This window comes from Schistocerca nitens, chromosome 8, assembly GCF_023898315.1.
Source record: "Schistocerca nitens isolate TAMUIC-IGC-003100 chromosome 8, iqSchNite1.1, whole genome shotgun sequence".
NCBI classification, from domain to species: domain Eukaryota; kingdom Metazoa; phylum Arthropoda; class Insecta; order Orthoptera; family Acrididae; genus Schistocerca; species Schistocerca nitens.
Window position 1 is genome coordinate 42,474,062 of NC_064621.1, and position 288,358 is coordinate 42,762,419.

General features: G+C 43.3%; 1 protein-coding gene across 1 annotated transcript; it reads right to left on the reverse strand.

Moving 5' to 3' along the window:
* Positions 1–38,362: 38,362 nt before the first annotated feature.
* Positions 38,363–166,263, reverse strand: LOC126199140 (lachesin-like). The gene is made up of 4 exons (XM_049935897.1): positions 166,255–166,263; positions 165,929–166,136; positions 139,732–139,893; positions 38,363–38,499 (listed from the first exon to the last, which is right to left on the reverse strand). Exons 1-4 carry the CDS (start codon positions 166,261–166,263, stop codon positions 38,363–38,365), a joined length of 516 nt encoding a protein of 171 aa, XP_049791854.1.
* Positions 166,264–288,358: the final 122,095 nt, after the last annotated feature.

Below are 288,358 nucleotides of genomic sequence, written 5' to 3' on the forward strand. Positions count from 1 at the left end.
GTGATACTTGCAAATTATAAAACAGTTCACATCTTTTTTTTTGCGTGAATGACTGATTACTTACAGTGAATCGAGTTTTTGGCGTACATATACGTTTCCCGCACCACAACATAAGCACATTTTCATGTTCGCTCTTTTTTTCTTCTGTCACCAGCAGTAGACGTTTTACCGAAAACTCTGATTTGAAGTCGTAACCACAGTTTGTTCACCTCATGTCCCTTCCTGTCTGGTTTGTTTATGTACATGTTGCCAACCTGCAGAATTATTGCTGAAAACTAATGTTTGTTTATTTTTGTTCTCCTTATATCTGTATGTGTGTTTTGGTAGCCAGTGATAGTTATAGAAAGTTGAAAGTGAATCCAGTAGTTGTCAGACAGTGGTTGAAAGATTTGGTGTTCAGCTGATTTCAGTTTTGGTTTAAATGTTTTGTGGAGGAGTGCATGGAAGAGTAAATTCACTGCTTACATTAATAGATAAAATAGTAGAATAGTATTTCAACAGATTATTATCAGGATACTATCACCCAACCCCTTTGTCCTCACTCTTTGACACCCCATAATACGTCCTGCCAAGTAACCCCTATTGTTGTCAAAGTTGTGCCGTAATTTCCTCTTCCTCCTGTATTTAATTCCGTACCTCTTCTTTAGTCACACGATCCTCCTATCTAATCTTCAGCATTCTTATTGATCACCACATTTTGAAAGCGTCCATTGTCTTCTTGACAGAACTGTTCATCGTCCACGTTTCACTTACATACAAGGCTGCACTCCACACAAATACCTTTGTAAACTAGTATCCAACCATTAGAATTTATATTCGATGTGAACAAATTTTCTTTTTCAGAACGCTTTTCTTGCTATTGACTGTCTTCAGTCAGGTTTGCGTCTGCACCAGGAAATGCCTTACAATTTAAAATCTGGTTTCGAAAACTCTGTTCCAAATATACATATATTATTCTTTTGCGATTCTTAAGCAAGGTGCTGGCGATGATTACTATGCTCTGTGGTAAATTCTATCAGGTGGTTTCCACTTTCATCCCTTCCACGTAGCCTTTGTGTTCTTATTGTTTTCGTGTACCCGCTACCGTATCACATTTTAAATTTTTGTCTCGCTTAACTATCTGAATAATCTCTTTTATCGTGCATTGTTTCAATGTGTTAGGAGATAGTGAACAATCACGAACGGTAGTCATGAAATCTGTTTATGCTGAAATGAGAAAACACGAATAATGAAATATGTGGAAGAGTACATTGTACAGAAAATGAAAAATTGGAATGTCTTCACCCAACTTCGTCTCTCCTTCACGTAGGTGTAAGTTATAGTTATTCAAACACTCCGGTCGTTTCGGTGGGTCCCACCCCGTACCTCAGTGGCTGTCCGTCATTGGCTACCGCTAGCGTCTGCCGCTTCCAGGTGGGAACGCCAATTCCGCGAGCCGCCGCGTCAAAGCAGAAAACGCTTTCCGCTGCCGTTGCCGCACGCCGCGCTGCCGCGCTCTAGTGGGAACCGGCCTTAAGGAGGCGGCTCTTGCGAACCTTCCGACCACGCGCCGCCAGGGACCCGCTCTTGAAGGGGCTGGGGGGGGGGGGGGGGGGAGTGGGGGGAGCCGCGTATACAGGCCGCCGAGGACGCTGAATTCACATGATCTCACTGCCTGCGATTCTGGTTGGCCGGCGAATTCTTTTTCAAGCAACCGCACTCAGAGCTCCGTCTAAGACTCAGCGAATCTTTAGGCTCATCTCTATTTCAGTAAAGAAGGATGCAGGAAAATAGACAGAACTAGCATGGCGATAGTAAGCATCACTACCTCTCAGTGACTTATCGGACTGTATCAGCACTCAAGACTATTTGTTTCCGGCAAGGACGTTAGTCTAACTGTATATTAGTCAGCATAACTAAAAGACCTACAGGACATGAAAGTTATTTAGGCTATATCTCAATTATTATGTGTACATACTTTAATAATCTGATTAATGCGTAATCTTTTTATAGATGTGTGACTATCCTTGTTGGCCATCTCAACCATCGACACGTCATATTACGTTCAAGGTGATCTATGAGTTATGAAATACAGGCGTAATATGGTTATGAGAGGATACTGTGTACGTGACCGGTCACGCCTAAAGCATCACAGAGTATTCTGGAAGCTGCTGTGTGACAGCGAGCCTGTGGGCCACGTAAATAGGAGTATATCAAAATACAAAAGAAGGAACAACCTTATCAGTGTCTCGTATCACCAGACCTCGGACAGGATATTTTACTAGGCTAGGCGCACGCCGTCGCTATGGAGGTAGATTCTGAGCAACAGATGGGCTACGGATGCGAAGTTAGATTCAACTATAGTACCAGAGATTTCTTCCACGTCTTTTAACAATAATGAGGTTTAGAAGTTCTTCCCTACTTTCTTAATTATTAGCCGAGCAGTTCTAGGCGCTACAGTCTAGAAATGCGAGACCGCTACGGTCGCAGGTTCGATTCCTGCCTAGGGGCATGGATGTATGTGATGTCCTTAGGTTAGTTAGGTTTAAGTAGTTCTAAGTTCTAGGGGACTGATGACCTCAAATGATACGTCCCATAGTGCTCAGAGCCATTTGAGCCATTTGAACCTTAATTATTCTCACCAGGTTCCATCCATACTTTGCAACACTAATAGCTTGTATCCAGCCACTCTGGACAACCATCCGGCACTATCGAAAGGGAAGACTACCGTGTTCGGCGTATGGCTCTGGCGAAACGTACTGTGTCTGAAGCGGCAGTTTGAGCATCTGTTGGCAGCACAGAGACAGAACTGTTGTAGATCGGTTACTTCAAGTTCACCCCCGATCCACGATAGCGTGCATTCCACTGACCCCAGTGATGTCGAGCGGGAGCTCTTTGGATGGCAGGGTGGGCAAACAATGAGTGTGTGCTAGACGCATTGGGGTTATACCTAGAGTTACGGTTCTGGGGTGCGATTTCGTATAACAGCAAGAGCATTCTCGTGGCTGTGCCACGCAACCTAACTGAAGATCTGTACATCTATCTGGTGATTCGACATGTTGTTATGCCATTCACGAACGGTATATCACAGCGGCATATCACATGGTGTTTTCCAACAGGATACTGCTCGCAGACATACCGCCACTGTGTGTTGAGATGTTGCCTTGGTCTGCCCTATCATCACATCTGTCTCCAATCGATCACATATGGGACGTCATCGAATGACAACTCCAGCGACTTCCACAACCAGCAATATGCGTCCCTGTATTGATCGACCGAGCGCAGCATGTATGGAACTGCATCCTACAAATCGACATTCGGCATCTGAACAATACAATGCATCCACGTGTGCATCCTTGCATTCAACATTCTGGGTGTTGCACAAGCTATTAATGTACCAGCATTTAACATTTGCAATAGCTTATCTCTAGTGTATATTAACCAGTTATCTTGTAATATTAATCATTTAAATACGTTACCTAGGCAAATGTATTCCTGAAATTTCACTACTCTACATTAATTACTTCCTGTTGATTTTTTTCCGTTAAGGTAAGTATATATTGTATAGTAGGACAAATCACGACATCTGCCCACAATGAGCTACTTGTAAGAGATCACTCTGAAAGTATGGCCAAATAGCGCTCCTGGTTGATACCATACAGTTCCACTGCTGCGAGACAATGAAGCGAGTAATAAATATTGACAAAGTTTCCAGTAGTAATGCGCTAATTGGTAAACTGGGCCGAGCAATTTTCATGCAAGTATTGTTCGACGATCGAATGTAGTCAGTGGTACGCGTACATAGGAAACGAATAACCGTATCAGAAGCGATTGATTTGACATCCACAGAATAATGTGCAATCACATCAGATCGGAAAAAGTACAGGTCAGCTGCTCTTCCGAAACAGTCTCACAAAATAGCAAGAAAATACTATAGTTATGATACGAGCATAAGGTCCGCGACTGTAAACGTTGACACACTTGACTGACCAGCCACAGGCGGTAAGCCCTCGATAAGAGCGGACCAAAAAACCGAAATGATCGTATGGCATTTATTGGCAGAGATATCGTCTTCGGCATTCGGCCGCCGTATTGCAAGTCTTTTCAGTTGACGCCACTTCAGCGACTTGCGTGTCAATGATGATGAAAATGAGTTTGGAGGACACACTACACACAGTCCCCCCGCCGGGAATCGAACCCGGGTCCCCTTGCGTCTGAGGTTGTAACGATACCGCTGCGCTACGGAGGCGAACAGAGCGAACCGCCTTACCCATTACTGATGAATATGTCCGACAGTTCAGAGGGACAGAGGGAACGGGACATAGTCAGAATGCTGCCTCCCAGTCCGCTGATGTACCCAGTGCAATTTGACAGGACCCCCCCCCCCCTTTTCCTCTCCTCACGCACACGAGCAAAACAAGTAATTTGTTACTGCGCCGGGCATCACGAGCCAGACTGCAATGAGGGCCGGTGGCCCAACATATGCAAAAAAAAAAAAAAAAAAAAAAAAAAAATTCAAATGGCTCTGAGCACTATAGGACTTAACATCTGAGGTAATCAGTCCCCTAGAACTTGGAACTACTTAAACCTAACTAACCTAAGGACATCACACACATCCATGCCCGAGGCAGGATTCGAACCTGCGACCGTAACGATCGCGCAGTTACAGACTGAAGCGCCTAGAACCGCTCGGCCACGCCGACCGGCCCAACATACGCAGAAAGAACTGCGAGCGTAGTGCGGCAGTCACATTGTGCTGTGTCGAGGCTAGTACGTACAGCTCACTGCACAGGCAGGAATGAGCACGTACAGTTATGAAGTCTTCACCACAACCGACATAAACTTATTAACAGACAGCGGAGCCTGTGTGAGTCTCATTAAAGCCACTACCCTAAAAGAAAAAAAATGGGGACCCGAGAAAAGCAGCAACAATTGGATGCATAGCAAATGAAGAGACCAAACCCAGTGACAGGTGAAGATAAAGCTATATACTGAGAACCGGTGCGGAATCTGCTCAGGATTTTCAGATTATAGGCGCACACATAGATGTATCTTGACGGGTTGCTAGGATGGGACTTCCCAGAAAGACACAGAATTGTGCTTGACAATGACCGCAGGAGAAGAGATTACAAGAAGAATATGTAGACCTATGGGAAGCCAAAGAAGAAGCAAAGGTATCAAAACTGGCCATTGCTATGAAAACAACAGCCGATACCGGGAGAGCCACACACGGACACACGAGGGTGTGTTAGTAAATAGAGACATTGCGAGGCACAGAGGTCAAACAGCTCAGGGCAGTGTAACAGCACCGCAAGACGACGCAGGCCTCGAGTTTTGTGTACGAGTAAGAGGAGGAGGTGTACTTGGAAAAGGCCGGGAGATACGGGAAGATTTCAATTAGATTACGAGGTGTGGCTAGAAAAAAACCGGACTAGTACTGGTGAAACAATAAAACGAATGCAATAAGGCTGAAAGTCACGTGGCCTGTCACGTGACTCTCGCTCCGCCTACTGCTCGAGTTTCATCTGCCTCCTGCACTCAGTCTGTCCGTGGCGTCTGTTTTAAGTAGTTGACGTTTTGTCTGTGCGTCGGAAAATGTTGAGTGTACAGAAAGAACAGCGTGTTAACATCAAATTTTGTTTCAAACTAGGAAAATCTGCAAGTGAAACGTTTGTAATGTTACAACAAGTGTACGGCGATGATTGTTTATCGCGAAAACAAGTGTTTGAGGGGTTTAAACGATTTAAAGATGGCCGCGAAGACACCAGTGATGACACTCGCACTGACAGACCATTGTCAGCAAAAGCTGATGCAAACATTGAAAAAATCGGTAAACTTGTTCGACAAGATCGCCGTTTAACAATCAGAGCAGTGTCTGAGTTAACAGGAGTTGACAAGGAAAGTGTTAGGCAGATTCTTCATGAAAGTTTCAACATGAACAAAGTGTGTTCAAAAATGGTTCCAAAGTGTCTCACAATTGAACAGAAGGAACGCCGAAGAATGATTTGTTCTGACATCCTGGAAAACATTGAAAGTGATCCCACCTTCTTACAAAATGTTATTGCTTGCGATGAATCGTGGTTTTTTACTTACGATCCCGAAACTAAACGCCAATCGATGCATTGGAAAACTCCTGGTTCTCCACGACAAAAAAAAAGCACGAATGTCAAAATCGAAATTCAAGGCAATGATGATTGTTTTTTTTGACATCAAAGGGATTGTGCACATTGATTGGGTACCAGAGGGACAAACAGTGAATCAGCATTACTACATTAGCGTCCTGGCTACCCTACGTGAGCGAGTACGGAGAAAACGGAACGATTTGTGGAGAAAAAAGTCATGTATCCTTCACCAAGACAATGCCCCAGCTCACAGTGCGTTGTCAGTGAAGACGTTTTTGGCAAAACACAACATTCCCATCTTAGATCATCCACCCTACTCACCTGATTTGGCCCCCTGTGACTTTTGTCTTTTCCCTAAAGTCAAGTCAGCTTTGAAAGGAACTAGATTTGAGACTGTTGAAGCAGTAAAAGAAAAAGCGACGGAAGTAATGTATGGACTTACCGAAAATGATCTGCAGCATAGCTATGAACAGTGGAAAACTCGTATGGAGCGGTGTAGAGACCGAGGAGGAGAGTACATTGAAGGAGATAACATGAAATTGTAAATAATTGTAAATAAATGTTTTTTCCAGCATCAGTCCGGTTTTTTTCCAGCCGCACCTCGTACATCATGGTCAGACAGAGATTCCGAAATCAGTTACTGGATTGTAAGGCATACCCAGGAGCAGACATAGACTCAGATCACAATATAGTAGTGATGAAGAGTAGGCTGAAGTTCAAGACATTAGTCAGGAAGAATCAATACGCAAAGAAGTGGGATACGGAAGTACTAAGGAATGACGATATACGATTTAAGATCTCTAACGCTATAGATAAAGCAATAAGGAATAGCTCAGTAGGCAGTACAGTTGAAGAGGAATGGACATCTCTAGAAAGGGCCGTCACAGAAGTTGGGAAGGAAAATATAGGTACAAAGAAGGTAAGTGCGAAGAAACCATGGGTAACAGAAGAAATACTGCAGTTCATTGATGAAAGGAGGAAGTACAAACATGTTCCGGGAAAATCAGGAATACAGAAATACAAGTCGCTGAGGAATGAAATAAATAGGAAGTGCAGGGAAGCTAAGACGAAATGGCTGCAGGAAAAATGTGAAGACATCGAAAAGGATATGATTGTCGGAAGGACAGACTCAGCATACAGGAAAGTCAAAACAACCTTTGGTGACATTAAAAGCAACGGTGGTAACGTTAAGAGTGCAACGGAAATTCCACTGTTAAATGCAGAGGAGAGAGCAGATAGGTGGAAAGAATACTTTGAAAGCCTCTATGAGCGTGAAGATTTGTCTGATGTGATAGAAGAAGAAACAGGAGTCGATTTAGAAGAGATAGGGAATCCAGTATTAGAATCGGAATTTAAAAGAGCTTTGGAGGACTCACGGTCAAATAAGGCAGAAGGGATAGATAACATTCCATCAGAATTTCTAAAATCATTGGGGGAAGTGGCAACAAAACGACTATTCACGTTGGTGTGTAGAATATATGAGTCTGGCGATATACCATCTGACTTTCGGAAAAGCATCATCCGCACAATTCCGAAGACGGCAAGAGCTGACAATTGCGAGAATTATCGCACAATCAGCTTAACAGCTCATGCATCGAAGCTGCTTACAAGAATAATATACAGAAGAATGGAAAAGAAAATTGAGAATGTGCTAGGTGACGATCAGTTTGGCTTTAGGAAAAGTAAAGGGACGAGAGAGGCAATTCTGACGTTACGGCTAATAATGGAAGCAAGGCTAAAGAAAAATCAAGACACTTTCATAGGATTTGTCGACCTGGAAAAAGCGTTTGACACTATAAAATGGTGCAAGCTGTTCGAGATTCTGAAAAAAGTATGGGTAAGCTATAGGGAGAGACGGGTCATATACAATATGTACAACAACCAAGAGGGAATAATAAGAGTGGACGATCAAGAACGAAGTGCTCGTATTAAGAAGGGTGTAAGACAAGGCTGTAGCCTTTCGCCCCTACTCTTCAATCTGTACATCGAGGAAGCAATGATGGAAATAAAAGAAAGGTTCAGGTGTGGAATTAAAATACAAGGTGAAAGGATATCAATGATACGATTCGCTGATGACATTGCTATCCTGAGTGAAAGTGAAGAAGAATTAAATGATCTGCTGAACGGAATGAACAGTCTAATGAGTATACAGTATGGTTTGTGAGTAAATCGGAGAAAGACGAAGGTAATGAGAAGTAGTAGAAATGAGAACAGCGAGAAACTTAACGTCAGGATTGATGGTCACGAAGTCAATGAAGTTAAGGAATTCTGCTACCTAGGCAGTAAAATAACAATGACGGACGGAGCAAGGAGGACATCAAAAGCAGACTCGCTATGGCAAAAAAGGCATTTCTGGAAAAGAGAAGTCTACTAATATCAAATACCGGCCTTAATTTGAGGAAGAAATTTCTGAGGATGTACGTCGGGAGTACAGCATTGTATGGTAGTGAAACATGGACTGTGGGAAAACCGGAACAGAAGAGAATCGAAGCATTTGAGATGTGGTGCTATAGACGAATGTTGAAAATTAGGTGGACTGATAAGGTAAGGAATGAGGAGGTTCTACGCAGAATCGGAGAGGAAAGGAATATGTGGAAAACACTGATAAGGAGAAGGGACAGGATGATGGGACATATGCTAAGACATGAGGGAATGACTTCCATGGTATTAGAGGGAGCTGTAGAGGGCAAAAACTGTAGAGGAAGACAGAGACTGGAATACGTCAAGCAAATAATTGAGGACGTAGGTTGCAAGTGCTACTCTGAGATGAAGAGGTTAGCACAGGAAAGGAATTCGTGGCGGGCCGCATCAAACCAGTCAGTAGACTGATGACCAAACACAGCTCCGTCAGGAGACCAGCCCCCCTCACGTGATGCCACGGCCGCCTCCAACGAACAACAGTTGGCCCTTCGGCTCTCGTTGCAATCTGGCTCGCGATGACCGGCGTAGTGACAAATTACTGGTATTCGCTGACACATATCTTTCATGTTTGAATGTTCGTGCAGTCAGTTGGCAGTTGATGGCTGGAGTGCTGACATCACAATTACAGCCGGCCGAAGTGGCCGTGCGGTTCTAGGCGCTGCAGTTTGGAACCGCGAGACCGCTACGGTCATAGGTTCGAATCCTGCCTCGGGCATGGATGTGTGTGATGTCCTTAGGTTTAACTAGTTATAAGTTCTAGGGGACTAATGACCTCGGAAGTTGAGTCCCATAGTGCTCAGAGCCATTTCAACCAACCACAGTTACAGATTGTGTAAAGCAGTTACGTTGGCCACCGATGCACTGTACAGGTTGATTCACCTAACATTACCTCTAGAAACAACTCCCAAACCACAAGAAACAATGAATAAGCAGATTCCACAGACCGAAAGCGAGGAGTGGGGCTGGTGGAATTGGTTAATACAAATCAATTACAAATGTACGGAAGTATGATTTTCAACATATACTTACGTTGTTGTTTTTTTAATGGAAACCTGTTATTATTTTTAGTACAACTGAAAATAGGAACAAATACTTAATCAATGCCTTTTGTTACATTGTAAAATGTTTAGTACATGCGAAGTAATTTGTAACGTAAAGTTGACTCTTGAAACCTCAGACGTTCAGTCGCGTGTAGCAACAAACAAGATCTGTAGTGGTATGTTTACGAAGACTACGACGCTTACGAGTTTGGCTCTCTCGGTGTCTGCATGTAGCGCTTGCTGAATTAGTCCTTGTACTCAGAATAACTGCAGTACACTGTGTTACCGGACGTCTGTGATAGTGTACTGGACCCAAGTAAGAACAGAAGTACACACATTAGGAACGTGAGAAGGTCACAAGTACAACAGAGTCTACAGTGTCGTAAGAACTGTGAAAATGGCTTATTCTAACTCTGAAAAGGCAGAGATGATACTCATCTATGGCGAGTGTAGACAAAATGCAGTGGCAGCCTGTAAGTTGTATGCAGAAAGGCACCCGACCAGAGATCATCCAACGCGCCGCACGTTTGAAAACACCTACAAACAATTGTATGCAACAGGTATGGCCGTAACACGCAAATGGGTCCGTAACAAAACCATCACAGTTGGTGTTTAGCTGCCGTTGCCGTGAACCCACACGTGAGTTCACGTCACATCGCTAGAGGCAGTGCAGTGAGTCAAAGTAGTGTAATGCGCATACTTCATCGTCACAAATTTCACCCGTATGATATGAAGGGCTTATTTCAGTAGTGGTACAAGTCCATTTTTGTTCGTTCCGTGATACAGAGTCCTCAAGTTAAATGAGCGCTGAAAAACCTGCAGTTGAGATACCAAAAATATTCAAGCATGTGGCTTCTTGCTAGAGATGAACCTTTCTTTCTCTTTGTTTGGACCATTAATGTCAGACGCATTATAGACAGAAAAGTGAAGGTAATGGACTTGTACCACTATTGAAATAAGCCCTTCCTATGTCGGTGCGTCATAGTTACACGCAGATGACTTTAATAATCGAGTGAATTTCTGTCAATGGCCATTAACAGAGAATGCGTTGCAGTTCTACCTGTTTGCTGGCCGAAGTGGCCGTGCGGTTCTAGGCGCTGCAGTCTGGAACCGCGAGACCACTACGGTCGCAGTTTCGAATCCTGCCTCGGGCATGGATGTGTGTGATGTCCTTAGGTTAGTTAGGTTTAAGTAGTTATAAGTTCTAGGGGACTAATGACCTCAGAAGTTGAGTCCCATTGTGCTCAGAGCCATTTGAACCAGTTCTACCTGTTTACCGATGAAGAAGGTCTCACGAAAAAACGGCGCAGTGGATTTATGGAACATGCATTACTGGTTCGTGAACAATCCTCGCTGGCTTCGACAGGTAGAGCGACAGTGACCGTGGAATGTAAATGCACGGTACGGAGTAATTGACGACTGAACCGTGCGTGGTTCGTGTTCCCCTCCATCATGTATTTCACACCCTGTTTTTAACGTACTTCCACCTCACCACGTTAATTTAAGTTACTTCTGTCACTGAGTTGCTGCTTTGCCTGACCGTGAGCGGCGCTAGCAGCGCGTATCGATATGTCCCCTCTCGTAGTATCTTTGCTCGACTGCTATGACTCGTTGTCTGTCGTAAGCCAGTTGAGGTCGCGAGTTCGGGCTGCCAGTCAGTTGGAACGCGTCTGTAGTGCAGACCGCACCTGCCAGTCGGGGAGTTGCAATGCGGCACTCACTGGTGCAGTCGGACTGGAGCAGCAGTGAGGTCTGCGTCGGCATGGCTCACCCGATCATTGCCGTCAAGCATCACTTGAGCCATGCCACGGTCGTGGTGGTTCGTCGGTCGGTCGTCCAACCGGACGACGTATTTTGGCTCGCCGATCGTACATGAGTTGGCCGTGTGTGTGCATCGACTCCCGATTGTCTTCGTGCGTGCTTAGTTACTGTTGCGGATCGTTCAGGTCTTCGTGCAAGTGTTTGTCAGATTGTGTGTGTGTAGTCTGTGTGATTTTGATTGACAAGTTATTTTAAATTTTGTTGGCGTATTGGCTCTAAGAGGTCGCTCGTCTCATCGGGCAGCGTGTAACTGGTTCTCTGAGCGCTTCTAGGCCGCTTCAGTTACCATATTGTGGAACTGGGGTCTGTCCTTTCCTGGTGCAGGGATATCGTCTAGCCAGTGGGCGTGTTTTCTCTGCATGGTTGGGTCCGAGCCAGTGTTTCGTCTGCCGTATGTCTGGAAGTCAATGGGAGACGCACCAGCAGTCCAGTCGCGACGGAGCAGGAGTCGCGGACGGACCAGCAGCCAGTCGGTTGGTTGTTGCGGATCAGGGAAGATATCTCCACGCGGTGCAGTCGGCTGGGTCTGCTGGGGGTCCCTGCGCAGTGTGGGAGCGTGTGTGTAGAGCTATCCAATTGCTACGAGCTTCGTGGTTCACCGACCCAGGACGTCAAAGTTGAGTAGTGGTTTCAAGTACCCACGACACGTCCATTCATGTTGTGTGGTACGTTTCGGTGGTTCGCTGTTGGGCAGGTTTTCCTGTGAGCAACACAGAGTGTTTGTATTGCTGAAATTCAGCCGCCATGCCGTGGAATTAACTATGTTGGTTGATTGCAATTCAAGTGTACTAGCAGAATTTTCTGCCTTGTGGCCATTAGTGTTCCGGTTTCCTGCCCTGGCCACTAACGTCATTTCAGGCAGCGCCCTTTCCTCACCTGTTGTTGCTGTCCGACATGGCGTGTAGTTTTAATAGCTTAATACATATTTCATTGTGGAAAATCACGTTCGTAATTTTTTGTGTTTGAGTTCTCATGCACCGATTGGTGGCAAATAAGTCGTTTTGTCGTTCGGTCCGTGGCTGTCCCCTGGTTGGGTTCCGATGGATCAAGTGTAGCTGGGCTCACCACCTGTCTCACCTAAGTGAACGAGGGCAGACCGACAACCCTGGAGGCTTCTGAGTGCCGTTTTCGTTATTGTCCTTCTCACCAGTGTTTAATTGTCTGTTGACAATATATCACAGCCAATGATTTAAAAATTCTTGTTTTTACCGGACTTAATGTATTTTGAATTTTGAAAAATCAATTGTGGGCCTTAAGCTACTTAAAACCTTATTCTTGAAATTAACCTTTAAGCAAAAACATTGCGGCCTTCTGCCTTAAAAGATTATGGTAATATATTTTAAAATTTTCAGATTTAATTGTAGCCCTCAGCCGCTTGTATTGCACCTTGCATATGTTTGTTGTATCTATTTTTGCCTTGACGCTTTCCAGCCTAGCTGTGATACCATATATATTTTAATTATTTTATTTGCAGTTTTAACTGCATCTTTATTTTATTGACTAAGATATCTTTCTTGGAGGCCCTCAGCTGTGAAATAATTGCCTTTTTGAAACTCGTAGTTCTAAAGGTTCGGCTATGTGCCGTCTTGCTTTAAAGGTGTTATTACATTACAGTTTTGAGTTAACCTGACCGAGACCTTATTTGGCCCTTTCCACAATCTTAATCACCTGTTTTGCCCTGCGGGTTTAGCGGGCGTCTCAGCGACCATCTCATTGATCCTCACTTCATTGACCACTTCATTTAAGGCACCCAAGCAGCTTCAAAATACATCTATAAAATTATGTGGCAACAATGCTAGAAAATGTCTCTCTGGAAACGCGTTGACGTATGTGCTATCAACATGATGGTGCTCCTGCACGTTCTGCTATGAACATTAGGCTGACCCTTGACTGAATGTTCGACGGGCCTTTCATAGGACGTGGCGGACGCACATATTGGCCAGTCGATTCTTCTGATCTTAGGCCTTTAGGCTTCTTCCTGTGGGGTACGTTAAAGGAGAACGTGTACCGTGGTGTGCCTACAACCCCAGAGAATATGAAACATCGTAGTTTGGAGGCCTGTGGCAGCATTACGCCAGATGTACAGCGTCGTGTAAGACATTCATTATGCGGTACATTGAAAATGTATGCAGCAAATGATACGCACCACTTTGAACATTTATTGGCCTGAACTGTCACGGCTCAAACTTTTACATTCTTTAATTGAAAACAAAAAACAAATTTGTAAGTTTAACTACACTCTCATGCTACTGTACATCTTCTTCTAACAAATCAGTGCAGTACAATATTCTTTAGAGAAAAAGACTAATAAAAATGTTAGCATGTGGACGTAACGTGCTGTACATGTCTCTTCTGTACTACGTGACATCACTTTTCTTGTTGTATCCCTAATTAATTCGCTTCCCTCCGATACACGCGACTCAACCACTGAAGAGTTACTCAAGCGTCAACTTTACGTTACATTTTACTCTGGATGTAATTAACATTCTATAATGTAAGAAACGGCATTGATTAAGTATTTTTTTCTGTTTTCAGTTGTGCTAAAGATAATATCAGGTTTCCATTAAAAAAACGGATATCTGTGTTGAAAATCATACTTCCGTGCATTTATTAATGGTTTCTAATAGCTAATTACACCAGCCCCTCCCCTCTCCTCACTTTCGATCTGCGGATGGCCGCCAGATGGAGTCGCTGGTTCTGTTTCAGAGGAGACCTGGGCAGTCACAGAGAATGAGGTTATTGTTAGTTGGGAGCTCCAACATTAGGCACGTTACGGAGCCCCCGAGCAAAATGGCTGCCAAGGAGGAGAAGGAAGGCAGTGTCTGTACCAGATGCGAGTCACTCCAGACGTGGACTGCCGCGATGAGCACAGGGTGCAGACAACTGCAGGCGGTGGCTCACGTCAGTACCAATAATGTGTTTCGCTTTGGATTGAAAAGGTTCTCTCTGGTTGCGAGCGGCTATCTGAAATGGTAAGGGCTGACAGACTTGCTTGCGAAACGAAATCAGAGCTCACCATTTGCAACATAGTCGACAGGACAGATTGTGAATTTCTGGTACAGAGCCAGTGGAGGGTCTGAATCAGAGGCTCACACCGTTCTGCGACAGCTGATTACTCGAATTGTTCTGTAGGGTGATAGGGTTTTGGGTTCCGCTATGTAGGTCAGTCCATTACGCGCAGGAGACGCTAACTGGTAGTCGAGGCTATGTGGTGTTGATTGGGCGGTTTTGTAGGTTAGAGGCTCTCAAAGGAAAACACAAAAAAGGCTTCAGTCTCAGTGTGCAGGGCGAATACATAAAATATGTAGATCTAGGAACCACCGGTATGACTGTTGTAAATTTTCGTAGCTGTGTTGGGAAAGTGCCAGAGCTCCAAGGGCTAACACACTACTGCTACACCACGAAGATGACATGCTACAGACGCGAAATTCAACCGACAGGAAGAAGATGCCGTGATATGCAAATGATTAGCTTTTCAGAGCATTCACACAAGGTTGGCGCCGGTGGCGACACCTACAACGTGCTGATATGAGGAAAGTTTCCAACAGATTTCTCATACACAAACAGCAGTTGACCGGCGTTGCCCTGGTGAAACATTGTTGTGATGCCTCGTATAAGGAGGAGGAATGCGTACTATTACGTTTCCGACTTTGATAAAGGTCAGACTGTAGCCTATCGCGATTGCGGTTCATCGTATCGCTACATTGCTGCTCGCGTTGGTCGAGATCCAATGGCAGTGAGCAGAATATGGAATCGGTGGGTTCAGGAGGGTAATACGGAACGCCGTGCTGGATCCCAACGGCCTCGTGTCACTAGAAGTCGAGATGTCAGGCATCTTATCCGCATGGATGTAACGGATCGTGCAGCCACGTCTCGTTCCCTGAGTTAACAGATGGGGACGTTTGCAAGACGACAACCCTCAGCACGAACAGTTCGACGACGTTTGCAGCAGCATGGACTATCAGCTCGGAGACCATGGCTGCGATTACCCTTGACGGTGCATCACAGACAGCAGCGCCTGCTATGGTGTACTCAACTACGAACCTGGGTGCACGAATGACAAAACGTCATTTTTTCTGATGAATCCAGGTTCTGTTTACAGAATCATGATGGTCGCTTCCGTGTTTGGCGTCATCGCGGTGAACGCACATTGGAAGCGTGTATTCGTCATCATCATACTGGCGTATCACACGGCGTGATGGTATGGCGTCCCATTGGTTACACGTCTCGGTCACCTCTCGTTCGCATTGACGACACTTTGGACGTTACAGTTCAGATGTGTTACGGCCCGTGGCTCTACCCATTCGATCCCTGCGAAACACTACATTTTAGCAGGATAATGCACAACCGCATGTTGCAGATCCTATACGGGCCTTTCTGGATACAGAAAATGTTCGACTGCTGCCCTGGCCAGAACATTCTCCATATCTTTCACCAATTGAAAACGTCTGGTCAATAGCGGTCGAGCAACTGGCTCGTCACAATACGCCAGTCACTGCTCTTGATGAACTGTGATATCGTGTTGAAGCTGCATGGGTAGCTGTACCTGTACACGCCACCCAAGCTCTGTTTGACTGAATGCCCAGGCGTATCAAGGCCGTTATTACGGCCAGAGGTGGCTGTTCTGGGTACTGATTTCTCAGGATCTATGCACCCAAATTGCGTGAAAATGTAATCACAGCTCAGTTCTAGTACAGTATATTTGTCCAATGAATATCATATGCATTTCTTGTTGGTGTAGCAATTTTAAGGCCAGTAGTGTAGAAAGCGCTGGTACTCAAATCGCTATAGGCCTGTAAGCTGGCTAAAGCCGGAGATCAGTTCAGTCTGAATTTTTGCCAGGGACCTAACGGTCTTCAAAAAGGATGGACTAAATACAGTTGGCGGCGGCGTGTTTGTTGCTGTCAGAAGTAGTTTGTCACGTAGCGAGAGTTCTTGAATAATAATTGCATCCCTCTACCGACCTCCCTACTCAGATGAAATAATTGCTGAAAGGTTAAAAAAAACTTGAGTCTAATTTCAAATACACAAATACAGTGGTACCTTCAATTTACCCTCGATATTTCGGCGAAAATACGTTTCAGTCCGGAGGTATGCATAAAATATCATCCGAAATTGTACTAAACGCATTCTCTGAAAATTATTTCGAGCAGTTTGATCATGAGCCCGCTCTAATAGTAAACGTTTGTAGAAACGCATTTTACCTCTTTGCAATAAATGATTCTAAGCTAATAATGAGCATCAAAACGGGTAAAGGGATTATTGAACACAGGATTGTCGTAGCGAGACTGAATACCGTAATTCCAAAATCAACCAAACATAAACGAAAAATATGTCTACTTAAAATAACGGACAAAAATTCGGTTGACTCCTTCCTGAGAGATAATCTCCACTCCTTCCAAAATAACAGTATATATGTAGACCATATGTGGCCTGATTTCAAACAATTATTATCGACAACAATTAAGAGATTTATAGGAAATATATTGACGAATGACGAAGTTGATCCACCATGGGATACAAAACAAGACAGATCACTGTTAACGGAACAACTAAGAGAGCATGACAAACGAACACAGAAGCACCAAGATCGGCCATCTTCTACAGAAGCTCGAAATTTAGGGCCGACTTCGACACGAAGTTGTGGCTATAGAGAAAAACTATCATACTGGCTTGTTCAGAGAAGCTGTAGAAATACATAACCACGAGAACAGCTTCAACAAGAAAGAAGAATCCTCAAGGTAAATGGATGCTGGCTTCCCGTGCTGCAGCGAACGACCGTCGCAGGTAGCAAGTGAACGGCATCGGGAAGAACCGCGAAGCAGTGGAGGGTGAAACTTTGACAAAGCCAGCCACTCCTCATTGCGAAACGTCAGAAAAATCATCAGATGAACGTCGGCCGGAGAACCCGAGATAGAAGCCAACAGGCAGTTCGTCAACAAGTGGCCACGAAAGCCTTAACAATTTTGTAACATATATTGTATTCGAACGTTATGAATAACCTCGAAGAGGACGTTTTATTGACACATAGTCATTTCAGATTTAGAAAACATCGTTCTTGTGAAACACAACTAGCTCTTTACTCAAACAAAGTGTTGCTATCGACAAAGGATTTCAAACTGATTCCGTATTGCTGGCCGAAGTGGCCGAGCAGTTCTAGGCGCTACAGTCTGGAACCGCGCGACCGCTACAGTTGCAGGTTCGAATCCTGCCTCGGGCATGGATGTGTGTGATATCCTTAGGTTAGTTAGGTTTAAGAAGTTTTAAGTTCTAGGGGACTGATGACCTCAGAAGTTAAGTCCCACAGTGCTAAGAGCCATTATTTTTTTTACTCCGTATTTCTAGGTTTCCAGAAGTCTTTTGACACTGTACCTCACAAGCGGCGTGAAATAAAACTGCGTGCTTGTGGAATATCGCGTCAGTTATGCTACTGGATTCATGATTTCGTGTCAGAGTGGTCATAGTAGATAGTAATTGACGGGAAGTCACGGAGTAAAACAGAAGTGATGTCTGGCGATCCTCAAGGTAGTTTCATAGCCTTCTCCTATTCCTTATGTTTATAAACGGTATAGGAGACAATCTGAGCAGCCATCTTAGGTTGTTTGTGTATGATGCTGTCGTTTATCGTCTAGTAAAATGATCAGAAGGTCAAAGCCAATTGCAAAACGATTTAGGTAAGATCTGCATGGCGAGAAAATACCTAGGGATTACAATTACGAAGAACTTAAATTGGAAAGAACACTTACAAAATGTTGTGGGGAGGCGAAACAAAGACTGCGTGTTATTGGCAGAACACATAGAAGTGCAGCTCGTCTAATAGAGACTGCCTACACTACGCTTGTCAGTCTGCTTTTGGAGTACTGCTGGACGGCCTGGGGTCCTTACCAGATGGTATAAACGGAGAACATCAGGAAAGATCAAAGGAAAGCAGTACGTTTTGTATCACCGAGAAATCGTGGTGAAGGTGCCGTGGACATAATACAGGATTTTGGATTAAAATCACTAAAACAAGGATGTTTTTCTTTGCGGAGGGATCTTATCACGAAATTACAACCACCATATTTCTCCTAGGAAAGCGAAACTTTTTGCTGGCGCCGACCTACATGGATAGAAACTATCATCTTAATAAAACAGAGGAAGTAATAAAACAAGGGAAATCACAGCTCGCACGTAAAGATATAGTTTTAATTCCCGCGCGGTGATCGAGATTGAAATGATAGATAATTAGAAAGGTGGATCGATGGAACCCTCTGGCAGGCACATAAGTGTCATTTGCCATGCAGTAAATAGATGTAGATGAAGTCGAGTGAATGTTAGCCGATTGGACAATATTACACAGCACAAGTGCCAGGAGTTTCCCTCTAATCATGATACCCAAAAAATTAAATGTCAGTGGCCAACCGAGGTGGCCAGCAGCAGCCGACATTGACTCACATTGACGACGGGATGCACAAATTATTTCGGCATTGCATGCTACACGTCCTCTGCCGACGTCTCTCCAAGACACTAACGCCTCCCTCAGGAATTTCCAAGCCATTGGATAGGTGCTGGGCTACTAAGCTCCGAGGTCTTTGTTGGAGGCATTCAGCTAGTGTACATCTGTGATACTGGGGTGCAAATGGTCACCGAATGGAACTTCCCCTGGATGTCTAGTAAGTTCTAATTGATGCACCGTTCCCGGTTTGTTGTAACCGTCGCATACATTGACAATGAGATACAAATATTGCTTCGCCAATGCATGCTATAGGCCCTCCGCCCACGTCTCTGCAATACACTGACGCCGACCTTACGAATTTCTTCGCCATTGGGTAGGTGCTGGGATACTGCATAAGCATCGAGGTCATATCGGAATCTTGCTGCTGGTTTCCATTTGGTTTACTAGCGCGGCTACGATCGCCGCATGGAATCTGTCCAGTATGCAGTAGCTTATAATCAATGTACCGCTGTTCCTTTACTGTAATTATCGCACCACCACAATGACGATGGGGGTACAAAAATTCCTTCGCCATTGCGTACTACAGGTTCTTGACCAACGACTGTCCACAACGCTATTGCCGCCCACAGGAATAGCCTCGCCTTTGGGCGGATGCTGCGCTATTGCATTTTCTTCGAGGGCATTGTCACAGTTATTGTGATAGCTTACATCTATGATACAAGCGCGGCTATGGTCATTGTTGGAACCACTCCCGAGTGTCCAGTAACAAGTAACCTACGCACCGTTTCCATTTCATTTTAACCGTCGCACACTGACATTGACGATGGGGCACAGAAATTGCTTCGCCACTGCATAATACAGGCCTTCTGAGTACGTCTCTCCCAGACACTGAAGCCGCCGTCAGGAATTGACTCGCTATTAGATAGGTGCCGGGCTACTGTATAGGCCTTGAGGTCAAAGTCAGTGTACATCTATGATACTGGGGTGCCAATGGTCACCGAATGGAACTTCTCTTCGGAGTCCAGTTGCTTGTATCCGATGCACCACTGCCTGTTTACTCTAACCCACACAAAGAAATTGCATCGTGATTGAATACTACAGGCTCCATGGTGACTTCTTTCCAAGAGACTATAGCCGCCCTCAGGAGTTGTCTCGCCATTAGGTGGATGCTGGGGTATTTCATAAGCGTCGAAGACATTGTCGGACTAATTCTGCTAGTGTACATGTATGATACTGGCAAGCCACATGTAATCTTTCCTGGGAAACCTGTAGCTCGAATGCGACACATAACTGCAACTTTAATGTAACCCTCGCACCCTCACACTGACGAATCAAGGCAGAAATTGCATCGCGATTGAATACGGCAGGTTCCATGATGACTTTTCTCCAACAGGCTAATGCAGCCCTTATGTGCCATTATGTGCGTGCTGGATTAATGCATAAGCGTCAAGGAAAATGTCCCAGTCATCTTTCTAGTGCAATTTTAAGGTACTGGCGAGGCTACAGTCACTGCATGGAACCTCTTCTGGAAGTCCATTAGCTTGTATGCGACGCACCACTGCCTGTTTACTGGAACACTCGCAACCTAACATTGACGTTGCGACACAGAATTTGCATCGTGATTGAGTACCACATGCTGCATGCCAGACTAATGCCGCCCTCAGGAGTTGTCTTGCAAAAAGGTGGATGCTGGGCTATTGCCTAAGCTTCGAAACATTGTCGGAGTCATTCAGCTAGTGTACAGCTATGGTAATGGCGCCCCACAGTGACCACATGGAACCTCTCCTGGGAGACATGTAGCTTGAATCAGATGCATCATTGCAAGATTTCTTCTGCCCTCGCCCCCTCACATTGACGATGCGACACAGATATAGCACCGCGATTATATACTATAGGCTTCACGAGACTAATGGAGAACTTTGGAGTTGTCTCGCCATTAGGTGGGTGCTGGGCTATTGCAGAAGAGTCGTAGACAATGTCGGATTCATTATGCTAGTGTACAACTATGATACTGGCAAGCCTACAGTCATCACATGTGACCTGTCCTGGGAAACCAGTAGCTTGAATCCGAGGCATCACTGCAAGATATCTGTGTTACCCATGCACACTCACATTGACGATGCGGAACAGAATACTATGTTGAATAATATGAGCTCCATGTCGACTAGTCTTCAAGAGTCTGATGTCGCGGTCATTAATTATTTCGCCATTAGGCGGATGATGGGCGTTGCATAAGTCTTGATGACACTTTCGGAGTACATCGGGTAGTGTATATCTATGATGCTGGCGCGCCTACTGCCACCACGTCGAACCACTCCTTGGACACCTGTTGCCTGAATTCGATGCATGGCTGCAGCAAGTATACTGCAACCCCCGGACACTCACCTTGACGATGCGATACAGAAGTTGCATCCCAGTTGAATGCTATAGACTCCATTCCGATTTCACTCCAGGAGCCTAATGTGTTCCTCATTAATTGACTCGCCATCAGACGGATGATAGGCTATTGCTTAAGACTCGATGACATTTTCGGATTAATTCTAGTAGTGTACATCTATGATACTGGTGCGCCAACGGTCACCACATGGAAACCTCCTAGGAGACCTGCAGTTTGAATCCGCTGCAGGTTTACTGTATCATTCACACCCTCACACTGACGATGCGAAACACAAATTGCATTTGTGATTGAATACCTCAGCCACTATGCCGTCTGCTCTCCAACAGTCTAATGTCACCCTCAATAGTTGCTTACGCTCGGCTATTGCATAAGACTCGAGTAAATTTTGTAATTCTCGTAGTGTACGTCCACGATACGGGCTCGCCCATCGTCGCCAAGTGGAACCTCTCCAGGGACACTTGAAGCTTGAATCGGATGCATGACTGCAAGTATACTATACCCCCACACTCCGATAGATGATGCGTTTCAGAAATTACAACGCGATTTAATACAATAGGCTCCATGTCAACTTCTCACAAAGAGTCTAATGTCAATAATTATATCACCATTAGACGGATGCTGGTCTATTGCACAAGATTCGAGGACATTTTTGGAGTAATTATGGCAGTGTACATCTATCATACTGACGCGCCTACGGTCACCATGTGGAACCTCTCCTGCGACACCTCTAGCTTAAATCTGATGCATCACTACAAGTATACTGTAACCCCCGCACGCTCACATTGGCGATGCAACACAGAAATTGCATCGCAGCTGAATACTATATGCTCCATACCGACTACTCTTCAGGAGTCTAATGTCCCGGTCGTTAATGGTTTCGCCATTAGACAGATGATGGGCTATTGCTTAAGCCTCGATCACATTTTCGGAGTAATTTGGGTGTGTACGATACCTGGGACAGCGGTAGCTTGAATTCGATGCATCACTGAAAGTGTACTGTAACCGAGGCACACTCACATTGACGATGCGACACAGAGATTGCTTCGCGATTGTGTATTATAGGCTCCATGCTGAATTCTCTCCAAGAGTCTAATGTCGCCCTCATTAATTTTAACGCAATTAGCCGGACGCTGTGGCAGAGCGGAACTAGGCGCTTCAGTCTGGAACCTCGCTGCTGCTACGGTCGTATGTTCGAATTCGGTCCCGGGCATGGATGTGTGCGATATCCTTAGGTTAGTTTAAGTAGTTCTTTGTCTAGGGGACTGATGAGCTCAGATGTTAAGTCTCATAGTGGAAAGAGCCATTTGAGCCGTTTGTCCCGTCATTAGGCGGATGCTGGTCTATTGCACAAGATTCGAGGACATTTTTGGAGTAATTCTGGTAGTTTACATCTATGATGCTGGTGCGCCTACGTTCACCACATGATAATCTCCTAGGAGACCTTTAGCTTGAATCCGATGCCTCAGATAAAGTTTACTGTATCCCCCACACCCTCACATTGACGATGCGGAATAGAAACTGAATAACACAGGTTCCATGCCGTCTTCTCTCCAAGGGAGTAATGCTGCTCCCTGGAGTTGACTCGCCGTTAGGCGGTTGCTGGGCTATTGCATAAGCATCGAACATGTTGCCGGAGTGCCGGCCGGGGTGGCCATCCGGTTCTAGGCGCTACAGTCTGGAACCGCGCGACCGCTACGGTCGCAGGTTCGAATCCTGCCTCGGGCATGGATGTTTGTGATGTCCTTAGTTAGGTTTAAGTAGTTCTAAGTCTAGGGGACTGATGACCTCAGATGTTAAGTCCCATAGTGCTCAGAGCCATTTGAACCATTTTTTTTTTTTTTGCTGTCGGAGTAATTTTGTTAGTATACTTCTAACAAGGGAACCTCCTCATCGCACCCCCCCCCCTCAGATTTAGTTATAAGTTGGCACAGTGGACAGGCCTTGAAAAACTGAACACAGATCAATTGAGAAAACAGGAAGAAGTTGTATGGAACTGTGAAAAAATAAGCAAAATATACAAACTGAGTAGTTCAAAGGAAGGTAGGTAACATTAAGGACGATGGGAACACAGGAACGCCGTGGACTCGTGGTAACGTGAGCAGCTGCGCAACGAAAGGTCCTTTGTTCAAATCTTCCATCGAGTGAAAAGTTTAATTTTTTATTTTCAGTTTATGTGAAAAACTCTTATGTTTTCATCACATTTTTGGGAGTGATTATCACATCCACAAGAAAACCTAAATCGGGCAAGGTAGAAGAATCTTTTTACCCAATCGCCAAGTGTACAAGTTAGGTGGGTCGATAACATATTCCTGTCATGTGACGCACATGCCGTCACCAGTGTCGTATAGAATATATCAGATGTGTTTTCCTGTGGAGGAATCGGTTGACCTATGACCTTGCGATCAAATGCTTTCTGTTCCCATTGGAGAGGCACGTCCTTTCGTCTACTAATCGCACGGTTTTGCGGTGCGGTCGCAAAACACAGACACTAAACTTATTACAGTGAACAGAGATGTCCATGAACGAACGGATAGATAATAACTATGCAAAAATAAAGAAAGTAAAATTTTCAGTTGAGAGAAGATTTGAACCAAGGACCTCTCGTTCTGCAGCTGCTCACGCTACCACGGGACCACGGCGCTCCTACGCTCACGTACTCCATTATGTTGCTTATGTGACCCATAGACTACTCAGTTTGTATATTTTGCTTATTTTTTCACAGTTCCACACAACTTCTTCCTGTTTTCTCAATTGATCTGTGTTCAGTTTATCAAGGCCTATCCACTGTGCCAACTTATAACTAAATCTGAGGGGGGTGCGATGGGGAGGTTCCCTTGTGAGGTACTCACGCGTCTACGTTCGCCGCGTGGAACCTCTACTGCGAGACCTGTATCTTGAATCCTTGCATGTCTGGAAGTTTACTGTAACCCTCCCACGCTCACACTGATGATTCATCACAGATATTGCATTGTGACTGAGTACTGCTGGCTGCATGCGGACTTCTGCCAAGAGACTAATGCCGCCCTGAGGAGTTGGCCCGCCATTAGGTCGGCCATCGGCTATGGCATAAGCGTCGAAGACATTGTCAGAGTCATTTTGGTAGTGTACCTTTAAGGTACTGGCGCCCCTAGTGTCACCAGATAAAACCTCTCCTGGGATACTTGTAGCCTGATTCCGATGTGTCACTGCAGGTATGCTGGACCCTCGCACCCTCACATTGACGACGAGGCACAGAAATTGCTTCGCGATTGAGTGCTACAGCCTCCATGCCACCGAGCGAGGTTGGGCAGTGGTTAGCACACTGGACTCGCATTCGGGAGGACGACGGTTCAACCCCGCGTCCGGCCGTCCTGATTTAGGTTTTCCGTGATTTCCCTAAATCGCTCCAGCCAAATGCCAGGATGGTTCCTTTGAAAGGACACGGCCGACTGCCTTCCCCGTCCTTCCCTAATCCGATGAGACCGATGACCTCGCTGTTTGATCTCTTCTCCCAAAGAACCCCCTCCACGTCATCTTTGCTCCAAAAGACTAATGCAGCCGTCAGGAGTTGTATCGGCATTAGGCGGGAGCTCGGCTATTGCATAAGCATCTAACAAGGGAACCTCCCCATCGCACCCCCCTCAGATTTAGTTATAAGTTGGCACAGTGGATAGGCCTTGAAAAACTGAACACAGATCAATCGAGAAAACAGGAAGAAGTTGTGTGGAACTATGAAAAAAAGAAGCAAAATATACAAACTCAGTAGTCCATGCACAGTATATGCAACATCTAGGAAAGCGTAAGCAAAGGAGCGCCGTGGTCCCATGGTTAGCGTGAGCAGCTGCGGGACGAAAGGTCTTGGGTTCAAGCCTTTCCTCGAGTGAAAATTTTAATTTTTTATTTTCAGTTTACGTGACAAACTCTGATGTTTTTATCACTTTTTTGGGAGTGATTATCACATCCACACCTAAATCGGGCTAGGTAGAAGAATCCTTTTACCCATTCGCCAAGTGTACAAATTAGGTGGGTTGACAACATATTCCTGTCATGTGACGCACATGCCGTCACCAGTGTCGTATAGAATATATCAGACGTGTTTTCCTGTGAGGAATCGGTTGACCTATGACCTTGCGATCAAATGTTTTCGGTTCCCATTGGAGATGCACGTCCTTTCGTCTACTAATCGCACGGTTTTGCGGTGCGGTCGCAAAACACAGACACTAAACTTATTACAGTGAACAGAGACGTCAATGAACGAACGGACAGATCATAACTTTGCGAAAATAAAGAAAGTAAAATTTTCACTCGAGGGAAGACTTGAACCAAGGACCCCTCGATCCGCAGCTACTCACGCTAACCTCGGGACCACGGCGCTCCTTCGCTCACTGCATCCTATATGTTGCTAATCTTACACATGGACTACTCAGTTTGTATATTTTGCTTTCTATTCATAGTTTCACACAACTTCTTCCTGTTTTCTCGATTGATCTGTGTTCAGTTTTTCAAGGCCTATCCACTGTGCCAACTTATAACTAAATCTGAGGGGGGTGCGATGGGGAGGTTCCCTTGTAAGATGATGTCGGAGTAATTCTGCTTGTATATCTAATGTACTGTCGTAGCTACGGTCACCACATGGATCTTCTTCTAGGAGTCAAGTAACTTGTATCCGATGCACCACTGCCCGTTTATTGTAACCGTCGAACCGTCACATTTCGATGGAATACAGAAATTGCTACGCCGTTACAGACTGGAGGTTCTCTGGCGACGTCTCCCAACGACAGTAATGCCACCCACAGGAAATGCCTTACCACTGGGCGGCCGCTGCTGTTGCGTATGCGTCGCTGGCATTGTCGGAGTCATTCTCCTAGTGTACATCTGTGATACTGGTGGGGCAACAGTCACCGCATGGAATCCCTCCTGCGTGGTCCATAGCTTGTAACCGATGCACTGCTGCCCGTTATCTGCCACCCTCGGATGCTCACTCTGATGATGGGACACTGATATCGCTTCGCCTTGGATACTACAGGCGCACCGTCTCTCAAGGCACTACTGCTGCCTTCGGGAGATGAATCTCCATCACTCAGGTGCTGCGCTATTGCATATTGCTCGAGAACAATGTTGGAGGAATTCTGCTAATGTATATTTATGATACTTGCGAGCCTGCGGGCACCGCATGGAATCTCTCCTGGGTGTCCAGTAACTTGTGAACGATGCACCGTTGCTGGGTTATTGAAACCCTCGCTTCCTCACATTCACGATGAGACAAAGAAATTGCTTGATCCATTGCATACTACAGGTTCTCTGCCTACCTGCCGGCCCGAGTGGCCGAGCGGTTCTAGGCGCTTCAGTCTGGAACCGAGCGACCGCTACGGTCGCAGGTTCGAATCCTGCTTCGGGCATGGGTGTGTGTGATGTCCTTAGGTTAGTTAGGTTGAAAGGTGGCTACACTGAGCCACAGCGCCAGAGATCGCGCTAGAGAGTATTGTTCCGCCGCCTCCACTGGCAGTGATTATTGAGAACTCGTAGTGGGCAGTGCTTTGGGAGAACTCGTGGTAGTCAGTGCTGAGATGTCGTAGTGGGCAGTGCTTGTTAAGAACTCGTAGCAGAGAGTGTTTGTTGAGATGAGCTAGTAGGCAGTGCTTGCTGAGATGTGATACTGAAAAGTTCTTGTTGAGATGTGATAGTAGCGAGTCGGTGTGGAGAGACTGTAATGTCTAGAGTGCTTTTCATCAATATAAATTAAGGTAACAAACTACTTTTCTTTTCTTTCTCATTATTTCAATGTCCTGAATAATGCGTCATTACAGGTTCAGTCAACAAAGTATATGGCTTGTGTTCTTGTATTAGAGTGTAATTCTGGTTTTCTTGAGTAATTATGGTATTTCTATTTTCTTTAATTAATTCAGTATAAATGATATTTAAAATATCTTGTGTTGTTGAAGAAGAACCGTGCCAGATGCGTACGTTGAGTCATACTTCCACACACAGAACAGTTACACTTGTGCTTTGGTTTCGTAGGTTTTATAGTTGCTGGGGACTTAATTAATTAATTGTGTTAATGAAAATTTCCATTTCATTCTTTGTTATTGTTCTATGCAGTCAGATAGCATAATAATACTAGTCAGGGCCAACCGTTACGAGACTTCGTAACCGAACAGACAGCTACTAAAGCAAAAAAATTAAAATTATTTGCATTATATTTTAATTAAGCCCCCATGCAAGGTTTAATTAGTTCTGTTCTAGGCGACTGATGACCTCAGAAGTTAAGTCGCATAGTGCTCAGAGCCATTTGAACCGTTTGAACTGCCTACCTCTCTCAACGACACTAATTGCCTGGCTATTTGGCGAGCACTGGGCTATTCCATAAGCCTCGAGGAAACTCTCGGAATAATTCTGCTAGTGTGCAACTACGATACTGGAACGTCAACGGTGACTGCATGGAATCTCTTCTCGGTGCCCAGTAACCAGTAAGCGATGCACCGTTGTCGGTTTGTTGTAACCCTCGCATTGAAGATGGGACACAGTTATTGCTCCGCCATTGCATACTACATGCTCTCTTCGACTTCTCTCCAAGACATTTATGCTGCCTTCAGGTTCAGAATCTTATGCAGACGGCAGCCACGCTGCTGCATGTGCCACGCGGACACAGTCGGAGTCATTCTGCTAGAGTATATCTGTGATGCTGGCACGCCTAAGGTCACTGCTGGGAACTTTTTTAGGGAATTCAGTAGCTTGTAACCGATGCACTGCTAGCCGTTTATTGTAACCCTCGCACCATCACATTTCGGTGGAACGCAGAAGTTGCTACACCATTGCATACTACTGGTTCTCTGTCGAAGTCTCCCAACGACGCTAATGCCATCCACCGGAATTTTCTTGCCATTGGGTGGGTGCTGCTCTGTTGCATATGCCTCGCGGACTTTGGTTCAAATGGCTCTGAGCACTATGGGACTTAACTTCTGAGGTCATTAGTCCCCTACAACTTAGAAGTACCTAAACCTAACTAACCTAAGGACATCACACACATCCATGCCCGAGGCAGGATTCGAACCTGCGACCGTAGCGGTCGCGCGGTTCCAGACTGTAGCGCCTAGAACCGCTCGGCCACTCCGGCCGGCCTCGCGGACTTTATCGGAGTCAGTCTGCTATTGTACATCAATGACACTGATGGGGGTTACAGTAACCACATGGAATCCATCCTTAGTGTCCCATAGCTTGTAACCGACGCACCGCTGCCCGTTTGCTGTAACGCACGCACCCTTACGCTGACCGCTGACGATGGGACGCAGTTATTGCTTCGCCATTGGATACTACAAGCTCTCAGTCGACGTCTCTCCAAGACACTAATACTGCCTTCAGGCGCCGAATCTCCATCAGGCGGGTGGTGCCCTATTGCATATGACCCGAGGACATTGTCAGAGTCATTCTGCTACTGCATATCTATGATACTGGCGCGGCTACGGTCACTGCGTGGGACCTCTCCTGAGAATCCATTAGCTTATATGGAATATTGTAACCCTCGGATCCTCACATTGACGACGCGACGAAGAAATTGCTTTGCCATGCATCCTACAGTTTCTCTGGCGACGTCTGTGCACGACACTGATGCGGCCCTCTGTACTGATGCCACAAGGAACAAAAGTAATGCCCAAAGACCGAGTTTAAGTTTGGAGTATGTATTTTTTGAATATGGGGCTAAACGGATCGCTGCAATTGTGCATGATCATTATCCCTCATGTTTTCCCTTTGCCAAGATTCCCATTTCTTCATCCGAACGCGAAGATGGGTGAGTTGAAGACTTGCCTCCACGAGCCTTGAAAGCATCTTAAAACCAGCATTAGGCTGTTAACTGTAGCAGAGAAGTAATCTGTAGTACAGTGTGCGTGTTTTAAGCGTGCCTGATTCACCTCTGTATCTTATGTTAGCCCTCTATGCGTTACCATACATAATACGGTTAAACGAAGCGATTTAATGTTTCAATTTCGAAGAATACTGAATATTTTAAAATAATTGATGGATTTTGAGAAAGAAATCAAGTGCCCAGCCATGTAACACTGAAATCAAGTAACTGCCGTGCACACTTGGACTGGAACATTCTACCGGAAGAAAAAGCTGTGTTTAACGCCTTGCGGATGACGTCCTCTTTAGAGACCAAGTACAATTTCCGATAGGGCAACGATCGGAAAAGAGCCCGGTCGTGTCATTTTCAAAGGACCAGTAACAATTTACTTTTATCAAATTAGAGCGAGCATGGAAAACTTAAACTGGGATGGCCAGACAGGGATACGAACCACTGTCTTTCTGAACGCGCGACCACCGTGCTCCGGAGAACTCCGCTACGTCAGAGCCCTGAAGCGTCTGCACTCTTCCATGGAATAGTCCTGCCTGACGGTGTTGTTATTGTTGTTGTTGTTGTCTTCAGTCCTGAGACTGGTTTGATGCAGCTCTCCATGCTACTCTATCCTGTGCAAGCTTCTTCATCTCCCAGTACTTACTGCAACCTACATCCTTCTGAATCTGCTTAGTGTATTCATCTCTTGGTCTTCCTCTACGATTTTTACCCTCCACGCTCCCCTCCAATGCTAAATTTGTGATCCCTTGATGCCTCAGAACATGTCCGACCAACCGATCCCTTATTATTGTCAAGTCGTACCACAAACTCCTCTTCTCCCCAATTCTATTCAATACCTCCTCATTAGTTATGTGATCTACCCATCTAATCTTCAGCATTCTTCTGCAGCACCACATTTCGAAAGCTTCTATTCTCTTTTTGTCCAAACTATTTATCGTCCGTGTTTCACTTCCATACATGGCTACACTCCATACAAATACTTTCAGAAACGACTTCCTGACACTTAAATCTATACTCGATGTTAACAAACTTCTCTTCTTCAGAAACGCTTTCCTTGCCGTTGCCAGTCTACATTTTATATCCTCTCTACTTCGACCATCATCAGTTATTATGCTCCCCAAATAGCAAAACTCCTTTACTACTTTAAGTGTCTCATTTCCTGATCTAGTTCCCTCTGCATCACCCAACTAAATTCGACTACATTCCATTATCCTCATTTTGCTTTTCTTGATGTTCATCTTATATCCTCCTTTCAAAACACTGTCCATTCCGTTCAACTGCTCTTCCAAGTCCCTTGCTGTCTCTGACAGAATTACAATGTCATCGGCGAACCTCAAAGTTTTTATTTCTTCTCCAAGGACTTTAATACTTACTCCGAATTTTTCTTTTGTTTCCTTTACTGCTTGCTCAATATACAGATTGAATAACATCGGGGATAGGCTACAACCCTGTCTCACTCCCTTCCCAACCACCGCTTCCCTTTCATACCCCTCGACTCTAATAACTGCCTCCTGGTTTCTGTACAATTTGTAAATAGCCTTTCGCTCCCTGTATTTTACCCCTGCCACCTTTCGAATTTGAAAGAGAGTATTCCAGTCAACATTGTCAAAAGCTATCTCTAAGTCTACAAATGCTAGAAACGTACATTTGCCTTTCCTTAATCTAGCTTCTAAGATACGTCGTAGGGTCAGTATTGCCTCACGTGTTCCAATATTTCTACGGAACCCAAACTGATCTTCGCCGAGGTCGGTTTCTACCAGTTTTTCCATTCGTCTGTAAAGAATTCGCGTCAGTATTTTGCAGCTGTGACTTATTAAACTGATAGTTCGGTAATTTTCACATCTGTCAACACCTGCTTTCTTTGGGATTGGAATTATTATATTCTTCTTGAAGTCTGAGGGTATTTCGCCTGTCTCATACATCTTGCTCACCAGATGGTAGAGTTTTGTCAGGACTGGCTTTCCCAAGGCCGTCAGTAGTTCCAATGGAATGTTGTCTACTCCCGGGGCCTTGTTTCGACTCAGGTCTTTCAGTGTTCTGTCAAACTCTTCACGCAGTATTGTATCTCCTATTTCATCTTCATCTACATCCTGTTCCATTTCCATAATATTGTCCTCAAGTACATCGCCCTTGTATAGACCCTCTATATACTCCTTCCACCTTTCTGCTTTCCCTTCTTTGCTTAGAACTGCGTTTCCATCTGAGCTCTTGATATTCATACAAGTGGCTCTCTTTTCTCCAAAGGTCTCTTTAATTTTCCTGTAGGCAGTATTTATCTTACCCCTAGTGAGATAAGCCTCTACATCCTTACATTTGTCCTCTAGCCATTCCTGCTTAGCCATTTTTCACTGCCTGTCGATCTCATTTTTGAGTCGTTTGTATTCCCTTTTGCCTGCTTCATTTACTGCGTTTTTTGTTTTCTCCTTTCATCAATTAAATTCAATATTTCTTCTGTTACCCAAGGATTTCCACTAGCCCTCGTCTTTGTACCTACTTGATCCTCTGCTGCCTTCACTAATTCATTCCTCAGAGCTACCCATTCTTCTTCTACTGTATTTCTTTCTCCCATTCCTGTCAATTGTTCCCATATGCTCTGCCTGAAACTCTGTACAACCTCTGGTTTAGTCAGTTTATCCAGGTCCCATCTCCTTAAATTCCCACCTTTTTGCAGTTTCTTCAGTTTCAGTCTACAGTTCATAACCAATAGATTGTGGTCAGAGTCCACATCTGCCCCTGGAAATGTCTTACAATTTTAAACGTGGTTCCTAAATCTCTGTCTTACCATTATATAATCTGATACCTTCTAGTATCTCCAGGATTCTTCCATGTATACAGCCTTCTTTTATGATTCTTGAACCAAGTGTTAGCTATGATTAAGTTATGCTCTGTGCAAAATTCTACCAGACGTCTTCCTCTTTCATTTCTCTCCCTCAATCCATATTCGCCCACTATGTTTCCTTCTCTCCCTTTTCCTACTCTCGAATTCCAGTCACCCATGACTATTAAATTTTCGTCTCCCTTCACTACCTGAATAATTTCTTTCATTTAATCATACATTTCTTCAATTTCTTCATCATCTGCAGATCTAGTTGGCACACAAAATTGTACTACTGTAGTAGGCATGGGCTTCGTGTCTATCCTGGCCACAATAATGCGTTCACTATGCCGTTTGTAGTAGCTTACCCGCACTCCTATTTTTTTATTCACTATTAATCCTACTCCTGCATTTTCCCTATTTGATTTTATATTTATAACCCTGTATTCACCTGACCAAAAGTCTTGTTCCTCCTGCCACCGTTCACTAATTCCCACTATATCTAACTTCAACCTATCCATTTTTTAAATTTTCTAACCTACCTGCCCGATTAAGGGCTCTGACATTCCACGCTCCGATCCGTAGAACGCCAGTTTTCTTTCTCCTGATAACGTCCTCTTGAGTAGTCCCCGCCCGGAGATCCGAATGGGGGACTATTTTACCTCCGGAATATTTTACCCATGAGGACGCCATCATCATTTAACCATGCATGCCTTTGGGAAAACCTGCGGCTGTAGTTTCCCCTTGCTTTCAGCCGTTCACAGTACCAGCACAGCAAGGCCGTTTTGGTTAATGTTGCAAAGTCAGGTCAGTCAATCATCCAGACTGTTGCCCCTGCGACTACTGAAAAGGCTGCTGCCCCTCTTCAGGAACCACACGTTTGTCTGGCCTCTCAACAGATACCCCTCCGTTGTGGTTGCACCTACGGTACGGCCATCTGTATCGCTGAGGCACGCAAGCCTCCCCACCAACGGCAAGGTCCATGGTTCATGGGGGTAGTGAGCTTCTATGACAGAATGTGAACGTCTCTTGACATCGGCTCCTAGGAGCAGCTGCCACGTTACTTACATTTTCTTTTCTTCTTTTCCGTTTTCTTTATTTTACTTCTCTACGAGGGATAGGTTAAAAGTTCAGGACCTAGTACCTTGTCCTTGAAAAATTTTTAATAATGGTAAATGTTGCATAATAACGTAAATTATTTAATAATCGTAATGGCTTTCTTTCAACCAATTTGCCGGCCCCGGTGGCCGTGCGGTTCTAGGCGCTTCAGTCCGGAACCGCATGACTGCTACGGTCGCAGGTTCGAATCCTGCCTCGGGCATGGATGTGTGTGATGTGCTTAGGTTAGTTAGGTTTAAGTAGTTCTAAGTTCTAGGGGACTGATGACCTAAGATGGTAAGTCCCATAGTGCTCAGAGCCATTTGAACCATTTTTCAACCAATTTTATAAAATGGTGGTGTTATGAGTGTTTACTTGAAAACGCTGAAGCTAAGTACCATATCGTCATGAAATTCTTCATTTTCGACATTTTATCTGCAACGGGAAACCTCTAGAATGAATGGGTGACGTTTATAAAGGTATTTTTATTCTCATCCGTGATAATACAGAATTTGCCTTATTTTTCGTTAAGATGATCTACGTGAAGAACATCCCAGAATTGAAACAATGGACATAAAATCGAGAAAGGGTACAATGTGATACACATAAAGGGTGTCACATATTCCCACAGGACGGACTATCAGTTAAAACTAGAAGAAACGTTCCTACAACTATGTGTCCCGGAACCAACACCTATTGAGATCTCTGTCGTTTTACTTGTAACGACTAATGTGTAGTGTTTGGTGGTGCAGGCCATCACAAGAGATGGCACAGCAAACCACCACAATGCCGAAGTATGGGCAGATACAAATCGTGGCGCTGAGTCATCGGGATTGTTTCTGAATTAGTGTGTGGTTTATGCACGACAAGCCATACTATTTTCTACCAACGCGTGACATTACGTCGCCGCAACGTTTAATTGACGATGGATCGCTTGAGGAGGTCCTGTAGCATGGCCTCGCTGTTGACAGGTTGGGAATCCGTTGGGCTTAATGGTGTGGGGATGTAAATGTAAATGTCGTGTGACTAGAGGCCCCCCTCGGGTAGACCGTTCGCCGTGTGCAAGTCTTTCGATTTGTCGCCACGTCGGTGACTTGCGCGTCGATGGGGATGAAATGATGATGATTAGGACAACACAACACCCAGTCCCTGAGTTGAGAAAATCTCTGACCCAGCCGGGAATCGAACCCGGGCGCTTAGGATTGACATTCTGTCGCGCGGACCACTTTTTGTTTTGTTTACCTAATTTTGTTCTATCTTGTTCGTTGTATTTGTTCGTGGTGGACGTCCAATGACACCTGTTCAGGTTGTTCGTTGATTGTTCACTCAGTTTTTTTATTACAGAGGCTAGCGAGACCCTCTGACCGAACACGCTGAGCTACCGTGCCGGCACCACTCAGCTACTAGGGGCGGACGGTGTGGAGGTATTTAAACGCTTTGGTGCATGCTCAACGCATCGACTATTTGCATAGTTTACAGGAGCTTGGGACCAAAGCATGTCACTTGGAGACAGGAGTGTTTGAATGCTTTATTCACTGCGAAGAGGGCTGAATGATGTGTCAGTGACATGCGTCATTGCCTACAGTCTCTGCTTCTACGTAACAGACGGATGGGAATGAGGGGACAGATCTCCAATATCTCAGTAGGTGAAACTTCCTGGCAGATTAAAACTGTGTGCCCGACCGAGACTCGAACTCGGGACCTTTGCCTTTCGCGGGCAAGTGCTCTACCATCTGAGCTGCCGAAGCACGACTCACGCCCGGTACTCACAGCTTTACTTCCGCCAGTACCTCGTCTCCTACCTTCCAAACTTTACAGAAGCTCTCCTGCGAACCTTGCAGAACTAGCACTCCTGAAAGAAAGGATATAGCGGAGACATGGCTTAGCCACAGCCTGGGGGATGTTTCCAGAATGAGATTTTCACTCTGCAGCGGAGTGTGCGCTGATATGAAACTTCCTGGCAGATTAAAACTGTGTGCCCAACGGAGACTCGAACTCGGGACCTTTGCCTTTCGCGTGCAAGTGCTCTACCATCTGAGCTACCGAAGCACGACTCACGCCCGGTACTCACAGCTTTACTTCTGCCAGTATCTCGTCTAATACCTTCCAAACTTTACAGAAGCTCTCCTGCGAACCTTGCAGAACTAGCACTCCTGAAAGAAAGGATATAGCGGAGACATGGCTTAGCCACAGCCTGGGGATCTTTCCAGAATGTGATTTTCACTCTGCAGCGGAGTGTGCGCTGATATGAAACTTCCTGGCAGATTAAAACTGTGTGCCCGACCGAGACTCGAACTCGGGACCTTTGCCTTTCGCAGGCAAGTGCTCTACCATCTGAGCTACCGAAGCATGACTCACGCCCGGTACTCACAGCTTTACTTCTGCCAATATCTCGTCTCCTACCTTCGAAACTTTACAGAAGCTCTCCTGCGAACCTTGCAGAACTAGCACTCCTGAAAGAAAGGATATAGCGGAGACATGGCTTAGCCACAGCCTGGGGGATGTTTCCAGAATGAGATTTTCACTCTGCAGCGGAGTGTGCGCTGATATGAAACTTCCTGGCAGATTAAAACTGTGTGCCCGACCGAGACTCGAACTCGGGACCTTTGCCTTACATACCAACTGGTCAAAAAGTGATCAGTTGGTATCGTTGAAAGCCCATGGTTTAAAAAAGCACTTCATACCAAGAAGCGGCAGACACCAACCTTCAGACCGCTTCAAATGGTTCAAATGGCTCTGAGCACTATGGGACTTAACTTCTGAGGTCGTCAGTCCCCTAGAACTTAGAACTACTTACACCTAACTAACCTAAGGACATCACATACATCCATGCCCGAAGCAGGATTCGAACCTGCGACCGTAGCGGTGGCGCTGTTCCAGACTGTAGCGCCTAGAACCGCTTGTCCACCCCTGCCGGCTTAGACCGCTTCGCTGACTGCTAGTCAACACGCTCATGTGTGTGGCATTACCACACACTTAGTGGGGAAAGTCACAAACATTATCGCGAGCATGCAAATAGCATGGGAATGATTGAGGCCTCTGTTACACAATACATCCATACAAGCTATAACATAGTTCAGCATAAAACACCATTAAAGCTGACAAGCGAAGTTCTCCATCTGACCCACCCTCAGATTTATTGGTGAAATGGCTCAGTTAATAGTCAGTAAAAAACTGGACGCAGATCAAACATGAAAAAGGGAAGAAGGGGTACTGAACTCAGAAAAAAGATGCAAAATAGTGAACCGCCCAAGCTCAAGATGTGCGTTCAAATCTCCCTCGTGCTCCTTTTCTTTTCACAAAATTATGAACTTTCCGTCCAGTCTTTGATATGTCTGTTCTCCTTCTGTAGTGTTGGTAGTTGTCATACTCTACGTTGGTTATAGAATATGAGTCACAGGTAAATGTCGTGAATAGCCACAGCAGGCTAGATGCCGCATAGACCTCTCACAGAAAAGAAAACAATGAATAAACTGGTGTGACGTATATTACAACAAACGAATTCAAGAGAAAAATCTTCCAAAACAGAATGCAAGAGTCATAACATGTGGTACATGTGTAGAACAAATGGGAGGTGCGTATGTCTGGAGATCCATTAGTTACACGTCGCTGTTGACTTTACACCATCACATATACACAAATTTGAATACAGCGAACAGACACATTAATGTCCGGACGAAGATTTCATAATTTTGTGAAAAGAAAAAATTTGGCATAACGGAGATTTGAACACGGACCTTACCCTCCGCACTCCAACACCCTAACCACGTGACCATGACGATGTTGCGCACTTTACCTTTTTTTATTTCCTGCTTACTATGCAGATGCGTTAACTACTGCGCCACCTTTTTTTGTGATAATCATTTTTTAAAGACCTCGCCTTTCGCGGGCAAGTGCCCTACTAACAGAGCTATTTTCCTTTTTTCTTGTTAACCACTACGCCATTTTTTCTACACTTTGTTTATGGCAAATTACATTCTTGAAAGTGAAAAAGAAAGATTGACCCCAGCCAGGATTCGATCATGAATTCTTTCAGTTCCTTACCAAACGCACAATCCCGAGACTTTTTGTGTGATTTTTTTTATGATCTTTGAGAAGATTTTCAGCCACCGGCAGGCGGAGGCAAAGGGGGCAGGGTCGAATTCCGAGGCCTGGCCACAATGCCTGTCGCATACCTGTCACTGAGTAGCTCCATTATTCTCACGTATTCTCCTGTTTATTCCTAAATAGGCCTTATATTGTAGAACATAACTGAAGTAGTAATTAAGGCAAAATAAATAACTGATTGGTAGCTTGCACCGTTCACTCTTTCTGTTAAGCTTCTTTTTTCATATTTCAGTACACTTCCTCCTGTTTTCATGCTTGATCTATGTTTAGTTTTTGTCGGGATATGCACTGGTCCCTCTTACCTTTAAGTCTGAGGGGTAGTTTCTCTGGTAACTAGAGCAGACGCAGCAGAATATAATAACCAGCACAGTATTGATAACCGAGCAGTCGAAAAACTGTGATACTATGTCCTTTAAAGACGATCCACATTTGATAGTACATTGTAATGTCTTAAATATACCTGATTGTTGCAAGTGTGTTAGGAGTACATCTTCAGACTCCACATAATTTCGATATCTTCCATATTTTTTTAAGGTCTGCCCCTGTACTTCTCTGTGTAAGACTACTAAATTATTAGCTGCATTTGTTATGGAGTGGCGGGAATCACATATGTGGTTGCTTGAAGTAGACTTGGAATTCCTCAGGCTTTGGTGTTCTTAATGGAAAGAAAAGTTCTGATACAGCTGAAAGCGATTTATTTCTGAAACACGGATTACTACAGCTGCGGCTGCCCTACTACTCGACAGATACCACTCCTTCAGGTCTCTTTCATTTGTCTTCTGGCGGCCGAGTGCTCACCATTCCAGCCACACCATTAAAAACCTTTTGCGCCATCGAGTGCCGACGCAGATGCTCCCTGTGGTTAGTCAGACCAGTTGAGCGCGAAGTTTTAAGAGCAGGGCCAAGAGCTATTACCAAAAATGCGATTATAGCGATGGGCGAATGTAGTAAATTGGATGGAGGAAGTTTGAGACACATCTACACAAACTGATAAATTCAGCAGTAAGAAGTGAACAATGACATATAATTTTGGAGTGTGTATGCGCCACCTACATATAAATACTAGGCACACTGCAACAAACTACATATACCGTGTGTTCAACATCGCCTAGCGCTGTTGCAGGGTGATCGAAATAGAACTGTCCCAGAAAATATTTCATGCACCTTAAGGTAGACCACCTCACTTACATCATCCGCCTCCGGTGCGGACGACGTAAGTTGGGTTGCCTACCTTGAGGTGCACAACGTATTTGGCGGGGCGGTAGGTCGGTGGGTTTATGGAGCTCGCCTTGCAGTTACTCACACTCGACGTCGACCGTGATCCTCTTGCTGACAGAGGGCGGCACGCCGTTGGTGGCGATGCAGAGGTAGGCCCCCATCTCGGTCCTCGAGATGCGCGACAGGCTCAGCTGCTCGCCGTCCAGCACGTTCACTGCAAGACACGCCGTACTGCCGGTAGTTCTATTCTGCCTCGTCTCCACGCCTTATGAGTATAGTTGCAAACCAAATACAATTATGAAGGATTATTACAGGCAAAATTATGTGTAACGCCACAATTCGAGAGCAGTATATGCCCTCTACGGGTAGTGCTTTCTAACTGAACTATACTAACTCGTTTCAAGGACGGTCTTCAAGCCACAGCACATCATTCTTCAGGGACCCCCTGACAGCCAAGCAGGAATATATATAGAGGGTGGTCTAGTGATAGTGACCAGGCCAAATATCTCACGAAATATGCGTCAAGTCAAAAAACTACAACGAAACTCATTTAGCTTGAGGGGGGAAACCAGATGGCGCTATGGTTGGCCCGCTAGATGGCGCTGCCATAGGTCAAACGGATATCAACTGCGTTTTTTAAATAAGAACCCCCATTTTTTATTACATATTGGTGTAGCACGTAAAGAAATATGAATGTTTTAGTTGGACCACTTTTATCGCTTTGTGACAGATGGCGCTGTAATAGTCACAAACGTACAAGTACGTGGTATCACGTAACATTCCGTCACTGCGGACGGTATTTGCTTGGTGATACATTACCCGTGTTAACATGGACGTTTACCAATTGCGGAAAGGGTCGATATCGTGTTGATGTATGGCTATTGTGATCAAAATGCCCAACGGGCGTGTGGTATGTATGCTGCTCGGTATCCTGGACGACATCATCCAAGTCTCCGGACCATTCGCCGGATAGTTACGTTATTTAAGGAAACAGTAAGTGTTCAGCCACTTGTAAACGTCAACCACGACCTGCAACAAATGATTATGCCCAAGAAGGTGTTTTAGCTGCTGTCGCGGCTAATCCGCACATCAGTAGCAGACAAATTGCGCGAGAATCGGGAATCTCAAAAACGTCGGTGTTGAGAATGGTACATCCACATCGACTGCACCTGTAGCATATTTCTCTGCACCAGGAATTGCATGGCGACGACTTTGAACGTCGTGTACATTTCTGCCACTGGGCACAAGAGAAATTACGGGACGATGATAGATTTTTTTGCACACGCTCTATTTAGCGGCGAAGAGTCATTCACCAACAGCGGTAACGTAAACCGGCATAATATGCGCTACTGGGCAACGGAAAATCCACAATGGCTGCGACAAGTGCAACATCAGCGACCTTAGCGGGTTAATGTATGGTGCGGCATTATGAGAGGAAGGATAATTGGCCCCCATTTTATCGATGGCAATCTAAATGGTGCAATGTATGCTGATTTCCTACGTAATGTTCTACCGATGTTGCTACAAGATGTTTTACTGCATGACAGAATGGCGATGTGCTTCCATCATGATGGATGTCCGCCACATAGTTCGCGTGGGTTGAAGCGGTATTGAATAGCGTATTTCATGACAGGTGGAATGCTTGTCGAAGCACCATACCATGTCCCGCACGTTCACCGGATCTGACGTCCCCGGATTTCTTTCCGTGGGGAAAATTGAAGGATATTTGCTATCGTGATCCACCGACAACGCCTGACGACATGCGTCAGCGCATTGTCAATGCATGTGCGAACATTACGGAAGGCGAACTACTCGCTGTTGAGAGGAATGTCGTTACACGTATTGCCAAATGCATTGAGGTTGACGGACATGATTTTGAGCATTTATTGCATTAATGTGGTATTTACAGGTAATCACGCTGTAACAGCATACGTTCTCAGAAATGATAAGTTGACAAAGGTACATGTATCACATTGGAACAACCGAAATAAAATGTTCAAACGTACCAGCGTTCTGTATTTTAATTTAAAAAACCTACCTGTTACGAACTGTTCGTCTAAAATTGTGAGCCATATGTTTGTGACTATTACAGCGCCATCTATCACAAAGCGAAAAAAGTGATCCAACTAAAACATTCATATTTCTTTACATACTACAGGAATATGTAATAAAAATGGGGGTTCCTATTTTAAAAAACGCAGTTGATATCCGTTTGGCCTATGGTAGCGCCATCTAGCGGGCCAACCATAGCGCCATCTGGTTTCCCCCTTCAAGCTAGACAAGTTTCGTTCTTTGCAGTTTTTTCGTTTGGCGCTTATTCCGTGAGATAGTTGGCCCAGTCACGATCAATGGACCACCCTGTATATAGGGTGTCTCACCTAACTCTACCACATCAAATATCTCTGGAACAACAACAGATATTCAAAAATCGGTTTTCACCAGCGAAATTTTAAAACGTAAACAAATACTATTTTCGACATAATCTTGTGTATTTTTAAATGGACACCGCGCATTATCTCGTATGCAATCAATAGAATGAAAAATCACAAAAATAATGGCGTTGGTTGCATCGCAATACGTCAATTACATCCCGAGAAACTGCGAAGCGAAGTTGACGCTTGAAGAAATGAAGCACACAGCTAGCGCACGTCCTGAGACTCAAGCATGCACCTATTGGTGCCAGTAATCGTGATGTCATTGACGTACTACGTCAGTGGAGTGTTATGTATGGTGTGGTATTGTATGACAACACATCATTGGCCCATAGTTCATTGATGGCACTCCTCAAGGGGGACAGTTTAGCCCCTTCTTGAGCTGTACATTACTTGAACCGGTCCACCTCTTACAATGTGTCAAATAATGCGGTATCAGAATGGTGGATGTCTTGTGTATAATGTTTATTGTTGCGAAATGACAACTAGAGATACAATTAGTGGTAACACACTAGGTTTCACGTTTCTAAACCTCATAAGTTCTGAAATATGAGGATTATTCGGAAAGTAAGGAACGATTGGTCACGAAACGGAAAATACAGTGAAAATCTGATGAAGCTTTGCACAGATGCGTTGGGCACTGTGTCTAGGACGCCCGTCGATCGCATCATGTCGCTCTTTCCAGTTTTGAGCTCACAGTGAGAACATAAAGATGGCTAGAAATTAGCATCTCCCGCCAAGGATGAGCACCTGGCGAAAGATTTCGCCTGAAGCTATGCAATCCACATAACATAACTGCCATACGGTTCGTTCTACACGACAATTCTCGGCCGCACACTTCAGGGGCAATGAAGATGCTCCTGCAGCGTTTCGATGGGAAGTGTTTGGTTACCCACAATACAGCCCGTAATTGGCTACCCCTGAGGTTCATCTCTGCTCCAATGAACCGCTGGCTATGATGATAATATTATGACAAAGACAATGTGGGAACTGAAAAGGTGGTACAAAGCTACGACAGATGTCTAAGTCTGAGCGGCGACTGTGTAGAGAAGTAGCTGGAAGGTGTATGTAACCGTTGCAAATAAAAAAGTTTTGATTTTTACTGTGGTTTCCATTTCGCGAGCTATCGTTCGTTACTTTCCGAATAGCCCTTGTATGTGGCTTGTAATGGATAGCAACGGCGTCAAAGTTTCCTGCCGTTAACATACCAATAACACCACAGCACGTTCTACCTTCAGTGTACAAGTCTCTCCTAATCTGGTCTGCTGAACTGCTCTCATACTGTAACGTAATTCACATACGTTGCCACATTAAAACCTGTTTCCTTGTGGCTTGTCACATTTACCGTCATCTAGTCGATATGCCAGCCTTCAGTATTGAAAAAAAACTAGATATTATTTCAATTTATGGCGAATGTCACAGAAATGTAACCGCAGCTGTGACACTGTATGCTGAACGACACCCCATAGTCAGCATCTGCAAGACACTCACGGAAACAGGAATCTGGGCTTCCATAAAACGTCAACGTACAACGCCAGCGACTGGAAATGGAAACGAAATTGCTGTTCTGGCTGCTGTAGCGCACAAACCTCAGGTGAGTGTAAGAGAAATTGCACGAGGTTTAGGAATTGGCCACAATAGTGTGTGCAGAATCTTGCAACGGCATCAGTTTCATCTGTTCCAAATCTCACTCCACCTAGAACTGTAAGGGAATGACTTCGAATCCCGCATTGCATTCTGTCGTTTTGCACTTCAGCAGTTGCAAGGTAATCCAGTATTCCTAAGCAATACGTTGTTTACGGACGACGCTTCATTTACAAATCATAGTAATGTGAATCTGCGGAACATGCATTACCGGTCCGTGCAAAATCCCCACTGGATTCGCCCAGTTGCTCACGAACGACAGTGGGGTGTCAGTGTTTGGTGAGGTATCATTGCTAACTGTATTATTGGTCCCTATTTTTACCGTGGAAGATTGGATGGACAGCGATAAGCATCACTTCTTCGACACACACAAGCGCTCCTCATGGAGGATCTAGGATTGGAAACTCGTCTATCAATGTGGTTCCAACATGATGAATGTCCCGCACACAATGCAAAAGTTGCCAGAGACGTTCTAGATGCGACATTTCCAAATAGGTGGATGGGGCGGGGAGGTACTGTGCGATGGCCGGCACGGTCCCCCGACTTGAGTCCATTAGACTCCTTTCTCTGGGGCGCAGCGAGAGACAGTGTGTATCAAGAACCAGCAACGAAAGTAGGGGATATGCAACATCGTATTACATCACCGTGTGCGGCAATATCTGTAGAAACTCTACAATCTGTGGAACACTCTTTCATTACCTGTCTGCAAATGTGTACTGTTGAAAACGGAGGGCACTTCGAACATATGTTGACGTGACACAGTTTCATTGGTCAAGATGTGGGTGTATTTTCTATGCTGGATGTAATGCAGAACAATACAGTTTCTGTGGGCGACAGGACACTAGTAAATGTGCTTAGCAAAGTGAATTCAAGTGTGTTATATCTAATTGTAGCTCTAGTTGTCATTTCACTACAATAAACATCCATTTACAATTTGTGAAACGTAACTTTGCGTTGAACGTCTTACTTGTTTATTTTTGTGGATTGTGCATACCTTCCCACTGTGTGAGCCTCTGGCCCAGGCAGCGTGAGGTGCACGCTTGAGTTTCAGGACATGCGCTAGCTGTGTGCTTCATTTATTTAAAGCGTCAACTTCGCTTCGCAATTTCTCGGGATGTATTTGACGCATTGCGATGCAACCAACGCCATTATTTTTGTGATTTTTCATGATGTTGATGGCATAGGAGATAATAGGGGATGTCTATTTAAAAATACACAAGTTTGTGTTGAAAATAGTATTTGCTTACTTTTTAAAATTTCGCATAGTATTTCGTTTCCTAGGCCCCTGCCATACGTTCATGCTGGTGAAAACTGTTTTTGAATATTGTTGTTACAGAGATATATGAGGTGGCAGTAGTTCTGTAAATTGATTTTACTGTAGATGTATAACTCAACTGTCTCATCCTTTCGTATGTTACTATGTATAAATCACGCAATGTGTTTAATGAGTGGAGTAGTATAATGAACTCTCTACCTTATGAAAATTATCTGCTGGACAGAATTATCAGCTGAGCTACCCCAGAACGTCAAACGACTCGGAAGACACCTTATGTCGGTCACTGTCTTTTACGTACTTTCACGTTTAGATGTTGCTATCGTATTTATTGTCTCTCATGTACACTAGATAACAGGGAATGGCCTTCAGCTATTATGGAAGTATTATGCAATTTTAATTGTATCGCACCCCTTCAGGTTACAACTCCATTTTTAAAAGATTAAATCTGCTTCTTAGTAGTTCACTTGCTTCCGTTTCCATTTTCACTTAAATAACGCACACTACGTTTAGTGAAAAATGCACACGGGAAACGATACACGCGGCTGAAAGGCAGCGTTTCATCACAAAATGGGCACAGTCGAATACACAAATGATTTGCATTATAGAGCTGTTGGTGACTACTGACTTCGAGAATGCAATATGTAACGAAGATCTGACTTCAGTGTCCCTTCAGAGCATCTAAAAGCAGCCTCGTGTTTTTCTTAGACAATCTCTCCTTGTGTTGCACATGCAGTGTCGAATACATCCAGATGATGGTGGACATATGGTAATGATTTACACAGAACAGTTTATTAACGTTTGTATCACACATGCTTCTACAAGTTAGCTATTACAGGTGCAAACAAAGCGCGAAAAACTAGCAAACCATCCTTAAAAACATAGGCCTGAATACAAATGATTTAGGTATGAGGATAGTAACTGTTCTGGAAAGAACAGCTACCATTGGTGACCGCGCAGCTTCTCTAGACGGGTGTTGTTGATATACCTCGATGGGAACAGCTTAAAATGTGTGCCCCGACTAGGACTCGAACCCGGGATATTCTGCTTACATGGCAGAGTAGTTTTGTTATGGTGAGTGATGGTGAGTAAGTAAGCTGTTGTACGTTCAGTAATGTGAGCTGCCCTCACTCGTCAGCCTGTTCTGACATTCTTGGAGTTCCACTTCCCTGCTCAGCTGCCTTAACGCATGCAGCGGTGGTTTACTACCACTGATGTAAAACAGTCGTTTATGAATATTTTGCCCATAAGGGACGCCATTATGAGGGCTGCGACTGTTGATGAATACAGATAAACCTGTTTGTTTTGCCACTACACATTTCGACGGTTCGCACCATCAACTTCAGATGGAAAACTGTTTATTTACTTGGCTGGTATTGGTGAAGAGTACAGACGTCCTTTCGCAGTCGCAGCCCAAGGGCAGGATAGATTATTTGCTAATAATAAAATTGTTTATTTGGAAAAGGGACTTTAGATTTAAAAACAATGAATTTCGGACAGCGAACTGTATTAACAGGGACGGTAGTGTTGTAAAAGGTCTGCACACTGTTGCCTGATGTATGTCCTCTGCACTGCAGTGACAGTGTAAACGTAAAGTGCAGTGGAAAAGGCCGGCCGGGGTGGCCGAGCGGTTCTAGGCGCTACAGTGTGGAACCGCGCGACCGCTACGGTCGCAGGTTCGAATCCCGCCTCGGGCATGGTTGTGTGTGCTGTCCTTAGGTTAGTTAGGTTTAAGTAGTTCTAAGTTCTAGGGGACTGATGACCTCAGGTGTTAAGTCCCATAGTGCTCAGAGCCATTTTTTTGCAGTGGAAAGGACATCCATCAGGCAAACGTATGCAGATCTTTTACAACCCTACCTTCCGTGTAAGTGCACCATTAGGAATTAATGTTTTTTAAAGTCTAGTCTGCCTTTTTTAAATAAACAATTTCATCATGACCAAAAGACTCAATATAATCTACACTGTCCTCGGTGTGCGACTGTGAAGAGACGTCTGAACTCTTCACCAACAACAGCCACGTAAATAGACAGTTCTCCACGTGAAGATAGTGGTTTGAACCATCGAAACTCATAGTGGCAAAATAAACAAGTGTCTGACGCAGAAACTGTTTTATTTGTATTTTTTTTCTCTTTAGGAATGGACTTTTTATTTTTATTCATATTTATTACTTTCTAAAGTAGCGTGTGTTCTTGCTTGGTGCTCAAGCTATCTTCATACCGAAATTCTATCAAAATCGGTTAAGTGGTTTAGTCGTGAAAATTTAACATATCTACTTTCACATTTCGCAATATTAGTACAGAAATGTAGCTTAAGACCCATGAAAATATCACAGATAAAATAAAAGATCGGCAGCTCATCTGGTATCGGTATATGATCGAAAAAGAGATGACAAATGGTCAAAGAAGATCTTGATGTACCATCCTCAAGGAATAAGTCGAAACGGAAGACCGAAGGTTGCGTCGTTGAGTAACAGAGATCATGATACAAAGAGGAACAGAAGAAGATTAGGAAGGATGTAACGATGGATACCTGAAGACACACACACACACACACACACACACACACACACACACACACACACACAGAGAGAGAGAGAGAGAGAGAGAGAGAGAGAGAGAGAGAGAGAAAATATAGATTAAAGCGTTGAGGATTGAACAAGCATTGTATCCATTACCTTGAATCGTGTTACGTAGACCATATCAACCAATATAAGTATTTTCACAAATGTGAAAAAGTGCAAAAGTGAAAGAGTAAATAGCTTCTTCAGAGTGTGTATTATTCCTTAATTCATGTATTATTCTTCAGATGAATAAACATTTTGTACTAAAAGCTTTGTAAAGTAGCCTATGTTTTTCCTTAGTGTTCAAGCTTCCTCCATAACAAAATCAAATGGCTCTGAGCACTATGGGACTTAACAATTGAGGTCATCAGTCCCCTAGAACTTAGAACTACTTAAACCTAACTAACGTAATGACATCACACACATCCATAGCCGAGGCAGGATTCGAACCTGCGACCATAGCGGTCGCGCGGTTCCAGACTGAAGCGCCTAGAACTTCTCGGTCACACCGGCCGACCCTCCATAACAGATTTCTTCGAAATAGATTTAGCAATTTACTCTTGAAAACGTAACAGACAGAGATACGTTCGTGTTTATAACGTAGTATATTACTACAGATGAAAGCTATTTGAAATATGTTGTTAATTCTTCAGGCACAGAATTTTATCGTGACTACAGTGCTTAATATTATAGAAGTATTTATTTAACATGTGGACAGTTAAGCCACACTTATCGGTCGTGCACCATCTTGATAACAGATTGAAGTCTCATCGCTGAACGTGTGATACTTGCAAATAAACTGAGCTTTTTTTAAAGTCTTAACAATTTTCTTGGAAATGTAAATTTGTTTTGTTTTCCAGTAGGTCCTATTTCAATATTCATTTAGCTTGTAACTAATTTTTAACAACACTTCTCCTTAATTTCGTTTCATTTACTGTTTATTGGTGTGTCTAGAATAATGATGTACCAGACAGATTATTAGATACCGTATTGATAATATTTTCTTGATTGCAACGCTTTTCAATTTGAACCGAATATTTGTTCCAAGGTACATGACCATGTTGCACCTCAGAACATCTTATCATATTTGGAAAACCCGTAATTTTCTGGAGTAATTTTTGTAATTTCGGAAAAAGACTGCAGTACATAAACAGTTAATTCCACCATTTAAAAATCGAATAAGACTCTTTGTTTAATTTCTATTACAGGGCTGGCTAGAGGTGAAAGTCTGAAAGGTCTATCAACATACAACACTCTGCCCTACAGGTATTTTTAGTGTTACGGTCGCCAGCGCATTCGGAACACTCCCGGGATTTTTGAGGGTGTACAGGCGTCGACGAGCAGACGTTCTGGAGCCTGTCTTCGTATGAGCGGTGGACGTGTGGAACACATGTGGTAATGTTTTTAACCTGACGAGTGCGTCTGCAGTTCGGATCCTTGCAGGCTCTATTATAAGGTGTTCATGTACTCAGTCACAATAAGCAACTAAATTCTAGGCATCAGCAGCTGTTGAAAGGCAGGATGTTACGAATTTTTGCTGTCAGTCATAATACGTCGTATCAGTGAAACCATAGGTTTTAGGAGCTATGTTTATTGGGGTTATTAGTTCGTTTCATTATCCTCTGCTCGCCATTTCGTATGTACCTTTAGCAGTCAGACACCGTGTATTTGAGTGAAGTGTTCTCGAATGACCGACTACTGACAGTTTTACGCCACTTTATTTAAAGGTGCATTGGATAAGACATACCAGCGAAACTAATTTACAGCCTATCACCTACGGCAAAGAACTGTCTCAGCCGCCGAACATTTTAAATATTAAGTTTCCGCGTGGATAATCCTAAGACAGAGAGCGGGCCAGAGATTCTCCGTGCACGCGTCACATAGACGGAGGCCTATGGCACGAAGGAGTGTGATATTACCAGACGGTAACGTCGCAGGCTGAGTCGCTACTTGTTTCAGGACCAGGTCGCCCGGCAGTATGTGGAGCCTAAGTGTCATCTTAGACAGATCGACACCTACAGCAACACTCCCACACAATGTGGGCGCAATTCTCCATTTAGTCATGCAAATGCGGATAAGACACTGAAAGTCACACATAAGAGGGCTTTTCTGGGCTTACATGCTTGCCATCTGTCTGCAGTATAAATCACTTATTAATCGAACTGCGTTTTGTACTCGTACATGCCACGAGTTTGGCTACATTCAAGCTATTATTTTGGGTACGTCTGTTTTCACAGAAATTGGTGTAAATTTTATGTATGTTCGGATCATAAAACGAGTGTATGTGCAATGGTTTTGATGTTTTCGTAATTTATATATTTATACTATAGTCTGTAACACAGAAGATTCATGTTACTTTATTACGAATTTGGAGTGAATGTTATGACTCGTTTTTGTAAACAAGTTCGAAATTTAGTAAATTTAATGAATAGCATTTTACACTAAATGTACTTTCAAGGATGTATCGATCATCACGAGAATTGGGATATGCTCATTCCTTTACACCTTTCATGAAGGGTGTCCTGAAATGAATACATCTGACGATCATGCGTGACACTGAAAAGATTGAAATTCAAATGCTTCAGTCGGTTCCTAATGGCGTCCGGGCTTACTATTTACAGCAGGCTCATAAGGGTTACAAAAGATGTATTATGGCAGGTGAGAGCTATGTTGTCGGCAAATAAATGTATTTTGATATTCTTTCATTTACACGAACGTGGACAGCGTATCGAAGTAGTGCTGTGCACCGATACGGATTTGAATGTAACCAAATATGTGTTGAGTTATTTTACTTCTTATCGCGCACACAAACCTAAAGGAGTATCACGGCAAAAATCTTACAGAGTTCATCAATATGCTTATTTTTATCGACATCCATAAATGAAGAAGCAATGCAGTGGAAGACGTTCATGGTGGTTCAAATGGCTCTGAGCCCTATGGGACTTAAGATCTGAGGTCATCAGTCCCTTAGAACTTAGAACTATTTGAACCAAACTAAACTAAGGACATAACACACATCCGTGCCCGCGGCAGGATTCGAACCTGCGACCGTAGCGGTCGGGTGGTTCCAGATTAAAGCGCCTAGAATCGCTCGGCCACACCGGCCGGCACGTTCATGGTGGCTACGCACAGTATTAGGTAATTTTCATTATCGTTGTCTTCCCTGTTTCTGGTTATTTATCCTAGGCAATAATTTTCATCTCCTGTCTTGAATCTTACACACAAAAATTGCAGAAAAGCTACAAGGGCATGTTTTAGTTGTCTAACTTGGTTCGGAGTCAGTGTTGAACTATATGACCAGCTGGCCGAGTCAGTTAAGGTTAGAGGAAAGCAATGACATCCTATGTGTAAAAGGACCACGTCTATACCTGGATCAGAGTAACAAAGAGACTGACGGCGAAACACAGGTGAGCACGGAAAGGTGCGATGTTGGCGTTTCGCCGCTGCGATCGCACACGGTATGCCTGTAGCAGCAACAGCTGCGCACTCGCGCACAGACCGCCTACCCACGCTGCCTTCTCGGCTGGGACCACAAGAGCCGAGTGTGCGCGCAACGAAGACGTCCTGCGGCGAGACGCACAGTCCTGCAGCCATGCCGCTAGCTGCGAGACGGAATGCGGGGAGCCAAACACCGAGTCAACAGCTATGCCTCAGAAAAACTGTTTTGTGTAAACAAAGGAAAGCTACATCCGCGTGTGTAGTTCCTTCCCATTAAACATTTATGTTTTGCGTAAAAAGTTGAAAACCACTGTTTTGGGATTCGCGTGTGTTCTGCACTGGGCAATATTTTTCATTCGATTCTGAGGAAAAGTTGGTTCTTTCACATCATATAGTCACGTATTGCAGCATGATAACGATCTGGCTCTCCTTTCGTAGTTTCTCATAGTTTTCAGTCTACTCTACCAATAAGTAGATTATGGGGCGTCTTTCCAAAAGCTTATAGTGAAAAATGTAGTCGTTGGCCAGTTTCCACTTGTTGCATTTTAGGTCACACGTTCCTGTGTACGAATTGCAGCTAACATACTGGAATCGTTTTTTTTAACATTGGAAGAGGAGCCGTACCTCTTTCCAGTCCCGAGTAAACAAGTGATATGTATTGGCCAAGACGCGCAACACCTGAGGCTATGGTCTCTCGCTATGTTGAGATGCACCTCATCTTCGTCTTTTGCATCGTGTTTATAGTTACAGTACCACTTTACGTTAATATTGCATTAAGAGGTTTCTCTGTTTTAAAAGCAGAGATGAACGAGGGGCACAGGTACACTGGACTCCAAAATTAAAGCAATATACGGAAAGTTTGCAAGGCTGACTTAACTTTGCATCAAAACAGTATAAATTGGTGACAGCACAGTAGAAACGATGTAAAGAATACAGAACCTAAATGACTGCAACATGCTTAACGGTAGACAAAAATGTTCTTCGTCTTTTTTCCAACTTAACGGATTTGTACACACATTCCGACAACTGGTTTATGTGCTCAGCATGAGGTGTAACCACCTCTGGCAGCAGTAAAGGCCTGATAGTGACGAGGCGAGCTGTGAAAGACGTCACCAGTCTCATGTTGTAGCAATAACTCCCACTCTTCCTGCAGCGCTCCTGGCAATTCTTTGGAGAGTGGTTGGTGGGCGCTGACGTGATGCAACCCGACTCCCTGGTGCATCCCAGTCATGCTCTCTGGTACTCAAATTGGGCAAGGGAGCAGGACACGCCACGAGTGCAACATCTTCCATATCTCTGAAAACTTCAACCACCAGTGCTCTATGAGGTCGAGCATTATCGTCCATCAGTACGAAGTCTGGGCCCCGGCACCTCGCAACAACCGCATATGTGGTCTAAATAGCTCGTCACGATAGCTGACAGCAGTTAAATCTTAAACTTCATAAGTAACATCAGACAACTGTCTTACAACCTTATAAGGTCCAAAGTTGTGCCTGAGGAGCTTCTCAGAGAGACCAACCTTCCGAACAGGAGTGAAGACCCAGACGATGTCACCCGTACAATTTCATGAAAAGGTGTTCGAGTGGTCAACATGATCCCAACCCATACCATTAGAGATCCTTCTCGATATCGGTCTCTTTTCACAAAGTGTGGGTCAGAAATCGTGCTCCACGTTCTCTCCAGATGCGAATCCTTCGAGAATCCTTCCAGACCAAATCGAGATTCATCTGTTAAACGAACATTGGCCCACTGTCCGACCATCCATGTGGAATGTTGACGACTCCAGTCTAGATATTTCCTTCTGTGAAGAAGCGCTAGAGGTACACATACAGAAGTCTCCGACAATAAACGTCATTCTGCCAAAGCCATCTGTACACTGGTTGCCTCGATACAACACGTCCAGCGGATGCTGCGAGGTCAGACGCCAGTTGCCGTGCAGTACTAAGGCCTACCGTCTTGCCCTTTCAGCCAAATAACGGCCCTCTCTTTCTGACGTCATACGTGGTCGGCCCTGTCCTCGTCTTCTGGGTACAGTTCCGGTCTTTGTCGCCACATCTGAGAAACACCAGAATGATTCACATTAAGCCACCGGGCCACATAGTTTGCGACTGTCCTGCTTCCATTCTTCCTGTGGCACTCCACCGCTGAGAGTTTGGTAGGCATCATGTCTGTGCCATACTGTATCGTCTGGGACTGGGTACACATCGACGGCGAACACTGCCCTTTTTGGTAGGTGCCTTACGTCACGCCGGCCGTGGTGGACGAGCGGTTCTAGGCGCTACAGTCTGGAACCGCGCGACCGCTACGGTCGCAGATTCGAATCCTGCCTCGGGCATGGATGTGTGTGATGTCCTTAGGTTAGTTACGTTTAAGTAGTTCTAAGTTCTATGGGCTAATGACCTCAGAAGTTAAGTCCCATAGTGCTCAGAGCCATTTGAACCAACCTGACGTCACCGTTGGCGTGGTTTTCCGTTGACCGCGATTCTATCCTTCTCGCAGGACACGATCGGTCGGATGTCTGTTGCCAGTTTGTATGATTATGTCTTGAATTAGATACAGGCCAGGGAAATAACGCTTTGTTGCTTCAATTTTGGACACCTGTGTAGTTGTATACCGTACGTATCATTTTTCTTGTCTGCACGAACGGTTCTACTCACGAAATATTGAACAATTATTTGTGTTAAGAAAGTTTTTATAAAGTAACCCCAACCTGGAAATTTACTTTGCGACTAAATAGCAATAGAAATTCAGGACATGAAAGAAAAAATACATCGTTCATTCTAGTACAGCAAGAAATATTCTAGAATTATGCCTCGCTATTCAGTTGCGAGGAGTCCATGCCAGGAGACTGAATTTGCTTTTTTGAAGATGGTAGTCATGATGGATCTTCGACACTGTGCAGTAGGGACGTTCATAGGGCTGAAAGTTTTGAAAAAAAGAAAAAAAAAAGAAAAACCAAATGTATCGGGTGCGTGCAGTAGCGAGTAGGCTATTACTACAAGAAGCTCAGAAGATACGAGAAGATAAATCGAAAGTTTACAACTACTTCAAAATGTATTTCTAAAGCTCTGAGGTATTACTTCGCTCGCTCAGAAACGCATTACAGAAGAAAGGCACAAATATCAGACTAACTGTACTTCAGTGGAAATGCTGCATATAAATCTGAGATCTTACATGAGATACAATGTGAGCTTTCCAATGGATTTCCCTTTACAGGTACCATTTTGGTGATTTCATTATTCTATACTGATTGTAATTTTCGGTTTCTGTAGCATCAAACAAACTAATGTGATAGTATTGACTCTCACACACTACTCAGAAATGCATTTTAGAGCAGTACTTACTGCAGGTGGTTTGTTTAATGTTCTGTTCTTAGTCACATATCAATCTCTGCAGTAACGTCAATGTCAAAGGCGATCATGCGGCTTAATTTATGTGATATAAAATCGAAGCCATTATTGCCGAAAACGAGCGTGGAAAAGGCGTCCTTTGTCTCACCTTTTAAGAAATAATGCATGCTGCCACCGACGTTTACCTAATCGGTTATTTATTGCAGTTGTTGTTCATGTTTACAATATAATATATAAAAAATATGTTTTTATACCAATAATAAGTATATTAGACACGTATCCCGACACCCAATAATCAATCAGTCAGCCTGGAACAGCTTCAGAAATCACATCATTGCGAATTATCGTAAATATTTTATGTGCCTTCTCCATAGATGCACTTTTTTAAAAAAAAATATTTATTGCAATTCCATAATAATTGCAACTGAATTAGCTTTTTTGCTAAGTTTTGTCAGAAGAAGCAAGATAGAATTACGGGCAACGAACATGCTGATTGACTGGCGAAAATGGTGCACCATCTATTTCCCATCGACACATCCCTACCATACAGTGTTTTTTTGCAGTAGACTCCTAGCCAAGAAAAAAAGTAATGGACAAAATTAGTTGGCACAGATCATAGCATTAAAGGCAACTGGTATTGTGGGATTCAGCAACAGATTCCATGCCACCCTTCGTTTCTGAATTTGGCGCTCACAAGAAGAGAAACTGTTACTCATAATGGACTGAGAGCAGTTTATATCAATGTCAACAAAGCGAGACATTTGCTAACATTAATTCCTTCTCCCAGCTGTGACTCCTGCCTCATTGACGAGGACATTGTGCGTATATTAACAGAGTGTGATAAATACCGTCATACGTGAACAATTACACAGTACGATATTTTAAAACTAGAGGACTATTTTTCTCTTGGAGTAGTTCTTAGTTCCATGAATAGATCCGTTGCCAAATGCATTTTCCATTTGATTCGACTTTGTAAGATGCAGCTTTAAAATATGAGGATATCTTTAACGTTTAATTATTCACGCGTATAATTGGATTTTATGAAATTCCGTGGCTTTTATGCTAACGGTGCAGTCAGAGTAATTTACTTTGTTGACTCCTTATCTCTCTTAATATTTTATATCTTTTAATGAAATCAGACCGACCTCGTGTTTGTATGTGCAGTAATTATATCTGATGAAATGGGCTCTACCTGAAACGAAATAAAGAAAAGTTAAAAAAAAGTAATGTATAACATTTCATGTATATAGAGAAAAATTAGAGCTTCTCAGATCACTAGAGACCGGATTAAATGCATCATAAAAACCTTAAAATATGCCTGAAAAATTCTTAAAATGCATGAAAAGTATCCAAATATTCAAGATCAAATAATAAAAAATATGGTAGTTGCTGCGTGCATTATACCTCGAAGTCGAACCTGTGCATACCATTTACGAAGAGAAGCACCGGCCACGCGAAAAATCTGTACATTTAGAACGCTGATATCATTTTCTAAATACTTTCTGGTAGAGGTTAGGAAGGGGGCCTTTCTGGGATTATTTTCTAAAAATTTGCAAAATGGAGACGCATACCGTGTTTCAAGAATTATTCCTACTTTGCTATTGTTGTCGGTAGCAAGCGGATGGAATGGAAGTGAGTCGCAGAGAAACAATCGATATGTACAGTACCAACTTCGAGATACATCGCACGTGCAAGGGCACGCTCTAAAAATTCGTAATATTTTATTTATAAAACAACATAGAACCAGAAATTTTTTGAACAGTATTAACTTTAATTAATATTGTTGGAACAAGCATCATTTACCATTTATTTTACATTTTTCCACTATTGTAAACATAAACGACCAAGTAGTGTTCCAAATTTTCAGTAGTAAGATTGTGTCTTCGATTACTCAAAACATTTTTATAAGCAGAAAACGACCGTTCTGTATCAACTGAGGTAACTGGTTAGTATTCGAGTTTGGGTGCTATGTTAGCACTTCTTGTTTCTGGTAAAAGTTCACCCATCCCATTAATAAATCTGTCAAAGGCAGCATTATTGTTTAAAATGTTTTCAAGCTTTTCTGTAAGTTTCCTTGGGAATACCTGCAGCAGTGAGGAGTTAATAAAAATAATTTTATTCATGAACTGAACAGATTCATTCAACGCCAAACCTTCAGTTTCAAGCTTTTTAATACTTGCAGGTACATGGGAAAAATGAGTGCTTATCACAGCAATGTCTTTCTTAATACCGGAATCATTAAAAGCTTTCTTGCACTGACAAACGCCAAAGCTTCTGCACTATCGATGTCGTTTACTACCCCTCTAATGGTCTCGAAATGTTCATCGTAAAACAACAAAGCTTCGAACCGTGTACACCAACGAGTTATCACTGGTTTGGGAGGTAAAGGCACCACACTTGGTAGTTTTTCTTTTTAGGTTTTGATGCGAGCAGGAGCCTTTAGAAACAATTTCTTTGTGAACGAAATCAGTTTATTTAGATTCAAAAACGTGGAACATACTTCTTCAGCAAGGCGGTGCACTCCATGAGCAAAGCACCCCACATGAATGAATTTGGAATAAAACTTTCGGAGGGCTTTTCCTGCTTTGATCATATAGGGAGCGGCACCTGAAATAGACACAACCACCTTTTAATCTGCAGAAGATTCTGGAAATATTTTTCTAATACCCTCATCCACAAATGTGGTGATCGTAGAATGATTTACTTTTTCAAGTTCTTTGCAGGTCGCTAAATAGGAAGAAGAAGGCTCTTCTTTTAAAGCTCCAACAAATTTGCGCTGTAACGGCGACAGGTGTCTGCAGTTTCGTCAACTGAAATCCAGATAATGCTGTCCTTGAATTCGCTGCGTATTGCTTTCAGAACGTTTACGTAAACTGTCGGTATGTAATTTTTACGCAATGTTGATTTATCTGGTATATTGTGATTTAAGCAATATTTTCTCAGGAAGCGTTTGAGGATAGGTTCTGTGAGGCATATTGTTTGCAGTGAATGCTTCACATAGATCCGTGTTAAACAGACATTTTGGACAAATCCCTGCTTCTGCAACTTGCTGTTGTCAGAAGTTGTCGTCGTGGTCCTTTCTTCTGCATTCCTGCGATATGAAGACTTGTCTTTAAATACTGGTCCATTTGAAACTTCTCTTGCACGAAATGTTTTTCTCACTAACTCGACAATATAAAACAATCCAGTCTTATGTAAATGTTCCAGGAAGGTCAGCTATTCACGCAACGACTTTTCTTTTTTGGGCGGCATGCTGCACAACACGTTACAAATGGCCCAAATGGCTCTGAGCACTATGGGACTTAACTTCTGAGGTCATAATTCCCCTAGAACTTAGAACTACTTAAACCTAACTAACCTAAGGACATCACACACATCCATGCCCGAGGCAGGAATCGAACCTGCGACCGAAGCGGTTGCGCGGTTCCAGACTGTAGCGCCTAGAACCACTCGTCCACAGCGGCCGACAACGCGTTACACACTAGACGTCATAAACACGTTCAATTGTGTGCAAGTAAACAGAAAGCTGAGTTGAAACAATGGACGTGCGACTAACAGCTTGCGTAGTTTAATGTAATTGTTGCCGCCGCGTACGGTATGACAGCGGAGGGGATTAATCAGGGTTTCAGGCGCAGGAATATCGACTCCGTTCGCCTGTTCCTCTTCCTCTTCTGTAGGCAGAGGCCTCTCGGTTAACGATTGCACGCATATTTACGTCACGGTCAATCTCTGAGCCATCAAAACTAGATCGAGCTAGAGACCGCCCGTCTAAATTTTTAAAATAGAGCGAAAACATGCATCGTCACTAGTTTTTAGTTACAATATGCAATAACTGGTGAAAAGGAGCCAAATATACAAATGCATATGTAACATGTAAATGCGTATAATCCCGTCTTCTGTTTATCACTGTTGACGAATTTCTGAATAAAAATTCGACATGCGGCTAGGAAAACTAAATCGCTAATGCTGTTGTTATCTCAATTGATTCTGTAACCCAAAGTATAATACGAAGAAGTGAAAAGAGAAACATTCAAGCAGACTTTGTCTGTCTGTTTGAATGCCATGGGAAATCAAGAAATAATTCGAAACAGACGTCATGCCGTATCTTTCTTGCTCCTTTCCTGTAATTCGTCGGTCCTTACGTCCCAAAAGCAAGCCCTCTTTCCTACCCACATTATAACAGTCCCTCTATCGATTTCGTCTATATCCTGAGGACACGTTGTGGTAGTCTGCTTGTAGTCGCAGACACACAGCAGAGAACGCAAGCCCTCTCAGCTAGCCCCTTTTCGCACACCTGCCGCACCGCTCGTGTGAAACTGTGAACTGCCCAGTACTGTTCGCGCGGCCCACAGCACTTGCCTTGCGACTTCTGCGGCTGTCAGGCGGCGAAATTCCGCAGCTTCAGACGTTCCCCCACGTGTAGACCGTCATATCTGCTCCGTACGCCGTAGTAGTCTGTCCATTTACCGCGCAGCTGACGTTCCGCACATATTCAGCTCATGTGAAACCACCCTTAACGTGTGATACTGAGTTCCCGTTACAGGATCTTAATATCCTTGTAGCTAAAGGAATGCACTCTTGTGTACCAAATGATACCGTGTTTCTGGTACTTGTACTGTATATCTCAACAAAAGAAACAGGAAGCGCACTGACTTTTAAAATACTCATACTGATTCATGTTTACTTGACGTATTTGTTACAGTGGGCTGCTGAAGTGGCTCTATATCGTCAGTTCGTTCATATAAATACGATAATTGGCAACATTAAAATAATATCCACTTTCTTAAGTACCAACCAGTCACTGTAGTGTGCATGTAGTACCCCATAATGTGCAGAGGGGTATTCCTTAATAACAAGAGATCTGTTGCGCAAATGCAGTAACCACCACTCAGTCAAAAATATGAAAAACAAACACAAAAATAAAGACGAATTATGGCAATGGGTAAATACCACTTAATGCAGAATCACTTTTTCTCTCGGCGTTGTCATCTGAGCTGTGGTTCGTGGAAGAGTCACAGGAATTGCCCAAGCATATAATTTTCCTTAACAACCGTTCTTGTGTGGCGTACAACATTACTCTACTTCTCTGGCAGTATTTGTGACACTGCTTCCTCCAACAGTTTTTCAACTTCTGCAACAACTTTTGTAATTTGTTCCCTCGTAATGTTACACCTGCGACCAACTCACTTCGATACCGTTGAAGTGGCAGTAGTATAGTGGAAGCCTAAAAATCCTGTGGCCATATTATTTAGCTACCTTGTCTACAACATACTGTTGAAAATTTGGATTATTTTTTAATCACTGTTTCCATAAGCTCCACCTTAAATACATGGACCTGAACGTTCACGTAGTGGCGTTTCCAACATAGAACAATGTCGGCTTTTTTCTTTACTTTCGTCTGTGCTTTATCTACAATAAATTAATGTATGAGACATTTCCATTCAAAAAATGGTTCAAATGGCTCTGAGCACTATGGGACTCAACTGCTGAGGTCATTAGTCCCCTAGAACTTAGAACTACTTAAACCTAACTAACCTAAGGACATCACACACATCCATGCCCGAGGCAGGATTCGAACCTGCGACCGTAGCGGTCTCGCGGTTCCAGACTGCAGCGCCAGAACCGCGCGGCCACTTCGGCCGGCAGACATTTCCATTACAATGACAGGCGACCGATTTAATTTTTGCAATAGTTGCTCTATGAAGCGCTTCAGAACACTATCGGGGTTCATCTCCTTGTGATAGTAGCTTTTTATTGATCTTTACAGGGTGTAGGTACACAACCAGACGAGGTTCCAGCACCCAAGACATAAATTCTTGCGCAATTTCCCAAGGGACAGTAGAATCCGCATATGACGCAATCATCCGTCCAGTCTTTTCTGACGCAATGACCAGTGTTTATCCAGCTTTCTTCGAGCCACACAAGGTCTTCACACAGCTCTTTAAGAAAATTCCTTGTACCCAAAATCTAGAGCTCTGAAACAGTAAACAAGGAAGTGCAGCCGCCACTGAAGAACTGTGCCTCGTGAGGAGTAACGCACACTCATTGTATGGTTGGATGTTCTTTTCTCTCGTAATATTCATATACAGGGTGTCCATAACTGAAATTGCAATTTAAAAATGTCAAATTTTAAGAGCATATTACCGACTCAGGGCAACGTCATGGAACAAAAGAAAAAAACACAATCAGCGAAAATGTTACCATTCGAAGGAGCTGCAGGCGTCTTAACGTAAATGCGGTCGGCTACATATGACTGCTGAATAGCAATTCGACGGCTATGGTTTCAGTTGCACATTACACCATCCGTAATGTGCAGTGTGCATGACAGAGCAAGTTTGGCAGTCAACAGTTGTGGCACTGTTAGTTAGGTCAGGACATCAATCAGGGCAAGATCGTAACAACACTAGATGGGAAAACTCGATTTTTAATTGACCTGCTGCCAAAAAATGCATAAAAAACATAACGACAACAGTATCTAATTTCCTAGGGACAATAACCGCATAAATAACAAAATGTTTCTAACTGACGTCGGACTGGCGCAAGACATGTTCAGTAAGCATTGTATCGTATTCTGCCACAAGATGAAATCGAGAAATAGCTTGTTAGTCATCAGATCGCAGTGTCTCGGAGCTCACGTTCAGAATGTGTTGGGAAATGCATCATTACACTTCAGCTACGTTCGCAATTGGAGCACAGGTAAATCCCACAGCCAGAAGTAACACGAATTCAGATTCGTAATTTGGACGCCAGGTTGTAATAAAATGACCGCCGATGATTCTAGTATGCCCGAAGTGGCTCTGCAGCGGCCGATTGACTGGCTGTGCAATGTGAGGAAGACCGCCATCTTGCATAAATATGATCCTACCCACACATTGGTGCGCAAAAAGGCTCTCACAGCGTTTACCAGTGACGGTATAAGTAGCAGGACTCTTAGGAAAAAAGTACAACTTTACGATGAACGATGTCACAACCTGCACTGCATAGTCACCTCTAAAGAGTGAAGTGGTACATGTTCTGCCACTCTGTGCACTCCTATGTCCTTGTAAATGGGTTTCGTTTGTCCACACGATATTCCATGGCCATTCATTGTTCACTTCATAGTTCCGCTTGCCTTGCTGGCACGTCAGCAGGAAGCAACGCCTGTAGATGGGTAATTTTGTGTGGATAGCAGTGCAGAATCTTTCGTAGTATTTTATGCGCCGCGCCCGCAGCCATGTCCAACTTTACGATAAACGATGTCACAACCTGCACTGCATAGTCACCTCTAAAGAGTGAAGTGGTACATGTTCTGCCACTGTGCACTCCTATGTCCTTGTAAATGGGTTTCGTTTGTCCACACGATATTCCATGGCCATTCATTGTTCACTTCATAGTTCCGTTTGCCTTGCTGGCACGTAAGCAGGAACCACCGCCTGTAGATGGGTAATTTTGTGTGGATAGCAATGCAGAATCTTTCGTAGTATTTTCTGCGCCGCACTCGCAGCCCTGTCCAACTTTACGATAAACGATGTCTCAACCTGCACTGCATAGTCACCTTTACACAGTGAAGTGGTACATGTTCTGCCACTCTGTGCACTCATATTGTGGTGTCACCATCAGACATCACACTTGCTAGGTGGTAGCCTTTAAATCGGCCGCGGTCCGTTAGTATACGTCAGACCCGCGTGTCGCCACTGTCCGTAATTGCAGACCGAGCGCCACCACACGGAAGGTCTAGAGCGACGTCCTGGCACTCGCCCCAGTTGTACAGCCGACTTTGCCTGAGATGGATTACTGACAAATACGCTCTCATTTGCCGAGACGATAGCATAGCCTTCAGCTACATTTGATACGACCTAGCAAGGCGCCGTATTCAATTGATATTGAGATTCTATTAATGTATCATCAAGAGCGATGTTCTACAAATGTGGATTAAAGTTAAGTATTCCAGAAGCTACGTAGTTTTCTTTATAGCATTCATTACGTATCCTGTTTCAGACCTCACGCCAGCCTGCGTGAGTTTGAGCGCGTGCCTTTCGGCTTCCTCTCATTGTGTCTAGGCTGTCTTGTCTAGACACAACATATTTGGCGACGAGGCTTAAAAGAGGATTAAGCGTTCGTATTGCATTAATTTACTTGTGTCATGGCTTCGCCACAATCTCCAGATGTACTGTCCGAATTTTATCGCTTGCAGAATCAGCAGATGCAGGCGTTATTGGATGCCTTTGGACAGCTCGTCCAGGGTCAACGTGCAATGCAACACGATGCGGCAGCCGCCGCTTCTTCGCTACCGCAGCCACAACATGCAGTTGCACCAACTTTTCGTCATTTCGATGCGGCGATGGGAAGCTGGACGGAGTGGTCACGCCAATTTGGATTCCATCTCTCCGCCTACAGAATTCAAGGTAACGAGCGGCAGCCTCACTTATTGGCGTGTGTAGGGGTGCAGACGTACCGTGTGATAGTGAAATTATTTCGCCGCCGTGACGTAGCAACTCTGTCCTACGAAGAAATTTTGTCGGCATTAGATGCATATTTCAAGGAATCAGTCAATGTCGTTGACAAAAGGTATACGTTCTTTCGTACAAGACGTACGGCCGGTCAAACTAATAGGGAGTGGGTTGCAACTTTGCAAGGCCTTACTAGGGATTGTGCTTTTGAGTGTGAATGTGGACTCCCTTATTCAGAAACAATGGTACGTGATGCAATTGCACAGAACGTTTCTGATGTTCGTATAAGGGAACAGATTTTGAAACTAGTCAAACCCTCCCTTCAACAAGTGATAGACATATTGGATAGGCAAGACACACTTGACTTTGCTCAGGAATCATTTGAATCTTCCCCAGCCGTGTGTCACGTTAACCGGCCCGCCGAGCGAGCTGCAGGGAACTGTAAACAGCCCTCGCGCCCGTCCGCGCAGCCACGTGTGCCGCGTAAGCAGGCAAATGCAGTGCTAAAATCATGCCCGCGGTGTGCTACTAGACATTCGCATGAGAATTGTCCGTCACGCCAAGCTATTTGCTTTTTCTGTAATACGATAGGACATGGTCAGGGTGTTTGCCAGAAAAAGCTCAGATCGGACACTAACAACCATTCCAGGCCCTTTGCTTCGCGCCGGAATCAGAATCGAACCAAAAATACTCAGGCTCGTGAACCTTCGCCCATGGACATTCATGTAGTTAATTCCACTCCGCCCAGTGCCACTCTCTCTAAAAGTGACTGTGTGCATCCCACAAAAAGTGTGCGTCGACGTCGCCGGAAATCACATCAATTAGCAAGTGATTCTGTACCAGTGTCTGTTCACATTGCACGAGACAGTCGCTCTTGTCGTCAGCAGGACAATAAACTTTTTTAGATTTGGACATTCATGGCCACGTAATACCATTCCAGATCGATACCGGAGCTGCAGTTTCATTGATCAATAAAGACACGTACAAACAACTGGGCACACCTACGTTGCGTGCCGCAAATGTTACGCTAACTACGAGGGCCGTTCAGAAAGTAACCTCCGGTTGATTTAAAAAAATACACCAAGTTAAATATAAATATTTTAATATATACATCTTACAACTACATCTTTGCACTATTTTTCTACATAGTCTCCATAGCGATTGAGGAACTTATCGTATCTCTTCACAAGCTTTGAAATTCCTTCTGCATAAAAATCACCCGCTTGTGCCTGGAGCCAGCCTGTGACCACATCTTTGAGCTCTTCGTCGTCATCAAACCGCTGTGACCCGAGCCATTTCTTCAAATGCATGAAGAGGTGATAATCACTTGGCGCCAGGTCTGGGCTGTAAGGTGGATGGTTGATAACGTCCCACTTAAAGGACTCAAGAAGGGCCGTTGTTCTGCGAGCAGAGTGAGGACGGGCGTTATCGTGCAAAAAGACGATACCGGAAGTCAGCATACCACGGCGTTTGTTCTGTATAGCCCGTCGTAACTTTTTTATTGTTTCACAGTACACGTCTTGATTAATGGTCGTACCACATTCCATGAATTCAACCAACAACACCCCTTTGGCATCCCAAAACACCGTTGCCATCAGTTTTCTGGCAGAAAAATCTTGCGAGGCTTTTCTTGGTTTGGTAGGCGAATTTAAATGTGCCCACATCTTTGATTGTTCTTTTGTCTCAGGGTTCACGTACTTAATCCAGGTTTCGTCACCGGTCACGATTCTGTTTAACAATGGTTCTCCTTCGTCCTCATAACGTGACAGAAAGTCTAATGCAGAGGCCATTCTTTGAGTTTTGTGGTGGTCGGTAAGAATTTTGGGCACCCATCGTGCACAGAATTTACGGTAACCCAATCTTGCTGTCACTATCTCGTACAAGAGAGTCTTAGAAATCTGTGGAAAACCAGTAGACAACTCCGACGTTGAGAAACGTCGATTTTCACGAACTTTTGCATCAACTGTCTGAATGAGTTCGTCAGTCACCAATGATGGTCTACCACTCCTCTCTTCATCATGAACGTTTTCTCGTCCACTTTTAAATAAACGTACCCATTCACGGACAACTCCTTCACTCATAACTCTTGGTCCGTACACGGCACAAAGCTCACGATGAATAGCTGCTGCAGAATATCCTTTGGCTGTAAAAAACCTTATGACAGCACGCACTTCACATTTGGCGGGGTTTTCTATTGCAGCACACATTTCAAACTGCCACAAAAACTAAACTAGGTGAGGTACGACGTTCACTCGACCACGGCTTGATGCCGACTGACCTGCTGAGTGCGTGAACGCACAGATGGCGTCGCTACTCCCCCCACAACCCGCACTGTGACCAATCGGAGGTTACTTTCTGAACCGCCCTCGTACATATTCAGGTCAGAATATCCTTGTGTTAGGACAGTGCAGCCTTCTTGCAACATACAAGGGACAAACACAACTTGTGTCTTTTTACGTCCTTCGTTCTTCTTCTGCTGTGAACTTGTTTGGTTTAGATTTATTTCAGTTGTTTAACTTGTCTATAGTCAATCAGGTCCTATCAGTGAACCAGACTGTGCCTTCAGACAGTGTTTCTAGTCTATGTGAAGAATTTGCAGACATTTTTGCACCGGGCCTTGGCTACGCTAAGAACTATAAAGCACATTTGGAACTGAAAGTAAATGCGCAACCAAAATTTTTCAGATCGCGCAATGTTCCCCACGCATTGCGTGATGAGGTAGCAAGAACATTACACGATTTGGGATCGCAAGGTGTGATTGAACGTGTGCAGGCTTCTCTCTGGGCATCACCCTTAGTAATTTTGCCGAAGCCTTCCGGAAAACTGAGACTTTATGTGGACTTCAAGGCAACAGTGAATCCACAACTAGTGATTGCAACTTTTCCTTTACCCCGCCCGGAAGATCTTTTTGACAAACTGTGCCCGGGTATATATTTTTGGAACTTGGACCTAGCAGATGCGTACTTGCAAATACCGGTGGACAAAGAATCCCAGCGCGTTTAAGTGGTTAACACGCATCTGGGTTTGTACCGATTCAAAAGACTGCCATTCGGGTGTTCATTCGCCCCTGCATTGTTTCAGCAATATCTGCAAACTGTTTGTGCGTCGGTCCCTACTGCAGCAAACTATCTGGACGATATTGTGATCTCTGGAAAGACGGAAGAAGAATATTTAGCCAATCTCTGGACATTATTTCCGGTCTTGCGCCAAAATGATCTTCGCTTGCGGAAGGACAAATGTGTGTTTTTTGCTCGTGACGTACCATATTTGGGACATGTACTCAATGCCCAAGGCATACATGCCAGTCCCGAGCACCTCCGTGCCATACAAGACTTGCCTTCGCCGCAGAATTTGAAGCAGCTACAGATTGTTTTGGGTCAAATTGACTATTACAACCGATATGTTCCCCATGCCTCTTCCATTTCAGCTCCGCTTCATCGCTTACGCCGTAAAGCTGTTCCGTTCGTCTGGACGACGGAATGCGAACGCGCCTTTCGCCAGTTGAAATCGGCGTTGCTTTCAAATACTTACCTTACGCCATTCGATCCCCAGAAACCCCTTTTGTTGATGGTAGATGCATCGGATTTCGGGATCGGTGCTGTGCTTGCGCACAAAGATGGATCGCACGATCGCCCTATTGCCTTTGCGTCCAAATTGCTCTCGTCTGCGCAAAGAAATTATTCACAGATAGAGAAAGAAGCTTTGGCTCTCGTATTTGGTGTTACTAAGTTTCACGATTTCTTGTATGGTCGTCACTTTACCATCATCACAGACCACAAACCTTTGACGTCACTTTACATCCGAACAAGCCTGTACCTCCACGTACCGCACAGAAATTCATTCGCTGGTCTATTTTCCTCTCGCAGTACCGCTACGATATCTTGTATCGGTCCACTGCTAAGCACGGAAACGCCGATGCGTTGTCCCGTTTGCCTGTTGCTGAGGATAGAGCATTCGATTCTTCCGAACTTGCTTGCGTGTTCATTGATGCGGAAACCGATGACGTGGTCGAATCGTTTCCGATTGATTTTCGTCGTGTTGCTACAGCCACAGCTGCTGACCCTGTCCTTGCTACCGTTTTGCGTTTTGTTGCTACGCAATGGCCCTTGTCACAGTCACGGATCGAGGATCCGTTGGTTCGCCGATTTTTTGCTCACAAGGAGAGACTTTTTGTTCGACGTGGTGTTTTGCTGTTGCGTTCTGATAATGATCAGTCCAGGGTCGTGGTCCCACGTTCGTTACAGTCCTCTGTCTTACGGCTTCTCCACCAAGGACATTGGGGTATAGTGCGCACGAAACAACTTGCTCGTCAGCACTGCACTTGGTTCGGAATCGATGCTGCGATTACGAATATGTGTTCTTCTTGCATGGCGTGTGCCGAACAACAATCCGCACCACCGCGGAAATTCTTTGCATGGCCGAAAGCCACTTCCCCTTGGCAACGCTTGCACATAGATTGTGCTGGTCCATTTTGGAATGCTCGATGGTTGGTTGTGGTCGATTCCTTCAGTACTTTTGTTGTACGGATGTCTTCCATGGCGTCGTCTGCCACCATCCAAGCGTTATCTGCTATCTTTTGCATTGAAGGTCTTCCACAGACTATTGTTTCCGACAATGGCCCACAATTCATGTCCGCAGAATTTCAGTCATTCTGTGGGGCCAATGGTATTCAACATCTGACTTCCGCGCCGTTTTCGCCTCAGTCAAACGGTGCCGCTGAACGATTGGTCCGGACTTTCAAGTCACAGATGTTGAAGTTGAAAGCGTCGCATTCTCGGGAGGACGCTTTATTGCTCTTTTTGTCTTCGTATCGCTCTCAGCCCCGAGATGGTCGCTCGCCAGCTGAGTTGCTCCACGGTCGTCCTCATCGAACCTTGATGTCTTTGCTGCATCCGCCGCATCAGGTTCCTGTGCAGCAGCAGCCACCTGCTTTTGCTCCAGGCGACGTTCTATACTATCGCACCTATCGAGGGTTCACGGCGTTGGCTCGCAGGGCGCATTCTTCGCTGCCTCGGCCGCAGTGGACGCTTCGCTGCAGCCGCCAAGCGCCTCCCTGGGTCACGCGCCGCCGATCGCTTCCCGTGACCAGCTGTCCTCCGCCATGGAACTCTTGCCCGCTCCGGACCGGATGTTGTCTTCGCCCGTCGGCTGCTCCGACGCGATGGAGGTCGAATCTTCGGCCCCTCCTGTCTCTTTACAGGCGCATACACCGCATGTTGGCGTGCACCCTGGACTAGGTTTTCAGGCGTTTCCTAGCTCCCCTCAGAACGAATGGCAGGGTGCGGGTGGCACAGCCTCGCCTGCTGTTAGGCTCCCCACCTCGTCCCATACGTCAACATGGGGTCCTCCCCACGGCGGGCGGAAGCCTTATAACACAACCGTTCGCCGATTTGCGGGGGACGAATGTGGTCTCACCGCCAGACACCACACTTGCTAGGTGGTAGCCTTTAAATCGGCCGCGGTCCGGTAGTATACGTCGGACCCGAGTGTCGCCACTGTCTGTAATTGCAGACCGAGTGCCACCACACGGCAGGTCTAGAGAGACGTACTGGCACTCGCCCCAGTTGTACAGCCGACTTTGCCTGAGATGGATTACTGAAAAATACGCTCTCATTTGCCGAGACGATAGCATAGCCTTCAGCTACAATTGCTACGACCTAGCAAGGCGCCGTATTCAATTGATATTGAGATTCTATTAATGTATCATCAAGAGCGATGTTCTACAAATGTGGATTGAAGTTAAGTATTCCAGAAGCTACGTCCTTTTCTTTATAGCATTCATTACGTATCCTGTTTCAGACCTCACGCCAGCCTGCGTGAGTTTGAGCGCGTGCCTTTCGGCTTCCTCTCAGTGTGTCTAGGCTGTCTTGTCTAGACACAACACATATGACCTTGTAAAAAGGTTTCGTTTGTCCACACGATATTCCATGGCCATTCATTGTTCACTTCATAGTTCCGTTTGCCTTGCTGGTACGTCAGCAGGAAGCAACGCCTGTAGATGGGTAATTTTGTGTGGATAGCAGTGCAGAATCTTTCGTAGTATTTTATGCGTCGTGCTCCAAGCCATGTCCAACTTTACGATAAACGATGTCACAACCTGCACTGCGTAGTCACCTTTACAGAGTGAAGTGGTACATGTTCTGCCACTCTGTGCACTCACATTTCCTTGTAAATGGGTTTCGTTTGTCCACACGATATTCCATGACCATTCATTGTTCACTTCGTAGTTCCGTTTGCCTTGTTGGCACGTCAGCAGGAAGCAACGCCTGTAGATGGGTAATTTTGTGTGGATAGCAGTGCAGAATCTTTCGTAGTATTTTATGCGCCGTGCTCGCAGCCATGTCCAACCTTCAGGCTATTCCCCTTGCACTGCATGTTTGCATACTACCGCTCGACCCCTACGTAATGCTGTGGCCACAACTTTGACCGCGGTCAGATCAACTACCTTCCTCGAATTTTCTAATTTTGCGATGATTTTCACTAGATCCTTAGCAGACATCTACATTTATACCCCGCAAGCCACCCAACGGTATGTGGCGGAGGGCACTTTACGTGCCACTGTCATTACCTCCCTTTCCTGTTCCAGTAGCGTATGGTTCACGGGAAGGACGACTGCCGGAAAGCCTCCGTGCGCGCTCGAATCTCTCTAATTTTACATTCGTGACCTCCTCGGGAGTTATAAGTAGGGGGAAGCAATATATTCGATACCTCATCCAGGAACGCACCCTCTCGAAACCTGGACAGCAAGCTACACCGCGATGCAGAGTGCCTCACTTGCAGAGTCTGACACTTGAGTTTGCTAAACATCTCCGTAACGCTATCACGCTTACCAAATAACCCTGAGACGAAAAAGCTCCGCTCTTCTTTGGATCTTCTCTATCTCCTCTGTCAACCCGACCTGGTACGGATCCCACACTGATGAGCAATACTCAAGAATAGGTCGAACAAGTGTTTTGTAAGCCACCGCCTTTGTTGATGGACTATATTTTCTAATGACTCTCCCAATGAATCTCAACCTGGCACCCGCCTTACCAACAATTAATTTTATATGATCATTCCACTTCAAATTGTTCCGTACTCATACTCCCAGATATTTTACAGAAGTAACTGCTATCAGTGTTTGTTCCGCTATCATATAATCATACAATAAAGGATCCTTCTTTCTATGTATTCGCAATACATTTCATTTGTCTATGTTAAGGGTCAGTTGCCACTCGTTGCACCAAGTGCCTATCCGCTGCAGATCTTCCTGCATTTCGCTGCAATTTTCTAATGCTGCAACTTCTCTGTATACTACAGCATCACCCGCGAAAATCCGCATGGAACTTCCGACACTATCTACTACGTCATTTACATATGTTGTGAAAAGCAATGGTCCCATAACACTTTAACGTCTGTAGACGTCTCTCCATTGAGAACAACATGCTCTGTTCTGTTTGCTAAAAACTCTTCAGTCCAGCCACACAGCTGGACTGATATTCCGTAGGCTCTTACTTTGTTTATTAAGCGACAGTGCGGAACTGTATCGAATGCCTTCCGGAAGTAAAGGAAAATGGCATCTACCTGGGAGCCTGTATCTAATATTTTCTGGGTCTCATGAACAAATAAAGAGAGTTGGCTCTCACATGATAGCTGTTTCCGGAATCCATGTTGATTCCCAGAGAGTAGATTCTGGGTTTCCAGGAATGACATGATACGCGAGCAAAAACCATGTTCTAAAATTCTACAACAGATCGATGTCAGAGATATAGGCCTATAGTTTTGCGCATCTGATCGACGACCATTCTTGAAGATTGGGACTACCTATGTTCTTTTCCAATCATTTGGAACCTTCCGTTCCTCTAGAGACTTGCGATACACGGCTGTAGAAGGGGGGCATGTTCTTTCTCGTACTATGTGCAGAATCGAATTGGTATCCCTTCAGGTCCAGTGGACTTTCTTCTGTTGAGTGATTTCAGTTACTTTTCTATTCCTTGGACACTTATTTCGATGTCAGCCATTTTTTCGTTCGTGCGAGGATTTAGAGAATATCTTGAAATAGAACTCTGTCAGCAGCGCGCCATCCTTCATGGAGACAGTCACTTCTGTCGTCTCGGATGCAAACTGAGGAACAGCCGTGTGTCGCGCGTCTGTTGGTGCGCTTATTCCGACGCTTTCAGCCGCATCTATTGGTCAATTTTCGTTACATTTTCATGTCCAAAAACGGTCCCTCCACACCCTTCCCCTCCCTGCGTCAGTAATATGCTGTTTAAATTTGACGTCAGTCTGAGCATTGATTCTCTTTCTACATGGTTTTGAAACGGGAGCCTTAATTATTGACGCCCTGTATGAGGCGAGGAATACTACACTACTGGCCATTAAAATTGCTACGCCAAGAAGAAATGCAGATGATAAACGGGTATTCGTTGGACAAATATATTATACTAGAACTGACGTGTGATTACATTTTCACGCAATTTCGGTGCATAGATCCTGAGAAATCAGTACCCAGAAAAACCACCTCTGGCCGTAATAACAGCCTTGATACGCCTGGGCATTGAATCAGAGCTTGGATGGTGTGTACAGGTACAGCTGCCCATTCAGCTTCATCACGATACCACAGTTCATCAAGAGCAGTGACTGGCGTATTGTGACGAGCCAGTTGCTCGGCCACCATTGGCCAGACGTTTTCAATTGGTGAGAGATCTGGAGAATGTGCTGGCCAGGGCAGCAGACGATCATTTCCTGTATCCAGAAAGGCCCGTACGGGACCTGCAACATGCGGTCGTGCATTATCCTGCTGAAATGTAGGGTTTCGCAGGGATCGAATGAAGGTTAGAGCCACGGGTCGTAACACACCTGAAATGTAACATCAACTGTTCAAAGTGCCGTCAATGGGAACAAGAGGTGACCGAGACGTGTAACCAATGGCACCCCATACCATCACGCCGGGTGATACGCCAGTATGGCGATGACGAATACACGCTTCCAACGTGCGTTCACCACGATGTCACCAAACACGGATGCGACCAGCATGATGCTGTAAGCAAAACTTGGATTCATCCGAAAAAATGACGTTTGGCCATTCGTGCACCCAGGTTCGTCGTTGAGTACACCATCGCAGGCGCTGCTGTCTGTGATGCAGCGTCAAGGGTAACCGCAGCCATAGTCTCCGAGCTGATAGTCCATGCTGTTGTAAACGTCATCGAACTGTTCGTGCAGATGGTTGTTGTCTTGCAAACGTCCCCACCTGTTGACTCAGGGATCGAGACATGGCTGCACGATCTGTTACAGCCATGCGGACAAGATGCCTCTCATCTCGACTGCTAGTGATACGAGGCCGTTGGGACCCAGCATGGCGTTCCGTATTACCCTCCTGAACCCACCGATTCCATATTCTGCTAACGCTCATTGGATCTCGACCAACGCGAGCAGCAATGTCACGATACGATAAACCGCAATCGCGATAGGATACAATCCGACGTTTATCAAAGTCGGAAACGTGATGGTACGCGTTTCTCCTCCTTACACGAGGCATCACAACAACGTTTCACCAGGCAACGCCGGTCAACTGCTGTTCGTGTATGAGAAATCGACTGGAAAGTATCCTCATGTCAGCACGTTGTAGGTGTCGCCACCGGCGCCAACCTTGTGTGAGTGCTCTGAAAAGCTAATCATTTGCATGTCACAGCATCTTCTTCCTGTCGGTTAAATTCGCGTCTGTAGCACGTCATCTTCGTGGCGTAGCAGGTTTAATGGCCAATAGTGTATCTTGCTGAAAAGAGTCCTGGTTTGTCACTCGTGGTTCTGATCTTTTCTCTTTACCTGCTCTCCGTCGTTTCAGCGAACGAGGTTTTTCTCTTTGTGCTCAATAAGTTTCCTTCCAGACTTCACCGCGCGGGGTAGCCACGCGGTCTTGGGCGTCTTGCCATGGTCCGCGCAGCTCCCCCCCCCCTCCCCCCACCGCCGGTGGTTCGTGTCCTCTCTCTCGCTTTGGTGTGTGTGTCGTCTTTAGAGTAAGTCAGTTTAAGTTAGAATAAATAGTGTGTAAGCTTAGGGACCGATGTCTTCAGCCGTTTGGTCCCGTAAGACCTTACCACAAATTTCCAATTTTTCCTTCCAGGTTTCAACGATAGTGCTTTATCTGTCTTCAAAGCTTCTGCAGTTGTTTCGTTTACGTTTGTTAGAGGCAATAGAGTTGCACCATTGTCTCTCTCCTTCTCGAAATATTCCAGCACGAAGGGTACAAACTCCCGTGTCTGAAACGTAGAAGGTGAGCAGATCGCCGAACTTTTCCGTTTTCCAACCACACTTGGACGCACACTTCCGCTGCAAGCTTCAGACTTTCTGTTGCGCAAAATAGAATCGCCGCTCAGAGGAACAAGGGAGACACAGGAAAGGACCACAGTAAGGTTCACGTTCATCAGCCGCGAGCCTCGTTCGCATCAGACTGTGGCAGCCGCTGCCCGCACTGGCAGAGGGATTCGACAGCCGTAAACAGAACAGAGCACGCGACCAAGCGCGTTCTCTGATCAGCTGTTGCTATGGTAGTAGCTTCCCATACAGCTAGGCGTCCGTCACTTTGTTACGCTGATCCAGGTACAGTAACGTACTTGCTGTTCAAACCGACCTACGTGTTGTACTGTGTCCGAAAATATTCCCTTTCGTAAGATGTAACTTGTTTTGCAATTTGAGGAAGACGTACACTGAATACTAATGGAAATCTCAACGTTTATGCCGGATAGAGACTCAAATCTGGATGTCTTTTACGTACAGCTGTTCCTCCAGTAGAGCTGATTCAGAAAGTCCATTGCGTGGATTGTATATGAAACTGTCATTCCTCACTTATTCCTAAAGGCGAAATCTACGAGACGTAGTAATAAAATAATCGGTAACAATTTTTGCGGCGATATTTAAAATTTTGTTTCTTCCACCAACTGCTGTTCTTTCTTCTGAAAATTACTGTTACTTCTTACTAAAGATATATGACGAAAAGAATGTATCACCGTCTGCCACTAACAAGCAGAAAAATCGTGTAATCATTTCAGATATTTTGATGAAGAATGGCCCCATTTAAGCGTTGGAGGACGTGCGAGACAACACGACTGTACTGAATGCTTTTTCCCGCGGGGCCAAAACATTATAATGTTTATATTGTTTAATTCAATTTGAAGTGTATAGGCACATCGACGTGTTAAGTAAATTCCCGTTGTGGCAATCCCTTGAATACATTTTAATTAAATGGTTTGTAACTTGCCACGCGAGCTCATTTCACAATTTCACAGACTGTTTAATTAAAACTCTGTGGCGCTGGCCAGAACGGGTCCGCCCATGTCAACATTTGTTCACTGAGAGCCAAGCCGACCGACGGTTACAGTTTCCAAATCGCAAACGGAATCGATTAAGGCGGCTCGTTAGTATACCAGTTTGCTAAGAGGGCTCATTCTGGGTGCTGGCATTCGGTTCCTGCTGCATAGTTTACTGCGAACAGCTGGTCCACAATACACCAGCATCTGATTTTGGTTCCTTTTACTGCAGCAGCTCAGACACATCCAAAAAGTAATTCTCTGTTAGTTACAGAGCATAATTTGACACCGAGTTTCACTCTGATACTGCTTACGAGGGCAGAACAATTTGCGATACTTACGAAAGTATCTGTTGTTTTGATGGTTTTCTCATATAACTTTGGTGTGACTGAGGCTTACGTTCATCTCTAACGTATTAGGCCTAACTGTTTTCAGAAAATTCCTTATTTCTCTGAGGTTCACGTTCAGACGAAAGTAAATGTGGATTTTCTCAAGCGAAAGGACTGTGGGTTTAACGTCCTTCACGTCAAGAGCGAGGTCATCAAGGATCAGGGAAAAACTGCGCGTTTTGGTCAAGGGCGCGGCAGGAAACCCGCTATGGTCTTTTGAAGGACCCTATTTTAAAATGGCTATGAGCACTATGGGACTTAACTGCTGAGGTCATCAGTCCCCTAGAACTTAGAACTACTTAAACCTAACTAACCTAAGGACATCACACACATCCATGCCCGAGGCAGGATTCGAACCTGCGACGGTAGCGGTCGCGCGTTTCCAGACTGTAGCACCTAGAACCGCTCGGCCACAACGGCCGGCGGACCCTATTTCGTTGTTCTCCGTAACTGATAAACAAAGCCGCACACACACACACGCGGAAAACAAGTCTAGATGTCAGAGAGGGATCTGAATCCAGTTTCTCCACTCCACCACTTCGCTTAGTCATTTTTGAAGCTATGACGTTGAGATACTAGCTTGCTTTACAATCAGGCATGCACGCAGATCATGTCAAGTAATCCATTGACTCCAACAGATACACTAACAAATGCTAGGTCTTCCCACTCTTGTCTGGGACGTATTGCTCAGTAACAAAATAAAAATAGTTTCTGTCCCTCATTTCAGTCGAATGTTTTTGGGAAGTTTTCCGTTCTTATACGGCAAATCTCGGATGAAATGAGGAGTAGCGTTATGTTTTAGTGATATGTGCCCTTCGAAGTTTTCCACAAAACCCATATTGGATCTATTAAATCCACACAAATACTATAAATGAGAAAGTAGCTCTGTCTGTTACGATTCCACGATTAAACCGCTGAGCCGGTTTCGATGAAATTTGGTATGGAGATAAGTAAACGTAGCCTACTTTAGAAAGTGTGTAGTACAACATATTTATTGATTTGGACAACATTATGTGATGTAGGAAAAGTATTTATTCTTTTCAAAAGCTATTTAACTCTCTGACTTATGAACTTTATCATGTGTGTGAAGACGCTTTTAATGGCTGATATGTTCTACGTAATATGATTCAATGTAATTAATACAATGCTCAATCAATCCTCAATGTGTTTAATCCGTACTTGCACATTAATATTACTAAATGCAAAAGGAACTCTGTTACATTTTCGCAACTAAACTGCTGAACTAATTTCGACGAAATTTGGTCTGGGGACAGCTTTAGCCATGAGGAGGAACATATGTTACTTTAGAAAGTAAAATTGAGAGGTGGCATGTCACTCTCTCACATTAACAATACTATCAGTCAAGTTAACGTTCATATTTTAGGTGCGATCTCGGTGTTGCCCAGTACTATATTTGCTAAGTGTAGTTAATAACTTTTTACACGAGGAAATTGCGGCAAAATGCTCATATAGTTGCGTGTGTAGCCTGTAGAGAACTTGTACCCGAGGGGCCACAGTGGGGGCGACGGAGAACAGGGAGAGAAATAGTTTGGGGGCCATAAATGCTGAGAGCAGCGACCAGGCTGTGTAATTGACTCTGGGATGCAGCGCTTACTGGATTGTAACTGCAGAGGGACTTCTAGTTGTAGCAATCTCCTTCTTCCACTTAGGGTTGGATAAGAGGGCGCCGGTTTGTAAAACATCTTACCTGGGCCAGACGGCAGTCTGTTAGGAGTGCAGCCAGTTGGCGGAAAGTGGTTGGAGGCAGCCATTTAAAAGAGACTGCTGCAAACTAGACCTTTGAACAAAGATGGTCATAAAACTCCGTGAATTCTCATGTTACAAGCTGGAACGATATGGACAGAGCGGCTGGTGGATGTTATTGGTGGAGGCAAGACTGTAACCACCCTGACGCCGGGCAGGCGCCAAGTTCTTTTACCGAGCAGCGATAACATTTATTTCATGGGCACGACTGTCTGGGAAGTTTGACAGCCTTCTTTCAGAAATTGGAAGTGGTCGGCCCAGAAAGATTAAACCTCTCCACAAATGAGGGACTTTGGTCCCATCTAGGTACAGGTTTTTTATCAAAACATGGCCATGCTTACTGAGAGAATGACGCCTCCCTAGTCTAAAATCTCGGACTCTGTATATTGGTGGCTTTCTCCCCCAGCATGGGAACCCTGGTGTTGTGTCTGGATTGGCTACCAGGTCAAGGTCAACAGAACAGCCAAGAGGCTGGTTTGTGCAATGTGTGGCGGTTTCGCTTTTGCTAATTCGCCTCTCGTACTGAGGCTTTGTGGAAAGTGACTGGTATTTTTTGCTATCTTCGTCATATGCTCCTCCCCTGATGGACAACTTCAGCTCTTTCCCTAATGGGTGAGACTTGTGGTCTGTATGTTGTGGTGCACTAAGAGCCAGTGGCAGTTTACAACTGTAGCATCAGTGGAATGCATATCATCTCGGACACATCTGTATTCATGAAGATGCAAAGCTAGTTCTTTTTGCTGATGATACAAGTACAGTAATCACACCCAACAAGCAAGAATATGCTGAGGAAATTACAAATAAAGTCTTTCAGAAAATTATGAAGTGGTTCTCTGCAAATGGAATCTCACTAAATTTTGAGAAAACACAGTCTATACAATTCTGTACAGTAAATGGCGTAACACCATTGATAAACATAGACCGTGAAAAGAAGTCTGTTGCTAAGGCAGAACACTCAAAATGGCTGGGTGTGTGCATTGATGAGAAATTGAACTTGAAGAAACACATCGATGATCTGCTGAAACGGTTAGGTTCAGCTTCTTATGCTATTATGGTTATTGCAGATTTTGGTGATAAACATGTCAGTAAATTCGCCTGCTATTTTCATTCACTGCTTTCATATGGCATCATGTTTTGGGGCAATTCGTCATTAAGAGGGAAAGTATTCATTGCACAAAATTGTGTAATCAGAATAATAAATAGCTGGAGCCCACCCAACATCACCTTGCAGAAATTTATTTAAGCAACTTTGGATATTCACAATACCTTCGCAATACATATATTTACTTATGAAATTTGTCACTAATAACCCATCCCAATTCAAGTGCATAGCTATAACACTAGAAGAAAGGATGATCTTCACTATTCTGGATTAAATCACGGTTTGGCACAGAAAGGGGTGAATTATGCTGCCACAAAAATCTTTGGTGATTTGCCAAATAGTAATAAAAGTGACAGATGGGCAACCAACATTTAAAACTAAATTAAAAGAATTTCTGAATTACAACGCCTTATACTCAATGGATGAATTCTTAGATACGAAATTGTAACCTTAAAAAAATTAATTATTTTGTGTAAAGGAAACTTATGTTAAAGTAACATATTCCACATCATTACGAAATGTCATATTCATGATCTATGGAACAAGGACTTACGTATGTATATATGTATGTATGTATGTACATCGTGTGTGACAAGGCTGAACATAATCGTCCTGAGTCGGCCGTCTGACGTTTGACAATTCCAGCACGCATCGTTGTGCCTGTGAGTCAAATTGTTTCGGCCAGATCAGTGAACGAGTGCAACTCACGCTGAAATCTGCCGGGTTTTCAGGACTGACAGGAAAGTTTCCCGCATTCTGATAACCAAAATGAGACAATACAGTTTGCAAAATTTCGTTGACGCGTCAGAAAGGTAAAATGCTGTTTTGATTCTTGAAGTTTCCCCGCGTATTGAATGATCGATGAGATTTCGGGATTGCAGCCAGATCATGTTGACTTCTTGCCACGATATTTCGGCTGGAAATCGTCCAGCTATCTTCAGGTGAGTGTCCGTCACTGGAGACTGCAAGTAGCTGCAAGGTATACTTGGTCGTAGCTGATTGCGCCTCACAGTGGATTCATGTAAAAAAAGTCAGATTGCATTGTAAAATGGATTAATTCAGGGGAGAGGTTTTATAGCTTCCACCCCAATGTATGCTTTTCTGATCAAATACTATTCCTTTTGTGATTTGTGTTTGTCATTTTTTGTCAGCTTATTGTACTTTCAAAATGATTAATGAAATTTGTCATTTTTTTGTAAACTTAAGTACGCCCTCAAATATTCTCTGTTTTTATTTTATTGCGGTGCTACATGGGTACAGTGGCAATGTAAGATTGAGTCTAATTAAATTAATTTGATTATTAAATTGAGCTCTGAAAGCGACCGCAGGTGTAGGCAACAAAAGTACCATGAGTAAATTCACTAATCTAATTCTTATATAAAAATTAAAGGTATAGCTCATGATTGGATGTTATTGAGAAGATGATACTTTTCTTTATGTATAAATAGTAACATTTAACATCACTCAGATGTATATTTATGATTAATAACCACCATATCGGTCCCTAAGAGGGTGAAGTAGGGAATGGATCATTAGTTTTTACATCAGTGAACATAAACCACGTTAAAATAACGTATGATGTTGTATAATGTGTAGCTAGTTCAATAGCACAATACATAGATGTATACTTCTGCCCGGTCCCTTCTTTATGCACCTCTTGGCAGCGATGCTGTACGTGCCGCGTAGTTGTGCGTTGGGGCCGTTGTTGGGGAGTGGGCAGAGGCTCATGGGCCCATCATGAGCTATCCTTACCGAAATCGGCTGACAAGCGAGGGTACCTGACGTTACTGCATGTTAAATAGCTTACTCATCATCAACTGTCACGAGAAAACTGGTGACAAGAGAGTGGAGCTTCAGGTAGCAGCTAGTCAGACAATAAAGTATTAAAGCTTACTGTCTGGAAGCACTCTTCTAAACTTCAGTTCGGTACCTGACACACGCAACGTTAAAATTAACCACATGTGTCGTTAAATTCTGCTAAACAGTCGTTTGTCTATCAGATGTTAGCTGTTCGACTTCTGGATAAAGTATTTTAATCCAGTTACTCCTGAAGCCAATTCCAGTGCAACTCCACCCCATCGCCTTCGAGGGAGCACCTAGCCTTTTCTGCAGCCAGTAGTGTGGTCAAAAATATTCAGGGAGGTGATAGCTTCTTCATACTGCAGCTAACATGGTGTGGGCCTTTACTGTACAGATGCATTTAGTTGGTTGCCAATACCTCCAAACTCTCTGAGCTCTCTCGATTACTAGCTCAGTTTGTATTATCAGCCGCAAAGATTTTCTCGGATTTAACGCAGCGTCAGTTCAAGCTACTGACTGCCGGGCTCGAGACAGTGTATAGAACTTCACTGCGCACGTAATATAAGCGAATCGGTCAATGTGAGGTAGATAAGACCTGCGGCGAGACCAAGTGACATCTGGGGGTGCTATGGGTCGCTGCTATTTTGGAAAGTGCGGTTCGCACTTCCCTATGATCGTCGAGGATGTTGCTCAGTTATTAGTGATCACTATCATTGCATTTATTGCGTTATTTTCACTGCTCAAGTGCTTTCTTTTCGATGACGAAAGGATTTTATGTGTCTTTTTATTTCTGCATTTATTTCATCTGGCAAGATCTGACCAGTCTTCCTCAGTGAAAAGACATTAAAATTTATATGGTACACGAACAAGATGTAATGATTAAAATAATAATAATAATGATAATAACAATAATAACAATATCAATGACAATATGTATGGTGATACTTTTTGGAACTTAAGAAATACCACTCTTATTAATGTTAAGCAATTTCCTCACTAATGTAGTACCAATACCCAGTTTCAGTGAAGTTAATAAGTAGTGGTAAGAAAGGTGACATGGTATACTGCATTAGCAGCCGTGGCCTGGTAGCCACATCGTGGCGACATGTGTGTCAGAATAACATGGACGCAGAAGAATTGTGATATGGGCTAACTACACTCGACAGAAAACTGCACCACACGGCGGTAATGTCTGTCGCGGGCTGGTGTATGTCACAACACCAGGGCAAGACCCTTGTTATAGGCTACGTGACTTGGTGGTAGAAGTGGCATCGTCATGAATTGTACATATAGAATGGGCATGGACGTTGATATAATAATGAGATATATAGTTATGAATAGTATTATAAGGAGAATCCTATTTATAGTTTAAATACGTAATTTTGTAAAGTCTCTTAGTAGCTTAGTGTTTGTAAAGCTTGTAATGTATGTTAAGGGAGAAAGGGTGATAAGATAGGTAGTAATACCAGGTAAATTAGAGAAATTTGGGAATGTAAGATGGACAAAAGTGTGCACAGTGTTGTATTATACATGACATCATTAAGAACGATGCTTCATCATTGCAGTCAGACCGACAGCAGAACTGAGTAGAGCAGTTAGGCATGAGAGGAAGGAACATTGAGTGTGGGTGCCTGGTATGTCAGCTTTCGAGGTGATGAAAAGAAATGCCTTGTTGGAAGCAGCAGTCCAAGAGGATAACACCTCTGGGCAAAAGTATGGGTGTCTACGAGGAATCCTGGATACACTCGACATGTGACATGAGGCTATCTTTATTCATGTGAAAGTCACATGCGATCAACAACAAAAGTGCTAGATCCATAGTACTTCTGTCACAAACTGTTTAGGAGATATGATAGACGTCCACCAAACCGGAGTGGAGGCGGTCATGATACATCAAGGACGAACGAATGGAAGAAGATATCGTCAAACCATATGAAAGCCAGTGACTGCAAAACATTCCCTGATAACTTATGGGAGTAAGCAAGAGAACGATGGAAGGCTGTCGCATCTATCCTGATGAACAACCTCATACAATAAAGGATATACAATTATTCGAAAGAAAATACCATAAGAACAGATTACACAATAGCGAGGTTAAACAGGTCTTAAATCCCAATTCCCAGTCCAGAGAAGAACAAAGGCACAAGTGAGAAGACAGCAAGGTGCAACAATAGAAGATGAATCAATGCAGAAAATTAGGAAGAAAGAAGACCTGGACTAGATGAAATCAAGAAACCTTTCTAAATCCCTTCCCATACAAGACCATTATTGTATCTACCTACCTACAAAGAATCCAGTTTTAACTGTTATAGCAGTACAAATGTCTGATATTCCCTATGGCAAATTGCAACACTTCCAAATGTCATACCGAGAGATGGGAGATGACTATTCATATAGAAAACAGGGGACGAATTAACCAAGGATGGACTGGCATAAAGATTCGAGGATTGACAAAGAATATAAGTTTATGCTGCTAATAATAGATCTCTAATTTAATTTCGCCATGGGTACATGCGGAATGGAACAAAGGAATCCAAGCATGGACAATACACTCAAACCTTCTGCAATCTTTCTCTCTGCCGACCGCCATTCCATGCTCAGAGAAGACATGTCGAGGCACATGAAAACGAGAATGACGACTTCAAGGAACCACGTTGATGATGTATGAGAAAGGACTGTTGGTGACAGATTAGTATCAGATTAAACTGAAAAAAAAATGAAAATTTTTAAGAACACATGAAGTTTGTTGTTTAAAAATATTTAATTTTTGAAGAGTTTGTGCAAGGGGCAGATTTTTGTTAACAATACTTTTAAGTTTTTTTAATCTTGACAGATCAATAATATTTTCTTGTATTTCATATTTTACAACACATCTAAGTTAAGAAAACCAAATGTTGATATTTTCTTTAGAAGTTAAGATACTCTTACATAATCTATTTGTTAAAATATAGGTTATGTAGAACAAAAGTGTTTTGCAATTTCATGATGTTAATTTACTGTTTACAAGGTAATTAATAGGATTAGGAATTTAATATTTTTGTAAAAGTCAAGGAATAATTTAACTCATCTATGATGTTATAATGCATAAGCTTAAGATTTTTGGGGGAATACTAATATGTTGGTGAATGGGATTGTGCTTGTAATGTTATGAGAAGAGTTCTGTTAAGTACAACATAAATTACGAAATTATTGAAAAAGATGAAACTTTCTTTAATTATAATTGACATGCTAAACTAAGGTTGAGAATCAGACACAAGTATGTATTGAAAAAGGGGAGGATGATTTTAAATGAAGGTTTCCTCAACTTCAGTACATCTCCATCATCATTTAACATGTCTAGATGTCAAAAAAAGTCAGTCTCAGATTTAAAACTTACGAGTGGTAAAAATTAAAGGGAATCTCTAGTTTGTTTAAATTTAAAATTGAAATATAAATAACTATAAAATGGATAGAAAAGGCTTCATATTATTTAAATAATTGTATTAAATTAGAAAATTAGTAAAATCATGTTAAATTTTGGAAAAACATTACTTTAGTGCTCAAGTCAGTAGTATACAAAAAATCGATTCTGGTGAAAGGAAAATAACGACAACGAGACCGAAAGAACAACTGTTTCTTCAAACAATTTCTTAACCACTGATTGACACAGCGCAAAACTGAACACATAGGAGGAGGATATGTAAGGTGGCAGATGGAATGAATGTCAGTTTCAGAAGATACGTGAAAGATTTTATATGTCGTAACAAGTAGATGAGAATTCCACCTGACATTCTTTGACGATAATGAGCAGATTTGCCTATTAAAATGTACAGTATGTAATGCAAAGGGATGACACACGATTCAATGGTATTAACACACTGAACCCAAATCCTGCATGTCAATGAGCAAAAGGTGAAAAAAGCTGCTGGGGGAAACGTTTCAGTTTGGGGGCACACGCGAGTTGCGCCATCACGGCCCAAGTACAACGGAATGCTTTTGAAAAGGGGTTGGTGACCTGTGGTGAGGGAGACAATGAACGCGCTGGGCAATACATTAAAGAGAGCAGGTAGTGGGCCAGCGCTGCTTGCTATGGAGAAATTCTTTAGAAAACTGTGTGGGGAATTTCGAGATGGATACAAACAGACCAGCAACGCAATTCATCACGTGAAATGCCTGTGGTGCGCTCGTTGATGTAGGCGTGTAACTTTTAGGCGTCAGGAGTGGACACAAAATGTCCGATTGGCTGGAATGAACTCAGAAGGAGTAGAAAGTAACCAAATTTCGACGCAGTATGAAGGTAAGTCCTTTGCAATTGGCAGAGGTAGTTTGCGCAAGATGGAAGGCACACGCGAGTTGCGCCATCACGGCCCAAGTACAACGGAATGCTTTTAAAAAGGGGTTGGTGACCTGTGGTGAGGGAGACAATGAACGCGCTGGGCAATACATTAAAGAGAGCAGGTAGCGGGCCAGCGCTGCTTGCTATGGAGAAATTCTTTAGAAAACTGTGTGGGGAATTTCCAGATGGATACAAACAGACCAGCAACGCAATTCATCACGTGAAATGCCTGTGGTGCGCTCGTTGATGTAGGCGTGTAACTTTTAGGCGTCAGGAGTGGACACAAAATGTCCGATTGGCTGGAATGAACTCAGAAGGAGTAGAAAGTAACCAAATTTCGACGCAGTATGAAGGTAAGTCCTTTGCAATTGGCAGAGGTAGTTTGCGCAAGATGGAAGGAACGCTCCCATTGGTATGAAAAAGCTGTGCCGTGAAACACGAAAGAACACAGGTGGGGGACAGTTTGCTACGAAAGACACAAGACCAAAAACTTCCGGGACTCTCCACTGAACCAGCGTCAAGAGTGTAGAACAGGACGCATATGCTCTGTACGACGCCAAAATAGGAATAGGAATTTTGGATGAATACTGCGTTCACTTCGGCTTACTGTCAGCTAGAAATTAGCTCAAAGAGTCGTTGAGCTCCAAATGCAGAGAAACAATACGGCCACGTAGGTAATTGTTCTTGCGAGAACTGAGAGGACATTGTAGTACACACGCTGCTCCATCTATGCACGTGTATATCATCATATTTCCAGACTGGGGGTGAGTGCATGTTTTCTCGTCCAACGAGAAACATAGGACCAGTTTCTGCCGATAAAATCAGTAGATTTTTATAGGATTTTCAGAGGGCGAGAGCAGCCATACAGCCGACAGCTCATCGCAGCTAAGGTAAATGCCGCTAGCAGAGGCGTAAAATTGTTGGTTCACCAGCTTGCGTCCACTGTGAACTCAAGCAATCTTGAGTAATCTTTTGCTCATCTTGTCACAAGAACTAACTATCCTCTGTAGATTAGATTGTCATCCTAAATAGTACCAATCTTGTCGTAATATTGGCCAACTTCAACTTGTGGAGAACCTTTTATTTAAGTTTGATATTGTTGTGTTCAGTGTAATTTCGGCTAAGCAGGACGTAATGGGTTATCTTGACGACTGTCCTAACATTGTCATGTCACAACCTATGTAAATTCGTGTACTTCTTTGACAATAATTCTGAAATTAAACAAATTGTGTACAGCTAAACATTGATGTGCTCTGTCATAGAATAAGGGCCCGCTCCTCACCCCAGTCATTTATTCTATAGACGCTAATGCACTCACAGGGTGTTTTTGCTGATGTCTGCCAAATGTGAAAAGGAGTGGAGTGTCAGAATACGTAAGTAATAAACTAGCAGAGAAAGATGGGGAGACAGTATTATTGAAGTCGAATAATCCAGGAGTGGATTCAGTAGTTGTGAACCTCGTTCCTCCCTTTTCCAGTAGGTCCTCTGAGGATGTGCTGGCATTTGTAGGGGATCTTTTTTCGTTAATTGAGATACCGGCTTGGTCAGAAGGTTGTGTCTGTCAGGAGAGGCACTGCACGATGGCGGAGGCTTTGGAACACCTCAGACAGGAATTAGATCAGTGATGTATGAAGTAGAACAATGCACAGTTTCGATAAACAGTGGCGCGTAAATTCGAAAAATCATAATGAAGCCATGGGGATTCTGCGGAAAGGATGCGGAATTTCAAGTTGTGTATGTACGAGCAGCACATAGTGAGGAGGTGAACAAGGTGTTGTTACAGAAAGGGGAGCAGTAGGCGCTTGATGCTTTCCTGAAGGTTTAGCACCATAGATGTCTAGGAGCGTGCGCACTTATGTGCGTAGCCGGCCGGTGTGGATGAGCGGTTCTAGGCGCTTAAGTCTGGAACCGCGCGACCGTTACGGTGGCAGGTTCGAATCCTGCCTCGTGCATCGATGTGTGTGATGTCCTTAGGTTAGTTAGGTTTAAGTAGTTCTAAGTTCTATGGGACTGATGACCTCAAATGTTAAGTCCGATAGTGCTCAGAGCCATTTCAACCATTTTTATGTGCATAAGGATCTCCGTGCAACAGTTAGCTTGGGCATCGGAGAATGAAGAAACTGGTGTTTCGTCAGAGGTAAGGGATCGGAAAATGTGTTTACTACCGGCGGCTTAATGGGATCAGCAGCAGGGGTATAGGAGTACGGTAGGTGTGGACTGGATGATAATGAACATCTGTTACACTTAAGAGGGTACCCCAGATCCGCCGAAAGGCTTCCTAAGTCAAAGTAAACGCAGTGAAAAAGAATAGAGACGTGTAATGTGCCGTAATGGGTGTAATAGATGGCAGAAAGTTGTGGCGTGGAATTTAAGGTACTGTGCAATTCAAAGTAGGGAAATGAGTGCATAGTTAAAGTTATTAAACTCTTCCAAATAACACCATAGATCCAAAAACGTAACAACGTATATTTAAAACTAAGATTTAATAGCTGCATGTTATTCCTTAGTAACAACTGTTTTATACAGTTCAAAGGTTAACATGCATGTGTAGAATACACAATCGTACCTACCTGAAACACTGCTGTCACAAGCAGGTAATCACAAAATCTTGCCCTGACACAGGGATACTTCAGAGCGTACCTCTGCTGTTCTCAGATAAATGCCCACCCAAGGCAGTGTGATAGTGCCATTCACTAAATGACCTGACCAACCGGCAAACATGGCCGAAGTGTAACAATAATGGCGCACTAGCAGTGTCAGAACTATCGTGCTAGAGAACGCCCCTTCGGTAAACCTTCAGATCGGGTCAGTAGTACTGATTCAGGGTACAAGTTCACCTCCACATCACAAATTTTCCGCAAACTATTGATATCGTGCTACATTCCCTCCGCTTCCTCCTAGGAACCAGTGGATAAAGAAAGTAGTTCCAAGAAGTTAAAGAAAGTAGTTCCAAACACAGCGAACACTGCAGACTTTCCACCTAATTTACATACCCCCACCTCCACCACGTCCATTGTAGTAGCTCAGACGTCCTTTGCTGATGTCACTAAGTGGTCCCCGATCCAACTGCCAGTGCCGATTGCCGCCTTAGTTCCTCTCGCAATCGACTCCCAAAGCTGATCGATCCATACTCGCTATGGATTAGCAAAGTTTTTGGAACCTCCTGCCAGATTAAAACTGTGTGCCGCACTGGGATTCGAACTCTGGACCTTTACTTATCGCTATCAACCCGTCGTCACGGCATTACTTCGGCATATACCTGATCTCTTACCTCCCAACTTTCACAGAAGCTCTCCTGCGAAACTTGGAGAACTAGCACTCCTCGAAGAAATGATATTGCATAGACACGATATAGCCACACCCTAGTGAACGTTTCCAGAATGAAATTTTCGGTCTGCAGCGGAATGTGCCCTGATATGAAACTTTCCGGCAGATTACTTCGGATCTTTGCCTTTCATGGGGAAGTGCTCTACCATCTTTGTTCGACACAGGAGTGCTTGTATCCAGTGACGCAGAGAAATTTAGTGACTGAGTAGCAATGGAACCCACCACATTATAAGCTGTGCAACGTGGAGGATAGTGGGAAAACTGAAATCGGTGATGATGAGATTTTCGTTGGTGACAATAAAGTTTAATCAGCGTGTAGAAGTAGTGTCTCATGTAAACTAGGGCTGAGGCATGATCCTAGGCGTAGACTCTCATCCTCAATGTGGAGGTTAGTGGGAACTCTCCGGCCATGGGAAGCTGTCGTCCATGTTTACTGTCGTGAGGAGCATCTATTGCTCAAGGCATGCCAGTTAAACCGCAAACAATGATATTGAAGCTTCATTCGCGCGACTGATTGTCAAGTGGCTCTGGGAAATCGCTATGGATGACTGTGAAGCCTGACTTACCAATTATTACGTTATGCACAGTGGAACCGCTGGAATACAGCGAGGTACTAGGTTTGGCATGTTTTTTAGTGATACGTAAAGAAAAGCATTGAGTCGAGGATGAGGAAGGAAATCAGCCGTGTCGTTTCAAAGGAACCATCCCGGCATTTTCCTGGAGCGATTTAGGGAAATCGTGGAAAACCTAAGTCTAGATTGCCGGACGTGGGTTTGAACCGTCATCCTCCCGAATGCGAGTTCATTGGTGAGAGGTAGTGTTGTACATATACAAGGAAAGGATTGACGCAAGGTGATACCCATCAATGTGAATAATTTTGGGGTTTAGGAGGTTACGTCTTTAAAGGGAATGTTTGTGGCAACGTTGGAAATTCCAGGTGAGGAAGATTGTCACACAGGAAGTGTAAGTTTTAGGAGGGCACAAAATGCTGCTATTTAAAGTGGACTGAGACGGCGAAGATGGAGGAACAGGTGTTGGAACTTCAAAACATGTTCTTCCTGCAGGGGCAATTGCTGGCAATGCCAGTGACACAACACAGTATTCCGACGGGAAACGAAGCACCGTTTTAATGGTGGCCATACAGAATAACATGGTCTCAGTAACCGATTTTGGAGAAGGTTACCAATCTGCAATTAGCCGAAGATATAACAGAAGAGAGCACCAGCCCCTGTGGGGTAGGAATTACGATTGTACCGGACAAGTCTGTAGACGGTTGAAGGAAATCTAGATTCTTTTGCGACTACCGCCGCTTAAGCAGTAAAACTTCGACTGATGCCTACCCTAGTCCGCACATCACAGAAACGATTGATAATTTTGGTGGTGTTGGTACTTCTCATCAATGGTTTTGAAGAGTGTGTAACATCAGATGGAAGAGGCTTCATAAGATAGACAAAAAATTCTGGTTTCAAAAATGCACCGACAACATTCCAGCATTAACTGCATGGAGTGTTGAAAGTACTGTAACCCCATCAGTCTCGAATGCATATGGACGACACAATCATCTTTTCAAAATATATGCAGAAGCATAGACAATGACAAAGTGAACTACTGAAGAGGTGTTGGGCAGCTCATTTAACAGTATTTGTGGAGAAGTGTCACTTTGTGCTAGAACAAATGAGCTATTTAAACCACCTAATTACTAAGTTTGGTGCGAGGACTGATCCTATATTGCTTCACGCAGCGCAATATTATCTGGTACCAGTAAAAGCAAAAAACTACAATCTCTTCAGAGCCTCGCAAACTACACTCCTGGAAATTGAAATAAGAACACCGTGAATTCATTGTCCCAGGAAGGGGAAACTTTATTGACACATTACTGGGGTCAGATACATCACATGATCACACTGACAGAACCACAGGCACATAGACACAGGCAACAGAGCATGCACAATGTCAGCACTAGTACAGTGTATATCCACCTTTCGCTGCAATGCAGGCTGCTATTCTCCCATGGAGACGATCATAGAGATGCTGGATGTAGTCCTGTGGAACGGCTTGCCATGCCATTTCCACCTGGCGCCTCAGTTGGACCAGCGTTCGTGCTGGACGTGCAGACCGCGTGAGACGACGCTTCATCCAGTCCCAAACATGCTCAATGGGGGACAGATCCGGAGATCTTGCTGGCCAGGGTAGTTGACTTACACCTTCTAGAGCACGTTGGGTGGCACGGGATACATGCGGACGTGCATTGTCCTGTTGGAACAGCAAGTTCCCTTGCCGGTCTAGGAATGGTAGAACGATGGGTTCGATGACGGTTTGGATGTACCGTGCACTATTCAGTGTCCCCTCGACGATCACCAGTGGTGTACGGCCAGTGTAGGAGATCGCTCCCCACACCATGACGCCAGGTGTTGGCCCTGTGTGCCTCGGTCGTATGCAGTCCTGATTGTGGCGCTCACCTGCACGGCGCCAAACACGCATACGACCATAATTGGCACCAAGGCAGAAGCGACTCTCATCGCTGAAGACGACACGTCTCCATTCGTCCCTCCATTCACGCCTGTCGCGACACCACTGGAGGCGGGCTGCACGATGTTGGGGCGTGAGCGGAAGACGGCCTAACGGTGTGCGGGACCGTAGCCCAGCTTCATGGAGACGGTTGCGAATGGTCCTCGCCGATACCCCAGGAGCAACAGTGTCCCTAATTTGCTGGGAAGTGGCGGTGCGGTCCCCTACGGCACTGCGTAGGATCCTACGGTCTTGGCGTGCATCCGTGCATCGCTGCGGTCCGGTCCCAGGTCGACGGGCACGTGCACCTTCCGCCGACCACTGGCGACAACATCGATGTACTGTGGAGACCTCACGCCCCAAGTGTTGAGCAATTCGGCGGTACGTCCACCCGGCCTCCCGCATGCCCACTATACGCCCTCGCTCAAAGTCCGTCAACTGCACATACGGTTCACGTCCACGCTGTCGCGGCATGCTACCAGTGTTAAAGACTGCGATGGAGCTCCGTATGCCACGGCAAACTGGCTGACACTGACGGCGGCGGTGCACAAATGCTGCGCAGCTAGCGCCATTCGACGGCCAACACCGCGGTTCCTGGTGTGTCCGCTGTGCCGTGCGTGTGATCATTGCTTGTACAGCCCTCTCGCAGTGTCCGGAGCAAGTATGGTGGGTCTGACACACCGGTGTCAATGTGTTCTTTTTTCCATTTCCAGGAGTGTATTATGGAAAACTTGTGAAAGAATCTGTGCATATAGCACGCCAGCCCACTCAGTTATTAACGAAAGGTGTAAGTTTGTGTGGTCCCAAAAAATGTATAAGAGCGTTTGTTACATTGAAAGAGATATTACCGTCAAATCCAATGATGGCGTTTCCATACTTTTGGAGTATGCATTGTCGTATGACGTGTCGAACTATGCCGTCTGGTGCGTTTTGAGTGAGGAGGTCGGCGGGCAAGAACATCCTATAGCTTTTGCGTCAAGGCTGTTGAATGGACTGGAGATAACTTATTAAACGGCGGAATGGGAAATCCTTAGCATGGTGTGTAGTGTGAGATACTTTCGGGGTTACGAGTACAGAAGGAAGTTTAAGGTGGTGATGGACCATACTGATGAGCAGTGATTACAAGGTTTGATGGACCAATCGAGTAGACTGACAAGGTGGACATTAAAACTCAGTGAATTTGAGTATAAAGTAATCCACAAACCAGGAAAGAAGCATGGAAATGCAGACACTCTAAGCAAGCGAAAGCAGTGGTACAAGCACTAGGTCATGATCTAGCCGAGTGACAAACAGCACACAGCGCTGACAAGGAATATAAACAGTACAGCGAGCAACAGAAATGTAGCATGTATGAGAGTGATAAGAGAGACAACGGTAGGACCTAGTTGCGCCAGCAAATCTGACCGCAGAAATACTGAGGAAAATGCATAATCGGTTCTTCTAGGGCCACTGGAATGCAAGGCGACGAACTCGAAGGTGGAGGAGAGGTACTGGTGGAGAGGATGGCAGAGTGAGGTCGATCACCACTTGGAATGCTGTACAGTGTGCACAGTTTGCAGACTCGAGTCGGAAACAGGTGCCATTGCAGAGGTTGCCTTAAGCAACAAGAAAGTTCTAGTTCTATTGGGGCGGATGTCTTAGGACGCTCAACTGAACGGCCAGCAGGAAATCGTTTTGTGTTAACCATCATAGATCGTTTTTCTCGTTATATGGAGAGAGTGCCGGTGCTGTGCCAGTAAGCAATCAGGGTCACGCACTTGTTGGTGAACAGATGGGTACTGAAATCTGGTGTGCCAGAGAGAATAATAGCGGATCAAGGGACGAACATGAAGTCAGATGTGATGAAGGAATTTGTCGCAGTGAAAGGTACAGAAGTTGAGAACTAGTCCACTCCATCCTCAAGCACTGGAAGGTTCGTCAGACGATTGCGGAGATCCTTCATTTTTACGCGATTCCCCACCACTCAGTTGAGATACATATTTGAGCAGTGCATTGTTCGCAGTCCCACCATGTGGTACTGTACACTATGTTTTACCGTATTTCTATCTCACCTCGTTTATTTAAACTACTGCCGTTACTGAGTTGCTGTTTGTCCGCATCTCGTGGTCGTGCGGTAGCGTTCTCGCTTCCCACGCCAGGGTTTCCGGGTTCGATTCCCGGCGGGGTCAGGGATTTTCTCTGCCTCGTGATGACTGGGTGTTGTGTGATGTCCGTAGGTTAGTTAGGTTTAAGTAGTTCTAAGTTCTAGGGGACTGATGACCATAGATGTTAAGTCCCATAGTGCTCAGAGCCATTTGAACCATTTTTTTTTTTTTGAGTTGCTGTTTTGCCTGACCGTCATCGGCGCTAATAGCGCATGTCGATATGTCCCCTCTGATACGATCTTTGCTCGGCTGCTATTACTTCCCGGTTGTCATCTGTCGTGGAGTCGGTCGGAACGTGGAGGAGAGTTCACGGTGGCAGTTGGGGTCGTGAGTTGGGCCCTGGCAGGGAGTTGCAACGCGTCTGGAGCGCAGCCCGGGCCAGCCAGTCGCCGGCTTGCAGCAGCAGTGAGCCCTGCGTGGACATCGCCCGCCCTACCATTGCCGCCACGCATCACTAAAGCTAGGCCTGACTTTTAGTGGATTGTTGGTCGGTCGGTTCGTCCGATGACATCTCCGTGCAACGTAGTCGACTGGGCCGCTGGCGGTCTCTGCTCAGTGTCAGTCTGTCTGGAGGTGTCCGATCGGTACGAGCATCGTTGCTTCGCCGACCCAGGGCGTGAAGGTTGTGTGGTTTTGAGCATTACGTTGTTGGTTCCGGCGTTGCTGCTGTGGAGGTTTTCCTGTGAGCAACAACGAGTGAAGTGTTCGAGATAGCCGCCGTCAGGTGGAATCGCTTAAATTGATTTATCCATAGGCAAGTGCACCAGCGGAATTTTCTGCCTTGTGGCCGTTAGTGTTCTAGTTACCTGCCCTGGCCGCTAACATAAATTCAGGCAGTGTCGTTTCCTCACATGTTGTTGCTGCCCAACATGGTGTGTAGTTTTGGCAGCTCGATTCACATACACGTTTGTTTGGGGCTAGTGATACCTGTAATTTTTTTTGGAGCCGTGAATTCTCGTGTACTCCATCGTGGGAAGCAAGCGGTTGGTCGGTCGGTCCGTGACTGTCCCTTGGTTGGGTTCGCCTGAATTAAGTGTAGTTGGGCTCAGCACCTGTCTCGCCTAAGTGGACCAGGGCAGACCGATCCGCTGGAGGCTCCTGAGCGCCGTTCTCTTAATTATCCTTTCGGCAGTGTTAATGTTGTTGTAATTTAACTGTGTTTTATATTTTTAATTGAGCAGGGTTAGTTGTGGGCCTTCAGCCCTGGAAACATGTTCTCAGAGTTTCCTTCAAGTCCAAACATTATCGCCTTCTGCCTTTGAAAGGTTATTGTAATTTCCTCTGAAAGATTTTACAAGTTATTGCCAAAAGGAAACTTTTAAACTTAATTTATTGTTTTACCGATTGTTGCAACATATATTTCCTTAATTTGCTGAATTTAACTTTGCGGCCTTCAGCCATGTTATTGCGTTTGTTTATCTCTTTCTGTGCACCTTGTGGGCCATCAGTCCTGTTAGTATCTGAAAACATTGTGGCCTTCTGTCTTCATTAATTATCATAGTATATTTGGAATTTTGAAGATTTAATCCAGCGGCCTTCAGCCGCTCCGCATGCTGATCTCATATAGGTATACGACTTATCTTATTCGTAAATTTAACTGTATGTCATGTCTTTTCAAAATAGAACTTATTCTCAAGTATCTGTTTGGAGGCCTTCAGCTGCGAAGCAAATTTAATTCTTTCAAAAGTGTATTTGTGAACTAAATGATAATAAATTACAATTGTAAAATGAATCAGACCGCAACTCCCTTGGTCCTTTCCACAATCCTAATTTACCTGTTAGCCCTGCGTGATTTAGCGGGGGTATCAATATTTACCTTTGGTGGTTACTGGGTGTAATTCAAAAATATACACAAGCGCAAGGTTGTCACCACTGAATGTGGTGTATGGTAGGAAAATGCCATTTCCATTCAACATGAAATGCAGAAAGGAAGCAGGAACGAGAATTTGCGAAAAAACGGTGAGACAGCTTTGGAAGAACACATAAGCAACCACCAAGCCACTGGGGACGTTACCCAAAAATAATATGGATCAGTGGATGACGTCGTCCTGTCCTGGTATCTTGGGAGGAAAGACAATGAACTCCGTGTCACTGCACTGGGGCCCATACCAAGCGCGCGCGTGTGTGTGTGTGTTTTTGGAGTTCACAGATACTCAACGGCGAGGTTATCAGCAGTCTTAAAAATATTTAAAAATACAAATGTGGTTGAAATGGCTAAAGACGTTATCAAACAGTAAGGAATATTGCTACAAAGTAACACTCGTTCATTCACTCACTCCCACCTCCCTCATGCCAATACCAAGTGACTGGAACCATGTCACCTGCGAATGTGAAACTGTAGTTGCCAAAGAAGTCAACGATTGTACATGTCGGTTGGGTACGACCGTTCAAGGGTGTGCCAGAAGCTGTTCCAGGCGGAATATTAGCCGAAACAAGACAGAAAGCGAAGGAAAAGAAGCGCGAGAATGAGCAACAGGGGAAGGAGGTTCGTGTATCTCATGCACAATAAGTGTTACGCTTGAGGAAGTGGTCGATACGTTTTGTGCTTTGGTTATTTTATTTTCGGTTAGCCAGCAGATAGCAAATAGTAACGGAATGCTTAGATAGGTATCGCAAGAATACAGGACACTGCTATGGGCGAATGTGAGACTGAAGGAGCAGATGTAGGAAGTGATAGAAGATGTACCACTGAAAGGTCTTTGTTGGATTCCTTTCATGTTAATTTCTTAAATCTGTTGTCATTTACGGCATAAATTCCTCTTCTAAATTTACTGTGGTGTTTCTGACTATCTGGGAGGAGACTGAGCAGTGAAACGTGTTACTTTTACACATAAACAAGAACGATCTGTCACACTACTACACTTTAAAACACAGTTTATATGTAATTCATGTCACACAGTCTCATACGGAACCTACATCCGCTTTCTTTTATATACTGTATATGATAAGATACTGTCATCCTCCTTCCCTTCTGTGTGAGAGGATGAATGAGCAAATGTATTTGTAGTTGCAAGCTGGATGGTAGCAGACAAGCCTGTCTGCTGGAGAACAGTAGGACCAACGCCGGAACAGGTAGCTACGCCTTCTAAAAGCAAACAGGTTTATATCCTTAGTATGGTCCTGTCCGTCCCTTGCCATGTTGGTATAGGAAGCTGCCTCTCTGGTCACTTCCGTTTTGTATACGGAAGCACCCTTGGTAGGAGCCCAGGTCAGTCTGTCCGCGGCGAGCGTCTGAAGTGGTAAGATCTCCGGCTAAGCGCGTGTCTGCTAAGTCCGTAGGACAATGGATTTCTTAAGTTCAGCCTAACTGAAAATTTAATCTTTATTTCAGGTTTAGCTATAAAATATCTAATGTTATCTTAAATTGCAACGCAATGTGATTCGAGTGTACAGTTCAGAATATTCCAGTAGTTGCTTTGTCACTACTTTGTGAGTAAAGTGGAACCACGTGTTGATCAGTAACACTAACTAAGATCATCAATCTTAAATGCGAATGTGCGTGAGATTATAACGTCTCGTCTTGACAATATTTTTTGATATAGCAACTTTTCTTTATGTTCAACCCACGTGGGGTGTACTTTGTGAGACCAGTACCACGTGCTTATACAATTGTTTGACCCATCAGGTTAATAGTAAGACGATTGTAACCAGTTCGAGGTTTTTCTTTTGTAAATTGCTTTTCGATCTAATTTATTTTAATTATCAAAATTATTGTGGAGTTACACTCTTTGTTTAAACCAAGTTGACCAGGTGAAGCATGTGGTGTAATCATCAAAGTAGCCCTCAGCTATTCTTTTCGGGGAGATTTCACAGAGAGTTAGTATGAATTTAGTATACCAGTGTGTGGTAATTACATGACGGACAGGATTGTGCAACGAACGTAACTTCTTTGGGTGAAAATTGAATCGGTTGGTTGTGGTTAATTTCCTCTTGCACATGTTTCAACGTTCTTCGTGTGTTATTTTATGAATGCAGTGTTGTATGCAGTCTCCCAATCTTGGCTCCATATTTGATGTGTTCCGTAAGATTACAATCTCACATTTTCACAATCCTAAATAAGGCACCAGTTTAGTTATGAATCAAGTTTAATATGCTGAAATTTCAATGATCAATGTTAAATAAATTTCCAAATATAAACTGATTTATTTCTTTTTATTTAAATTCTCTCTTTTATATATATATATATATATATATATATATATATATATATATATATATATATATATATATATATATACTCCTGGAAATTGAAATAAGAACACCGTGAATTCATTGTCCCAGGAAGGGGAAACTTTATTGACACATTCCTGGGGTCAGATACATCACATGATCACACTGACAGAACCACAGGCACATAGACACAGGCAACAGAGCATGCACAATGTCGGCACTAGTACAGTGTATATCCACCTTTCGCAGCAATGCAGGCTGCTATTCTCCTATGGAGACGATCGTAGAGATGCTGGATGTAGTCCTGTGGAACGGCTTGCCATGCCATTTCCACCTGGCGCCTCAATTGGACCAGCGTTCGTGCTGGACGTTCAGACCGCGTGAGACGACGCTTCATCCAGTCCCAAACATGCTCAATGGGGGACAGATCCGGAGATCTTGCTGGCCAGGGTAGTTGACTTACACCTTCTAGAGCACGTTGAGTGGCACGGGATACATGCGGACGTGCATTGTCCTGTTGGAACAGCAAGTTCCCTTGCCGGTCTAGGAATGGTAGAACGATGGGTTCGATGACGGTTTGGATGTACCGTGCACTATTCAGTGTCCCCTCGACGATCACCAGTGGTGTACGGCCAGTGTAGGAGATCGCTCCCCACACCATGATGCCGGGTGTTGGCCCTGTGTGCCTCGGTCGTATGCAGTCCTGATTGTGGCGCTCACCTGCACGGCGCCAAACACGCATACGACCATCATTGGCACCAAGGCAGAAGCGACTCTCATCGCTGAAGACGACACGTCTCCATTCGTCCCTCCATTCACGCCTGTCGCGACACCACTGGAGGCGGGCTGCACGATGTTGGGGCGTGAGCGGAAGACGGCCTAACGGTGTGCGGGACCGTAGCCCAGCTTCATGGAGACGGTTGCGAATGGTCCTCGCCGATACCCCAGGAGCAACAGTGTCCCTAATTTGCTGGGAAGTGGCGGTGCGATCGCCTACGGCACTGCGTAGGATCCTACGGTCTTGGCGTGCATCCGTGTGTCGCTGCGGTCCGGTCCCAGGTCGACGGGCACGTGCACCTTCCGCCGACCACTGGCGACAACATCGATGTACTGTGGAGATCTCACGCCCCACGTGTTGAGCAATTCGGCGGTACGTCCACCCGGCCTCCCGCATGCCCACTATACGCCCTCGCTCAAAGTCCGTCAACTGCACATACGGTTCACGTCCACGCTGTCGCGGCATGCTACCAGTGTTAAAGACTGCGATGGAGCTCCGTATGCCACGGCAAACTGGCTGACACTGACGGCGGCGGTGCACAAATGCTGCGCAGCTAGCGCCATTCGACGGCCAACACCGCGGTTCCTGGTGTGTCCGCTGTGCCGTGCGTGTGATCATTGCTTGTACAGCCCTCTCGCAGTGTCCGGAGCAAGTATGGTGGGTCTGACACACCGTTGTCAATGTGTTCTTTTTTCCATTTCCAGGAGTGTATATATATACACACACACACACACACACACACATATATATATATATATATATATATATATATATATATATATATATATATATATATATATATATATATCACCGGTTGTCGTATGACTATTAAAAGATTATAATTAATGTTAGTCTGGTTGGGAATTTGGTAAGCTAGACTGGATACCTAGTGAAACAGTTGCGCAGTAATGCAAGGTTAACTTCCCCAGACAGCTCACAGCTTTTAACCCGCTTTTATTGTCTATCAGTACCGCTTTCACAGAAAATTAAAGCAACAACATTACACCACAGGAGACATCCAGAGTAAAAAGGGGATGCTGTAGCTGTAATACTGAGGACAGCAGACGAAGGCGATGTAAGCGATATAAACAAAGCATCGGAAGCCACAAGGAAACCAGCAGAAGTGAATAGCACACTACTGGCCATTAAAATTGCTACACCACGAAGATTACGTGCTACAGACGGGAAAATAACCGACAGGAAGAAGATGCTGCAATATGCCAATGATTAGCTTTTCAGGGCATTCACACAAGGTTGGCGCCGGTGGCGACACCTACAACGTGCAGACGTGAGGAAAGTTTCCAACCGATTTCTCATACACAAACAGCAGTTGACCGGCTTTGCCTGGTGAAACGTTGTTGTGATGCCTCGTGTAAGGAGGAGAAATGCGTACCATCACGTTACCGACTTTGATAAAGATCGGATTGTAGCCTATCGCATTTGCGGTTTATCGTATCGCGACATTGCTGCTCGCGCTGGTCGATATCCAATGACTGTTAGCAGAATATGGAATCGGTGGGTTCAGGAATGTAATACGGAACGCCGTGCTGGATCCCAACGGCCTCGTATCACGAGCAGTCGAGATGACATCTTATCCGGATCGTGCAGCCACGTCTCGATCCCTGAGTCAACAGATGGGGACGTTTGAAAGACAACAACCATCTGCACGAACAGTTCGACGACGTTTGCAGCAGCATGGACTATCAGCTTGGAGACCATGGCTGCGGTTACCCTTGACGCTGTATCACAGACAGGAGCGCCTGCGATGGTGTACTCAACGACGAACCTGGGTGCACGAATGGTAAAACGTCATTTTTTCGGATGAATCTAGGTTCTGTTTACAGCATCATGATGGTCGCATCCATGTTTAGGGACATCGCGGTTGGCGCACATTGAAAGCGTGTATTCGTCATCGCCATACTGGCGTATCACCCGGCGTGATGGTATGGGGTGCCATTGGTTACACGTCTCGGTCACCTCTTGTACACATTGACGGCAATTTGAACAGTGGACGTTACATTTCAGATGTGTTACGACCCGTGGCTCTAACCTTCATTCGATCCCTGCGAAACCCTACATTTGAGCAGGATAATGCACGACCGCACGTTGCAGGTCCTGTACGGTCCTTTCTGGATACAGAAAATGTTCGTCTGCTGCCCTGGCCAGCACATTCTCCAGATCTCGCACCAACTGAAAACGTCCGGTCAATGGTGGCCGAGCAACTGGCCCGTCACAATACGCCAGTCACTACTCTTGATGAACTGTGGTATCGTGTTGAAGCTGCATGGGCAGCTGTACCTGTACATGCCATCCAAGCTCTGTTTGACTCAATGCCCAGGCGTATCAAGGCCGTTATTACGGCCAGAGGTGGCTGTTCTGGGTACTGATTTCTCAGGATCTATGCACCCAAACTGCGTGAAAATGTAATCACATGTCAGTTCTAGTATAATGTATTTGTCAAATGAATACCCGTTCATCATCTGCATTTCTTCTTGGTGTAGTAATGGCCAGTAGTGTACGATTATGGAGCAGAATTCCACGTGGATGTGTATCTTGAGAGTGGCTGTAGAACACAACATATATGCTTCAACAGCTTACTAATAAAATGATGGATTATGCTACGGCATCAGCTAATACTCTAAAGCAGGAGGCAGTTCAGGCACAGGTTCAAATGCTAGATTCTAGGGAAACGGTGGCAGCTATTGCAGTCACTAGAGGATCGTTTATAGGAGGCATGTGTGGAGTTTATAAACTTGCAGGAAGCTCTTCATCGGGCACTGTATGAGCAGTTAAGTCGGATCTTGTTGTCATCTCAGCAACAAATGAAGGGGTTGAGAAAGGTGCAGGTAGAACTACCACCAGAACTGCATTTAGTGGCAGAGCTGAGCAGCCAGAACTTGCTTTTCTACTACCATTGAGTAACTGATGAAGTAACAATAGATGGTGCATCGCTGTATGTATCAGTGAGACTATCGATGGCAGACTAGCACATACTGTTTAAGTGACACATGGCGCACACCTATCAAGTGAAGTTAGAGGCAGCTGGAAAGTTTGTAAAGGTGAGATAGAATGCTGTGTTACTAGTCGCAGAAGGTGGGATTCGACACAGGGTAACGACAGAGGGTGAGCTACAGCAATGCCTGAACAGGGTGATCACTGTACTTTCGAGATTCAGATGTGTGGAAGCACGTAAGTAATATTGTTGTTGGCCGGCCGGGGTGGCCGAGCGGTTCTAGGCGCTACAGTCTGGAACCGCGCGACCGCTACGGTCGCAGGTTCGAATCCTGCCTCCGGCATGGATGTGTGTGATGTCCTTAGGTTAGTTAGGTTTAAGTAGTTCTAAGTTCTAGGGGACTGATGACCACAGGTGTTAAGTACCATAGTGCTCAGAACCATTTGAACCAATATTGTTGTTCAGGGGCAAGGCAGAATGTCGACCGTGCCAAAAAAAGCGTGACAGAACGAAAGTCATATTTCCAGAAAGCGGGTTTGCATAGTAGTTGCTGCTGGCTGCTATGAGCGAGGAAAATTCATGGTGAGCAAGTTACGTGGATTGAGAGGTACTATACTGTTGATCAACGGAACTATGTGTGATATTTAAGGACGACGTTCCGCTTACTAGCTACAATGGCGGGAGTTAAGTGTGACACAGATGCGGCTGTGCAGGCCAGAAGAGCCCTAAACACCTTACCATGCTAGTCCATTCACTAAGTCAGATGATAGCTGCGTAGTGGGGTTGGACCACTACAGAGTGGTTAATGCAGCACGTGGCACAGTATCAGGATGCCAGACTCTGGGCAGCTGAGACCCTGAGTGTAACGGATTGTAGCGCCATGGTGAATCAGGTTTTGCTCTGCCTAGCTTTTATTTATCTGAGACGACAAGCCATTCAGGAATCTGGACTATGGATAGTTACTGTGGACTGGCTTCCTTCCTTGAGCAAGAGACGAGAAATAATCATCATTTGGATTTGCAGCTCCTTGTGTTTACCGTGTTAGCAGTTAACATTGTAGGATGTGAGGTCCGCCAGTTTTTTCACAGTACCCAAACATGTTTCAGCACCATTGTGCCATCAACATTGGATTTCCGTTTTATTTAATCTCTAATGTGAACATTTTTGTTAAATGATTACAAAATTATGTGAATATTTTGTTCGAACAATTGTTCGTTTCTCTTTGTTAATACCGTTGCACTTGGTGTGCATGGTTTTTCAGGACCACTTGTGTATTATTTATTCAAGGTAGCTTGTCATCTGCAATCATACGTTGTTGATGAAAATTTTTGTTGGGAGTTAACCTTTAATCTAAAACGTAATTTGGTTTGTCGCGATACTTCGCGCCTATATTCGTTTGTACTTACGTTTTCGTGTGGCAAGCCCTATTATTCTCAGCATCACGGTGAGGTGTCGTGATGCACACATAAATATAACACGTATTTTCACAAATAAGGTCACAAAAGCACTTTTCACTTCACCAAAACACGAGGTAATTGTGGTTATTGCGTGTCCCCGCCCAATCAGTGTTCATTTGTTCACCAGAGAGCTCGGCACTAAATTTGAATTTTGTTTACATTTTATCGTTGTGTGTGTGTGTTTTCTGTACGCTTCTTAGCTGTTGGTGTTGTCTTTTACATGGTGTTCCTTTTGTGTGTAAATGGTGAGTCTTTGCAGAGTGTAGTGTATCCAATTTTCGTGTATGTGTGTGTGTGTGTGGGGGGGGGGGAGAATTTTTCTCTTTTTGTTGTCTTTTTTGTAAAGTTCCTTTAGTGTGTTAGAATCGCCAACAAATTTACAATACTAGCTCACTTTTAGGAAATAACAGAGAGAGAAAAGGCATACACACAGAAAGTAAAGCAAGAAAAACAGGAGAAACAAAACAGAAAACTCAACAGAATAATTAACTGCACAGACCACGCACTAAAAATAATAACAACCAACAATATAAATTCCATTACAGAACCATTAATGTAACTGACATAAATCTTACCAAACAAGAAAAGAGCCTACCAGAAAAAGGACCAAAACACAACATTAACACAAACATATCACACAAAAGAATAGAAAACCTCATAACAGAAGCAGAACACATCATAAAGGAACAAGAAACACTGAGCACACCAAATTTTAATGCAAACTTGACAAGAGAATTAGTAGCTGCAGCAATAATACAGATAATCAGAACACACAAATCCAATAATTATTTCTAATCATAGAACAGCAGAGGAAGTCACAGCCAACAAGCTAAAATAAAACTTAAAACAGAACAGTGCCTTAGTAACAAGAGCAGACAAAGGGAATATTACTGTAATTATGGATGAAAAAGATTATGTATAGAAAACACCAGATTTTTCTCAAAACTAACAATGACCCAACAACACGGTACCAGAAAAAAATTCAACAGACACTGAAAAACATCAAAAACAAATTCTCCAAAGACCAGGTAAAGTGGATGACACAGAAAAATCCAAAAGCACCCACCCTCAATTCCCTACCAAAGGCTCACAAGGATAATTTCCCATTAAGGCCCGTCATTATCTTCTGAAATGCTCCATCCTACCACCTAGCCCAACAGACACACGCACTACTAAAAAGAAGTACACTTTTCATAACAATAGGAACCTGAAAAACTCAAAGGAATTAATCGACAGAATCAAGAAAGTACACATACCTACACAGCAACCCTCGTATCATTTGACGTCCCACCAATGTACACTTGTATTCCAATAAATGAAACAATCAACATCATCGCACAAAGAATAAAACAACAAGGAAACACACCAGACACACACATCAATAAAATAACAACCATACTCAAGACCATAACATCACAAAATTAATTTGTGTTCAACAAAGAATTTTAATTTCATCATGAAGGAGTGCCAATGGGATCACGAATTCGTGGCCTCCTAGCTAACATATTTATGAACAACCTGAAGAACATGATCTTTAGACACATAATAAAACCAAAAAACTACAAATTTATGTGCTGGTACTGTTATGTTGATGACATAATATGCTTCATTGAAGAACCACAGCCGGACGCGATGGCCGTGGGGTTCTAGGCGCTTCAGTCCGGAACCGCAGGACTGCTACGGTCGCAGGTTCGAATCCTGCCTCGGGCATGGATGTGTGTGATGTCCTTTGGTTAGTTAGGTTTAAGTAGTTTTAAGTTCTAGGGGACTGATGACCTAAGATGTTAAGTCCCATAGTGCACAGAGCCATTTGAACCATTTTTGATGAACCACATACACACATGGAATAGCTACAGAATGAAATATACAACTTACACCGAAAAATCCACTTCACATTAGAAGCAGAAACTAACAACACACTACATTTTCTAGATCTCACCATACATAAAACAAACAACACACACAACATCACAATATTCAAGAAACCGACAACCACAAGCATCACCATTCACAACATACCAAACCACCCATTGACACATAAGCAAGCAAACTTCAGTTTCATGCTCCATACATTAAAGAGAACACGCATGAAGAAACAGAACTACACACAATGAAACAAATAGCAGTTGAAAATTTTTATGATACCCATATGGTAGACAGGTTAAATAAAAAAATATGTAAACAGTACAAAAATGAAGATACCATACACAGGCAAATCCTCATCCAACACAGAGCAACACAAAACACAAACAATGACCACACGCAAGACACAACACAGCAACAATACACACACGAAACTAAATGACAGATACTCACCTACAATAACAAGATTGTTCACAGTGAGCCAGATCGCTGGTCGATCATCAGCAATCGGATTGTTATCTTTGGCGCGTCCCCGATCATGAGCATCTTTGCGTTTTCGGGTGGGGCACGCGGGACGACGAGAGGCAGTCGGTTTGGGGCAGCCGGTGAGACTGGAGGAGTTGTGGCTCTTGCGTAAGTACACGTGTGATGTCCGTTACGCTGGGGCTGTTTGCTGATCGTGAAACTCCAGGGCGGTTAATGGTTGCCTGGAAGGCATTTCATATAAACTGTGCCAAACCTCGCAGGCGGGAGTCCGGAGTTGGTGTCGGCCTAGATGTTTGTACAAATTGAGGTGCCTGTGTGAGAAGCACGGCGTGGGCTTGTTGGATGCTTCGTCCTTCTGGCGGCCACCGCAAGCGGATGTTCGGTCGGAATGTCTACAGTTTGTGGTGAGCATAGTGTTAACAAGTTCTCGTAGGAAGTGCTCCCGACCCCCTGTCTGTTACTGCTTCCGGGTGTCCTGCAAGATTTCACAGCAAAACTGTGTTTCTGGCTCAGCCTCCGCCTAGAAAAGGGAAAGATCTGGAATTCCTTAATGCTGTAATTTAAACATATCAATTATTTTATATTCCTGATTAATGCCAGACAGATTCAAATTTAGTTTACCTGGTTATTGGCTTAACTCCCGCTTCACGCACTAAATCCGCTGATATTGAAATAGTATTTCTTTATTCCTGTTTAATGTCAGACAGATTCAGATGTAACTTCATTTATGTTATTTGAAATAAATGTGTTGGACTGACCTTAATGAATTATGTGCAGTCGAAGTAAGGGACCCAGTCCTTCATTAGTGCTTAACAGTGGCGTGTGGTTCGGGTTGTGAGCCCCGTGCTCGGACCGTACAGAATAGGCAACATATTAAAGAGACAGGGACTCCAAATAGGATACAGGACAGAGAACGCAACACAGAAAAATATCAGAACACAAGAAACACCAACGGATAAATTTAACAGATCAGGAATAGATGAACTCACATGCTACACTTGCCAGTCATTGTACATAAGACAAGCATGCAGGAACTTTAAAATCATATATTCAGAAGATTTCAGAGCTTAAAAGAGCAACAGCTTCCATAGCACATTTGCTGACCAGCTTACAGCCCACAATCACCGCCCAACTACAATAGAAACAGACTTAAGAATACTAAAACCCAGCCACAGCCTTTACAGCAAACTGACTACTGAGGAAATCTTCCACATACAGAAGGCTCTAGCAGGAGGCTCACTATTTACAGACAGAAGGAACACCATGTAAAAGACAACACAAACAGCTAAGAAGCGTACAGAAAAAACACACACACACACACAATGTAAACAAAGTTCAAATTTGGCGCTTATCTCTCTCTTGAACAAATGAATACTGACTGGGTGGGAACACGCAACAACCACAATTACACTGTGTTTTGGTGAAGAGAAAAGTGCTTTTCCGACTTTATTTGTGAAAATACGTGTTATATTTACGTGTGCTTCACGACACCTCACCATGATGCTGAGAATAAAAGGGCTTGCCACCCGAAAGCATAAGTAGAAACGAATACAGGCGCGAAATATCGCGACAAACCAAATTACGATTTAGAGGTAAGTTAACTCCCAACAAAATTTCCCATCAGCATCGTTTGGTTGCAGATGGCAAGCTACCTGTAGTAAATAATTCACAAGTGGTCCTGAAAAATCATGCACACCAAGCGTAAAGGCATTAACAAAAAGAAACGAACTATCGTTTAAACTACATTACTGGCCATTAAAATTGCTACACCATGAAGATTACGTGCGATAGACGCGAATTTAACCGAAGATGCTGTGATATGCGAATGATTAGCTTTTCAGAGCATTCACACAAGGTTGACGCCGGTGACGACACCTACAACGTGCTGACATGAGGAAAGTTTCCAACCGATTTCTCATACACAAACAGCAGTTGACCGGCGTTGCCTGGTGAAACGTTGTTATGATGCCTCGTGTAAGGAGGAGAAATGCGTACCTTCACGCTTCCGACGTTGATAAAGATCGGATTGTAGCCTATCGCGATTGCGGTTTATCGTATCGCGACATTGCTGCTCGCGCTGGTCGAGATCCAATGACTGTGCAGAATATGGAATCGGTGGGTTCAGGAAGGTAATACGGAACGCCGTGCTGGATCCCAACGGCCTCATATCACTAGCAGTCGAGATGACAGGGATCTTATCCGCATGACTGTAACGGATCGTGCAGCCATGTCCCCATCCCTGAGTCAACAGATGGGGACGTTTGCAAGACAACAACCATCTGCAGGAACAGTTCGATGACGTTTGCAGCAGCATGGACTATCAGCTCGGAGACCATGGCTGCGGTTACCCTTGACGCTGCATGACAGACAGGAGCGCCTGCGATGATGTACTCAACGACGAACCTGGGTGCACGAATGACAAAACATAATTTTTTCGGATGAGTCCATGTTCTGTTTACAACATCATGACGCTCGCATCCGTGTTTGGCGACATCGTGGTGAACGCACATTGGAAGCGTGTATTCGTCATCGCCATACTGGCGTATCACCCGGCGTGATGGTATGGGGTGCCATTGATTACACGTCTCGGTCACCTCTTGTTCGCATTGACGGCACTTTGAACAGTGGACGTTACATTTCAGATGAATTACGACCCGTGGCTCTTCGCTTCATTCGATCTCTGCGATACCTTACATTTCAGCAGGATAATGCACGACCGCTTGTTGCAGGTCCTGTACGGGCCTTTCTGGATACAGAAAATGTTCGTCTGCTACCCTGGCCAGCACATTCTCCAGGTTCTAACCAACTGAAAACGTCTGGTCAATGGCGGCCGAGCAACTGGCTCGTCACAATACGCCAGTCACTACTCTTGATGAACTGTGGTATCGTTTTGAAGCCGCATGGGCAGCTGTACCTGTAGACGCCATGCACGCTATGTTTGACTCAATGCCCAGTCGTATCAAGGCCGTTATTACGGCCAGAGGTGGTTGTTTACTGATTTCTCAGGATCTATGCACCCAAACTGCGTGAATATGTAATGACATGTCAGTTCTAGTATAATACATTTGTCTAATGAATACCAGTTTATCATCTGCATTTCTTCTTGGTGCACCAAATTTAATGGCCAGTAGTGTAAATACCCACATAATTTTGTAATCATTTAATAAAAATGTTCACATTACAGATTAAATAAAACGGAAACCAACTGATGATGGCACAGTGGTAATGAAACATGTTTGGGTACTGGGAAAAGTGGTGTTTCGTATAACTGTCGGACCTCAAATCCTACGACGAGAAATAAGTTTATGGGGTATTTGAAGATTAGTTTGGCAGTGGTGTTATGATTAGGAAAAGCCAGTCGAGTAGCTTGTACTTATTGTATAGATGAAGTAAAGAAGTAGTACGGCAGAGAACCATGTCTTAACAAAACCTGCAAAGCCAGACGTCCATGGAGGAGGACAGTGTAGTCCCGCTACCCGGTTTTTGGTGAAATTAATTAAAAGTTGTAAGAAACCTGCAGTAGCATCCGTGGTCTGGTGACCGTAGTGTCACGACATGTGGGTCAGAATAACACTGGCGCAGAACCACGCTCAGTGGAAAACTACACCACACAGCAGTAATGGCTGTAACGGGCTGGTCGATGTCACTACACCAGAGCAAGCCTTTTGATATAGACGACGTGACTACGTGTGAGGTTTTGGTGTAACAAAAACACACCACAGCCTATAAATAAGTCTGGATTTTCAGGCAGAGGTACTTGTTCTTTGCCGGCCGCGGTGGCCGTGCGGTTCTAGGCGCTGCAGTGCGGAACCGCGGTACTGCTACGGTCGCAGGTTCGAATCCTGCCTCGGGCATGGATGTGTGTGATGTCCTTAGACTGGTTTAAGTAGTTCTAAGTTCTAGGGGACTGATGACCTAATATGTTAAGTCCCATAGTGCTCAGAGCCATTTGAACCATTTCTGAACTTGTTCTTTGCAGTGCAACAGCACCACCACTGCGCCAGTGACACGCCGGACGAGGAGACGATTGGGCACCGACAGCAGCAGCCACGAGTTTGGGTCAAGGTGAGGCCAGTCGCCACTAATAGAGAGTTCCCTGCAGGGTTTGGTGCCTCAGCACCAGCGAGCGTCCGACTCCTGCCAGAGTTCAGCAGGTCATATCCTGCACACAACAGTCACCTCGTGCTGCCGCGCATGCAGGGTTGAGTCGAGAGAAGAGGCCGCTTCCCAGTGGAACGCCATTTCTGCATAACATGCACCACCGCTGACCCCACAGCCGTGGCCTGCTGAGACTGCCGGCCATCATACGGCCTGTTGTCCGCATTGCACGGCGCCTACATGAGCAACCCCTCGCCGCATAGAAGTAACTGGCCAGGAGCCAGGATAAGCCGGTGTCAAAGCAGTGAGGCAACCCTCGCTAACGACGCAATGTGTAGTTAAGCTGAATAATCTCGTTTATTTTGGTGAGCAGCGTTTCCACTGTGCGTCCCGGCCCATTGTCAGCACCACTCAACCTACCGAGTGCAGCCGCACTCAACACTACAGTCTTGTCGAATATGGGTAATCACATCTAACCGAAACATATGGCAGCAGTACAGAAGGAAGAGATCTGGAAAACGCTTTGACATGTCAGAGGCAGAGCGAGAAATAAGGGCGCGATTAGTGTATGAGATGGAAAGAAGAAAACAGAAATAGAAAGCAATGAGAAAAACATAAAGAGGAAAGCTACGCTGATAATAAAAGATAAAGCATTAGCCTTCTCTTCAGCGCAGAGTGATTTCGGATAAGACGCCGGTTACAGGGTAGTTTGTTCCAGAGTCGAGTGGCTGAAATGGAGATGGAGAATGATTAGATTTTACTAAGGATTACGTTATATCATACATCTCCGCAGAAGAAGTATCATACTGTAGCTATCACTAACTTAAAGACTTGATCAACTTGTTATACGCAAACATTGCAGCAACTGTGATAATATTTCTCAGATATCTTTCCTTCTTCAGAATGCATGAATAGCCCGCCCACGATGGACACACACACGCACACTGTAACATAACTCCAATAAGAAACTTCGTAGTTATAGCTGCTCAGTTTTCCGCGAAGACGTTCATAGCATTTCTTCAAGGCGTACTAAGCTAATTTTGTGGAGTTACAGCACCCATTCTTCGCAAAAAGCTTCTTCTATAAAGTCTGAGTGTAAACGGATGGAGAATCATCTCGATCTACACGCTAACTGTCTCGCTTATATCCTGACATGTTAGCCACACTATATTCATTTGTGTCAACAACATGAAAAGTACAAACTGATAGTCACAATATGATACATGAAACACAAAATCTTTCAGTATTGAAAAGCACATATAAAGCTCTTAATATACACGACGAGAGAGTCTATTTCTTTTCTTGTTTGAGAAAAGAACTGTTCTATGCCAAAGACGTGGCTGGGACTCTTTATGATTCAGAACAGAAATGAGATCCTGTCTGCTCATTCAGATTTGTGTTTTCCGTAGTTTCTCCGAATATCTAAAGGTGATCGATCGTATGATTCCCTTTAGAAGGTTACAGTCAGTTCCCTGTTGCATTATTATTCGCTTCTCGTTTTTCCTCCATTTCTATGTATCTAATAACCGACGTCGTGTCAACCAATAGTCTGCCTCCAGCGGTTTGCTCTGTATTGTAAACAGTGGAGTTGCTAATTTTCTATGTTGACCTGTGCGTCTACCAACTGCAGTCACAACGTAAAGTAAAATGAATCGGGGACTCTAAAGGTTTGTGAAAATGAACCAGTCTCTTTTACTGTTTCACTGCGACATGAGATTGAATAATCTGACCCTAGGAATGTATAATGTTAGATAGGTAACAATGATGTACACTCGAGAGGAATTGAGTCAGAACCCCAACTCTTCACCTGAACCTGTCTTGGCATGGACTCCAGCAGGTACCAAAAATTGTTAAGGGGTCATCATCATTTATAGCTATTCAACTGACGTTCATGAGTCTTTAATATTGGTGGGGTCTGAGCCAAGGCGAAAAAATATCGCCCAACAGTGTGCCAGACATGTTCAGCTGTGTTACGATCAGACGACGGGTGCAACACATAGAATGTTCCCGGAACTATTATAAGACAATCGGGTATCGATTGCGTTGAAAGGCGCGCTGACTTGCTGACAGAGAATGGTGGAGGGGGGGGGGGAGGGGAGGGGGAGGAGGGCACTCTTTGCGCACAAATGGGAGTACATGATCGGACAATAGGTTCCCACATCGTTTATGGGTTACAGTAAGTGCATCATTAGTACCGTTACATCACATACAAACATCTTCCCTATGAGAACACCCATACTCATAAAAACCTGTGCAAATGATTCAGCACCTTGGCAATGTCGCATACTCGCTTTCCTCAATCTGCCTCACGTTTTTTAGAACGAGTGTAGTTTTTCAGGTCCCTTGTCTGTTTGTGAAACATTTGGCGCCTTCTAGGTGTTTCAGCCATTACAAGAAAACTCACAGAACACACAGACTGCTACAGAAATCTGTCAATTGCAGTTTCGTGCACGAAAAAACACAACAGAGAACTCAAATATGAGGGAAGTTCACAGTACAGAAGGTCAACACAGACTGAGAGCTGATTGGCTAGCTGAGCAGCTGTCTACGTCGCAAGTAGTAGTGCAAATTGTGTTCTGAGACACTTTGTTAGTGCAAACATGTTTAATTTATGACCCCCTCCCGATCTCCTTAACTTATTGTGCTGTTAAATAATTTATGACCCTCTAGGGATAATCCATCGTTCCAAGACAGCTCTGCACCCATCCCTCTGCATGTCCCCCACCCCTCTGTAAAAACCCCTCACTGATACACGCACACTTTTGAAATCAAATTAATTTAATAATAAATTATATCGATAAATTAAGTAACCACTCCCTCTCTGGTAAATCCACCAGCCCCTGTCCCCTCGTCCACCTACAAATTGGCGGGAACAACACTCAGTCTATCTGGCAGACGAGGGATCTCACAGCAGGAAATTCAAGTCAGTGTCGGTTACATAACAAATGGTACACTATTTACTAATAAAATTCAGTTTACGGGGGTTATATCTCTCTGTTATTTGGTCGGGAAAGCTCACTACTCTCTGCTGTTTTGGAAGATGCTGGTATTGCAAAATACATTGGAAAGAAGTAATTAAATACATCGCGTTTTACCGATCAAGCAAAGAATATTGTCACAAAATCGACATCAACATGACTCACTACACTGTTAAAATTTTCCAATCACATCTTCGCACTGACTGCAGGGCAGACATTCCAATTGCTCCATGTGATCCCATGTGCGCAAGTCAGGAGAAAGACCTGCACACACTGCTGGCTCATTCGGCGTGCAGACCGGAACTCGTGTTAATCCCCAAACAAAGTATAAGGAGACAGCGACTCTTTGATATTGATTCCTGAGAAATTCCTGTGGAAACTCATGCTCTCTCTCTCTCTCTCTGTCCGTCTCTCTCTCTCTCTCTCTGTCCGTCTCTCTCTCTCTCTCTCTCTCAAGTGGCCACTTCCTGTCACGTGCCATTACTGAGCCTACACTCATTGTCAGTCGTGGCCATACTGAACTGCAAACAAAGCAGTGTTTACCTGGGAAACCCCATTAGCCTTCCCATGCTGGATAGCAGGACATGTGAGAACCAAGGCAAATGCCTGACTGTGAATCGATCAAGAAATACTACTGCATTCAATAAATTGATTGACTAATTAATTTTGGGTCACATGATCGTCATGTAGGGGCATAAGGTGGGTGTGGTAGCTCACCAGTCTTAGTCGCAATCTGGAAGAAGAAGAATGAAGTGGCAACAGAGGCCTCTGTATTGCCTCTTCCTCTTCTTTGTTCAACTCCATGTGATTGTCTGTGGATGCTTATTGTTTCCTCTTCTTTGTTCTGTGGTGTTTCTGGACCAGCAGCGATGTCCAGCTATCTGGACCAGCAGCAGCTACCACCGGCTCGTCGTGACCTGCAGTGAACTATGGCCTGTCAGGACCAGCAGCAGTAGTAACACCGTGGGATCCTGTAGCGCACCTGACCAGCATGTTGGACCAGGACACCGAGCTGCTATTATCCATCCCACTCATTGATTTGTGTAATGAAGAGACCTAGCTAGCCCCTAACTCTCAGAAGTACTGTGCTGGGGGCCGTACACAACACGGAGCATGTCAGTACTGGTCTCTAACACATCCACCATCACAGGACTGCAAGGACTGTGTTGATGTGTTGGATGAGAACCTGGCAAATCCCTCCCAGTACTCTACCTCTTTTCCTTGAACTTACATTTTAACAGGTAGCAGTTCAAAGCGCTTAAGTATTGTAATAATAGCACCAGTGGACGGTGACTGACATGTCGTGTTAGAGACTGAAAATGCATTGAGAATTGTTAAAGTGCAGTGTGCAGACTGCTAGAATCACGCACAGCAGAGGTTTCTTGTACAGTGCGTACACCTGCATCATTCGGAGGAAGAAAGTAGTTGAATTAGCTGTAAAAGATAATGGAATTGAAAGAAAGTACGTGGCTTAATTGTGTAGGTTGAGCGAAATTTATGTAAGGTGCAGCCTGTGGAATAGCCCACTTAGTATACAGCAGAATGTCAGCTAAGCATAAAGATCATTGTTGCGTGGAAGGCTGTTTGAGAGAAGTTATGGTTGCTAAGGTTAGGATATTTGGATCGAGAGCAGCCACTGTGACAAACACCTGACCAGTTATCTCTCAATGAACTCTCAGCGAAATTACACAACGACAATGATGATGTTATTGTCGGTTTCGCTAACCATCACATTGACGCTAGGATAGACAAACGATTCACACAGCCTATAACTTTAAATGAAAAAAAAAAAAAAATACAGATAGGGCATAGTTAATTTCAGTGAAAACGAGGTCTACTGAAACGCATTTGCCTAAAAACTTCAAAAACAGTAAAATTCTCACCAAAAGATTGGAGATGTATGGTTAAATAATAAAATTTTCACCCAAAGACTGGATATGTATGGTGAAATAATAAAATCGACTGGTGTACACAAGACAGTTGGTATATCAGTGGCGATGGAATTGACATTCAGCACAAAAGAGTCAGCAATCAACCTTCTCAGTACATATACTACAACAAAACCAATGAGATAATAGATCGATTACGACTGATCACGTTAATTCGAATGAGGTCATCTCTGTAATTTCTGAGCTTAGAGAGAGAGGTAGAATCAAATGAATATGGAGAACGTAGTTCGAGAACTGCACAAATAGGCACGCAAAACATACCCTCGTAGATGTGTTATAGTTTAGGACTTGGATGGCTTACGGCAGGCTGATCTCGTAGATATCAGGGAATCTTCACATGAGAATAATTCAAATTCATTAATAGTTATTGATACATACTCCAAATTTACCTGGGCATTACGTGTCAAAACAAAAACGGAGATATGTCATATATGTGTCTGAGCGTTTGTTGCAGACAGGGTCGAATCGATGCACAGACTACCACCAAACCGATAACGGCCGAGAGTTTTATAATAGGTATTTCAAAACCGTGGTCAGCAGTATGGGATACATCACTACTAAACATTCACCCACCTGATGGCGAGTATCGTGGAACGTCTGAACAAAACAATAATATGTCAAATGTAGACGCGTTTTAATCTTCGCTGCTCTTGCAGATAGTTGCCCTCCTAGAAGCAATTCAACAGTATAGTCGAGACAAACATACCACAATAAAAGTGAGACACGTTCGTAATTACGGACTCACGCGTACGGTGTAGTGTCGTATTAAAATATTGGATCTACGTAAACAGAAATTTAATGTGGAGGATTTGGTACGTATCTCAAAACACAAGACAGCATTTGAGAAGTCATACCTCCCGGACTGTAGAGCGAGATGTTCACAAATTCCAAAGTGCAGACAACGTATCTCAAAACACAAGGCATCATTTGGAAAGTCATACCTCCCAGACTGGTCGAAAGAGATATTCACAAATTCCAAAGTGCAGACAAAAATTCCAGAGCTTACACCTTAAAGGATAGCATTGGCACGGAAAATTCAGGACGCTTTTACACCGAGGAAATATAGAAGAACTCAGCACCACACGTGTTTCTCATAGTGTGTGTCATAAGACGTCCAGGGAATAGAGCACTAGTTAAAAGGCTTGGTTTTCGTACAGCCAAAAATAGCTGGGCTGACGCTGAAGATATGCTATGCAGTCACTAAGTATTGCCAACAAGAAAAACTCCGGAAGTATTATAGGAGCTGAAAAGTTGGAGGGACCAAAGTTGCATGGGAGAACGTGGGCCATAATATGACGTTGGTTTTTTGCTGCTAGGTGGGGTCGCTTCAGAGATACGAATCTCAACTTTGTTTTTTTGAATAGATGCTGTAGTTTGGTACTTATTTTCTGACAGCGGCTATCGAGACGAATCCAATGATGTGTAACAGTAAGGTCTTTGAAGGTCAAAGAAGGTCACAAAGGTGGCATGAACGTCCATTTACAGAAGGTGTTCGAAGTGATGACCATTGGTATCAATCCAGTACTACAATCTTCTTATTATGGATTGAGTGGTATTCCTTATCTCATAGGTACTTATCGGAGCACATGCTCTGATAGTTCTCTCTCGCATATCTTCTGGTGTAGTTGAAACGTCTTTATAAACAATGACTTACGAATCCCCACAAGAAAACATCCAGAGGCGTCAACTCTGGCGAACGAGCCGGCCACAACACATGTCCTCCGCGTCCAATCCAACGATTTGGGAATTGTCTCTGCAGCTCAATTCTAGCCATAGCGAAAAATCTCCCGGACACCCATCGTGTTAATAACAAATTCTGTTCCTTGTTCATAAAGGTATTTCTTCCAATAACAGACCTAATGTTTCTTGCAGGAATGTGGTGTACTTCCTACCATTCGTGAAAGCAGCCTCGTCAGTAAATAAAATCAAATTCATAAATGTATCATCCCCCTGAATCTGAAGTTGAGCCCATCGGCAGAATTCAATGCCACGCATACAATCCGTACTAGTGAACTCTTGATGGAAACTGATGTGGTAAGAATGATATTTATGGCGATGCAGAACACGAACAACACTACTCTGGCTCATGCCAGATTCCCTTGCGATTTGAAGCAGACTAACACAAAGATTTCGAACCACAGTGGCAAGAGTACCACTTTCCGTTTCCTCGTTAGTAACTTTCCTTTGCCGGATATGTTTCCTATGCGTTAAAGATCCAGTTGTTCTCTGTTTATCATACACATATTTACATGTACGACGTGTAGAGTGAGTACGTTGAGGATATCATTCAGCGTATAAGTCTCTAGCTCTCAATGAATTTCGTTGGCATTCTCCGTAAATGAAAAGCGTATCGACTTGTTCTTCGAAGGAATACATCATTTACATTTGCTTGATTCGATGATACTGTCTTGCCGTTCCTATTAGTGTTGTATTGCGAAACCCTCGAATGGTATTTACATGTCAGTGGCACATTAGATGGATGAGCCGTATTCGGCGAATATTTACTATTTGTACGATATACGAGAGTGAATTGTCAGAGGATGTGCTTCGATAAGTGCCGAAGTGATAAGGAATACCGCTCAATACATGATAAGAAGATTGCAGCACTGCACTGATACCAATGGTCGTCACTTCGAACACCTTTTGTGAATGGATGTTAAAGCTACCATTTTGACCTTCGTTGACTTTCAAAGACCTTACTGTTACACATCACTGGATTCGTCTCGATGGCCGCTGTCAGAAAATAAGTACCAAACTATAGCATCCCATTTTAAAAAACTTCATATCTCTGACGCGACTGCACCTAGCAACAAAAAACCAACGTCATATTATAGCCCCCATTGTCCCGTGCAACATTTGTCCCACAAACTTTTCAGCTACTGTCATACTTTCGGAGTTATTCTAGGTGGAAATAGTTAGTGACTCACCCTGTATAACGGGGTGCACAGAACACAACCGACGCAATAGCCCGTACAGAGTCCCAATTTTTTCACACTTCAATTTTTTACGCAGTCCAACCTAGCCACTACCACGAATGATGATGACTGTGATGATGAAATGATGACAACACATATATCCAGTCCCCGGCGGAGGATATCCCCAACGCGTCCGGGAATCGAATCCGGGACACCGTGATCCAGGGCAGCAACTCTAGCCACTAGAAAACGAGCTGCAATACCGGCGTAGTAGCATAACATGAGTGATAGGAGGGGCATTCTAGTAGGCGGTGGTATTCTCGACAAATGTCTCGTCGAATTGCACATTCCAGGGTGTAATTACTGGTGAGTGGGATGAAAATGTATATTGTCTACCATTGGACAAGTATACGATGTTCTGTGCTGCATACTACGAAGAGGAGGGCTGTCTATTCAAGGAGATGGCGCCAATCATCGCAACAGACTGCTCAAAACGGAACGAGATAATTAATCTGTACCTGTAGATTTACTAATTGAATTTGAAACCTCAGCAAATTTCCCATGACACACTGCAGCAGTATGCTCTAGCTCTACATGACCATGTCATTAATTACTGCCCGCTCACTGCTGTCATGCGACAAGCTATATCAATGAATAGGTGTTGCGCCATACGCAGAGCATGGTATCTGAAGGTGTAGACATCATTGCAGGCGCTGAGGGTTTCTATGATGATGAGCATAGACAGTTCACATTTAAATATGTTGCATTCATAGCGTACACAAAAGATGTAGGTATAATAGATACATTTCAGCAAACATTGAATCACCAAGGTATTTCAAGAATGAGAAGTGTGCTAAAACACAGAGCAGCTCAAAGTGGTTAACACATTTCTTCAATGCAACTCACTGGGATGATCCTCGCACACTCTATAAAGATATGGTGACGTCGCTTCGATTATTCGACCACACGGATGCCATCATCTGCGTGAAGGAAAAGGAAAAGATCGCATGGATGCGTCGTATGCTGGTATTCAAGACCTGGAATTCTATGGATGTCCTGCTCTCCATTGATACAGGAAGATATGTGAAGATAGTGTTGCTGTGTCTGCTTCTGATCATGTAAAATTAATTTCAATCTGGATGAGAAATAAATGAATTATTACCGCGTAATATGTGTGTACTTTTCTTTACTGATTTCGTCCTGGTCCCTCTTTGATAGTAAACTTATATAGTTTTGCCCAGATATTATGTCTGTGCTTTTCTTCGAGCACAGGAGATATGATTTTAAACATGTTTGCTATATGTCTTTGGATGTGGACACAGTCACGTGCTCTTGCTCCCATAACCCAATTCGTGCAGCACGATAGGCAAACCCCATGCAACCATTCTACGTATTTTGTTGTCTTCCATCTTAATCTTCACATCATTAAGACCATTCATCTTCAGAAAAACTAATGTCCTTTGTGTCCTGCGCATACTTTATACACACAATGCAATAGGGGATACACTCCGTTCATCATAAAAATAAACCTGATGTAAACAAACACAAACGCGATGCATGGTCAGCAGTCGTAGTTCTCGTACACTGGTGTTGTTCCGCTCTTGCAAGTAGGTCTAACTTCTGAATTAGATACGAGAATTGTCGAGAAAGTAAGTTCCAATAGGACGAGAAATGGAAACCACTGTGAAAACCAGAAACGTTTTATTTGCAAAGTTAGGTACACCTTCCACCTACTCCTCTACATAGTCGCCGCTCCAACTTCGAGTTTTGTCGGAGTGTTGCATCAACTTCCCAATATCCTCGTCATAGAAAGCAGCCGCCAGCGCTTTCGGCCAGTTATCTGCACTAGTCTGCAGCTCGTTGTTTGTGGGAAAATTTTATTTTCATAGCCAGCGGTTCTTGTAAGCAGAGATGAGACTCGAATGGGGGGCGGGGGGGGGGGGGGGCAGTTACGGACTATATTGTGGGTGATCAAACACTTCTCATCGGAAACGCAGCAGGGGAGCATCTTCATTGCCCCTGCAGTGTGCACCCGACAATTGACATGGAACTGCTCGACAGTTGTGTTATGTGGGCTGCATGTCACAGGCGCAATCCTTAACCCGGTCCTCATACTTGGTGGGAGACGCTTTTCCCTACGCATCTTTATGTGCTTACTGGTCACTCAAAACTGAAAAGAGCGACGCGACACGATTGACAGGCATATTAGAGACACTGCACAACAAATCTGAGGAAAACGTTACAGGATTTTCCCGGTGGTTTCCATTTCGCGACCAATTGGAACTTACTTTCTGGACAACCCTCTTATTTTATTACTATGTCACTGTAAATCAAGCTTTAATAGATTCTGACATATTAACAGCCATCAAAGTATTTCTTAATCATACTTTAGCTACGTAATTTTTATTTCAAACATCGAGAACAGTCACAGTCTCTCTAAGCGCTGCTTGTACTCTGGTTGTCCCACTGTTCATATCTTCCACGAAAGTGATGACACTGCTTCCTGCTTCGTAGTGAAACGCGCGTGCGGAACACTGTTAATGGCTAGAAACAAGTTGTTCTTAATGTTTTTCGCAACTTTATGGATAAAATTCAACTTTGAGGTTTGTTGAGAAACACGATGTATAAAATATAACGAAATATAAGACACGCACTGTGTAATGAAATCTTGGCGGAATCGATAGCGTCGGTGAGCAAAAACCTTGCGGAGTGGTGAGCGGCGGTTCGAAAACGCTAATGTTAATATTTTTTTTTTGTTCCGTTTCAATACCTAAATCACTTAAATATGAAATTTATCAGTATGTGGTAACTAACTCATACTTAACTATCATTTTTTCAAGAAAAATGCGCATAGTTCAGGCAGAAAAATTACATATCACGTGCAGAATTATGATTTTAGTTGCAAATACACATTCTTCATTATCGATATATTATAAAAGATTGTTAAACATTTGAGGTTAAGAAAACAATCCACAACTATTTTGGACTAAAATGAAAAATAAAATACTCTTTATTTGAATATGCTCATTGTGTTATAGGGCAGATGTGGCCTCACACGAGCCAGAATGATAAGCGTCGTAGGAACACGGAAAACAAGTCATGCTCACTGCACAAATATTGCATTTTTTCACTTTCCACCGTACGACTGCTATCTGACCTCAAAAGAAATGATCTGGAGCCGAGTTAAGCGATATTTCGCAAGAAATAACAAGACATTTAAGCTGTCAAACTTATTGGAACTAATGCACGAAGCTTTATGAGACGTCGCTGCCCAACGATGGCGCAATGCCGAACAGCACGTCTTAAAACAGGAGGAGGAGGAAATGTGGACTTTTTGGTGGCTTCGGATTTTGTTGCTGATCGCCTCGTTATCAGCGAAACGGTACTGAAATGGGCCGTTTTCCTCGGAGTCCGATATGGAAAAGTTCACACGACTGACTGTAATACCTTAAGTAGCTTCAGTATTTAACTACTTGGTGAAAAGCCAGAAGTGCGCATTTACGCCGCACATAGGTCATGCTTATTAAAGTCAGGAATTTTCATCACTCTCGTTTTAATTACAGTACTATGTTAGCTAAGATCCGGAGCATGTTCTCCTTCAGATCACCGAAGAAGCATATCGCCTGAATTTTACCGTTACTTATCTCTGTTCAAAAAGTTAATGTCATTCAAGGCTATATTGTTCTCCACTTGTTTCTTTTTACATCTTTACTACTACAGTCCACATCACTGGAGGTTAGCTGAACCAGTTGGCTAGCCGGTGCTTTCCAAGTTAAATCCGCCGGTAAAGCTGCTGTCCCATATTGTCGCTGAGTCGATGCACCCTTAACACACAGCATAAAACGTATCCTCATTATCGTAATTGACTATACTCGAGACAGATTGGTTACTGCTCCACGTGAAACGAATTCAATGAGGTTCTAGCAAATGCGGAGGAATACATAGTGTAATGTTTACATGAGGTTTATTCTTTTGATGGACGGAGTATAGATGTTTTTCTTTTTTTTTGTAAATAACGACAGCAAAGATAAATGGTTACCAATTTTTTCATTTATTCAGTTCACACAGATACAGTTTGATTTTTGAGATACAGCTCAGTTCTTGAGATACAATTCAGTCCTTGGGGTACAGTTTAGTTCTTGATATACAGCTTGACTCGATATTTCAGTGCAGAGATACTTTCAACTTATACCCTATTACTAATAACTAGGAAAAAAAGAACCTCCCAACAACAACAATGGTTAAGAATATTTTTACAATTTTTTCCAGTAGCACCGCATAACACAATTCACAGTTTTATAGGTATATAAATCTACACTAAAAACAAATGCAATGATATTTTCTTTTACTACAGCTAAATTCCACAGTCCAAACAGTATAGGTTGAACAATAATTCTGATGGACTGTGAGCTATATAAACTTTAAAGCTAATCAGTCTTGAACAGCTAGCGGCAGGTGAGACTTAAAAGCTATTCTATTTACATGACGCACGTGGTGCGTATAGATATTCACATGTGCGTACACAGTACACTTACACTGTGTATGCATAAATAAATATTTGGATTACTTATATTTGAAACTTCCTGGCAGATTAAAACTGTGTGCCCGACCGAGACTCGAACTCGGGACCTTTGCCTTTCGCGGGCAAGTGCTCTACCATCTGGGCTACCGAAGCACGACTCACGCTCGGTACTCACAGCTTTACTTCTGCCAGTATCAGCGAACACTCCGCTGCAGAGTGAAAATCTCATTCTGGTGACTTATATTTATTTATGATTCACAAATGATGCATGTCTGTAAATATATACAAATGTGTGTACATAGTACACGTTCCTCCATGCATAAATAAGTAAACCGTTATACAAAACACAAACACAAATACACACACACACACACACACACACACACACACACACACACAATTACTTGCACGATGATCCTGCACTCTCTCTTCCTCTCTCTGTCCCTCTCTCTCTTTCTCTGCCGGCCACTGTGGTGGACCAGTTCTAGGCGCTTCAGTCTGGAACCGCGCGAACCTATGGTCGCAGGTTCGAATCCTGCTTCGGGCATGGATGTGTTTGATATCCTTAGGTTAGTTAGGTTTAAGTAGTCATATGTTCTAGGGGATTGAAGACGTCAGATATTAAGTACCATAGTGCTCAGAGACATTTGAACAATTTTTGAACTCTCTGTCTCTCTCTCTCTCTCTCTCTCTCTCTCTCTCTCTCTCTCTCCCCCCCCCCCCCCCTCTCTCTCTCACTGAATCAGGATCCCCCATTCTTCTCTAGCTACAAGTGAGTAGATATTGTGAGAACGGCAGATTTCATCATAACAAATAACCCTTTTATCGTCATGGGGTGGTAGACCGATCTTAGACTGCAGCGCAGTGTACACCTCATGTCCCCTCGATCGAATACTCGTTTGCCGTAACATATGCCGTGGCGCCCCTATACGAGCGACACTCTTTAGCCCGCCTCTGGACTGCACCTTCCAATGTACGATACGCATACATTTTTGATCGCAATCATACAGACTCCACAATCGACAATCCATTCACCTCATATTTCATAAAGCCGATAACCTTCTTGTTCTGTGGAACAACACCATAAGGATTATTGGCATTCAATGAGGATGTGTGGAGCTCATTACCGTGGTACTTCATTACTTCATATGGACGGCAGTTCTTCACCCAATAGATGAAGCTATCTGTATCCATAGAAAATAACTTTGATCTGCGAAATGAATTCTTGTAAACTCATTATGAAACCGGTGCATGTGGGGTTCGGTTAGATCTAGCATGTACATCCCCACTTAAATAGGTTTCGTAAACTTTACTGCAGTCTTCGTCATCTCCACAGCAACAAAGTTCTCTTTGAATATTATGACCTGTTTAAAATTTGGTCTGGCAACGCATTTTATTACGCCATAACGCCCATCCCATTCGGTTCTAATTAAGATTTCACGCTGTTACCTCAGATTCTCCATTTTTACGAAAAATGAATAATTCATTAATTTGTAAAAATCTTTCTGAAAGTCACATTTGGCAGAATCTCTCTCGTATTCAAAGTACTGTACTCATTCAACCAGGAGGCTACTTGAAGGAATATCCTGGGTGATTCTAAGCAGCTCCATCCCCAACCTGAGACACTGCTGGAGATTACGATCATAAGTAATATGTCACCTCTTATTCCCCAGCGTTGTCATCACTTTTGGGGTCGAGACTCCTCACGCAACTAGCTGCTCTGCACACAGTGGCAAATCAGCGTCCGGATCAAGCAAACTAATAGGGTATGTGAGTTCTGCCTCCACCATATACCTCAAATCAGAATCAGTCACCATAACCCCCCACCCCCTCGATTCGACCATTTCATCTCTTTCATTCATCTTTGAGCACACATCGAAACTCACCAATCGGCGGCGATTGTTGGATGGCGTGCCCATATATGTTATTTACATTCCGGTACATGATGTAACTCGAATCAAGGGATGCGCTGAACTTGTCACCCATCCGTGGGTTATTTGCCTTGGAGTGCCTATGGACGCGTTGGCAAAGTCCCCCACGGATCCCTTGCTCGAATAAAAGAAGCCTGGTTTCGATAACTTTTGCCATATTCTCTAGATATATGGGACAGCCCCCTTCCTAATCACAAGCTGAAACTTCTCGTCGTCGGGAAATGCAGCTCCAGTGTTTTCTGGAGTGGTGCCTGCATAAAATGTAGCGAGTCGAGGAAGCGGAGCTTAATTCTTGGCGTCATTAATTTGGAAAATGAAATATGTTTCTCGACGCTCTCAGACGGGACACTGACGTGATTTTTCTCCCACCAGAAATCAGCCAAGAACGAGAAAGTGAGCGTCATACCGCTTAAATTATGGACGAAAACTGGTATGCACCTTGGTAACTGATACTTCTAATTGCACATATTGTAAACTGAGCTATAGAGCTTCCCTGTAATATTACAGTGGTCCTTACGAGGAGTTTCCGATTTTCTATCTAACGGCAACCCACAAATATGACAGTCAACTGCGTTTTTGTACAAATCTTCTTTTTCATTCGATTTGGTCATGGGAACACTGTCGCTGTGAAGCTTATCAACCTCCCATTAAAGTTCTCGAGCTCAGCGAGAAGCCAAATCCCCACAATAAGATTTGAAGTGGATAAGACTTGAATCATAGGACGTTACAATTTAACGCTGGCTCATATGGTACGTATTTGCTCTGAAGGTAGTATGTGAGGCTGCAGGGTCACCTTCACAGTGGGTCAGGGGAGTGAGGAGGCATGTAGACCACAAACGGGCATTACTCCTGATGGTGAGCATCTTTAAACTTTATGAATTTGTTTTCCTCAGTAGGCATAATAACACATACCAGGTACTTGGAAGCACAATCTACTAGACGCATTAACAACTTGTCTGAGGAAAAATAATTCAGACATCTTAAGCAAATACGCTTTACACCACTATTGGTTGACGATAGGGAGGAAAGGAATGAGGACATGTCTTTGATCCAAACATAATGATAATTGACTTTCTTCTTATTTTTCTCATCGGACTATAAGAGCACATGTACATCTATCTTACGCTCACAGGCAAATTTTGAGAAATGGCCGGAGCCCACGACTATATGCTTGTTCTGCTCAACTGACTTACGTTTCTCCTGGCCATAAACATGAACTGATATTCCGATACTCTGCGCTTCAGATACAGATACGTCCTGAACTAGAAATTCAGCGCCATCAAATTTATAACCATTATGAATGTCAAGGAATCTACCATACGGAGATGTGCGCTCTTGATGTACCGGGTAATTTCTCTCGCAAGTCGGGATTGACCATGCAAAGCAATCCTGAAACTTCCCGTTTTTGACGTTATTGCATGCCTGAAATGGTTGAAATGGCTCTGAGCACTATGGGACTTAACATCTCAGGTCATCAGTCCCCTAGAACTTAGAACTACTTAAACCTAACTAACCTGAGGACATCACACACATCCATGCCCGAGGCAAGATTCGAACCTACAACCGTAGCGGTCACGCGGTTGCAGACTGACGCGCCACACCGGCCGGCATTGCATGCCTTCTTTATGCTATACCCTTAGTAGTTCTGTATAACTAGACCCTCCATTTACTGCATCATAGACGTGTGTATGAGTGTGCAGGTGCAGTATTCACCTCAGTGCTTTAACTGACCATCTAACTTCCATCTGGGGAAACCGGGCCGGTATAGCTCCCACGGTCGACTCACGAAACCACTTGGTGATTGACGTGCTCCGCGTATCACGCAGTTATCCCCCCAAAGATAATGAAAGTTTGTCTCTTAAACGCGAGAGACTACTTTGGGGTGAGTGTGTGGGGGCTGACAGTTCAATTGCTCAGCACTGCACCACATTTATTGGCGGCATACTGCAGATCATAAACAACCATGAAGAGCTCCGTTTCCACGACAGGAAGGCACGTTCTTCGAAGCGCAACAGGGACGCGGTGGTCCTAGAGAATCACTTCTCAAAGGCGTTCTCAATTAGTGAGTATTCTAACTGCATTGTGTCACTGACCTGATGTTCTTCATTAAAAAGCAAGCAGAAGGAACTGCCGCTAGCTACAGAATCATCGCTGCTATTAATACTGTAACTACAGCTAGTTGATGACGATGACGAAGCTGCCTGCGGTAAAGTGTTGGGGTTTATGTACTGGCGAGGTCAAGAAGGCGAAGGATGAGGAGACACTGCAGTATCAGGCCACCGCAAGCAGCCAAGCCCGCGGCTGCTCCTGCTGCATCTGTGACCCGCCTGCCGGAGGCAGGGTTGCCCGTGGGCGCCAGAGCAGCGATGGGGTGGCGGCGGCGGGGGCGGCAGTGGGAGGCGGCGGCCGTGGCGACTGGCGGCGCCCTTGCCGGTGGCGCGTGTCTCACTGAACTCCACTTTTGCGAAAGGGGTTTCGATGCCTCCAAATACATGCGCCACAGCATATGGTGGAAATTGTTCCCCCGATGCAGCAGCTGTGGAGAGAGAGATGGCTCAAATGGCTCTGAGCACTATGGGACCTAACTTCTGAGGTCATCAGTCCCCTAGAACTTAGACCTAGTTGAACCTAACCTAAGGACATCACACACATCCATGCCCGAGGCAGGATTCGAACCTGCTACAGTAGCGGTCGCGCGGTTCCAGACTGCTGCGCCTAGAACCTCTCGGCCACTACAGCCGGCGGAGAGAGAAATGAAATGATCGTATGGCATTGTTGGCCGGGAGTCCCCTTGCGGGGATGTTCGGCCGCCGTATCGCAAGTCCTTTTTAGTTGACGCCACTTAGGCGACTTGCACGTCAATGAAGATGAAATGATGATGAGGAACACACAACACCCAGTCATCACGAGGTAGAGAAAATCTCTGACCCCGCCGGGAATCGAACCCGGGACCCCGTGCGCAGGAAGCGAGAACGCTACCGCAAGACCACGAGCTGCGGACGGCGGAGAGAGAGAATAATGAGAAATAAGTACATCATTACAGACATCGCCAGTAGTTGCTGCTTCAAGGACAGGAAGAGCACTGATTATTAATATTTGTATGTAGAATGAGTACATGTTATAAATTACCTATTTCGCTCTGGTTTCTTGGCATCTCCCTCAAGTCATCATGCATCTTCTCAGGTTGATGAAGGTCTCTCTTCACCCACAGTGGCATTTCTCCTCGCCCGAATTGAGCAACAGCCACCTATCCATCTCACTGATATAACCTAAAACCACATATTAATGTTTTTAATAATAAAAACAAAAAAATGGTTCAAATGGCTCTGAGCACTATCGGACTCAACTGCTGAGGTCATTAGTCCCCTAGAACTTAGAACTAGTTAAACCTAACTAACCTAAGGACATCACAAACATCCATGCCCGAGGCAGGATTCGAACCTGCGACCGTAGCGGTCTTGCGGTTCCAGACTGCAGCGCCTTTAACCGCACGGCCACTTCGGCCGGCTAATAAAAACACACAGATGCACAAATGTATGAGAATTTTTTGTTTTGTTTTTTAGAATATGCGCTTACAGAAGATCTGCAATGCGACGACTGCTACTTATCCTTGACACATATCCCTCCCTGTTCCCCTTGTTGTATCAGGAAATGGTCTGCAACAACGACGAACCATGTATACCATATTATATATGCAATGAAATTTTTGTCAGCCAGCAACACATTACGTGTACATAATACTACGAAAAAGATAAATGTATATAATACTTACAATGCGGTTGCTGCGACTGTTTTTGGGTTTGAGCAGTCAGCTCACCAGTTTTATTGTGAACATGTACTGAAGCAACAAGACGACATATGTTCAATACTACAAAATTTCTAGTGAAAAAACTACAGTTATGGATTTTGATTTTCAAAACCACGCACTACGGCGAAAACACACTTACTGATCGCTAAATAACAGCAGCATATTATGTATACGCAGGAGAATATATATACTGCTTAGGATGCTGTTGCTGCTGCTGCTGCCGCTGCACACTCTCCACCTCCAAATCACCCACAATTTGGTGAATGTATGCTGAAGACGAAATGTATTTAATATTGATACAATGAAATTCGAAGTGGAAGTTACAGATACCGATTTGAACATTAACTTACCAGTGTAATTACCATTGCGTCAGGCGTTTGGCACAATTGGCATTGCCGTTCCTTGATACAGCTGATTGCTCTATGATGATACAGAGATGAACCAAACTAACGATTAATGCACACGAGGGAGATATCAAATTGATCTGACCCAAGCACGACCGATAGCAGAATAAAGCTGGGGTGGATGGGGTAGGTTTCATATAGACTCAAGCTCTGGCTACTAATTTGGCGGGAACCAATCAGATTGCAGCATTTGGGGATACCTTGGTCGACAGATTTGGATGGGTTTGCTCACGCACGCAGGCGCAAACGGGAATAAGCGACTCGAGAGAAAATGCTGGTGGTTTCCCAGGTATCAAATACCAAAAGGACTCCGACTTCGTCTGTGGGGTCGTTGGACTGTGCAGGTGGCGGTGCTTGAGGAACTCCATTGCTGGGTGAATAGTGATCTACTGCTGAATATATGTTTGGCTGCCTTCTTGACCGCGTGGGCTGTAGGCAACGTGTGGAGGAGTGTGCTTGTGCTCTCAAACGTCTCTGCATGCCAGACTCTTGATATATGGCAAGCGTTCTGTGAAATTTAATTATTTGATTTGCTCTCTCTTGTCTATTGACATGGGGGTCGACCGCATTACTCCTTGTGATGTGATCATCAATGTCGGTTGGGGGAGCTGGAATCACTCGCTAGTTGCCCGTGGGCCTGGGCACAAGTCTTGCGGACACTGTGGGAAGCAGACATGTTGTGCGACAGTGTCCGAAAAGTGCAGTAAGGGTGCTATTTTACTAGCAAGATGCATTTGTTCGAAGCTGTTAGCGAGTGCATGATTTATAGAGACTATTTGTGGTATAAGTGTTAGGCTGGAGTTTTTCGCGTTGTTTATGGAATGTTTAGGTTTTTGTGATATGTTATCTCCACCGTCTACTGTAGCACTGTAATCACAGCAGGACACCACGTCTGATATCTGTGCTTCCTAGCACTTCTTACCTGTAGGTACAGCCACGCAAAGGGTTGCCGTCACCTGATGCTCTGATGGAGGATTAGCTCGACTTCCGGTCTGCGCGCCACATGAGCCGGCTCTGTGTACGGGACTCTCACCTGACCTGCGCAGGCAGCAACACATGAAGCGGCTGGCACGTCTGCCCTGTAGTCGGTGCGAAGACGCGATCGGAAAATTTTTAACAGTGCAATTACCTGCGGTGAGTTGTGTTGACGTCAATTTCGTGACGGTACTCCTTGCGCTATGGGAAAAAGCGATCTATTTAATCACTTCTATTCGATGTATTTCACAAGACCTGCACCTTCCAAAGTAGAAGAGAATCAATATTTTAAACATAGCTGCACAACAGCAATGGTTTCACGTAATAAAATTATAAACAGCAGACCAGTTGCAATGGATAAAGAAATTCTTTACCTAGGTTTCGACAAATATAAATTTGTCTTCTTCAGTAGATAGCAATTTTACATTAGCAAGGACTAATGTACCATCGCCGTTTTTATAATTGTCGGCATAGATCCATGTGTCAAAAATAAAATATAGCCCTAGAAGTGGGGTTTGTCACGTAAATACTGTATAAAATAGCTCATGGATCTTGCAGAGCTCACAACCGACTTAGTCAACAATTGTAAAAACGGCGATGGTACATTTCTCCTTACTAACATAATATTGCTACCTTCTGAAGAAGACAAATTTATATTTGTCGAAACCTAGGTAAAGAATTTCTTTATCCATTGAAACTGGTCGGCTGTTTATAATTTTATTAGTAGAAGAGAATGATGAGCTTTTCCAACCAAATACAAGAGAGAACCAACCTGTGCGAATTGAATTTTATAAATAAACAGTATATTCTATGTAAGGACATCTGAATTTCCTATCATGAGATCCTTCCTCTACAGCAGAGACTAAGTGTTTTTCCCTTCTGTTTCCAGGGGGGAGGGGAGGGTGGTTGGAGTAATTACCACAGGGGAGGCGTCAATTAATTTATAGATCTAATTAATTGGAAAATTAATTCGATACCAAAGGTGTGCTTGTATAGCGAGGGGATTTCCAGAGAGGTGGGGAGGTTGAAGGGGAGGGAGAGGGGTGGGGAGCTTTCTTGGAATGGAAGATTTTTCCCAAGGGGTCACAAATCAAGTAACAGAGCAACAGGATCAGGGGAGGGGCAGGAGTTCATAAATGAATCACATTTGGCCCTGAATGTATGCAACCCCCATACCAAATTGTCTCACAGGCCAGTTTTCCCTACTACTGGCGCATTCCCAGCCCAGTTGCCACAAACATTTTTTCGTACTATAGACATTTGCTTCCCTGTTCCGCACGAAAATACAACGAGGGAAAAACGACTATCTATGTGCCTCTGTGAGAGCCGTAATTCTCGCACCTTCGTGGTCCTTAAGCGAAATGTACGTTGGCGGCAACAGATTGGTTTTGCGCTCAACTTCACATGCCGGTAGTCTAAATTTTCTCCATATTGTTTCGCGAAGAGAACGTCATCTCCGCCTCAGGGATTCCTATTTGAGTTCTCCGTAAAACTCACATGTTGATCGACCCTACAGGAACCAAATCTAGCAGCCCACCTCTGAACTGCTTCGATGTCTTCCGTCAGTCCAACTGGTGGGGATCCGAAACAGGACTGAAGAATGGCTCGCACTAGTGTTCTGTACTCGATCTGCTTCATAATGAACACAGTTTCCTGAAGTTCTCCCAATAAACCAAAGTCGACCATTCGCTTTCCCTGCTACCGTCCTTACGTGCCTGCCCCATTTCGTAGTTACCCATAGATACTTAATAGAGCCGACTGTGTGCAGCAGCTCACCACCAATGCTGTATTACTATTGCCACTCATTGCTGTATTGCCACTCATCTGCATTACCTTACATTTTTCTACATTTAGAGTACCTGCCATTCACCAGCCTAACTAGGAATTTTGTCTGAGTCGTCTTGTATCTTCCTACACTCACTGAGCGACGACACTTTTCCCATACCCAGAGAGTCATCGACAATGAGTCACAGATTTCTGCCAACTCTGTCCATCGGATCATTTACTTGTATAGAAAATATGTGTGATCCTGTCACAGTTCCCTTGTGCACTCCTCACGACACCCTTGTCTCTGATGAAAACTCACCGTCGAGGACAACGCACTGCGTTCTGTCACTTAAGAAGTCTTCGAGCCGCTCGCATATCTGCGAACCTATTCCATATCCTCGGACCTTTGGTAGCAGTCTGCAGTGCAGCACCGTGTCGAACGCGTTCCGGAAACCTAGGAATATGAAATCTTCCTAATGTCCTCAACCCATGGTTCGGAGGATATCGTGTGAGAGAAGAAAAAGCTGAGTTTCGCTCGAGCGATGCATTTTAAATCCGATGTGATTTGTGGGCAGAAGCGTTTCCGTCTCAAGAAAATTTATTATATTCTAACTGAGAATACGTCCAAGAGTTCTGCAGCAGACCGATGTTAAGGACAGTGGTCTGTAATTTTGCAGTCGAGGCAACAAGTACGCCGACGGCACAATGAGGCGATTGACCTGCGCTGAGCAGATGATTTAATTAAGACCAAACAGGTCTGTGGTGTTTTCAGGGTGTTGTTCATATCATGACTTAGGGCCCACCCCTTCATGTTACCTTGAACACGACCCATGGCGTTTATTTCAACATTCTCGGGGACCAGATATTGCTTCTTTCCTACGTCTTTTTGATGAGTGTGTTATGGGGACTCCTGGAATTCAAGATGACGAGAGCCGTGCGCAGAGGCCTCGACGCACATTTAGCCAGCCTGTATCATCTCGAATAGCCTGCTATACCTCCCGACCTCAATTGCAATGAAAGCGTCTGGGGCTATTGAGAACGGCCGCTGAATCCCTGTAAATAACATTCCCACAGTTTGGTAGCTCTACTGGGTCTGATCACCAACGATTCCCTTCAGCTGGATGTGGCATACTTGGAGAAACAGCCGAAATGAGACCATCAGCAAGGCTAAGGGCCGTGTTATCGTGGGGTGACTCGGCTTTTATCCGACCTACTTGGATTTCCTCGTACTCATGCTAACGAGGAGGGCGACGCCGGATCCCAGTTGAGCGATGTCTGGATCGCCAGAAGATATGGACATTTATCTACCGATTAAACTGAAAATGTTGTTCGTCGCTACGTAGCTGCATATGATAATCCTCGTCGTCAGCTTACATTTGCAGTAAGTGTTACTTTGAAAATTTACAACCTCAAACGCGGACACGAACACGAACTTCTACAGATGAAAATTGCATGAAATTCCATTCCTATAAATGACATTCGGCTGTCGTTTACAGGTAAAACAGGTCCTTGGACGAAAGACCTTGCTAATTAAGCCGCGGGCGGATGAGAGGGAAAAATTATTGGAAAAGTTAACCTCGCACTTAGGGCCTGGTTCTACATTTACGCAAGGTATTTGACCAGGTTTACAGACACGACACGCTTTTTACTAATATGTTGACACATAACGGATGGGAATAACTAAATACACGGACGGAAAAAAATCGCAGCACCAAACAATAATAAATATATAGAAATAATATTCCGGAAATACGTTTGTCTAGGTAACATTTTTAAGTGATTAACACTACAAGATCACAGGTTAATGTAAGCGCGAGATGAGCCATTGCCAATGTGAAGTGTCGGTACATTAATAACCGGTGTAGCCCTGAGAATGTTTATTGCAAGAATGTAAACGTGCATGCATTGTGTTGTGCTGGTGTCAGTTTGTGCGATGGAGTTCGACGCCTGTTGCACTTGGTCGGTCAATAAAGGGAAGGTTTAATGCTGGTTATGTGTTACGCTGGAGTTGTCGTCCGATTATGTCCAGTTTAATCATTGGACACATCTCATGGCTCGACTCAAAGCTTACTTGTGTCATTGTTCGTATCCATTTTTCGTTGGAATTCGGAAGAAGTCGAGAGGACACTTTCCGTGCATGGGCACCCACTGTGATTGCACGTATAAATGACAGTACTAGTGAAGAAGATTTATGTGTGTGGAACTATCAGTGTAAAATACATACATATGTAGAGATCAACGAATTAATTCATATCATCCTATGACATGTCTTAAATAATCAGTAAAGCAGTCTGTGAGTGACATAAAGCGAAAAGAACACATTTCGTAGTCAATCTTTCACCCTACAGAATTTGCAATTTGAATCGGCTCTCGCCGTTGAATAGTACTCAGTTTCTTCATTTTTGGCGGAAGTTCGAGGTTACTTATGCATGTGGTTAATTAATTAATTAGTTACATGTTGTTACACATGTTCCACAAGTTTGGAGCTCTCCAATTTATAGAATATTCAATTAATTATTGTTGAACATTCAAGATTTAGAGATAAGTTCACACAGCAGTAAAAAAGTTCTTAATTTTTTTGCGGAATAAAAACTAAGGCGCTTAGAAATAAAACAGCAAATCCGAAAGATTTGTGTTACTTCTGTCTTAACTAAAGACATTTCGCTTTAATTCTCCTGGTATCTTCAGCGGCATTCAATTGAAATATTTATTCACACTGAGATGACGAAAGTCATGGGACACCTCCTAACATCGTGTCGTCCCTCCTTTTTCCACCCGTAGTGCAGCAACTCGATGTGGCATGGGGTCAACAAGTCGTTGGAAGTCCCCTGCTTCTATAGCCGTCCATGAATGCGGAAGTGTTGCCGGTGGAGAATTTTATACACAAACCGATCTCTCGATGACGTTCCACAAATTCTTAACAGGATTCACGTCGGGCGACCTCTATGGCTAAACCAATAGCTCCAACTTCAAAGTAATCGCGAACAATTGTGGCCCGATGACATGGCGCATTGTCATCCATAAAAATTCCACCACTGTTTTGGAACCTCAAATCCATAAATGGCTGAAAATGATTTCAGTTGGTTCAGTTGAATGTCAGATCCCTTAATCGGGCAGGTAGGTTAGAAAATTTAAAAAGGGAAATGGATAGGTTAAAGTTAGATATAGTGGGAATTAGTGAGGTTCGGTGGCAGGAGGAACAAGACTTTTGGTCAGGTGAATACAGGGTTATAAATACAAAATCAAATAGGGGTAATGAATAAAAAAATAGGAGTGCGGGTTACCTACTACAAGCAGCATAGTGAACGCATTATTGTGGCCAAGATAGACACAAAGCCCATGCCTACTACAGTAGTACAAGTTTATATGCCAACTAGCTCTGCAGATGATGAAGAAATTGAAGAAATGTATGACGAGATAAAAGAAATTATTCAGGTGGTGAAGGCAGACGAAAATTTAATAGTCACGGGTGACTGGAATTCGTCAGTAGGAAAAGGGAGAGAAGGAAACATAGTAGGTGAATATGGATTGGGGGGAAGAAATGGAAGAGGAAGCCGCCTTGTAGAATTTTGCACAGAGCATAACTTAATCATAGCTAACACTTGGTTCAAGAATCATAAAAGAACGTTGTATACCTGGAAGAATCCTGGAGATACTAAAAGGTATCAGATAGATTATATAATGGTAAGACAGAGATTTAGGAACCAGGTTTTAAATTGTAAGACATTTCCAGGGGCAGATGTGGATTCTGACCACAATCTATTGGTTATGAACTGCAGATTGAAACTGAAGAAACTGCAAAAAGTTGGGAATTTAAGGAGATGGGACCTGGATAAACTGAAAGAACCAGAGGTTGTAGACAGTTTCAGGGAGAGCATAAGGGAACAATTGACAGGAATGGGGAAAAGAAATACAGTAGAAGAAGAATGGGTAGCTCTGAGGGATGAAGTAGTGAAGGCAGCAGACGATCAAGTAGGTAAAAAGGCGAGGGCTAATAGAAATCCTTGGGTAACAGAAGAAATATTGAATTTAATTGATGAAAGGAGAAAATATAAAAATGCAGTGAATGAAGCACGCAAAAAGGAATACAAACGTCTCAAAAATGAGATCGATAGGAAGTGCAAAATGGCTAACCAGGGATGGCTAGAGGACAAATGTAAGGATATAGAGGCTTGTCTCACTAGGGGTAAGATAGATACTGCCTACAGGAAAATTAAAGAGATCTTTGGAGAGAAGAGAACCACTTGTGTGAATATCAAGAGCTCAGATGGCAACCCAGTTCTAAGCAAGGGAAGGCAGAAAGGTGGAAGGAGTATATAGAGGGTTTATACAAGGGCGATGTACTTGAGGACAATATTATGGAAATGGAAGAGGATGTAGACGAAGACGAAATGGGAGATAAGATACTGCGTGAAGAGTTTGACAGAGCACTGAAAGACCTGAGTCGAAACAAGGCCCCGGGAGTAGACAACATTCCATTAGAACTACTGATGGCCTTGGAAGAGCCAGTCATGACAAAACTCTACCATCTGGTGAGCAAGATGTATGAGACAGGCGAAATACCCTCAGACTTCAAGAAGAATATAATAATTCCAATCCCAAAGATAGCAGGTGTTGACAGATGTGAAAATTACCGAACTCTCAGTTTAATAAATCACAGCTACAAAATACTAACGCGAATTCTTTACAGACGAATGGAAAAATTGGTAGAAGCGGACCTCGGGGAAGATCAGTTTCGATTCCGTAGAAATTTTGGAACACGTGAGGCAATACTAACCTTAAGACTTATCTTAGAAGAAAGATTAAGAAAAGGCAAACCTACGTTTCTAGCATTTGTAGACTTAGAGAAAGCTGTTGAGAATGTTAACTGGAATACTCTCTTTCAAATTCTGAAGGTGGCAGGGGTAAAATACAGGGAGCGAAAGGCTATTTACAATTTGTACAGACACCAGATGGCAGTTATAAGAGTCGAGGGGCATGAAAGGGAAGCAGTGGTTGGGAAAGGAGTGAGACAGGGTTCTAGCCTCTCCCCAATGTTATTCAATCTGTATATTGAACAAGCAGTAAAGGAAACAAAAGAAAAATTCGGAGTAGGTATTAAAATTGATGGAGAGGAAGTAAAAACTTTGAGGTTTGCCGATGACATTGTAATTCTGTCAGAGACAGCAAAACACTTGGAAGAGCAGTTGAACGGAATGGACAGTGTCTTGAAAGAAGGATATAAGATGAACATCAACAAAAGCAAAACGAGGTTAATGGAATGTAGTCAAATTAAATCGGGTGATGCTGAGGGAATTAGATTAGGAAATGAGACACTTAAAGTAGTAAAGGGGTTTTGCTATTTAGGGAGTAAAATAACTGATGATGGTCGAAGTAGAGAGGATATAAAATGTAGACTGGCAATGGCAAGGAAATCGTTTCTGAAGAAGAGAAATTTGTTAACATCGGGTATAGATTTAAGTGTCAGGAAGTCGTTTCTGAAAGTATTTGTATGGAGTGTAGCCATGTATGGAAGTGAAACATGGACGATAAGTAGTTTGGACAAGAACAGAATAGAAGCTTTCGAAATGTGGTGCTACAGAAGAATGCTGAAGATAAGGTGGGTAGATCACGTAACTAATGAGGAGGTATTGAATAGGATTGGGGAGAAGAGAAGTTTGTGGCACAACTTGACTAGAAGAAGGGATCGGTTGGTAGGACATGTTTTGAGGCATCAAGGGATCACAAATTTAGCATTGGAGGGCAGTGTGGAGGGTAAAAATCGTAGAGGGAGACCAAGAGATGAATACACTAAGCAGATTGAGAAGGATGTAGGTTGCAGTAGGTACTGGGAGATGAAGAAGATTGCACAGGATAGAGTAGCATGGAGAGCTGCATCAAACCAGTCTCAGGACTGAAGACCACAACAACAACAACAACAACAGTTGCACTAGTGGACCCACTCCGTTCCATGTAAACACAGCCCATACCATTAAGGAGTAGCCACCACCAGCTTGCCCACTACCTTCTTGACAGCTTGGGTCCATGCCTTCGTGGGGTCTGCGCCACACTAGAACATTACCATTAGCTCTTACCAACTAAATCGAGACTCATGTGACCAGGTTACCGCTTTCCAGTCGTCTGGGGGCCAACCGATACGGTCTCGACACAGGGAAGGCACTGGAGGCGACGTCGCGCTGTTGACAAAGGCACTCGTGTCGGTCGTCTTCTGGCACAGCCCATTAACTCCAGATTTCGCCGCAGTGTCCTGGATGAAACTTTCGTCGTACGTCCCAGATTCATTTCTGCGGTTGTTTCGTGCAATGTTGCTTGTCTGTTAGCACTGACAATCCTACCCAAGAACCATTGCTCTCGGTCGTTAAGTGAAGGCCCTCGGCTACAGCGATCTTAGAGGTAAGAGATAATACGTGAAATTTGGCATTCTCGACTCGCTCTTGAATAGGAATATTGAGTTTCCTAACGATTTCCGAAATGGAATCTCATGCATCTAGCTCCACCTATCATTCCGCTTTGAGAGTCTGTTAATTCCCGTCCAGCGGCCATAATCACATCGAAAACACATAAACCACCTGGGTACATTTGTACAACTCCGCCAATGCATTGCTCGTTTATACCTTGTGTATACGATACTACTACCGTCTGTATATGTGCAAGTCGCTACCCCATGACTTTTGTCATCTCATTGTATACCATACTGTGGCTATTCTATTTTGATCTATTTGGTGTAAGTATTATGCTTTGAGTTGTATACTTTAAATCTTTAAATGTTTAGTGTATATTAGCAGCGTATCGTGGTTAACTTCACGTTTACGTTTGTTGTGAGTAAAGTCTGAAACTTATCACAAATTTTCTGTCTACGGTTTTCATTAAACTTTTGTCCCCATCTCCGACAAACTGTTCAAATCACTGCATCTAACCTGCAACTGTCAGTGTTGTACTATTTGTAATACAGTAGTACAATTTTCGCCTTAGACGCTTTTCATGTTTCCTGATAAAAAATGGGTAAGAATTCAGTGTATAAAAAATCGGTTCAAGTTTAATGCATTGATAATCAGATCATAAAACGTACTAAGATTAATAAAGTTTTACTGGACATTTTTAGACAATGCATTTTTGGAAGGTCGGTGCCAGACTAGTCTCTATCATAACCTGTACTTGAAAAGTGTCCACAGCCAATGTACTTTTGAGTGCAAATGTTATAAAAAAGAAAAATACTATGCTATTAGGCCTGTTTACATGGTTGCACGCCACAAATTTAAAACTGTGCATACTACCGAAAAGCATCGCCGAAGACTTATATTTGATGGTTGGACATCAGTTCATGTGAGTACTGCGCTACGGAAGTTATTGTTACAAAGAGCATATGTTAAAAGTACATACCAGACATACGCAGACGACGTACACGACATACAGAGATGATATTCTTGTTGGGTCTCAAGCCGGATCATAGAATCATCTTGAGACAGTATCGCAGCGGTCGATCTTAGCCATCACATTCTTGTGACACCGCTGTTTGTTAATCTCGTCGGAGCTATTTTCTAACGTGAACGGCGGCACTTTCATACTCTGCTGAAAGCTAACAGCGCATGCACCAGATATCGGCGCTGCTACCACCCAACGCAATTGAAGGTGCAGCGTCTCAGCGGTTAAAAGTGTTTGGTCATTATATTCTGCTGGACGAGTCAAAGACTTTTTGGTGTTAAATGAAACATAGTACCACATTTTACTTACAGATTAGCCCTTGTCTCTGGTTAGAGTAGTATCTGCCAGTTCAATTTCGATTGACTTTTTCAAGACACAGTCCCAACAGTGACACGCAGGGGTGACCATCTGAGTTTCGTCATACATCATCCTATGCTCCTCAGTTAGACAGTGTTCGGCCACTGCCTATTTCTTAAGCTCTTGTATTTGTGTACGGCAACGGTGTTCGATGTATCTGTCGTGGAGTAGCCAACACACGTTTTCCCACCACTGCAAGAGATTTTGTAAATCCCGAACTTCGTCAGTCTTACATCGTCTTTAACCGTACCATGGTATGCTCCAATCTTGACTGGCGGACCAACCATGGTTCTAATATTACATCTTTGAAGCTACGGCCCATGCGCATGATGGCAAAGCAAGCGATCTGTTCAAATGGCTCTGAGCACTGTGGGACTCATCTGAGGTCATCAGTCCCCTAGAACTTAAACCTAACTGACCTAAGGACATCACACACATCCATGCCCGAGGCAGGATTCAACCTGCGACCGTAGTAGCAGCGCGGTTCCATACTGAAGTGCCTAGAACCGGTCTGCTACAGCGGCCGGCTATTGGCCAGACGGTTCACACAGTCTGACAGACCTCTTGAGCACCATAGCCACACTCGATTACTACTCGTGCGGCCTGAGAACGCTAAGTAGCCTCGTAATATCTGATGGAAACAGAAAGATGCATGATGGGACATAGATATATAATTGCGTAGGCTTCCGCGGCCAGAGTCAGTCGACATAAAAGTTTTCTCAGTTTGGTACCGCGTCATAATGTAAAAACTACTGCTGCCATTGAAAAGCCAACGTTTCGGCCACGACTGCAGCGGCCTTCTTCTGGGTCTGAGCAAAGGAAGAGACAAGTTGCTGCAAGGATACTGTTTTCCTTGAGGCAATAGCGAAGCAGAATGCCTCCGTTGCAGATGCCCTTCAAAGGCGCTATTGGAGAAATCAGATAACGATGGCGAGGCTCCAAGTGGAACCAATTACATTATTGAAGAACCTTTTAGTTGGAATTACATCAGTGATTTTTATTTTTTGATTACACTTTTATGGCACCTTTGTTGTTGTAACACTTACTTGTAACACTTAGTTACTAGAATTCTCATTTGTACACGTTCCCTAAATGAAAAAAAAAAAAAATCAGAACGTCTTCGGTCCCGGGTTCGATCCCCGCCGCTGCCTAAATTTTGATAAATAATCAGCATTGGCGGCCGAAGACTTCCGGCATAAGAAGTCAGCCTCATTCTGCCAACGGCCTTGTCAAAGAGGGCGGAGGAGCGGATAGAGGTTCAGGGCACTCTCTTGTCCTAGGGGTGGGAAATTGCCCCTAAAGGCGGAAGAATCAGCAATGATCAACGACATGAGGATGCAGAAGGCAATGGAAACCACTGCATTAAGGACACGTAACGTGTATCCACAGGACATGTGGCCTGTAATTGAAGAAGTGTCATGATGATCTCTCCATTTGCAAAAGATTCCGGAATAGTCCCCCATTCGGATCTCCGGGAGGGGACTGCCAAGTGGGAGGTTACCATAGGAAAAAGATTGAATAATCAACGAAAGGATAACGTTCTACGAGTCGGGGCGTGGAATGTCAGAAGCTTGAACGTAGTAGGGAAACTAGAAAATCTGAAAAGGGAAATGCAAAGGCTCAATCTAGATATAGTAGGGGTCAGTGAAGTGAAGTGGAATGAAGACAAGGATTTCTGGTCAGATGAGTATCGGGTAATATCAACAGCAGCAGAAAATGGTATAACAGGTGTAGGATTTGTTATGAATAGGAAGGTAGGGCAGAGGGTGTGTTACTGTGAACAGTTCAGTGACCGGGTTGTTATAATCAGAATCGACAGCAGACCAACGCCGACAACGATAGTTCAGGTATACATGCCGACGTCGCAAGTTGAAGATGAACAGATAGAGAAAGTGTATGAGGATATTGAAAGGGTAATGCAGTTTGTAAAGGGGGACGAAAATCTAATAGTCATGGGCGACTGGAATGCAGTTGTAGGGGAAGGAATAGAAGAAAAGGTTACAGGAGAATATGGGCTTGGGACAAGGAATGAAAGAGGAGAAAGACTAATTGAGTTCTGTAACAAGTTTCAGCTAGTAATAGCGAATACCCTATTCAAGAATCACAAGAGGAGGAGGCATACTTCGAAAAGGCCGGGAGGTACGGGAAGATTTCAATTAGATTACATCATGGTCAGACAGAGATTCCGAAATCAGATACTGGATTGTAAGGCGTACCCAGGAGCAGATATAGACTCAGATCGCAATATAGTAGTGATGAAGAGTAGCCTGAAGTTCAAGAGATTAGAATTATCGCACAATCAGCTTAACAGCTCATGCATCGAAGCTGCTTACAAGAATAATATACAGAAGAATGGAAAAGAAAATTGAGAATGCGCTAGGTGACGATCAGTTTGGCTTTAGGAAAAGTAAAGGGACGAGAGAGGCAATTCTGACGTTACGGCTAATAATGGAAGCAAGGCTAACGAAAAATCAACACACTTTCATAGGATTTGTCGGCCTGGAAAAAGCGTTTGACAATATAAAATGGTGCAAGCTGTTCGAGATTCTGAAAAAAGTAGGGGTAAGCTATAGGGAGAGACGGGTCATATACAATATGTACAACAACCAAGAGGGAATAATAAGAGTGGACGATCAAGAACGAAGTGCTCGTATTAAGAAGGGTGTAAGACAAGGTTGTAGCCTTTCGCCCCTACTCTTCAAAATTGTACATCGAGGAAGCAATGATGGAAATAAAAGAAAGGTTCAGGAGTGGAATTAAAATACAAGGTGAAACGATATCAATGATACGATTCGCTGATGACATTGCTATCCCGAGTGAGAGTGAAGAAGAATTAAATGATCTGCAGAACGGAATGAACAGTCAATTGAGTACACAGTATGGTTTGAGAGTAAATCGGAGAAAGACGAAGGTAATGAGAAGTAGTAGAAATGAGAACAGCGAGAAACTTAACATCAGGATTGATGGTCACGAAGTCAATGAAGTTAAGGAATTCTGCTACCTAGGCAGTAAAATAACCAATGACGGACGGAGCAAGGAGGACATCAAAATCAGACTCGCTATGGCAAAAAAGGCATTTCTGGCCAAGAGAAGTCTACTAATGTCAAATACCGGCCGTAATTTGAGGAAGAAATTTCTGAGGATGTAGGTCTGGAGTACAGCATTGTATGGTAGTGAAACATGGACTGTGGGAAAACCGGAACAGAAGAGAATCGAAGCATTTGAGATGTGGTGCTATAGACGAATGTTGAAAATTAGGTGGACTGATAAGGTAAGGAATGAGGAGGTTCTACGCAGAATCGGAGAGGAAAGGAATATGTGGAAAACACTGGTAAGGAGATACTAGAGGGAGCTGTAGAGGGCAAAAACTGTAGAGGAAGACAGAGATTGGAATACGTCAAGCACATAATTGAGGACGTAGGTTGCAAGTGCTACTCTGAGATGAAGAGGTTAGCACAGGAAAGGAATTCGTGGCGGGCCGCATCAAACCAGTCAGTAGACTGATGAAAAAAAAAAAAAAAACACTTTTATGTCAACGGGACACAGATAGTTGCCCCTGCGCCTCGCTATGTATTGACGGTCATACTCGGTAGGAATTCATTGTTTGCAGGAGCTTTCACTACTGAGTCATTGAACCTTCACCGACGGTATGTAGCGCACGTGGTATTGGTCTTCCGCATGGTTTGAAAGGCCTGTCATTCAAGACAAGAACTAGTTCCGACGGAGTAGTAAACCTGCGGATTTGGACCAAATGTACTGCATAAATGATGTAAGATCTGGCTGCAGAACCGACGGCAATATCACCACTTAATAAACGAGGCAGACTGATAAGAACTGTTCAGCAGACTGACAAAAAGAAGAAAGAAGAAAGAAAACATGTTTTCGTAGTCACAACATCAGAGAGGTTGTACACATTTGTCATACGTTGTGTACGTCTATATCGTTTAATCGTATAGGCTTAGGGCTGATGGGGTAAATTTTAATAAAATCTTCAAGTAGTATACCTACGGCTGAAACACAATAAAAATACAATAGATTTTAATTGATATGTTGCTGAACTGTCCGATGAGGAATGATGAGTATGCAGCGATATGACAGCAACGATCATTTGAAGCAAAAACCTTCATATGGACAAATGCACTGTTCCGAATGGTTTGGGAGACAGAACCCGTTTAACGTACACTTATCTTTGGGCTCGTGGTGGACAACCGCCATGCGATGTTGCCCTTTTTCTGGGTGCACTCAGTCTCGTGATGCCGAGGAGCTACTCGTCCGAATAGTAGCGGCTCCGGTCAAAGGAAACCTTCATAACGACCGGGAGAGCGGTGTGCTGGCCCCACGCCCCTCCTATCCGCACCCTCAAATGAGGATGACACGGCGGTCGGATTGTCCCGATGGGCCACTTGTGGCCTGAAGACGGCGTGCTTAAAGATATCGTTGCACCTGTTCTGACATGTCATTGCGTCGCAACGTATTAGAATTATGCAGTGAGGTTCCTGGCACGAGAGAGCTGCTTGTGGTAATCTTGTGTTTGCCCTACGATTTCAATTTTTTCTTTTTATTGTTATCTTCGAGATTTACTCGTATTTCGTTGTTCTTTAGCCAGTGCACTGTTTTGCAGCTTTTTCAATTATTTGTTATGATAGAGCGACAGCTCTGGCTCATCATTTTGTCTTTTGAAATGTGTCGTGTGTTGTGCCTACGTATCTGTGTGTGTGTGTGTGTGTGTGTGTGTGTGTGTGTGTGTGCAGGCATGGGATGGGGTATTCAGGACGCTGCTGCGGTTGATCGGGGCAGCTGCAGCTGGCAGGCAACCCGCGTCTGGGCCCAGCTCAGGCGCGCCTTTCGCCTACCTTTGCGGTGCCTGGAGAGCACGATGGGCTGTCCGTCCTCGCGCCGCCACATGACCTTGGGCGCGGGGAAGCCGTCCGCCTTGCACGTGAGCGTCGCGTTCTGGTGCTCGCGCACCGCCACCGCCGACTCGGTCGACTCCTCGTCCACGATGTTGGGCGGCACTGCGCATCACACCAGAGCGTGACACGCCACCGTCCAGCTGCTGGCACACACACTGACACACATACAAACACTGACCGCACACACACACAGAATAACAACCCTTACGTTTGTGCATTTTCCAGTTATTTAGAGGACCGCTACACACTCCCAGTAATCAAAACAAATTCGAGAAATCGCTCCAACGGAAAATAAGCACAGTTCAACAGCCATCGGTGACAAACAACTTGGACTTTTTGCACTTAATATTGTAAGATGGCAAGAACTATGCCCCTTACATGAAGTCATTAAAGATCACCGAACTCTTGTTGAGCGAACAGTCTTCTTCTTCATGTGCCGTCTCCTCTAAGAAGGTTGGCTGTCATCATGGCAATTTCTGATCTTGATTTGGCCGATCTAAGGAGTTCTGACGTTGAACAGTTGTACCAATTTTTTAGATTGTCAATCCAGGATGTCCGTCTTCTACCCCTCGTTCTCTTCCCACAAATTTTCCCTTCTAGTATTATTCGCAATATTTTGTAATTTACTCCCCTAATAACATGGCCTAAATATTGTAGCTTCCTTACTTTAATAGTTTTAATTAATTCTTTTTCCTTTCCCATTCTTCTTAGGACATCTTGATTAGTAATCCTCGACACCCAACTAATTCTAAGTATTCTTCTATATGCCCACAGTTCAAAAGCTTCTAAACTGTTCATGTCCTTCTTTTTCAATGTCCACGCTTCCATTCCGTATAATAATTTTGAGAATACATAGCATCTTAGCAACCTCATTTTTGTGTTTAAACAAATGTCTCTCGAACAGAATGCATTTTTCATCTTATTAAAGATACTTCTGGCCTGTCCTATTCTCGATTTAATTTCTTCTGAGCTTTCAATCTCCTCATTTACAATTGTTCCGAGATATTTAAATTTACGTACTTGATCGACTCTTTCTCTATTGCTTGTAAGATTTTCTTGTTGGTGTGTTTTAGATATTACCATGAACTTAGTCTTGCTTACGTTAAGAGTCAAGCCAAATTCTTCACTTTTTTCTGCGACTTTGTCAAGAAGTAATTGTAGATCTTTGAGGTTTCCAGATAGTAGTACAGTGTCATCAGCAAACCTAACATTGTTAATGTTTAGCCCATTCACTTTAATGCCAGCTATTTCATCTGATAGAGCTGCCTGGATTATGTCTTCTGAATACATATTAAACAATAAGGGTGAGAGAACGCAACCTTGTCTCACACCCCTCTTTATTTCTATATCATTCGATAATTCATTTTCTACCTTCACGGTTGCGGTTTGATTGTAGTAGAGGTTGTATATAATGCGGATGTCTTTCTTATCAAGTGTTTTCTTTTCTAACAATTCTATGAGATGATCATGACGAACTTTGTCAAATGCTTTATTATAATCCAGAAAGCACACATATAGTGGCTGGTTAACCTCCATACATCGTTGCGCTAATATGTTAAAAGCAAACAATGCTTCTCTTGTACCGAGGGAACTTCTAAAACCGAATTGTGTTTCACTTATACCTTCTTCTACTTTTTTGTATATTCGTTGGTGTATAACTTTTAGAAATATCTTTAAGGTGTCACTCATTAAGGTTATTGTACGGTGATCATTACAAGTTTTGGCATTAGCCTTTTTGGGTAATGTAACAAAGGTAGATGTCAACCAATCCCTAGGAATAATTCCCGAATTATAAATATCATTAAACAATTGTACAAATATATCTATATGGTCTATTCCTATGAGTTTCAGGATGTCATTTGGTATCTTATCCGGTCCAGGGGCTTTTCCTGTCTTCGATTTGTTGATAACATGTAATGTTTCTTCTTTCGATATGCTTGGTCCTCGTTCTCCAATCATGTTATCATAAAATTTTTGATCTTTTCTTGTGTCTTCAAATAGTTCTTTGACATATTCTGTCCACCCGTCCAGTTTACCTTTAACATCAGGAATTATTTTGTCATTTTTATCTAACAATAAACTTGTACTTTTCTTTTTATTAAGTCCAGCTAAATCTTTAACTTTTTTGTGTAAGTTGAACAAAAATGACTGACAAGGCACAATGCATCTTGTAGAGGGTATAGTATGGACGTATTGGAATAGTTAAAGTTGGGTGATGGTTTTAAAGTAATTCACGCGACATGAAAACTTTGTGGAAACGCGTCGATTTACTGCAGGCCAGTTTATCCCAGGGCAGTATTCAGAGTCGACCGTGGCCGGGGGCGCGCGCGGCTGGGAAGCGGCGAAGGGAAGCGACAATAGGCAGCTTAGGGCCGCTCAAACTCTGAGAAAGTGGTAATGGGGTGCGGCCTCCAGCTGCCTTGAGTGACAGTGAGGGGGTGGTTGACCCCATGCTGGTGTACTGGGAAGCAGACAGAGAACTTGTACGCCTGTTGATAAATGTCCGTCATCCCGCTGTCAGTGAAACATGCGAGAAAGCCGCGCAAAGCTACGGTGGAGCGCTCAACAGAGGCCGAAATATGCGTGTTCGTGACTGCAGCAACTTCACGCTGAATTCACGGTCTGCAGAGTCTGAAGTAAATCAGGTGAAGAGCGACAGAATGAAATATGCCGGCCTCCGATGGGAAAATAGGAGCAAGGATTCTGAAGTACTCTCCTTGGAGTCAGAATTTTGGAAAAATCGGTGTTTTATGCAGACGCTAACCTTGATGGGTGGCCTGGGAGGAGCTAGATAGCAGAAGTTGAGAGGAAGGGAAATTTTGTGGGAATTTGTTCAGTTCCCAAAGCATGCATTGGTCGGCACTGGGAAGCGACGCATAATTAACGCGACTTGCGCTACAATTGGCGTCAGTGATTTTGCTGGATGGGAAACCGAGGCGAAGAGCGGACTGGCAAAAGTCTCCGTAGAGGTCTTCCGTTCCCAGTTTGCATAGACTGTGGACGTGGCGTTCTTTACTCATCTTGCCTGAGTGACAGTGAGCATCTCTGCAGTTTAGGACTTAGCAAACGGAACGATTGAGCTTGGAGATAGAAAGTTTTCGTTCAGGAGTGAACAGACGAGCGCAGCCTTGCAGCACCACGACGCAGGTCGACGTTCGCACAATGACACCGCCCAGCCACGCTGAATTCGGTGATATTGCGACCGCTCCAGCTTCAGTTACGCCACTGATTAATTTGTTGGATCGCGTCGGCAAAGTTTCCACGAGGGTTTCATGGGCCTGTATTGTAGAATTCTCCTCGCACTTCGCATTACACATGGCTCAGTCGATAGGAATTAATTTTGATTTATCGCGCTTTACTCCACGTAAACGCAATTTATTCCCATTGCCTGATAGGAGAGTCATGTAATGTGATGATTGAAAGTCGTGAATTAAAATAAATTTGTGCCAATCGACTACACCTGTTTTCAATCAAGTAGTTGAAATTCCAAGTCACTTTCTTAATTAATTTTATGCTCAACATTTGCATCTGGTCTTCAATAGCTGAATGTAACATCAATGAGCACCACTTTTTAATTAAAAGGGATCAATTCTAAATCAGTTAATGTCAACACTGCCACCGCAGTTCAATCAGGAGTCACAGGGCCATATTACTTTCTTTGCATTATCCGATATTGTGGAAATTCTGTTGATCTGTTAGTCAATTAGCTGGGGTGAACACACGCCAAAGCCAGATAAGTGACAGGTGGGGTGTTACAATATCACGTCAGTCATGCACAAAGGCGAACAGATATGTAACGAGTACACCGATGAACTAAAATATTACGACCGGTGCCCACGGCGTGTCTAAATGCCACCTGTTACGATTGTGGGCACACGACGCGGTAAACAAAATATATAGACGGAGCAGGGACCTAAGGATGGATCAGTCCAGCGACGATGCTGTCCGTAAACGGGAAAATCCCCTGACGTAAACAGATTTCAGAAAGTGCGGATGGTCGTGGCCTGGCGCCTGGGAAGTAACATCTCAAAAGTGGTGAAGGAGGTCGGTAGGTCGAGTGATAACATCGCGAGCACCTATGAAAAGACAAGGAAGCACGGCGAAACCACGCATGCGGTAAAGTGTCGCATAATACGTTCACTCTAAAAACCGAGATAGGCCAGTATCAGAGAGGACGACAAAGCACAGTGTTGGTGCAGGCACAGCTGATTCAGGGCACGCCGTTCGGCACACATTGCTCAACATCTTATTGGAAACAGATAACTTCTACATGTTCCCACGGTGACCCAACGACATTGTGGTCTACGATTGCAATGGGTACAGGATATCGAGACTGGACAATCTATCCACGAAAACTTAGTGTCTTGTCGAGTGGATCACATGCATTGTTACACCAGGTCGGCGGTCGTATCTCGATGCGTCTGCATTCAGACTAACGCCGGCTCGAAATATGCCCCGGAACACGGACACAAGCTGGAGGGAGCGGTCTGTACCGTGCTATGAGCGACATTTACCCGAGTTTCCCTGGGAACTGTGCTAGTAAGCTCAGGCACCGTTCCAAATGTGGACTGGTTGAATACTGTTGCGGACCACATTCACTCTTTGCTCTTCCCTGGCGGTTATCGCAGCTTGCAGCAGGAAAAGTATTCGCGTAACAAGGCGAGGATGGCGCTACAGTGGTTTGAAGATGATGATAGTGAACTGATGTGATGTCTTGGTCATCCAATTCGGCCGGTCCGAACCTGGTGGAACACATGTGGTTCGCTATCGGACGCCAGGTAGACGCCCACAAACCATTAGCCTAGCCCGTAAGTTACAGTAGTTCGTGACCTGCGCGTGGACAGCTACATGCATTGGGTGGGCGACAGTATGTTAACACCTAAAACATCTTACCATGCCTAATACGTTGTAGCAACACTGTTGGCGTTCGAAAGAGCTTGCAGTTGTCTCGAAATTGGTCCTGTACTGTTTTCAAGTGAATCTTATACCATTCGTCCTGGAAAATAACGCCAGATGACGATGATGAATGTGCGTAGCGATGACACACAGACCATAAACTCAATAACATTTATATGTGGTAACTGTGCTGGCCAGGAGAGATGTCACAACTCATCCTCGTGCTCACAAATCCAGTCCTGGACAATGCCAGCTCAGTGAGCAGAGGCCCTGTCCGACTGGAAGACGGCGTCTACATTGGGGAGCAAACATCGTAACATTTGATGCACCATGTTTTACTGTCACGTTTGTATAATTGACGAATGGCTCTGAAATTCCAGTTCACCCTACAATTGTATGCTTCTGGACCTCCCTCCTTGTTCTTCCGGTGCCGATAGGGTTCGCGAGTGCGACATTCAGTACTGCAATGGCTTTTGCAGCTGTCGTCGTCTTATTTTTCGTCAGAGTCCTCTTAATGATTATCCGTCACAGTGACGAGCGCCGACAATTTTGCTACGTCCGAATTCACTGAGTTCCGATATAATGCACTTAAAATCTACGCAGGACACTTTTCTGACCACGACTGACACAATGTGTTGAGGAGATAGCAGAAGCGACATTCTTGCTCAAATACAGTTGCGCAACCTGTAGGCTTGGCTGTCGTCTACACCTACGTCCAAGCGTGCACTTCTCGCAGTGTTCCCGCAGTTTTGTGCAGTACCTGTACTTCCGGAAACCTGACAAGGATTTGTCCAGTCACTGCCGCGCAGAATCGCGGCCGCACTGCGTTCCAAAGGCAGACCAGCACGTCCCTCAGCAGGTCGGCGTGAAGTTCCGGCTCGCCAGTGTTTGTAAAGTTCGGGTAAATATCCGACGCTATGTAACGTAAAAATATTGGAGCAGGTGAGGCAATACCGACCCTACTACTTGTCTTAGAAGATAGGTTAAGGAAAGGCAGACCTACGTTTCTAGCATTTGTGGACTTATAGACAGCTTTTGACAATGTTGACTGGAATACTCTCTTTCGAATTCTGAAGGTGGAAGGGGTAAAATACAGGGAGCGAAGGGCTATTTACAATTTGTACAGAAACCATATGGCAGTCATAAGAGTCGAGGGACATGAAAGGGAAGCAGTGGTTGGGAAGGGAGTGAGACAGGGTTGTAGTCTCTCCAAATGTTATTCAATCAGTATATTGAGCAAGCAGTGAAGGAAACAAAAGAAAAATTCGGAGTAGGTATTAAAATCCATGGAGAAGAAATAAAAACTTTGAGGTTCGCAGATGACATTGTAATTCTGTCAGCGACAGCAAAGGACTTGGAAGAGCAGTTGAATGGAATGGACAGCGTCTTGAAAGGAGGGTATAAGAAGAACATTGACAAAAGCAAAACGAGGATAATGGAATGCAGTCGATTTAAATCGGGCGATGCTGAGGGAATTAGATTAGGAAGTGAGACACTTAAAGTAGTAAAGGTGTTTTGCTACTTGGGGAGCAAAATAACTGATGATGGTCGAAGTAGAGAGGATACGGATATAAAATGTAGACTGGCAATGGCAAGAAAAGCGTTTCTGAAGAAGAGAAATTTGTTAACATCGAGTATAGATTTATGTGTCAGGAAGTCGTTTCTGAAAGTATTTGTATGGAGTGTAGCCATGTATGGAAGTGAAACATGGACGAAAAATAGTTCGGACAAGAAGAGAATAGAAGATTTCGAAATGTGGTGCTACAGAAGAATGCTGAAGATTAGATGGATAGATCACATAACTAATGAGGAGGTATTGACTAGAGTTGGGGAGAAGAGAAATTTGTCGCACAACTTGACTAGAAGAAGGGATCGGTTGGTAGGACATGTTCTGAGGCATCAAGGGATAACCAGTTTAGTATTGGTGGGCAGCGTGGAGGATAAAGATCGTAGAGGGAGACCAAGAGATGAATACACTAAGCAGATTGAGAAGGATGTAGGTTGCAGTAGGTACTAGGAGATGAAGAAGCTTGCACAGGATAGAGTAGCAAGGAGAGCTGCATCAAACCAGTCTCTGGACTGAAGACCACAACAACAAACAAACTAACGTAGCAGGTCGAGCGACATTGGCACGAAAGAGTTGCGTACTATGGTGTTAATTATTAAGGCAGATTTAACGAATGCATCAAGTGAGTCAACTATATTCTTTAAATCATGATCATACTCAGTCAATCGACATTCACTGCTAGATAAATGATTCCTGTGGACATTTCCCTGAGTAACGATCTTAACCTATTCGCATCCCTGTTGCTGCCGCATGTTTTCTGATGTTGCCTGCTACTAGTTAGCTAAGTCGCCATAATGCTCTTTTCTTATTTCAGGAGATACCTTCCCCTTACCATCCATACGCTTCGCTATATGTCCCACCCACACCGATTTCAATTTCCAGTCCTGCTCACGTCTTCCACTCCAGTTCGCGTACTTTTTTTCTTCTTCCCAAAATGCGTCTTTCCTCTCCTAGAGCAACGGTCAGTGTTTTTAATAATTTTGGCATTAAAAGTCTGTATCTGACGGACGTGATTCGAAACTGTTATTGCGTACTGATTCAAATATTTCTTGTGATACTCACCGGCTTATTAAAACCATAGTTACGTTATCAAAAGCACAATCGATCCCGTTTACTCTTCTTCTCCTTTCGTTACCTGTTCACCGGCGCTGTCAGTTACCATACACACAAATGTTTATTAACAGTTGTATAATGCAACAGTCAGTTTGCACTGTTTGGTTTTCGTTGCCCTCACTAACATTATGTAAGTTCTTATTACAATTCATTTTCACGCCTTTCTACATACTTGCTCTGTTAAGCACTTCCATATATTCCATTCATTGTTAAAGCTTATCATCGCTAGAATAAAACATTAGTCTCATCAGCAGAACGTAGATTGTTCAGGGGTGTTCGTATTACAAGTAATATTTATTCTTTTTTTGCGATTAAGGGTCCGACATTTCTCAGACGGTTTTCGATTACGACAAAGGAACGTGTCTGATTACTACAACGTAAATAATAGTAGAAGATGTCTTGCCAAGAAGTGGAGGCTATGGAAGATGAAGCTCAAAAGGGGAATACCTGCTAATGCGCATAAGGACAACTAATTTTACTGCACTTAGCCCCAATATCAGTAACCACACATGAAGGAACTCTGCACACATATATTGTTCATGACACAAGTGTACAATATGTATGTGTGGTTAAACCCATGATCAGTTTCCTGTAGTTTCTGTGAACTCAGAAGACCAGTAAGTCATTGGCCAAATCTCATAAAGCCACATCTGTATCGTTGTACGGGACATACTACGAGTGTAATCAATTGACTGTGAAAACAGCTGTGCTCCATAGGGACAACAGAGCTGAATGGCTGCTATCAGATTTGAATGCCACCCATTCCTAAAACTCTCTACAATCTTAGGTCTGTACCATCTTATTTGCTTGCATCTGGCGATGGTACAGGTCGAAGATGTCAACTCTGAAATGCTTATTATCAGCACTGGATGAATATAGTAGCAGTGGGATGATGGGACTCTGACACCAGTTTTGATATCAAATTTATATCAAATTAATTGATCAATTAACTATCACCCGTATGTTTTCATCGATTTTCCCCAGTTTACACTTGGATCCACCCAACGCACATCCACCTTCACCTTCCTAACCTGCCATGTTGGCGGGAATTTAGAATCATGGCTAGTGAAATTTTCAGAAAAATTATTTGTCCCGAGACTTTGCTGACGTCCCATCCCCACCCCCTGCCCGAGAATTGTCGGCAAATTCAAAATAGTGGGTGCCCTTTCCGGGACTGGAACCCTGGTCCTCCTTGGTGGGAAACGCAGGTGCATCACCTACACAGTGATACTGTCCAATTGCAGGCGAGGGAGGTTAGGTTAGTGTACTTTATTTACTTTGGGCGGGAAAGTGAAGTAAAGATCAATCCTAATTACGTAATTAATCGTAAAGGTTGGGCCTAGTTACATATCTATGTGCATAGCGCTACAAAAATGGCAATACAACCTCAAAATTTACGATATCATACAACTGGCGTTATCCTGCTGGGCAAAAATTTCACAATAACGCTCGAAACTAGAGGCAGACGTATTTAAAGTAAACTGTGTAAAGGATGGGCCTTTCACCTGACGAGATGATGGTGCTGGACAGAAAAATGGTTCAAATGGCTCTGAGCACTATGGGACTCAACATCTGAGGTCATCAGTCCCCTAGAACTTAGAACTACTTAAACCCAACTATTCTAAGGACCTCACACACATCCATGCCCGAGGCAGGATTCGAACCCGCGACCGTAGCAGCAGCGCGGTTCCGGACTGAGGTGCCTAGAACCGCACGGCCAACGCGGCGCACCAAACCATCACTGATGTGGAGGAAGGCCAGTACACATACGAAAACTGATGGAAAATGCTTCATTGTTCTAATTACACAGAGAAATTGTTCTGTATAAAACCAGCACTCACAAATAATAGGTCATAACGCACCACGTCTTCTGGGAATTGAAAAAAAAAATTATTGTAATAAAACAACTCCTAAAAACTGACCCCAAAAGGTCGCACGAGGTGAGAGGGGCATCAGCTGCACGTGTGTTCTCCTCGATGTGCGGTCATGAACTGACTACCTTAGGGTCAGTCTTAGCTCCTCTCCTACCACCCCTCATCCCTTCCCATCATCACTGTAGACAGGGATACAGGCCTGTTCTACCTTGTCGCTGATCGTCCACAAAGAGATCGATTTGGCAGCACTGATGCACTGTCTCCAGTCTGTGCATATCAGTCACAGATGGGCAAAAGACACAATAACAGGACGCTTCCTACAAGCTGTTAAACGTATTTCTCAGAGACGGAATCCAACTGGAGCAACAAAGAAACCCTGGAGAACTTTTTCTAAAGTCCACTGACTGGAAAACGGGCTACTGCCACCACTTCCACTGGCCGAAGTGCCTGCCATATCTTGGAGTAGGCTCTTCAGTTGCATGTGCCCCCGGCGGAGCATGTGGCTGGGTGGTCAACGCTATCAGTACCAACATAAGCTACACAAATGGAATAGGCTGTGACTCCTGCAGGTCGCAGAACAAAGCGAGGTAAATTATGCCTACCCCAACAGTATGTTGTTTGTCTAAAAGTGCAGCTGTGGCTGCCTATGAGACATGACCCGCACGCCACCAGCATTCACCCCGCGACCGCTCGCCGTTGTGAGAGAGACAACACTTCAGTGTAATAACTGTATTTAACATAAACACACCTCTTATAAATGAGTGTTAAAAACACACAATCGCGACGATAATAAATGTTCAACGGCCGGAGTTGCCAAGCGGTTCTAGGCGCTACAGTCTGGAACCGCGTGACCGCTACGGCCGGAGGTTCGAATCCTGCCTCGGGCGTGCATGTGTGTGATGTCGTTAGGTTGGTTAGGTTTAAGTAGTTCTAAGTTATAGGGGACTGATGACCTTAGAAGTTAAGTCCCTTAGTACTCAGAGCCATTTTATTTTAAAAAAAAAGTCCTGCTACGATGAAAATAGGTTCAGTCCACTTCCATTTAGTTTATGAGCAAAGTCGGTATAGTTTTTTACGTTCAGTTACAGGATACTCTCTCTCCCAGCCTCCCATTATGTTATGACATACAACGATATGAAGAAAAAAGTACAGCACTGCCGATGTTTGCCGATGAGCAAACTGCAGAGGTCGAAAATCTATAGCAATATAATTGACACATGTAGTAACTTTTCGCACATCTCCTATATATGTCCACCAAGTGCAAAATCGAGAAAACTTCCGCTATTTTTCTGTGAAAACTGCCGATGACATCACAAAGTCCTCATCATTTTGAAACTTTCATCAGAGTAAAGAAAAAGCGAGAATTTAAACTCCAAATAAAACATCTATACAGTCTAAAGAAACAAATATGTTAAGTGATTTCTTTTAGCTTAATAGACAAAATTACATGTTCGAGAGCGTCCCTGATATACATATCAGTGTCCGTAAATACATTGCCATTCATGTGTGTATTCGCAAACATTTCAGCAAATGGGGTTCAAATGGCTCTGAGCACTATGGGACTTAACTTCTGAGGCCATCAGTCCCTAGAACTGCTTAAGCCTAACTAACCTTGAGACATCACACACATCCATGACCGAGGCTGGTTTCGAACCTGCGACCGTAGCAAAAGCGCGGTTCCGGACTGAAGCCCCTAGAACAGCTCGACCACCGCGGCCGGCCCACGTCTCCAGGTCGAGACCTAACAAAGAGCGTAGACAGGAAGGACTGTATAAAAATGTGGTAGCCTTGCAAGCCTCTTGATGGCTTTGCACGAGAAAACTGTGTCTCCAAGAAGGGTTGTGCACCTTACTGTTATTGTTGTTGTTGTTGTGGTCTTCAGTACTGAAATTGGTTTGATGCAACTCTCCATGCTACTCTATCCTGTGCAAGCTTCTTCATCTCCCAGTACCTACTGCACACTACACCCTTCTGAATCTGCATAGTGTATTCATCTCTTGGTCTACGATTTTTACCCTCCACGCTGCCCTCCGATACTAAATTGGTGATCCCTTGATGCCTCAGAACACGTCCTACCAACCGATCCCTTCCTCTAGTCAAGTTGTGCCATAAGCTTCTCTCCTCCCCAATCCTGTTCAATACGTCATCATTAGTTATGTGATCTACCCATCTAATGTTCAGCATTCTTCTGTAGCACCCTTCTATTCTCTTCTTGTCTAAACTATTTATTGTCCATGTTTCACTTCCATACATGGCTACACTCCACAAAAATACTTTCAGAAACGACTTCCTGACACTTAAATCTATACTCGATGTTAACAAATTTCTCTTTTTCAGAAACGCTTTCCTTGCCATTGCCAGTCTCCATTTTATATCCTCTCTACTTCGACCATCATCAGTTATTTTGCTCCCCAAATAGCAAAACCCCTTTACTACTTTAAGTGTCTTATTTCCTAATTCCATCAGCATCATCCGAATTAATTCGACTACATTCCATTTTTCTCGTTTTGCTTTTGTTGATGTTCATCTTATATCCTCCTTTCAAGACACTGTCCATTCCGTTCAACTGCTCTCCCAAGTCCTTTGCTCTCTCTGACAGAATTACAATGTCATCGGCGAACGTCAAAGTTATTATTCCTTCTTTTTTTTTTTGTTTGCTTCACTGCTTGCTCAATATACAGATTGAATAACATCGGGGATAAGCTACAAACCTGTCTCACTCCCTTCCCAACCACTGCTTCCCTTACATATCCCTCAACCCTTACAACTGTCATATGGTTTCTGTACAAATTGTAAATTGTATTTTACCCCTGCCACCTTCAGAATTTGAAAGAGAGTGTTCCAGTAAACATTGGCAAAAGCTTTCTCTAAGTCTACAAATGCTAGAAAAATAGGTTTGCCTTCCCTAATCCTTAAGATAAGTCGTAGGGTCAGTATTACCTCACGTGTTCCAACATTTCTACGGAATCCAAACTGATCTTCCCCCAGGTCGGCTTCTACCAGTTTTTCCATTCGTCTGTAAAGAATTGTGTTAGTATTTTGCAGCCGTGACTTATTAAACTGATAGTTCGGTAATTTTCACATCTGTCAACACCTGCTTGCTTTGGGATTGTAATTATTATAGTCCTCTGGAAGTCTGAGCGTATTTCGCCTGTCTCATACATCTTGCTCACCAGATGGTAAAGTTTTGTCATGACTGGCTCTCCCAAGGCCGTCAGTAGTTCCAATGGAATGTTGTCTACTCCAGAGGCCTTGTTTCGACTCAGGTCTTTCAGTGCTCTGTCAAACTCTTCACGCAGTATCATATCTCCCTTTTCATCTTCATCTACATCCTCTTTCATTTCCATAATATTGTCCTCAAGTACATCGCCCTTGTATAGACCCTATATATACTCCTACCACCTTTCTGCTTTCCCTTCTTTGCGTAGAACTGGGTTTCCATCTGAGCTCTTGATATTTATGCAAGTGGTTCTCCTTTCTCCTAAGGTCTCTTTAATTTTCCTGTAGGCAGTATCTATCTTACCCCTAGTGACATAAGCCTCTACATCCTTACAATTGTCCTCTAGCCATCCCTGCTTAGCTATATTGCGCTTCCTGTCGATCTCATTTCTGAGACGTTTGTTTTTCTTTTTGCCTGCTTCATTTACTGCATTTTTATATTTTCTCCTTTCATCAAATAAATTCAATATTTCTTCTGTTACTAAAGGATTTCTACTAGCCCTCGTCTTTTTACCTACTTGATCCTCTGCTGCCTTCACTACTTCATCCCTCAAAGTTACCCATTCTTCTTCTACTGTATTTGTTTCCCCTATTCCTGTCAGTTGTTCCCTTATACTCTCCCTGAAACTCTGTACAACCTCTGGTTTAGTCAGTTTATCCAGGTCCCATCTCCTTAAATTCCCACCTTTTTGTAGTTTCTTCAGTTTTAATCTACAGTTCATAACCAATAGATTGTGATCAGAGTCCACATCTGCCCCTGGAAATGTCTTACAATTTAAAACATGGTTCCTAAATCTCTGCCTTACCATTATATAATCTATCTCAAACCTGTCAGTATCTCCAGGCTTCTTCCATGTATACAACCTTCTTTCATGATTCTTAAACCAAGTGTTAGCTATGATTAAGTTATGCTCTGTGCAAAATTCTAACAGACGTCTTCCTCTTTCATTTTTTATTCCCAATCCGTATTCACCTACTACGTTTCCTTCTCTCCCTTTTCGTACTGCCGAATTCCAATCACCCATGACAAATTTTCGTCTCCCTTCACTATCTGAATAATTTCTTTTATTTCATCATACATTTCTTGAATTTCTTCGTCATCTGCAGAGCTAGTAGGCATATAAACTTGTACTACTGTAGTAGGCGTGGGCTTCGTGTCTATCTTGGCCACAATAATGCGTTGACTATGCTGTTTGTAGTAGCTTACCCGCACTCCTATTTTTTTATTCATTATTAAACCGACTCCTGCATTTCCCCTATTTGAGTTTGTATTTATAACCCTGTATTCGCCTGACCAAAAGTCTTTTTCCTCCTGCCACCGAACTTGTCTAATTCCCGCTATATCTAACACTAACCTATCCATTTCCCTTTTTAAATTTTCTAACCTACCTGCCCGATTAAGGGATCTGACATTCCACGTTCCGATCCGTAGAACGCCAGTTTTCTTTCTCCTGATAACGACGTCCTCCTGAGTAGTCCCCGCAGGGAGATCCGAATGGGGGACTATTTTACCTCCGGAATATTTTACCCAAGAGGACGCCATCATCATTTAACCACACAGTAAAGCTGCATGCCCTCGGGAAAAATGACGGCTGTAGTTTCCCCTTGCTTTCAGCCGTTAGCAGTACCAGCACAGCAAGGGAATTTTGATTAGTGTTACAAGGCCAGATCAGTCAATCGTCCAGACTGTTGCCCCTGCAACTACTGAAAATGCTGCTGCCTCTCTTCAGGAACCACACGTTTGGCCTCTCAAGAGATACCCCTCCGTTGTGGTTGCACCTACGGTACGGCTATCTGTATCGCTGAGGCACGCAAGCCTCCCCACCAACGGCAAGGTCCATGGTTCATGGGGGGGGGGGGGGGGGGGGGGAGGTACACCCTACTAATTTGAAACAATAGAGGATAAGGAGTCAGATTTTGTGAGATTCCCAACCACACCTTTCAATATATTTCACATATCAACGATCCCTTCCTGAGCCCGCTTGTCTTTCAGTTCCTCCTTGGGAAGACCAGATCTCTACATGGTGCATCATTTTTGATATCGTCCTAGGTGTTGTGGAGCTCGAATTCTATGGTATATTCCTCAGGTCGCTTAGCTTTCTAGAGGTCGGTGGCTCGTTGGGAACTAGCAGTTGGAACCAACAGTGTTCCGTTATACAAAAAAAGTGCCCTGCATCTGCTCCACAACCGAAAACACAGTCTGACCATTAGCATGCGTTCTGCTACTGGCCAGTGACGAGCCCTCTTATTTTATTGACTTTTAGAACCTACCGTTGGCTCGCCCTTTCCGCTAGGAGGAAAGGAGATTACTCGGAGGCTGCCATTTGAGTCGCACGAACAACTAGTGAAATAAAGGCCTAAGTAAGGCCTATACAACTGAAGTGTGGCAGGTTCTCCAGAGGTTGCCCGCTAATGACTTCCACCTCAACAGCCATCTATCTGTACGCAGCACATCTTGAGACTGATGAATCTTTTGTAGAGGTTTATTCGTTCCTCGTGATCTGGACAGTCAAGCCAAGATCCTCAGTCCCTGCGACACACAACGTTCCACCACCACCCCTCATGGTGGTCGCTGAAACATGCCCAGGGCTTAGAGTGACAGGGGACTGGTGACGCTTAGCAGACCCCAGGTCAGGAAATCCAGGCTAGCCAATCTTGTACGCAGATAACGAATTTTGGGTCCCTGAGGGCTCCACTATCGACAGTGAACAACTGCTGGTGACGAGGAGAACTCTAATTCTTCATGCGGTGGCAAGGAGGATGATTTTTTGCACGTAAAGACACGGATAAAAGACTTAAATTAAAAAGTTCACCGTATGGATATGGTCTGCAGAAACACAATGATTAATACCAAATAAACGGTGAGTTGTGCGCTCCGCTTTTATTCGTAGAAGGCAGTTTCCTGGTGTGCAATGGATGAAAATTGGTGTGTCAGTGGTGAAAAATGCATGGTGCACAGTACGAGATTTTAACATCTGGGCACTGTGTTTTGATGTGATGAAGCCCAACTGTGTTTTATCAGTCACTGATATGAATTGCTGGCGCCACGGAGCGAAACAATGTATGTAGGAATATACTCCGTGCATGTGTAAGTGCCGCGTATTGCGAATTCTGCATCCTGTGGAACAGCAATCCCACGACATGCAGCTCACGACGACAGTTTCTGCAGTGCGGGAGTCTTATCATAACCTTGAACGGCTGCGTAATGAGTCGGCAAACTTTTTCAGTGCACAATCTTCAGGTAGCAGCACCGCGTAGACCAGGACGTACGCAACGAGGTGAGGTGCAGCCAGCGCATAGATTTTCGAAAAAAATGAGAAATCACATCCGGTTTTCAGTTCAAAAAATAGCGTACTATCTGTTTTCTCTTGAAAATAAAATATTTTTCCAGTCATAACATTGTAATATGTCTGTCTACCAGAACGTCGTCATTGCAACAGTACCAACATAAAAATGCTCCAATCACGCCTAATCGATCCCTCTATTTTTACTACTATTCAGTAAAATAAGTCTTGTATGTTCCCCAATCACTCAGTGCATTGACCACGCTTCGCAGATTCTGATTTCTGACGTAAAAAATAAATACTTTTCTGAAATGAACAGCTTTGCCTACCGCCGTTACATGGTGTTCGCGCCAATCTGGCGTAAAGTGTGCTTTGTTCTGACTGGGGGACAACCGCAACCCGCGCGGCATTCTAATGTGGCAGCTGATGTACACGTGCTCAGGGTTGCATTGGTTATAACATTAATTACACGAGTTTCATGGGCTGGGCGCGTCCATGTATTTCGAGTAACTGACGAGGGAACATTCCCAAGTGTCAATAAACGATCGTGATTAAACTTGGCCGCTGTGTAGACGGGGCAAAATAATGCAGTATGTATCTAATTTTTTGTACCCAATTTCACTTTGAAGGGGTAAAATACGCCCTGGCACATAATCTGTCATATTAAGTTTGGAGGGAAGACCTTTGAAACGATGAGATATATAAAAGATGATTCTTTACAAAAACTGATGCGTAATTAATGTTCTTGAAAACTGTACAATCAGATTTTAAATTTTGTAATAATGTGAAATTTTGAGAAACATCCCTCCATTACAAACTGATTTGGAAAAATGTAAAATTTTGTAACCCCATAAATTAAACAAGCTTTCAAGTTACATACATCCATTTCTAATAAAGCTGGATCCGGAGTACTTTCAACGTGCTGAACTAGAATATCGTAACATTCATTACCAGTCTAGTCACTTATTTTACCTCTACTTCTTTTATGTTTTAAATCGTTATTTTATGTTTTACATTCATATTTTGTTCTGTTTTTTACTTTACCATTTGACATATCTATATTTTGTTAACTGAAAATAATAAGTGGCTCATTATTACAATAGAAAATAATTACAGTGATAATGATCTGTAAGGAAATGCTTAGAACATATTACACCATGTACATAGAATGAACAAAATTTCTTCACACAATATGAAATAAAATTGAGCAGGCTTTCAAATTGTTGCGGTTGGCCCTCTCAATGTCTTGATTTGTATCAGGCATATTTCAGTACACTGGTCAGCCTTGGCGAAGAGAACTCAGCGGCTATACCCGTGACGTTGATCCCTTTGGGACCATCAGATGAACAAGTTCCTTGACCTCGCGTATGATGGTCCAAATGGTTTTTTGTGATTGACCACACGCCTCTTCAATGTTTTAAAACAAACTGGAAGAGAATTCGAGAGACTCCTTTTGAATTCCAAGATGTCCTTGCTACAGCACCGAAATCTGGTAAACGAACGACTGATCAGGTCAAAAGATACATCAAAGACGTGTTCTTTCTCATAGAGGGAGAGAAATAAGTGTTATGTTAGATTCCTGGGGCCGTCAGTGTGAAAGACCCATGTAGAACATCGTTCGTGGCGACTGGGAACTTGTTCATCTGGTGATCCTGAAGTGGTCGATGGTACATACACAGTCATGAGATTTATACGGCTTACAATGTTGGAAGAAATTTGTGGTAAGATTTTCAGATCTAGTTATGTTGAATGATTATGATGTCAGTCTTCACTTGAGAAACAAAATAATAAAGCTGCAGTCACTAGTGCATGATCAGTTCTCTTTTCCAAGGCTTACCAGAGTACTGAAATATGCCTGATATAAATCAATATATTTGGAGCGCCATCCATGACAATTTGAAATCCTGCTGAATTTTGTTTTATATTGTGTTCTCTGTTGTGTATATTAGTGAAGAAATTTCGTTCACTTTATGTGCGTAGTGTAAAAAAAAAAGTTATGCTTTAGGCAATTCTTTACAGATTATCAGTAATGTAATGATTTTATACTGTAATAATGAGTTTCTTATTATTTTGAGATAATGAAATACACATATGTCGAACTCTGACAGCACCTTGAGTACAGCTTATTGTACAAAAATATGTAAGAAATCAGCTTTATAACACATGAATATACGTAGCTCAAAAGCTTGTTTAGTTGATGATGTAATAACATTTTTCGTTTTTCAAATTTAATTGATGGTGGTGGAGTATTTTTCAAAATTTCAAATTATTACAAAATTCTCTTACACAATTTTCAACAACGTTAATTACACACCGCAAACAAAAAATATATTATGCGAGAGTTTGTCTTCTCTAGACATCCGACAACTTTCATCAAGATCGTTTACTGACACTTGGAAATGTCCGCTTGTGTATCCATTTCTGGATGCGTCTATACTTATTACTCAATAACATCGATACCATACATGTGTGGCAACTATATTTAATACGAGATAGCTAATATAGCGATGTTTATTTAATTTTTTTATTCTGTTTTTTTTTTCTGTTTCACTAAAGATATAGGGTGAGTATATGGTACAGTTTTATTCGTTTTGAGTTGCACACCAAATTTAATTTCATCCTTTCACTTCATAATTCCACACATGTAATCAATCACTCTTGACTAACACACTTAAGTTAATTCAGTGTAACGTAGTAGATCACCTCTTCATTACACGATCATCTGTTGTATTATGCCCGGTACCACTGCGGCCTGTAATTGAAGCTACTCACATGAAAAATTGAAAAATTGATTAATATCACTGAGTGGTGCTGGAGAAGGAAGGGTAAAGCGGGACCAAGTGATACTAAAAAGCACGAATACAGGAAATGCCCTCAGAAATAAGTGATATGCTGGAAGAAATTTTTTATTAGGCCATCACAATTTTTTCTTTTTTCTGGCTGATGAACTAGTACTGGTGAAAGGATCACGCTCATTCCCAGCACAAAGGCGGTTTTTATTCACAAAACGAATATTTCCAGCCGGCCGGAGTGGCCGAGTGGTTCTAGGCGCTACAGTCTGGAACCGGGTGACCACTACGGTCGCAGGTTCGAATCCTGCCTTGGGCGTGGATGTGTGTGATGTCGTTAGGTTAGGTTTAAGTAGATCTAGGGGACTGATGACCTCAGCAGTCAGAGCCATTTGAACCATTTGAATATTTCCAATTGTAAATAACAGATTTCAGCTATCAGTCGTTCTTTCTAAATTTTGTTGGCAGATCTAGATTTCAGCTAGAAACTAGCCATTTTTCAATGCACTATTATTTTTGATCAGTGCATGTAATGCCTAATTTCTAGGCATGGCTAGTCTCTAGCTGAAATCTAGATCTGCACAATAAAATTTAAAAAGGACGACTGATAGCTGAAATACATTATTTACAAGTCAGTATAAGAGTCGCTGCGTGCAACAACCTTCTGAATGGAAGGTAACCTGACAAATATTTCCGTTTAAAGGACCTAACCAAGAGTGTAAGCAGCATACCGATGTTACTTAGGACGGCACACTTTTCTATTCGAGACTTTCTTCGTTGTGCAGCTATAGTAAAACCCAAAATTAGTTGAGAAAGCATCCACTTGGAATAAAAAAATGGCAGACTGCCTTTATTGTGAGTAAGTACAATGCAAGGTATTCTGCATTGCTACGAAAAATGCTGCAGCTTGAAAGTATTTCCCGGGCCTCGGTAACCAAGAAGGCGCATGTTGTTCCATGTTTCACAACTTTTCAATAGCGTCGCACGGCGTTCTGGGACAGCCAAGTTGACCGTAGCCTGTACGGCGGGTGGGGGTGTCCAGTTCCGTGACCTCCTTCGCACTCCTCAGTAACAGTAAGCGCGAATTTCACGTTCGTGTTTTGCTGTTTTCTGTAGTTGTCTGTGACAGCAGTAACACATTGCTACGCTGAACAAGTAAACATCTGAGTCAGTCGTGGGATACGATATACACTTGTTAGTGTACACAGGGTACATAGTGATGCTACGTAGTTCGATATATATGTACACGAATTACCATTATTGGAGAAAAGACAAAACCACTTGCCTACGCGGATGAAAGGATGACTAAATACCAGTCAAAAACTCTTAATGAAATTGAGAGTGGGTTAATCGAGGACTTCGTTACACTCAAAAAGTAAACAACTAAGACCGAATCATAGCAAAACCCAGGTGTGCCTCTTTAATAACAGGGAGCCAATAAAATCACCTGTAATGGTAAGCGTCTGGAAAACTGTCGGTACCCAACTTAACTGTGCATCACATTCGATACAAACTTCATATATGAGAAACATATGTGAATCTTAGCACGGATTGGCATACAGAACACAGTAACATCCGGAAAGATGGTGTGTGTGTGTGTGTGTGTGTGTGTGTGTGTGTGTGTGTGTGTGTGTATGTGTACGGGTGGTTGGGTGCAGGGGACCGGGGGGATATAGGTAAACGCGACCGTACTACTACGGTCGAGAGCACTCGCCACCACTTTCCCGGTCCACGATTATTGGTGCCCGCTTTGGGACAGATTAAGCACGTCAGGAAATTTGACAATGTCTTTAATAATACCCTCAGAAATATAAGTAACCGCCAGAAACCGGTTACAGTGTTTTTTAATTCATTATCGTATATTGCTCCACCACATGTCAGAAAACCGATCGTGAGCTCAAAAGAACGGAACAAACAGGTAATTGACGCCCGCCTGACAACCATCAACCTGTTTCCAAATGACTTATATCCAGCTGATGTTTCATAAATTGAGTGGAGCCACCTGAGATGTCCATAAAATCTCTCTGGCAATAAGAATATCCAAACACCCTTAACAAAGTTCAAGTTCCAATCTCGGGTTCTCATATGGACTGGCGAACTGGAGAATTTTGAACCGACTTCATGCGCGCATGGGTGGGTCAAACAACACATGAGAAGATGGGATTACGCACATGCTGATAAGTGTGAGTGTTGCGCGATTCAGACCATGGAGCACGTACTGCAGTGTCCGTTAATGAACGCGCCCAGAATACGCTCTCAGGAAGAGCTTTCCAAATACAGTGGGACTGCTTTAATATATACCTTCTCGATGAGTGAAATATGATACCTTTTCAGCATTTGTACACATCTAATGTATTTTTAAACTTGATTATTTTCTCTGTATGACAAATGTTTCACATTCACATAGAAAGAATTTTTTACATTATATATATTTTATACAGGGCCATTATAATAATTTATTCGTTTTCAGTGTCCTATGTTGTCCAAATTACTATAATCTGAGCAATGAAAAGAACTGAAAACTCACCGAGTTTACATTATGCCCAAGAATTGTTGTTACAAGTGCAGTGGCTTGACAATATGGTGACCAGTCAAGAAAAGAGTTTTTGTGTCTCCAAACTGATATTTAGCGACGAAGCAATCTTCATTAATCTGGAAAGGTGAATCGCCACAATGAGAGAGTGAGAGGCACTGAAAATCGTCCTGAAAGTGTTGCATATGAACGAGATTCGCCGAAGATTAAGGTTTTCTGCGCCATGTCGCAGTCGGAGCTGAACGGGCCGCCTTTCTTCTGTGAGAAGACTGTGACTGGCGTCTATTATCTCGATATGCTGTTGTTGTGGCTGTTCCCACGACTGACAGCTGATTCCGGGAATTTCATCTTTCAACAAGACAGGGAAAACCCTCAGTGGAGCACCGACGTTCTTCGCTACACAAACGCCGAACTTCCGCATCGCCGGATAAGGTGTAGACATAATGTGGCCCTGTGCCCTTGGCCCCCCACGTCGCCGTACCTAACGCCTTGTGACTTTTTCCTTTCACTGTACAATAACAACCATGTTTACGTGCGCCCACTGCCAAGAACACTGGAACAGCTCACAGGGTGCGTCGGTGTTGCTGTAATGGCCACTGACAGGTGTTGCTGTCTAAGGTATGGAAAGAACTTGACTACCGCTTGGACGTGTTTCGTATGAACAGAGGGGCCCTCAGAGAAGATTTGTAGAATGAAAATTGGAAAGTTGATGAGTTTACGGCTCTATTCATGCCTCAATCGTAGTTGTACGTGTAATGCTTTGGAAAACCTAGACCTTTGAAAACGAATAAATCGTTTGTGGTAACCTTATATTACCTTCCGTATATGAGAGGTATGTTATAAAATAATATATATACATACACTTTTCACGTTATACTCTTTTTGGTTCTCTTGTTATGTTTTAAGATGCAGAGCGTACTCGATTACGTATAGACTGAGTACATCAGTATGTCCAACACGAACCTATGTAAATGGGTCATTATGTCAGGCTTCTAACCAAAAGCAAAGTTAATTAGCTCATTTTTATGAAAATTTTATTCCTGTTCTCTAAATATATATTTAGTTCTAAACTAAAGGCAACTGAAAGCTGACTGCAAGTTTCAACTGTGAGCAGCATATAATCTGGACTGCGGATCTTTAACATTCACAGGCACTGTGTGGACGTGTGGGCTGTCAGTGTAGAGACGTGTTTGGACTACGTGTACTGTTTAGATGATACACAGCTCGTATTAAGTACAGTTTTCAACAGAGTAACTTGATCGCCACAAAATAACATATTATTTAGTGTTATTATATATCTGTCTAACAAACTGGGTCAGATGTTTGTTTCCTTCAATAGTTTTGGTGAAAAAAGCTTTTCCGCAATTTACGAGGGCATTATGTGTTACTACGTTAAATTCAACAGCTATCTAAGGTTTTTATTTCAAATAATTTCAATAGGCAATTACTTGGCTCACTGATGGGGTCCTCTCGCTGTATAGATTCGGTAGAGAATTTCATTGATCATTGTGCAAAACTTTCCTAAGTTAGGAAACTCTTATTGCAAATACTAAGCACTAGATGAGTTTTATTAACTATGCACCGTATGTGTAGGATGGGAATAGCAGACAGCTTAGCATATACTCTAATCACATGAACACTCGACACCATAACATACAGTCCAAGGAGGTTAATAACGCGTTTGTGAGCTTTCTACATCGCAGCGCTGATGTTAATACGTGTACATGTTGATTTCAAGTTGTCCAGAAAAGCTACAATAACAGAAACCAGAACGCTTTATTCTCAACACCAATCAGCATAAAAAACAGGTAGGCTTTCCCTCCATGATCTCACAACTGTTCTTAAATCTAAAGATTTTCAGAGGTAGAATTCACAAAATTGATTCCCTCTAGTAAAGGATTTGGATCTGCAATGATTAACATCGAACTGCGAAAGAAACAAAGCTTAAGGTCATACCCCCATATGCCCTCCCAGTTTAATTTTTTTTTCATAGACAGTGTTGCTATATGCCGCACTTAGCAAGTGTCTCAAAGCAAGAGCCACAACAAACAGAAACCTTGAAACTTTAAAATATCTTATTAGGCTTGCAAAGCTTCAATAGGACGTTTTTAACAGAGAAGTCGATAAACAAAACCTAGACTGCGATGGTCTACATAAATTACATGACGTAAATGCGGGTCAGTCATGTAATGTTATTCTCCAGTTGCTAAGCATTTACGGAGTAAAGTTATCGGCTATAGGCTGACGTTCGACGTCCTCCTCTTGCCATACAAAAGGCGAAAGATAAGACTGTTGTAAGCCCTTAAGTTTAACAGAAACGTTAAGCATATAGTCGCCACTTAATAGTCGCCACTTAATTATTAACTATCGGCTTTGCCTTCCACTTTCCTAAATTTGAAGTAATCATCTCAATAATGTCTCCACCCTATCTATGCTATTGTGCTTACTCATTTTGTTTCAGCTTTACTTTTCTTTGATATTCAAAGGTTTCTAAATTGATACATAGTCTGCTATTTCACCACATCTTCTCTGGAGTTATGTAACTCTGTTGATTTAGTTATTTGTGTATGATGTTATATTATTTATGAATTGTAACAGTTTTATTACTATCCACTGCTTATTATCAATTGTTCTGCTGTGTCTCAAGTGCACTATAGAGGATGCTTAATCTGTGAGCGTTGCAAAATAACATTGGAGTGTACTACATTTTTCGAAATTGTCCGACATTGTAGTTAACCTTTTCTCTTGTAAGTCTAACAGGGGAATTAGAGGCTGACGAACATCTAGAGTCTGAGTTTGCATTGATAAATGGAAAATAAGAGATATCGTAAAGCAATTGAGAGATCTGGCGCTAGAGGGAGCTATTTTACATGTCAATTTTGGAAAAGATTGGTCTCTAGAAAGATATCGTAAAGCAGGGCTTCCCAGCCTGTGGTCCGCGGACCCCTTAGGGGTCCGCCGGATTTTTCTAGGAGGTCCGCGGCCATCTTTCACCAAATCGTGTAAAATAATGAGTAAAATTATTGAATAAAAATGTGAAAATCTATTTCATCACTGGTTTTTTTTTCGTGTGAAAAACAAGTATACTTTTACTTCAAGTCGTATCCCCAAGCAGCCTTTGCGGTTCCTAAGTGAGAACGTATACGCAGTTTAGTGCAAGAGAATGCGGCTTCTCTGATCGACTGTTTAACAACAATACGGGGGTCGTTCGTGCGTCGGCTCACGGCGCTAGATGCGCTTTGTCGACCAATCACAGCGCTCGCTGGCACGTATGCGGCCCCAGGCATCATTAAATGTTAAACTTGCTTTGTCAGTGCACTACCTATTTCATAAGTCGATTTTTGACCAGTTTATTACTTCTAACATGGATCGGTGGCTGAAGTCAGGATCATTGAAGAAGGGTGCAGTTTCTCTAACGCCTTCATAACAAGGGAAGTTTCCAGTTGAAATGAATGAGTTGATTGCTCTTGGAGGAAGACAGCTCCATCGTGTGAAATTTCAATTACAAAGTAATTTTAATCAGGCTATAGTGTGTTGAACAAAGGGAGTAAATCCACTAGTAAGTGTCTGGATACAGTGGGAATTCAAATTGGGTCGTTAATTTCAAGTTGCAAGTTGTTTTCATTCTTCTCTAAACCAAAGACTATTGATACTTCGGGGGGGAGGGGTGGAGGAGGGGCGGGGGGTCGGGTCATTGGGAACATGGCACTTCCATTAAGAAGCTTTCAGTTCCCATGGGTTTCGCTTTGAAATTTAAAGTTACTGTGCTCCTGACTGACTAGGGGTCCGCCATGGATTTTCGACTGAAGAAGGGGTCCGCCAGCTGAAAAGGTTGGTAATCCCTGTCGTAAAGCAGTTGAGAGGTCTGGTGCTAGAGGGAGTTATTTTACATGCCACTTAATTTGGGAAAAGATTGTTCTCTAGAAATTGTTTATGTCAAAACAAATGTTGTATTGATGCTCAAGTTTTTAAATACAATACGATCTCCACATTATTGAATAATGGAAAAGTTATAATTAGTTTCCAAACATTTCTAACGGAAATTTAATTTTTAAGAGAGTAAGACAGCATGAAAATCGATGATTTCAGAGCATAATCATCAAAATATTCCGAAAAGGTTACAAAATTCAAGTAAGAAGGCCAACATTAAATTTCTTCAGTATTTTAGTTGGACACTGTGCCGTTTTTACGTTAAACAATCACAAAATGAACAGTTAATTGGTAGAATGAAAGTTTTCATCGACTGTAGCTCTTGTAGTTAATGTGCTTGTCGCTTCCGTCAGGAATATAATTCAGGTACTTCAATCACCAGAGTAGTAATTCAAGACACAGTTGGAGAACTTTTAAGATTTAGAAATCATGGCACTTTCGTTCATTTCTTCAGCTCTTAAGTGTAATTCTTGTGCAATAACGCCCGGTTCGTTTCTTTTCAACAATCTAGAATTTACTTCTAGTTGGTATTAACATTGTGATCTACACCTTGTTTGTAACGTTTGAATATTCTAATTTTCACCAATGCGATTTTTTACGATTTAAGGCTGTATTAATGTGCTATTGTGGCACTTTACAATTATGCTCATATCAAGAAAGTCTATTTCGTGCGTTTTACTACCTAAAAACCATTTTGTCGGCAGCAGTGACATTTACGAGTCATTCACCTTTAGATATTAGGTGGCACTGAGATTTTCGGACAAATGCCAGTAGGTGGCAAGAGGCGTATACCACTTCAGGGGAATTTTAACACGTGCTAACAGGTGGTACGAGGTGTCCTAACAGTGTGCAAGTTCGCTTTATTCTTGAGTGTAGAGCAGCTCCCTCTGGCATTAGACCTAGGCGGAAGTTGGGCGTCGGCGCTGACTCACCTACGACCTGCAGGTAGCCGACCTGGCTGATCATGGGGTTGGTGTTGACCTGGCACATGTAGTAGCCGCGGTCCTCCTGCTGCACGCCCGTCACGTGCAGCAGCCACGTCTTCTGGTTGTCGTGCGACACGCTGAAGCGCGGCACGCGCGCGATCACGTGCTTGTGGATCGTCACGATCATCTGCCGGTCGATGTGGATCCACGCCACCTGCGGACAGCCAAATGACGACACGGTGGGCGACTGATCTCTCAGCTCAGCCGAGCACGCGTGAAGCTCCAGTGACGTAGCTACATGTGCAAAGTGGTTTACAAAAGTACTACATTACTTTAGTCATAATGCCGGCTCACGCCACGAGATGTCCGCTGTCAGAAGGGTGAGGGTCGCGGGCAGACGCGCAAAACGGACAGGTAAGTGCCAGCGGCAAGTACCAGCCGTCTCACTCTAGCGTGGTCAAGTGCGCCGATGTTAGCAGTTCCGGCTACATCGCCCAAAAGCTGCTGCGACCTCTCCCGGTACGGCGACAGTACACGACATGTTTCCAATTTTCCCGACGAACTGTGCGATATTCGTCACGTGTATTTGTTGATTGTTTAGGAAGACAGAAACCCTCGGTCTTCACTGGTTCACCATAAAGTATTTCTGGCCCTTTTCGCACAAACTACCTTTTTTATTATATTTTCTTCTTTTTTTTACAATCGTATTCCAGTATTATCTCATTTTCTCCCCATTAAGTCTCTTCCTTTCTTCTGTCCATGTTGTTCCCGATTTTTTATTTCTTCTGCTTTGAAAGCCTTCCAAATTTAGTATTTTGTTTTTAAAACGGTTTCTTTCTGCTATGGCTGATTCTTTGATGTTGTTTCTTTCAAGATCTTTTCTTACTTCTATAATCCATGCTATTGTCGATTTCTTCTTCCAGAAATATAGGAGTATTTGTTTTGTTTGCGTATTTCCATCCATTCGGTAGAGATGCCCAAAAAGGTTAATCTTCGTTAGGCCATTACTTCAGATATTTTCTCTATATTTTTGTAGATCTCCTCATTACTTCTTATTTTCCAACCATCTGCAGTTTCCATTGCGGCCATTTTTTTTCTAATAATCCTCCTTTCCAGTACCTCTAGTTTGTCCATCTTATAGTTCATCGTTAAGCATTCAGATCCACATAAACATTCTGGTCGCACCACTGTGGTGTAGTGTTTTAGTTTTGTTTTTCTAGATATACATTTCTTGTAAATATTTTTGGTCGAACCATAAGCTCTTTCCATTTTGTTAATTCTTACATCTACTGCAGATTTTTCTAGTCCATTCTGTTGTATAGTTTCTCCAAGATATTTAAATTTATTTACTCGCTCTATTTTACCTATTTGTGTTTCTATGTATTTTGGTTCATTTTTTATATTTGTCATGAATTTTGCTTTTTCAGCTGAAATTTTGAGACCAGTTCTGTTTGCTAATTTTTGCAGAATGTTTATTTGAGTAACTGCTTCTGTAAGGTTTACTGAAAGTATTGCGAAATCATCCGCAAAAGCCATTTGTTTTCCTTCCCAGAGTTATTGGTTCAATTTTGTGATTTTTTAGCTCCGAATTCCAGATCCTTACAATTTTTTCTAAAATACATTTTCTAGAACACATTTTCTTTTATTTATTTTGTTTTTCAGGTAGAGCCTATTTCACCACAAACAATTATTGCACATAATGGTTCTAACTGGACATTGGCCTGACTGTCATTAATTGTGGCCGTGCAGTTCTAGGCGCTTCAGTCCGGAACCGCGCTGCTGCTACGGTCGCAGCATCGAATCCTGCCTCGGGCACGGATGTGTGTGATGTCCTTAGGTTAGTTACGTTCAAGTAGTTCTAAGTCTAGGGGACTGATGACCTCACATGTTAAGTCCCACAGTGCTTAGAGCCATTTGAACCATTTGAGGGTGCAAAACTCGTGAAGATAGACATAAACCATCCCGAGAAAGTTTGTTAACAAAGTTTCAAGCAATGGCTTTAAATGAGATTTAGGTATATAGTACAATACCATACACATCGCTCACGAAGGGATTGTGAGAATAAGGTTAGAATAATTAGTGCAAGCACAGAGGCATTCAAACAATCATTCTTCCTGTGCTCCATACGTGAGTGGAACAGGCTGGATATGCATGGAACAGGAAGAAACCAAATAACTGGTACAGTGGAACGTATCCTCCACCATGCACCTCACGATGGTTTGAAGTGTAGAGATGTAGATGTATATGTAGAATGACTTCACGTGCCGCTCCAGTGAAAAAGGAAAAGGAGTAATATGTCTACAGAACCCTTCGCAGTGGTGTCTATGTACTGGTCGAGCAAACTGTCCTCAAAAACATTTTATGTCCTTGAGATAGACGGCCCAATTTTGATCGTCCGCCTCCGGAGCGGGTGTGAAAACTACGTCCGAACAGGCCTCGGAAGGCCCAACGGTAGTGATCAACCGCCGCTCCATCCCTGGCCTATTGGTGTCACTGGATGCGGATATGGAAGGGCATTTGGTCACCACACCGCTCTCCCCGCCGTTGTCAGTTGTCGTAACCGGAGCCGCTACTTTTCAATCAAGTAGCTCCTCAATTTGCCTCACAAGGGCTGAGTCCACCCCGCTGGCCAACAGTGCTCGGCAGGCTGGATGGTCACCCATCCAAGTGCTAGCCCAGCCCGACAGCGCTTAACTTCGGTGATACGACGGGAACCTGTGTTACCACTGCCACAAGGCCGTTGCCCCGTTGCGAGTCAGAGTTGTTTTTCCTCACAGTTCGGTGCTATCTTTGATACGCTGATTACTGCTCTCGTGGGCTCATGTCCAACACTAACTCATTACTAAAGGTGTTAATAAACTCTCTCACCTTCCTTCTCTTATTAGTTCTTTGTTTTACGTAACTGCTGTATTGCGGATATACCTTACCCCTTGCACATCATGCAAAACGCAAAAGCCATTGTACCAAAAAGTACAAAACACGTACCTCACCTGCAAGTAGGCAAGAAACTCCAGACTGCTGGAACAAGCGATAAATTACATTCATTCTCCTTACGTGTGAAACCAACAAAGCAGCACCTCCCGGATGCCCGTTCCTTCCCAACCTGCCACCTCCATTCGTCTGCCCCACGTTACTACACATCCAGTGTATTGACGACGAAATTTTTCCGCAAGGTACATGTTTGGACAAAGGTAATCTGATCTCAAATGAGTTTTAAGGAAGTAACTGGATGTAGAAAATTTTGGGCATGTGGCGTGAAGGTCACAATGCTTCAAAATGAACTTCGTACGGAGCTCGTTTGGTGAGCCGAATCGAGCGATAAACTTGTGGTGTCACTGCCAGACACCACACTTGCTAGGTGGTAGCTTAAATCGGCCGCGGTCCATTAGTACATGTCGGACCCGCGTGTCGCCACTGTGTGATCGCAGACCGAGCGCCACCACACGGCAGGTCTCGAGAGACGTACGATAACTCGCCCCAGTTGTACGACGACGTTGCTAGCGACTATACGGACGAAGCCATTTCTCTCATTTGCCGAGAGACAGTTAGAATAGCCTTCAGCTAAGTTAATGGCTACGACTTAGCAAGGCGCCATTAGCCTTAGATAGCTTGTATATAAAGAGTCACTTGTATCGCCACAATCTCCAGATGTCTCATCAAGAACGATGTATACAAGGACGGATTAAAAGTTAAGTAGTCCAGAAGCTACGTACTTTTCTTTATAGCATTCATTAAGTCTCCTGTTTCAGACCTCACTCCATCGTTCGTGAGTTAGCGCGTGCATCTTGGCCGCCTCTTTCAATTAGTGTGCGTAGTGTTGGCAAGTCTGCCGACACTACAAAACTTAAACCTCGAAATTCAGAGAAACAAAAATAATCATGCTCTCGATCAAGGTGAGAGGCACTTCTCGTTAACATGTTAAACTCTATTGCAGCAAATCGTTTGATTAATTTCTCATGATGTATGTTCTTCATGAGTTTACGATGATTATAACTTCTGCTACTGTATTGGAGACAAAGAAATATCAGAAATTCTATGTCGCGAGCAAATACAGTACAGATGAAGTAACATGATTTGTATTACACATGGGACACCTCCTGAAGTCGTGTCCAACTTCCTTACGCTCGGCGTCGTGCAGCAACTCGACGTGGCGTAGACTCAACAAGTCGTTGAAAGTCCCCTGCAGAAATATTGAGCAATCCTTCCTCTGCATCCTTCCATAATTGCGAAAGTGCGGCGGGTGCAGGATATTGTGCACGAGTGGATGTCTTGATTATGTCTCATAAGTGTTCGACGGGGTTCATTTCGGGTGATGTGAGTGGCAAAAATCATTCGTTCGAATTGTCCAGAATGTTCTTCAAACCAACCGCGAATAGCTGTGGCCCAGTGACATGGCACATTGACTTCAATAAATATTCCATCATTGTTTGGAAACGGTGTCCATGTATTCGAACATAATCAGAACTCAGTCCATTCCCAGCCCACACCATTTTGGGGACACCACCAGCTTGCACAGTACCTTGTGACTATGGCTTCGTGGAGTCTTCGCCATACTCGAACCCTACCACCAGCTCTTGCCAAATGAAATCGGGACTCATCTGACCAGGCCACGGTTTTCTAGCAGTCTAGGGTCCAGCTGATATGGTCACGAGCCCAGCAGAGGAGCTGCAGGTGATGTCGTGCTGTGGCCAAAGGCACTCATGTTGGTCATCTGCTGCCGTAGCCCATTGATGTCAGATTTCGCCGCGCTATCCCAACTGATACGTTCGTCGTACGTTCCATATTTATTTCTGCGATTATTTCACACAGTGTTGCTTGTCTGTTAGCACCGACAACTCTTCGCAAACGCCACTGCTCTCGGTCGCTAAGCGGAGGCCATCGGCCACTCCGCTGTCCGTGGTGAAAGGTAATGGCCTGAAATTTGGTATTCTCGCCAAACTCTTGACGCTGTGCATCTCGGAATGTTGAAGTCCATAACGATTTTCGAAATGGAATCTATCATGCCCTAGCTCCAACTTCCACTCCACGTTCAAAGCCTGTAAATTCCCGTAGTGGGGTCAAACCACGTCGCAAACCTTTTCACGTGAATCACCGGAGTACATATGACAGCTGCGTCAATGCACTGCCCTTTTGTACATTGTTTACGTGATATTACCGCCATCTGCATGTGTTCGTATTACTATTCCATGACTTTTGTCACCTCAGTCTTTCTTCACCAAAACCTCTATGGCTTGAAAATGGACTTCTTCCTGCAAATAAATTATTTATAAATCAGATGGTCTTAATACATTTATTCGCCGAGGGCAAAGAAATTGGTTTAATCTGACGACATCCTCTCTCATAAGACTCGTAGCGTCAGCTGCTTTCTAAAACCCGCTAACTTCGATGCCATTTATTTCTAGCCATCCACGATGTATTCCTTCGACATATCAAATGGTACATTCCTGGCAGTAGAATGCAGCACTAGCAGAGTGCTATATTTCCACGAGTGAAAGCACCCTTTCCCTCGTTTAGAACGGTGTCGTTCGATGTGGAGCTTCCTCATCTCATATTAATGTGTTTATTGCTCCCGGCTCGTTGCTGCATAAGTGGCGCGCATTTGTATTCAGCCCAGCTTGCGTTCATGTGTAAAACTGCACGCCGTGCCTTGAATGCTTATGGCATGTAAAACAACTCTGCGTAATAGGGCTCCAATTTATTCGGACCAAATTAGGTTACCAGTTCCAGCGGGATGAGCAAAATGTCCCGTTTTAACGACAGTTTTAACAATATGTTTGCCTTGCTTGCAAATGTTTTGGTTTTCTCGAAGTATATACTAGTTAAGTGCTGTTCTCGCTCGCTGTAACCACAACTCATTCAACCGTTTGATTGTATACCTCCGACAATCATAAGAATTACGTGATGGAATTCTGTACGAAGTTTTTAAAGCTCCGCTGGAGCATTCTAGAATCCCATAATGTATTTTTTTCATCTCGCTAACAATGAATTACCTCCATGTGTGCTCAGAAATTGCTACTAAAACAAATTCCAGGAGGTGATATGAAAGACGCTGTTGTGATCTTCAGTCCGAAGACTGATTTCATACAGGTTTCCACTGCAAGTCCCTCCACTTTTAGATAGCGTTTGTAACGAGCATTGGCTTCAACTGAAATACTGTCGTCAAGCCTTGGTCTCCTTCTGCATTTTTTGCCTTCTCCTCCCTCCACCTCTCTCGTCACAGATTTCGTTTAATTGCCAGACTGACGATTCCATGATGTTTCGGGTCGCGTACTGTCAACCGATCTCTTCTTTGTCATGTTGTACCATTCGAACTACCCATCTAATCTTTAGTATTATTCTCCAGCACAACATTTCAAAACCATGTAATTATTTCTTGTCTGAATAGTTTATTGTCCATGTTTTACTTCCGTGTAAGGCTACACTACTGAGAAATACCGTCAGAAGGGACTTCCTCACACTTAAATCTATAATGGACTATGTGAGTAGTCGGTGTCGCTCGTGAGTGTATTTATTGCTGTCTTCGTTTTGCCCATCACCCCCTTCTCCACTAGGTCCATCTCATCCTCCCTACCTCCTCTCTTCACCACCAAGCTGCCACCCCCACCACAGTATCAGCCTGGTGGTTCGTACCCCGCATCCCCTCCCCCCATCCCAGTATTTTCTTCCATTTAGTAAATGGTATGTGTACCAAGTTTCGTTTAACTCGATCTGTGGGTTTAGGAGGAACTTTTTACGCGATTTTTTGCTAGGATACGCACGTGTCACATAGATTTAACATATTTCATACATATTTGTACTCATAGTTCAAGTTGTATCTGCCGCGAATTTCGTCCTGTACAGTCAGTGGCACAATTGGATACTATCAGCTAAATATACTGCAAATATACTGTAGTCAATAGTAAAGAAGTAATAAAGCATGCATCGTGCGACAGTTCCTCACACCTCTTTGTCTGTAGCTCCGTATCTCCTGAACAATATGTTGTACAATGTTATAATTCTGCAGATCATTCTGAGCTGTGTAACAATATTGTCCGCAGAATGTGTCACGAATACAGATAGTAACAAAGTAATTAACTCAAACGTCTTGCCTGATGCTGCGGTTTTACTGCGTGAACAGCAAGAAATGTATTAAGCGGTAAACTTTCTTCTTTTCAGCGAGAAAAAAATTCACAAAGTTTGTTGGAAGGCGCTAAGTGCTCCCATTCTCAAACGCTGCTTGAAAAGTCCGGGTATTCGCGCGCCGTTGGTTGCACTGCATTTTCACCCCCCACTTCCGCCACTTTGATGGGTAGGTGGTACCTACCCCCACTCCCCAGCATAGAGTGACTCTTTGCCTTTGCAGACAGGAAATGATATGTGCACAAGTTCGGTTGAAATCGGTCGAGTGGTTTAGGATGGAATGTGGAACATGCATCCACCCTGCCATTTATTTTTATAATACGATGTATTTTGTTGAACTTCTTTTTTTCTGACACTCTTTTTTTGCTATAGCCACACTGTATCTTGTGTGTGGTAGGTACGAGTGAACATACGTGGCTTTTGAACTGAATCGTTATTGTAACCTTTACTTTTTCTGTTTCCTGTTAGTTTGTCCGATGTTACGAAATGAACAAAACATGCTCCATGTTCGTAAGCTTCCACGTCTCCAGCCAATTTGGTAACGTTCTTCAGGATAGTTTGCCACATCGTACTTTAATTGATGAAAAAACGTTTTGGCTACTGTTGCAAATATACACTACTAACAAGAGCGTAAAAAATTAGCTATACGACTGGAAATTGGTAGTAAGAACGAAAATAGCAGCAGCCTTTTGTTGGCTGCTGTTTACGCTGGACCTTAATTTATAACATCCTGATTTCCTTATCATCAGGTTATGAATATGATTACCTACATAGGGTACACAAAGTAATACAGCATTCATCACAGCGCCAGAATAGTAACTCAGAACAGGCACTTCATTTATAGGCCTCGTTTTGCGGCACCGTAAGGGGCTCTTCTGTTGGTTCTTTCTCATGATCAGCTGCCAGTTACATTTGCGATCTCTAGGATGGAAATAATTTTCAAAATATTGAGTTCTACTTCACCATGAACGCGGCTAAAATAATGACAGGGTTTTATACGTGGTGTGCAAAGTGAAACTGGTACAACATCTTAGAACCCACTAATCATGTAAGGTGGTGGGTTGCATACGTATATTATGAAGATGAAGGCGCCATGCGTGGTGTACCATTTGGCGTCTGTCCGTGAGGACACTTGATAGTACTGCGTCCGGTGGACAGAATTTGTATATTTTTCTACCATACCAAAGTTTTCGAAGCAGCTTTCCCACAAAAAATGTACAACATTACTGTTAACTTAAGTAAGTGTGCCATTGCTTTGAAAATTAGTGGATAGAAATTACAAGTGCCAGTCAGTAGGGCGGTGACTAGCTGTTCTGGTAATTATTAGCAATTATTATATTTGATAGGCTGATTAAAATTTTATACTCAATAGATAACCAATTTGCAATTAATTATTTCTCATGGAGGAACTCTTCATATGCCACCCACTCATTTTGTTCTAGTGACAGACACCTATTTCAGTATCGAAGGCAGATCTTTTTAAAGAGAATAGGACATTGGAGATACTAGAAGGTATCAGATAGATTATATAATGGTAAGACAGAGATTTAGGAACCAGATTTTAAATTTTAAGACATTTCCAGGGGCAGATGTCGACTCTGACCACAATCTATTGGTTATGAACGGTTGATTAAAACTGAAGAAACTGCAAAATGATGGGAATTTAAGGAGATGGGACCTGGATAAACTGACTAAACCAGAAGTTGTACAGAATTTCAGGGAGAGCATAAGGCAACAATTGACAGGAATGGGGGAAAGAAATACAGTAGAAGAGGAATGGGTAGCTCTGAGGGATGAAGTAGTGAAGGCAGCAGAGGATCAAGTAGGTAAAAAGACGAGGGCTAGTAGAAATCCTTGGGTAACAGAAGAAATATTGAATTTAATTGATGAAAGGAGAAAATATAAAAATGCAGTAAATGAAACAGGCAAAAAGGAATACAAACGTCTCAAAAATGAGATTGACAGGAAGTGCAAAATGGCTAAGCAGGGAGAAACGAGAGCCACTTGTATGAATATCAAGAGCGTTGATGGAAACCCAGTTCTAAGCAAAGAAGGGAAAGCAGAAAGGTGGAAGGAGTATATAGAGGGTCTATACAAGGGGGATGTACTTGAGGACATTATTATGGAAATGGAAGAGGATGTAGATGAAGATGAAATGGGAGATATGATACTGCGTGAAGAGTTTGACAGATCACTGAAAGACCTGAGTCGAAAAAAGGCCCCTGGAGTAGACAACATTCCATTCGAACTACTGACGGCCTTGGGAGAGCCAGTCATGACAAAACTTTACCATCTGGTGAGCAAGATGTGTGAGACAGGCCAAATACCCTCAGACTTCAAGAAGAATATAATAATTCCAATGCCAAAGAAAGCAGGTGTTGACAGATGTGAAAATTATCGAACTATCAGTTTAATAAGTAACAGCTGCAAAATACTAACGCGAATTCTTTACAGACGAATGGAAAAACTGGTAGAAGCCGACCTGGGGCAAGATCAGTTTGGATTCCGTAGAAATGTTGGAACACTTGAGGCAATATTGACCTTACGACTTATCTTAGAAGAAAGATTAAGGAAAGGCAAACCTACGTTTCTAGCATTCGTAGACTTAGAGAAAGCTTTTGATAATGTTGACTGGAATACTCTCTTTCAAATTCTAAAGGAGGCAGGGGTAAAATACAGGGAGCGAAAGGCTATTTACAATTTGTACAGAAACCAGATGACAGTTATAAGAGTCGAGGAGCATGAAAGGGAGGCAGTGGTTAGGAAGGGAGTGAGACAGGGTCGTAGCCTCTCCCCGATGTTATTCAATCTGTATATTGAGCAAGCAGTAAAGGAAACAAAAGAAAAATTCGAAGTAGGTATTAAAGTTCATGGAGAAGAAATAAAAACGTTGAGGTTCGCCGATGACATTGTAATTCTGTCAGAGACAGCAAAGGACTTGGAAGAGCAGCTGAACGGAATGGACAGTGTCTTGAACGGAGGATATAAGATGAACATCAACAAAAGGAAAACGAGGTTAATGGAATGCAGTCGAATTAAGTCGGGTGATGCTGCGGGAATTAGATTAGGAAATGAGACTCGTAAAGTAGTAGATGAGTTTTGCTATTTGGGGAGCAAAATAACTGATGATGGTCTAAGCAGAGAGGATATAAAATGTAGACTGGCAATGGCAAGGAAAGCCTTTTTGAAGAAGAGAAATTTGTTAACATCGAGTATAGATTTAAGTGTCAGGAAGTACACTCCTGGAAATTGAAATAAGAACACCGTGAATTCATTGTCCCAGGAAGGGGAAACTTTATTGACACATTCCTGGGGTCAGATACATCACATGATCACACTGACAGAACCACAGGCACGTAGACACAGGCAACAGAGCATGCACAATGTCGGCACTAGTACAGTGTATATCCACCTTTCGCAGCAATGCAGGCTGCTATTCTCCCATGGAGACGATCGTAGAGATGCTGGATGTAGTCCTGTGGAACGGCTTGCCATGCCATTTCCACCTGGCGCCTCAGTTGGACCAGCGTTCGTGCCGGACGTGTAGAGCGCGTGAGACGACGCTTCATCCAGTCCCAAACATGCTCAATGGGGGACAGATCCGGAGATCTTGCTGGCCAGGGTAGTTGACTTACACCTTCTAGAGCACGTTGGGTGGCACGGGATACATGCGGACGTGCATTGTCCTGTTGGAACAGCAAGTTCCCTTGCCGGTCTAGGCATGGTAGAACGATGGGTTCGATGACGGTTTGGATGTACCGTGCACTATTCAGTGTCCCCTCGACGATCACCAGTGGTGTACGGCCAGTGTAGGAGATCGCTCCCCACACCATGATGCCGGGTGTTGGCCCTGTGTGCCTCGGTCGTATGCAGTCCTGATTGTGGCGCTCACCTGCACGGCGCCAAACACGCATACGACCATCATTGGCACCAAGGCAGAAGCGACTCTCATCGCTGAAGACGACACGTCTCCATTCGTCCCTCCATTCACGCCTGTCGCGACACCACTGGAGGCGGGCTGCACGATGTTGGGGCGTGAGCGGAAGACGGCCTAACGGTGTGCGGGACCGTAGCCCAGCTTCATGGAGACGGTTGCGAATGGTCCTCGCCGATACCCCAGGAGCAACAGTGTCCCTAATTTGCTGGGAAGTGGCGGTGCGGTCCCCTACGGCACTGCGTAGGATCCTACGGTCTTGGCGTGCATCCGTGCGTCGCTGCGGTCCGGTCCCAGGTCGACGGGCACGTGCACCTTCCGCCGACCACTGGCGACAACATCGATGTACTGTGGAGACCTCACGCCCCACGTGTTGAGCAATTCGGCGGTACGTCCACCCGGCCTCCCGCATGCCCACTATACGCCCTCGCTCAAAGTCCGTCAACTGCACATACGGTTCACGTCCACGCTGTCGCGGCATGCTACCAGTGTTAAAGACTGCGATGGAGCTCCGTATGCCACGGCAAACTGGCTGACACTGACGGCGGCGGTGCACAAGTGCTGCGCAGCTAACGCCATTCGACGGCCAACACCGCGGTTCCTGGTGTGTCCGCTGTGCCGTGCGTGTGATCATTGCTTGTACAGCCCTCTCGCAGTGTCCGGAGCAAGTATGGTGGGTCTGACACACCGGTGTCAATGTGTTCTTTTTTCCATTTCCAGGAATGTACGTTCTCTGCAAAGAGATCCTAGTTTCATCCACAAACGACACCCACCGCCAATCCTGGTGCGTCCGATCTGGACGATTTCTTGCCCACCTGTAACGAGATCCACGATGTTGTAGTGTACAAAGTGGAGCTCGCCGTAGTTGTCGGGACAGGAGATTTGCCTCATGCAATCTCCTGCTAACAGTTTTATGCGGTTCATTACGTCCTGTAGTCTCTTCGGACGCCGAATTTAGTTCTGCAGCACTCAGCCCACGGTTCCATTGACTCAAAAGTATTAGATATCTACCATTCAGCGCACCTGTCGAATGAGCACGGCTGGTGCGGAGTAAGACCTCAACACAATCTGTCAAATGGAACTGATTCCATGTCCGCGTCACATCTCTTTGACTCTGGTTGGTTGGTTGGTTGGTTTTTGGGGAAGGAGACCAGACAGCGAGGTCATCGGTCTCATCGGATTAGGGAAGGATGGGGAAGGAAGTCGGCCGTGCCCTTTGAAAGGAACCATCCCGGCATTTGCCTGGAGCGATTTAGGGAAATCACGGAAAACCTAAATCAGGATGGCCAGACGCGGGATTGAACCGTCGTCCTCCTGAATGCGAGTCCAGTGTCTAACCACTGCGCCACCTCGCTCGGTTTGACTCTGGTGCATCCATCGAGCAGCTTCCCTGCTTGACAATACTTCTGTGCGTAACGTGATATGCGGATCCAATCATTGGTCGTGACTGCCCATAGCAAGATAGAAATTCCTTCTACTGGTCCACGGACGTCTCTATTGCGGCCCTAGTCGTGCTTTAAATTAAAATGCTGGAATGCAGTCCAGCGCGTTGTTCTACCAACAGGTAGAATTCATAGTAAGTATGCGTATTTTTACGAGCGGCGTCATGGGTGACCTTCCGATCGGTACAGGTACGGGCACAATAGCAACAATCCTACACGACATATCGAGGTGATGCACGCTTTTGTTGATGAGGGTGTTTGAAAGTGCTGGTGACAACACTATGATTGCAGCTGTCCGATCTGGTGTTGTATCTACGCGGACTTTCCAAAGTGTCTACAAGGAACGGTGCACTAGTATCAACGATGTAACGCGGCACAGTCGGTTTCACTTCCAGTTCCTACACGCACTGCTGTTGTCAGTGAACACTGGTCATCAGGAGCCGCTGTGGCAGAGTGATCTACAGAGAACTTGAACATTAAGAACAAGTTTCGCGATGTGGTATTGGAGTAAGTGGGGACTTCACTTTTTCAGCTGAAGAATGGAAGCCATGAGATCAAAACTGAGTCGCAGACTATGTCCCATGTCGGCCTGTTTTTAATCTGAATATAATTTCGAGAGGATAAAAAACCAATTCCTCAGGGTAGTGTCACAGGCATTCTAGGAACTAACAGATTGCAGTTTTTTTAATCAGTTAATGCAGGAAAGGGCATTAATGATTATAAGGCTGTTACAGCATCACTGACTGAGGTGTTAAAAGGAATACTAAGAAAGCTAGGAACGTATTTTTTGTTGGTAAGAACGGAACGAAACAAATTTTTAACTATCTGCATAGTCAACGTCAAATATACAATTCAGGACCAATATGTGGAGCAGAATGGACGAAATATAGAAGCACTGCACATTATGCCCTACAGATCAGTACTTGCGGACGAACTTTTTGAGCGACGTAAAGTCGTTCTTTCGTGGTGCAATCCCCGTGTTAAAAAATCACTAAGAAAGTATAGGCAGCTTCATCAAAAAAAAATTTTTTTTTTGGTCATCAGTCTACTGACTGGTTTGATGCGGCCCGCCACGAATTCCTTTCCTGTGCTAACCTCTTCATCTCAGAGTAGCATTTGCAACCTACGTCCTCAATTATTTGATTGACGTATTCCAAACTCTGTCTTCCTCCACAGTTTTTGCCCTCTACAGCTTCCTCTAGTACCATGGAAGTCATTCTCTCACGTCTTAGCAGATGTCCTATCATCCTGTCCCTTCTCCTTATCAGTGTTTTCCACATATTCCTTTCCTCTCCGATTCTGCGTAGCACCTCCTCATTCCTTACCTTATCAGTCAACCTAATTTTCAACATTCGTCTATAGCACCACATCTCAAATGCTTCGATTCTCTTCTGTTCCGGTTTTCCCACAGTCCATGTTTCACTACCATACACTGCTGTACTCCAGACGTACATCCTCAGAAATTTCTTCCTCAAATTAAGGCCGGTATTTGATATTAGTAGACTTCTCTTGGCCAGAAATGCCTTTTTTGCCATAGCGAGTCTGCTTTTGATGTCCTCCTTGCTCCGTCCGTCATTGGTTATTGTACTGCCTAGGTAGCACAATTCCTTAACTTCATTGACTTCGTGACCATCAATCATGATGTTAAGTTTCTCGCCGTTCTCATTTCTACTACTTCTCATTACCTTCGTCTTTCTCCGATTTACTCTCAAACCATACTGTGTACTCATTAGACTGTTCATTCCGTTCAGCAGATCATTTAATTCTTCTTCACTTTCACTCAGGATAGCAATGTCATCAGCGAATCGTATCATTGATATCCTTTCACCTTGTATTTTAATTCCATTCCTGAACCTTTCTTTTATTTCCATCATTGCTTCCACGATGTACAGATTGAAGAGTAGGCGTGAAAGGCTACAACCTTGTCTTACACCCTTCTTAATACGAGCACTTCGTTCTTGATCGTCCACTCTTATTATTCCCTCTTGGTTGTTGTACATATTGTATATGACCCGTCTCTCCCTATAGCTTACCCCTACTTTTTTCAGAATCTCGAACAGTTGGACAATTTTAAATTGTCGAACGCTTTTTCCAGGTCGACAAATCCTATGAAAGTGTCCTGATTTTTCTTTAGCCTTGCTTCCATTATTAGCCGTAACGTCAGAATTGCTTCTCTCGTCCCTTTACTTTTCCTAAAACCAAACTGATCGTCACCCAGCGCATTCTCAATTTTCTTTTCCATTCTTCTGTATATTATTCTTGTAAGCATCTTCGATGCATGAGCTGTTAAGCTGATTGTGCGATAATTCTCGCACTTGTCAGCTCTTGCCGTCTTCGGAATTGTGTGGATGATGCTTTTCCGAAAGTCAGATGGTATGTCGCCAGACTCATATATTCTACACACCAACGTGAATAGTCGTTTTGTTGCCACTTCCCCCAATGATTTTAGAAATGGAATGTTAATTATCCCTTCTGCCTTATTTGACCGTAAGTCCTCCAAAGCTCTTTTAAATTCCGATTCTAATACTGGATCCCCTATCTCTTCTCAATCGACTCCTGTTTCTTCTTCTATCACATCAGACAAATCTTCACCCTCATAGAGGCTTTCAATGTATTCTTTCCTCCCATCTGCTCTCTCCTCTGCATTTAACAGTGGAATTCCCGTTGCACTCTTAATGTCACTACTGTTGCTTTTTTTAATGTCACCAAAGGTTGTTTTGACTTTCCTGTATGCTAGGACTGTCCTTCCGACAATCATATCTTTTTCGATGTCATCACATTTTTCCTGCAGCCATTTCGTCTTAGCTTCCCTGCACTTCCTATTTATTTCATTCCTCAGCGACTTGTATTTCTGTATTCCTGATTTTCCTGGAACATGTTTGTACTTCCTCCTTTCATCAATCAACTGAAGTATTTCTTCTGTTACCCATGGTTTCTTCGCAGCTACCTTCTTTGTACCTATGTTTTCCTTCCCAACTTCTGTGATGACCCTTTTTAGAGATGTCAATTCCTCTTCAACTGTACTGCCTTCTGCGCTATTCCTTATTGCTGTATCTATAGCGTTAGAGAACTTCAAACGTATCTCGTCATTCCTTAGTTCTTCCGTATCACACTTCTTTGCGTATTGATTCTTCCTGACTAATGTATTGAACTTCAGTCTACTCTTCTTCACTACTATATAGTGATCTGAGTCTATATCTACTCCTGGGTACGCCTTACAATCCAGTATCTGATTTCGGAATCTCTGTCTGACCATGATGTAATCTAATTGAAATATTCCCGTATCTCCCGGCCTTTTCCAAGTACACCTCCTCCTCTTGTGATTCTTGAACAGGGTATTCGCTATTACTAACTGAAACTTGTTACAGAACTCAATTAGTCTTTCTCCTCTTTCATTCCTTGTCCCAAACCCATATTCTCCTAAAACCTTTTCTTCTACTCCTTCCCCAACAACTGCATTCCAGTCGCCCATGACTATTAGATTTTCGTCCCCCTTTACATACTGCATTACCCTTTCAATATTCTCATACACTTTCTCTATCTATTCATCTTCAGCTTGCGACGTCGGCATGTATACCTGAACTATCGTTGTCGGTGTTGGTCTGCTGTCGATTCTGATTAGAACAACCCGGTCACTGAACTGTTCACAGTAACACACCCGCTGCCCTACCTTCCTATTCATAACGAATCCTACACCTGTTATACCATTTTCTGCTGCTGTTTATATTACCCGATACTCATCTGACCAGAAATACTTGTCTTCCTTCCACTTCACTTCACTGACCCCTAGATTGAGCCTTTGCATTTCCCTTTTCAGATTTTCTAGTTTCCCTACCACGTTCAAGCATCTGATATTCCACGCCCCGACTCGTAGAACGTTATCCTTTCGTTGATTATTCAATCTTTTTCTTATGGTCACCTCCCCCTTGGCAGTCCCCTCCCGGAGATCCGAATGGGGGACTATTCCGGAATCTTTGGCCAATGGAGAGATCATCATGACACTTCTTCAATTACAGGCCACATGTCCTGTGGATACACGTTACGTGTCTTTAATGCAGTGGTTTCCATTGCCTTCTGCATCCTCATGTCGTTGATCATTGCTGATTCTTCCGCCTTTAGGGGCAATTTCCCACCCCTAGGACAAGAGAGTGCCCTGAACCTTTATCCGCTCCTTCGCCCTCTTTGACAAGGCCGTTGGCAGAATGAGGCTGACTTCTTATGCCGGAAGTCTTCGGCCGCCAATGCTGATTATTTATCAAAATTTAGGCAGTGGCGGGGATCGAACCCGGGACCGAAGACGTTTTTGATTATGAATCAAAGACGCTACCCCTAGACCACGGGTTCCAAAATTTAAGACACGTAAAAGTTTATTTCTCAAACAAAAGCCGAACGAAGCCAAAATGAGCGTATGGAGGTCTGAGCTGTGGGTGGCTCATGTCATGGGTTGCATTAAATCTGGATTGCTATTTTGTGTTTAGTCTCCCGCGGTTATCGCGATTTTGCTGTTATCCTCTCTCTCCGCGAGTGGTAGCAGGTGTGTGTATCGATATTCCCACCTTTTACTATCTTTGGCCTGGCGCTTATATTTTCCGACTGTGCTGTGTGCGGGCAGTTGGTCAGTTGGCGTGGAGCAGCGAGGAAATCTCCGCGGCGCGTTGCTTGACTGAGGCCGCTGGCGGCGTCCACGCGCGGTCTGAGCGTGTGGTGCTGTTCCCAATGCTACGAGGTCCGATGCTCACCGAACCTGGACACGAAAGTTGAGTTTTGACTTAATCTACCAGCAAGTCAAGACTGTTCACATTGTGTCGTTTGGATTTCCTTGTCGACTGTTGGCACATTCCCGCGAGCGACAACGTGTGTTTTCGAGTTGGCAAATCTTAGCCACCCTCCGGTGGAATTTAACTGTACTAGGTTATTTTGAATTGAAGTGCACCAGCGGAATCTTCTGCCTTGTAGCCGTTAACGTTCCGGTTACGTGCCCTGGCCGTTGGCGTAAATTAAGGTGGTGTATTTTCCTCATCGTGTTGTTGCTGTCCAGCACGGTGTGTAGTTTGACAGCTCAATGTATAATTGGTTGTGGGCGCCAATACCTTCTACATTGTTCCATTGAACTCCCTGTTGTGTGCTGGTCGGGTGAAGCTGAAGTTATCTTGTCGGTGGGTCCGTTGACTGTCTGTCGGTTGCGTTGTCGTCGGATCGAGATTGGCTCGGCCGACTGCCTGTCTCACCTAAGTGAGCATTCGTGTTTGAATTCCACACCGACCCTCGGAAACTTCTGAGCACCGTTGGGTGTACTGCCTTTTCTTATTTGTTCTTGTTGTTTGTATTTGTATGTCTTCTAGCCGATTTTTAAATTAAGGTTGTTTTGCCCTTAAGGCATAAGATTGTTTGGGCCTTCAGACTAGTTTAAAGAACTGTTTTAAGGTAAGGCCTTGGCCTTTAAAAAAATTACTTTGGTTTGAGTCTTAAGTGATGGGTCTTCAGCCGATTTTTAAATTAAAGTTGTTTTGCTCTTAAGGTGTCAGACTGCTTGGGCTTTCAGCCTAATTAAAGAAGTTTTAAGATAAGGCCTTTTGCCTTTTAAAAATTTAATTTTGGTTTGAGTCTTAAGCGATGGGCCTTCAGTCGATTTTTTAAAAAATTAAAGTTGTTTTGCTCTTAAGATGTGAGATTGTTTGGGCCTTCAGCCTAATAGAAATAACTGATTTAAGATCAGGCCTTCTGCCTTTTAAATTTCTGATTTTGGTTTGAGTCTTAAGTTATTGGCTTTTAGCCGATTTTAAATGAAAGTGGTCTTGCCCTTAAGGCATAACACTTACGGCGCATACAGCCGGTAAATTAATGTTATGTGTGTTTTTTTTTTAACTTTCTTAGCTCTTGTAATGTTTGGTCAAATAAATAAAGTTGTATGTTCGACTGTAACTGATGGCCGCTTATTTTGGCCCCTTTCCACAATTTAAACTACCTGTCGCGTCCTGTGGGTTTAGCAGGGCGTCTCACTGGTTGCAGAGCGTCGTTCAGTGAGACGTGGTCAGTGCCGTGGCCCATAGAGGGAAGGAGCGCGGGGGCGTGCCTCCGCAGCACAGCGAGGCTGTGGGCGTCTCACAGAGCCCCCGCACGCTCGATCAGTGGAGCTGTGCTTAGGCTCGATTCCAGAATACTTCACACCTCTGTAGTCGGTTGTCGAGATGGCGTGAAGGCGGAAGATTCAACAGCAAAGTGAAGGCCATCCCGAGTCGCGGTCCCAGCATACAGCCAGTAAGGCGGTGCTTGTACTGTACTGCCCCAGTAGCGTGGACACAGGCGCCCAGCGCCCAAGCTGATCAGTTTGCAAATGCGCAGGTCAGATCTTCGTCCACAGAGGATAGGTCCAACCCCCACCCTCAGTCACTCACTGTTGTGAGGACTGTGGCTTGTACATCATAAGTACCCTAGACAGCCGGCTGATTTTGGACTCGCAGCAGTGAACCACAAATTGGCGGCAGTTGGTGGACACTTGCTGAATTCAAGAGATCATCTTGCAACTTAAAAGAGCTGATATCCCATCGATATCCGTGACGCAGTTGGAATTAGCTTGAGAAGAGCAGAGGTTTTGTAGCAGGCAGGTATATGATACCCTACAGTGATGATTAGAATGTACTTTCGGTTTATGAGTATCAGCGCAGTCGGTTGCTCTGTTGCTTAACCTTGGGGTTTCAGGGCGTACCTTTATGCGATGTTTGCATCCTGAAAAGCATTCTTGTGACATCACCAGGTGAGGTTACTACATTTAGCCTCACTACAGAGAAGCGTCCTGTCGGCTCCGCACTGTTGTCAAAGCGTTAAATCAGTTATTCTTGGCTTCCTTCTCGCATACGTTGATGAAACGAGCTCTGTTGGCAGTCGGTTACAACATCCTAGTGTAGCCAGCAGACACGCTCCATTTCGTGACATTTCAGTCGGTTTCGGACAAAATCTTATCCTTCCCTTACTGTTTTACTGCACCATATTACCCTATCCTTTATAAAATTCGTACCGAATTGTCGCACATTCGTACTAGTCTACATGTCTTTCTAAACCATCCTTCATGGAATATTCCTGTAATAGTGACTGAAGTCAATACCACAAATCTTACTCCTCTTAAAATATTGTATCGTGTCCTAATTAGTTCTTTACTTCTATTTCCTAGTGCTTCGACCAATGGTTCACTTTAACTGCTCTGTGCTGTTTTTGCCATATTGCCAAAGCAAGCAATGGGTAACTTATGCACAGGTAATTCTGGATAATTTTTAGTTTTTTTTTTCTTGAAAAACTGAAACTACACAGTTGGGACCAGAATCACAGTAGTCTTCGTAGCTGAAACGTTTATGTTAATAACATAATTATGCTTATTCTCACAATAGTATTGGAAATGTTGCAACATATGTTGTGTGGAAATTCGCTCCTTCTGTGATGCTACTAATTGGTCTACTGAGCGAAGGACATTCAGGTTTACGGTATCATTTAAAGGTGATATGTTTGGGGCTGCTAAAATCTCTAACAGCTTTATCTGGCCAAAATAGCAAAGACCTCTAACTATTACTGATAAGCAGAAAGTTGTTCTCGCTACTTTGCAAGCCGTTCCTTTTTTGAGATTCCTTTATTTTTAACTGCATTTTGACATTCCTCGTGGCTTCCTTTTTTTATAGTAATTCAAAATTATGATCTACATAGTGTATAACGAATATATCACACGCATGTCATTTCTTTGGAAAAGACTGTCGCTTCGTATTTCCCCAGGAAACGTTTCACATGCTTGCATGTCAATTTGGACCACTCTGTTCGGACAGACCGTAATACACTTGTGCTGGCAAACCCGTGGCTCTTGCCTGGATATAACTGTATATGTTTCCCTGTACTCGGAAATGCATCGTTTTCTACCGTTTTACACGGTACGGGTAAATGATAAAACATTGATACCAGGCGTTTAAGCCTACTACCGAAAAACGTAGTCACACTCAGTCTGTTCTCACTCCAACTACTGACATCTGGTAAAATAAAAATAAGATGGTTGTCAAACATTCCGTAGCTCAGTTATAAAAACCTTTTGCACTTCTCGTAGTCCTACTAACAAATGCTGTGGTGGCAACAGTGTAGCGCTTAGCTGCCCATCTTTGGGATGGGAAACAGATTCCTTCAGTACTAGTGTTCCCTTTATTGCATTATTGATAGTATGTGTCAAAATCCTAAGAGCTTTTAGGACGTTGTTTTATAATCTACCTAGTGCTTCTACTGTACTGCATGAAATACATTGGCAGTTCCTCTCCCATTCAGAATGTTCCATGTTCATCAGCTGTATGATATTATTTCCATCTTACTTTTTGTAACGTCTGCTACTGATTTTATCTGGCCTAGTGTATTATTTCATTTTCGAGTATCTTCATCATCTGCAGTTTCAAGCGCTGTCTCCGAAGTTTTTTCTCATTCGTTTATCAGTATCCTTGGTTTCTTATAAGGGAGTTGCAATCCATGGTATTCCTTCTCCATTTCCGCTAAAAGTCCCTCTTCACCTTCTTCTTTCCGCAATTCGTTAAAAGTATATTCTAACTTGTAGCCCTCATTTCTCATCTTCCGTATATTCATAGTTCAATCAAGCGTCCACCGATGACTGGTTAAAAGGAAGTTGGGCCGTCTTCAGCACAGAGCTCCAGATTCAAGGGGTTGGTTCCGTAATTTACCCCCTACACGACTCTGAACGAGGTGTAGGAACAGCAAAACTACAGCGTTCATCCCAGTTGACACACGACAGGAAGGCATTTCTGTCGACTTTCCTCCCATCTTCCGAAAGCTTTAGTGTATAGCAAAATACTACTAAATACTACACAATACCAACTCATTAAACTATCTAGCGGCAGCAAGACCAAAATCCCCAGAACAAAACAATATGAAACCCAAAAGATATATAAATAGTCAACAAAAGGAAATTAAACACGCGGTCTTAAGGTATATGGTATGGTATATGAACCCTGAACAGTTTTAACTACTGTATTTTTCACCTTCCTAGAAACATTATTCCATACCATCTGTTGAGTTGGAATCCGTGGCAAACCGTTTACCACTCAATTGAAGGGTTTGATTCGGATTACATTTGTTTGAAACCGTACCTTCACATTCCCTCGCGATGTCATCACTATCACTTGATATGGACCCTGATACTTAGTTAAAGGCTTTTTGTTCTCATTTTTGTGTGTATGGGCTAGTTAACAAAACCCACTGCCCTACTCGATGTGCCCTGCACATTGTTCCACCTTTTCTTGAAGTCTGAGTTCATTTATATTTGCTCGTTTGACCTCCTGCCGAACTTCTCTTATCTGCTCCGTGAACTCCTTCACTGACTCCTCAATAGCACCTAACTTAGGTTTCAGAACCTTGAAAGAAGATGGCATCTTTCTACCATATACAACCCTATATGATGAAAGACATGTACTACTGTGTACTTTTGAATTATATGCTGAGTGACGTGTTGCAAATATGTATCCCAGTTATAGTGTTGACTATTCATATAATGGTTTAACATCTTAGAAATTGTACAGTGAACCCATTCAGTATGAACTTTTGCTTTTGTGGGCTCTTGCCCGCTCGCCACTAATAGGGTGCCTACGGGATGCAGAGTTCTCGGAATGCTATACAACAATTCAAACAAGTAACATTAGTAGTTTTATTTCTAAAAAGCATTTGGCAATACTAAACTTTCGAGATTTACATGTAGTAGTCACAAACGAGAGGCGACAAGCAATATAATTTAGAGTCCCTGATATGTGAAATGTTTTGGCGAGTTGATGTACGTCACTGATAACTAACGACCGCGGTCCGGCGCCGTTCTGAGCTGCCAAGGCTAGCAGGGGTGGCGTTATATTCGCTTCTTCCAGGTGTCGCTCGTGGCGCGGCGCTGTTAATTCCGCGTGCCATTGACCTGTTTCCTCACCGCCTTCTCTGCTGTTGCGTTCCACATCTTCGATCCGGAACTTGTGGTTACACCAGAACAGCTTTCGGTGGAAAGGACTAGTGTGAAGTTCCCAGATATGCTTCAAAAGATCTGACATGAAATTTGGGCCCTGCTCTATAATAATCAGGAATGTCAAACGTTAGTTTCTAATTATTAATCATTGCACATGCAACTGTGCTTGTTCACTGGTCCGCAACTGCTATCTTTGCTATGGACTGCACAAAATGTTCTATTATGCATTAGAATATACTTGCTACCAACTGTTCTCCTACTGAAATGTACAAGAATGTCTAAACCAAGCATTTCACATCTGGTAAATTTTGCAGTGGCACACATTGGTTTTTCAAATATGCTCTTTTCGCATATGGTACATAGTCTCTCATGTATTGGTCAATATGTGGCTTTCTGTATCTCGACCAAAACTTTTCTGCTATTCATCTATCTGTCACTCTACGTCCTCTATGATCCATTTTCTAGATGACGCAGGAACCACCACTCTAGTCGAGCGATGTCGTTATCCTGAAGGAAGTCATTCACTAGATGTGCACGATGGGGGCGCGAATTGTCGTCCATGAAGACGAATGCGTCGCCTGATACGGCGCCTTGATGTGTACATCGGCCCCACATAACGCCACCGCAAAACATCAAGGAACGTCCACCTTGCTACACTCCCTGGACAGCGTGTGTAAGGCGTTCAGCCTGATCGGGTTTACCTCCAAACACGTCTCCGACGACTGTCTGGTTAAAGGCAACTGCGATACTCATCGGTGGAGAGAACGTGATGCCAATCCTCAGCGGTCTATTCTGCGTGTTGTTGGGCCCATTTGTAACAGGCTGCATGGTGTCGTGGTTGCAAAGATGGACGACGCCATGGACGTCGGGAGTGAAGTTGCACATCAAGCAGTCTATTGCGCACAGTTTAAGTCCTAACACGATGTCCTGTGGCTCCACGAAAAGTGTTATTCAACATGGTGGCGTTGCTGTCAGGGTTCCTTCGAGCCATAACTCGTAGGTGCAACTGCAGTAATAGCCCTTGGGCGGCCTGAGCGAGGCAGGTCCTCCATGATCGAAAAACATCGCTTTGGTTCACTCCGAGACGCCTGGACGCTTCAGTTCCTGGCACAAAGTAACAATTCGGACGCGATCGAACAGCAGTATTGATCGTGTAGGCAAGGTTGAACTACAGACAACACGAGCCCTGTACCTACATCCTGGTGGAAAGACTAGAACCCCCTTCGTCGAATAGGCGCTGCCCATGCTTGGTTGTTTACATCTTTGGGCGGATTTAGTGACATCTCCGAACAGTAAAAGGGACTGTGTCTATGAGACAATACCCGCAGGAGTTCTGGGAATCAGGGTGATGCAAAATCATTTTTTGTGTGTGTTTGTAGACGTGGGCTGCGTTGTTCATAGTTCTCCGACATTACTTACTGATAGATGCAGTTATCCGTATAACAGGTATTTTTCGTCCTGAGACGCACAATTCTCAGTAACTGTGCGTACCTCTGTAGGCATACTTCCACCATAAAAAAAAGGAAAACAAAACATTTACGTTGTCACTCGACCACTCTGCACTCATTTCACTCTCTGGGCATTATGCCGATTGTGCCTAGCAGTTCATCGGTTAGAGTTCTTTTGCTGCATGCACTCTACTCTCGACTCTGCGCGGGCATAGCAGACCGTCGGTGGGAGTTGTTCTGCCGATTCCCCACTACGCTCCGGGCCCTAGAGTGGCCACATCTAGCGGACCATCAATCAGAGTATAGAGTGTCACTCTACATTCGGTGCTCTACGTCGGCCGCAGCTATCGCTCCATCATTTGGAGTCCACTGCAGCACACCACACCGCGAATCTTCGTCTCCCACATGTCTCTAAGCTCACCCATTTGAGGACTCTGTCACTGTTGTTTCCATCCACAATGGACATTTCAGTTCCACACTATTGATTAGTCACTAGAACTCTCCAATGCCACATTTGTGGTTAGCTCCTAGGACAATCCAGTGCTCCAATGATTAACTTTCAGGTTGAACTGAGTACTGAAGACTCACATCCCAGTAAACTGTAATTGTATTTTGTTTATTAGACTTAACTAAAGTTCCATTTTTCTTGGGCACATAAGATGTAGTGTGTTGCTCCCTTAGTCCACGAAAACTATAATGCCAAGCAAGATCAATATTTACGTCCCACTACAGTGACGATGACGATCAATATTTGCTCCCTTTTTTCCCCCACTACAATGTTAATAATGATCGCCATCGGCTCCCTCCTTGTGCCACACTACAATGGCAACGATGACCATGGTTTGCAAGGGTTACTCACAGTCTACCGAACCAAGATTCGAAGATTCAGTCTTCTCGCGCCAGCTGCAATATCGACGAGTATACATCCCCACAATGACTAGCATCTAGATTATTAGACTCCTTGAGCTTTGTAGCCTTTCATACACTACTTCGAATGCGCTAATTATTGTCAGATACATGTGTTCTCATTACCGTGCCAGCTGTCTCTTTTCAGTTTTCTCCTTCCTTATTCTGGTGCTCCCAATGGCCAACCAAGGCATTCTTCATAGTCTTAAGCAAGGTGCAGATCATGTCCCTGTCCACTTACAGGACAAATTCAATGCTTATTCGACAGTATTCGCGCTCCAGTGCACACCCTGAATTCCACGGTATCTTCCTCCACGCCTTTACCTTCTCCTTCTCCCACTCTCTGTGCTTATCTGCACTTGCATATTTTTTGAGTTTTTGAGGTATCCTTCACACCACTCCTCGACACCTTCTGGTCATTCATTCTTGTCTCCATACTCAAAGCCTTCAGAGCACTCTCGATCTGATGGTCTTTCCTTGCGTCCTAGGAGAAGCATCCTACCAAGTTCTCACTATGCATGCTCTCATACCTTTCTTATCCCTCTTTTATTTCTCTGGTGATGCCAGTTCGTGGCACCAGCCCTTTCCTAAGCTGTCTCGCCAGACCCATCTGTACCTATAGTGGCACCAACGCCTCCAGTGGCATGATCCAATCCAGTGAAACTATTGCCAGAAGTACCATCACTTCCAGTTGCTTAGTTGCCTACAATGACACCATGGCCTTCAGCAGCACCATCGCCTCCAGTCGCACTATTACCTCCAATGCCAAACTTTGCCACACAATCTCACATGATCACTTGTACAATGAGCAGCAACGCATAAATATACCTGGTTTTTACAATCGAATGTCCAGCAGCTGCCATGATACTGTGTGAGTAGTATACATTTGCTGTGATTTGTGCACTTCGACTAAAAATAATTTTTTAAAAAACTTTCTCGATATAAAACACAAACTTAAGTTTTATTGTTTTCTTTCCAAAAAGATCACCTGATGCTCTCACATGTAAGTGGTTAAAATTAAAATTTTGAATTAAGAAAGAAAAATGTTTAAAACTTAACTGATAAAATTACTTAATAACAATTACATTCCTTTACACCAAAACAACAGACAAATCCTTCACTACAAAATAAAAAATTCAACCAATATACATATAACCAAAAAAACCTCAAATAACAGTAATGTGTTAAAAATCAGTTTCTATCAATTTACCTAAGATAACACAGATATTTTTTACCATATTTAAAAAATTCAACCAAAAACTATTTCACTGATAAAAAATCAAAAGCGGTAATTTGTTGGTTAAATCATTTAAAAAGTTAGTGAATTGAAAAAATTAAAACTTAAACAAATTCATTTAAATTGACCGATATGAACAGAATGATCTTTAACTAACTTTTTATTCTGATATTTAAATTTTAAACTGATCAGACTCTTTACTTTATCTTCATTTTCCGGACAGATTTTAGTACAGTGACCTGGAAGAATAATTGTAAATTTTTCATCTAAAACTAATGAAACCTTCTGACCATATTTGGTTACTAAAAGTTCAGATTTTGAAATATTATAAGTACCTGTGGTCTAGGGGTAGCGTCGTTGATTCATAATCACAAACGTCTTCGGTCCCAGGTTCGATTCCCGCCACTGCCTAAATTTTGATAAATAATCAGCATTGGCGGCCGAAGACTTCGGCATAAGAAGTCAGTCTCATTCTGCCAACGGCCTTGTCAAAGAGGGCGGAGGAGCGGATAGAGGTTCAGGGCACTCTCTTGTCCTAGGGTTGGGAAATTGCCCCTAAAGCCGGAAGAATCAGCAATGATCAACGACATGAGGATGCAGAAGGCAATGGAAACCACTGCATTAAAGACACGTAACGTGTATCCACAGGACATGTGGCCTGGATTTGAAGAAGTGTCATGATGATCTCTCCATTGGCAAAACATTCCGGAATAGTCCCCCATTCGGATCTCTGGGAGGGGACTGCCAAGGGCGAGGTTACCATAAGAAAAAGATTGAATAATCAACGAAAGGATAACGTTCTACGAGTCGGGGCGTGGAATGTCAGAAGGTTGAACGTGGTAGGGAAACTAGAAAATCTGGAAAGGGAAACGCAAAGGCTCAATCTAGATACAGTAGGGGTCAGTGAAGTGGAAGGAAGACAAGGATTTCTGGTCAGATGAGTATCGGGTAATATCAACAGCAGCAGAAAATGGTATAACAGGTGTAAGATTCGTTATGAATAGGAAGGTAGGGCAGAAGGTGTGTTACTGTGAACAGTTCAGTGACCGGGTTGTTCTAATCAGAATCGACAGCAGACCAACACCGACAACGATAGTTCAGGTATACATGCCGACGTCACAAGCTGAAGATGAACAGAAAGAGAAAGTGTATGAGGATATTGAAAGGGTAATGCAGTATGTAAAGGGGGACGAAAATCTAATAGTCATGGGCGACTGGAATGCAGTTGTAAGGGAAGGAGTAGAAGAAAAGGTTTCAGGAGAATATGGGCTTGGGACAAGGAATGAAAGAGGAGAAAGACTAATTGACTTCTGTAACAAGTTTCAGCTAGTAATAGCGAATACCCTCTTCAAGAATCACAAGAGGAGGAGGTATACTTGCAAAAGGCCGGGAGATACGGGAAGATTTCAATTAGATTACATCATGGTCAGACAGAGATTCCGAAATCAGATACTGGATTGTAAGGCGTACCCAGGAGCAGATATAGACTCAGATCACAATATAGTAGTGAAGAAGAGTTGGCTGAAGTGCAAGACATTAGTCAGGAAGAATCAATACGCAAGGAAGTGGGATACGGAAGAACTAAGGAATGACGAGATACGTTTGAAATTCTCTAACGCTATAGATACAGCAATAAGGAATAGCGCAGTAGGCAGTACAGTTGAAGAGGAATGGACATCTCTAAAAACGGTCATCACAGAAGTTGGGAAGGGAAACATAGGTACAAAGAAGGTAGCTGCGAAGAAACCATGGGTAACAGAAGAAATACTTCAGTTGATTGATGAAAGGAGGAAGTACAAACATGTTCCGGGAAAATCACGAATACAGAAATACAGGACGCTGTTGAATGAAATAAATAGGAAGTACAGGGAAGCTAAGACGAAATGGCTGCAGGAAAAATGTGAAGACATCGAAAAAGATATGATTGTCGGAAGGACAGACTCAGCATACAGGAAAGTCAAAACAACCTTTGGTGACATTAAAAGCAACGGTGGTAACATTTAGAGTGCAACGGGAATTCCACTGTTAAATGCAGAGGAGAGAGCAGATAGGTGGAAAGAATACATTGAAAGCCTCTATGAGGGTGAAGATTTGTCTGATGTGATAGAAGAAGACACAGGAGTCGATTTAGAAGAGATAGGGGATCTAGTATTAGAATCGGAATTGAAAAGAGCTTTGGAGGACTTACGGTCAAATAAGGCAGAAGGGATAGATAACATTCCATCAGAATTTCTAAAATCATTGGGGGAAGTGGCAACAAAACGACTATTCACGTTGGTGTGTAGAATATATGAGTCTGGAGACATACCATCAGACTTTCGGAAAAGCATCATCCACACAATTCCGAAGACGGCGAGAGCTGACAAGTGCGACAATTATCGCACAATCTGCTTAACAGCTCATGCATCGAAGCTGCTTACAAGAATAATATACAGAAGAATGGAAAAGAAAATTGAGAATGCGCTAGGTGACGATCAGTTTGGCTTTAGGAAAAGTAAAGGGACGAGAGTGGCAATTCTGACGTTACGGCTAATAATGGCAGCAAGGCTAAAGAAAAATCAAGACACTTTCATAGGATTTGTCGACCTGGAAAAGGCGTTCGACAATATAAAACGGTGCATGCTGTTCGAGATTCTGTAAAAAGTAGGGGTAAGCTATAGGGAGAGACGGGTCATATACAATATGTACAACAACCAAGAGGGAATAATAAGAGTGGACGATCAAGAACGAAGTGCTCGTATTAAGAAGGGTGTAAGACAAGGCTGTAGCCTTTCGCCCCTTCTCTTCAATCTGTACATCGAGGAAGCAATGATGGAAATAAAAGAAAGGTTCAGGAGTGGAATTAAAATACAAGGTGAAAGGATATCAATGATACGATTCGCTGATGACATTGCTATCCTGAGTGAAAGTGAAGAAGAATTAAATGATCTGCTGAACGGAATGAACAGTCTAATGAGTACACAGTATGGTTTGAGAGTAAATCGGAGAAAGACGAAGGTAATGAGAAGTAGTAGAAATGAGAACAGCGAGAAACTTAACATCATGATTGATGGTCACGAAGTCAATGAAGTTTAGGAATTGTGCTACCTAGGCAGTAAAATAACCAATGACGGATGGAGCAAGGAGGACATCAAAAGCAGACTCGCTATGGCAAAAAAGGCATTTCTGGCCAAGAGAAGTCTACTAATATCAAATAACGGCCTTAATTTGAGGAAGAAATTTCTGAAGATGTACGTCTGGTGTACAGCATTGTATGGTAGTGAAACATGGACTGTGGGAAAACTGGAACAGAAGAGAATCGAAGCATTTGAGATGTGGTGCTATAGACGAATGTTGAAAATTAGGTGGACTCATAAGGTAAGGAATGAGGAGGTTCTACGCAGAATCGGAGAGGAAAGTAATATATGGAAAACACTGATAAGGAGAAGGGACAGGATGATAGGACATCTGCTAAGACATGAGGGAATGACTTCCATGGTACAAGAGGGAGCAGTAGAGGGCAAAAACTGTAGAGGAAGACAGAGATTGGAATATGTCAAGCAAATAATTGAGGACGTAGGTTGCAAGTGCTAATCTGAGATGAAGAGGTTAGCACAGGAAAGGAATTCGTGGCGGACTGCATCAGACCAGTCATTAGACTGATGACCAAAAAAAAAAAAAAAAAGATTTTTAAAAATCACAATAAAAGTTGCTAAGAAGCTTAAAGACAATTATCATTTTATTTGTGTACATAAAATATGTTTCAATTTTATAAAAATTGAAATTGTGACGAAATTTAAACAAAAATGTTACTTTTTTAAGCTTCATCACAGGTTTATATATCAAGTAAACCAAATAAAAACTCAACATGTTCCTTATCAAACACCTTTAACCATAGAGATCGAGCTTCAGGCCTCTGGCCTACTGTATGTCAGTGCAACACAGAGACCTGCCTCTGAGTTAACAGAGTGCTCTATTAATTCAGGCTGAAAGACACCATTTCTCCATTAGGACATATCTCAAACTCATCCAGGAGAAGGTGATAGGTACTACTGAAGCAAGGATAGAAAACGTTTTGTCAAATGTCTAGCTCATTCCACATCTGATGCACTTAAGACTCCATCAGCTTAATCACCAAAATCCTTGAGTCAACATACATATATAGAGTTTAACAGAGAAAACAGGGCTGCAGCCTGTATAACTAGTGTTTGGGTAACAGAGTTGATCAGATAAAGTAATTGTCAAGAGTTTGTTCTAGATCGAAAAAAATTATTTTCTTCACATTATTGTATTTTATTAGAAGAGACAAATTGTTAATAAGAAATTAACATCAACTGCGGTACTCAAATTAACATTCAAAAAGGATTAACTTGTGATTAAAATCCAGACATTTCCCTATTAATTTAAATGGAGGTTAATGCTATCCATTGACAGATTTTCACATGACCATACCTCAGAGGCACCAACTTTAACATGTATGAAATTTGTTGTATCATAACTTTCTTATTTTATGATGTAACTGTGTCATGACTTCATTTTTTCATAAGACCCTTACCCCCGAAAACCACTACTCTCGTTATTCACATTAACATTTTATAGAGACAAATTAGAGATTAATGGGAAGAAATATGTGGGGGCAGGTGGAATAATAAGTCTTCTAACAAAAAGAACAGATTATTATGGAAGATGTAGGTGAAAAATTTAATGGTGATGATTTATAATAGTATGCTAGATTTTTATTCGACTCAGTAACAGTATATAATGAAAATCAACCAAATGAAATAAAAACAAGTAAGGGAGTAAATACAATAATTTGATAAGAGGAGTTGTTGATGAATATTTTCCTAGTACTTCAAACAAAAATCTTGATGGTTCATTGCATAATATATCTGAAAAACCGTTGAAGGCATAATTTAAAAATATCGAATATATTTGGATGAATGATGTTTGTGGTTTACTTGAGAGATTAGCAATTATTCATAAAGGAGAATTAGCTGTAAATAAACATTATTATAAAGAAAAAATAGAAATAAAAAAGATTTTTACAATTCATTTTAATGATTATATTATTAATAATGCACCAAGTAAATTTTATTTAACAAAATTTTTGAATAATTTACCTCATATATTTTGGAAACCATAAAGATATAGAAAAGCATTAGTTAATACTTTAATTAATAAATTACCATTCGAAATTTATCTTCCTTGTTATAATTATTGTGGTCCAGGAATTAAACTAGAATGAAAATTAGCTAGTGGTGATAAAGGAATAAATCCACTAGGATATTACATTTAGGCATAATAAAAAGACATGAAGCGGATAAAAAACTTTAGTTATCTGTGAAGAAAAGAATGGATGCTCCAGATGCATCACTAGGAGAAAATTACATAAGGAGTTAGATGTTCTTGAAGATTATTGAGTTTATAAAAATATTAAGAAAATTTTAATGTATATAAATGAATAATCTCAGCATAGATTATACTTTGGTACTTAATTGCAAAAATAAACCAAAACGAATTGAAATTAAATTCATTAATGGTATCATAGTACTGGTAATTTAGTAACTGATGTACAAAAAACAAAGAGAGACCCAAAAAAGACAAGTGGCTATTTCCTAAACTTTGGGTATACCCATTGTGGAATAATAATTGGACATCAATTGGAAAAGAAGAAGGATCAGGATTAACAAAATAAGAATGTGGTCTTCCATCAGGTTTATTAGCTGCATTAAGATACTGAGCTACTGCTGCTACAGTTGTCAGTACAGTAGCAGATACAATAGCAAATAAAAACAAAAGGACATAAATTACAATAACAAAAAAGGCACAATTTAGCGATGGAAAAGAAGCATTCAGATGGTGATGATTTGAAGAAATGAACAAAAAATGTTTAAAAAAACTGCAAGATATAATAAACAGTTATGAAAATTTGACTGAGAAAATCTTGCAAGGAATTCAGATTTAAACATTTAGAGATCGCTTTATGGTTGATGAATTACGCTATAAACTAAAAAATTTGTATCTACTGTAGAGACTGTAGCTGATAATGTTGACTTAATATTAATCGAAAAAATATAAAATTTGTTATTTGATTCATTGGTGCAAAAATACCAAACTAATTAACTATTTATTTGGGACAAAAGATTTATATTATAATAGTGAATGTAAAATTTTAGGTCAATTTATTTGTCGTAATTTATTTTTAGTCATTTTAAGACTTTTATCATATGAATATAGATTTAATGATATTTTGAATATAGTATATGAACATTTTTGAAATAAAGTAAATAACATTTTTCGCTCATCAGAGACAAAATTCGCAGAAATGTTAAGAGTATTAGACCCAAAAATAATCAATTTACTAAATAATTTTGTTAATATTGAATTAGTACCAGAATTAAAAAATTATAAAAATGAATTAGAAAAAATAGAGTAGGTCAAAAATAAATAACTTTAATTCAGAAATTGAAGAATTACAACCGACATTAGAAAGAAGTTTTAATATGGAATATGAAAATTAAAAATGAAATTGGTCAAATAATAAACAAATTTTGGACAGAATTAGGAAAAACATCAAAATTTTAAATTTATTTTAATAAAGAAATAGTATGAACAAAAATTAAATAGAGGCAGAAGCACCAGTGTTAATTAAACAATTCAAAGAGAACTATGCAATATTTTTAAGAAAATTTACATTTATGTTTCTATTAAAGACAGTAGATTTGTAAAAGTGAGTGATCCAATTAATGGTTATACTGATGTTACTAAATAATAATTGGATAAAGAGTTACAAGATTCTTCCACAAAGACTGAATATACAAGTACTTTAATGAGGTTTAATAATTAAATTACTAAACAAGACTTATGTAAATACTATTCAAAATCCTAGAGTATTGTGAGATCTTGTTTCAAATACGGATTTAATTCCATACCTTAAGCTATAAAGTACTCTTAAAGATAAAATATGTGATAAAGAAATAATTGACCTTACTCTTATAACAGGAAGTGAACAAAACCATCCTACTTTCGATGCATGTGATTTCACCCTGATCCAAGTTGTACTTAATCAAAATATAAAAAAATATATATGATTCTTGATTAATTGTTTTTAATAAGCTTTATCATATAACTCTGCTATCAATTCAATAAAAATAGTACTTTTTTAAAATGTGGAATTAAAAAATTCAGTTAATACTTTCCCAGTACATACAAAAATATTTTATTTGGATATTAGATTTTAGAATGAAATATAATGATAGAGTGGACCAATATTTATTTTGTTTTTAATCTATAATTTTGTACATGATGATGCCTAGCATAATAGTACTTGTGAATAAATAATTAATTAGGTAAACAAATAAATGAGAAAAATTTTATATGAAAAGATGTTATTTCTGTTTATATATATGATTTACAGCAAACAGATTTATCAGTTATTTGTTCAGGTAATTTAACAGGACTTCCAAAAATTAATATGGGATATAAATATTCTCAGACTGTTGTTTTCTTTTCAAACATTCTTGAGCTATTTCAGTTAATGATGAAACAGATAAAACATAGCTGTTACTTTGAAAAAAGTGATTAAAATAAGATATTCAAGAAATTTAGAAACAGATAATGGAAAAGAATTTTAATAATAATGATTTCCAGGAACTTACAGAAAATATAAAATTAATCATTATACAACTTTTCTCAAACAAAAGCATCTGTTTTTGATAAATTCAATGGAACACTAAAAGAAGAAATGTGGAAGAGGTTTCTTCTTCCAGGAAGTTGTAAGTGGGTAGATTTGGTTTCGGTTCTAGTTAATAAATACAACAATACAAAACACTCATCAATAAAAATGAAGCCATTAGAAGTTAATGAAAATGATTATAAACTAATTGCCATTGTATGTAATGATAAATGAGCATATAAAGTGGGCGATAAAGTGAGAACCAGTAAACTTAAAAGAATTTTCAAAAAGGATACTCAGACAAAATTGAAGGCATTACTTATTCTAACATAATGACATACAAATTAAAAGAAGAAACCAGAAGCCATTTTGATAAAGAAGAACGACAAAAGCCAATTCTCTCGATGCGTAACTTGTTGAGGAAGTTTTAAGGAAGAAAAAAGCTAAAACTCATGCTAAATGATTAGGATACGTCAATTCACATAACAAGTTGGTATATAAAATAAAATTCTTATATATGTGTATATATATGCAAGTCAGGTAAATTAAAAATATAACGAGAACGATTAAAATGAACACATACTCACTTTTCTGCAGAAACTGAAAAGTCGTCTTCGCAGCCCTCCACACTGAAACCTGTATCTGACATGTCACTGTTGCAACGCAGGAGGAGAAATAGAAAACAGCAAAATCCTACACAAATAAGGAGCACGATATGGCACTCCGTCAGTAGGCGTAGTACTGTTGATGGCTATGCCAAAGAGGCTAATACTTAAAACACTGCCCTAAGTGACCCCATTCTCCTGCTTAAAACGATTTGACAGCGATCACCAAATCAGGTCCTAAAAAACTGCTCCAGTGGGAAGACTATATGATGGCCACCAAAGCCCCATTGATGCAGTAATGTGAGAATTCTGTGTGTCTAAACAGTGTCATATGCCTTACTGATATCAAAGAATATACCAAAACTGCTGAGTTGCCGCTTCTAGTAGGGGCAGGTTTTCGACAGTGGACCATAGTCTCCAGACTCCACTCCAAGGGGGCCTAAAGAGTTGCCTGGCCACTAACAATAGACCAGGCGACAGTTAACCATTTGCTGCACGGTCTTTCCTACAAAGTTCGATAAGATGTTAAACAGGTAACTCCTGGTTTGGAGAAGGGTATCAAAATTGTTTCTCTCCACGATTGGGGGAAGTGATCTGTCTACCACATCAAATTAAAACATTCGAGGAGAATTTACCCGATTTGGACGTGACTGGGTGCAGTGTCACGGGTTGATTCCGGCTCCCACATGGAGGAAGAGGAGTTGTAGGACTCAAAACTGATGGAACAGAGTCCAACAGTCGCATGTTAGCGTCGAACGTTGGAGCCTGGCTAGAATTAGCAACAGTTTTTGCGAAATGCTCCCCAGTGTCTCTGGGCAGTTTGGAGACACCCCTATTTCAGCCCTACTGCTATTGGTAAACGTCTGTGTTTACTGAAGATCCTTCGAATGGCTTCCCATACTTTTGTAGAACAAGTGGGATGGTTGATGGAGTCCAGGAACGCCTGCCATGACCTTTTCATGCTCTCCTTAATTATGCGTCGTATCTTCGCCCTCGTGACCTGAAAGACTATGAGGTTGTCTGCATTTAAATCGTCGAAGAGCCACATGCCTGTTCCGGATTGTTGAACAACATTCATCCATCCAGCAAGAAACAGGTTGTCTCCTGAGATAACCTGAAGACTTTGGGATGAGAAGGCCGGCACTTGATGGATCACTCATCCATCTGATGTGGTCCACTCTTTCCTGGACGCTGTCCCGGAGTTCAAACACGTCCAGCTGAGTGAAAAACGTCCAAAGAGCCTTGCTGGCCATCCGTTTTGGTGGCGTCTCTTCGGTAGGCGAATGTAGAGTGGAAAGTGGTCGCTTGAATGAAGTTCGTTAACGACCTCCCACTGAACGGTGTCTGCGAGGGCTGGAGAGTAGAAAGACAGATCGATAGCTGAGAATGACCCAGTGATAGTACAGAATTGAGTGTAAGTACCTGTGGTGAAGATGCAAAGTGGCAGAAGATTGGCCTTTTTAATTATTTTGCCCTGCATAGGCTTCAGGGTCGCAACCTCCATTTATGTACTACCATTGGTTTTAGGGACACGCTGTTTAAAAACAGATGCAAAGGAGATAGCGAACATTGGGGACTGCATGGTCTTAGAAATCTTCTTGGCCCCGCCATAGGGGATCCGTCTTGTAGTTTTGTTCTTCCATTCTTCAAGGAAGACACAGCAGTCCCTACTCCAGGCAGGATTAGTCCCAGAACAAATTCACACATTTGGAAGAGAACATTCTTGATCGGCAGCCTTACCACATTTGGCACGAGTGGCTACTCCCTTACATCAAAGAGTGCCCAGTGCCCAAAGCACTGGCATTTGAAACAGTGCACTGGGTTGGGGACATAGGACCGCAAGGTTAAGTGAAGAAAACTGACCTTAATATGTCCTGGGAGTTTTACACTATTAAAAGTGAGGATGAACGAGTCATATTTAATCAGATCACATTCCATCCTTTTAATGATATTCTACTCATCTACAATGCCTTCTTGGGTCCATTCATCTTTCAGGTCTTCTTTGGGGATGTCCACCAAGTCCCTGCATATCATAGCATCTTTACTGCAGTTTAATGTGGTGTGGAGCTTAGTGTCAAGATATATTCCCCAAGCGTTTGGTCCTTCTGCAGATTTGTCACTTATTGGGAGCTTGATGTTTCCACCAACAGTGTCGCATTTCATAACCAATTCGCTGATTTTAAAGTTTCTGCAATCCCCTCTAAACGCTCTCTTATGTAGAAAGGTGAGATGTTTCCAAGCCTTATCTCTTTCCTTTTAATCAGTAAGAAATACTCTATGCGGCAGCATGTATTCTGTTACTAAAGGAAATAGAATTCTTAAATAGCCCTGAGACATATGTACTTCCTACACGAGACCTCTTGCTAGACTGGGTGTGGCCAATGGCCGCGCGGTTTGAGGCGCCATGTCACGAATTGCGCGGCCCCTCCCGCTGGAGGTTCGAGTCCTCCCTCGAGCATGGGCGTGTGTTGTTCTTAGCATAAGTTAGTTTAAGTAGTGTGTAAGTCTAAGGACCGATGACCTCAGCAGTTTGGCCCCTTAGGAAATCACATACATTTGAACATTTGGTACCTACCAGCGTCCCACCCATCCCGCTGGGAGTTGCAAGAGAAAATTTTTAAGCGATAGAATCACACGCGGTGCCGGAAACGTTAAAACGGTGCTAGCAATGCCCGACAATCACTACTCTATGATGAGAACTGCTGCCTTCAATTATTACATCTGTGCTACCAAATAACGCACGATTTTGAAATGGACAGTGGGAAGTGATGTGACTGTACGCTAATGGGCTGCAAGTTAGAGAAACGGCCTTAATTAAATATATTAAAGTGGGAATGAACCGTTTCATTTGCCTATAAACCGGAGTGTTTCACTGTGGCAAAACTTTCTGGCCTATAAATCTTCAAATATTCTTCATAGTCTGCCAGGGACGTTGCAAACGGTCCAGAGCAATTTAGCCGAATGGTCAAATTTTAGAGTTTGGATTGCAATGCGACAGAGATAAGTAGTATCACAATTTTTAATCTTTTCCTTATTGACTTAAGCGAGGCTGATGACACTTACGATAACTGTTCCGCTAGAGACTATAGCGGTACAGTTAGTTATATTGGCTTATTTGTTACCTCCTAGGATACTGATTCAGTACATACAAGGGAATATAATTATTCTACAACGGTTGCTTATTAATGGAAGAAGGACGGCAAGTGGGAAAAGATCATTTTATCAATAATTTAGTGAAAGATCGATCTTCAACGCAGCATCGCGTTCTGGAGAAGGTAGCATCTGAGAAAGTAATCTACCAAGCGGTGCTGTTGCGGAACAATCGCCATGGGACAAGAGGCGCAGCGTACCTCACCTGCGGATACTGTCTACTGCAAGCGATTAAGATTTACTTGTAAAAGGGGAAGTTTCTGTACTGTACCCGTTCTGCAGGGATGTGCTTATCAATGCGCTGCACTAAAGAATCGAAATTATCATTGTTATTCAAGCTGTTGTGGCAGCTTGCTCTACGAGGCGCCGCGCTTGTGATGTTACTAGCAGAATGTACTGTGTTTCAAATCATAGTCGTTGGTTTTATTTTTCGAAGTGAAAAGGATTTCTTCGCCACTCTTCGTTTCATTTGTATCTCAAGCCGATATGAAGACATCGTCTCCCGAAGCTCAACGGCTCGTCCACGTTCGCGGGAAAAGGGTGACTCTATTCAAGAGTGGCTCTGGAAGTGAAGTACAACGGGGATCGCTGTGGTAGCTGCGAAGGCGCTGCGGAAAGCCTGAAGAGATGCTGACTGAAGGTCCTCTGGCGAAGAGGTCCTCTGGTGAAGGCTCAGCGGCAGCACCGGCGAAAATGTTCTACTCCGATAAGGCTACAGTGGCAAAACGTCTCATTTATAATTTTTCATGTTTTGAAGATGCAGAATAAATTCAATCCTTTGAGTCCCGAAAGATACTCGCACTTGTGGATGGAAATCACGAGTAAAAGAAGATCTCATTCTCCGGCAGGGGTTTTGAGCACCGAACCTGCACTAGAAAAAAAAACACTCCGTCTTCTGGCCACGAGTGGCCTATCAGGACCATCCGACCACCGTGTCATCCTCGGTGGAGGATGCGGATAGGAGGGGCGTGGGGTCAGCACACCCGGTCATAAGATGGAATTCTTGACCGAAGCCGCTACTATTCGGTCGAGTAGCTCCTCAATTGGCATCACGAGGCTGAGTGCACCCCGAAAAATGGCAACAGAGCATGGCGGCCTTGATGGTCACCCATCCAAGCGCCGACCACGCCCGAAAGCACTTCGGTTATCTCACGAGAATCGGTGTAGCCACAACGGCAAGGCACTAGAGCCAACAAGAAAAAGAAAAAAACCCAAAATTGCCCAATCAAGCCTGGGAATAGACTGAAAAGTTTTGGAGCATATTCGTATTCAAACATTATGAATCACCTCGAAGGGAACGACCTATTGATACGTAATCAGCATGGTTTCAGAAAACATCGTTCTTGTGCAACGCAGCTAGCTCTTTATTCGCACGAAGTAATGGCCGCTATCGACAGGGGATCTCAAGTTGTTTCCGTATCTCTAGATTTCCGGAAAGCTTTTGACACCGTTCCTCACAAGAGACTTCTAATCAAGCTGCAAGCCTATGGGGTATCGTCTCAGTTCTGCGACTGGATTCGTGATTTCCTGTCAGGAAGGTCGCAGTTCGTAGTAATAGACGGCAAATCATCGAGTAAAACTGAAGTGATATGAGGTGTTCCCCAGGGAAGCGTCCTGGGACCTCTGCTGTTCCGGATCTATATAAATGACCTGGGTGACAATCTGAGCAGTTCTCTTAGGTTGTTCGCAGATGATGGTGTAATTTACCGTCTACCCCGTGGTCTAGGGATAGCGTCTTTGATTCATAATCAAAAACGTCTTCGGTCCAGGGTTCGATCCCCGCCACTGCCTAAATTTTGATAAATAATCAGCATTGGCGGCCGAAGACTTTCGGCATAAGAAGTCAGCCTCATTCTGCCAACGGCCTTGTCAAAGAGGGCGGAGGAGCGGATAGACGTTCAGGGCACTCTCTTGTCCTAGGGGTGGGAAATTGCCCCTAAAGGCAGAAGAATCAGCAATGATCAACGACATGAGGATGCAGAAGGCAATGGAAACCATTGCATTAAGGACACGCAACGTGTATCCACAGGACATGTGGCCTGTAATTGAAGAAGTGTCATGATGATCTCTCCATTGGCAAAAAATTCCGGAATAGTCCCCCATTCGGATCTCCGGGAGGGGACTGCCAAGGAGGAGGTTACCATGAGAAAAAGATTGAATAATCAACGAATGGATAACGTTCTACGAGTCGGGGCGTGGAATGTCAGAAGCTTGAACGTGGTAGGGAAACTAGAAAATCTGAAAAGGGAAATGCAAAGGCTCAATCCATATATAGTAGGGGTCAGTGAAGTGAAATGGAAGGAAGACAAGGATTTCTGGTCAGATGAGTATCGGGTAATATCAACAGCAGCAGAAAATGGTATAACAGGTGTAGGATTCGTTATGAATAGGAAGGAAGGGCAGAGGGTGTGTTACTGTGAACAGTTCAGAGACCGGGTTGTTCTAATCAGAATCGACAGCAGACCAACACCGACAACGATTGTTCAGGTATACATGCCGACGTCGCAAGCTGAAGATGAACAGATAGAGAAAGTGTATGAGGATATTGAAAGGGTAATGCAGTATGTAAAGGGGGACGAAAATCTAATAGTCATGGGCGACTGGAATGCAGTTGTAGGGGAAGGAGTAGAAGAGAAGGTTACAGGAGAATATGGGTTTGGGACAAGGAATGAAAGAGGAGAAAGACTAATTGAGTTCTGTAACAAGTTTCAGCTAATAATAGCGAATACCCTGTTCAAGAATCACAAGAGGAGGAGGTATACTTGGAAAAGGCCGGGAGATGCGGGAAGATTTCAATTAGATTACATCATGGTCAGACAGAGATTCCGAAAACAGATACTGGATTGTAAGGCGTACCCAGGAGCAGATATAGACTCAGATCACAATATAGTAGTGAAGAAGAGTTGGCTGAAGTGCAAGACATTAGTCAGGAAGAATCAATACGCAAAGAAGTGGGATACGGAAGTAGTAAGGAATGACGAGATACGTTTGAAGTTCTCTAACGCTATAGATACAGCAATAAGGAATAGCGCAGTAGGCAATACAGTTGACGAGGAATGGACATCTCAAAGAGGGCCATCACAGACGTTGGGAAGGAAAACATAGACACAAAGAAGGTAGCTGCGAAGAAACCATGGGTAACACAAGAAATACTTCAGTTGATTGATGAAGGAAGTACAAACATGTTCCAGGAAAATCAGGAATACAGAAATACAAGTCGCTGAGGAATGAAATAAATAGGAAGTGCAGGGAAGCTAAGACGAAATAGCTGCAGAAAAAATGTGAAGACATCGAAAAAGATATGATTGTCGGAAGGACAGACTCAGCATACAGGAAAGTCAAAACAACCTTTGGTGACATTAAAAGCAACGGTGGTAACATTTAGAGTGCAACGGGAATTCCACTGTTAAATGCAGAGGAGAGAGCAGATAGGTGGAAAGAATACATTGAAAGCCTCTATGAGGGTGAAGATTTGTCTGATGTGATAGAAGAAGACACAGGAGTCGATTTAGAAGAGATAGGGGATCTAGTATTAGAATCGGAATTGAAAAGAGCTTTGGAGGACTTACGGTCAAATAAGGCAGAAGGGATAGATAACATTCCATCAGAATTTCTAAAATCATTGGGGGAAGTGGCAACAAAACGACTATTCACGTTGGTGTGTAGAATATATGAGTCTGGAGACATACCATCAGACTTTCGGAAAAGCATCATCCACACAATTCCGAAGACGGCGAGAGCTGACAAGTGCGACAATTATCGCACAATCTGCTTAACAGCTCATGCATCGAAGCTGCTTACAAGAATAATATACAGAAGAATGGAAAAGAAAATTGAGAATGCGCTAGGTGACGATCAGTTTGGCTTTAGGAAAAGTAAAGGGACGAGAGTGGCAATTCTGACGTTACGGCTAATAATGGCAGCAAGGCTAAAGAAAAATCAAGACACTTTCATAGGATTTGTCGACCTGGAAAAGGCGTTCGACAATATAAAACGGTGCATGCTGTTCGAGATTCTGTAAAAAGTAGGGGTAAGCTATAGGGAGAGACGGGTCATATACAATATGTACAACAACCAAGAGGGAATAATAAGAGTGGACGATCAAGAACGAAGTGCTCGTATTAAGAAGGGTGTAAGACAAGGCTGTAGCCTTTCGCCCCTTCTCTTCAATCTGTACATCGAGGAAGCAATGATGGAAATAAAAGAAAGGTTCAGGAGTGGAATTAAAATACAAGGTGAAAGGATATCAATGATACGATTCGCTGATGACATTGCTATCCTGAGTGAAAGTGAAGAAGAATTAAATGATCTGCTGAACGGAATGAACAGTCTAATGAGTACACAGTATGGTTTGAGAGTAAATCGGAGAAAGACGAAGGTAATGAGAAGTAGTAGAAATGAGAACAGCGAGAAACTTAACATCATGATTGATGGTCACGAAGTCAATGAAGTTTAGGAATTGTGCTACCTAGGCAGTAAAATAACCAATGACGGATGGAGCAAGGAGGACATCAAAAGCAGACTCGCTATGGCAAAAAAGGCATTTCTGGCCAAGAGAAGTCTACTAATATCAAATAACGGCCTTAATTTGAGGAAGAAATTTCTGAAGATGTACGTCTGGTGTACAGCATTGTATGGTAGTGAAACATGGACTGTGGGAAAACTGGAACAGAAGAGAATCGAAGCATTTGAGATGTGGTGCTATAGACGAATGTTGAAAATTAGGTGGACTCATAAGGTAAGGAATGAGGAGGTTCTACGCAGAATCGGAGAGGAAAGTAATATATGGAAAACACTGATAAGGAGAAGGGACAGGATGATAGGACATCTGCTAAGACATGAGGGAATGACTTCCATGGTACAAGAGGGAGCAGTAGAGGGCAAAAACTGTAGAGGAAGACAGAGATTGGAATATGTCAAGCAAATAATTGAGGACGTAGGTTGCAAGTGCTAATCTGAGATGAAGAGGTTAGCACAGGAAAGGAATTCGTGGCGGACTGCATCAGACCAGTCATTAGACTGATGACCAAAAAAAAAAAAAAAAAGATTTTTAAAAATCACAATAAAAGTTGCTAAGAAGCTTAAAGACAATTATCATTTTATTTGTGTACATAAAATATGTTTCAATTTTATAAAAATTGAAATTGTGACGAAATTTAAACAAAAATGTTACTTTTTTAAGCTTCATCACAGGTTTATATATCAAGTAAACCAAATAAAAACTCAACATGTTCCTTATCAAACACCTTTAACCATAGAGATCGAGCTTCAGGCCTCTGGCCTACTGTATGTCAGTGCAACACAGAGACCTGCCTCTGAGTTAACAGAGTGCTCTATTAATTCAGGCTGAAAGACACCATTTCTCCATTAGGACATATCTCAAACTCATCCAGGAGAAGGTGATAGGTACTACTGAAGCAAGGATAGAAAACGTTTTGTCAAATGTCTAGCTCATTCCACATCTGATGCACTTAAGACTCCATCAGCTTAATCACCAAAATCCTTGAGTCAACATACATATATAGAGTTTAACAGAGAAAACAGGGCTGCAGCCTGTATAACTAGTGTTTGGGTAACAGAGTTGATCAGATAAAGTAATTGTCAAGAGTTTGTTCTAGATCGAAAAAAATTATTTTCTTCACATTATTGTATTTTATTAGAAGAGACAAATTGTTAATAAGAAATTAACATCAACTGCGGTACTCAAATTAACATTCAAAAAGGATTAACTTGTGATTAAAATCCAGACATTTCCCTATTAATTTAAATGGAGGTTAATGCTATCCATTGACAGATTTTCACATGACCATACCTCAGAGGCACCAACTTTAACATGTATGAAATTTGTTGTATCATAACTTTCTTATTTTATGATGTAACTGTGTCATGACTTCATTTTTTCATAAGACCCTTACCCCCGAAAACCACTACTCTCGTTATTCACATTAACATTTTATAGAGACAAATTAGAGATTAATGGGAAGAAATATGTGGGGGCAGGTGGAATAATAAGTCTTCTAACAAAAAGAACAGATTATTATGGAAGATGTAGGTGAAAAATTTAATGGTGATGATTTATAATAGTATGCTAGATTTTTATTCGACTCAGTAACAGTATATAATGAAAATCAACCAAATGAAATAAAAACAAGTAAGGGAGTAAATACAATAATTTGATAAGAGGAGTTGTTGATGAATATTTTCCTAGTACTTCAAACAAAAATCTTGATGGTTCATTGCATAATATATCTGAAAAACCGTTGAAGGCATAATTTAAAAATATCGAATATATTTGGATGAATGATGTTTGTGGTTTACTTGAGAGATTAGCAATTATTCATAAAGGAGAATTAGCTGTAAATAAACATTATTATAAAGAAAAAATAGAAATAAAAAAGATTTTTACAATTCATTTTAATGATTATATTATTAATAATGCACCAAGTAAATTTTATTTAACAAAATTTTTGAATAATTTACCTCATATATTTTGGAAACCATAAAGATATAGAAAAGCATTAGTTAATACTTTAATTAATAAATTACCATTCGAAATTTATCTTCCTTGTTATAATTATTGTGGTCCAGGAATTAAACTAGAATGAAAATTAGCTAGTGGTGATAAAGGAATAAATCCACTAGGATATTACATTTAGGCATAATAAAAAGACATGAAGCGGATAAAAAACTTTAGTTATCTGTGAAGAAAAGAATGGATGCTCCAGATGCATCACTAGGAGAAAATTACATAAGGAGTTAGATGTTCTTGAAGATTATTGAGTTTATAAAAATATTAAGAAAATTTTAATGTATATAAATGAATAATCTCAGCATAGATTATACTTTGGTACTTAATTGCAAAAATAAACCAAAACGAATTGAAATTAAATTCATTAATGGTATCATAGTACTGGTAATTTAGTAACTGATGTACAAAAAACAAAGAGAGACCCAAAAAAGACAAGTGGCTATTTCCTAAACTTTGGGTATACCCATTGTGGAATAATAATTGGACATCAATTGGAAAAGAAGAAGGATCAGGATTAACAAAATAAGAATGTGGTCTTCCATCAGGTTTATTAGCTGCATTAAGATACTGAGCTACTGCTGCTACAGTTGTCAGTACAGTAGCAGATACAATAGCAAATAAAAACAAAAGGACATAAATTACAATAACAAAAAAGGCACAATTTAGCGATGGAAAAGAAGCATTCAGATGGTGATGATTTGAAGAAATGAACAAAAAATGTTTAAAAAAACTGCAAGATATAATAAACAGTTATGAAAATTTGACTGAGAAAATCTTGCAAGGAATTCAGATTTAAACATTTAGAGATCGCTTTATGGTTGATGAATTACGCTATAAACTAAAAAATTTGTATCTACTGTAGAGACTGTAGCTGATAATGTTGACTTAATATTAATCGAAAAAATATAAAATTTGTTATTTGATTCATTGGTGCAAAAATACCAAACTAATTAACTATTTATTTGGGACAAAAGATTTATATTATAATAGTGAATGTAAAATTTTAGGTCAATTTATTTGTCGTAATTTATTTTTAGTCATTTTAAGACTTTTATCATATGAATATAGATTTAATGATATTTTGAATATAGTATATGAACATTTTTGAAATAAAGTAAATAACATTTTTCGCTCATCAGAGACAAAATTCGCAGAAATGTTAAGAGTATTAGACCCAAAAATAATCAATTTACTAAATAATTTTGTTAATATTGAATTAGTACCAGAATTAAAAAATTATAAAAATGAATTAGAAAAAATAGAGTAGGTCAAAAATAAATAACTTTAATTCAGAAATTGAAGAATTACAACCGACATTAGAAAGAAGTTTTAATATGGAATATGAAAATTAAAAATGAAATTGGTCAAATAATAAACAAATTTTGGACAGAATTAGGAAAAACATCAAAATTTTAAATTTATTTTAATAAAGAAATAGTATGAACAAAAATTAAATAGAGGCAGAAGCACCAGTGTTAATTAAACAATTCAAAGAGAACTATGCAATATTTTTAAGAAAATTTACATTTATGTTTCTATTAAAGACAGTAGATTTGTAAAAGTGAGTGATCCAATTAATGGTTATACTGATGTTACTAAATAATAATTGGATAAAGAGTTACAAGATTCTTCCACAAAGACTGAATATACAAGTACTTTAATGAGGTTTAATAATTAAATTACTAAACAAGACTTATGTAAATACTATTCAAAATCCTAGAGTATTGTGAGATCTTGTTTCAAATACGGATTTAATTCCATACCTTAAGCTATAAAGTACTCTTAAAGATAAAATATGTGATAAAGAAATAATTGACCTTACTCTTATAACAGGAAGTGAACAAAACCATCCTACTTTCGATGCATGTGATTTCACCCTGATCCAAGTTGTACTTAATCAAAATATAAAAAAATATATATGATTCTTGATTAATTGTTTTTAATAAGCTTTATCATATAACTCTGCTATCAATTCAATAAAAATAGTACTTTTTTAAAATGTGGAATTAAAAAATTCAGTTAATACTTTCCCAGTACATACAAAAATATTTTATTTGGATATTAGATTTTAGAATGAAATATAATGATAGAGTGGACCAATATTTATTTTGTTTTTAATCTATAATTTTGTACATGATGATGCCTAGCATAATAGTACTTGTGAATAAATAATTAATTAGGTAAACAAATAAATGAGAAAAATTTTATATGAAAAGATGTTATTTCTGTTTATATATATGATTTACAGCAAACAGATTTATCAGTTATTTGTTCAGGTAATTTAACAGGACTTCCAAAAATTAATATGGGATATAAATATTCTCAGACTGTTGTTTTCTTTTCAAACATTCTTGAGCTATTTCAGTTAATGATGAAACAGATAAAACATAGCTGTTACTTTGAAAAAAGTGATTAAAATAAGATATTCAAGAAATTTAGAAACAGATAATGGAAAAGAATTTTAATAATAATGATTTCCAGGAACTTACAGAAAATATAAAATTAATCATTATACAACTTTTCTCAAACAAAAGCATCTGTTTTTGATAAATTCAATGGAACACTAAAAGAAGAAATGTGGAAGAGGTTTCTTCTTCCAGGAAGTTGTAAGTGGGTAGATTTGGTTTCGGTTCTAGTTAATAAATACAACAATACAAAACACTCATCAATAAAAATGAAGCCATTAGAAGTTAATGAAAATGATTATAAACTAATTGCCATTGTATGTAATGATAAATGAGCATATAAAGTGGGCGATAAAGTGAGAACCAGTAAACTTAAAAGAATTTTCAAAAAGGATACTCAGACAAAATTGAAGGCATTACTTATTCTAACATAATGACATACAAATTAAAAGAAGAAACCAGAAGCCATTTTGATAAAGAAGAACGACAAAAGCCAATTCTCTCGATGCGTAACTTGTTGAGGAAGTTTTAAGGAAGAAAAAAGCTAAAACTCATGCTAAATGATTAGGATACGTCAATTCACATAACAAGTTGGTATATAAAATAAAATTCTTATATATGTGTATATATATGCAAGTCAGGTAAATTAAAAATATAACGAGAACGATTAAAATGAACACATACTCACTTTTCTGCAGAAACTGAAAAGTCGTCTTCGCAGCCCTCCACACTGAAACCTGTATCTGACATGTCACTGTTGCAACGCAGGAGGAGAAATAGAAAACAGCAAAATCCTACACAAATAAGGAGCACGATATGGCACTCCGTCAGTAGGCGTAGTACTGTTGATGGCTATGCCAAAGAGGCTAATACTTAAAACACTGCCCTAAGTGACCCCATTCTCCTGCTTAAAACGATTTGACAGCGATCACCAAATCAGGTCCTAAAAAACTGCTCCAGTGGGAAGACTATATGATGGCCACCAAAGCCCCATTGATGCAGTAATGTGAGAATTCTGTGTGTCTAAACAGTGTCATATGCCTTACTGATATCAAAGAATATACCAAAACTGCTGAGTTGCCGCTTCTAGTAGGGGCAGGTTTTCGACAGTGGACCATAGTCTCCAGACTCCACTCCAAGGGGGCCTAAAGAGTTGCCTGGCCACTAACAATAGACCAGGCGACAGTTAACCATTTGCTGCACGGTCTTTCCTACAAAGTTCGATAAGATGTTAAACAGGTAACTCCTGGTTTGGAGAAGGGTATCAAAATTGTTTCTCTCCACGATTGGGGGAAGTGATCTGTCTACCACATCAAATTAAAACATTCGAGGAGAATTTACCCGATTTGGACGTGACTGGGTGCAGTGTCACGGGTTGATTCCGGCTCCCACATGGAGGAAGAGGAGTTGTAGGACTCAAAACTGATGGAACAGAGTCCAACAGTCGCATGTTAGCGTCGAACGTTGGAGCCTGGCTAGAATTAGCAACAGTTTTTGCGAAATGCTCCCCAGTGTCTCTGGGCAGTTTGGAGACACCCCTATTTCAGCCCTACTGCTATTGGTAAACGTCTGTGTTTACTGAAGATCCTTCGAATGGCTTCCCATACTTTTGTAGAACAAGTGGGATGGTTGATGGAGTCCAGGAACGCCTGCCATGACCTTTTCATGCTCTCCTTAATTATGCGTCGTATCTTCGCCCTCGTGACCTGAAAGACTATGAGGTTGTCTGCATTTAAATCGTCGAAGAGCCACATGCCTGTTCCGGATTGTTGAACAACATTCATCCATCCAGCAAGAAACAGGTTGTCTCCTGAGATAACCTGAAGACTTTGGGATGAGAAGGCCGGCACTTGATGGATCACTCATCCATCTGATGTGGTCCACTCTTTCCTGGACGCTGTCCCGGAGTTCAAACACGTCCAGCTGAGTGAAAAACGTCCAAAGAGCCTTGCTGGCCATCCGTTTTGGTGGCGTCTCTTCGGTAGGCGAATGTAGAGTGGAAAGTGGTCGCTTGAATGAAGTTCGTTAACGACCTCCCACTGAACGGTGTCTGCGAGGGCTGGAGAGTAGAAAGACAGATCGATAGCTGAGAATGACCCAGTGATAGTACAGAATTGAGTGTAAGTACCTGTGGTGAAGATGCAAAGTGGCAGAAGATTGGCCTTTTTAATTATTTTGCCCTGCATAGGCTTCAGGGTCGCAACCTCCATTTATGTACTACCATTGGTTTTAGGGACACGCTGTTTAAAAACAGATGCAAAGGAGATAGCGAACATTGGGGACTGCATGGTCTTAGAAATCTTCTTGGCCCCGCCATAGGGGATCCGTCTTGTAGTTTTGTTCTTCCATTCTTCAAGGAAGACACAGCAGTCCCTACTCCAGGCAGGATTAGTCCCAGAACAAATTCACACATTTGGAAGAGAACATTCTTGATCGGCAGCCTTACCACATTTGGCACGAGTGGCTACTCCCTTACATCAAAGAGTGCCCAGTGCCCAAAGCACTGGCATTTGAAACAGTGCACTGGGTTGGGGACATAGGACCGCAAGGTTAAGTGAAGAAAACTGACCTTAATATGTCCTGGGAGTTTTACACTATTAAAAGTGAGGATGAACGAGTCATATTTAATCAGATCACATTCCATCCTTTTAATGATATTCTACTCATCTACAATGCCTTCTTGGGTCCATTCATCTTTCAGGTCTTCTTTGGGGATGTCCACCAAGTCCCTGCATATCATAGCATCTTTACTGCAGTTTAATGTGGTGTGGAGCTTAGTGTCAAGATATATTCCCCAAGCGTTTGGTCCTTCTGCAGATTTGTCACTTATTGGGAGCTTGATGTTTCCACCAACAGTGTCGCATTTCATAACCAATTCGCTGATTTTAAAGTTTCTGCAATCCCCTCTAAACGCTCTCTTATGTAGAAAGGTGAGATGTTTCCAAGCCTTATCTCTTTCCTTTTAATCAGTAAGAAATACTCTATGCGGCAGCATGTATTCTGTTACTAAAGGAAATAGAATTCTTAAATAGCCCTGAGACATATGTACTTCCTACACGAGACCTCTTGCTAGACTGGGTGTGGCCAATGGCCGCGCGGTTTGAGGCGCCATGTCACGAATTGCGCGGCCCCTCCCGCTGGAGGTTCGAGTCCTCCCTCGAGCATGGGCGTGTGTTGTTCTTAGCATAAGTTAGTTTAAGTAGTGTGTAAGTCTAAGGACCGATGACCTCAGCAGTTTGGCCCCTTAGGAAATCACATACATTTGAACATTTGGTACCTACCAGCGTCCCACCCATCCCGCTGGGAGTTGCAAGAGAAAATTTTTAAGCGATAGAATCACACGCGGTGCCGGAAACGTTAAAACGGTGCTAGCAATGCCCGACAATCACTACTCTATGATGAGAACTGCTGCCTTCAATTATTACATCTGTGCTACCAAATAACGCACGATTTTGAAATGGACAGTGGGAAGTGATGTGACTGTACGCTAATGGGCTGCAAGTTAGAGAAACGGCCTTAATTAAATATATTAAAGTGGGAATGAACCGTTTCATTTGCCTATAAACCGGAGTGTTTCACTGTGGCAAAACTTTCTGGCCTATAAATCTTCAAATATTCTTCATAGTCTGCCAGGGACGTTGCAAACGGTCCAGAGCAATTTAGCCGAATGGTCAAATTTTAGAGTTTGGATTGCAATGCGACAGAGATAAGTAGTATCACAATTTTTAATCTTTTCCTTATTGACTTAAGCGAGGCTGATGACACTTACGATAACTGTTCCGCTAGAGACTATAGCGGTACAGTTAGTTATATTGGCTTATTTGTTACCTCCTAGGATACTGATTCAGTACATACAAGGGAATATAATTATTCTACAACGGTTGCTTATTAATGGAAGAAGGACGGCAAGTGGGAAAAGATCATTTTATCAATAATTTAGTGAAAGATCGATCTTCAACGCAGCATCGCGTTCTGGAGAAGGTAGCATCTGAGAAAGTAATCTACCAAGCGGTGCTGTTGCGGAACAATCGCCATGGGACAAGAGGCGCAGCGTACCTCACCTGCGGATACTGTCTACTGCAAGCGATTAAGATTTACTTGTAAAAGGGGAAGTTTCTGTACTGTACCCGTTCTGCAGGGATGTGCTTATCAATGCGCTGCACTAAAGAATCGAAATTATCATTGTTATTCAAGCTGTTGTGGCAGCTTGCTCTACGAGGCGCCGCGCTTGTGATGTTACTAGCAGAATGTACTGTGTTTCAAATCATAGTCGTTGGTTTTATTTTTCGAAGTGAAAAGGATTTCTTCGCCACTCTTCGTTTCATTTGTATCTCAAGCCGATATGAAGACATCGTCTCCCGAAGCTCAACGGCTCGTCCACGTTCGCGGGAAAAGGGTGACTCTATTCAAGAGTGGCTCTGGAAGTGAAGTACAACGGGGATCGCTGTGGTAGCTGCGAAGGCGCTGCGGAAAGCCTGAAGAGATGCTGACTGAAGGTCCTCTGGCGAAGAGGTCCTCTGGTGAAGGCTCAGCGGCAGCACCGGCGAAAATGTTCTACTCCGATAAGGCTACAGTGGCAAAACGTCTCATTTATAATTTTTCATGTTTTGAAGATGCAGAATAAATTCAATCCTTTGAGTCCCGAAAGATACTCGCACTTGTGGATGGAAATCACGAGTAAAAGAAGATCTCATTCTCCGGCAGGGGTTTTGAGCACCGAACCTGCACTAGAAAAAAAAACACTCCGTCTTCTGGCCACGAGTGGCCTATCAGGACCATCCGACCACCGTGTCATCCTCGGTGGAGGATGCGGATAGGAGGGGCGTGGGGTCAGCACACCCGGTCATAAGATGGAATTCTTGACCGAAGCCGCTACTATTCGGTCGAGTAGCTCCTCAATTGGCATCACGAGGCTGAGTGCACCCCGAAAAATGGCAACAGAGCATGGCGGCCTTGATGGTCACCCATCCAAGCGCCGACCACGCCCGAAAGCACTTCGGTTATCTCACGAGAATCGGTGTAGCCACAACGGCAAGGCACTAGAGCCAACAAGAAAAAGAAAAAAACCCAAAATTGCCCAATCAAGCCTGGGAATAGACTGAAAAGTTTTGGAGCATATTCGTATTCAAACATTATGAATCACCTCGAAGGGAACGACCTATTGATACGTAATCAGCATGGTTTCAGAAAACATCGTTCTTGTGCAACGCAGCTAGCTCTTTATTCGCACGAAGTAATGGCCGCTATCGACAGGGGATCTCAAGTTGTTTCCGTATCTCTAGATTTCCGGAAAGCTTTTGACACCGTTCCTCACAAGAGACTTCTAATCAAGCTGCAAGCCTATGGGGTATCGTCTCAGTTCTGCGACTGGATTCGTGATTTCCTGTCAGGAAGGTCGCAGTTCGTAGTAATAGACGGCAAATCATCGAGTAAAACTGAAGTGATATGAGGTGTTCCCCAGGGAAGCGTCCTGGGACCTCTGCTGTTCCGGATCTATATAAATGACCTGGGTGACAATCTGAGCAGTTCTCTTAGGTTGTTCGCAGATGATGGTGTAATTTACCGTCTACCCCGTGGTCTAGGGATAGCGTCTTTGATTCATAATCAAAAACGTCTTCGGTCCAGGGTTCGATCCCCGCCACTGCCTAAATTTTGATAAATAATCAGCATTGGCGGCCGAAGACTTTCGGCATAAGAAGTCAGCCTCATTCTGCCAACGGCCTTGTCAAAGAGGGCGGAGGAGCGGATAGACGTTCAGGGCACTCTCTTGTCCTAGGGGTGGGAAATTGCCCCTAAAGGCAGAAGAATCAGCAATGATCAACGACATGAGGATGCAGAAGGCAATGGAAACCATTGCATTAAGGACACGCAACGTGTATCCACAGGACATGTGGCCTGTAATTGAAGAAGTGTCATGATGATCTCTCCATTGGCAAAAAATTCCGGAATAGTCCCCCATTCGGATCTCCGGGAGGGGACTGCCAAGGAGGAGGTTACCATGAGAAAAAGATTGAATAATCAACGAATGGATAACGTTCTACGAGTCGGGGCGTGGAATGTCAGAAGCTTGAACGTGGTAGGGAAACTAGAAAATCTGAAAAGGGAAATGCAAAGGCTCAATCCATATATAGTAGGGGTCAGTGAAGTGAAATGGAAGGAAGACAAGGATTTCTGGTCAGATGAGTATCGGGTAATATCAACAGCAGCAGAAAATGGTATAACAGGTGTAGGATTCGTTATGAATAGGAAGGAAGGGCAGAGGGTGTGTTACTGTGAACAGTTCAGAGACCGGGTTGTTCTAATCAGAATCGACAGCAGACCAACACCGACAACGATTGTTCAGGTATACATGCCGACGTCGCAAGCTGAAGATGAACAGATAGAGAAAGTGTATGAGGATATTGAAAGGGTAATGCAGTATGTAAAGGGGGACGAAAATCTAATAGTCATGGGCGACTGGAATGCAGTTGTAGGGGAAGGAGTAGAAGAGAAGGTTACAGGAGAATATGGGTTTGGGACAAGGAATGAAAGAGGAGAAAGACTAATTGAGTTCTGTAACAAGTTTCAGCTAATAATAGCGAATACCCTGTTCAAGAATCACAAGAGGAGGAGGTATACTTGGAAAAGGCCGGGAGATGCGGGAAGATTTCAATTAGATTACATCATGGTCAGACAGAGATTCCGAAAACAGATACTGGATTGTAAGGCGTACCCAGGAGCAGATATAGACTCAGATCACAATATAGTAGTGAAGAAGAGTTGGCTGAAGTGCAAGACATTAGTCAGGAAGAATCAATACGCAAAGAAGTGGGATACGGAAGTAGTAAGGAATGACGAGATACGTTTGAAGTTCTCTAACGCTATAGATACAGCAATAAGGAATAGCGCAGTAGGCAATACAGTTGACGAGGAATGGACATCTCAAAGAGGGCCATCACAGACGTTGGGAAGGAAAACATAGACACAAAGAAGGTAGCTGCGAAGAAACCATGGGTAACACAAGAAATACTTCAGTTGATTGATGAAGGAAGTACAAACATGTTCCAGGAAAATCAGGAATACAGAAATACAAGTCGCTGAGGAATGAAATAAATAGGAAGTGCAGGGAAGCTAAGACGAAATAGCTGCAGAAAAAATGTGATGACATCGAAAAAGATATGATTGTCGGAAGGACAGACTCAGCATACAGGAAAGTCAAAACAACCTTTGGTGACATTAAAAGCAACGGTGGTAACATTTAGAGTGCAACGGGAATTCCACTGTTAAATTCAGAGGAGAGAGCAGATAGGTGGAAAGAATACATTGAAAGCCTCTATGAGGGTGAAGATTTGTCTGATGTGATAGAAGAAGAAACAGGAGTCGATTTAGAAGAGATAGGGGATCTAGTATTAGAATCGGAATTGAAAACAGCTTTGGAGGACTTACGGTCAAATAAGGCAGAAGGGATAGATAACATTCCATCAGAATTTCTAAACGCATTGGGGGGAGTGGCAACAAAACGACTATTCACGTTGGTGTGTAGAATATATGAGTCTGGAGACATACCATCTGACTTTCGGAAAAGCATCATCCACACAATTCCGAAGACGGCAAGAGCTGACAAGTGCGAGAATTATCGCACAATCAGCTTAACAGCTCATGCATCGAAGCTGCTTACAAGAACAATATACAGAAGAATGGAAAAGAAAATTGAGAATGCGCTAGGTGACGATCAGTTTGGCTTTAGGAAAAGGGACGAGAGAGGCAATTCTGACGTTACGGCTAATAATGTAAGCAAGGCTAAAGAAAAATCAAGACACTTTCATAGGATTTGTTGACCTGGAAAAAGCGTTCGACAATATAAAATGGTGCAAGCTGTTCGAGATTCTGAAAAAAATAGGGGTAAGCTATAGGGAGAGACGGGTCATATACAATATGTACAACAACCAAGAGGGAATAATAAGAGTGTACGATCAAGAACGAAGTGCTCGTATTAAGAAGGGTGTAAGACAAGGCTGTAGCCTTTCGCCCCTACTCTTCAATCTGTACATCGAGGAAGCAATGATGGAAATAAAAGAAAGGTTCAGGAGTGGAATTAAAATACAAGGTGAAAGGATATCAATGATACGATTCACTGATGACATTGCTATCGTGAGTGAAAGTGAAGAAGAATTAAATGATCTGCTGAACGGAATGAACAGTCTAACGAGTACACAGTATGGTTTGAAAGTAAATCGGAGAAAGACGAAGGTAATGAGAAGTAGCAGAAATGAGAACAGCGAGAAACTTCACATCAGGATTGATGGTCACGAAGTCAATGAAGTTAAGGAATTGTGCTACCTAGGCAGTAAAATAACCAATGACGGACGGAGCAAGGAGGACATCAAAAGCAGACTCGCTATGGCAAAAAAGGCATTTCTGGCCAAGAGAAGTCTGCTAATATCAAATACCGGCCTTAATTTGAGGAAGAAATTTCTGAGGATGTACGTCTGGAGTACAGCAGTGTATGGTAGTGAAACATGGACTGTGGGAAAACCGGAACAGAAGAGAATTGAAGCATTTGAGATGTGGTGCTACAGACGAATGTTGAAAATTAGGTGGACTGATAAGGTAAGGAATGAGGAGGTTCTATGCAGAATCAGAGAGGAAAGGAATATGTGGAAAACACTGATAAGGAGAAGGGACAGGATGATATGACATCTGCTAAGACATGAGGGAATGACTTCCATGGTACAAGAGGGAGCTGTAGAGGGCAAAAACTGTAGAGGAAGACAGAGTTTGGAATACGTCAAGCAAATAATTGAGGACGTAGGTTGCAAGTGCTACTCTGAGATGAAGACGATAGCACAGGAAAGGAATTCGTGGCGGGCCGCATCAAACCAGTCAGTAGACTGATGACAAGCGATTTAGAAAAGATTGCTGTATGGTGTGGCAGGTGGCAGTTGAGGCTAAATAACGAAAAGTGTGAGGTGATCCACATGAGGTCCAAAAGAAATCCGTTGGAATTCGATTACTCGATAAATAGTACAATTCTCAAGGCTGTCAGTTCAACTAAGTACCTGGGAGTCAAAATTACGACCATTTTCAGTTGGAAAGACCACATAGATAATATTGTGGGGAAGGCGGGCCAAAGGTTGCGTTTCATTGGCAGGACACTTAGAAGATGCAACAAGTCCACTAAAGAGACAGCTTACACTACTCTCGTTCGCCTCTGTTAGAATATTGCTGCGCGGTGTGGGATCCTTACCAGGTGGGATTGACGGAGGACATCGAAAGGGTGCAAAAAAGGGCAGCTCGTTTTGTATTATCACGTAATAGGGGAGAGAGTGTGGCAGATATGATACGCGAGTTGGGATGGAAGTCATTAAAGCAAAGACTTTTTCGTCGCGGCGAGATCTATTTACGAAATTTCAGTCACCGACTTTCTCTTCCGAATGCGAAAATAGTTTGTTGATCCAACCTAAATAGGTAGGAATGATCATCAAAATAAAATAAGAGGAATCAGAGCTCAACAGAAAAGTTTAGGTGTTCGTTTTTCCCGCGCGTTGTTCGGGAGTGGAATGGTAGAGAGATATTATGATTGTGGTTCGATGAACTCTCTGCCAAGCACTTAAATGTGAATTGCAGAGTAATCATGTAGATGTAGATGTAGAAAGAAGACGAAATCTGGTACGAAAAAGCACAATACGCTTACGAACGTGGAATGTGCAGGGGATCTCTGTTAAATCAAATAAACTGTTCAAAGAACTTACGCATTAGTCAAATGTAGACAATGCTGGTCTAACAGATTTCGTCAAGAAAGATAAGACGATGGCGAAAAAGGGAAGGGATACGTCCACACGTATTCAGGAGTGAGTAAAAAATGAAAGAGGTAGTAGTGGAGTATCAGTAACCATCAAAAAGAAGTACAAGCAGTCCATAAGACCTTGGTAACAAGTGAAGGATGGTATACTACAAGACCAACTGAAAGTGAAGGGTCGTCGTATATTTGTCGTTAATGCCCCCAATGAAAATGATATTGTGGCAGAAAATGATTTATTTTATGGTAATCTGAGAACGGCTGTAGAATCTATATCTAATCTTTGTTGTTGTTGTGGTCTTCAGTCCTGAGACTGGTTTGATGTAATTCTCCATGCTACTCTATCCTGTGAAAGCTTCTTCATCTCCCAGTACCTACTGCAACCTACAACCTTCTGAATCTGCTTAGTGTATTCATCTCTTGGTCTCCCTCTACGATTTTGACCCTCTACGCTGCCCTCCAATACTACATTGGTGACGCCTTGATGCCTCAGAACATGTCCTACCAACCGATCCCTTCTGCTTCTGCATGCCCTCGGGAAGAATTACGTCTTTAGTTTCCCCTTGATTCCAGCCGTTCGCAGTACCAGCACAGCAAGGCCGTTTTGGTTAGTGTTAGAAGGCCAGATCAGTCAATCATTCAGACTGTTGCCCCTGCAACTGCTGAAAAGGCTGCCGCCCTCTTCAGGAACCAGATGTTTGTCTGGCCTCTCAACAGATACCCCTCCGTTGTGGTTGCACTTGCGGTACGGCTAACTGTATCGCTGAGGCACGCAAGCCTCCCCACGAACGGCAAGGTCCATGGGAGAGGGTGGATCTAATCGTAAGTTTATAACAATTGGTGACATAAATGCTGGTACAGGCTCCAGAATAAATTTTCTCATTGTTGTCTGTTTGATGAAGACGTAGTTAATGACAGTGGAGAACGATTAGTTGAGTTATTCCAACAGCACATCCTCAAAATAGGAGAAATAAAAACATTGGTAAATATACACGGATGCAACCAACAAGTGCATTAAAGTGTGTAATCGATAACATTACTTTAAAGCAAGATGATTATATAAAACCAAAGGCCGCGTCCTCCGTAAGCAACAGAAGGGATCGACACCGCGCTAGAGCTTCAGACGACGAAACACAGCCGCAGGTACAGAGTCCTAGGTGAGTGACGGCCGTGGCGCTGCCTGTCCTCTGCCACAACTTGCGACGTTTGAATTCAAACGTGTCTGAATCTCGTCGCAGCAAAGCGTGAGACGGTGATAACAATAGGTACGACTCTTCTCCGCAAAGCGCTGGTGCGGACGCTCCGGCTGCTATGAGGAATGACGAAAATAAATTCAGTCCCTCATTGAGCGAAGATATCGAGCTGCATGATGCGGAAGAACTACGCTTCTTCGACGTCTTACAGCTCGATACCTTCGCTCAATAAAGGACTGAATTTATTTTCGTCATTCATTATAGCTTCTATGCTGCCCGAAACTAAGTAAATGACTGCACAATATTTTTAAGACATTGCTGAGATACAATCATAGTGCGTTGACATTGCGTATAGTTCATTTTAAGCCATATATTATTGCGTTGTACTTAAGGTTGAGAGCGGAATGATATCACCTTTCATTCTCAGGATCCTGGTCGTTATATCCGCGAACGGGTCGCCCGCGGTGCGTCCGAATTGTTTCCTGCGCATCGAGAATCAAATAGATCGTAAAAACCGCCGTATTTCATAAACGGTTCAAGATATCGAAGCGAGGATATAGGGAGTGAAAGCACGTACAAGGACTGATCTTGTCGTATGATTAACACTCGAAACGTTTTGATCAAATGTTTCAGTGGAGCGAAAACAAGACTCCCTATAAATTACACAATGAGTACTTGTCGGAATTTTCGTAGCTAAAACGTGAGAAATGGGCAAATGGGGTATTAAAATGGCCAGCATGTGGTGTATTATCGCAAGAAAATATTTAATAGCGTGAAAGTAACCAGGGTAACTAAGGAAAACTTAATAACGAACCTGTGGTGTGCGTACTGTAAGACCTTCGGTACACACACCATCAGATTACTTGACTTGTCGCTCTAACGAATAGGCGAGTGTCAGCAATATGTCTCGTGGTCTTATCGTGGCGCCCGCATCTCGTGGTCGTGCTGTAGCGTTCTCGCTTCCCACGCCCGGGTTCCCGGGTTCGATTCCCGGCGGGGTCAGGGATTTTCTCTGCCTCGTGATGGCTGGGTGTTGTATGCTGTCCTTAGGTTAGTTAGGTTTAAGTAATTCTAAGTTCTAGAGGACTGATGACCATAGATGTTAAGTCCCATAGTGCTCAGAGCCATTTTCTTATCGTGGCGTGTTTATCTTCTGCCGTTAGGGCAGATGATAGAAATGCCACTTGCACGCTTAGAGTAGCAGATTGACGGTGACCAACTTTAAACAGAACTTGATTAATTTTCACACACATTTATTAAAATAATAACAAGTATAAACCTTACTTAACTTGATTCTGGATGCTATTTAAAACTGAAAATCTGAAGTTCCTTTCGTCTTGGTACGTTAATCTTATTCTCACATATCTCTGATACTTGACAACGTGTCTATACATTACCTTCATGGCTATGTACAGGAATATGGTTATCTTATCAGGCGCAGACTGAAACGTGACTGTAGACTGGTACAGGCAAATGCAGACTGACTAATCGGAGGTCTGTACACTCGTTATAATACCTCGCGCGTTCATGTATCACTGCGCGAGTGTGATCCGCGAGGAGAAAAGGTTCTACGTTAGCAGCAATCTCATTGGCTGCGTTACATATTAATACGCGGATCGGCGGAAGCAGAATTTGGTCCGTCTCTATGGCAGCGCCATCTCGTAGAGCGGAAACGGACTAGCGCTGCGCCTGCGCTATTGTGCTAAGCGGGGCGCGCTCTAGTGGGAAGGTTGTGTACGCGCTGACTACGTGGAACTATGTGCACAACAGAATCTGAAGAAGTACTGAAATATTTCAGGAACAGCTGCAGATAGCTATGTAAATAAAGTGTCAAAAAGTTCATCTCTTCAAGGCCTAGCTATCTACATAGAAAGTGCCAGAAAGTCTTTCTTCGAATTAAGTACTAAATTTAGGAATTTCGAGAAGACGTTAGGAAGGCCAATGAAGTATCAGTAAGATCATTCTTTCTGAATAAAACTTACATAGACTATTTAGGTTAATTCAAATGCTTCTCCTTAACATTAATTACTCACGAATTACGTTCCCAATATTCAGATATCTGTAATATTTCATGGTTGTTCATTGTAGTTTTTTTCGGAATTTAATGTATGTGATGTTGGTGGGGTAGATTGCATCAACTTAAAGGTCAAGTACGTTGATGAGTTCCTAACAATATACTTTGAGAAGTAGTGTAAAAAGTATAGATAAATTTTCGTACACAGCGTTGGGGACATGATTGCAACCGAGTCAGTGAAAACAGAAGATATAGTCACGGTCCAACCCTGGATGCTGTTCATGAGCCTACGACGCTCCCATTACACCAAACACACCTCGTCCGATGCGTGTTTCATTCTTGCATATTTCTTGTAGTGGGTCACTCTTCAGCTCCTACCGGCTGTTAAAAGTTCTTGGTCACATAAGTAACATTCGTCTTTAATTTGTTGATGAGATAGTCTAACGTATCTTTGCTCATCCGCGTATATTCGAAGTACATATCTCGTGTAATGTAAACGTGGGCTTCCGTGGCCATTGTCACAATCAAAAATGGTTCAAATGGCTCTGAGTACTATGGGACTTAACTTCTGAGGTCATCAGTCCTCTAGAACTTAGAACTACTTAAACCTAACTAACCTAAGGACATCACACACATCCATGCCCGAGGCAGGATTCGAACCTGCGACCGTAGTGGTCGCGCCGTTCCAGACTGTAACGCCTAGAACCGCTCGGCCACCCCGGCCTTCATTGTCACAATCGATAAAATTCTTCTGCGTTTGCGGCCGCATAGTCAACCATAAAATTCCGACGTTTTGGGCGACTATTGCAAAGACGCCTTCCTCAGGGTGTATTCCTGACTGCTGAATGGGCGCTAGTCTAATTACTTATATAATACGGAGCTGTCATAGAATGTGGGGTTGAGGAGGAAGGGTATTGTTGTTGTTGTTGTTGTGGTCTTCAGTCCTGAGACTGGTTTGATGCAGCTCTCCATGCTACTCTATCCTGTGCAAGCTTCTTCAACTCCCAGTACCTACTGCAACCTACATCCTTCTGAATCTGCTTAGTTTATTCATCTCTTGGTCTCCCTCTACGATTTTTACCCTCCACACTGCCCTCCAATACTAAACTGGTGATCCCTTGATGCCTCAGAACATGTCCTACCAACAGATCTGTTCTTCTAGTCAAGTTGTGCCACAAATTTCTCTTCTCCCCAATTCTATTTAACACCTCCTCATTAGTTACGTGATCTACCCATCTAATCTTCAGGAATCTTCTGTAGCACCACATTTCGAAAGCTTCTATTTTCTTCTTGTCCAAACTATTTATCGTCCACGTTTCACTTCCATACATGGCTACACTCCATAAAAATACTTTCAGAAACGACTTCCTGACACTTAAATCTATACTCGATGTTAACAAATTTCTCTTCTTCAGAAATCCATTCCTTGCCATTGCCAGTCTACATTTTATATCCTCTCTACTTCGACCATCATCAGTTATTCTGCTCCCCAAATACTAAAACTCCTTTACTACTTTAAGTGTCTCATTTCCTCATCTAATTCCCTCAGCATCACCCGACTTAATTCCACTACGTTCCATTATGCTCGTTTTAATTTTGTTGATGTTCATCTTATATTTTCCTTTCAAGACCCTGTCCATTCCGTTCAACTGCTCTTCCAAGTCCTTTGCTGTCTCTGAGAGAATGATAATATCATCGGCGATCATCAAAATTTTTATTTCTTCTCCATGGGTATTAACTCCTTCTCCGAATTTTTCTTTTGTTTCCTTTACTGCTTGCTCAGTATAGAGATTGAATAAAATCGGGAATAAGCTACAACCCTGGTCTCACTCCCTTCCCAAACACTGCTTCCCTTTCATGCCCCTCGATTCATATAACTGTCATCTGGTTTCTGTACAAATTGTAAATAGCCTTTCGCTCCCTGTATTTTACCCCTGCCACCTTCAGAAGGGTATCAGGTGTTCTTTTTATTGGTGTTTGAATTGCGTGATGTCATTGGCGGAAATAGGCGTTTTGCATTGGAGTTTCTTTTATTGGTTGCCGTTGGCGGATATCGGGGAATACGAAATTGAGCGGCTGCTGCAGCGTAGCGCTGTTTACTATCTGCCTAGTATCGACCAGCCGGCCGCGGTGGTCTAGCGGTTCTAGGCGCGCAGTCCCGACCCGCGCGACTGCTGCGGTCGCAGGTTGGAATCCTGCCTCGGGCATGGATGTGTGTGATGTCCTTAGGTTAGTTAGGTTTAAGTAGTTCCAAGTTCTAGGGGACTGATGGCCACAGATGTTAAGTCCCATAGTGCTCAGAACCATTTAGTATCGACCAGGCCGCGTCAGCGCTGTGTGTGCCCTTCGCCGCCTTGGCCTACATCGCGCCTGTTGCTCTGCGGGAGCTGTCCTTCCGCAAAGCTGTCACAGCTGGCAGCCAAGACGCTGGGAGTCGGTACCTGTCTTCTCTGATAATGTTGTCGGGTCACATGGCTATTTCTATAGCGTCTCTGATCTTCCTCTTCAAGCTCAATCGCCGTTTTGCTTGTACGCGGCCTCTCGAAATTCGATGTTCTTCTTACACTATTCCTGGTGTTCTGCTACCGCTGAATTCAAATGGTTCAAATGGCTCTGAGCACTATGCGACTTCTGAGGTCATCAGTCGCCTAGAACTGACAAATTAGACCTAACTAACCTAAGGACACCACACACATCCATGCCCGAGGCAGGTTCAAATGGTTCAAATGGCTCTGAGCACTATGGGACTCAACTGCTGAGGTCATTAGTCCCCTAGAACTTAGAACTAGTTAAACCTAACTAACCTAAGGACATCACAAACATCCATGCCCGAGGCAGGATTCGAACCTGCGACCATAGCGGTCTTGCGGTTTCAGACTGCAGCGCCTTTAACCGCACGGCCACTTCGGCCGGCACCGCTGAATTATTGTATTGTTTGAGACGGATACATCTCTCGTGTTCAGATAACCTTGTGCTTACTGGACGTCCCGTCTCACCAACATACACCAGTCCACCAACGCACCCGATTTCATAAATTCCGCTGGATCGAAACTTGTCAATTGTATATTTCGTCGAGCCCAGAACGTCTTTTATTTTGTTGTTGCTACGAAAAATCGGCTAAATGCCTGCCCGACGGAGAATTTTCCCAGACGTTCATTAATCCCTTGTACATATGGTAGCAGGACGATATTCTTTGCTTCGTTCTGCATTTCCCTCTTGTCCTCCTTCTTGGGCGCCATGATTTTGTGTATCATCCTCATGTCGTAGCCATTAGTTCAAAAATGGACCTGAGGTTCTGTAGTTTAGCTTAGAGGTTGTATTCACTGCTGATCCTGTAGGCTCTCATAGTTAAAGTTTGTAGGGCCGATTATCATTTGCGTATGATGGTGGTGGGAGGACACCTGTCTGTGTTGGAGAGCTTTATATAAACTCTGTGTCTAAGCTTCCCATCCGGCTTACGGTAAACTTCCACGTCGAAAAAAGGCAGTACCCCGTTATTTTCTATCTCCATGGTAAAGTGAATTTTGCTGTGCTGCATATTCAGATGTTGGTGGAAATTCTGAAACTCTTCTTCTCCGTGTGGCCAAATGACGAAGGTGTCGTCAAGGTATCGTACCCAGTATTGTGGGCGTAATGGAGCGAACTGGAGTGCTGTTTCTTCGAACGAGTGCTTAAAAATGTCTGCTGCGACAGGCGATAGGGGGAAATCATAGCTACACCGTCCGAATGCTCATAGAAATCCCCTTTCCACATGAAATAGGTGGCCCTCAAACAGTGTTGCACTAGCTCGCAGATATCAGGTGCCTGCGTTCCTCGAAGATGTTCCTGGTGTCCGTCACGGGTACATTCGTCAACAGACTTCACGTCAAAACCGACAATCAGATCTGCACCCGAAACACGCTTTTCTTTCAAAAGTGCTACAAAGTATGTCGAGTCCTTGACGTATGAATCTGTGTGGCTCTCTAGATGTCTAAGCTTCGGAGCCAATTTTTAGCTATTCTGTAGGTCGGTGAGTTAATACTACTCATTATCGGCAGTAGAGGAAAGGCTTCTTTGTGGATCTTTGGTAAACCGTATGCTATTGGTACCTGTGGAATTTGCGGAATGAGTCTTCGGGCCGCGCAAAATTCATCGTTGTTTAAGAATTTTTAGCATATTGCAGCCCCGTCAGCAGTTGTGATGGACTAATATTTTGAAGAATCAGTCTCAGTTGGCAGCGGCAACTACGTTAACACTCAAGTGTAGTTCCCGCTGTAGTTCCGCGTGGTGAAGAGATGCCGGAGCTGGACTTAGGTTAAGCAGTTTTAATTCGACATGGTACCACGGTACTATAGGTTTTAATTTTAATGTTGACTGTGCCATACTCTGCCATGTTATAGTAATTTTATGCTTCTGAAGAAGACCAGATTAATTTAGCCGAAACCTCGTAAAGGCCGGAAAATTTGCGCAACTAAGGCTGATTCTTCAAAATATTATTTATCCTAGTTTGCTTCAGCAGCGCGTGCGTCCATTTCATTATCTTGACCGTAGGATCCCCCTTAAGTTTATGATAAATGGGTTGACTCAGAAGAACCCTCCAGCCACTTGTCATAACCTATTGTGTTCAACGGTGGCATTTCCTTTGTTCTCCTGTATACCCAATATCTGAGGGTTGTTCTTCAGCTCCTTAATGCCATCACGTTCCTCCTTACTGATGTTTTGCTTTGGTTCAAATGGCTCTGAGCACTATGGGACTCAACTGCTGAGGTCATTAGTCCCCTAGTCACCTAACTAACCTAAGGACATCACAAACATCCATGCCCGAGGCAGGATTCGAACCTGCGACCGTAGCGGTCTTGCGGTTCCAGACTGCAGCGCCTTTAACCGCACAGCCACTTCGGCCGGCTGTTTTGCTTTGGAGGCTTTACGTGGGGGCGAGGCTCGTATTCTTTCTTGCCCGATCTTCTCTGCTTCGGGTGACAGCACTCCTCCATAATTGTTGTTGTTGTGGTCTTCAGTCCTGAGACTGGTTTGATGCAGTTCTCCATGCTACTCTATCCTGTGCAAACTTCTTCATCTCCCAGTACCTACTGCAACCTACATCCTTCTGAATCTGCTTGGTGTATTCATCTCTTGGTCTCCCTCTACGATTTTTATCCCCCCACGCTGCCCTCCAATGCTAAATTGGTGATCCCCTGATGCCTCAGAACATGTCCTACCAACCGATCCCTTCTTCTAGTCAAGTTTTGCCACAAGCTCCTCTTCTCACCAATTCTGTTCAATACCTGCTCATTAGTTATGTGATCTACCCATCTAATCTTTAGCATTCTTGTGTAGCACCACATTTCGAAAGCTTCTGTTCTCTTCTTGTCTAAACTATGTGTCGTCCACGTTTCATGATCTAATACCCTCAGCATCTCAAGACATAGTTCGACTACATTCCATTATCCTCGTTTTGCTTTTGTTGATGTTCATCTTATATCCTCCTTTCAAGACGCTATCCATTCCGTTCAACTGCTCTTCCAAGTCCTTTGCTGTCTCTGACAGAATTACAATGTCATCGCCGAACCTCAAGGTTTTTATTTCTTCTCCATGGATTTTAATACCTACTCCGTATTTTTCTTTTGTTTCCTTGACTGCTTGCTCAATGTACAGATTGAATAACATCATGGATAGGCTACAACCCTGTCTCACTGCCTTCCCAACCGCTGCTTCCCTTTCATGCCCGTCGACTCTTATAACTGCCATGTGGTTTCTGTACAAATTGTAAATAGCCTTTCGCTCTCTGTATTTTACCCCTGCCACCTTCAGACTCTGAAAGAGAGTATTCCAGTCAACATTGTCAAAAGCTTTCTCTAAGTCTACAAATGCTAGAAACGTAGGTGTGCCTTTCCTTAATCTTTCTTCTTAGATAAGTCGTAGGGTCAGTATTGCCTCACGTGTTCCAACATTTCTACGGAATCCAAACTGATCTTCCACGAGGTCGGCTTCTACGAGTTTTTTCCATTCGTCTGTAAAAAATTCGCGTTATTATTTTGCAGCTGTGACTTATTAAACTGATAGTTCGGTAATTTTCACATCTGTCAACACCTGCTTTCTTTGGGACTGGAATTATTATATTCTTCTTGAAGTCTGAGGGAATTTCGCCTGCCTCACACATCTTGCTCACCAGATGGTAGAGTTTTGTCAGGACTGGCTCTCCCACGGCCATCAGTAGTTCTAATGGAATGTTGTCTACTCCCGGGGCCTTGTTTCGGTTTAGGTCTTTCGGTGCTCTGTCAAACTCTTCACGCAGTATCATATCTCCCATTTCATATTCATCTACATCCTCTTCCATTTCCATAAGATTCTCCTCAATAACATCGCCCCTGTATAGACCCCCTATATACTCCTTCCACCTTTCTGCTTTCCCTTCTTTGCTTAGAACTGAGTTTCCATCTGAGCTCTTGATATTCATGCAAGTGATTCTCTTTTCTCCAAATGTCTCTTTAAGTTTCCTGTAGGCAGTATACTGTAGGCAGTATCCTGTAGGCAGTATCCTCGTGAGATAAGCCTCTACATCCTTACATTTGTCCTCTAGCCATCCCTGCTTAGCAATTTTGTACTTCCTGTCAATCTCATTTTTGAGACGTTGGTATTCCTTTTTGCCTGCTTCACTTACTGTATTTTTGTATTTTCTCCTTTCATCACCTTAAAAAGTAATTTATTTAAATTGAATATAATTCAGACGGCTTACAAGAGTCTATAACGTTTCTTTATCAGCTGAGACTCATTAGTAAGTTGTGTGATACACAGAAAGAGTCTGCATGTAATTCGCATGAAGAAAGAAAGGAAGCAAATCAATAGACCGTTAAGGAAGCCAAAGGGGAAAAACAGTCACTATTAAGGAGATGTAAAGTTGAACCCTGGTGGACGGCAAGATTCAGAAAATCGTGCAGAATGAAAAGGAATATCAGAAACGGCTGAGCACCAAATTGGATGAGAAACAGAATGCATCCCGGAAAGTGGAACAAAGTTGTTAAAAAAAAAAAAAAGAATAGTGAATGAGCATTGGCGAGAAATGTGATGAAGTAGAAAGCTGTAGAGGCATTAAAAGAGCGATTAAAGGCTGGAAAATACTCTAGGCAGTGAGGACAGGCAACAGAGGCCGGACTGGTATCTGCACAGTATGTATCGATCGTTCGTTGCAAATCGTCATGGTGCGCGCCGTCAAACAGAGGAAAAGTGTTGAAGCTCCAGTGTACCAGACAATATACACTCCTGGAAATGGAAAAAAGAACACATTGACACCGGTGTGTCAGACCCACCATACTTGCTCCGGACATTGCGAGAGGGCTGTACAAGCAATGATCACACGCACGGCACAGCGGACACACCAGGAACCGCGGTGTTGGCCGTCGAATGGCGCTAGCTGCGCAGCATTTGTGCACCGCCGCCGTCAGTGTCAGCCAGTTTGCCGTGGCATACGGAGCTCCATCGCAGTCTTTAACACTGGTAGCATGCCGCGACAGCGTGGACGTGAACCGTATGTGCAGTTGACGGACTTTGAGCGAGGGCGTATAGTGGGCATGCGGGAGGCCGGGTGGACGTACCGCCGAATTGCTCAACACGTGGGGCGTGAGGTCTCCACAGTACATCGATGTTGTCGCCAGTGGTCGGCGGAAGGTGCACGTGCCCGTCGACCTGGGACCGGACCGCAGCGACGCACGGATGCACGCCAAGACCGTAGGATCCTACGCAGTGCCGTACGGGACCGCACCGCCACTTCCCAGCAAATTAGGGACACTGTTGCTCCTGGGGTATCGGCGAGGACCATTCGCAACCGTCTCCATGAAGCTGGGCTACGGTCCCGCACACCGTTAGGCCGTCTTCCGCCCACGCCCCAACATCGTGCAGCCCGCCTCCAGTGGTGTCGCGACAGGCGTGAATGGAGGGACGAATGGAGACGTGTCGTCTTCAGCGATGAGAGTCGCTTCTGCCTTGGTGCCAATGATGGTCGTATGCGTGTTTGGCGCCATGCAGGTGAGCGCCACAATCAGGACTGCATACGACCGAGGCACACAGGGCCAACACCCGGCATCATGGTGTGGGGAGCGATCTCCTACGCTGGCCGTACACCACTGGTGATCGTCGAGGGGACACTGAATAGTGGTTCAAAATGGCTCTGAGCACTATGGGACTCAACTGCTGTGGTCATAAGTCCCCTAGAACTTAGAACTACTTAAACCTAACTAACCTAAGGACAGCACACAACACCCAGCCATCACGAGGCAGAGAAAATCCCTGACCCCGCCGGGAATCGAACCCGGGAACCCGGCGTGGGAAGCGAGAACGCTACCGCACGACCACGAGATGCGGGCACACTGAATAGTGCACGGTACATCCAAACCGTCATCGAACCCATCGTTCTACCATTCCTAGACCGGCAAGGGAACTTGCTGTTCCAACAGGACAATGCACGTCCGCATGTATCCCGTGCCACCCAACGTGCTCTAGAAGGTGTAAGTCAACTACCCTGGCCAGTAAGATCTCCAGATCTGTCCCCCATTGAGCATGTTTGGGACTGGATGAAGCATCGTCTCACGCGGTCTGCACGTCCAGCACGAACGCTGGTCCAACTGAGGCGCCAGGTGGAAATGGCATGGCAAGCCGTTCCACAGGACTACATCCAGCATCTCTACGATCGTCTCCATGGGAGAATAGCAGCCTGCATTGCTGCGAAAGGTGGATATACACTGTACTAGTGCCGACATTGTGCATGCTCTGTTGCCTGTGTCTATGTGCCTGTGGTTCTGTCAGTGTGATCATGTGATGTATCTGACCCCAGGAATGCGTCAATAAAGTTTCCCCTTCCTGGGACAATGAATTCACGGTGTTCTTATTTCAATTTCCAGGAGTGTAAGTACTAAGCTTATAAAAGCTGCACCTACCGTTCTTTGTGAGATTCTGCTAATGGCTTGAGGTAAACGTTTAAAAGATGGAGAATGACGAGGTAGTGTTATTTACATATGTGGAATGGTGACCAGAGTGAATGTAAAAATTGCAACAGATTAGTGTGACTCCTTCAGTAATAAATTTATGTGGCAAAGACCTAAAGAAGCGGATAGAGGAACAAATAGTATAGGCAGAACAGCAAAATAGGTTTGAACTAGACGGCCCTGTGTTGACGGAATGTTTACTTTAGTACACATGATAGAGAAAAGATTTGCTGGAAGTCAGAATACCCGTTTTAACTCGTGCGTCTAATAAAGCTTACGACAAGCCCCATTAATAAATTTATTGGAGAGCGTTGTGACGCAATCATCACATCGCTTTGCGATAATAAATAAAACTGGCAGCTTAACTGCGAAGGAGGGAAATACATAGCTACTGTCTTCTGGAGTTCTTGCCTGAGGCAGGCCTGAGGGTGAGAGACGCGGATGGTCTGAGAGATTTGAAGTGCCTCAGGACCCCGTGGTGGACTGCAGAGCTGTAGGGACACAAAACTGGCCTGTTTCCGTTACCCGTGATGCGTCACAGGCCCTTCCACTTAGAGCAGAGTAACCGCAGGTCGTCTGAATGTCGCTGGCGTGACGAGGCCGCCTACCATGTCGGCTGATACACACATACGATACCGAAATTTGTCGTATTCGCAGCAGGGATATTACAGAATCTAACCGTCCGGTCGATATCGGCCAATCAGCACAGGCGCTTTGGCATGAATGTCTGAACTAGACACAACGTATAAAGTATACTAACCCCCGGCCAGTTGATGGGCATACATTAAACGACAGCAGAGAAGTTCTGACCGGCTTCCCCTGCATTGTAGTATCTTTATTCTTGGTCGGGGATATGGCGGATATCGGGTGGGGGTGCGTCGCTGAGAGGTTACATCGAGAGACAGAGAGAGACAGAGACAGAGAGAGATAGAAAGAGCGAGAAAGAGAGAGAGGGAGACAGAGGCTCCCGGTCGCAGACTGGTGAGGAAACGTTAGCGACAGCCCCGGACATTTGCACAAGCCCCGCCCATTTACCCCCCTGCACACCTACCCCCGCCACACCAACCAAGAGCGCATCAATATGATCTTTGGTAGTCCTCGTCGCTGTCGTGTTTCTGTTCGTCGTTTTTTGTTTTACCGCAGTTGTTTTATCATACACAAGGTAGCTAATCTTGACTGTTGTGGCCGACTGCTGTCAAAACTGATATCTAACTGACATTAAAGTACGATAAGCTGTGTTGGAATGACACTGACGAAATTATGTACATACGTTTAACAATAGGCAGCTCTAAAGCTCTCAAACACTGAAGAAGAACTCGAAGTAATCTCGTGTCTGCTATAAGCAAGCAGTCATAAGTGTTCACAAGTAAAAATTCACCCATTAGACAGGCAAATATTAATGAAGAATGTCACTGTATAAATTTCTGACTGCTTGCATTATGCATTTCTACATTATCCCACTCTTATATTCTTTAGTCTTAATGAGGTAATCAGAAACAAACCAAGACATCGACTTTGCCTTGTTTATGCACAACATTGACTTTAGACAATCGAGATAATGGACAGCATCCTTGGCGATACTACCAATTAATATTTCCCAACAGAATTTCTTACACTACGGGAGGTGACGGAAATTTGCGCTCACTGCAGTTAACAAATATCATATGTTTTGATATAGTGCAGATGAAAGCTCATGAAATAAAAAAAGACAGTGTGGATACCATTTTTATTTTTCATTCTTATTGATGATTTTTCAACTCGCATATTCAATGAACATATTTCTAATTCTTTTCACAATGGCACCGCAAAAACTGTATTTCGTACTAACTACTGATTTTCTCCCTTGTTATGACTGGCATATCTCTGATAAGAACAACTTTGATGTTGGAACATGCGGCAGACCGTGGGCAGAGCTTAGGATATGGATTGGTGTGGAGGGTGGTGATTGGGCGGGACTTGTGCACCATCTGGGGCTGTCGCTAACGTTACGTAGACTGGTGCAGCTTTCGCTGACTCCTTCGAGTGAAAATCGCTTGTTAGAGATAGCGCTACCTTTGCTCTGAGCAGATCACAATTTGCGACGTCAAATCAGCAACCTGTGCTTTTTCAGTGTTTTTACTTAATTCGGATCCTGTTTTAAGTTGCGTTTGTGAGCGAAGATTTTGCAAAGCCAATTGCAGCTCCATAGCAATCTTGCGTTCAGCTGGAGGTATCCACCACTTGTTAGCAGTACAGTCTGCCCCAAGTGAGATCCACTCAAGCAATCATTTATTGTACCTCTGAGCACATCGGCAGGCATTCAGTTGTGGATTATAATTCGTTAGATTTATTTGACAGTTAATTTGACTTTCTCTGAACTTCAAGTAAGCGATAGTATTTAGCTCAATTACGGGAAAAAATTCATTTAATTGTGAAGAAATTGATTTGTTTTTCCCCTTTTGTTCACTGTCCAAAAAAGTTCATGTCAGGCGACATTTACAAAATAATGAATGTGAGCGATTTTTTTGCACTCACTGTGACGGCACTCCGGTGTGAAGCAGGTGGCCAACATAGAACATTATATATGAACGTATGAAATTTAATTAATTTGCATAAGAAATCCTTACAGAGAACTGCTCCCACGTGAATTCAACACAGTCTTGAAGTCACAGAGCCTTTTCAGTTACTGTGACTGATAGCTTGCTGGGTTAATCCCACATAATGCTTGCATATCGTTTGTGCATTGAGCAAGTAAGTGCGGCAGGCAGGCCACTCTCTCCACTGTTGAACAACAGTATGTCACAATGACAGCAGTGATCACCACTCGAGGTGGAAAAATTTCAGCATGTTGAGAAATGGTGTCTATAAGACTTATGTATTAGCTGTGAAAGAATTTTATACTGGAAACACCAGTCGTATGGCTAAACAGGTATCCGCTGAATTTAGAAGCACAAAAGGACTCCGACAAAGGTGTACTTTATTTTTCATTCAAAATCCATTTAGAGGAATCATTACAAGAATGGGAATGAACATGCTGCAGCGTGGGAATTGCAGCTGGGACAGAAATGTTGTATAAATAACTTTTTGCGAATGATCAAGTGATCATTGTAAGAGATGCTGAAGATGTAGAATATATGTTCCGGAAACACAGAGAACAATCTGAACGATGGGGTATTTTAAAAATCTTCCCGAAACTGAAAATCTTACAGTTGGAGAAAATGAGGCAATGGACCATAGAAACTTGTTGGGATGATAAAACGAAGTAAACCTATTAGATATCTTCCTCCTCCAGAACAGGCCAACGGTAACGACCGGCCGCCGTGTCATCCTCAGCCCATAGGCGTCACTGGATGCGGATATGGGCATGTGGTCAGCACACCGCTCTCCCGGCCGTATGTCAGTTTTCGAGATCGGAGCCGCTACTTCTTAATCAAGTAGCTCCTCAGTTTGCCTCACAAGGGATGAGTGCACCCCGCTTGCTAACAGCGCTCGGCAGACCGGAGGGTCACCCATCCAAATGCTAGCCCAGCCCGACAGCGCTTAAATTCGCTGATCTGACGGGAACCGGTGTTACCACTGCGGCAAGGCCGTTGACATTAGATATCTTGGGGTGCCATAATCTGTTAGCGTATAGAAACAAAAAAAAATAAAGTTGGAGAAGGCAAAAAGGCAATTTGACCGTTAAATTCTCCCTTATGAGTAAAACAATAACAGTCAAAACCAAAAATGTATACACTCTACAGTAGTACAAAGTATTGCAACATAAGGGTCAGAATAACGGGAAATTAATGTCAGGGGTGAAGAGAAGCTTCTTGCAACGGAAATGGGCTACTGGAGGAAGAGTAGTAGAATATCGAGGTACGAAATGAGGAAATACGAAGAAAATAGAAGTTGAAATTACTATTATAGATACATTCGAACGATAAGGTTACTTTGGAGTGGGCACCTTGAAAGGATGGGTGGCGTAAGGAGGCCGAATCATGTATAGCAGTGGTTACCCCCGGGAAGGGAAAAAAGAGATTCTTGCGAACATGGTAACAGGATGTAGATGAAGCACTGCAAAATAGAGTTCTGCGATATGGAGACTGGATGGACAGGAAACAATGGAAAATGACAAGCGAGAAGCGGGAACAGGTGTGTTAAACTTGCATGAATAGACTGCTCTGTAAAACTTTAGGACGAAAGTAACTTTCGAATGGGTGTCACTACCAACAAGCGCGATGAAACCTGGGCCAAACACACAAGCAGAATAAACTGCTGTAGTATAGTACAGAATGTAACTGAAAGAAATAGACAATAAGATGAACAGATGTTCAAAGTCAATGATCACACTAAAGTCACCGCAGTTTATGAAGCCCCCTGGACATTACAAAAGACGGGCGATGGTTCACAATAGCATGTGTAATGAGCACGGATGGAAATACATGTCGTGGGTAGTGCTCCCACTCTGGACACAAAGTTGGTAAGGAGTTCCTGTGGTGGAGCATGCCATAGCTTCAGCAGCTAGTTTACCATTGCTGCACCTTCTGTGTTACATGGTATCAGTTCTTTAAAAGCATTGTCCAAATTTCATCGAGCTATGGTACTTGGCAGTGACCAAGTCATGCATGTAGTTGTTGCCTGTACTCGGCACTGCATTTATTCTGTATACCTCCTGAATGCCACTGTAAATCTCTCGTGGACGTTAGACGTTTTAGTCACAAAAATCGTACCGTCCCGTGTACTTCATCTGTGAAGTACTTACCAGTTGCTCCACCTGTTCATCCGCACACTGTTATGCGCCCGTTGTCCGTATCGCAGCAGGACCCTGCGAGAAACTCGGAACATGTGCTCCGCTCTTTTTGTGGACCGGGGGCGTCCGCTTTGCTGACAATCTTGCTGCCTCTAAAAACACTAATACAGGTGTCCTGGCACGATGGATGCATGTGCTCTAGGGCAGAACGCACACAAAGTAACACAGCATAGCGAATAGTAGGACGTATTACTCAACTTTGATAACGCTGGTTACAGAAATTGATGAATGCAAGTGTAGCCTGTCCATCCTGCGTTGACTATAGTTCACAAACTAAATAATGTTCTCTGAACGAAAGTCGAAAGAAAAGAAAGCTTTCTGCCTTCTACAGAGACACAACATCTATCGTAACAAAAATGAAATAAAAATTTAAGTATTTAATAAGTCTCAGTGCTGCATATTAACACTGTTCATTTATTGCGGTGTACAAACGTTCGTAGTTGATCCTATTTCTACTTTACTTGCCGTACGATGGCTGTGAAATCAGTAGTCTGACTTCTTCTACGATTATTTATGTCGCAAATGTCATCTTTCTCGACGAGGATGTAAATCATTCTTGAGCGAGAAGAAAATGTTGGCCTGTTTCTTCGTTGCTCTCGAAAATAAGTAAACACTGTACTAAGTATAACGCTGACGTTAAGAATAATTTGACAGTAGATACGAACAATGATTATAAATAAATACAATTTTTCCTTATAAATCTCGCTGTGACTTACACGTGTTTATTATAACATTAAGCTGAGAAACACACAGATTGTTGGCATTCCACTTTCAACATTTTTCACAGCACGACATGTTTGCCTTTATTTCTGTGCAATGTAACTGTTTTAAATTTCTTACACTTTGCTCCGTTACAGCTATTACTCATACAGGCCGGCCGGAGTGGCCGTGCGGTTCTGGGCACTACAGTCTGGAGCCGAGCGACCGCTGCGGTCGCAGGTTCGAATCCTGCCTCGGGCATGGCTGTGTGTGATGTCCTTAGGTTAGTTAGGTTTAATTAGTTCTAAGTTCTACGCGACTGATGACCTCAGAAGTTAAGTCGCATAGTGCTCAGAGCCATTTGAACCATTACTCATACACTGCCATAACATAAGCCCTGTGTTTGTTGGCCCGTTCCTGTTCGTTGTCTATTTATTCCACTGACGCGTTCAAAATTTACATTTCTGGGTAGCTACTAGTATTTTTTTCGGATTAAAGTCTGTATTGTGCTTTATATTCCACCTGAGCAAAGTCAACTGAACAGTGTAACATTATGTGATTGCCCTACAATTTTAAATCATTCATTAACCGAGCAGTCGCTCGGCAACAGCTACAGTTAGCAAATAACGTTGCGAGAAGGTAAAAAACGAACGTCCTGTGATGTGACGTGCTTATTGTGGAAGCGCCGTCAGAGATGCAATGGGCTATTTGCTTTGAAAGCTGCTGCGCGAAAGGCGGACAAGTTAAGAACACTTTTACACGTTGTTTTGATGTAAGAGATATTCTCGATGAACGCCTCTTCTGTCTCTTGTAATTTTTGTCTTACACGTGTGTCTTGCCACAGTATTATTATTTTTTAAAAATACTATTTTAGTGTAATGTGAAAGTGCCATGCTGCATAGCAGTAGATTTATGTGAAAAGCTATATTGTGCGACGTGTATATGGACTTTCAGAGCATTGTAATCTATTGATTGCCACAAATTCAAAGTTAAATGGAACTTGTGTATGGACTACTTATTTAGTATAGAACCTATGTCTCTCTACTTCGTGACCATACGTATCTGATTTTCTTTTATGTTTCTGCAAAGTTTGATGGTTCACAGTCACGAACTGTTTCGTCGAAATCGGACCGAAGTTGCATACGGCGAAATATTTTCTCCGCACCGTATTCTACTTCGGTCCCTTTGGAAATTCATGCTGAGATATCCAAAAACAATTAAATTTTCAATAGTCATTTACCCTCCTCTACAAAGCAACTTCTGTCTGATCAGACGATTCAACAAGAAACAGCCGCACACAGTCGTCGTAAAATTTCTGACCAGTAAAGGTATTCAAAACCACTACAATAACTAGTCATGTCTATTGGCCTAAAATACAATATATATCATTATGTGCTTTTGTCCGCAAATATATTACCACCGCCGTTTATAGCTGTATGTTAATGCAAAAAGGTAAACATATTGTTATAATTGGCGCCTCTGAACAGAGACACGAATTAAAAAACCCGTGCACTGCTCAAAGGAATAAAAAAATTTTAGTAAGATATGCATTGTGGAAATTTTCATAAAGAATTGTAGCTGATCTTGTGGTTTTGATTTGTTACATGCATCAAACACTGTCCAATAAATTTCCATGGAGCTAATAAACGAGATAAGGCAATCAGAGAAAATTACGGAAGAGAGATTTTTTGTAACAGAATTTGCGTGAAAATCTTGTTGCATCGCCGAAGGTAGCCATCAGCAAAGTTAAAATTTTGTCAGCCGTAGCCAAGCTTCCTTAGTTTCAGCCGTCATTAATCAATTTGTTGTGAAGATCTTTAGTAGTTGCAATAGAAAATTTGCTTCAAATCCAGTAGTTTGCATTTAGTAGATTGGCCATTTCTTTAACTATTGCTTAAATTCCATTGTTCTGTATTGTATATCAGTTGTTAAACGTCCGCTGCTTGTTCACGGAGCTGACCAGTATTAGTTTTCATTTATTTTGATCCGTGTGTAGCCATAGTTTCTTTACGGCCCAGAATAGTCACTTGTTCTCATGACGTGCAACTCCCTTAATTCGGATCTTGTGACGTAGCAGTGACAACCGACTCGCTACACGTAAATTACATCTCTGTCAACAGCTGACGGCCGTAGCTCAAACGAACTTCATTGACTTACTGTTAATAAATAAGTGAGTTATGGTCGACGATAAAATGTCATCTCTGGATTCAAATGAACGCTCCCGCACGATATTAGTAGGGCTAAGATACCAATCGAAACAACTGTAGAAAGTGAAGTAGGAAATATTATGGACTTTGGTGCCCCACATCATAATGTTACTGAACTAGACAATGTCAGCGCAGTTTCTGCCACTAGTACTCGTTGACATATACAGGTTACAAGGGAGCAGGTGAAAGTAATTCAGTGGTAGTGTCAGACGATGTATTCAAACATCTACCGAATCAAATAAGTCAAATGATGCAGGACGGAAATCGCCAAATGGTGAATTAGATTAAAAATTTTTTAAAAGAAGAAAATCGCCAAATGGTGAATCCCATTCAAAAGGATTTGAAAGACGAAAATCGTCAAATGAAAGAAGATTTGATGGAGGAAAATAGACAAATGTTAGGCTCGGGTGAAGATAAACTTTCCACAGTAAGCGAAGAAATAAAAACTGTTAGAGAAGGCGTAGCCAACGAAGTAGCAAATCAAGTTAAGGATGCAGTTTCTCAAACGCGAAGTGGCATAATTTCCGGACTGAATGACACTTTAGCTACCATGCAAAGGGAGACAGCTGACATCCGAGACATAACCAAGAATCTTGACTTCTCTGTAACCACGGTTAATCATAGATTAGACAGTAACTACGCAGGTACAAAAACTAACCGAGGGAATGTCAAATTTGACTCTGGAAACTGAAACAAAAGTAAACATATTGTTATAAGAGCTTTTTGAATATTAGTACGACATTATTACGTGATCTGGTAAAGTACTGACATTTCGAGTATTGCGTCAGGCTGCAGCCGGTAAGAATCGTTAAAATGTTTGAAAACAGATGCCGTTTGTTTAAATATGCGCGTTCTAACGGACTCTGAAATTGTTATCTTCAATAATGTAGCGGTTCGTTGTCAGTGGAAATTAGCACACAAGCCACAAGCAGAATACAGAAAGCGGGACGTTGGTACGTGGCAGAATACAGAGCGTTGTTTGCTTCACTAACACACACGTGAGTGTGTGTGTCAGCATTTGTGTGAGACAGGCCCTCATTGGGTCAGTGGTCCTGTGTGGTAGTGAAGCAAATCACCTCTCCAGTTAACGGACCCGCTTTTGTTCTTTCTTTTTTGGTATCTCAGCGTTAGAGATTCTGCATTATAAAGTCAATGGTTTGTAACGATTCTCCCTTAACTCTACGACAAATTTTTCGATGAACAAAATTCATTTTTATGAATAGTACCAGCATCTAGTAATAGTATTCGGGAGATTCTCATATTGTCTATTAAGTATATGCTTACAGGTATTCAGTAAAGGAATCTCAGCATGTTTATGAGATGGTAAAAATCATCACTCGCGATCTGCAACTGTCGTTTGTTGTCATAGTCAAAAAAGTATACCTAACGTGTATAATATTGTTATTTATTCGCTCAAGTAACATCCACGTTCTAGTGGAAATAGTAGAACGAAAGCTCTCTTGATTTCATCCTCGCCAGATTGTTGTATTGTGGTTGGTTGGCGCAGGTTTCTCGCCTCAGTACTGGATCTGTACCCATAGTCCGACGACAATAAATTTTATTTCTTGGCAATTACTAAATCTCTAACCGCCACCGAGAAAGCATTACCGCTGCTCAGACTGCGTCGACAGCATTCAGATTAAGCTACATTCAAGTTTTGTTACGATGAGTGCTCAGAGAGTTTATGAGCTGAACTTTCTACTTCTAGTTAATAAAAATTGCTGTGCCTCTGAAGGTGTGCAAGCGACCCCCAGTAGAGCTACAGCAAAACATTCTGATGCTAGCTGAGGTGTAAAAGCGCCTTTAGTGTTGCTGCCGTTGTTGTAATCTTCAGTATGAAAACAGATGTGACGCAGCTCTCCACGCCGCGCTTCCCTCCGTTATTAGATTGACGGTATTTCTTGAAGGGCGAAAGTAACTTTCTGGGAAAGTAACTTTACCGAGAAATTCAGGAGGTATGTGGACCAAATGCAGTACCGAGTACAGGAAACCCAGAAAATATTAAATACGTGCTCCCAGGTAGACGCCATTTTCCTTGACTTCCGGAAGGCGTTCGATACAGTTCCGCACTGTCGCCTGATAAACAAAGTAAGAGCCTACGGAATATCAGACCAGCTGTGTGGCTGTATTGAAGAGTTTTTAGCAAACATAACAAAGCATGTTGTTCTCAATGGAGAGACGTCTACAGACGTTAAAATAACTCCTGGCCCGCCACAGGGGAGTGTTATGGGACCATTGCTTTCCACAATATATATAAATGACCTAGTAGATAGTGTCGGAAGTTTCATGCGGCTTTTCGCGGATGATGCTGTAGTATACAGAGAAGCTGCAGCATTAGCAAATTGCAGCGAAATGCAGGAAGATCTGCAGCGGATAGGCACTTGGTGCAGGGAGTGGCACCTGACCCTTAACATAGAGAAATGTAATGTATTGTGAATACATAGAAAGAAGGATGCTTTCTTGTATGATTATATGATAGCGGAACAAACACTGGTAGCAGTTACTTCTGTAAAATATCTGGGAGTATGAGTACGGAACAATTTGAAGTGGAATGATCATATAAAATTAATTGTTGGTAAGGCGGGTGCCAGGTTGAGATTCATAGGGAGAGTCCTTAGAAAATGTAGTCCATCAACATAGGAGATGGCTTACAAAACACTCGTTCGACCTACACTTGAGTATTGCTCATCAGTGTGGGATCCATACCAGGTCGGGATGACAGAGGAGATGGAAAAGATCCAACGAAGAGAGGCGCGTTTCGTCACAGGGTTATCTGGTAAGCGTGATAGCGTTACGGAGACGTTTAGCAAACTCAAGTGGCAGACTCTGCAAGAGCGGTGCTCTGCATCGCGGTGTAGCTTGCTGTCCAGGTTTCGAGAGGGTGCGTTTCTGGATGAGGTATCGAATCTATTGCTTCCCTCTACTTATACCTCCCGAGGAGATCACGAATGTAAAATTAGAGAGATTCGAGCACGCACGAAGGTTTTCCGGCAGTCGTTCTTCCCGCGAACCATACGCGACTGGAACAGGAAAGGGAGGTAATGACAGTGGCACGTAAAGTGCCCTCCGCCACATACCGTTGGGTGGCTTGCGGAGTATAAATGTAGATGTAGATGTATGTGTAGAAACAACTATACCAAAGCTGCGGAGACGTGGGTGATGCTGACTGGCAAGAGAGGACATAGACATCCACCAAAATCACAATTAAGAGGCAGTTGAGTAGCCGATTCGCAGCTGTCGTAGGGTGACTATCGCGGACATAGCCCGGCAGGTGGGCATCACAGCAGGCACTGCTCGTTCCATCGTCCGAGACGGCCAGGCTTCCGAGATCACTGTCACCGCAACACAAAGTTTGACTTACTTAATCGTTACTCTGTCGAAGGTAAGAGTTTTCCCAACCACATAATACGGTCTATTAGAGGTGGGTCTATTGTTTCACAGGAGCAACAAACAGATCGTCTATGGAACGCAAACATACCTCGTTGCCTCCATGGAAGATATTTAAAGTTGTGTCATCAAAAGGGGAAACCGTGGGCAGTTTTTTATTCGACAAATTTTGTGGGAAAGGGCACAGCCACTAATACTGATTTGTACTGTGCAACACCGTAAGGAACGAGACACGTGGAGATTTAAGCAGTGACATTTTTGGTTCAAATGGCTCTGAGCACTATGGGACTCAACATCTGAGGTCATCAGTCCCCTAGAACTTAGAACTCCTTAAACCTAACCTAAGGAAAACGATTTTCCAGCGTTGAGGACGTTCACGTTGCGGTTATCGAATGGTCCAGCGAGCAAGAAGCCGACTTGTATCGTCGTGGAACTGAACACTTGTTGGAACATTGCGATCATTGTTTACAGAGATTTGGTAATTATATTCAAAAGCAGTGTCATGTATAGAGGGTGTAACAGAAATGTACTGCACAAAATGCAGGACAAATTCCTCACATCTAGACGAAGAAATTGGTATATGAATATCTGTCTGGAAACGCCTTGTTTCCATGTTACAACCCATTTTCACCAACTTATTAATCATAGAAACACACAAGAACAGAACACTACGATCATGGCGAACATACACTCTTGGTGACATCTGATTACGCTTTCAACACCCAGAGTTTTGTTTTACACGTCCCTGTTGCCATGCGACGTATGTCATTGCTTATGTACAGGTAAAGTCAACTGATCCAGCGACTAGTATCTCAATTGCAAAGCACTCAGGGTACTACGTAGACTTGGCCCGTGCAGTGGCACTGTACATAAATGCAGAGATGCGCAGATGCCCATTTGATGTACGGGTTAGCTGACGCCAATAGCGTTGGCGCTCAACGTTTGTACCGGAAGAGATTTCCAGGACGAAGGTGCCCCGACAGGGAAACGTTTGAAAACGTAGGGGAAACGAAGGTATTTGAAAGCTCTTGTGTACGCGATCCTAGTAGAAGATATTCAGAGTCTTCTACGCAATACTCTAAGGCGCTGCAGTCATGGACTGTGCGGCTGGTCCCGGCGGAGGTTCGAGTCCTCCCTCGGGCATGCGTGTGTGTGTTTGTCCTTAGGATAATTTAGGTTAAGTAGTGTGTAAGCTCAGGGACTGATGACCTTAGCAGTTAAGTCCAATAAGCTTTCACACACATTTGAACATTTTTACAATACTTTAGGGATGAATGAGAGCACACGAGATTAACTACGATGGCGGGTTGATGCACGTATCAGTAGCCATAGAGGGCAACATCTCCTGTGAGGAAGAGTTTCATGTGGCATACTGGCTCGTTCTGTTCGTGTGCGTTTCTCATGATTTGGATAAAATGAGTTGTGACATAGGAAAAAAGCGTTGCCAGACCCATGTTCATATAACATAATTTCTTTGTCTACATTTGAGGAATGTGTCCAGCAATTTTTGCCGTATATTTTTGTTACACCCTGTATATGTGTCGCTCTGACGTGTAATTTACTTGGTCTGCCATACCAATATATAAATTACCGTACTTTTTTAAGTACCCTCGTGTGGGAATTTCTTTTTCCACAAAAATATAGTTAGAAACTCAAGTCATTACAAACAAAAGAATACAGACTTTGGGTGTTGTAACGCAATGTCGCTGTTTAGGAAGAACATTCTTCATATTGGTTATAAATACTATCATATTGTCTGCCTTACTCATTCGCAGCGTGCTCGTTTGTTCTAAATGTCTTACATTTTCGATGTAGTATGAACACACAAGTTAGAAATGAAATTCTAGAGTCTACATTAATTGTTACCTCGTTGTAACTGCAGACCTGTGATGGACGAAGATGTGGATTTTCATATGACTTTTCGGATAAACAGCCATAGGTATCATCCAATTAATTCTTTTATATTTTTGGCGGTTTCACACGCCAGATGCGAGCATCGCCATATAACACTAGTATCCGTTTTTAAACTTTTTCTCTGATGATTTGTTGAAAGTATGCCTTCTCGAATCAATTTTTATGCTGATTCTAGAAAAAACTTCCGAATTTGTCTATCATGTCAGGTTTTTATACCAAATAGGAGTTATTATTTTGACGATTTTAACTGCCAAGCTTACATTTATTTTCAAATGCCATTTTACACTAGGTTAATTTTTAATCAAAACACATTTAAAAAATAAGACACATTTAAAAATTCTCTACAGAGCTCTCCAAATTTATTTCATGACTACCTCATAAGAAAAAACAAGGAATCAACAGTGTTTCATTAAGTTTTGAACTTTCTCTTCTTTGGCCTCCTTGCAGACCCTTGTATATGATGACTTTTCTCCTCGACATACAACAGCAGAGTCAGCCATCATAGTTGCACTCCAATCCCCTGGTACTTCCCCTCCTTCTCCCGAATATCTTGGTAAAAGCGTTCACCCTGATCTTCACCATAATATCACAAATTTTCCGAAAAGTAGTCTTCATAAATCTCTTTATTTGAGTACCAACAAAATTTCACCTTTCAATATATCATGTTTGAAGAAGTCGAATTTCTTGGAAAGGTATTTGAAGCAAGGTCTATCCTGTGGTAGAGCCTTTACAAATTGCTTCATCAAGCCCAATTTTGCATGTACTGCTGGAAGCAAGGCTTTTTTGGTTCTACAAACAGCTCATGCAGGATATTTATAGTTCCGCTCCGGCCAAACCCTCACGCTGCAATGTCTTTGCCTTGCCCGACTATCCCATTTGCATAGAATGCAAGTCATTTTTGTGAACCTAATTTGTTTTCTTAGTAGTATTCCGATTACTTTGAAGACACTGCAGATAAGCCATTTGTGGTATTCATACTGGATACTTTTAAGAGAATCTTCATGGTTTCATACGCCTCTTTCATTTGAACTGCATGGGTCACAGGAACAGAGTCATACACGTTCCCAAGTAACATACCTTTCAGACTACTCGATGATGAGTCTAGAAAAAGTGTTCACTGAGTAGGATCTTGTTCAGTGCCATAGAATTACATTAACTCGTTTATGTTATAGCGGCCAACCAAGGACTCGACCTGTGAGAATAAACGAACTAGTTCTTTCTCTCTATGTCTGTTCCACGAATAATGTGTTCCTGGTTACAGAAAACTCTTACTTTTTAAGCTGGAGCCAAATAGTTCCACAGATTCCTTAGGCAAATTCAAATCTCATAGAAGATCATTAAGTTCACTCTAAGAAAACAGTTGTGGATAAAGTGGCATTCAGGCTGGGAGACATCACTGTCGTGTTTGGTAACTGCATCACATTCATTTTCATCATAATATTCTGCCACATTCTCTAAAACAGCTGGAGGAAGAAGATCAGTCAGATCTTCTCCATGTGCAACCGGCCTAATAGATGAATCAATACTTGGATATACAATTTGCTTCTTATTTTTCAAATTGCATCCCTGAACATTAACTAAACACAAGTAACAGTCATGAAGGCGGCTTTTAGAATCCCTCCACACCACCTGAATCGCAAATGGCATGCATGTTTTCTTCCTTTTGTCCAGAAGCTTAGGCTGTCAACAGAAGAGCTGCAATCTGTCTTTGGCAGCCATCCCTTATCCTGATTGCTAAGTTTCAGTTTAAAATTATTATGATAAGCTTTTTTCACAAAGTCTACTATAACCGCTTTCTGCTTAGTCACTGCATAATTTCCACGAATGTAACAGAAAACATTTGGATAGTTCATATACCTGTGTGTTGACATTGTAGTAACTACAAACAACAGGCGAACTGTTTTATTAATACTATCTTGAATATACAGAATAACCACAATGTAGGACTGGTAATGCAAGGGTCTGAGATAAACAACACTTTCAGAGTCACAAATAACAGTAGTATCAATTCCCTCCAAGAATATCCACAGCCTACTGGCACAGTAGTATACCTTTGAAGTCAAATGCAGTCAAAATTGTACGTCGTAGGAAAAAACTGAAAACAGATTTTGAATCAGCGGAAAATATTGAGGTAGTATCACATGGTAGTTTTCAGACATCGGACACCATGCAGGCTGGCGCAGTTGATTGTTGCCCCGGTGGCAATCCATTCGCACCGCTCCACACCATCGACAACATGAAAACTGACTTGAACCTAGACTACGAAACACTTTCTGGTCAGTTGTCAAACAAAACTGGAGCAGACTACCATTATCCATAATTTTAACTATTGGCGTTGATTGTAGTAAGAGCTTCAACTGTTTTCATTTTGTTGCACTGTAAAAGAGAAAGAGTTTAGGAAAGATGTGAAATTAGGTTTAAAGTTTGTTGAAAGTAACTAAATGCTCTTATTATTAGTTACTGAATGAGTATAGCCTGGTTAACATGTGCTCTATTTTAAGGAAATCCAGTTTTTCACACATACTCATATTTATGATGCCATGGCTCCTGAACTCATGTTACGATGTTTATCTGTATTTGTGACGCTCGGTAGTCAGCTGAAGATGGCCTGAAAAGCGGAAAGCTGGATCGTGACCCAATAAATATAATTTTACAGAACCTTAGAAGTATTTTCCTTTATAATTTTCTTGAGAACAGAACGGTGTAATAGAAATTAATCGATAGCACCATACAGCTTTCGAAAGCAAGGTTCCACTAACAGAACACAAGTTAAGCGCCTTCAGTACTATAAACAGTATTAAAAACACACTTCATCCCAGGACACAGAATCGAGCAATAACAGTAACAGTTAAAATAAATGGCACTTGGTCACAGACAGGAAACACAATAGTTATAACTTCTGGAAATTGTCAGGGGATACTAAAAAGTCGCTTTCATGAAGGCCATTTATAAACCACCTAACTGAATATTGGTGCTGTTCTACTGCTATGCACCCGTGGGCTAGGGACGCCGGCACAGTAGCTCAGCGTGTTCAGTCAGAGGGCTGCGTGCTCTCTGTAATAAAAAAAAACTGAGTCAAAGAATGAACGATCAACTTGAACGGATGTCTTGTGACGTCCGTCCAGACCAAACGCAACGAACTATACCGAAAAAATAAAGGGTTAGCGTCTTTGAATGGTAATCAAAAGCGTCATCGATCCTGGGTTCGAATCTCACACCAGCTTAAATTTTGATTAGTAATCAGAATTCGTAGCCGAAGACTTCCGGCTTAAGAAGTCAATCTCGTTCTGCCAACATTCTTGTCACAGCGGGCGGAGGAGCGGACAGTGGTTCTCTTGTACCAGGGGTGGGAAACTTCCACTAAAGGCGGAAGAATCAGCATTGATCAAAAGCATGAGAATGCAGAAGGCAATGGAAACCACTCCGTTAAAGACACGTAACGTTCGTCCACAGGATATGTGGCCTGTAATTGAGGAAGTATCATGATGATCTCTCCATTGGTAAAAGATTCCGGAATAGCCCCCATTTGGATCTCCGGGAGGGGACTGCCAAGGAGGAGGTAATGTTGAGAAAAAGATTGAATAATCAATTTAAGGGTTATTACTATCAGAATCACCACCAAACCAACACCGACAATGATAGTGTGGGTATACATGCCGACGTCGCAAGCTGAACAGATTGAGAAAGTATATGAGGATATTGAAAGCGTACAACAGTACATAAAATGAGAGGAAAATCTAATAGTCAGGGGAGACTGGAATTTAGTTGTAGGGCGGGAGTAGAAGAAAAGGTTACATGAGAATATGGGCTTGGGACAAGGAATGAGAGAGGAGGAAGGCTAACTGAGTTCTGTAACAAGTTGCAGCAAGTAATAGCGAATACATTGTTCAAGAATCTCAACAGGCAGGATGTATTCTAGGAAAAGGCCAGGTGATACTGGAAGATTTCAGTTAAATTACGTCATGGTCAGACAGACATTCTGAAATCAGATACTGGATTTTAAGGCGTACCTAGATGCAGATATAGACTCAGATCACAGTACAGTAGTGATGTCGAAAACCCAGCTCGCGCTATTCATCCACGAGACTCAGAGGGCCATAGACACGGGTTTACAGGTAGATGCCGTCTTTCTTGACTTCCGCAAGGCGTTCGATACAGTTCCCCACAGTCGTTTAATGAACAAAGTAAGAGCATATGGACTATCAGATCAATTGTGTGATTGTATTGAAGAGTTCCTAGGTAACAGAACGCAGCATGTCATTCTCAATGGAGAGAAGTCTTCCGAAATAAGAGTGATTTCAGGTGTGCCGCAGGGAAGTGTCGTAGGACCGTTGCTATTCACAATATACATAAATGACCTTGTGGATGACTTCGGAAGTTCACTGAGGCTTTTTGCGGATGATGTTGTGGTATATCGAGAGGTTCTAACACCGGAAAATTGTACTGAAATGCAGGAGGATCTGCAGCGAATTGACGCATGGTGCAGGGAATGGAAATTCAATCTCAATCTAGGCAAGTGTAATGTGCTGCGAATACACAGAAAGACAGATCCCCTATCATTTAGCTACAATGTAGCAGGTCAGCAACTGGAAGGAGTTAATTCCATAAATTATCTGGGAGTACGCATTAGGAGTGATTTAAAATGGAATGATCATATAAAGTTGATCGTCGGTAAAGCAGATGCCGGACTGAGATTCATTCGAAGAATCCTAAGGAAATGCAATCCGGAAACAAAGGAAGTAGGCTACAGTACGGTTGTTCACCCACTGCTTGAATACTGCTCAGCAGTGTGGGATCCGTACCAGATAGGGTTGATAGCAGAGATAGAGAAGATACAACGCAGAGCAGCGCGCTTCGTTACAGGATCATTTTGTAATCGCGAAAGCGTTACGGAGATGATAGATAAACTCCAGTGGTACACTCTGCAGGAGAGATGCTGAGTAGCTCGGTACGGGCTTTTGTTGAAGTTTCGAGAACATACCCTCACCGAGGAGTCAAGCAGTATATTGCTCCCTCCTCCGTATATCTCGCGAAGAGACCATGAGGATAAAATCAGAGAGTTTAGAGCTCACACAGAGGCATACCATCTTTCCACGAACAATACGAGACTGGAATAGAAGGGAGAACCGATGGAGGTACTCAAGGTACCCTTCGCCACACACCGTCAGGTGGCTTGCCGAGTATGTATGTAGATGTAGATGTAGATGGGTGGGCGGATAAGGTAAGGAATGAGGAGGTTCTGCATAGAATCGGAAAGGATAGGAATACCGGCGGGGTCAGGGATTTTCTCTGCCTCGTGATGGCTGGGTGTTGTGTGCTGTCCTTAGGTTAGTTAGGTTTAAGTAGTTCTAAGTTCTAGGGGACTTATGACCACAGCAGTTGAGTCCCATAGTGCTCAGAGCCATTTGAACCATTTGATAGGAATACGTGGAAAACACTGATAAGGAGAAGGGACAAAAAAAAATGGGTCAAATGGCTCTGAGCACTACGGGACTTAACTGCTGTGGTCATCAGACCCCTAGAACTTAGAACTACTTAAACCTAACTAACCTAAGGACATTACACACACCCATGCCCGAGGCAGGATTCGAACCTGCGACCGTGCAGTCGCACGGTTCCGGACTGCGCGCCTAGAACCGCGAGACCACCGCGGCCGGCGGAGAAGGGACAGGATGATAGGACAAGACATGAGAGAATGATGTATATGGTAAAAGACTGAACTGTAGAGTTCACAAATTGTAAAGGAGGTCAGAGATTGGAATACATTCAGCAAGTAATTGAGGACGTAGGTTGGAAGTGCTTCTCTGAGATGAAGAGGTTGGCACGGGAGAGGAGTTCGTGGGGGGGGGGGGGAGGGGGGGGCCGCCTCAAACCAGTCAGAATGCTGGTGGTTTGGGTTGTTTGGGGAAGGATACCAGACCGCGAGGTCATAGGCGTTATCGGATTAGGAAAGGACGGGGAAGGCAGTCGGCTGTACCCTTTCAAATGTACCATCTCGGCATTTGGCTACAGCGATTTAGGAAAATCACGGAAAACCTAAATCAGGATGGCTGGACGCGGAATGGAACTGTCATCCTCCGGAATGCGAGTCCAGTGTGCTAACCACTGCGCCACCTCGTTCGGTGAAGAAAAAAAAAATTACTACTGCCATCACCAAACAGCTACAACGAGAAGCTACCACTATTGTTCTGCATAGCTACCTATGTGGAGATCTCAAGAAAACTCCTGTACAATAAGATTCACAAATTGATCTGTAACATAGGACAAATAACATGGTGACTTGACTTGCACAAATGAAATCAACAAATCAGTCACATCCAGAGTGTAATACAAATAGAATCACTTTTTGTATGATACAAATCAGTCGTGCACTTGGCATTTAATTTAACAAAACTAAAATTGCTCCTAAATAACACTACAACTTGCCACATTAAAACCACGGATTGCCATGGGTATCATAGCTTGCTAACCAGTGCACTCCGTTCACCGCTTCTGCTCAGCACTTTTCACTGTACTCGATCACTCAATCACCAGAACGGAACCATCGGCTACTAGGCTGCACCGTCAGTGCTTCTCTGGACATGTAGAAACTCCTTTCTGGCCTCTACTGGAATCGCAGTCATCTCGCCTGCGGTAAGATACCAGCAACTCCACCACGATGTTGCGTTCACTTAGCGGCCACGAGACGTACTGACCGTTGTCAGTGACAACCTGTCGCCTGCTCTGCGGCATACCAGCCTCGCCGCCGCGGCGGTCACGAGCCGCTGCTGAAACTTCTTTATTTAAATGTGTGTGTCTGTACTTGAACTGCTGAATGACTGAGAAGATGAAACTTCTGCGTTTTTTGATTTTGAAACGGCTGCGTAAAACTGAACGTACTGAGCCTGCTTTCTCTTTACTTTTTCTTATGATGTCAGCACTGACGCACAATATTCTGGCGGAATGCTGTCTGAATGCTCAAGAAAATTACAACCCGACTTCAAATAATTAATTCAAAAGAATGGCCCAGACTAAAAAGAAATCTTAACAATAACCTATACATTTCATTAAGCACTTACCTCACAGAAATCTTCATTACGCGAACTACTGCAAAACAGTGAGCGTCAGTATTGCCAGCTCAATAAAAGATTCTAACTACTAAAGCAACTAACTACTAATAGGAATGTCGTTAGCAAAGGAAAGATTTTGTTGTAAACCAAATAATATATTTTTATCTTAACAATGTGACATCCAGTTCAAGCACGAATATAAATTGTCATTGACATCTACATCTACACCCATACTCCGCAAGGCACCTGACGGTGTGTGGCGGAGGGTACCCTGAGTACCTCTATCGGTTCTCCCTTCTATTCCAGTCTCGTATTGTTCGTGGAAAGAAGGATTGTCGGTATGCTTCTGTGTGGGTTCTAATCTCTCTGATTTTATCCTCATGGTCTCTTCGCGAGGTATACGTAGGAGGGAACAACATACTGCTTGACTCTTCCGTGAAGGTATGTTCTCGAAACTTTAACAAAAGCCCGTACCGAGCTACTGAGCGTCTCTCCTGCAGATTCTTCAACTGGAGTTTATCTATCATCTCCGTAAAGCTTTCGCGATTACTAAATGATCCTGTAACGAAGCGCGCTGCTATTTTTTAGCTACTATCAACCCTGTCTGGTACGGATCCCACACTGCTGAGCAGTATTCAAGCAGTGGGCGAACAAGTGTACTGTAACCTACTTCCTTTGTTTTCGGATTGCATTTCCTTAGGATTCTTCCAATGAATCTCAGTCTGGCATCTGCTTTACCGACGATCAACTTTATATGATCATTCCATTTTAAATCACTCCTAATGCGTACTCCCAGAGAATTTAAGGAATTAACTGCTTCCAGTTGCTGACCTGCTATTTTTTAGCTAAATGATAAGGGATCTATCTTTCAATGTATTCGCAGCACATTACACTTTTCTACACTGCAATTGAATTGCCATTCCCTGCACCATGCGTCAATTCGCTGCAGATCCTCCTGCATTTCAGTACAATTTTCCACTGTTACAACCTCTCGATACACCACAGCATCATCTGCAAAAAACCTCAGTGAACTTCCGAAGTCATCCACAAGGTCATCCAGTACAAAGATATATATTCATGAATAATTTTCAATCTCCAAGTCGGATACCTTCAGATCGTTAGCCTACGATAATACTTCAGACCTCTATCCTCCATCAGTGCTAACTTGTCACATTTAATATCCATCACTGCTGGCGACTAACTTCCGACTGCCCAACAGTACTGGCGATCAACTTCCAACAACGAGTCCAACGAGCCACAGAGTCTCTTACAAAGAAAGCGCGGTCAGAAATCCAATGCAAAGCGCTACACAGCGCTGCCAACACAGTAGCAGCCCACTTACAGGGCGACCCGCGCTCTCGTAGCAGCACGGAAGAAAGCCTCGACCGGAACTCTGCTGTGTTTCCCCGGCCAGAGAGTCGCTTGTCACAAGCCGCCAGATATGTCACTCTCTGGAATCGGGCATCACGGCAAAGTTCCGGTCGAGGCTTTCTTCCGTGCACAGGGATCAGTAACGGTCTTCCATTAAGTCAGCCGTGAGGTACGTCATGGTTCACGTTACTGCTCCACTTATTGAATATTGTCATTGGGATTTCAGGTTATAAAAGGGTTTCTTCTATTTTTTCGGCGCAGTTGATTGATGGTGTGCTTTCGAGTGTTCCACGGAGTTGATGTTTCCATGTATGAAAATTATTTCGAGACAGTTGTCTCAGACGTACGTTCCAGCTCCACATATCTTACATTCCGCTTCAACTTCATTTCTCCCTTACTTGAAAGCCGGATATTTGCCGGAAAGGACATCAGAAAATGTACACTTTCCTTTAAACTTAGCCAAATATTTTACGTAACTCACTCGGTTAAAAATTACACTCACAAATCACACGTGCACTTCAGGAAGCCACGCCAATACAAAGCTAAGATACGAAACGAAATTTTTAAATAATCGATATTTGAATTTGCTTATAGGTCGATCAACGATAATATCGACGATCCTGGTGCAACCTACTAACACCGCCTTCGTGCGTGTTCATCACGAAGGCTGTGCCAATAGTTAAAGTATTTAAGGAAACAGCAATAGAACGGGTAGAATTGTAAATTTAACTGTATTACGCTCAACTTTGCGAAAAAGCCGGACACTGTGAAAATCCGCCAGGACCCCGGACAAAGAGTTAAAAAGGAGGACATGTCCAGATTAATCCGGACGTCTGGTCACCCTACGAAGATGTTAGCTATACAAAGTGGAGTCTACATCTCCGTAGTACGAGTTTTCTACACAGAAAATGAAGAATTTCTCTTTCAAATTATGTTAGAAGGTTTAAACATCTTGATCGTAACTTGAAATTTCTTAAACACGAGTTTATCATTCCCTTACGTTTACAGTCCCGATTGTGCCCTACTTCCGAATATTTCATCAATTGTAGTCAGATCGCGTTGTTATTAATTCATTGGACAAAATTTCGTGTGAAAGGTGAACATTTTAAGGGCTGAAGTCATAGAAGTTATGTACTCAAATTTGACTCAAATACAAGGAAGGAGGTGTTGGTGATGACATGTTAATGGGGACGCATGACACCAAGATCTTTAACATGTGTCCTAAAAATTTATCAGAAGAGTGTAGATAAAAGTCGCAAAATAGTAAAATTTTAACAACAGACAAAAAATGTAAAGCGCCCTAGAACGATGTGTGTACACACATGTGCATACTCCTCCAACTCCCCTTCCCCCCCCCCCATACACACACACACACACACACACACACACACACACACACACACACACACACATACACACATAAAAAACTACAGAAATTACGAGTACAGATGTTGTCAGATCTAAACGTTAGAGTGAAAAAAAGGACAAAACAGCGGAGAAAATTAAAATGGAGTGCAATGAAACTTCCTAGCAGATTAAAACTGTGTGCCGGACCGAGACTCCAACTCGGGACCTTTGCCTTTCGCGGGCAAGTGCTCTACCAATTTTTTTTTTTTTTTTTTTTTTTTTTTTAGTGGACCGGTGCGGGCTCACGGGGCAAAGTGGGCAGGGGTCGAAACCCGAGGCCTGGCCACAGTGTCCTGACCACCACCGAGCCTGTGGTGCTTCGGGAAATGGGAGACACAGGAATCAACAGTAGTGGAAGGCGTTGTTATTTATTTATTTGCATGTGTTTTTGTAATATTCACTAATATCATGAAATTAAGTGAACACATCGGCGAAAGAGAAAAGAAATATAAATTCTGGGTAAAGAAAAAGAAAGGATAAAGGAAAAGCAAAACGAAATAAAATCCTCGCAATCTGCGACGCGCTCTCCCATCCGCGGAGGTCAGAAGTAGAATAGATCGTAGGCGGTTGAAACTCAGACACCGCCGGGGGAGGAGCCAGGCACCCCCCAACTCAGTGGAGGTCTAACAAAGACCGCTCGAAGATAGTTAGCAAATAATGTTCGGTAAAGTGGCGTGTTTTAGAGAGCTGCATGGGCTGTTCGAAAATAGGTCCAGAAGTCGAGGCGGGATTTAGGTCCCTCATGAAAGAGATAAGCAACTGCCCACCCTTTGACCCACGTAATAGAATGACATTTGGCGGCGGTAAAATGTCTGTCCTCCGGGTACAGAAACATTCGAGGTTCGATTGTGTCTGGTGGCACCCGGAGATAGCAGGCAATGGTTTGCTGCACGAAGCGCCATAGATCTTGCGATGAGGCGCATGTCAGACGGTGTTCATCAGTGTCCAGTTGCTGGCAAAAGAGACAAAGAGGGGATTCTGACAAGCCAATGTTGTGCAGGCGCTGCTTCGTGGCAAATTTCCTGTTGACTATGTGATACCATAGTGCCCGGACGTTCGTAGGGAGGAAGGGCTGGTGGACGGTAGTCCACACTATGGGCCACTGGATGGGGGGATGTTTGGTCTCCATCACATTCCGGGGAACACAGCGCAGCAATAGGCTGTAAAAATTCTTAGTCATGAGTGGGCGTGTATCTGAGAGACTGGTATGTATGTAACTGTAGTCGACGAAAAAGGTCGAAATATGGGACAAATGAGGCACGATATGGCCGACAGACACCGGTGGTGAGGTGGAAGCAGATAGGAGGACCTCAAGCAAGCTGCGTGTTAGAGATGTACCCTGGCCCATCCACTGTTTTCTCATGGTACTCATGTACAAGGCTGCAGCTCGCATACGGACAGTGACGAGCCCGACGCCACCATACCGTGAGGGCAGGGTAAGTGTCTCATAACGGACTTTAAACATTGAACCAGCCATGAGATAACAGCCAAAAGCCGCCTGAAGGTTGCGCCCAATTGCAGTTGGCAGAGGGAGAACTTGCGCGATGTGAACCAATTTTGATGCCACATAAAGATTAAGAAACTCAACCCGTTGAAGTGTGTCCTGGCGGCGCAAGAGGTTCTGGCGGACGTCGTTGCGGATGACGTGTAACAGGCGACGGAAATTCGTTGCCGCTGAGCGTGTGACCGTGGGGGTAAAGGTAATGCCCAGATACCGGAAAGTCCGCACAAGCGGCAGGGGTGCCACTTCACCCTCCTGGAGGCCTCGTCCAATGTGTATTGCAGAAGATTTGGCGACATTCATGGCACTGCCAGCGGCAGCCCCATAACGGGTGACCAATTCGAGGACTTCTCGAATCTCAGAGCCGGAGCGAATGAGGAGGAGGAGGTCATCAGCATACGCCCGACAGCGAAAAGTGTGTTGGCGTAGGGTGAGGCCAGAGAGCTTGGTCTTCAAGCCCCCAATAAGGGGCTCAAGGGCAGTGGCATACAGGAGGGTAGAGATGGGGCACCCCTGCCGTATCGAACGGCAGATAGGTATCGGCCCTGTTAAACGTCCATTGACTTGGACACGTGAACTGGAACTGTCGTAAAGACGCCGGATGACGTCGAGAAACGGAGGGGGGATGCCCATTCGGGCTGCCACCGAAAACAGGAAACGATGACGCACTTTATCGAAGGCGCTGTCGAAGTCTATAGCGACGACCGCTGCACGGAGTCTGCAGGCCGCCGCCATCGCAATTAAGTCGCGGCATTCCCCTGTGGCAGTCTGTATGTTAACCTGTCCTCCAGGCGTCGTTTGCTTTGGCGAGAGGATATGAGGGACTACTGTTCGGAGCCGCATTGCCAGTAAGCGCGCGAAAATCTTGTAATCGGCATTGAGTAGGGTGAGCGGTCTGTAACTCGTGACCCTCGAACCACGGGCTGGTTTGTGGACTGGTATGATGATGCCCTCAGCAAAGGCGGGTGGGATTGCTTGGTCAGATGTCATCAGTTCTTGATACACAGTCGTCCACCGTGGTGCCATGAGGTCCCGAAAGGTACGGTAAAACTCAATCGGTAAGCCGTCAGTGCCGGGCGATCTGTTGACAGCACCCTTGCCGATTGCATTGTTGACTTCGTCTAGTGTGACCGCCACTGTCAAAGCATCCGCCTCCGTGTGGGGGAGGGTGGAGGGTGCGCGTGACGTAATGCAAAATGGAGTCGTCTGCTGCAGTTTCAACGTCTTCTTCACTATAAGTACGACGGTAGTGCTCGACGAATGCGTGGACGATGTCATTCTGAGTGGTCACCAGCGTGCCATGAGGCGTGGTCAGAGTGCTGATGATCTGCTGACGACGCCGTCGTTTGTCGGACACTATATGATGCATGGATAGAATTTCTAAATCCGTGATCGTGGCGTCGCGTCCGTATCACGACCCCTTGCAGTTTCCGGCGTGCCAGCGCAATTATCTTCGCCTTAGCTCTTTGCCGTTCCAACTGGTTGTCCGGGGTTGGTGGTTGAGCATCCAGATCTCGGAGAATCGCGTAATAGAAGTCAACAGTGGTGCGATGCCAGTCGGCCATGTCCTTCCCGTATCTCATCGGTGTCCTCCGGATCGCCGGCTTGGCGCAGTCCAACCACCATGTCAATGTCGAGTGGTAGCGGGGAAGGCGTCGTTCGCAAGCTGTCTACGTTTCAGTGACTTGTTGGCGACACGCCAGGTCATGCAAGTGTGAGGTATTGAGTTTCCATGGCGCACGGCTGCGCCATACGGATTGCTGCGGAAGGAGGACCGTACAGATGTAAGCGCAATGGTCGGAAAAGGCCAGCGGCCAGCTCTCGGTGCCCCGTATCGCAGATCTAAGAGTTTGTGAGACATGTATCCTGTCTAGTCGGCTTGCGGAATGACTGGTAAGAAAAGTATGGCCAAAACGGTCGCCGTGTTGAACTTCCCAGGTATCGTAGTTCAAATGGTTCAAATGGCTCTGAGCACTATGGGACTCAACTGCAGTGGTCATCAGTCCCCTAGAACTTAGAACTACTTAAACCTAACCAACCTAAGGACATCACACACATCCATGCCCGAGGCAGGATTCGAACCTGCGACCGTAGCAGTCGCACGGTTCCGGACTGCGCGCCTAGAACCGCGAGACCACCGCGGCCGGCTCAGGTATCGTGAAGCAGAAGGTCTCGCACCACTATACGTAGTTCCTGGCATGTAGTATAGTGGGGAATCTGATCTTTAGAATGAAGAACGCAGTTAAAATCACCTCCTAGTAGGCAATGGTCATAACGCCCTAAAAACAGGGGAGCGATTTCCTCGGTATAAAACTGGGCCCTTTCAAGCCGTCGGACGGTGCCTGAGGGAGCGCTGACATTAATGATGCGTGTCCCCATGGCAGTGAGTGCCATGCCCCGAGCTGACGGAAGGAAGGCGACATCGGTCACAGAAATCCCGTGGCGGACGTAGATGGCCACTCCGCGGCCCATAGGATCACTCGCGGAGGCGTGGGCGGTATAGCCATTGATATCCGAGAGACTAGCCAAGTGAACTTCCTGCAGAAGGACGAAATCAATATCCGAAGCCCAGAATATCTCCTGCATAAGGCGGATTTTCACCCTGGAACGGATGTTGTTGGTGTTGATGGTTGCTATCCGGTAGGCCTGGTGTCGGATTGCTGGAGGCTGTCCGCGCAAGGGTGTGGGCGTCGCAGTGGAACGTTAACCCTCTGGCCCGCAGTGGAGTCTGCAGAGAGTATGATTAGTGGTGCGTCCGTGACGGCGCAGGGTCCCGTAACGGGTCCTGCTCCTCGACCTCCTCCTCTTGCCACGCCGTGGAAGCGGACAACGGTGTAGCTTTTGTCTGCAGAAGATGTAATGATGCGTGGTGTAGTGATACGTTCATGATTTAGTTCAGCGTCAGCACGGGGCGCATGCACACCGATAGATGTCCCCGCGCTCATTACGTCTTCGTCAGCAGTAGCGGGTTCTGAGGCCTCGTGCTGGTCGACGGTTACGTCCTCCTCGACTTGTAACGTCTCCTCTTGGCCGGAAACTGTGCGACGTCTTCGTTTGCGACGTTTCGGAGAACGTTGTTTCCTTGTGCGACCCTCCGAGTCCGACGACGGAAGGGAGTCGCGTCGTTCAGGCAGAAAGGCCGCTGTAGGAACGATGAGCGAGTCGATCTCCATCGTGTTTCCGAGGTCAGGGTCAGCGTCGGGTTGCGTCGGCATCGTCGCGGCGGCGTCGATGGCCGTCTGAGGCGGCGGGCCGTCCGAGGCGCTCTCCGTCGGTTTCCGGTCGGGCTCGTCGGTGGCGTCGTTTGTGGTGACCAGCCGACGTTGCGATGCGGTAGGAGACGCTAGAGCAGCGGCATAGGTCACCGGTAGCACTGTAGGTTGCGATGTGGGTGGTTCTTCGGCAGCTGGAAGTTGCGTAATACGCCGTTGTAGGCATTCGGATCTAAGGTGACCTTCTTTGCCGCACCCGGAACAGGTCCGAGGCTGGCCGTCGTATATAATTATTGCACGGCATCCGCCGATCTGTAAGTAGGACGGGACGTGGCTTCTGAGATCTATGGTGACCTGTCGGATCCCGTTTAGGACAGGATACGTCCGAAACTGTGTCCACTTCTCCGCAGTGTGGCCACGGACTGTGCCGTATGGGCGTAGTGCCGCGACGACTTCCTCAGCAGGAAATTCGAATGGAAATTCGAAAATGCGTATCGTTCGCATACCTAAGCCTGCGTGGTCGACGGTTTCCTCCCCCACATTGCCATCAGCGTGACAGATGCGGACCCCCTGTTTGGTCTCACGTAGTATGCGTTCGCACGCCGCGTCGTTAATGATTTTCACATAGACCGTGCTGCTCACGATTGACAAATGTATGCCGATAATATCGGTCACCTGGATCTTCACTTCCTCTCGCAGTAAACGCTCCACCTCGAGTGCTTTGGGTCGGGCATAATCGTTGCAGAAAGTAAATCGGAGTGTTGATTTACGGTAACGGTTCGCCATGGATCGTACAAGGTAAGCCGGCACTTAGGCAACGGCCGTCAGAAAGTAAACAAGGCGATCTCGCGCTCCGCACGAAGTGAACACGTACGCGTCCGCCCTGTTGCCCTGCCGAAGGCAGACTTTGAGCTACCCAAGCACGACTCACGCCCTGTCCTCACAGCTCTAGTTCTGCCAGTAACTCGTCTCCTCATTATGGAGTGCAATGTTTCTTAAATTTTTCAGTTCTGAAACAAAGTTGAGCCTTTTTGGGGGCCGAGGTTAAGACCTACCCCAATCTCGGTGTAAAACTGGAATATCAGGCACACTCCTCTCTAAAAGGCAACCATTCACCAGAATAGTATAGGGGCTTGTTGCTCGGTATCATTTACGGAAAAGTCTTTCGATTTGTGGCCGAGCAACGATATACTACGTAGGGGCGGCTCACCAGCTCGTCAGCACACAGTCACATTATGACGTTCGTCCCATAAGCCCTAGGGGCCAGCAAGCGAGTTTTGGATGATTGCTGTCCCACAATCACGGTATGACTGAGGCCAGATAGATATTGGAGAATTGAAGTTTTCCATATAGTTTTCGAATATGTCTTTGAGTCAGTCTAGTGGCCGGTAGGGGGACGGACGTTTCATGCTGATTCACGTCCAAACAGTGTCGCGTGCAGGTATCTCGTTGCATTTAAGTTTCTTATCTATTACGCAAATGCACAACCTCCATTTTCCATTACTCTATCATTTAGATGTGCACGGAGATTAAGCGCAAAATATTTTAAGCTCTCAACTTTGGGTTGCAGCCATTTTTCTGTACCTGATATTATAAGAGCCCCACTGCTTTCCACGAATCTTGATGGAACGACGACGCAGCAGTACCTAATCCGTTGTCTCTAAATCGGTAGACAACTGCGTCTGCACGTTTCTATCCAGATGAATTTAGAAGCATACCGGGACTGAGATGTTCCACAGTGTGGGTTGAATGTGTCACTAATGGATAACTGCGTACACCTATCTTTACTACTCCAGTTTCAGCTTTTCCACTAACACCAATGCTTTTACCGCCGTCAGCCATTACGTGCTTTGCTTTACGTATTGCCGGCCGCATGCTTAGCTGAGCATTCTGCGCGTCTGGCTGCCGCGCAGAATTCCCGCGTCGAGTTCCCGGGAAGTTAACGGCAGGGCGCGGGTGGTGTCCACGTTGCGCATGCTACGGTAAGCCTCAAGAGGCCGACTCAGCTGCCGCTCGGGTGTGACGCCGCAACCCTCCATATCGCGTCTGCGTGACGTCGTATGGCAGAGGTTTACGAACTGCACATAATATTATTCTAACTAACGTTTTTCGTTCAACACTCTCTCTGTAGCAGAAAACGAAAAAAAAAAAGAAATGGCGCGTTAACATTTGCTATTCACAGTTAGTAAAGCTTTTCTGACAAGGCAGTGATAGGCCTTAGTGCTCTTGTGGTAAAGTACACTCTTGGAGACCGTAAGGTCGCGGGATTGAATCCCGGTCACGCGTCGGAATTTTTCAGTCTGTCTTTGCGCAAGCCTTCACCTGTCAATTACGTGTGGATGTGCCTGGAAGGACACGTGCTTCAGAATCTACTTTAAACCATAGAGCACCAGTGGTATTAGTGAGTGTACGTTAAGGGCGCGCAAATCGCTGAAGTAGGAAAAATTTGAAATAAATAACTTGTAAGCAGGCGACAGAACAGCACTACTGAAAGACTCCCAGCGATTCGTGCTATACCAGTTCACTTTCATAAGAGAACGGCGCCCCACTGAATTTTGTACCACTTAAATAACTGTCAATAAGTCGAGAATACGGCAATGAATACACTTCCACAGGTTACACTTGACGTTGACTGTTGCAAGATAACGGCATAAATGAAGACAGACACTAAAAACCGTTTAATATTCTAGTCTCACCTCTATTATCAAGAACTAGCACACAGAGAGCGTTAAACTGGTTTTGAAATTCTTAGCATATTTTGGGAAATATGTCGAATGTCTTATAATGCAAGCCCTTTTATATCCTCTTATTTTCAAAAGAGCTTTTTGCGAGACTTACCACGCTCACACAGTCAACTAAAAACAGTAGTATTTTGTGCCTCTTCGCAACTGTTTTTTGTTATATCTACAATCACCAATAATCAAAGTCATAGGTGAATTTTATTTTGAATCTCTTATGAAGATCTTTATTTGAACTGACGTGATGTACAATCAAATATTCAGAGTAGATTTATCATTCCAATGCTTTGTAATAAAATGAATGGATAATTGTGAAAATTGACGTAGGAGCAATTCAACGTTTGATGACGATTATAAAGGGACAATGAAGTGCCGTTAGATAAACGCCAATAAAGTTTCAGAAAACACTGCACGATCACACATTAAATCCGATTTTCGTCTCCTGAAAGATTCACAAACTAACATTCATTAACATGAATAAGCTTACCATAATTTATGATGAAAACGGAGTTGGCAGATACTGTACATAGTGTGAGGAAGCTGTATAAGAAGCATCTAACTAAATACGTGGGCTAATTGTTATAGAGATGGGTTAGCATGTTGTAGTCTTCACGCCTGAGACTGGTTTGATGCAGCTCTCCATGCCACTTTATCCTGTGCAAGCTTCTTCATCTCCCAGTACCTACTGCAGCCTACATCCTTCTAAATCTGCTTAGTGTATTCATCTCTTGGTCTCCATCTACGATTTTTACCCTCCACGCTGCCCTCCAATACTAAATTGGTGATCCCTCGATGTCTCAGAACATGTCCTACCAACCGATCCCTTCTTCTAGTCAAGTTGTGCCACAAGCTCCTCTTCTCCCCAATTCTATTCAGTACCTCCTCATTAGTTATGTGACCTACCCATCTAATCTTCAGCATTCTTCTGTAGCACCACATTTCGAAAGCTTCTATTCTCTTTTTGTCTAAACTATTTATCGTCCACGTTTCACTTCCATACATGGCTACACTCCGTACAAATACTTTCAGAAACGACTTCCTGACATTTAAATCTATACTTGATGTTAACAAATTTTTATTCTTCAGAAAAGCTTTCCTTGCCATTGCCAGTCTACATTTTATATCCTGTCTACTTCGACCATCATCAGTTATTTTGCTCCCCAAATAGCAAAACTCCTTTACTACTTTAAGTGTCTCATTTCCTAATCTAATTCCTTCAGCATCACTCAAATTAATTCGACTACATTCCATTATCCTCGTTTTGCTTTTGTTGATGTTCATCTTATACCCTCTTTTCAAGACATTGTCCATTCCGTTCCACTGCTCTTCCAAGTCCTTTGCTGTCTCTGACACAATTACAATGTCATCTCGTGTAATATGACTTCAGAAGTAGTAATTACTTTATTATTTTTACTGCTGTTGCTATCGTTTACATGATATGTAGGTACTTATTCTCACTGTTCTTCTGCTTCATTACTTTTCGCATTGTTTATGCTAATGTAGGCAAACCTACGTTTCTATCATTTGTAGACTTAGAGAAAGCTCTTGACTATGTTGATTGGAATACTCTCTTTCAAATTCTGAAGGTGGCAGGTGTAAAATACAGGGAGCGAAAGGCTATTTACAATTTGTACAGAAAGCAGATGGCAGTTATTAGAGTCGAGGGGTATGAAAGGTAAGCAGTGGTTGGGAAAGGAGTGAGATAGGGCTGTAGCGTATCCCTGATGCTATTCAATCTGTATATTGAGCAAGCAATAAAGAAAACAAAAGAAAATCAAAATATCCACGGGTGTACTGCCGGTCTACAGTGTTCAACAGGCACAATATTTCGGCGATCATACATGTCGCCATTATCAGGTGAACTGACGGACTGAGCCTCTGTTCGTTCAAAGAAAAAGGTGTATATGTGTGTTCTGGCGTAACCACAAACGCCAGAACGAAGAGGCGGGACGCAAAAGCGGAGAAGGCTGTGAGGAAACGGCGGCCAATGGTGCGCGGAATCGGACCACTCCGCCCCAGGCACGCCCCTTGCAACAAGTGGATATATACGCTGCTCCTGCTAGCCTCGGCCTCCCCCTCCCGGATGATGCCCTCTCTCCCTCCATTTATCCCTCCTATCAACTCTGATCCTCACCCCTCTCCTTTCCTCCATACTCTTCTTGGGCTCCATCTCCCCCCTTCCATCCTCTTTTTCCCCACCTACCCTCTCTCTGTCCCCCTTCTCTCCCCCAAGTCCTTTTGCATTTCCCTCCTCTGCCTTTTCCCATTCCCTCTCGCGTCTGCCCTGCCCCTCCCCCCCCTTATTGGTCCTCGCCCTCCTTTGGTTCCCCCCGCTTTCGTGTTTCCTCTCCTCCCTCCTTGTTTTCCCCCTCAACTGTTCAGGTCCATCCCCCCCCCCCCCTCATCTGCCCTAGGCTATGGTGTGTCCTCTATGTGCCGACATTTTAGTACAGTGTTTACAGTGAGTGTTCAGTGTTATGAGTCTTTTCTGACGAGTTGCGAACGGCCATCATACTGTCGCTGGGTGTGATTTTATATCTCTTGCGAACAGAAACTAGACTGTCGCCATATTTTTTAATTGTCTGTTAACTGTCTGCATCCTGTGTATTTTTATTCGCTTTGCCAACCATTTGCTTTATGTTTTAACTTTCCCCAATTTTCGGCCGTTTTACAACTTCAGTCACCGTTTTATCGCCTGCTTTTATTGTTTCTTAACTTCTCCTTACATTCTAAAACGTCTGTAGGCTGCAGAGCAGCGTAATAAGCTGCTGCCAGCCCGTCCCCTTCGGGGGGAATCGAAATACAATAAAGGAAAAAAAATGTAGCCTAGGCCGCTCAGATCGGCCTGAGTCTGCAACGCGATCAGTGCTGCGTTTGTCGTGATCCGTATCCGTGTCAAGTGTTTTCTTGAACCCTGTGTATAGCAAGAACCGTACTGTTTTCATATCGCCTCTCGCTGGCGACATTTGCTGTAAAGAAAATAAAGTATCGTCAATTTGCTTTCTGGAAATAAAACTGCCACTTTTTTGTTTGTTTGAAATCGTTGTATAGCATTCCTGGAGCGCTGTATCCCGTAGGCACCCTGTTAGCGACCAGTGGACAAGACTACACAATGTGTCAGACATTTGTGTGGAATTGAGGATGAATTTTCCAAAATTTTTGCTTTCAACCACCGTCTAAGTTAAATGTCCATACAGGCTAATTCTAGAAAGAAAGAAACACATTTTAAATGTAAACTTACTTCATGTAAGACCTCTCTCTGTGTGACTTGGGTTTACTGGCGGGGATAAAAAATTGTTGACTACTTAGTAAGAGTAAATAATTTAATAGTTTTGAGAACCAGATATTCCCGCAATTTGAGGATGATTCTCGATGGAATCTTCTCGAATGAATGAAAAACAGCCCACAGTTTGTAGTGCCCCCAGAATTTTACGGAAGTCTGGAGACACTTGCGTTTCAGCCGTTTCGAACACGGCAGGGCGTAAGGATGAGCATGGGATACCGCACCCATTTATTGTTTGTGCAGGCGAAACTGGAAGGGTGATAATTCTTGGGCTCTGGCAAGTGTTCAGCGCGACCTGCCAAGAATAAGCAGTGGCTGGCTGCAAAGAGTAATGTAGCATTGTATTGTTAAAAAAACAAATGCAGAGACTCGAAATAGTGACTGTTTATTAGACGTTGAACTGGTGTTAGGAGTACGTGGAGTGGACGTGGATAGTCAGCCACGATAAAAGCTTGTGTAATAATTGTGTTCAAAAATGTGTAATTAACTGATTCTGGGTGTCCGGTAATGTTTGGGCTTACGTCATAAAGTTTAGTTGTTCCTTTGTACAAAGTGGAAATAAATATGTTCTGGTGCATTGAATGATATTCCAGGAGTAGCTGGAGGGAGCGAGGGAGTGAAAATTTCCCTTTCCTAGCAGTGAAATCTTCGGAGAAGCGTCAGGTGCTAGCAGAAGACATTGGCGCTGCAAGAAAGCAGAAGCAGCATTCTTCAACAAGTAAGTCCACGAAGACGCTTAAGCTGTATAGAGAGAGCTTAACATTACACCGGGCCACCGCAAGTTGCACTAAATTACGATTATTTTAAACCTTGACAATGGTCCTGCCATAATAATATAGCCTTCTTCAGAAGTCCTAAAAAATGATGAAAATAACAACTAGACCAGTGATACAGTCTACACATAAACTTCAAAATTAGGTAAGTGATAACATATTACTTACATACACACTTATAAATGAAAAATATCTTAGCCCAGCGGCTGCGTCTAGACTAATAAAATAACTTCAACAGACGTAGGCCTGTTTCGAGCATAAGTAAAATTACATGTGGCACCCTATGTACTCCTCCACTACCTGTGTTATACTGGGCGCGCGGTTGTCAAGTATGCTGCACCCCGCGCACCATAGGTGGCGCTCACCACAGTGAGCTACGTCGCACCGTTTATCACGCAACTAGTCAATATACACGACAATAAAATAATAACAAGCCTACATGTGCAAATCAAGGACATATTCCATTAATACGAATGTCCAACAGATGAAATAGTGGTGAAATACGCCGCGCCAGATTAGCCGAGCGGTCTCGGGCGCTGCAGTCATGGACTGTGCAGCTGGTCCCAGCGGAGGTTCGAGTTCTCCCTTGGGCATGGGTGTGTATGTTTGTCCTTAGGATAATTTAGGTTAAGTAGTGTGTAACCTTAGGGACTGATGACTTTAGCAGTTAAGTCCCATAAGATTTCACACACATTTGAACATTTCACCACTAATGAAATACTGATCGAATCGTTAGTCACAACACACAAGAGGGATTTACATTAACGAGCGAGATACAGACGGTTTACTTTCAAGTGCCATATTTCACGGTGTTGGTTAGTTTTACGATCTAGAAAAAAAGAAAAATACCTTTCTCACTTTAGTTCGGTATGCGGAGACAGAGGGCTTTCCTGGTATGCTGACCTGGAGAAAGTTAATATTCCTTTTATGTTCTGACCGTGAAATCGCCAGCAAGCTCTTTGAAAGGTTGAGAACTACTCTGTTAATTTTTACGTACTAAACAAGCCGCCATTTTCACACAGGCCAAGCCAGACTGGAATTAATCCGTTTTCTCTTACCTCCTTTTACAGCCTCGAAGAACCCCTAGAAGTCCTTCGTTTTCTCTACAGCAAAAGGTGTTGTAGGAAATAATTTTGCACACCGATTTCTTCATGTGAATGGTTATTACTAAATAACTGGCGGACATACTCCCATATGCCCAAGCTCTATTCAACGCTAAAACAGAATGTGACAAATCAAGATCAACCTAAACGAATTATCGTTTTCCAACAAAGATCATAATATTCAATCTGGCACAGAAATTATTTGTTGTAACGTTTCACCGCACCCTTGGGTGAAGTCTGTGCAGTTCACACTCATAAGTCCGAGCCCAATAATTGACTCATCACAAACTGTTTATTACATACTGTCTTTCACTTAATGCCAGAGTGACCGTGGGTGTTTTAAAATCTCAGTATTCGTTATTATTGTCCATGTTGCTTTGACGTTCGATGACCTGGTACGTGGTACATTCACATATCAGTTTTTACAGTAATATGAAATGGTCTTTCGTATTGTTCTTTCAACTATAGTAACACTGATAATTTGTTTCCATACATATCGAATCATTCTAACTTATCTAATTGGATGGCACAACTTATCTCTTATCACACTAACTTCATACATAATGATTTCTCTCTCTGGAGATATTTTATGCATTCATATTTCAGTAATACAACAAAAGAAGCGTTTTTCAGTAAAACAGTTGCAGTTCCTCGTACCTGAAACGAAAACAAGAACGCAGTACAAGATTCCTACATGGGCACATGTTCTCTTCCAATGACTTATTGGATGTTACAGTCGTAGGATGGATCAGAAGTGAGTTGGATGATTGGACTGCCGTTTGATCCGTCTGCGAAAAGGCCTTTAAAGCTCAGTTTTTTGGTACCAGAAACTCCTCATGGTACCCGATGCTTTCGAGAAATCTCCACCTCTTCCTCAAATGATATTTCACATGAAACAAATATTTTAACTGAAATTACGTAACGCCTTATGCTACTACATGCACATAAAAACACTACGTTCTCCTTTATTTCACCATCATTTCATTCTCCATAATGTTAGGTCTGGGGTGTTTCGAGAGCTCTCCTTTTGTGTTAACTGATGAGCTTTTAGAGAGGGTACATTTATTTCTTTCCCTACAGATTCCCACTACATGCACTTGCATAAGTGTCTTTGAGAATTTCGCCTCCAGTTTTAAAATTCACAGTCCCTACGTCCGTTGGGTGCTGGCGCGCACATTACTGCATATGCAACAATAAGTACCGCACCACAGCACGGCTACTGGTTTTCATATGCACCACAGTTGGGCGGTGCGGCATACATCATAACCGTACGTGTGTTACGAGCGTGGGTTGGCGAGTGCTTTCTGTCAGCGTGGTTTTACGTACTTCGGGGACCACCACAGCAGGATTCTTGAAACAACCGAGAGCCCCTTAATTACCACGAGCTTAATGTTGATTTGCATGCGCCATGTTGCGTGCGTCACGTTGCGTTTAGATACTTTTACTGTCCATCATTTCAGTTCCGGAAACAACTTTTCTTACACAACGGGAACAAAACCTCCTTAAACCACAATTTTTACTGCACTATATTTACGCTACTTGAATGTAGTCACACACTTTATAATCATTTTTTTAATTTATCTTCATAACAGTCCTCCTTCATACTGCCCTCGCACATGACCACAATCCTTACTTGCTTGAGAACATCACCAGCTGCCTATTTAATAATTTACAATACAGTTGTTTGAGGTACTGCTCCGTCTCACTATTATTCAGGGCGTAACCCAAAACCGGATTACATAAGACTGATTTGTGCTTCCAGCATACCGAAAGGCGAATGCTGTGTATATGCGAGTCGTCTGGAATTCACGCCTTTTAAAGTTGCAGTACTCATTTTCTTGAGTGTAAATACGCTTTGCTTAGTTGTTTGATAACTTTCGCATCAAAATTTTGCAGCACCGTCAAGAACTTGAAACAGTCTCAAATTTGAGACGGGAATTACTGTTTTTATCGCAAGCTAGAATAGAGAAGATTACTTAACTTTTCTTTCCTTACTCCTCCTTAGTTGCCGACATGTTCACATATATAACTTTGGATCTAAGTGTGGACCATTTGTTATTCTGCTACTAGGTTCACCGTGTCCACAGACCTGGTTGTTAAGTTTGTGGTTCATGTTCATTGCATTGTCTCTTTTACTTACATTTATGAGAACTCGCCTTCCGCGGCTTGCTGCGTAGATATACGCCCCACCCCCATCCCCTTTTTTTTTGAGTCCATCTTCTGATTCGTTTGATACGGCCCGTCACGAATTCCTCTCCTGTGCCAACCTCTTCATCTCAGAGTAGCACTTGCAACACTCATCCTCAATTATTTGCTGGATGTTTTCCAATCTCTGTCTTCCTTTACAGTTTTTACCCTCTACAGTTCCCTCTACTACCATGGAAGTCATTCCCTGGTGTCTTAACAGATCTCCTATCATCCTGTTCCTTCTTCTTGTCAGCGTTTTCCACATTTCCCTTTTGTCCCCGATTCTACGAAGAACCTCCTCATTCCTTACCTTATCAGATCACCTAATTTTCAACATTCATCTCTAGCACCGCATCTCAAATGCTGCAATTCTATTCTGTTCCCGTTTTCCCACAGTCCATGTTTCGCTATCACACAATTCTGTGCTGCAAACGTATATTCTCAGAAATTTTTTCTTCAAATTAAGGACTACGCTTGATACTAGTAACCTTCTCTTGGCAAGGAGTTCCCTTTTTGCCAGTGTTAGTCTGCTTTTGCCGTCCTCCTTGCTCCGTCCGTTATTTGTTATTTTGCTGCCTAGGTAGCAGAATTCCTTAACTTCATCTACTTCGTGACCATCAATCCTGATGTTAACTTTCTCGCTAATATAATGTCTGCTACTTCTCATTACTTACGTCTTTACTCTCAATCCATACTCTGTATTCATTAGAATGTTCATTCTATTCAAGATATCCTGCAGTTCCTCTTCGGTTTCACTCAGGATAGCAATTTTAACAGCGAATCGTATCATTGATATCCTGTCACCTTGAATTTTAATTCCACTTCTGAACTTTTCTGTTATTTCCATCATTGCTTCTTCGATATACAGATTGGACAGTAGGACCAAAAGACTACATCACTGTCTTACACCCTTTTTAATTCGAGCACTTCGTTGATGGACGTCCACTCTTATTATTCCCTTTTGGCTCTTGTACATATTATATGTTACCCGTATCTCCCTATAGTTTACCCCTGTTTTCCTCAGAATTTCGAACATCTTACACCATTTTACATTGTCGAACGCTTTTTCCAGGTCGACAGATCCTATGAACGTGTCGATTTTTCTTTAGTTTTGCTTCCATTATCAATCGAAACGTCAGAATTGCCTCTCTGGTGACTTTGCCTTTCCTAAAGCCAAACTATCGTCATCAAACACATCCTCGATTTTCTTTTCCATTCTTCTATACGTTTCCTTCTAAGAAACTTCGATGTATGAGCTGTTGAGCTGATTGTACGATAATTCTCGCACTCGTCAGCTCTTACAGTCTTCGGAATCGTGTCGATGATATTTTTCAGAAAGCCAGATGGTGGCGCCGAAGTCATACATTCTACGAACAAACGTGAATAGTTGTTTTGTCACTTACCCCAACGATTTTAGAAAAACTGATGAAACTTTATCTATCCCTTCTGCCTTATTTGATTTTAGGTCCTCCAAAGCTCTCTTAAATTCTGATTCTAATACTGGATCGCCCATCTTTTCTAAATCGACAACTGTTTCTTCTTCTATCACATCAGACAAATCTTCCCCCTCACAGAGGCCTTCAACGTACTTTTTTTAACTATCCACTCTCTCCTTTGCAGTTAACAGTGAAATTGCCATTGCACTTATAACGTCACCATCCTTGCTTTTAATTTCATTAATTTCACCGAAGATTGTTTTGACTTTCCTATGTGCTGAGTCAGTGCTTCCGGCAATCATATCTTTTTCGATTTCTTCACATTTTTCATGCTGCCATTTCGTCTTAGCTTCCCTGCACTTCCTATTTATTTCGTTACTCAGCGACTTGTATTTCTATATTCCTGAATTTACCTGAATATTTTTGTACTTTCTTCTTTCATCGACCAACTGAAGTATTTCTTCTGTCGCCCATGGTTGTTTCGCAGTTACCTTTTTTGTGCGTAAGTTTTTCTTTCCAACTTCTGTGATTGCCCTTTTTAGCGATGTCCTTGCTCTTCAACTGTACTGCCTATTAAGCTACTCCTTATTGCAGTATCTATAGTCTTAGAGAACTTTAAGCATGTCTCGTCATCCCTTAGTACTTCTGTATTCCACTTCTTTCCGTGTTGATTCCTCCTGCCTAATCTCTTCAGCCTACTCTTCATCGCTGCTACATTGTGATCTGAATCTATATCTGCTCCTGGGAACGTCTTACAGTCCAGTATCTGATTTCGGGGACTCTGTCTGACTATGATGCAGTCTAACTGAAATCATCCCGTATCACCAGGTCTTTTTGTATTATATCGTCTCCTCCTGTGATTCTTGAACAGAGTATTCACTATTACTAACTGAAATTTATCACAGAATTCAATTAGTCTCTCTGCTTCCTCATTCCTTGTCCCAAGCGCTTATTCTCTTGTAATCTTTTCTTCTACTCTTTCTCCTACAAGTACATTCGAGTCCGCCATGACTATTGGATTTTCATCTCCCTTTACGTACTGTGCTACTCTTTCAATATCCTCATGTACTTTCTCTATCTCTTCGTCTTCAGCTTGCGACGTCGGTATGTATACCCACACTATCGTTGTCGGTGTTTGTTTGGTGTTGATTCTGCTAAGAATAAAACTATCGCCGAAATGTACACAGTAACAGACTCTTTGCCCTACCTTCCTATTCATAACGAACCCCACTCCGGTTATATCATTTTCTACTACTGTTGATATTAGCCTATATTCACCTAATCAGAAATCCTTGTCTTCTTTATATTTCACTTCAGCGACTCCTACTATGTCTATCTTGAGCCGTTGTATTTCCGTTTTCAAATTTTCTGGCTTCCCTGCCACGTTCAGTCTTCCCACATTCCAAGCCCCGACTCGTAGGACGGTATCCTTTAGTTGGTTATTCAATCTCTTCCTCATCGTCATCTCCCCTTGGCAGTCCACTCCCAGTGATCCGAAGTGGGGACTGTTCCGGAATCTCTTGCCAATGGAGAGATCATCACGACACTTTTTCAGTTACAGGCCACACGTCCTCTGGATGTGCAGTGGTTTCCATTGCCTTCTGCATCCTCATGCTATTGATCACTGCTGGTTCTTCCTCCTTTAAGGACAGTTTCCCATCCCAATGAAGAGAGAGTGCCCTGAACATCTGTCCGCTCCACCGCCCTTTTGACAAGGCCGTCGGCAGAATGAGGGTGGCTTCTTATGCCGGAAGTCTTCGACCGCCAATGCTGATTATTAGTCGAAATTTAAGTGTCGGCGCGTTTCGAACCCAGTACCTAGCATATTTTGATTACTAATTAAAGACGCTACCTATTAAATGGAAACATGGTGTGCTGAAGCCGGGCTCTTGCGCTGCTACACATCTCTATATCTCTTCACTCGTCTCTATGCTTCTGTCAGAGCGCCAGTGTACTCTAAACATGTATAAACGTTTGGGTCGTGCCCCTCACTACAAAACAAAGAACCGTGCTGGTCCGTTTCAAGTGGTTAATACTTGTAGTCTCCTATAGGTTAATAGTGTTTTTTTTCCGTTTCCAAAATTTAGACGTGTGCACTTATATACCGGGTGATCAAAAAGTCAGTATAAATTTGAAAACATAATAAACCACGGAATAATGTAGATAGAGAGGTACAAATTGACACACATGCTTGGAATGACATGGCATTTTATTAGAACCAAAAAATACAAAAGTTCAAAAAATGTCCGACAGATGGCGCTTCATCTGATCAGAATAGCAATAATTAGCATAACAAACTAAGACAAAGCAAAGATTATGTTCTTTACAGGAAATGCTCAATATGTCCACCATCATTCCTCAACAATAGTTGTAGTTGAGGAATAATGTTGTGAACAGCACTGTAAAGCATGTCCGGAGTTATGGTGAGGCATTGGCGTCGGATGTTGTCTTTCAGCATCCATAGAGATGTCGGTCGATCACGATACTCTTGCGACTTCAGGCAACCCCAAAGCCAATAATCGCACGGACTGAGGTCTGGGGACCCGGAAGGCCAAGCATGACGGAAGTGGCGGCTGAGCACACGATCATCACCAAACGACTCGCGCAGGAGATATTTCAAGCGTCATTTTGTGAAATTGTTTTTTTTTTCTTTTTTGTTCTAATAAAATCCCATGTCATTCAAAGGATGTGTGTCAATTTTTACCTCTCTATCTACATTATTCCGTGGTTTGTTAAGTTTTCAAATTTATACTGACGTTTTGATCACCCGGTATTTCTCATAAAAATAAAGGTAAACTTAAACTGCTGTGCTTAATAATATTCGTACTTTTCTATATTTTCTGAACAGTTAGTCCTTATTGATGTCGCGAGTAATGTTAGCACTGATTGCCGCATGGATTACGTATATTATGCAAGGATAAAAAAATCTACTTGTATCCATTCCTCTACTCCATTCCCTTCAGGAGGTCAATTTCTTGTCTTATGCTTTGTCCACTCATCTTGATGAACCTGTTCTAAAATACTTTGAGAAGTCCGTATCCATAGACACCGGATTCTTCTTCTAGTTAATCTACAGTAATCAATATTCTATCTTGCCTGACAGTTACTAGTACATTTCCTGGCTTCTTATCTGCTGGTCACAAATTTATCTTAGCCCAATTTCCTTTTTATAACCCTGCAGTATTTGACACATAAGCGAACCAACCTTTTTTGATTTACGCAAGTGCTGTGTAAAAGATAGAACAGGACCAGCGTGACTGTGTTGTTGTGATTTTTTTCTTTAATCTTGTGCTCCGATGCATATCCTTACTTTCTTCTTATTGTTTTTTTGGTCTTAGTATAACCTGCAACCGCAACGGTAGCAGGTTCGAATCCTGCCTCTGGCATGGATGTGTGTGATGTCCTTAGGTTAGTAAGGTTTAAGTAGTTCTAAGTTCTAGGGGACTGATGACCTCAGATGTTAAGTCCCATAGTTCTCAGAGCCATTTGAAACTAACCTACAGCTTTCTTACTGGAGGTACTTCTTCAGATCACGATGTGCCCGCTCTGTGGGTGAGCGAGTGAACAGCTCGCACTGTGCGGTGTTTGCACAATGCGAAAAGGACTGGTTAATATCGACTGGCATTTCGTATTTTTCTTTTGTAACAATTATGGTTTAGAGCGATTGTTTACCAGTATACTTTCCCCAGCAGAGAACTGATTACGCAGCTCTTTGTCACATTTAATCTTTCGCACCGTGGTACTTCCTGTTAAAGATATTCATACTTGTCTTACTGTTTCTTCAAGAGATACTTTCTCCCTAGGCATACGTGAAATCGGTGTAACCCACTCGTTATTTCCCTTGTTTTTGTCACATATGATAGTACGTATTGTGTATTGTACAACGGGATGTTATTAACGATCTGCTCCAACACGCCTAGTCTCAAGTATTCAGAGCCACCTAATGCGCATAGCGGTTCAAATGGTTCAAATGGCTCTGAGCACTATGGGACTTAACTTCTGAGGTCATCACTCCCCTAGAACTTAGAACTACTTAAACCTAACTAACCTAAGGAAATCACACACATCCATGACCGAGGCAGGATTCGAACCTGCGACCGTAGCGGTCGCGCGGTTCCAGACTGTAGTGCCTAGAACCGCTCGGCCACCCTGGCCGGCCGCATAGCGGTGATCTCGATTATATTCACTGCTGTATTTGGATTTCCCCTTTGCGGCTCCCCACGCCGTAAGTGTTTCTACCCTGATTAAACTATGGCTGACTTCCCTGGTGGTATCACGACTGTGGATTCTGAAAATTTCTATTCATACCGTACTGCGAGTGACTACTTGGCGGTGGTCCCCACGAACTTCTATTGATCTGATTATTCCAGTTGCCGTTACCGTGGTTCGAATAAACAGGGTGATACCTGTCCTCGTTGCTATGTCTCCTTTTATGATTCGGTGGCCCGGCCAGGCTAAGCACAAACTGAGACGCGTGTAGCACGCGTGACGTGACACGACACTGCTAGCGCGACGCGCACCTTCCGCACGTGTCGCGGTGGTCCTGCGCATTTTGAGACGCGTACATATGCTTTGCCCGCGCCGGTTGGCGATGCCCTGTTCTCACAGAATCGAAGCGTTCCCACCTTGAAATCTTTCTCAAATGATTTTACAGAAACTATTCAGTTAAAATATTTGAATGTCAGCTTCGAGGTGAAGTACCCATCACCGTGCTAATAGTCATACTTATTGTGATACACCCACGTAAGTCAGACACTGCGAAAAATTCGAATGCTTTGCAACAAAAAATAGTGGTCGCTATGATTTTGCGTTTGGTGCTTATCACACCATATACTGCTGCGTATGAAATTTAGCTAACGCACTGAATTTTTCTTTGGACTTGGGAGGAGGTCTTTTATCTGCGTCCGATCTCAAGAGAAAGGTTGGTACGTAACACGATCACTGCAGGTCGCACGCCCGCGAGAATGAAATAACCATAACATTCCTCCTACACCCTAAACCTCTCGAAACATCTCAATGAGATTTTAGTGGATGCTAACACCCAAGCCAATGGAAAAATATTCCGGAACAGTCTGCTATTCGGATCACTGGGATTGGACTGCCAAGGGGGAGGTGACGGTGAGAAAAAGATTGAATAATCAACGAAAGGATAATATTCTACGAGTTGGGGCATGGAATGTCAGAAGCTTCAACGTGGTAGGTAAACTACAAAATTTGAAAAGGGAAATGCAAAGCCTCAACCCAGACATAGTACGGGTCAGTGAAGTGAAATCGAAATAAGCCAAGGATTTCTGATCGGATGAGTATAGGATAATATCAACAGCAGCAGAAAATGGTATAACGGAGTAGGATTCGTTCCGAATAGAAAGGTAGACCAGAGAGTGTGTTACTGTGAACATTCAGAGATAGGGTTGTTCTTATCAGAATCAAAACCAAACCATCACCTATAACGATAGTGCGGGTATGCATGTCGACGTCGCAAGCCGAAGATGAAGAGATAGAGAAAGTATATCGGGATACTGAAAGGGTAATATAGTATGTAAACGGAGATGAAAATCTAATAATCATGGAGGACTGGAATGCAGTTGTAGGGGAGGGAGTGGAAGAAAACGTTACAGGAGAGTATCAGCTTGGGACAAGGAATGAGACAGGAAAATGCCTAATTGAGCTCTGTAATAAATTCAAGAGATTAGACAGGAAGAATCAATACGCAAAGAAGTGGGATACAGAACCACTAAGGGATGATGAGCCATGTTTAAAGTTCTCTAAGGCTACATAAACAGCAGTAAGGAATATCTCAGTATGCAGTACAGCTGAAGAGGAATGGACATCTCTAAAGAGAGCAACCACAGAAGTTGGAAAGAAAAACACAGGTAAAAATAAGTTAACCATCAGTAACAGAAGAAATACTCCAAGTGATTGATGAAAGAAGAAAGCACAAAATGTTCTAAGAAATTCAGGAATACAAAAATACAGGTCGCTGAGGAATGAAATAAATAGGAAGTGTAGAGAAGCTAAGACAAAATGGGTACATGAAAAATGGAAGAAATCGAAAAAGAAATGATTGTCGGAAGGACAGACACAGCATAAAGGAAAGTCAAAACAAAACTTCAGTGACATTAAAAGCAAGGGTGGTAACATAAAGAGTGCAACGGGAAATCCGCTGCTAAATGCAGAGGTGAGAGCGGTTAGGTGGAAATAATACATTGAAAACCTTTTTTAGGAGGAATATTTGTATGATTTGATAGAAGAGCAAATAGTAGTCGATTTAGAGGAGATAGGGGTTCCAGTATTAGAATCACAATATAAAAGAGCTTTGGAGAACTTATGATCAAATAGGGCAGAAGGGATAGATAACATTCCATCAGAATTTCTAAAATAATTGAGGGAAGTAGCAACAAAACGACTATTCACGTTGGTATGTAGAACGTATGAGTCTGGAGACGTACCATCTGACTTTCGGAAAAATACCATCCACACGATTCCGAAGAGTGCAAGGATTGACGATTACGAGAATTATTATCAGCTTAACAGCTCATGTATCGAAATTACTTACAAGAATAATATACAGAAGAACGGAAAAGAAAATCGAGTATGTGTTAGATGACGATCAGTTTGGCTTTAGGTAAGGTAAAGGCACCAGAGAGGCAATTCTGAAGTTGCGATTGATAATGGAAACAATACTAATGAAAAGAAAGTAAGACGCGTTCGTAGGATTTGTTGACCTGGGGAAACCGTTCCACAATGTAAAATGCTGCCTGATGTTCGAAATTCTGAGAAAAGTAGGAGTAAGCTGTAGGTAGAGACGGGTAATATACAATATGTACAAGAGCCAAGAGGGTATAATAAGAGTGGACGACCAAGAACGAAGTGCTCGGATTAAAAAGAGTGTAAGACAGGGATGTAGTCCTCCGCAGCTGCTGTTCATTGCTGTAGAGGGGAAAACTGTAGAGGAAGACATAGATTGGAATACATATAGCTCGTAATTGAGGACGTAGGTTGCAAGTGCTATTCTCAGGTGAAGAGGTTGGCACAAAAGAGCGTGGCGGGCCGCATCAAACCCGTCACTACACTTACGATCAAAAATGAAAGAAAGAAAAGCACAATCAGGAGAGCATTGTTCGAAAGGCAAATGTTATCAATTCACGCAAAAATAAATCTTCAATTTCGTTGCAATTTTGGCTGGCTCACCGTACTCCATCTTATTTTTAATACTGAACGATTGGAATGGAACTTACCATAGGGTTTTAAGCTCGTTCTTCACCTGTGCAATCTTATAACAATGACAACGCACCCTTCACGTGGGGTGACGCGCACATGCCAGTCGCTGGTTAGTCACCTACGGCTTGCCAAACTGGCAATGTGTGATTCGCGAATAGAACAGTTATTACCGAGAAAAGTAAACAACCGATCTGTCGCACAACATGGTGGTCAGTGTACTGTCAGCAGCTGAGAATAATGCGCGCGACAGGAATACGGAAGCTAGACGGGTGTGCTTTGTGTGGGGGAGAGTTGACGTTGTTCTAAAAAATGTTGTCATGAACGTTGGCCTCCCGTAATCAACATTGCATTTCAGTAAATAAATATTCACTCATGGTCATAAAGTAAGGATAAATGGTGAAACAACGCTCTGGTTGGCGGTTTGCGAGTTCAAATCACTTCAAGGTATGACCATGCGGTGCATTTTACATGCGGTCGTCGCACGGTGGCGCTGGCGGCAGTCCACCTACGCAAAGGTGTGTTGGTGCGTTCAGAGTACGACGACCGCAGGTATGCGTGGAGACGTTTTCAGACGTGCTAATGGTGACTGTGTGTTGAAAATGGCTCAAAGAACACATACTGATGACGTTATGAGTGGTAGAATACTAGGGTGACTGGAGGCTGGTCGAACACAACAGATCGTAGCACGGGCCCTCCATGTGCCACAAAGTGAGATCTCAAGATTATGGCAACGATTCCAGCAGACTGGAAACGTGTCCAGGCGCTAAAGTACGGGACAGTTGTCTCCAGACACACAGTCTACAGACGACTGAACTGACGTGGTTTATTCGTCTGGAGACCTGCAACGTGCTTTCCACTGACCCCTGGTCGCAGGAGAGCCCGTAAAGCCTGGTGTCAACAACACAGTACATGATTGGTACAGTGGTCCCAGATTATGTTCACGGACGAGTCCAGGCATAGTCTGAACAGTGATTCTCGCCGGGTTTACATCTGGCATGAACTAGGAACGAGATACCAACCCTTTCCTGTCCTTGAAAGGGACCTGTATGGAGGTCGTGGTTTGATGGGGTGGGGTGGGATTATGATTGGTGCACGTAAACCCATGCATGTCTTTGACAGAGGAACTGTAACACGTTAGGTGTATCGGGACGTCATTTTGCACCGCCTTTTCAGGAGTGCAGGGGATCCCACCTTCCTCCTGATGGATGATAACGCCCCCCCCCCCCCCCCCGAGCTGCCATTGTGGAGGAGTACCTTGAAACAGAAGACATCAGCCGAATGGAGTAGCCTGCCTGTTCTCCAGACCTAAACCCCATCGAGCACGTCTGGAATGCTATCGGTTGAAGTATCGCTGCGCGTCTTCAAACCCCCAGGACACTTCAGGAGCTCCGACAGGCACTGGTGCAAGAATGGGAGGCTATACCCCAGCAGCTGCTCGACCACCTGATCCAGAGTATGCCAGCGCGTTATGCGGCCTGTGTACGTGTGCATGGTGATCGTATCCTATACTGATATCGGGGCACATGCGCAGGAAACGGTGGGGTTTTGTGGCACACGTGTTTCGGGACGGTTTTCTCAAGTTATCACCAATACCGTGGACTTACAGATCTGTGTCGTGTGTGTTCCCTATGCGCCTATGCTATTAGCGCCAGTTTTGTGTAGTGCCACGTTGTGTGCATGAGTGTATATCACATCTCCAGACTCTTCCAGGACACTCATTCTCTCGGAATATACCGACTGCATTCTTTATTCGTGTGGCCTGCTGTGTGGTAAACTTAACTATGGTGATACCGTGCACGCAACCATTGAAATGATTTCTCTGCACTACGCGCCTATTAAAACATCGTCATTCACGGGGATTTCTCGACTCTTTCTAGCTTACAGTGAAAGTATGATGTCTGCATACATGTAGTATAAAGTCTCTCTAGCTTACAGTAAAAATGGGATGTCTCCATGCATGGAGTATAAATTATTACATTCATATCCAACTCATCACAGTGAAACTCATGTACTTCAGATCTTGGACGTTTTTTAGCAGTGGCATGAAGGGGCGTACAGAGATGTCACATAGGTTGTATGTAGACATCCTTGTTTCACTGTATAGTATTTAAAATTTCTGGCCTTGCTTTTTAATCACGTTATTTTATATTATTGTATCCCATTTACCTAACCTCGCGAAGAATTGTCTATCCCTTCTTGCAATATCAAGACATTGTAGAGGCACAAGATATAATCCCAGTGCCTAATGACTCACCACCGAGCGAGGTGGCGCAGTGGTTAGACACTGGACCCGCATTCGGGAGGACGACGGTTCAATCCCGCGTCCGGCCATCCTGATTTAGGTTTTCCGTGATTTCCGTCAATCAGTGCAGGCAAATGCCGGGATGGTTCCTCTGAAAGGGCACGGCCGACTTCCTTCCCCATCCTTCCCTAATCCGATGAGACCGATGACCTCGCTGTCTCGTCTCCTTCCCCAAACAAGCCAAAGCTAATGACTCAGTAGTCACTGAAGTGTGCTTTGCTCTTGACGACAGAAAAACAGTAACGAATTAAAACTGTATAGATGTAAGTAAGTGAAAAACATAATCAACTAATGAACACGGATCAAAAGCTTAAATGCGAAAAATGAAACACTACTCAAGCCGGCCGAAGTGGCCGTGCGGTTAAAGGCGCTGCAGTCTGGAACCGCGAGACCGCTACGGTCGCAGGTTCGAATCCTGCCTCGGGCATGGATGTTTGTGATGTCCTTAGGTTAGTTAGGTTTAACTAGTTCTAAGTTCTAGGGGACTAATGACCTCAGCAGTTGAGTCCCATAGTGCTCAGAGCCATTTTTTTGAAACACTACTCAATGGCTATAAAGTTCAGTAATAAGGAAATACTTTTCGGACGGCCAGCAGTACAATTGGCCACACGCGGGTTGCCTGATGGAGCATACGGGAGGACTGCTTTACCGCTCCCTGCCATACCCCTCCCGTAGTGGTAGGGTGGCTCGAGAAACTGTGCCGCAACCACAACGCCAGGCGACTTGGCGCGTCGCGTGCCAATGTGCGCGGTCGCACTTGAACCTGATGACGTACAAAAATGCGCGCTGCATTGCGCCGCGCCACACGCGCTGTACGCGTCTCACTTTGCGCCTAGATTTACGCAGCCTGCGTGTGGCATCAAACGCGGGACGTACTTCAGGTGCTCGCTCGTGACTGTTGCCGTTATCCTGCGAGCGGGTGGACGTAGCCTGTTGTCTCCCCCACCATTACGAGACCCATCTTGGTTGTTATTGTTATTACTAGCCTTCATATCTCAGTTTAAAGGGCCGATCGAATCGAGGACCGACGTGAAGTATTCTAGATTAAAAGATTAAAAAACAGCCGACCAGTTGCAAAGGATAAAGTAATCTTTACCTAGGTTTCAATAGATATAAATCTATCTTCTTCAGAAGACGGCCTGGGGACAATGAACATCATAATTTATATTCAAGGTAAGATACATGAGTCAAGAATTTTTTTTTTTTTTCCTTTATTGTATTTCAATTCCCCATCGGGGCGGGCTGGCAGCAGCATAGGCGCTGCTCTTCAGCCGAAAGACATAGAACAAAACAATAGAAGACATTTAAAAACAGCAAAGGAGAGAATAAGGTGAACATAGATATAAAAAAGGGGAACATCATGGAAGGCAATAGACAAAAAACGGGGTGACTGTAAAATGGAGATAAAAAACTGTTTAAAAGTAGCACACACAAAAAGCCACACACTGCGACGGTTAAAAGAACACGAGGCACAGTATGACTGGAGCATAAAGGTAGCGACGTATGGCATAGCACATAATGTAACACTGACGGCGAACCTCAAGGCAGGACACAATTAAAATCACACCTCTTGACGCACACGAGAAACAGCACTAAACAACACTGATGTGGCACACTGATGAAGAGCAACACAGAGGATCTGCCAGGCGCTAGGAGATGAGGGAGACCTGAAGAAGGGAGGGAGGGGAAGAGATGGGGGAGGTGACCGGGGGGCGCGTGGAGGAGGGCCAGGGAGGGAGGGATGTGGGAAGGAGAGAGGCAAGTATGGGGTGCAGGGTCTCAGGGGAGGGGGGGACTGAGGAAAATCCGCTCTGGGAGAAGGAGGAAAGAGGGAAAGGGGCCCTGGGGAGTGGGGGGGGGGAACAAGGCCAGGTTATAGTTGGAAGGAAGGGTAGATGTCACGGCGAAGTTCGTCATCCGGGAGGGGGAGGCGTTGGAAATTGCCCTGACGAAGGAGATGGAGGGTGTGGAGGTGGAGAGAGGGAGGGATACAGCGATAGAGGCGCGGCAACGGGCGGGGGGTGGAGAGGAAGGAGGAAACCAGAGGGTGGGGGGGATCAAGCCTGCGAACAATGTAAAGGATGCGGAGATGTTGGAGGAACAGGAGGAGGTGGGGGAAGGGGATGAGTTCATACAGGAGCCGTGTGGGGGAAGGAAGGCGGATACGGAAGGCAAGGCGGAGCGCATGGCGTTCAAGGATTTGGAGGGCCTTGTAAAAGCGGGTGGGGGCGGAGATCCAGGCAACGCTGGCATAACAGAGGATAGGACGGATGAGGGATTTGTAGGTGTGGAGGATGGTAGAAGGATGCAAGCCCCATGTCCGGCCAGACAGGAGTTTCAGAAGGCGGAGGCGGGAATGGGCTTTCTGCTGGATGGTCAGGAGATGAGGGGTCCAGGTGAGGTGGCGGTCAAGGGTGAGGCCAAGGTATTTCAGGGTGGGGGTGAGTTGGATAGGACGACCATAAAGGGTGAGGTAGAAATCATGGAGGTGGAAGGAGCGAGTGGTGCGGCCTATGATGATTGCCTGGGTTTTGGAGGGGTTGAGACGGAGGAACCACTGGTTACACCAAGTGGTGAACTGGTTAAGGTGGGTTTGGAGGGTACGTTGAGACCGTTGAAGGGTAGGATAGAGAGCCAGGAAGGCGGTGTCATCAGCATACTGGAGAAGGTGGACTGGTGGGGGTGGCTTGGGCATATCAGCTGTATACAAGAGATAGAGGAGAGGGGAGAGGACAGAACCCTGGGGGACGCCAGCCGTGGGATAAAAGATACGGGAGTTGGTGTTGTGGAGGGTGACATAGGAAGGACGGTGCGAGAGGAAGGAAGCGATCAGACGGACAAAATTGATAGGCAGGGCGTAGGTTTGGAGTTTAAAGAGGAGACCGGGATGCCATACACGGTCATAGGCATTTTGGAGGTCAAGGGAAACAAAAATGGCGGAGCGACGGGAGTTGAGCTGGAGGGACAGAAGGTGAACAAGGTTGAGGAGTTGGTCGTCAGCAGAGAAGGAGAGTCGGAAGCCACACTGGGTAAGGGGGAGGAGGTGGTGTTGAGCAAGGTGCTGATGGATACGGCGGGAGAGGATGGATTCAAAGACCTTACTGAAGACGGAGGTGAGGCAGATGGGACGATAGGAAGAGGCGGCAGAAGGGGGTTTGTTGGGTTTGAGGAATAAGAGGACGCGGGAGGTCTTCCACAGGTCAGGGTAGAAGCCAGTAGAGAGGACGACAGTATAGAGATGGGCGAGGACAGTCAGGAAGGAATAGGGGCTTTCGCGAAGGTGACGGTAGGTGACACAGTCGTGACCAGGGGCCGTGTTGCGTTTGGACCGGAGGATAAGTTTAATGTCTTGTGCTGTGATGGGAGTGTTTATGTCGGAGGGGGGCAACTGCCCCAAGTACTGGAGACTAGGAGGAGTCAAGAATAAAGTATAACATATATTAGGAAAATCTTGTATTACAACATGTGAGAAGGATTGCTGATACTTACAATATTACATGAAGTGAAGTATCCTAGTCATTTTTGCAAACATTTATATAACTCAGTTGATCCAAATAAAACATAGCCCTGAGAACAGGGTTTGTCAGACATATAGAAATTAAGAACATAGTAGTTAAAGAGCGCATGGGCGACTGAGTAAAATCGGCCAGCGTAGTAGCACTGCGGCCAGGGCAGGTGGCGCTCAGGTCGCAAACTATTTGCCGATTGGCGTACTGAAGTAACATGTGAAGTATCAATATTAAATGCATCCTTAGATAGAGTTACAAAATAAATAAAATCATTTACCACTCCCGTTGTGACATACTGGGAGTTATAGGAGCAATCACGTAGAACATTCATCAAAAACAGGGCAGGTGGCGCATTCGCCGTGAGTAATATGTAGTGGCATATACAGCCAGAATATAAAGGTTATATTACCATAATAGTGAAAACCATAGGATGTATATAAGTAACAAATTTTAGAAAATCGTAATGGCTCTTAAGTCATAATTATGAAACCTGGGCTATAATCCAGTTAATACACATGTTAGAATGAAAAAAATTATTACATGAAGGCCCGTATATTGGCAGCCATACATCGTGAGAAAAATATATTACATAACCGGCAGTGAGCTAAAAGATAAGAAAGTGCATTATAGCTTCCTGAGGAAATGGAGTACTGAGGTTACTAGCATTTATGTTATATATTAAACAGTACGGGTTTGAAGCCTTCGAAAAATTGTCTACAGGCAAGGTTCAGCTGATCATTAAGTATATTGCCGTCTTTGAGCTCAAGATGTTTGAAAATAAATAGCTCTTCCCACAGATCTAGTCTCCGTCCTTTGACTTGTCTGTGTAGGATAACCGTGTCTTCTAACTGTTTAGGCGTATGGCCGGCTATCAAGAGGTCTTCAGCAAAAGTAGAGTTGCGAAAATTTATTCCTTTTTTACCTAATAGATGCTCTTTATATCGTGTTTTCACAGCTCTGCCTGTTTGACCAATGTAATATGAGGGGCAGTTATTACATGTTAGTTTGTAAATACCTGAATTAGAAAACCAATCCCTGGCAATCTCTACTGACTGTACAAGATTTCTTTTTAAACTGTTGTTTGTAGAGAAAGAGACGTTACAGTTATATTTTTTTATTTAGAAGACGTTTGATCCTATACGATATGTTACCCAAGAAGGGGATGGAAATAAATTTTTTAGTTTCTATGGTATCTGTGAGGAGGTTATTTCTCAAAGTCGAGCAATTTTGGGAAATTTTCTTATTAAGCAGATAATCGATCATATTCTGGTTGTACCCATTATTGACCGCAATAGCTTTGATGACATTCAATTCCTTTTTTTGGGCCGCTGGTGATAAAGGAGTGGTTACCATTCGATGAATGGCGGAATGAAAAAATGCCAGTTTATGAGCTTTTGGATGAGTTGAGTCAGCAGGAATAATATTATCTGAATATGTTTCTTTGCGAAAGATATTGAAATGGAAGGTATTATCTTGTATAGAAATTGTTAAATCTAGAAAATTTAGTTCGCGTTTATCATTTTGAAGTTCTTTAGTGAAGGAAATTTTTTCATGTAAACCGTTGAAAGTGTTAAAGAGAAGCTCTAAATCATAATCAGTGCCGTCAAAAGCAATGAAAATATCATCAACATAACGTGCATAATAGCGGATTTTTTGGCGTAATTCTGAACTGGAATTGAAGAATTTTGTTTCCAGGGCGTTGATGAAAATCTCTGCTAGAATACCGGCAAGTGGGCTACCCATTGCTAGACCATCTGGCTGTACATACATTTTCCCATTAAATGTGAAATAATTGTACTTTAAAACGACCTTAGGCAAATTAATGAGTTCCGCAATCTGTGTTTCACTTAATTTTTTATGCTTGAGAAGATTCTCTTTTACAAGGTCTATGGTTTCATTGACCGGGATATTTGTGTAAAGGCTGACGATGTCAAAGGACACCAGTCTAGTGTCAGGTGTACAAAGTATAGACTGAATGTTATTAATTAATTCCTTACTGTTTTTTATGGAAAAGTTATT

Bases quoted from the DNA above. Each gene is read 5' to 3' on its own strand.
- LOC126199140 (XM_049935897.1), bottom strand. The intron at 139,894-165,928 runs GTGAGTCAGCGC...TGTGATGCGCAG, and splicing joins CGGCTACCTGCAGGTCGTAG to TGCCGCCCAACATCGTGGAC. The intron at 38,500-139,731 runs GTAGGCGAAAGG...CGTGTCTTGCAG, and splicing joins GCTCTCCAGGCACCGCAAAG to TGAACGTGCTGGACGGCGAG.